Raw genomic sequence first — 235,646 nt, forward strand, 5'->3', positions numbered from 1 at the left:
CCGAGTAGGGTTTAAAGTTCAGTTCCTATCATAGTGCTGGAGTAAAACACTGCTGCTGCTTTGGAGTGTAAGGCTTCTGAGTTTAATTCCTATCAAAGCACTGGTCTAAGGGATCCCTTTAGTCAAAGAACTTTGTTAAATTACCGCTTTAAAGCTATGTCTCAATGTTCTTTAGCTCTATATATTTACAAAGAATGGAGATTGCTTTAAAGTGCTGCCTCCACATGTTTTAACTATATATTTATGCAGAATGGCAAACTTTTATCAAGTGCTACAATGGCGTGGTAGTTAAGGTTTCAACTTTGAAACGCAAAGTTTTGAGTTCAATTCCTACCAAAGAACTTTATATTTACGAAGAATAGTGAGTTTAATGATCACTTTCTAGTGCTGTCTCATCATGTTTTAACTATATATTTACAAAGAATGACAGCATTGCTAACGAGTGTTGCTATAGTATAGCAGCTAGAGGTGATGCTTTGCAATGCAAAGTTTTGAGTTCAATTCCAGCCAAAGAACTTTATACTTTAAATTTACAAAGAATAGTGAGTTTTAACTATATATTTACGCAGAATGTCTTGATTTTTTCAAGTGTTACTATGGAGTAGTTGTTAGGGCATCTGCTTATAACAACACAATTTTGAGTTCAATTCCTGCAAAAGAACTTGGGTAAATGATCCATTTAAAGCAATGTCTCAATGTTGTTTAACTATATATTTACGAAGAATGGCAGCTTTTTATCAAGTGCTTCTATGGTTTGCTTGTTAGGCTCCTGCTTGCAACGCCAAGGTTTGGAGTTCAATTCCAGCCAAAGAACATTGGTAAATAATGTCTCAATTTTTTTTAAAGTGCTGCTTCCACATGTTTTAACTATATATTTATGAAGAATGGCTGACTTTTAACAAGTGCTACAATGGCGTGGTAGCTAAGTTTTTCCATTTTGGATCACAAAAGTTTTGAGTTCAATTCCAGTTGTTTAACTACATAGATTTACGTAAAATAGAGAGATTATTGATCGCTTTAAAGTGTTGTCTCAACTTAACCTGCCAAACAACTTGGGTAAATGATCACTTTAAAGCACCGTCTCAATGTTGTTCATATATATTTACAAAGAATGGAAAGATTAATGATCGCTTTAAAGTGATGTCTCCACATGTATTAACTATATATTTATAAAGATTGGAACGCATTGCTCAAGTGCTGCAATGGCGTGGTAGCTGAGGTTGTCGCTTTGGAAGGTAAAAGTTTTGAGTTCAATTCCTGCCAAAGAACTTTGAGAAAAGACCATTTTAAAGTGCTGTCTCAACGTGTTTTAATTATATATTTACAAAAAATGGCATGCTTTCGGCAAGAGCAGTTATGGCGCACTTGTTAGAGCTCCTGCTTGCAACACAGAAGTTTATGAAACTATTATCAAGTGCTGCAATGGCGTGATAGATAAGGTTGCTGCTTTGGAATGTGAAAGTTTTGAGTTCAATTCCAGCCAAAGAACTTGCTAAATGATTGCTTTAAAGCGATGTCTCAATGTTATTTAAATCTATATATTTACGAAGAATGGAGAGATTAATGATCACTTTAAAGTGCTGTCTCAACTATATATTTTTAAAGAATGGCAAAATATCAACATGCACTGCAATTGTACACTTGTTAGGGCACCAGCTTATAAAGCAAAAGTTTTGAGCTCAATTCCAGCAAATTAACTTGGGTAAGTGATCACTTTACAGTGATGTCTCCAAATGTTTTAACTATATATTTACGAAGAATTGTCCCATTTTTATAGCGCAATATTTTCCATTCGTACTTATTTTATTCGGATGGTTTAATAAATTCCATGACATTTGTAATTTTAGAGTTTGTGAGTTTTAGTCATGGTTTCAAAATCTCAAAAAGATCATTAAAATCCGACCTTTGATAAATAGGCCCGTGAATAGTCACTGGAGGCTCAATGTAAAGCTTCAAATGCCCAATGTGTCAATCAGAGGGTTTTGGGGAGGATTTTATTAGCTAAATACAGTATGGGGTGTGTGTATAGGCCTGGAAACAAATATTCAACATACAGCAAGTTTAGGTTTAGGAGGTGATGTGGTTTTAAGATCCAATTTCCATTCAGGGTAAAATATGTAAATAAAAGAGGCCAGTGCAAATTAAAGGGGTTGGTCACCTTTAAATTAACCTTTATAATGATATAGAGAGTGAATTTCTGAGACAATTTGCAGTTGGTTTTAATTTTTTATTATTTGTGTTTTTTGAGTTATTTAGCTGATTATTCAGCAGCTCTCCAGTTTGTAATTTCAGCAGTCTGGTTGCTATGATCCAAATTCCCCTAGCAACCATGCAGTGCTTTGAATATGAGACTGGAATATGAATAGGAGAGGCCTGCATAGAAAGATAAGTAATAAAAAGTAGCAATAACACTACATTTGTAGCCTTACAGAGCATTCGTTTTTTAGATGGGTCAGTGACCCCCACTTGAAGGTTGGAAAGAGTCAGAAAAAGGGCAAATAATGCAAAAATTCTAAAAAGGAAAAAATTAAAGCCAATTGAAATGTTGTTTAGAATTAGCCATTATCTAACCTACTAAAATTTAACTTAAATGTAAACCACCCCTTTTAACAGTCATCAGTGTAAGCACAAGGCACTGAATAATGGGTAAAGGTGGCCATACATGGCACGAGAATAGCTGCAGACAAAGTCGGCACTTATTGGCCAGTATGTGGGGCCCTCCAATGGGCTTCCACATTCAATATCTGGCTGAAAATCAGGATATTGTGAATCAGGCAGGCTTCACATTCCCATCAAATCATTGATGTGGCCTTTGGTCCAACTGCCTGCATTACCAGCCTTGAGATCCAATCTTTGGGCCCTAGGACCCACAATCAGATCAGCCTGATATCCCCGTCTCAAGGTGGGCACATTGGGGAGAGATACACTCGTTTGGCATCCTGACCATACAAGTGCATCTTTTCATGTATAGGCCCCTTAACTCTTTCACTGCCAGCTGATTGATTGAGCTGATTGAGCTGATTTGATACTTTTATTGCCAGACCATTTTTGAACATTTTGAGCTCTTTCACTTTAGGGGTCTTTCCTGGGAGGGTCTTTTAGTTTACCCAGGAAAACAATATATTGTTTTTTTTTAGGACAATCTAAGCTTCCAAAATGTGCTAGAAGTTTTCTGTAATTCCACTTCTGTAACAAGATATAAGCTTCTAAGTGTCTAAAAAATGTGGAAAAAAAATCAAGTTTCCCATAATACAAACACGTGTATCAGAAACATAATTTATTTTATGCAGATTTGGAAAGTTGTATGTTTCCTGAATGCGCCAATATCAAATATACATCGTTTTATGGAGATTTCTCACTTGTATAGTTCAACTCCCAGCAGTACACTACCAAATTTCCAAAGCACCATTCCACAAAACTGCATACTGATTTCAAGACCAAACATTCCACTAATAATAGGTTTTCCCTAGAAAACGACACATTATTGGAAAGAACACATTTTGATGATTCTTGGTAAATATATCTTTGAACTTTAAACAATCAAATTGCAATCCTTTCCTAAAATTATCAAATGTAATTAAAAGTTTTAAAAATGACCTCAAAGCTTCCAGCTTGCAGCATCTTATCTCTCACATACTATTAGTTACCAAGATAAAAAAGCCTGAATATAAAAGCCTGGGGTCCACTGAACAGTTTTATGTATAATATGTATACGTTTACCTAAGCATGTGGCATATAGGGGCCCCAAAATGAAGACACCACATTCGAGTTATCATTTTGTAATTCCAGATACTGCAAAATCAACACAATCACCCCAGAAAACCATATATTTTCAGATAGTAAACATTCCACTGAACCCCAATTGGGTATGCATATTTTTCTACTACAGTCCGCTGAACAGTTTATACATACATAGGCATACATACATGGCATGTAAAGACCCCCAAAACTACCTTGTACCTACTTATCTGATGGCTTACATTTACCCCAATTTATAAACACTGCCAGTTTTATATGGGATAAAAGCTACAAAAAGTTATAGTAACCCTTGAAACCCATATATTTTTGGAAAGTACACATTCTGACGGATTTAAAATGGGTAATTATGTCTTTCTACTCCAAACTACCAAACTGCAAAACTATGCTATGACATGTCTGAAAATCACCTAAAACTACTGCAATTTGCCGCATTTAGTTACACAATTTCTTACATAAAATGGTACAACACCCTAAATATGAACCCTTTGATATCTGATATGCATAGATATACCAAAGCAGCTGGTATGTACGGACCCCAAATAAAAATAGTGCATATGAATTTTCTCGGCTGCCAATTCGCCTTCTGTGAACAAAAGCCCCTGACTTTGTATTATGTGCCACAAGACCCCCTAACAGTACAAAGACCCCCCAAAACAATATATTTTTGGAAAGTCCACATTATAACAAATCCAAAAAAGTGAATTATGTCTTTTTACTCCAAACTACTAAACTGCAAAGCGACGCTAAAGTCACTTTGCGAACCTAGGTACTATATACTATATGCTTGGAAGTTGGGGCTTTTTCCTGCAAGAACATAGTACCTACGTTGTTGGCAGGTAAAGGGTTAAAGGGGTGGTTCACCTTTAAATTAACTTTAAGTTTGTTATAGAATGACTAATTCTAATCAACTTTACAATGGGTCTTCATTGTTTATTTTTAATAGTTTTCTACATCATACTAAAAGATCATTTAAAGGTGAACAACCCCTTAAACAGTTTCATTTGAACAGGTGACGTTTGCATGTATTGCAGCCAGAGGGCGCCACATCCTTTTGGGTGATTAAACAGTGCTCATATTGACAGATAAAGGGGCACAAATCTTCCCCTCCTACAACAATGGGGTCCAGGCAATCTGGTCAATGAATAGGCAATGCCAACAGTTTGCCCCATAGGCAAAGAAGGACATAGACAATGCACCTGGAAATTAGTAAGGGAGGGGTTGGGAATATAAATGGTAAAAAAAAAATCAATATCACGGTATCTATAGTCATTGTTTCCAGTGTAATTAGGAAAATATGTAGCCCAACCGTTGCCCCAATCTGATTATTTTTCCATTCGTTGCTCAGCAGAAAAGTCCTTTGAACTTTGAACTATTTCTTTCCTTCAGGGAATTCCCTAGAGCTTGAAGGTTATATAGTTATGTCTGTCTATAGTGGCGATAGGCCCTGGGCCCCATATTATGTTTTGTAATGTACCAATGTCCAACCTGTTGCCTTAAAGCTTATACTGAACTATAAAGTTGTAGTTCTGCCATCCCACCCTACTGTCTTCATATTCTCCTACTGTCTTAATCTTACTCTATCTTTCCCTTCTTTTTCAACCTGACCTTCTCCTTCTGTCTTAATCTTGCCCTACTGATACGGCTGGAGGTTCCCTGTTTAAATGGACACTGTCCATCTCTCAAATAAGCTCTACAGAGATATTGAAATCCCATGTTCGAATGATGAACCTGCTCCCGGCTAGTAGAGCCTGTCCTTACAGATTCTCCATAACTCGTATTTGACCCACGATAGACGCTATAAAATGGGTAGTCTCCCCTCGGATGGATGTACTCGATGTCGGGCCCCTAAAGCAGATCTCTTACATATGTTTTGGTTCTGTCCTAAAATCATAGACTTCTGGCGGGATATCTCCTCTTATTGGACGCAGATAACTACTAAGCAGATCCGACCAACCGTGGAGTGGGCAATGTTTAGCTCTGTAACACATTACACACACTTCACTAGAGAAGAGAAACACTTGGCAGCCCGGCTGGCAGCAGCGTCCAGGAAGGCAATTCTTCATCAATGGCTATCTCCCGACGGCCCGTCCCTTCTACTCACTAGACAAAAGTTACACTACATCTTCCATATGGACTGGCTCGAGGCTACAGTCAAAAAAACACAGCAGATAGATAAATTCTTCTCTGTTTGGCATGCTTATATCAACAGCCTCCCACACTCACTTAAATATCTTACTACATATACATTCCAAAACACTACTTGGTACGACTTGGAAACTCTTAGAGATAACCCACTATTACTGGAAACCACTCAGTATGTTCAAACTCTACTACACGGGAATGGGGCAACTCCGGGATCACCCCCCAGGACTCAGCGAACTAATAGGCTTTTGGCCTCATACTTAAGGTAATCGATCTTGACCTATGGAACTGTTTTGTATTTCGTGGCTTACTATTTCAGAGCAACTGTTCTTTGCTTATTTGTTTATTTTTTATTTTTTATTTCTCTTTCTCTCTCCCTACCTTTGCAGTGCATGTATATACTATTCAATAATGTCCTGCTTCTCATTTATGACCTCTGGAAGGTCTAACTGTATTCCATTGATATACATGCCTGATCTTTAATAAAAACAAGTTGATATAAAAAAAAAAAAAATCTTGCCCTACTGGCTCCATTTTACCTACTGTCTCTCAACCTAACCTTCTGGTGCCATCTTTCCATTCTGTCTTCATCTCACCCTAGTGTCTCCATCTTGTTTTTCTGTCCCCATCTTGCTCTACTGTCTCCATTTTGCCCTACTGTCTCCATCTTACCCTACTTTCTCCATCTTGCTCTATTGTCCCCATCTTGCTCTACTGTCTTCATCATGCCCTACTGTCCCCATCTTGCTCTACTGTCTCCATTTTGCCCTACTGTCTCCATATTGCCCTTATTTCACCAACCTGGCCTTCTGTCTCTATCTTGCCCTACTGTCTCTCTCTTTTCATGCTGTTTTAATCTTGCCCTCTTATCTCCTGCCTTGCACTTTTTTCTTCAACCTGACCTTCTGGTGCCACCCTTTCCTTCTGTCTTCATCTCATCCTAGTGTCTCCATCTTGTGCTTTTTTATTATTTGTGGTTGTTGAGTTATTTAGCTTTTTATTCTGCAGCTCTCCAGTTTACAGTTTGCCATCTGGTTGCTAGGGTCCACATTACCCTAGCAACCATGCACTGAAATATGGAATATGGAATATGAATAGGTGAGGGTCTGTTTAAAAGATGGGTAATAAAAAGCAGCAATAACAAAAAAATTGTCTTATAGAACATTAATTTTTTAGATGGGGAAACACCGAAAAGAGTCAGAAGAAGAAGAAGGCAAATAATTCGAAAACTATAAAAAAAAAAAAAAAATAATAAAGACCAACTGAAAATTTGCTTAACATTGGCCATTCTATAACATACCAGGGGGAACCAACCCTTTAATTAACATGCATTTATAAAATACCAACATCTGTTTATATTAGACATGCAAGTAAGATGGGGAAGGTATTTTTTAGGATTTCAGGGTTTTCAGCAGGAGACAAATTTCCATCCTCCATTGCCCTTTAGGACTGGTTATTTTTTGACCAATGGGGTAAAACCAATTGACTCTTATTTGTACATTAGAATTGCAGAAAAAAATCTAAATAAAAGTGCTTAAAGAATCTACCTTTTAATAACCCTTTGGCCGAATGAAAGAAAATGTAATTCTAAGCAACTTTCCTATTTATATTCATTCCACATGCTCAATGGGTTTATTTGCATTCTGTCTGTCCGTCCTTCCCCCAGCAGTTTTTTCCATGATCCAGAGCCCGACATTAGGAGATGGATCCCGTGACTGGGAGTGCTGGGAGTGCTGGGAGTGACTGGGAGGGTAGGAGGAGGAGGAGGAGGGGGAGGAGGAGGACTGCTGCTTGAGATAAGGGAACTGGGAGGAACTGGGAGGGAGACAGAACTGGGTGGGACTGGTGTCTGTTATGAACAGAGTCAGGGCTTTAAACTCCGTTGAGGCACAGGGATTGATAGTGGAAGTGAGTGAGACAGGCATGGCCGACAACACCGAGCTCAAGTCCAGGAGGGAAAACCCAGATTCCAGGAATTTTGGTACGTTATTATCCACAGGGAGGGGGCAGCGAGCTAATCCTATTAGAGCAACTTACCACCCCCGGCTCTTACGAGCCTTTCCCTTCTACATGTCTGTACTGTACATTATTATATATATTATATACATTATCATACATAGTGCTACTTGTATAAGCAGTGCTGTATATTCTCTCTACGCATGAGCTTACAATCTATGCAGGGATCCTGACCATTTGGGGGGAGATGGGATGGACTTACTGTCCTCCTTTTTAACCCTTATCCCCCCCTCATGAAGGGTTAAAAGTAACAAGAGAAGATGGGGGGCTACTTGTATTTAGGGAATCAGCACTTGGATAGTAGTAACTACTGGCATAACTATAGAGGAAACAGACCCAACAGTAATGGGGGGCTAAGGCAACAGGGGGATCCCAGACTATGGGTCTGCTTCCTCTATATTTTAAAATATCCCCCCTCCCCAGCCACTTGTTTACCTTTTCCGGAGGGGAGCTGTCGGGCGAGCAGGGACACAACTGAGTGGGGGCTGGAGGGAGGGAATGTAAGGCTGAAGGTGCTGCGCGGGCCCCTCTGAAGTTTTTTTTACAGGGGGGCTGATGCAACTTCATTACGCCGCTGGCAGCAATATACTGAATATATGTGTGGCTGTGACTTTAGATTATAAGCTTTTGGGGACCTGGAGTTTTTAATAAATACGTAGCATGGTGAGGAGTGGCAAACATAAATGATTCCATGATTGGCATCTCAGGAATGTTGAGCACTTACATCTGTCATTTGCTAAATCATTAATTGCTTCTGATTATCTCAAATGTGTCTTTGTGACCTTTGCCTGTGAGGCGTCCCATCCAAGGAATTTCATCTGGGTCAGGGGAGCATGTGAATTTGGCTGCCCCACTTCCTGTTTATATAAATGTTTCCTAACAAACTCCAGCGCTGGGGGGCACCAGGGTCTGTTTATGGGGACAGCGGGGACACATCCGGAGCCATTTGTGCATAATTGGTGGTTACAGTGATCATACCTTCCAAAAGTCCTGTGTTTCATGGGACAGTCCTGATTTTGACAGCTCAACCCGCAGTCCTGGATTGTAACTGAAATGTCTCGACTTTCTCTTTGATCTCCTGCACTGAACAGCCAGAAAAAAATACAACGATTCTGAAGGCTTTTGGCAGAGAGCCCAGAATACTCAGCAGCTGCGTTTACAATTGTAACAATTTATGATAAGCAAAGATAAAATTGTAACTATTTAAGATAAGCAAATATATAATTAAGATAAGCAGGTCTCTTCAGACTAGCAGCTTAAAGAGCAATTCCCCTTCATTAGCTAAACTGTAATAACACATAATACCTGACCCTAAAACCCCCAGAAATGTGTTAACTTTCCATAACCTGCCAAATTTTGTCAAATTGACATGGTAATTAGGGGGTGTGGATATAGAATGGGCGACTGTGGGATAGCAGGTATAGTAGGGAGAGATAAGATTATGACTGTTGATTCATCTGTGAGCTAACCCTAACTCTGATACACTATCCTAACCCTAATAAACTGACCCTAACCCTAAAACACTGACCCTAACCCTTATACACTATCCTAACCGCATCCTTGTTTCCAGTAAGTATTGCGCAGAACAAAGTCTGAAGGGAGTAGAATATAAAAAAGAGGATGTTACTATGTTTAGCCCAGCTGATAATAACATGTTAAAGACCCCTCACCCCTCAGTCTGTAACTTGAGCCCCCACAGCTGAACAGGAGGGGCAGTTGTCCTGTTACACTTTGTGCATGAATGTTTGTTTTATCAGGCTGAGTTTATATGTATAAACTGCTGCAAGGAAGATAATCTGTTGCTTAAATATAAGAGGGTCGTCAGCTGTTCCTTTAATTGCACTCCGATATAAATACAATGATGGTGCAAGTACTGCTTCAGCTTCGTGTTTCCTTCAACACCTTGTAGTCTAGTAACTACACAATATCTGCACTATTGGGAAGATAGAGATGGTAGAGCAAGGACAAGGGGACATGGGGAGATTAGGAATAGAAGAAGATGGCAACCAAAAGGACTAAATTGAGACAGTTGGGCAAGATAGTGACGGTAAAGTTAGATGGAGACAGTAAAACAAGATGGAAAGGATGGTGAAAGTAGAGCTAGATGGAGACAGTAGAGGAAAATGGAGACTGCTGAGCAAGATTAAAAAGTTGGTGAAAGTAGAACAAGATGGTGACAAAAAGGGAAAGATGGAGACAGTAGGGAAAGATAGTAAAACTGTTGAAAGTAGAGCAAGATGTGATAGGGCAAGATGGAGACAGTAGAACAAGTTGGAGGTGGTAAGGCAAGATAGAGACAGATGGACAAGATGGAGACAGTAGGATGATGAAGATGATAAAAGCCAAACAAGATGGGACAAGATGAAGACAGTATTGCAAGATGGAAAAGATGGTGAAAGTAGAGCAAGATGGTGATGGAAGGGCAAGATGGAGACAGTAGGAGAAAGTGGAGAAGATAGAGATAGTTGGGCAAGATGGAACATAGACCAAGATGGTTCAGCATACCATACCATATTTTTCAGCATATATATCAGCCAACCTCTAGCACTTCAATACTTGTTAATTTAGAACCCCCTGGGACCCACCAAATTCATCAGCTGGGTAGCCCTATTTTATATAAATAATGGTTCCCATTGTCCTGAACCCCTACCACTAACGACAGCCACTGAGAACATGGACTTGGTAGTGTTTACCTTATCAGACAATCATCCCTAAGTATATTCTGCTTGTGTTCAATCCCCTCCAGTTGGAGGCCCCCCATAGCCACATGTATTACATTTAGTTCTGTATTTTTATCTTTTTTGACCCCATTAAATTTGTTTTTCCGACTCCGGCTCCACCATAACAATGTTAGCAACTAGCAACAGATCTCTTATTGCCTCTAGGCACAAAGGCCTCTGGTTTCACTCAGTGTAATTATAATTGTTTGTTACTGATCTATCTGGCGGCACCGCTGGATCATTTAACCTCCACTTCTCCATGTGCTGCCAACAGTGGTGTGACTATAGGAGAAGCAGACCCTGCAGTAATTCAAAAACTGCTAAAATAAAAAACATTAAGACCAATTGCAAATTGTCTCAGAATATCACTCACTACATCATACTAAAAGTTTATTTAAAGGTGAACAACCCCATTAAATCCAATAGAGTTCAATGTTCCATATATCCTTTTGTTGATGCAGCTGGGTGTCCTTTTCTGACTCTGCACCCACACCAATGCATCCCATCACTTGTATCTCTTTGATACGGACTCTATGGATTCTTGCAGTGGCGTAACTACCAGGGGTGCAAGGGGTGCGATGGCACCTGGGCCCGCACCCTCTTGGGGCCCACCGGAGCCACGATAATGGATATCGTAGGTGGTTGGGCAGGGGGAGATTGTACAGTGCACGCAATTCATAGGGGGGAGGGCCCGACAGGGGGGCCCAGGTGCTCATCCTATACCAGGGCCTGCCAGTGAGTAGTTACGCCACTGGATTCTTGTTCTGTTTTATGGCAGGACGTCTATTGTCCAGGCTTGCACCTTACCACCATGTGATCAAGAGGCAAGATATCTGTTGTTCACCTTTAAATGAACTGTTAGTATGATATAGAGAGGGATATTCTGAGACAATTTGCAATTGGTTTTCATTTTTTATTATTTGTGGTTTTTGACTTATTTGGCTTTTTATTCAGCAGCTCTCCAGTTTGTAATTTCAGCTGTCTGGTTGCTAGCGTCCAAATTCCTCTATCAACCATGCATTAATTTGAATAAGAGACTGAAATATGAATAGGAGAGGCCTGAATAGAAAGAGGAGTAATAAAAAGTAGCAATAACAACACATTTGTAGCCTTACAGAGCATTTTTTTTTAGATGGGGTCAGTGACCCCCATTTGAAATCTGGAAAGAGTCCGAAGAAGGAGGCAAACAATTAAAAAACTTTAAAAAAAGAAAAATTAAGGCCAAATAAAAAGTTGCTTAGAATTAGCCATTCTATGAAATACTAAACGTTAACTTAAAGGTGAATCATAACTTTAACCCCTTCTGTGCATGTGGGCTGAGGTGGGAAATCCAATATGCAGGCACAGTTATAGTTAATGTAATCTCTCTACAGTTACCTGGAATCAGAGTTATGAAACTAAACCACACGTCTTTTGGTTTTTAACCTCAGTTGGGAAAGCTTAGCAGAGTGGTCCTTACCTGAAATATGCTGCAATGTTTTCTGCATCTGAAACCCACATCCTTCCTGCAGTTACTCGCCTGTTTAGCCAAACGTTACATGCCCAGAACATTCCTTCTCTCGTTTCCTCCTCTATGGTTTCCCTTTAGAAAGTACAGTATAAAGGTATAGCTTATTGCAGGTCTGGACTGAGAATTAAAATAGGCCCTGGCATTTCAGGTACATAGAGGCCCAATCAGCCCTCACCAGCCCACTAAATACTGACTTTCTATGGCACCTTATAGCAGACCCTCTGGCATTTGCCAGAACCCACAGATTGCCAGTCTGGGCCTGGATTATTGTGTGCCCAGAACATTCCTTCTCTGTATATTTGTATTTATACATATGGGAGGAAGGAGGTGCCATATTGATTCCCTTAGACAGTACAGTATGAGGGTATAGCTTATTGTGTGCCCAGAACATTCCTTCTCTGTATATTTGTATTTATACATATGGGAGGAGGAGGTGCCATATTGATTCCCTTAGACAGTACAGTATGAGGGTATAGCTTATTGTGTGCCCAGAACATTCCTTCTCTGTATATTTGTATTTATATATATGGGAGGAGGGAGGTGCCATATTGATATTTGTATTTATACATATGGGAGGGAGAATTATTCCTTTGTGTTCTCTGGTTCTGACTTTCAAAAGGAAAGTAGTAGAAGTCTGTTCTCTCTGGCTGGCTTGTCTGTCTCCAGTATACAGGAATGAGGCAGAAACATGGGTGCCAGTAATCACGTGGAGGCTTCTTGGCAGCGTTTCATTAGTGCTTGAGAGCTGCCTTAGAGGTTCATTCTATAAACGAACTTTCTCCCTAATGAGTTTTTGTTCCTGTCAACAACACAAGTGCCGTTGCTTTCTGTTATGTTGCTTTCTAACCTGACAAACACAGCCATTCCCTTGGGAGGAAGATTCCCGTCTCAGGGTTTCTGTTGTTTACACGCTCACGACTGCAGACTTTGATTATGATTTATTTATATTGGACTCAACATTCTTTGCTCAGAGATTGTTGTTCATTGGTCTCAGCCCAAAATGCAATTAAATATCGCAACAGCCGGAGAGGATAGGAATATTTTCTCATTAGTAGTCGGGCTGTGACAGTGCAACGACTCCTGCTTTATGGTGTAATTGTTATCATGGCAGCAAAGGATTGTACATTAGTTAACCCAATGGAAGGGGCACAAATCAGACTCAACCAACTATCTGTATGTTGCAATAAGAAGAGGCTGCCAGGTTCCTGCGGATGTGGATCAGTGTTAACTTTTACCGAGTTATAGAATGGCTAATTCTAAGCAACTTTTCAAATGGTCTTCATTATTTATTTGTTATAGTCAAGGATGTGGCTTCTCAATGGCTCTGCTTGCAGCTTTAGGAAGAGGGAGGCTCAGTTGCCCATTCTGAATTAATTTATTGTAAAGGTTATATGGCGCAACCACACTGGGGCCACTGCCGCAAGTCACAGGGTGAAAACAGCAGACGCCATATATCTTGTCTAGCTTTGTGAAAAGACATTGTGGGTGGAATTCCCCTTTAAAAGTCAATATTCCTATACGAAACGGTTGCTAGTTTTCAGGAAGAAACCATTTAACTCCCTAAACCTTAATGCTGGTGGCACCTTTCTTCTTAAACGAGGAGGAAAGGCACAATGTTAGGGGGCTCACTGCACCCTAGACCCAAATATAATAATTACTTGAGTTGCAGGTAATGATATTGTACTCAGAGGGCAAGATTCATGCTCAGTGCATGGCTCTATCTGAATGCCCTGTAGAATTCTGAGATATATAATATAATTCAGTTAGATTTAATTTAATAATGCTGGTGACCCAATTACCCTGCTCTGTAAATCAGGCTAACAATCTATCATCATGCTGTGCATGAAAGACACAAGACGTGATATGGCCTTTAAAATTCTCCTCTTTCACCCTCCTTGGACCACGAAACCCCCTCTAAGTTGTAAGGCACCTCAAATTATCTTGAAGGTTAATATGGACTTTGTGGTCTAAGAGCTTAGGTGTAGTTCTATATAGGCTTTGAGCCATGGCTAAGGGGACCTGACTACCTTTTGGACCTCAAAGTTGGGGCTTTAGCCTCAGAACCATGGCTAGGGGGGGGCTGACTACCTTTTGGACCTCAAAGTTGGGTTTTCAGCCTCAGAACCATGGCTACGGGGGGCATGACTACCTTTTGGACCTCAGAGTTAGGGGCTTCAGCATCAGAAACATGGCTAGGGGGTCCAGACTATCTTTTAGACCTCAAATTGAGGGGCCTTAGAACCATGGCTATAGGGGGCCTGACTACCTTTTGGACCTCAGAGTAAGGGGCTTCATCCTCGGAACAATGAACACAGGGGGCCTGACTACCTTTTGGACTTTAGAGTTAGGGGCTTTAGCCTCAGAACCATGGCTACGGGGGGCCTGACTACCTTTTGGACCTCAAAGTGGGGACTTCAACTGGAAAAGTCCAAAAACTACAGTTGTGGCCATTGACTTAAAATCATCAAATCTCACAGAGTCAGATTGTATGTAAGATTGTAAGCTTTGCAGGGCTTGGTTCTAGTGCTGAATGCTGGGACTTTGGGACTGATTCTTAGTCTGCACCCAGTGACATAGGTAAGGGTGGCACGTATTGTTGTCATGTGGTATGCTGGGGAAATCATTGCTGAAATGTGATTGGACGTAAGCGCAACAACTGCACCTGGTAATTGCCTCTAGCTGGGGACAATAACCTGATAAGATTTTGTCCTTCATTTCGCACTGTAGCTCCTGGCAATGCACAGTAACTCCCAGCACTCCCAGTATAGCAACTCTCCTGCACCCCATTTGTATCAATACAAAACAATCCTAAATTTAGGCTAAGTGTTTACACTAAACAAATCAGGTTTCCAATAAGGTTTTGCCTTACACTCTATTGTCTGACTCACTCACTGTGTGCTTGCGGCTCCTTAGTCACCTCGGTATGACGTTACCAATAGTAAGAGGAGGATAACTGGGCTGTGGATTTGCTCTCCAGACTAACGCAAGTCAAAGCAACCAGCAGGCTTGGGTCGCTGTCTCTGTAGCCAGGGGCGATCCTGGTAATTTTGCCGCTGAGGCAACCTTCCTTTTGCTGCCCTCTCCACGGCACTCACCTCTTCAGTGCCCGAGGGGGTCGGGGTGGTCCACATTGCACCAGAGGGGTCGGGGTGGTCCACGTCGCTAGTGCAGAGAACGCGATTGCGCTCTCTGCACTAGAAGAGCTGAATTTCCGGGTTGGAAAGCAGAAATTTGTCTCTTAGTTACCAGGAGAGCCATTGCTGGCGCTGCTGCCTGAGGCGAGTGCCAAAACTCGCCTCATTGGTGGAGCGCCCGTGCCTGTAGCACTGTACAAAGAAGGGGTGACTAATCTCTATGAACTGCCTTCCCGCCGGCTAGCATCTAAATCGCCGGTGGGATAGCAGTCGGATCGATTCGTTTTCCGAAGTCGCCCAAAGTTTCCTCGTGAGGCAACTTCAGGTGACTTCGGAAAACGAAGTGCTCCGAGTGCCGATTTTGATTCTAGTGTCAGGGATTAGCTTTACCTGGTCACTAATTTACAGTCACACTAAGGCCCTCCTGATGTTCATCTATGGAGGCAATATTTTAATTGGTGCCTGGAGATTAACCAATCGGACTCACACCCCATCCCTACTTGATGCCATTTAGGCCATGCAGTGGCTAATGGAGCGTTAAAGCTAAAAACACTCAAGTGTTTGTTCATGAAATGTTCCTGCTGGAGATGTACAAAAGGACAGACCCTGGATAAGGGGCTTTTAGTGTGATTAAACAAATCCATTATCAAAGGGCTCTCCACCCACGATGCCCTCGTGGGCATTTCTCCCAGCATAAAAGCCTGCTAATTAAATAAGGAATCTCAGATTCCAAATAACAACGAAGGAACCCTAATGCTCAGGCACATGGGATCATATGGGGCGAGTTGGACCTGATCCAAATGGGAGCGGATATGTTTATACTGAAAGGGGTGAGGTTCTTCTGTTGTACAGGGCAGCAGAATATGTTGGTGCTTTACATTCTATTGTTTAGGCCTATGGGGGGTGATGATGTTTAAGCGGCGACTAAACTCTGAGTATCTGTTGCAGCTATTTCGGAGGGCGGGCTTGGATGCTGCGGCTGGTGTTTGGTGATTCTGTCCTTCATCTTCACAATCCTCACCCTCCCCATATCAATATGGATGTGCATAAAGGTAAGGCGGCATTTACACTTGCAGCAGAGAAGCTGCCATACTGCTTGGCACACATATCTACTACAGCAGTTCGGCAATTCCCATAATACCTTAAAAACATAGATAAGGCATCAATGATATCCACAGGCTGTAGCTTTTGTCTTTGGAGAACACCGTTCTTTTAGAGGAGAGTAAAAAACAATGGTAGGAAATATGGGGGGCTGACTTAGACTAACCGGGGGCTTTATCGTTACAGATTATTAAGGAATATGAACGAGCTATCATTTTCAGACTCGGACGTATCCTGCAAGGTGGAGCAAAGGGACCAGGTTAGTATCCTGACCAATTCGATTACTTTCATGTGTTAACTGCACTAGACATATTAAAGCTCACTGATTGGGTACAAGCTTAGACTCCAACTACTTCCCATTCTCGCTGTCTCTTTCCCAGGTCTGTTCTTCGTTCTCCCCTGCACTGACAGCTTCATCAATGTGGATATGAGGACCATTTCATTTGACATCCCTCCCCAAGAGGTAACATGCAAACCCTGGGCCCCTTCATGAGCAACATAGTAACTGACATTCCATTTGTGCTCCATAAACAAGTCATTTCCCCCCCATTATATTTTCCCTTTAGATCCTGACAAAGGACTCAGTCACCGTCAGTGTAGATGGCGTTGTCTACTACCGGGTCAATGATGCTACCCTGGCAGTGGCAAATATTACCAACGCAGACTCTGCCACCCGTCTCCTGGCTCAGACCACCTTGAGAAATGTCTTGGGGACTAAGAACCTGTCCCAGATCCTCTCTGACAGAGAAGAGATTGCCCATAACATGCAAGTAAGTGGTGCAGACCTGTGGTGACTGAGAAATAAGGAGCATAGAACATATGATTTTCCTCTAGTTTTACCTCCTGCCTTTATATGGGCACAGAACCCCTCAGTGACTTCTAATATCCTTATGATTTAAAGTAGGGGGTACATCAAATCCATCTCTTCTATGGCTAAATTTCTTTTGGTTTCCATTTCCAGTCCACGCTGGATGTTGCAACAGATGACTGGGGTATCAAGGTGGAGCGAGTAGAGATTAAGGATGTGAAGCTGCCCATTCAGTTGCAGAGAGCGATGGCGGCAGAAGCAGAGGCTGCAAGGGAAGCCCGAGCCAAGGTAATATCCCCAGAAAGCAACATAAAGGCAGTGGTGCTACTGATGCACCCAAATGTCACTGTGACAACTCCCTTTGTACAGGAAATGTTCAATAGAAACCGGCAAATGTTATTTTAATAGAATTACATTAAGCCCTACTATGTGGGGAGGAGAGAAACTTGGAGAAAGTCCATGTAAGCGCTTCTATTGTATTACCCTCCTGTTCCTGAATGTGACCCCTCCCAGCGCCTCTCCCTGGATCTATTTATACACTGCTGGCAGCCATAAGTATAAACAGCGCACGTTCTGCACTTGTATATCATACTGTTAAACCAGGGGGCTCACTTCTAGGGTGGGATGTGTATTTAAAGGGGTTGTTCCCCTATAAAACAACTTTTAGTATGAAGTAGACAGTGATATTCTGAGACAAATTGCAGTTGGTTTTCATTTTTTATTATTTGTGGTTTTTAAGTTATTTAGCAGCTCTCCAGTTTGTAGTTTCAGCCACCAGTATGCTAGGGTCTAAATTCCCCTAGCAACCATGCACTGATTTGAATAAGAGACTGGAATATGAATAGGAGAGGCCTGAATAGAAAGAGGAGTAATAAAAAGTAGCAATAATAATAAATGTGTAGCCTTACAGAGCATTTGTTTAGATGGGGTCAGTGACCCCCATTACAAAGCTGTAAAGAGTTAGAAGGCGGCGGCAATTAATTATAAAAAATAAAAAATGATGGCCAATTGAAATGTTGCTTAGAATTAGCCATTCTATAACACAGTGGTCCCCAACCAGTAGCTCATGAGCAACATGTTGCTCTCCACGGTCCTCAACGCAGGTGCTTATTTTTGAATTCCAGGCTTGAAAGCAAGTTTTAATTGCATAAAAACTAAGTATAGTGCCAAGTAGAGACTCCTGTAGGCTGCCAGTCCACATAGGGGTTACCAAATAGCCAATCACAGCCCTTATTTGGCACCCCAAGGGACTTTTTCATGCTTGTATTGCTTCCCAACTCTTTTTTACATTTGAATGTGGCTCATGGGTAAAAAAGGTTGGGGACCCCTGCTATAACATACTAAAAAATGGAATCAACCCTTTAATCAAGTAATAAGCGGTACATATGAAAGGCTTAAATTCCAATTTTAATTACCCCCCAGGTCATAGCAGCAGAGGGGGAGATGAACGCCTCCCGTGCCCTGAAAGAAGCCTCCATGGTCCTCTCCGAATCCCCAGCCGCCCTGCAGCTGCGCTACCTACAAACGCTGACCACCATCGCCTCTGAGAAGAACTCCACCATCGTCTTCCCTCTGCCCATCGACCTGCTGAACGGACTGATGAAAAAATAGATTCTGAGGTTTAAGAACGGCCAAATGTAATTCAAAGTGATCATTTCCTGGTCGGCTTTCTCTTCTCGCCGAGTCCGGTTTTCCGAAACCATTTCTGTGTCCAAAAATTATTTCATCTAAGTTTTGATTTTGATTCTTTGACCCATTAAAACTGTTTGGGGAAATTAGATGTTTGTAAATCTATGAATATAATAAATAGACGCTGACAAATGTTATCCTATTCTTCTGTTACTCCCGGGGGGGGGTCACTAAGCAGTTTGGTAAGATGCTATTTAGGGGTGCACGTTGAGTAGCCCCAGTACTATGGAGAAACCACAGCTACGTGTGTGTAACGCAGAAAACAATGATAAAATATATAGATTTTTGGGAGCAGATTACAATGTAAATAAGCTTTGCTATGAATCTGCAGGGAGTCTCACAGAAGACAAAGTTCTGCATTGCACTCTCAGTCGGCACCATGTGTGTGTTAGTTTCATTGAGGATCTGTTTTGTTTTTAATGAATTGCACTGTTTTTGTATCATTGTACCAAATAAATACTCGCTTTAACTGTGCCCCGAGCCGGCCAGTCTGTTCTACATACATCACTGCAGGGTAAAGAGACATTCCTGCCTGAGATTCTCACTTGCATACTCCGGACTCGAAGGGAGATCAGGCTGGTGGGCTAATAATATTAGTCTGAACAGTGGGGGATGAGAGGTGATTAAGGCACAGATATTGGGGGGGAGTAGTTGGGTGGAGAGGGCACAGAGACTGGACTAGGTGCAGGGAGTAGGTGGAGAGGGCACAGAGACTGGAGTAGGCGAAGAGGGAACAGAGACTGGAGTAGGCACAGGGAGTAGGTGGAGAGGGCACATAGACTGGAGTAGGCACAGAGAGTAGGTGGAGAGGGCACAGAGACTAGAGTAGGCTCGGGGAGTAGTTGGAGAGGGCACAGAGACTGGAGTAGGCACAGGGAGTAGTTGGAGAGGGCACAGAGACTGGAGTAGGCACGGGGAGTAGGTGGAGAGAGCACAGAGACTGGAGTAGGCATAGGGAGTAGGTGGAGAGACTGGAGTAGGTGGAGAGACTGGAGTAGGCACAGAGACTGGAGTAGGTGCAGGGAGTAGGTTGAGAGAGCACAGAGACTGGAGTAGGCGAAGGGTTGGATGGATAGACTGTAGTAGGAACAGAGACTGGAGTAGGTGGAGAGGGCACAGAGACTGGGGTAGGCGCAGGGAGTAGATGGAGAGACTGGAGTAGGCACAGAGACTGGAGTAGGTGGAGAGAGCACAGAGACTGGAGTAGGCGGAATAGGTGGAGAGGTCTCCTTAACGGGGATATAACTTTCCATTTAAAAAGTGTTAAGGTTTGTCTTATTCCATATACTGTAAATAAAGTACAGACACTGGGTGTAGAACATGTTGTTGCTTTATTGCTTTTAAATATTCCAATAGTACAAGGTACAAACTGAGGAGAGGGGGGTACTTTGGTTATTGCACAGCTAAGTGGGGCTAGGAAGAGTCTCTGGCTGGGCGCAGCGCATCTCCTAGTTGGTAAAGGCACAGAGATACCCAAGGAAGGGGTAGGCTTGTCAGATTAAGTGCTCAGTTCTGCCATTGCTCTCTCCAGTGGGTCAACATCCCAGTAATCCGTCTCCCAACCCAGGAACCAGCCTATGAAAGTGGGGGGCTCAAATCCTTGTTTGATGATGGCAACTGGGGTCCTCTTGTCTCTGTTAGCAGGATCACTCTCTATATACTTGTAGGCTGGAAAACAGCAAAGACCAAATCAATGAAGAGCTGGTACCATTTAACTTGCGCAGGTACATAACAATTGTACTGTCTAAGGCAGGGATCCCCAACCTTTTGAAGCATTGAGCAGCATTCAGAAGTAAAAGGAGTTGGGGAGCAAAACTAGCATGAAAAATGTTCTTGGGGTGCCAAATAAGTGCTGTGATTGGGCATTTAGTAGCCTCTATGTGGATTGTCAACCTACATTGAGTCTCTGTTTGGCAGTGTACCTGGTTTTTATGCAACCAAAACTTGCCTCCAAGCCTGGAATTCAATAAAAAGCACCTGCTTTGAGGTCACTGGGAGCAACATCAAATGGGTTGGAGAGCAACATGTTACTCACGAGCTACTGGTTGGGGATCACTGGTCTAAGGGAATCAATATGGCACCTCCTCCCATATGTATAAATACAAATATACAGAGAAGGAATGTTCTGGGCACACAATAAGCTATACCCTCATACTGTACTGTCTAAGGGAATCAATATGGCACCTCCTCCCATATGTATAAATACAAATATACAGAGAAGGAATCGTCTGGGCACACAAAAAGCTATACCCTCATACTGTACTGTCTATATGGTTCTAATAAGCCAGAAAGCCATGGTTACTCACCTGATGCTGTGGCCTCTTTCTTCTCATCTTCCTGGGCTTCATTACCCACCCAGACATAGACCTTAACAAAATGAAAGTATGATAAGTATATAAGATAAAACTTATAGTTAATGCCCTACTAGTGGGTATCAACTATGGGCTCCAAATCCTTGTGATTTGTGGGGCTGAATATAATGACCAAAAGAAACTATGCACAAGAAGATGCCAACAAAACAGAGGAACATCTACATTGGCAGGTGACTATAGTCAATAACTTGAGTCCAGTATACTAAGACTGATTTAAATGATCAGATTTTTTAATGAGCCCCATTGTTAATAGATTAGGTTAAGAATCCATGGGTAGGTTGGCAGTTTGAGCTATGAAGAAATCACCTGATCCCAAGTGTCCAACAACATGACATCATCAGTGGCCAGATCATCCTGAGAGATTTCTCCTGGAACCTCCTCAATCTAGGAAACAAGATATAGGATGATAAATCAGATGAACCAGTATTTGATGGTTCTACAGAATCTTGTGCTACATGGTCAACCCTTCCACCCCCATCATTTCCCGAGTTCAGCCATGCCAACGTACAATGAAGCGTCCGGTCTTGTTGGAACAGGCAAACAGACGAGGAGGATGGATGTTCAACTTGTCCTTTAGTCTTGCTGAGGTACGGTAAGCTGCTTTGCCGCCTATCGCTCCCCAAAAGTCATCTGCAAGCAAATTATTAGCAAAAGGTCACCTAAAGGTTTGGCTGAGAGGACCTGTATAGATATGTATTTAAGCAAAGGTAATGAGCTTTGTGTAAACAAACCCCTCCATCCACTCCATTGCAGAATCTGTATCGGACTAACAGATAAGGAGTTTGTTGTAGCAGAGCTTTTATATGAGGGAGGGGTGTTCAGAAGCACCAGGTAATTGCAAAAAGAAGGGAACATATTAATTATTTAATGGTGCTACAGTTTCCTCTCCATAATTGCAATAACACAACGTTCACATACCAGTTTCCTGCCCCTCTGGTATATCAGAAGCAGAGACTCCCAAGATCTTTAGTAGTTCCTTGGCTCCGTTCTTTTCGGCATCAGTGGAACCTTGGCCGACCCACAGGTAGGCAGCAGAGGGGGTCTTCAGCACAAAGGCATCATTGGAGTTGAGATTGCTAGCTGTAGCGTCCACCTGGAACAGACATATAATAATTTTTTTAACCTTTATTTAGCAAGAATCAAAATATGTTATATTGATAAGATTTATCATGTCAGCACTCTTGAGAGCATCATGATCTCTTCATGGCTTTCAGAACAGTCATTTGGAGAACGTTCCTCACCTCTACTGCTCTGCTGAAACCAGAAGAGGAAGAGCGCACTTGGAACAGGCGGACATCTGCGTCCTTTGTCTGACCACCTTCTCTGGAAGTTCCCCCTTTATAGATAATCATAGGCTTTCCACCGAACAGGCTAATTAGATGGGCAGGTTCCTTGCCCTGCACGACCCGCACCTGTTTTTACAGAAAAATAAAAGTTATATCCAGAGGCTGCCTTATGTCCTCACCACCGGAGGAGACCAGAATGGAGGTTATGGTCTCAATAGTTTTCGGTTGGGGAACAAAAATCTAACTGTAGCTGCTTTGCCTACAAAAAAAAAAATACAGGTCCCCACAAATGGTGAGAAGCAGTACTGCAGCTAATAATATATAAAACAACGGAGTATCCATTATTATCAGCAATAAGTAATTATTATATTTTTGTAATGGGGGGAAGATATTTTTTACACTGTTAATATCTTGCCTACATTTAAATGAGCTTTAAAGGATATTGGCTCAGACTGGGATTCCCCTGGATTACACACAGCTTTGGTTGTGCAAGACTTTCCAGCAAGTGCTTGGCTGACTTATAGCACAGGGCTGGGGAGGTTTCTTGTATCTTAAGCAGAGCTTATAATGAATGGGAAGACGTCACTACTCTAAGGGAGAAGGTATGGAGTTGCCATAGTGCTAAGAAGTAGAGGAAGTGGTTGCAAACTGGATATTACAAGTACATTACACCTTAGTGGCAGGAGAACTGTAGCACAGACAAACACAGACTTTGACTTCCTGCTTAGGAGAAAACCAAGTTTCGTTTTTACTAAGGAGGAAGGAGCCTGCTCCCTGTCACACACGACTGTGCATAGATTTGCAGCCAGCTCTCTCCTTGCAAAATATAACCATAATCCCAAGACATCCATATGTAGTTTGATATGTTTAAAGGGGAAATAGACTCATAATGCAGACTCTGGCAGTCAGTTAATCTCCCTAGACCCAAAACTGCATTTACCGGTTCCCTGTAAATTGCCATGTAGATCTCTACAGCAACCCCTCTGTTTTAGATCACTCACCCAAGTTTAGTGACAACAAGCATGCTAAAAAGGTCAGTCAAAGGAAGTTTCATACAGAATGGTACATATAGAATGAGGAACCACAGATGCAGCCTGCCCAGACAGAGGGAAGGTGAGGGGTACATACAGAATAAGGCACCATAGATGGACCCTACCAGACAAAGGGGAAGGTGAGGGGTATATACAGAATGAGGAACCAAAGATAGACCCTGTCCAGACAGAGGGGAAGGTGAGGGGTACATACAGAATATGACACCATAGATGGACCCTACCAGACAGAGGGGAAGGTGAGGGGTACATACAGAATGAGGAACCACAGATGGACCCTGCCCAGACAGAGGGAAAGGTGAGGGGTACATACAGAATATGGCACCATAGATGGACCCTACCAGACAGAGGGGAAGGTGAGGGGTACATACAGAATGAGGAACCACAGATGGATCCTGCCCAGACAGAGGGAAAGGTGAGGGGTACATACAGAATATGGCACCATAGATGGACCCTACCAGACAGAGGGGAAGGTGAGGGGTACATACAGAATGAGGAAACACAGATGGACCCCTCCCAGACAGATATTTCCCACAGGTCCCATAAATAATGCTACTGATTAGGAATGGAAGTGGCTTGTGTTGGAAGTCCAGCTATCGGGAGATAGCGAGGACACTAAACAAGGAATATTTCCATTAATCAGTACAAAGTGCTACTGAGCATTCACTGCAAACTCCACACTGCTAGTTGTGTTAGTGTCACACAAGCAGATCCGTGCCACTCCTCAGCCGCACACAGACACATGCAATATACCTGGCTCCTTGCACCCTGCAGGGGAAAGAGATGGGCACAGGAATAAGAACACCCGCTAGAAACAGACATACCATACATTGCCATATACCATATCCAATACCATATATTGCACTTGGACTTACCAGAATGTATAAGTATTACTACATGGCACAAGGTCTAAGACTCACCTATGCATGGACAAACTGACTACCATTGGTCTAGCCAAGGCCCTAAGTCCCTATGTAAATTTTCCCCTATTTTTAGAGCACATTTAAATACTGATTTGATGATATGCCATTTGGTGGTCCAATTAGGGAAATGGACCTGGTGCGTGTGTTTATAGGCAGGAGATGGGCCATGACGTGATCTATTAGCTGAGAAGTACTCATGCATGAATTGGCCAAAACACCGGCTAAGCTGATCATTTGGCACATGGGTAGATGTTTTAAAGCTCGAAGTCCATGTCCACAGCCAACTTTCGCGATGTTGACTCAGGCAGGAGTGTCTGAGCTGGCAACTAATGTATAGGGATAGTTGTGAGAACAGCAGATAGAGTGGCAATGTGCAGTAGGACAGATCGATGGTGCAATGTAGAAGCAGAATACTGTTCCCTTGTACAGGATGAATATACCTTTATCTGGATCCAACGTTCAGTTCATCTTCTCCGACCAGGAATACACTAATCATGTCTTGTGTAATAATTCCAGATGATATGTAATCTCACCAATAACTGACAGACACTAAAAGCTTTACCTGCCTGGGCAATATAAAGTCACAAGTTCTGATCACAGGACTCCAAACCTTGTGATCCAATTACAGATCATAAGTCTGGAACTTTTATTAGCAAGGGGCTGACTGTAGATTTGTACTGTAGTGCAGACTGTAGATTTGGATATCCTATGGTAGAGTCCTGCGCAGAAACAATTTGTAAGACCCAGACCTGACCGGAAATGCAACCCGCATATTTACCCACTTAGATCCACTACCCGACCCAGACCCAAAACTGCCTCGCAACGGGCCCCGCAACCCGCCGACCACCATCAAACAGGAAGTGGTGTTGCTGCAAACATGAAGTGGCATCATCAAAATGGGGCCGGGGACAGAAACAATATAACATGAGATAAGAAATTTAGATGAGACCTGCAACCCGCAGACCCCTGACCCACATCTATACCCGCACATGAATATCCTGCCCACATTTTATGTGGGTAACCCACAGGTACCCGACCCGCTGCAGGACTCTACCCTATGGCCACTTTTCGATTGTTCTGCAGCTCCTTTTCACTTTATTTACCAATGCCAACATCAACTGGCAACATGGCGCCAGTCAATGAACAAGGACTTGTCTCAACGTACAATTATTCTTGAATGTAACTGTATATAGTTATTTAAGGTTTATTATTGTGTAGTTACCCAATACAGAGACCCTTTCTGACCAAACACACTCACTATGTTGCCTACAGGCCCGGATTTGTGGAAAGGCCACCTAGGCCCGGGCCTAGGGTGACAGGATTTTAGGGGGGCGGCATACTGCCCAACCACACCCACATTGGTTCAAAAACACTGGGGATGCTCTGGAGATACAATATTTTTTACATTTCCCATGCATCAATCCCCATTGCTCCGGTCCAGATGATGAAAATTTGCATGAATAAAGGGCATAGGTCAGGGGCGACGAATGGCAGTGGGCCTAGGGGTGCCCACTATGTAAATCCAGCCCTGGTTGCCTATGGAGTCAGCAACCAGCCAAAGAATGGGGCAAAACTTCCTATTCATCTCATAGCCCTGTAAGCCTTCTATATATATGCCACACACCCAGTGGCTATGCCACATACTCTCTGGAATATGAATTTAGTGACATATTATTCACCTGCACTGGGCCACCTCCAAGCTCCTCGTCCAGCTGGGCGCTCAGGATTGCAGAGGCCGTTATCTCGTCCTTTGTTGAATCATTCCCTTGCCTGCAATACAAGAGCCATCAGTCACCCTGACTACGTAATCATTATTTCCCATCACAAAGGAAACAGTGATGCCACAGTGGATATAGACAGTGCACTCCTTTGCACAGTTTGAAGCAAAGGTTACCGGCAACCTTGTGACTCACTATGAACGGCTTTCATAACCGGCATCTCATGAGCGTGACTTAAGCTTGGCTTTCCTTCCTTAATGCCATTCCTTTAGCGTCCAAACTGCTGGAGATATGGTGCTATGGACCAGTGCTCTTAAACAAGTCATTAAAGGCAAATATTCTATGCACTTGTATCGTTTTCTGGCTGCAGGCCAATCGGTTGGATACCAAAGAGTATCAGCTAGTGTGTTGTCACCTTAATCGCCTTTATATTAACTTTTAGTTTGATGTAGAGAGTGATTTTCTGAGACAATTTGCTAATGGTTTTCATTTTTTATGTGGCTTTTGAGATTTATTCAGCAGCTCTCCAGTTTGCAATTTTGTCAATCTGGTTGCTAGGGTCCAAATTACTGCAGCAATCATGCATTGATTTGAATAGGAGAGGCCTGAATAGAAAGATGAGTAATAAAAAGTAGCAATAACAATACATTTGTTAGATGGGGTCAGCGAATATCATTTCACTAGTAACATCAATTTTTAACTTAAGATAAAAGGCACATGGGGACTCCAGACCAGAACGTTTCTAGACTACAGATGTCGGTGTTCTGGTACCTTGGTTATGTTTATGCCTAAATATATCAATTATTCTCCAATTGGGAGGCAACTGGAGAAAGTTTGCATGCGTGTATTTGCAACTTCATAAAAAAAAAAATAATTGCTTAGAATTAGTCATTCTAACACATAACTAAAAAGATAACTTAAAGGTGAACCGCTTTAAGCAAGTTCTAAGTTTGGGATATAAATATATATACCCAGAAAGTCATAAAGAAATATAAACAAAATGTTTTGTCACTCAAGCAGAAAGCAAAGGTGATGTGTGTGTGCCATCTAGCGACAGTTTAGCTTGGAATATTTGATTGCCTCTACGTAAGACGAAAAAAGTCTGCAAGCAGGGTTGCTTCCCGTTAGGGCAGCTGTCATCCAGGACAGGAAATTAACAGGCAATATTCATTGATTATTTTAATTTTCCCCCCAATTTTGCAAGATATTAGCGGTTGTTTTTATACTACTAATATAATGAAATTATAACAGCACCACCTGCTGGTTAGATCAGCCAACCAACTAACGTCAACAATACATTTCCTGGGATGACTAAAGTCTTGTGATGTTGCTCTGTTCAAAATTGACCAGAGAAAAGTCAGATGATTCTGCTCTGCTCACGAACGTCACAAGACTTTTCAATCAATGAAATTCCAGCAAGTCGTCCAAAATGACCAGCAGGTGGCAATGTTGTTTCCTATTTCTTATATCAGCAGTTTAAAAACTGCCAATATCTGAAAAACTAAAAACCACCATTGCAAAATTACAGCAAACGTAACGTTTCACTTGGGCATAACATCCTCCTGTAAACTAGAGAGGCAGAACTCAAGATGCTAGTACTCAAATGGAACCATGAAACAATGAGAAAGCATGCCTGGCTTGACCCAGCTGGGATATAGGGAAAGATTTTGTGGTCAGTTAAGACCAAGACAGAGCTTTCTGGTGGTTAAAATACAGCATTATTTATTAAGAGAGAAAAGCAGTGACCAGCTCCATGTTGTAGCTCCCACCCTTCCCAGCTATAGTGAGGTGATCCCACTGGTGTCTAATAAAAGGGCAGCCAAGTATGGGGGTTTACTTTGAAAGCAGCAAGTAAGTTGCAGGTAAAACCTAGTCCCTTTGTAAAATGTATAATGAAGCAATAGAATTCTTAATGAATCAGATAAAATTGAGCATAGGACTGGCCAGATATGGGGTAACTTTGACGTAGTTGGCCAGCTTAAATATATTGCAATATATGGACAAACAATCCCTATTTTGTTTAAAGGGTAAGGCATTTTTCAGTAGCAGTATGCACAAAATGTCGCTGTCTTAAATATATTGATAATGGGTTGAGTGCAGAGGACTCTTGTATTTGTCTATATGTATTTTGTGGTCACAGCTTCATTGCACCCCCGCCTAATGGTTTTAAAAAATAGTGGTGAGCACAACTTTCCCTTGTTTGTTATAATTTAAAGTGCAGTGCTTATACTCCAATTGATGAATATTAATAGCTAATTAAAAATTTTAAATCAATTTTCTTTAGAATCAAAAGCAATGAATTTATCCACAATTCATGAATTAATAAGGATAGAAAAGATGAAAGTGCAGTTCAGTAAATGTTAATTAATTAGTGCTGCAATGATCAGTTGATTCGATTTAAAAGGCTAAAAATTATTAGGATAAGACCAATAAATAGGATAAATTATTTGACCAGTATGCTCAAGTTCATAGAAAAAGATTCAGAGAAATAGGAAATGTTAGATGGTGGTGTTGTCCCAAAAACTAGCTGCCTACTTATTTTCTAGACTTGGGACACCAAAGGTTAGAGTAGGCAGGGTAACCAGGACTGTGGTCTCGTAAATTAACTTGACCTATTCTAAGGAGAGGCTGAACAATACCCAAAAACCACAAATCCTCAGCCCCCTTGTATTGCTATAGGGGTGCTAGGTAGAATAGTGCTGGTGGCACCAAGCTGTTGAGCTGCTGTTCAACAGACTGTGGCCCTTCTTAAAAAAAGAAGAAAAATGGATGGTGGAAAATACTGGAGAAACTGTTTGATCCTGGTAAAATATGTGAACCCCAAGGACATGGTCTAAAACCCAATGAAGCGGCACAAGAACAAAAAGCCAAAATCTTCCGAGCGACTCCCACACTTACCATGTGTAGATGATCTGGCCTTGTTTTCCACCATAATTATAATGGTACAAAATGATGTAACTGTCTCCACCATAGAACTGGCCGTAATAGGATTCAGAAACAGGAACTTTCTCGCAGTTCTCAATACGCCAAATCTGGATGAAAAAAAGAATCATATTATGGGACATAAAAAAAGTGAATGATTACCAACAGTCCTCTAGTGACTAAAAATAAGACTTATCATTACATTCTGTACGATAATGATCAAATGTCACCTGTTTTTTGCCGGATCCATTATCCACCATGCCGTGCTGGGCAGCCATGGCTGGGGATTGGTGCAGCACAGTAACATCGAAAGGCACATTCTCAATTTTGGCGATGTGGTTGGGGACGTAGGCAACACCCATGCCTTCAGTTGTCTCCTTGTCTCGCCAATTCTTGAAAAACTGTTTGAACAGAGGAGTCTCGCCAAATTCTGGCAGCACTTGGACCTGCCAGAAAATATAGGATATTAACAGATGCTAAGCCTTAAAACAAGAACCAATAATGTAATGGAAGATAGCCAACAAACCCACAAGAGGCTGACCTGAGTTTGTTTTGGGTATCCCATCTTGGAAATGAATTCTGTGGCAGTCTTCAGGGCGGCTTTCTTTTCTTCCATGTTGGCATCCTTTCCTAGAGACATAGGTTAAGGTTACTATAAGGCACCCATGAGTGCATCTAAAATGATCACTTTCTATCCCCGGTTTTGAACACAAAAAGCCAATCAAGATCAAGAATTTGGCTAAGAGGGATGCACAACTTTAAGAGAAATAGATGTACAGGAGAAGGGAGTAAGAGAATACAGAGACATGTTAGGTCTTTACTTCCCGGGCTTATGAATAGGGACAACTGGGAAAACTGTTGTAAAGCTACAGGCTTCTATACACTGGCATCCCAAAGAGTAGTAGAATTTAATAACCCAACATCAGACTCTCCGGTAATCAGACAGTTTGCCTATACCAATACAAACCTTTCCATACAAAGATCTTTCCATCGGAGCCATGATCTAGTACAAAGCAGTCGTCGGAGTTGAGAGCCGCCTGGGTGAATGGGTTTTGATCTGCCACTAGAGACACGGACATGGCACCTTTTCCATCAGAGACCTTGTAAGGAATAGAGAGAGAGCGGTTATGTCCATACAGGAAGCTTTAGAAACTTTCACCCATTTGGCTACTGAAAAAGTATTGGGGTACCGCCATATCACTGGTAACATCAATGTTTCACTTAATGAAGATATAAGACACATGGGGACTCCAGACCAGAAAGTTTCTAGACTACAGATATTGGTATTCTGGGTCTGGTACCTTGGTTAGGTTTATGCCTAAACACATCAATTATTATCCAATTGGGAGGCAACTGAAGAAAGTTTGTATGTGTATATTTGCAATTTGATATCTTATACAGATATACACGTGCCTTGCTACACCAGCTTTTCTTCCTACCTTCACTGGAGAGTGCTAATTAAAGAAATCAATGCCTACATTGCAAATACCAACTTGGTGTTATATATGCACTGGGGCTCTCTTGGAGGGGCTGAACTTGATGGGCTGTGGTCCTTTTTTCAATCAAGATTAATTCTATAACTATGTACAATATTTCTAGAATGCATTGACAAACAAATACAGGGTAAAATTGCTGTGCAATACCCCAGAACCCACAGCAGGATAAATAAAGTGCCAGTTCCATGTATAATAACCCATAACCCACAGGAGGATAAATACAGTGCCAATTCCATGTATAATATCCCAGAACACACAGCAGATAAATACAGTGCCAATTCCATGTGTAATACCCCAGACCACACAGCAGATAAATACAGTGTCAATTCCATGTATAATACCCCAGAACACACAGCAGATAAATACAGTGACAATTCCATGTATAATACCCCCAGAACACACGGCAGGATAAATACAGTGGCAATTCCATGTATAATACCCCCAGAACAGACAGCAGAATAAATACAGGGCCAATTCCATGTAGAACACCCCCAGAACCCACAGCAGGATAAATACAGTGCCAATTCCATGTATAATACCCCAGAACACACAGCAGATAAATACAGTGCCAATTCCATGTATAATACCCCAGAACACACAGCAGATAAATACAGTACCAATTCCATGTATAATACCCCAAGAACCCATAGCAGGATAAATACAGTACCAATTGCATGTATAATACCCCAGAACACACATATTTACCCTGCCAAATCGATGTACAATAATAACCCAGAAAACATGGAAGAATAAAGTGCCAATTCCATGTACCATCTGTTGAAACCATCTTTAGGTAATGTGTCCCTGTTTGCTGGGGAAAGCATTAAAATAAAGTCAAACAGCCAGAGGGGACAGATAGAACACAGCCTAGTTTGTCATTTAAAGAGTTTAGGAGACTTCCCTTATAAAGAAGGAATAACACATTATTGTAGCCTGTAAGGCAAGATGGCTTCAGAGATCCACTTTTTAGACTGTTACCTTATAAAGCTTTGCAAGTTTCCTGTTGGAAGCATCTGCTTTAAGATCATCCGATGGTCCCTCTGGCAAATCTGGCTTCTCTCCCAGAACCTAGGAGAAATCACAGCAGAAGAGTTGGGTCAATGCCACCACGTCATTGCTTTATAAACTTCCCTATTGCTCAAAACCTTAAAAGAGGGGGATACAAACGTGATGGAATCATCTCAAGACAAAGTGGCACAGGGATGAACACTGAACTGGGTAGTTATTGTTCTAGGATGTAGTCATACAAACTCCCCACCAGGGGGCACACCAAGCAGATGGTGGAACTGCCTTATTAAATATAGATATTTACATAACCTAGTTTCCTTCCAGTCCTCAGGCCAAGGGCCCTGCATGGCAGAAGGATAATCTGCAATTAAGAGTGATGATGCTTGACACCTTCATTGTCAAAGAGGGATTTATTAACTATTGCATCACTCTGCAATCACTGCTGCCTGCCTTTTAACTACTGCCTTAAGTGTATGGGATGGACAGGAGAATAAACATTATCCTAACCATTAAGGTCGGGTGGGGGAACAGAAATGACAAAGGATACATAGGGCACAGAAAACATCTGAGCTGTGGGAAACAGGTTAGGGCTGCACCCATTGTGGCCTCACTGTTTTCCCCTTTACAAGGCTTAGTATCAAGGTGAACAAATCCATGCAAAACAGGTCTGGCTTAGTGTTCCCCTCGCCGTTTTTGTGATTAGTGACACCCATACTCCTTAGAACCACATCCCACACGTTTTTTGAGGTACGAGAGTTGGGCAGGAAAAGCTTTCTCCTCTATCCAAAAAAACTGCAACCAAGTAGGGCATGTGCTCTCTGAAAGCCAAAAGAAACCCTAAGCTTTCCAAGTATGCAAGCCACAACTGCACGTCTCTATTAACAGCAACAATGCCCAGAACTTTTTTTTTTGTCTCCTATTTCTGTCATCTGAGCAGTAAAATATATATATAAATGAATACACTTGGCTGCAGGAAAAGCACAAAAATTACAAAATCAGTTCAAGATGTAGAAGTTTTTTTTTAGACTGTGGAAAAAAAACCCACTGCATAATTGACAGTATTTGGAGATTACAGATTGGGGCTGGGGTGTGCCAACTCAAAACCTGGAGCCAGAGGTAGAACAGGATTCTCACAATTAGCATAATATAAAATGCCTTTAATTAAAAGGGGCACTAAACCTGGCAATTTATAAAGAGTTCCAAAGATGGTAAAAAATATCTGGTGCAGTAAAAACTGGAGTTGTTAATTAACATAAGTAAAACTACCTACAAACTGCCAGCAAGGTGACATAGAAAAAACCCGCCATGAGGTTGACATCACAGTAAAGATGATATCACAATTAAAACTGGCCATAAGGGGCAATGTAACCCCTTCCCCATTGGAGAAACATATAGCAGCATAAACAAGCACCTCGATCATTTTCTCACGCTCCATCCCTTCTTCCACCACATAAACCCTGGCTCTACCGCTCCTTTCATTGTCCCGGATATCCTTGGCAACAGCGGTGGCTTTCAGTTTCTCAAACCGGTTGGATTTTGAACCGCACCATTGGTAGATCTCCTGTAATTAAACCACACGGTTGTTAAATCAGGCCTCCCAATTTCCTATATGCATGCATTCATCTACAGGGACCACTCTTCATTTTGGCTCAGTTAGCAGGAGTTGAGCAGTCATGGAGGAATCCATTTCTTGGTACTCATGTGACTCATTCTGTCATTCTGCAAACCCCATTCCTTGCGCCCCCATTAATTTCAGATGGCCAATACTTACCCCCCCAAGATCGAGAATAAAACAGTCGCCTTGATTGAAGCTCTCCCAGCCCACAGCAACCTCGGTGGCTCTGACAACCCGGCGCCCTTTCACCTGGAGAAGTCGCTTGATATCCACATCGTTGGGTACCACATGCGTGAAACCCGAGGCCACACCTCCGGCCTTAAATCAAAAAAAGTAGGAGGGTTTATTAGTAGGTTCCAAAATGCACAGAACCATGAAACTGGGGCAGATAAAATATACCAGTTTTACAGTACCCACCCATTCATATGAATAAATATAAATATACGGAGAAGGAATGTTCTAGGCACACAATAAGCTATACCCTCATACTATACTGTCTAAGGGAATCAATATGGCAGCTCCTCCCATATGTATAAATACAAATATACAGAGAAGGAATGTTCTGGGCACACAATAAGCTATACCCTAATACTGTACTGTCTAAGGGAATCAATTTGGCACCTCCTCCCATATGTATGAATACAAATATACAGAGAAGGAATGTTCTGGGCACACAATAAGCTATACCCTCATACTGTACTGTCTAAGGGAATCAATATGGCACCGCCTCCTCCCATATGTATAAATACAAATATACAGAGAAGGAATGTTCTGGGCACACAATAAGCTATACCCTCATACTGTACTGTCTAAGGCAGGGATCCCCAACCTTTTGAACCTGTGAGCAACATTCAGATGTAAAAGGAGTTGGGGAGCAACACAAGCATGAAAAATGTTCTTGGGGTGCCAAATAAGTGCTGTGATTGGCCATTTAGTAGCCCCTATGTGGATTGTCAACCTACATTGAGGCTTTGTTTAGCAGTGCACCTGGTTTTTATACAACCAAATGCTGCCTCGAAGCCTGGAATTCAATAATATGACCTGCTTTGAGGCCACTGGGAGCAACATCCAAGGGGTCGGAGAGCAACATGTTGCTCACGAGCTACTGGTTGGGGATCACTGGTCTAAGGGAATCAATATGGCACCTCCTCCCATATGTATAAATACAAATATACAGAGAAGGAATGTTCTGGGCACACAATAAGCTATACCCTCATACTGTACTGTCTAAGCCTAGGGAATCAATATGGCACCTCCTCCCATATGTATAAATACAAATATACAGAGAAGGAATGTTCTGGGCACACAATAAGCTATACCCTCATACTGTACTGTCTAAGGGAATCAATTGGGCACCTCCTCCTCCCATATGTATAAATACAAATATACAGAGAAGGAATGTTCTGGGCACACAATAAGCTATACCCTCATACTGTACTGTCTAAGGGAATCAATATGGCACCTCCCTCCTCCCATATGTATAAATACAAATATACAGAGAAGGAATCTTCTGGGAACACAATAGAAAAATACCATCTAAAGCAATAAGGTAGCCCTACTATTCTTAAAATGTTTGCCTATCTTCATACCTTGTATTTGATGCCAGGCTTGAAGTAACCTAAGAATGTTGTAGACTCATATCCTTGAACCTCCCTGTTCTGAATGGGCTGTCCTCCCAGATGGTCATCCATTTGTACGGTGAATATGGCAGCTGCCCCACTTTCATCCTGAGTGCACTCATCCCCTAAAAAGAACAGAACAAACCAACATGAAAGACAACTGAAAACTGAAGGCAGAACATCTATATTTGACTTTCTAATTCACCAGTAAACAAAACCCACTATGTCCTGAGTTTTGGGGCACTGTCTTGTTTACTCCCTTTTTTAGCCCGAGATCTAGCAATTGTGCTGATGGTAAACCAACATTCTGAGTTCAGACTGTTAATGAGAATCACAAGACTTACTGCACTTGTGATCAAGTTTGTGGTGGACAATCAGTTTTGGTGTATCCAATCCATTGGTTCATTATAGAATGGAGGTCCCCTCTTTTCCCTATTGGCTGATGAGCCTATACCAACGGAGGTCAAACAAGCTATACACAGTACCCGCTGGTTGGGTAAGTTTGGGCCAACCTCACTGCGCCATTTGTAGGCGGGTTTGGGTTGAGCTCTTCTGCGTGCTCTCCCTGCCCGCAACCTTAGACTGCAGCAACTGGTTTTATAGGCTCTATAAAAAAAAGGAGGAAAGCTGGGTACGGGCAGGTACTGGTCGAGCTTTTTTCGACCTGCACATCACTAATACACAGCTCATATTGTTATATACTTGCATCCAGGGAACAGCTTTGTTTCTCAGCTATGCTTCCTCTTTTTATAGCAATTAAATAAATAAAGATAGATAGGTGGCTGTCTCCACTCAACATAAAAAAGGAAATTAAAGTAAAAATTAAAGGGGAAGCTAAGGTGCTTACCCAGCCAGAAGTGAAGATCGTACTGTAGGTTCCCAGAGCGAGTCTTGATGGTGTTCAGTACAAGGTAGGCATCCCCGGTGAAAAAGGAACCATACTGATTCTTAGGAACAGCCACCAAATCAAATTTCTCCACTCTCCATATCTGGAGACCCGGGTCCTTTCCGGCTTTCTCAAACTCTGGATGGTCAACCACCATTTCTGAAGGCTGGATGGGAAGGGAAGAGAGGAAGCACACTAAGCATTTAGCTCTTATAATGTCCTACCTCAACTGGGTGCCTAAATGTTGTTCAACTACTAGGGCTCTCTCAGGGAGAATGCTCCTGTATTAGTTACCAAGCAATTCCTACATTGGCAAACACAGGAGGGGGGAAAACCTGAAGCGACTAAAATGCCTGTGTGCCTTTAGTCTCATTGTTTTTTTATCATCATTAGTCAAAAGCAGAGTTTCTTAAACATTGCTCCCCAAATGCTGCCAGACTACAACTCCTATCATGCTCCAACTATTTATGTCAAGAAATGCTGGAATTTGTAGTCTAGCAACACAACTGGGCAACTGAGGTTAAAGGGAAACTCCACCCAAAAATCATCCCCCCCCCCAATGATATGATATAAAATGTAATTCTAAACAACTTCCCAATATACATTCATAACAAACGTCCATTCATTTTAAAAGTTCTGGGTCAAGGTAATTGCTATTGAAAGCTGTATCTGTCCAGCCATTTCTAATCTCAGTCCTGGTGGCTCTGACATTTGAAACAATGTAACACAAGCGGCTGATTTACAAAGCTGTCTTTGCAACATTATTGTTTCCAAAGGCGGAGACAGAAGTAGAAAAATGGCAGAACAGACACTGCTGTCAATTGTCATAACATTTCTAAGTTACTTTAAAACCATTGGATATTTTTAATTAATGTACATTGGAAAGTTGCTTTGAATTCCAGTTTCTTTCATTATCCAAAAAGACCGTTTGAGTGAAGTTGTCCTTTAAGAAACAGGACTGTGATTTTGAGCTGCGCCTCCAGAAATAGGCAGCATGAAACCCATTCAGGAGTAATAGCAAAAGCAGCCTGTCTCTAGTGCTTTTCATGCTCACATTCCAACTGTTATCCACCGAGCAGGAGGCCAAAACAACTGCAGAGCTGATGTAACACTACACCACAGCCATTTACAGGCCGGGTATTTATACAGTGAATCTGCTGTGCGCACAATAGCAGCGATTATCTGGGCATTGTCCTGGGCTTTTGCCAGGGAATAATAAACCTAAACAGTCTGATGAGCGGCATTGAACCAGATCCGTTTCAGACAGACAGTGCCTGGTAATAAGGCTTACGTTCTGCAACGCTTTATTCAACATTAATCCCAATAAAGTATACTTGTTGACTTTGCGCTGTATATTTTAAACTCTACCCCTCCTTGCCCATTAACAGACCTTGTTAAACACTAAGCTTATTATTTGTGAGAGTAAAATCAGGTTACACACACACCCAGGGCTCCACCCATTGTGTTAAAGGGGAACTCCATTGCATAATGTCATTCTAAGAAACTTAGCAAGGAGGTAAAAAAATGGAGGTGTTTCAGGAAAACGTTTGGGATCAGCAGAGAGTTTGGGTTGCTAATATGAGCAAGTCTGACCCCCTTCAGAGTTGTTGTTCATTTGCCTGCCACACTGAGGAGGACAGAAACAAACCGATCTGGGACCACAGACAAATATGCAGATTCCCCAGAGGAACAGAAAAGCACTTTGCCTTGTTTGTGCTCGCAGGAACACAGGTTCTAGCAGATCCACTTTGCTTAAAGGCACAGTAACATCTTTATTTAATTTCCTTTGTATTGCATACTTGATGTTTAATTGCTGCAGGAGCAATTCTCACAACTCTTGCTTGCAGACCTTCTAACTGATTTCCAAAGCCCTCCTGTCAATATAAGCACAAGGGTCTATGGGCGCACAGGGGAAAACTTGAGCATAGAAATTCACTTGTTTTTGAGACCCGATTGAGCAGAGAAAGGCAGAGTAAGGACCATGCGTGAAATAGCCCTTATACATCAAACACCATATAAAAATAATCAACTGTAAAGGTGCTTAGAATAAACCCACCTGTAACACAATTAAAGGTTAATATAAAGATGAACTTCCCCTTTAAACACTACAAGTTGTGCCATGGTGTGGGAATCGGGAAGTTACAGCAGTAGGAAAGGCATTACTCAAACTATCTTTACAATGCCAAATATTTATTAGAACAATACACAAAGATATGGATCTTTCAAACAAAAACCTGGCACACCCAGGAAAAGAAATGGGTGCATTTAGATTACAGAACTGACCATATTGGAAATCAGAGTTGGTAAATGACCCATTATGTTGCATAGCGTGGGTATTCAGTTGACCTCATTTTACATGGGGGGGTGTGAGGATCTATATCAGGTGGTCCTTAACCTTTTTTTTTTTTTTAACCTGTGAGCCACTTTCAAATTTAAAAAGAGTTGGGGAGCAACTCAAGCATGAAAATAATCCCAGGGATGCCAAATAAGGTCTGTGATTTGGTAGCCCCTATGTGGACTGGCAGTCTACAGGAGGCTCTTTTGGGCAGTACACCCGTTATATATACAACCAAAACTTGCCTCCAAGCCTGGATTTTAAAAATAAGCACCTGATTTGCAGCCACTGGGAGCATAATCCAAGTGGTTGATGAGCAACATGTTGCCCACGAGTCACTGGTCGGGGATCACTGCTCAAGATCGTGAAGCAGAGGCAGGGATGCAGAGTGGACTAGTCCATCAGCAACAGGCTAGCAGGGGTCAGTGGTTTGGCAGGGTATACACCTCAATAGCTAAAGGCTACAGGCAATTTGCACTTCAATATATAGAGAAATTAAGAGCTGGACCAAATACAAAATGATGCTCCCACCAAAGACTGAGAGAACAGCTATAGAAATAAATAACAGAAATAGGTAAAGGTTCCTTACAGCGTTGTCAGGAAAAAGTCAACCTGCACCTGTCCCTACCCTGCCCACTCCTAACTCAGCAAGCTGTTAACATTTATATACCGGCACCTGAAAATCTCTGACATCAGAGTAGGGCAAAGCAGGTGTGCGTATAGTTATGGCGGATGCAAGCAGGGTGGACGAGGGTAGAGTTGGGCCTACCCACAACTTGCTCAGAATGTGCTTTGTTGTCCCAAACACACGAGACCCCAATGTTTTGGCCAGTGATAATTCCTTGCAAGTGAAGTTAATGCACACTAGGCAATTTTGAGCCTTTTCTTCCCTCCATGGGCAGAAAACATTTAAACTTACCCTATTCACTTTTGAATGTCGCCCATCTAAAACCCCCAGATCACTTTCTAGATGATGTCTTAAAACCTGGCACACTTAAGGGGTCCCAAGGTAAAATCGCCTCTCCAGAAAGTACCCCCGCCAACACCTGCCTATCAAACCACAAAATGCCTGGGAAAGAACAATGCTCTAGATTTTCCCATGAGCAGGTGGAGGAGATTAACTCTTGTTAAAGCTTATTTATAAAGCACCGGCACATCCCTCAGTGATGTAAGGAGAAGACAAACAGTGCGGCACACAAACAAAACAATTACAATAATAGAGACAAGAGGTCAGTCCCACGAGAGCCTACAATGTAAGGGATTATAGATAATAACTTCACTTGCAGGTGATACCAAGGATGAAAAAAAGTCTTGGAGAGCTTGAGTGCCAGTGGCACTGCACATGCTCAGTCAGCTCTGGGCAACACATCACACACTAGTAAATGGGCACAAAGCCTAAGCAACATAATAGGAGTTTCTGAAACTGCCCTGGTGATTAGTAATTGAAGAGGCGGTGAGACAAGTGGGCAGGAGGCCAATCCAGAGGACTTAATGGGCTTCACAGCAGATAAGGGTGCCGTTATCTCAGGAACAACAATTGCTCTACAGAAGGTATCTAGCCGCCCAACCCCAAGTTTGCATGAGGTTGTGGAGGAATGCAATAGACGGGTTAGAAGACATCACTCTTGCATGTCTCATAAGTTAGGAGTGCACAGTCATTTCTTCCAGTGACTCACTACTGGGATACAGTTAGGAGCTTCCACTAATTCTAGGACAGCGAGTGAGATGTATCAACTGGACTTACTGACTGGCCAATGACTAAAGAGTTGCTTGTGTGATATTAAACATAAAATAATTTAAGTTGTCGTTCTCTCTCTCCCAATTAGTCCCATGGTAGCCACAGATAATTTGGAAAGAGGAGAACAGTCCAAGAAGAGGATGGAATATCAAGGTCCCTAGAGGGACGCATCCCCAAGTAGAGCACTCAACTATATTTACTCTTGTTTTCTGCATTTCTACAATAACAGAAACCGATGAGGTTGAGTCGTTACAGAAGAATTTATCCTAAAAGAAGAGGAAGAATGCATCTTGCTCAATCCTCTCTCAAAGTCTCTGCTCTGGGGGGTGACTCATCTTCTCCAACTGCCCAGGGATTCTTTAACAGTTTATAGAGACCATATGTTATACAGTACGTTCCGCTTATTCCTGTTACTGTTGCCAAGGGGAAATCTCTTTATTAGGAAGCCTGTGAGTAATGGGCGAACTGATATGAATAGAGGAAATTGTCCAGTTTGCCTCTCCGAAACCCGGAGAACTGGCACAGGAGTGGTTTGCATTTCCCGGGTGTCAGTAGAACTAACCAGTGAGCAAAAGCAGAGGAGATGAGAGGCAATTCACAGGACTGGCTTGCCTACGGGTGCTTGTACTGGAAATCCAGCCGCTTGATATAATACTAATTGGATCTTTATCTGATTAAGGCCCAAAACAAAGTTGGTGCTGACAATTTTGGGCAGGGCACAACAGAGATTACACATCATTCCAAAGCCGGGTTAGCAAGTATTGCTGCCCTAGGCAACACTTCCCAGCCCAGCCCAGCCCCCCCCCCCCCCCGAATCATCACTGCAGGCAACACCCCATTACCTTAACACGGTTTGACTGCACTGCTAGATTTCAACTTTGCTTGGGCTTGATATTCATAACTGCACCCTAGGCAAATGTCTACCCTGCATCATTCTCATTAGCCCCTGCTCCAGTGGAGCTTACAAGCTAAAGCCTCACACAGTGTCATCAGCACCTGCTCCAGTGGAACTTCAATCCAAGGTCCCAATCACATTCCAATTGGTCCCTCCCCAGTGAAGCTTACAATCTAAGACCCCTATCACATTCCCATCACTCCCTACCCCAGCGGAGCTTACAATCTAAGGTCCCTATCACATTCCCATCAGTCCCTGCCCCAGTGGAACTTACAATCTAAGACCCATATCAAATTCCCATCAGTCCCTGCCCTAGTGGAATTTACAATCTGGTCCCTATCACATTCACATCAGTCCCTGCCCAAGTGAGTTTACAATCTAAGGTCCCTATCACATTCCCATCAGTCCCTGACCCAGTGGAACTTAAAATCTAAGGTCCCTGTCACATTCCCATCAGTCCCTGCCCCAGTGAGCTTACAATCTAAGGTCCCTATCACATTCTCATCAGTCCCTGCCCTGGTGGAGCTTACAGTCTAGGATCTCTATCACATTCCCATCAGTCCCTGACCCAGTGGAATTTACAATCTAAGTTCTCTCTCACATTCACACACACTAGTGGCATCTGCCTGTATGTTTTGGAGTGTGGGGGAGAACAGATTTATTGCATTCTGTACTATGAATGTATTAGAATAACGTACAGTGCAAGTTGCCTAATATACACACGTTTCCCCTGCAGGTAGGGTGTTGGTGACACATTGAAATGTGAGATGACAAGTATTAGTGGGGAGGTTTGACAAAAGGTTGTGAAACATGACAAGTTCATGATAAAGCCACGGTGAAAAGGCAGAGAGCAGACAAGCAGTGCAGAAAGGTTGAGAGCAGAAGTGCATTCCATGGGCCGAGGAAAACGACAGGAATTATCATAGACATTACTATTACACAGTTTTGAGAAGTGAACGAGTAACTAAAGCCGCCAATTAGAGAGGAGTGGGTTTCAAGTATTTAATAATATCTTCATCTTTACAGGGGTAAAAAAATGGCCCCTCTGTCCGCTATATTAGTATTTATTAACCTATACTTGCCCTTGATGACGGTTTTAAACTTCGGTCTAATCACAGTTTATAATCGGCTTGTAACGTTATGCTCCTACAGCAGCCATTCAACAGGAAAACATGGGCAGCTTCCCGTTCTGCACAATAGCCTGCCCATAATCTGTTCAACACTGACAGTCAGATTCCATTCCTCTCTCCATCACAGGAACATATGCACTGCTAGAGACTTAGATATAGCGGTATATATATATATTCTCTGTGTATTTATATCTATAGGAGAAGCTGCCATACAGCTTGTATTCCCTTGTAAGGCCACTAGGAACTACAAGCCTGAAATATACATTGTATCACTGGACTATAACTCTCAGCAATAACAGGTATTCAGCTCAGCTGAGCACAGATGCAGAGTGCAGTTAGATCTCTATGGACTGGTTCTCACAATAACATACAAGGAGCAATAGATCTGTACCTTTGCAGAGGGTCCGTCGGATTCTGGGCTATATGGACTGAGTGTACAGCAGTGATTCTTGTCTCCCTCTGCCCCAACAAACAGATGTCTCATGTGAGTGAGTAATTTAGCATATGATTAATGACCTCACCTGATTAGAGACAATGTCTAACCCATTTATGCTTAAATCCCATAATAAGCAGTCTAATTAGACTGGTTGCATGGCTAAACAGAAATCACTGCAGCCTGCATTAGCATTATAACATGTTGAAAGAGGCAGCATTTCATATGTAATAGGCCTGATGTGGGGCTCCATAGATCTCAGCATCACTCCTGATTGTTAAAGGTGTAACACTTTTAAGGTGGAAGGTATGTGGGAGCTGCCATATGTAGAAACACACAAGCTTTCATGCATATAGCCAGGGAAGGGTTGAAGGAGAACAGAAAAGCACACACCGGTGGTACACAGCAAACTCCAGCAGCGTTCGTGTTGCCCATGGCTAGCAGCTACTTATGCCAGGTGGCCGGGGACCTTTTTGCGTCTCTGGCTTGCTGAAAGCAGTGCTTTTCTGGGACTCGCTCTTGCCGCTAGCTGGCCACCATCCATGTGCCAACTAACCTCTGGGGAGCCAACCTACTCGAGCATGCAGCAAAACAAAAGCAAGTGGGTGGGAAAAACAAAACCAGGGGTGTCAAACTCACAGGGCAGCCAAAGACTACAAATCCCAGAATTCCATGGCAAACTGTAGCTGCTGGAGCAGTCTGGGAATTGTAGTTTGTAACAGCTGGAAGGCAGCGAGTTGGACACCCTTAGTGCAGTTATACCAAAAGGTATAAGTGAATTCATTTAAAGGGGTTGTTCACCTTTAAGTTAACGTTAAGTCTGACGTCACCAATTTTCAAATGGTTTTTATTATTTGTGTTTTTTGAGTTATTTCGCTTTTTATTCAGCAGCTCTCCAGCTTGCAATTTAGGAAATTGGGTTGCTAGGGTCCAAATTACCCTAGCAACCATGCATTAATTTTAACAAGAGACTGGAGTATCAAAAAGAGAGGCCTGCATAGAAATAAATAACAATAACTATATATTTGTAGCCTTACGGAGCATTGTGACCCCCTTTGGAAAGCTGGAAAGAGTCAGAAGAACAAATAATTTAAAAAAACAAAATTGAAACACTGCTTAGAATTGGCTGCTCTATAACATACTGAAAGTTAACTAAAAGGTGAACCCCCGCTTTAATTGTATTAATGGTGAAAGAATGCTAATTATCCTTCATGGCATGTAAAACAACAATGTACACCCCCCCCCCCAAAAAAAATCCACTGTTACATAACGGTCTTTCATTTCTGCCATGTTGGTGCAGCAGTAGCAACCAATCAGAATCTGGCTTTCATCAGAATTACTGCTGTTGACTGCATGGGTTATAGTTGTTTCTTTGAATTGCTCGTAACTTTTTTTCTACCCAACGGTGATAAATTACAGTGTGGGATCTAGGGCCCAATTATCACATCACAAGGCCAGGAATGCAGGCGGTGGGATCAAGGGCCACATCAATGAACTGATGGGTCCTCCATCCGATAAGAATTTTAACCCTGCCCGATCGACATCTGGCTGATTTTAAATTGCAAAAGCCCATCACCAGCTTTGGTATGGCTTCCTTTAAAGGACAAGGAAACGTAAAATTTCTGGGGGTGGCATATTGAGTCGGACTGAGGCTTCCTGGAAGCAGGGATTGGGAACTACAAATTTACCAGAAAATACATAGCTAGGATTATAATTTATATTTACGTCTGAAAACAGAATGTTACTTCCTATTCCTGCAGACTTTTCACCTTCAAATGGGGGTCACTGAGCCCGGCAGCCAAAAAAAAAAACCCTATTGCTCTGTGAGGCTACAATTTTATTGTTACAGTTAATGTCTTATTCTATAGGGGCCTTACCTATTTTATCTTTCAGTCTCTCATTCACCTCATCACTGGCCTGGTTGTTAGGGTAAACTAGACCCTAGCAACCAGACCTCATGCAAAAAATCACAAAAAATGACAGTATTCCTGTATACTAAAAATGAATTTCAAGGCTAACGTTAACATCTATTTAGTTGATTCCGAATGAAGAAATATCGCTTCTGTATCTTATGACTGCCGTGTATCGCTACCTGTGTGCGAGCATAGGAAATAGAACATTTCCTGTCGGAATAGGTTTCCTTTCATTCTGCAGGTTCTGAACTTGGGAGTTTGGCTAAGGATTTGGTGCACCCCTTTGTGCAGGATTACAATGTGATATTAAGGTATGCCAATGTCTATTTGAGTTTTAGAGTGTTAAAAAAATCCAATCATTGTTAAAGGGGTAATGGCATAATTATAAGTTATTTTATAAATTTCTGCTGTGCCACACCCAGGGTGCAATATCCAGGGCAAAGCACTTTTTATGATAAAAAATGCCCTAAAATTGGGTTGCTGCTTGCTTGGCTCTATGGGTGCATGCAACAGCTTGAATAGGAATTCAGGCTGCTGTAGTAACAAAGCATAAGGGTTAATCTCCCTTTCAGCAGGTTCTGGGTTTGTTAAGCCAATGGGTTGAAACAGAAGACCATGTACCAGTGTATTCTGGCTGTTTATTTTCATCTCTTTATTGAAATGCAGCCACCACGAATTCCAAAAATAAACTGTTTTATTGTAAGTTAAACTGGCCCTTCCAGCTGAATAGGGCAGTAGATGTGTTAGAGTAAAGGGGTTAATAGATGCACCATGCAGCTAGCTTCAGGGGAATCAATGAAAGGCCAAGCACAACGCATGGGGATTAGAAGTAGCAGTCACATCAGAGTGTTCTCCCTATGCAGTGCATGCCAACTGGATAAGGAGGGGGGGGGTATAAAAATAGGGCATGTGTACTTGGGGCATCTACTACCCACCACAAATTTCTCACTACTGATTTAAATGGCAGGAGCCAGAAATCGAACATCGCTCCACAATCTCTAAATCCTCAGCCACTCAAAGGTGCTCCAGAAAAAGTCAAGAGAGACTTCAAATAAGTCAGAGCAGACAAACCCCCTATTCTCTGTATAAGTGTAGGCCTGTCTCCCTGTTTATTCGCCTCTGTCAGTACCAGCCCATCATAGGCGGCAGCTGCAGGCCAGCTGGCACACAGGCGTGACTCACTGAGCTTTAAACAAATCCCATTTAATATCCCCGGGCAAGTCATGTCAAACGCCTGTGCCTCAAGAAATGCAATAACAATTAAGGCTCATCGCCTTAACCACAAGGAAAGACAGAGCTGCTACTGGTCTCCTAGTGTAAGGCTAGTGTATAAATCAAGAGGACATTGGGGGGAATATACTTTGGGTTACCAGCTGCAGTACGAAAAACGGACTTTGTTAGGCTGGGAAATAGTTTAACAATGTAGAAAAACCATGATTTTTTTAGCAATTAAAACAATAAGCAAAAAAGTATGTTCAGCACGAGCCATGTTTAGAGACCCTATATTTAGGGACCCTTAAGGACTATAGCTCATGGTTAGGGTTGCCACCTTTTCTGGAAAAAAATACCGGCCTTCCTATATTCTTGCTGTTTTTTCCTATTAATAATATTGGGATCAACCATCATTTTTACCGGCCGGCCGGTTGGCAACCCTACTCATGGTGTGTTTTGACAGCCTTGGTAATTGGACAGAATGTGTCTGCCCATCACCACTCCCCATAGATATATATGGGGAATTTGCTGACTGGCCATAAATGCAAGTAATCTGGTTTCTAGGGAGTCACTCACTATAGAAACCAAATGGCATTGTTCCACTTTGGCTTGAAACAGAACAAAAATCCTTTCCAGACAATGCAGCAGAAGTTAAGTTGAACTCCAGGTCAACAGTGTCAGGAGTCAGAACCAACAGTGCAAAGCATATAATCAGCTAGACGGTGCTTTCAATAGCAATTCGATATACAAATAACTTTAAAAACATACGTAATGAATGTATAGTGGAGAGCAAGATCTTAACTACAGAGGAAGCAGACCCTGCGAGTGCTTGGGGTCCCTGGAGCTATAGGGGCCATATGAGGCCCTAATTAATGAACAATTTCAACATATATCGGTAAAACAGGACAGCCTCTGAATATGTTGGGTGCCCTAAACTTAATTTGCTGTGGGGCCCAGTAACATCTAGAGTAGGTAGAATGATTTCTTATATTATGCAATAAAAACTGTTGAAGTTCCCTTTAATTTACCTTAAAGCCACAATAATAAAGGACCTATTTTTTTCAACTGAGCTTACTGATCCACCCACTGCACTGTTAATACTGTTAGAAAACTTCTGGCTAGTTCCTTACTAAGTAAAGAAAGCCTGATCAAGTGTTGAAAGTCAAGAGCTGCTGCAGCGGCTGAGGCACTGTAATACCAAATGCTTCCAGGTTTCTAAAGCTTTATATAAGAGTGGCAAGGGGAGAAGTAGGGAGTGCCAGCAGTGAGTGGCAGCCCAGTCCAGTGTGCAACAGAGGAAGGAGTGTCAGCTCTGCTTCCCCAGGGATCTGTGCACCAGCAGCTAGCTATGAGTGCAGATCAGTGGGCAATATTCCTCACCCTGCTAAATTCCAGCACATACACAAGCAAAGTTCTGCCCAGCCAGACTCCCCAAGCTCCCAGTGATCTCCCACTTCTGCTATCAACTCCTAGCAGCACCGTCACGGGACCAGGAGGCATTTTATGCCCATATATGGGCCAGGGGCTGGGCAACAGGGAAATTGGCATATTCTGCATGGAAAGGCGCTTGTGTATCCTGGAAGGGTTAGGGAAATGGGTTTGAAGGGGTTAAGGAAATGGTATCTGGCAGGAATAAGGGGCATGCATGTACCCCTCTTGTGTTATGTTAGTACATGCATGAGGAATAAGAGGGGGTCTCCAGCAAGATTTGCCTTGTAACCCCTCTGGATGCATGATCAGGGGGCTGTAAGGGTGAAGCTGGGGAGGGGTGCAAGGGTTTGCAAATGCTTTGGGCTAGGGTGTGACAATGCCAAAAGAAGCAGGACTAGCTTTAGCAGGAAAGGGTGGTGGCACTTACCTGATGGATCACTGGCGCTAAATGGAGAAGTTGGGCTCTCTATCCTCCTGCACAGAAGAGAGAGAAGCGAATGAGCCTGCAAAGCTGCTACAGGCACATAAAGCCACAGAGACACCACCCTCTCTGATTCACCAGCTTTGCTCCAGTGCCCCACCTACTGGCACTGACTGGCACTGCACGATGAGGAGGGCGATGAGTAAAATCAAAGCTGCAGGGAATTCCTAAGGTTCTTCTTGCGCAACAGAAATATGCTAAACATAGTAGGGGCATCAAAGATTTGTTTGAGGTTTGTGATTTAATTCTGCATTCAGTGAAAGGTGATCTCAATTTCAGGGCATACAGAAATGAAAGTGAAATGTTTAGCCAGTTAAAGAACATTGCCACTATTCATGTTATTTGGCAGCAGAACTTCATGTTAGGGTAGCCACCTGGCTGCTAGGGTTTCTTCCAGCTGTGTGCCAATGACTTCGCATGCCAATGTAGGGATGTCAATAGGGAGGGAGGAGGTCAGGACTGGCATTCAAAATAAATATTTTAAAACATAAATATTTTCCAGTGTCCCTTAAGCAACTGCTGACAAAATATACTGTCTCCACCTTGTTCTCCTGTCTCCATCTTGGTCTTTACTCCTTACCTTGTTTCACTGTGCCATCTTGCGCTACTGTCTCCATCTTGGTCTTTACTCCATTAAGGGGGGCACTGGGGGGAAAATTGTCCCAGCTCAGTGGTTTGTAAATGTTAAAGGGGCCTGGCCATGCTGTGTTTCCTGGATTAGCTGGGCCCCCCTTGAGTCGCTGAACCCACCACCAAGTTGCCGCTGAAGTAGGATCCAAAGCCATCTCCGAAGTAGGAGCCAAGCTGACAAGGAGCTAAGGAAGAAGAAAGATAAGTTCCAGTGAACACCAATAGTATTTTTTTTTTTAACCCAGTGCACTCATTTTTCTTTTAACTTTATGGGGGGACCCTGGCCACCAATGTTTTTATAAAAATCTTGGGGGGGTCGGCCACCAATGTTTTTTTTTTTAATGTGGCCTACCAGTGGATGCTCAGCTGGTATCCAATATATCACAGTGCCTTTGCTTTAGGGCTTTAACTGGCAGGCTATATCATAGATTTGTCAGCTTCTCTGAATGAAGCATAACATGCTGTCCAATCGATTAAGGTTGGGTATTATTTTATAGGAATTTGTGGCACCTGACTCATGCACATTGAAATTATAATATCCTGGTTCTTAACAGTTTCATAGTGGGAAACAGATCGCAGATATGGGAGCATGCTACTCACTACTTCTTTCCTTCCTTGGCAACTGAGGATTCTCATACTGCGCCCCATGATAAAAAGGAAAGCTGAAAATTCAGCCATCCCTATAAAGAGTTGAAGAAACAATGGCTAACAAGCAGGAGACTTGTATTTCCCAAGAGGAAGGGCTGAAAGAGTGCATTTACTATATGGCTACTCCAGAGAAGAAAGCACCACACTGTTCACCACATTCTTTTTGGCTTCAGATCAAACAATAAACAATATTGTGTCCGCGCCCAGGTTGTCCCCTAGCTAGCTCTGGTCTCCACTGGCTGTTCTGTAGCTCAGATGAATCACGCTAGGTAAATAAAGGTTATATTTCCTTCCAACCTTTGAATTATATACTTGATAATGATATACTTTACTCTTCAGGCTAATATCTCACAAGGATCTAATCTCCCGGCAGGTTCAATGCTAAATCTAATGGTTCAGTCTGCAGTGCCACTGTCATGGAGTTGATTTTGAAGCCTGGCAACATAAGCAAAGCGAAACTGTGAAAGCTCCTTCTTGTATAATTGCTACCTAGGTCTGAAACATAATTATTATGTTCTTCTCAATCCATCTGTAATCAAAGTGGAACATCAGGGGAATCAACATGTGATTCAGTAAGAGAGTGGGTGAAGGTGCCCATATGTGAGTAGATTTTAGCTTCCAACTGGGCGTTGCTTGACCAAGTCAGAAGTCTAATGGGTGTAGTGTCCACAATGGACCATGGTCAACACCCGCCCAACTGATTGTTTACCTTATTGGTTCATGACTGGATGTTTTTTTGGTGCCCCAATTAGCAAATAGATGAGCAAGTGGGTCTTTCTGTGTCCAACCAGCTTAACATGCACTGCAAAAAAAAAAACATCCCCAAAGGGCTAGAAGACATGTGCACCCCCGTGGCAGCTTTTGAAGGTTTAAATAGCACCCAGTTTCAGAAAATGGGAATTAACTGCTGAATCCATAAAGCCTTGTCTGTGTGTGGTCACCAAGAACTGAAGATGAGGAGCCCATGGGCACCTATGACAACTATTACCTACAGACAGTGGGGTTCATTTATAAACAGTGGGCAAATTTGGACCTGGGCAGTAACCTATCGAAACCAATCAGATGATTGCTTTCAGTGCTCAACCTGCAGCTGGCTGAAAAAAAGCTAATAATTGATTGATTGCTATGGGTTACTACCCAGGTACAAATTGGCTCACTGTTTATTAATGAGTCCCAGTGTTGGATTGGACCTAGTTCCCACTATAACGGGGTCATTCCCAGCTCAGAGAGGCAAACTGAAGATTCTGGCAAATGCAGGAGGGGCCCCCTTTCCCAATAGGCCGCCAGTTGAAGAAAAGGAGATTAGTGAGATCAGAAGCTGTGCAATGCAGGACACTAATGTTTGGATGTTAGGAGGGGTCCCTGTGTCACAGCCCCGTTGATGTAGAACCTAATTATATTGGAGATGTTCAGGCCTATGGTAGAAAACATGGTGTGTGTCTTTTTTCTTGGCTGTGCCAACCAGGAAATACTCTGGTGCTCTGTCTTATTTGAAACCCTTCCTGCTTGTTGTAAAATGATATCCGATATATATCCTGAGTTGGTATGATAGCAATCCCCCATGTGTGTACACCACTACTGGTTAATGACATAGTCCCTGTAAGACATGAGGTTACTTGGCTAGAAATGAAGTCCGATCCAGAGATGAAGTGATTAACTTTTGCCGGTCGGTGTGTAGGAGTATGGCATCACCAGTTGAAAAAGCTCATTGTGTGATTACCATCTAACAGCGACTGTGGGCAAATCATATGATAGGAACTCCATGTGCCAGTTGACGGGAAAATCTTGTTTTCTGAAACATAGCAAATGTATAAACGAAAGTCAAACGTATAATTATGGCTGCCACCTTTTGTTGGTGCCAAAACCAGGCAGATGTAGGTAAATCAGTGGGACACACTGTGAACAGGTTGATAAGCAGTTTGATTATCTTCTTATACAAAATGTCTTATTCTCAAAGTTTAGGGGGGAGCCCAAATTGACTTTCCTGTGGGGCCCAGTAATGTTTTCTCCGATGTATTCTCTTAGGACTTGCGCTAAATGAAGTTATTTGACATTACAGGCCAGTAGATAATTACATGGGAGGCGCATATAAAAAAAGCAACCGCTTTTTAGCGCTTTACAGCACTGGTGAGTAATTGGGCAGTAATTATGGCAAACGCTAATGAATAACAAAAAGCTGCAATAAAACAGGCTGGGAGACTCCCACGTGCAAATAAAACATCCAATTATTAGTGGTTTATCTATATATACATTATATTCTTTGGCTGCACAGGCTGAAATGCTCATGGCAAATAGTAATGGAGACAGTGGGCTTGAACGTGGATGCTATAAAACCTATTGATCAGATATATATTTATTATACAGTCACTGCAGCTGCAGCTGTTGTGTTTTCTCAAATCAACCTTATTTCTAGTTGCCTAGGTTACTGCCACTAGCAACCAGACCCCATTTTTAGATTCTAAGGTTAGCACATCCTCTTTTTATCCCAACTGTTGTGTTGTCTCTTGGCAATCAGTAAATAACACTGGGGAAGAGTCTGACACATGGAAAGTTCTGTAACACACGATATTTGATTAGAGTGCTATACGGATACCGCAGACTTTTTATTCTCTGAAACCACACAATCCACACAATCCACCATTAGACATGCACATTACTTCCTGTGTTTGCATGGTTTCCAACAACATTGCAGTATGATGCTTATAATTGCATTCAATATAATAAAAAGTATGTGTATGGTTTTGTATTGATAGTTTGAAGCATGTTGTGGCAATTGAAATGTCTTGTGTGTTGTCATTGTGGGAAGCTTTTGAGTTCTGCAGCCTGTGCAGCTACAAAGAAAAAGTAAGTATGTGGAGATGGGAAGCTTCCCATTGATAAGTACTAGGGAAAGTGGTTCCATGGTGCTGGTTTTTGGGCACTACTTTGCTGTTGCATCCGCTCACCAGCTCAGAATCATAGGCATGAGCACCACGGTGACTCAGTGGGTACTAGTGATGTGCGGGCCGGCCTTATACCCTCAAGTTGGGTGAATTCGGGCCAACCTCACTGCTCCTCTTGCGGTTGTGGGCGGGTTTCGGTTGAACTCTTTTTCTTGCTCTCCCTGCCCTCGAGCTTAGACTGCTGGCTTCCAACTGTTTGATAGGCTTACACTGCCCTGCCCCATTTGTGATATAAGGGGGTAAGGGGGGTGTGGGTTTTCTTGACCTGCGCATCACTAGTAGGTACTGAGTTTGTATGCACTCCCCATGTCTGCTTGGGTCTCCTCTGGGCATCTGATGTGATAGGGACCTTAGATTGTAAACTCCACTGGGGCTGGGACTGGTGTGAATAATGAATAATCTATGTAAATTGCTGCACAAATATGTTGAGGCTATATAAATAATAGATTACAATAGGCTGCTGTTATTCCATGCTACCCAGGGCCAACCTACAGAGGGTACTGCAGTCAGGGGGCTGCTAGATGGAAAGGCGTGGGCTGTGAAAGAGGGCTTGCGGTGGAGTGGATGGCGGGTGGAGTTTTTGAAATAACTGGGGGCATAGCTGGGGCAGATTAAGGGTAGTACCAAGCATGCAAGTGGCCTTTTTTTTCATTTGGGCCCTTTTTTATTTATTGACAGGGCCCAACACCCAGGTCTAATAACCAGGACTTTACTGACCAAACCTTGACCCTTCCTTATAATCTAAAAAAAACTATGCAAGTATATGGATGAGCTCAAATGGCTTTTCTACGAGCAGCAACAATGTCTGTGTGCCATTGCCCTTTCAAGCAACAATCGGCAAAGAGAAAGTTTTATGGCTCAAACAAAACCCCTGATCTTATGCCAAATTGTCAGAATGTGTATTGTGTTCTCCCCTTTCAGTATATAAGTGGGTGAGATGTTTCTCTTTTGCTGTAGTTTGTCCGGCTGATTAAAACCACAAAGCATAGGCAAGCGAGCAAGGAATTGGCCGGCATAGGAGATTTCAATACGGAGTCATAGGAGCACATGCATACAGGTGAGGTCTTGTGTCTTTAAAGGTATTGTCAGCCTTTATACTCCCAGTTATTTTTAGACACTTTTTTTTTACTTCTATTAAACCCAACAAAAGCATAGGTGTGACCTGCTTTATTATTTGATCCATACTATCCCTGGACACACCATCTATGTTCCGAGTGACTGCAAACATCTCCTGTGAGTCATACGTGTGCGCTTGAGAGCAAGAAGGATCATGGCACACGGGGCAGCCCAATTTTATTTAGGAACCTGTCGTGGGTAACATGAAATTTTGCTCAAAAATGCTCAAATGTATGTTTTCTGGCCTATGGGGGGATTATGGATGTTGTGCATTCTGTGGGTTAGAGACCTGGGAAGATCGTGTTTGGAAGACGTGCTCCTGACCTGAACCCATGGGTTCAACCCTAACTAGCACCTTTACCCACTACTAGAACGGTATCAGCTTTTCTAGTACCCGGGCCTGCTACTGTTTTACCCAGAAGTGATGTAACTATAAGCTGAAAGTGGCATCACTCCAGGGTAAAGTAAGAACTTTTTCACTCTTGTAACCAGGCTGCATTGTGTGCCCAACCCCATGGAGGACTCAGCTACTCTATCAGGCCTGTATTTGTGGAAAGGCCAGAATTTTAGGGGTGGCATGCCAGCCAACCACTTTGAAAAGAGTTCAGAAGCACTGGGGCATGCGGGAGATTTGCTAACTCTTTAAATCTCCCGTGCGCCAATACCTGTGCTCTAGGCCCAACAAGATAAGGTATGCCCATGTGTGCATGTGTATATGAAGGGGGATGCAGAAAGGGAAACGATGAGTTATCCTAGCCTCGGTGCACCCTATTTATGAATCCGGTAGTGATGTGCAGGACGGCCCCACACCTGTGGGACCCGGGTGGGTTTAAGTCTTGCCGGATTAAGTCTTTGGCGCAGGCAGGTTGAGTGGTTCCTTCCATTCTCCCTGTCCGAGATCTAACACTTTCGACTCCATTTATAGATTTGCGCATGTCCCGACCCTTTCATAAATCACTGTGGGGTGGGCGCAGTTGTTTAAATGAAGGAGCCAGGTCGGGCCGGGTGAGGGTGAGTTATAGTCCAGAAAGTCTGGACCCACACAAGGTGCACATCACTAGAATCAAGCCCTGTACTCTTGGGTGATGCCTTGTACACTAAGCTGCAGTGTCTCCACCTAGTGGAATCCAGGGCAGGGGCGTAACTATAGAGGAAGCAGACCCTGCGGTTGCAGGGGGGCCCAGGAGTGTAGGGGGCCCAGTGAGACCCTAATTAATTAGCAATTTTAATATATCTTGGTAAAATAGGCCAACTTATTGAATTTGCTATGGGGCCCAGTAACAACTAGTTACGCCACTGATCCAGGGATACACTAACAGACCGCTATAAGAATACTAATACTGGTAAACCTAATGTTTAATATGTTCTGTGTTAAAGATAGGGAAAAAAATGTTTTAAATATCCACGTCTACTTTTTTTTTTACATTCAGCTTTTGTCTCCAGAGCACATGTTCACAATGGCCTTTGAGATCAACTGCTATATATATTCATCGGTAATTATACTAGGTTTGGAAAGCCTCCCAAAACAAAAACATCTCCTTCTCCCTCCTTGTACTATTTACAAGCTATGTAAAAGATTTAATGTTTCCAAGGGAGAGGGACTGAAGGAGAAGTAAAATGGTGTTGATATGATCACACCTCATAACTCACTGTGAAAAGAATAATAAGGAATGTGTTTGTTTGCTGAATTAATTTGGCCAATAAATAACTGCACTTTGGTGCACGGGGAGGGGGGACTCAAGTGTTTGAATACAGCAAGAGAAAACGAATACAAGAGGACAAATATGAGGAAGTCAAAGTGGGGGGGACGAAAATACAGTTCCTGGCAGTTTGTAATGGAAAAAATACTTGTGCAGCCCACGAGAGCTTGGATTATACACGGTAAACTTGAGCCATTTATACAGCCACTCAATGGCAGCTGCAGTTTTACTGAACAAAGAAGCAGATGGCGTGGCGCACGAGTTTCCTCCTGTTTGCCACTGTAATGTTGGAACCCATATTGTATTATGGAGTGTTTGTCTGCCCCCTAGTGGACACACTTAGAATATGCTTTTGTCACTGTCTTCATATGACCTGACGTGGCTGATCTTTAATTTTTATAGAATGGCTAATTCTAAGAAACCTTATAATTGATCTTCATTTTTTCCCTTTAGATAGTTTTTAAATGATTTCCCTTTTTCTTCTGACTCTTTCCAGCTTTCAAATGGGGGGGTCACTAACCCTATCTAAAAAAAAGAAAAAAGCTCTTACTTATGACCCATCAGGCCTCTCCTATTCATATTCCAGTCTCTTATTCAAATCAATGCATGGCTGCTAGGGTCATTTGTACCCTAGCAACCAGATTGCTGAAACTGCAAACTGGAGAGCTGCTAAATAAAAAGCTAAATAACTCAAAAAGTACAAATAATAAAAAATGAAAACCAATTCCAGATTATCTCAGAATATCACTCTCTACATCATACTAAAAGTTAATTTAAAGGTGAACAACCCCTTTATATTATCTGTAAATATAACAACAGTTTCTGTCCTTTAGAGGGTGCCAGTCTTACTGAGTCCAGCTGCAGATGGAGCCTAGGTGGCACTGCAGCTCCCCTTCAGGTATATGTTTACCCTGCAGGTATAGCCACAAGATTTCAGTATAAAGGGATCCACATATTGGCAGGTATTGCCATATGTTTTTAGTATAAAGGAAACCAGATACTGGCTGCACAAATACATATAGTACAGGTGTTTGCCAATTCATCAAACTGACAAAAAAAATTGTTTTTGGAAATTTGGAAGTGAAATATCCCATAAAGGATAAGTAAACCTTAAAAATGAGCGAGTGATGAGAGTGCTATTCTAAGTACTTTTGCCATGTATACTTATTATTTATTTATTTTTTAATTCCAAGATATTAAAGGAGACATATACGATAAATAAACCCCTAATTTTGTAGGCAATAATGTATACTATATGGTGCTGGTTTTACTTTTGGGTGTAAATTAATAGTGTCTTCAAAAATGCTCCCTTTATTTAGATCTAGATCTTCTACACTCCCTGCCCATGTTTTAAATGAGGGGTGGGTGTGTCCTAAAGTCTCTACCAGAAGCACAGTAGAAGGGGGACAGCCAATCACAGCCTGCAAGAAAATACAGACTTCAGTTCCCTATCAAGTCAGTCTAGCTGCTTATTGGTTCCTATCCTACAGTGCAATGTGCTGAGTGCCGCCAAACAGACTATTTGAATAAAGTATCCAGAAATACAACTTTTTAAAGAGCATGCCTTCTATAGCTAAAAGAGTTTAATAGATTGGTACATTCTTGCTTGTTTACACAATATGTCTCCTTTAAAGGATACACGCACTGTTAATATTAATTCATTTTGTTACAACAGCGCCGCCTACTGGTCATTTTCCCACCAGTCTGACCACCAAGTAGTCAAGGAAGTTTTCAGGAAAAAGAAAGAGGCTGCTCTCATGTTCTTTTGCTTAGGAAAGTTGTGAGAAAGCAGAAGAACATCAGAGCAGCCTCTTATTCCTGAATTAATTCATGTTACCAGTGCATGTACGGTACCCTTTAATGTCTTGGAATTAAAATAAATAATTAATTAATAGTAAAATAGTAAATTACGCAAACGTGCTTAAAATAGCACTGTAATCGATATTACATTCACATATTTTAAAGGTTTACTTATCCTTTAAAAAGGCAAATGCATAGTGCCCTCTAGTGGTTAAAAGTCTAATGGCATATCATTGTATGAAATTGACTGTACAGTTAAATTTTGGGTTTGGTTTGGTATTTGCCTACATTTTGAATGGAATTCAGCGTTTTGCTGCAGAAATATAGACTTGGGGCACATCTAAAAATATTTATTGCGGGACACACATATGCATAATACTGGTTGGGAGGTGACAAGAGGAAGGGCCCTCATCATCTAATGTATCCTTTTGCCAATTATTATGTAAAGCCCTTATAAAGCTTTATAAATAAATACAATAATAATACATTGTTATAGAGAGATTCTAGTCAAGGGCAACTTATATTTTCACTGAGCGACTCACCAGTTTTCTTCCATTGAATTTATCAGCTTGTTCCTGTGTTCCCTCTTCTCTCAGAAACGAATGTGATTTGGCTTCCTCCTGGGAACAGAAGAGAGAAAATATTAAGTTGAACATGTTGGCAAGTGATCTTTTTCTTTTGATATAGCAGAAGTTTTATAATGCAGTCCCAGTGAGCTCAGTTTTAAAAGGGACATCAAGGTGACACTACTGTGTAATTAAAGGGATACTGTCATGGGAAAAACATTTTTTTTTCAAAATGCATCAGTTAATAGTACGGCTGCTGCAGAATTCTGCACTGAATCCATTTCTCAAAAGAGCAAACAGATTTTTAAATTTATATTTAATTTCTAAATCTGACATGGGGGCTAAACATATTGCGTTCCCCAGCTGTCCCCAGTCATGTGACTTGTGCTCTTCAGTCGCTCTTTACTGCTGTACTGCAAGTTGGAGTGATATCTGCCCCCCCCCCAGCAGCCTAACAACAGAACAATGAGAAGTTAACCAGATAGTAGCTCTCTAACACAAGATAACAGCTGCCTGGTAGATATAAGAACAGTTATCAATAGTAAAAGCCATGTACCACTGAGACACATTCAGTTACATTGAGTAGGAGAAACAACAGCCTGCCAGAAAGCAGTTCCATCCTAAAGTGCTGGCTCTTTCTGAAATCACATGACCAGGCAAAATGAGCTGAGATGCACCTACACACCAATATTACAACTAAATACACTTGCTGGTTCAGGAATGACATTTTATATTGTAGAGTGAATTATTTGCAGTGTAAACAATGACATTTAGAAATAAAAACAACATCATACAAATCATGACAGAATCCCTTTAATATAATCACTGGCATTGGTATTCGTGCACATCTATGCTGGCCCTATGGCAGCGATTTTTGGATTTTTTTGGTTCAAGCCCACCATTTGAGCGGGGACAATTTCCCATGTCCAGCTTACAGATGTGTGAAACATTGCTGTGTCAACCATAGTTCCAAAAATATCTAGGTCAGCAAATATGTGTTCACACAAATATCACCACCATAAGTGGCCTTCAAACTGCATGTCAAGGAGTATCCAGGAAAGGAAATATTCTCTCCTCATCTCACCCTAAATGGGCTTCAGGTTGAGCTCCCAAACGCAGAAACTGCAGATAGTAGTCTAGTAGCTAGTCCAGACCTGCCTGTAACTTTGTTATAAGCCCTGAACCAAAGCTGGAGGCGTAATCCAAAAAAGCACTTTGCTATACAGAAGACACCCTACCACTTCAATGGCCACCTCAGTTTTGGAACCATTAGTCAACTAGACTTTGGTGGAGCTGTGTCATGTTACCACAGAAAGTCTGGGACGTCAACCAACACCATGTCATGAGGGAGATAATAATCCAGGCCTGAATCTCTCTTCACACTAAACAATAACAAGATCTCCCACATGATATGGGGTTGGTAGACATCTCTGAGAAGAAACAGAGGCCTCTCTAGAAGAAATAGAGGCCAGCCTCTGGCTTCTCAGAAGGTTCCGCAGCAGCTGAGGGGTAGTTTTTACTGTAGGATACTAGAATGAGCAACAATCACAGAATTCCCTGACCTGACTCTAGTCTACAACAAGGAGCAAAAGGACTGGGACCGGATTCTCAAGAGGTTGTGAAGAAGCTCAGGTGTACCCCGTCCACAGGTTACATATATGGTTTAAAAAAGACCAAAGTCCATCAAGTTCAACCCCTTCAAATGATCCCCAGTGTCCATACATATACACCCTCACACTGACCCCTCCATACACTCACATAAACGATACACATATTAATTGTAGATTTTAGTATCACAATAGCCTTGGATATTCTGCTTGTCCAAGAAATCATCCAAACCCCTCTTATAGCATCAGCCATCATACCATCATCCAGCAGTGCATTCCCCAACCTCACTGTGAAGAACCACCTACTCTGCTTCAGGTGAAAAGATATTTTGCTCTAGTCTAAAGCGTTGGCCTCTGGTGTGCTGATCCGTTTTATGGAAAAATAGATCTCCCGCTGTCTGTCTATAATGTCCTCTAATGTACTTGTAAAGTGTAATCATGTCCCCTCGCAATATAATTTAAGTCTTCCAACCCTCTAACCAGTTTAGTTGCACTTAGTCTCTGAACTCTCTCCAGCTCATTTATATCCCTCTTAAGGACTGGAGTCCAAAACTGCCCCCATACTCCAGATGAGGCCTCACCAGGGACCTATAAAGACGCATAATTATGTTTTCATCCCTTGAGTAAATGCCCTTTTTTATACAAGACAGAACTTTATTTGCTTTAGTAGCCACAGAATGACACTGCCCAGAATTAGACAACTTGTTAGCCACAAAAACCCCAAGGTCCTACTCGTTTAAGGAAACTCGAAACACACTGCCATTTAGTGTATAACTTGCATTTATATTATTTTAGCCAAAGTGCATGACCTGCATTTATCAACATTGAACCTCATTTTCCAGTTTGCTGCCCAGTTTCCCAACTTAGACAAATCACTGTGCAAAGTGGCAGCATCCTGCATGGAACCTATAGTTCTGCACAATTTAGTATCATCTGCAAAAATAGAAACAGTACTTTCAATGGCCACCTCCAGGACATTAATAAACAAGTTGAAAAGCCAGGGACCTAGTACAGAGCCCTGCAGTAGAGTCCTGCAGCAGGTTGGGTACCCGCAAAAACCTGCGGTACCTTGCGGGTTGAGGGGGGAAGTTCTGGGTGTGGCTAAAGACGCGGGTCGGTGGTTCTGCGGGTTTGCGGGTCGGGCCGCGGGTCTTCTCAGTAGCGATATTTACTCCTTTTTTTCTGAGCATGTTTACTTTCGATGATGTCACTTCTGGTTTACAATGACAGCACTTCCTGATTCTTGATGGTCAGCGGATTGCAGGTTGCGGGTATGGGTCGCGTACGGGTCCCAAAAAATGGACCCGCGCAGGACTCAACCCTGCAGTACTCCACTAACAACACTGGTCCAATGAGAAAATGTTCCATTTACCACCACTCTTTGTAGTCTATCCCCATACCTCCCAACTGTCCTGTTTTCTGTGGGACAGTCCTGATTTTGACAGCTCATCCTGCAGTCCTGGGTTTCTTACTGAAATGTCTCTGATCTCCTGCACTGACTCCCAGAAAAGGTTTCTGAAATTTAATAAAAATAAGAGACTATTTGGCAAAGAGCCCAGAAGACTCAGAAGCTGCATTTAGATACATTTGTTACAATGTCAGATAAGCAAAGAAACAATTGTAACTATTTAAGATAAGCAGGTCTCTGGGGTTTTTCTTTGCATTTTTCCAATGTTGGCTGGTTTGTATCCCTGGCCTGAGGTTCCTAGTACAGAATACTAGAATGAGAAGCTATCATATCACTCAGATTCAGTTTCTCCACACTATACCAGGAAAGGAGACGATGTCAGAACTAGCTGACCCTGGTATAAGCGATAATGTGGGACCAGACCTGTCCCGAGAGCTTCTGCAGCAGCTGAGATACACACACAATGGTAGGAAAAAAGGCAGTTGCATAATTTCTCGACTTGGGTATAACCTATAACATGGGGATGTCAGGGAACCTTAGTCTTAAGAGGTTCTACAGCAGCTGAAATGTACTTTTACCACAGACCACCAAGTAAGGTTTCTGCTGATGTGACGTTTCAGTTTCAGAAAGGCGCGCTCTGGTTGGTTCCCACGTCACCCATTCCCTGGGGCACGTGACCAACCCCACCTCGTCCCAATGTGTTCGTGTAAAATGAAGCGCGCCCCCGGCTCGCCCCGCCCCTCCCAAGCTCCCGGCCTGGTCCGTGACGGCTGTTCCGGGAAACCCCGTGCAATCGTCTCCGCCATCTTGGAGTAAGGGGAAGAAACCCCGAGTAGCCAGGGGAACCGCACTGAGAGCAGAAAGGGGGGAGCCAGAGAGCGGCTTCCGGAGAGTGACAGGAATAGTCTGACACACACACAGGGAGCCGGCAGCACGGAAGGGAGGGGCTGTCACACCGATCCCGCCCAGGCGTCATCACAGTCCGACACCGCTCCAAGACAGGTAACACTCGGGGCTGAGCGAGAACCGGCCGGTAACCTTCTTCCGCCTCTGATCGGCCCTTATTCACCCTGTTTTCTCCATGTCACTGTCAGCCCCAGCCTGTGTCTATTTGCCCCTAATCTCCCCTCAGCGCTTTCCTGGCCTCACCCTATTGCCCCTGTGCCATCACCCCATGAATCAGTCATATTGCCCCTCTGTCTTAACTTGCCTCGGCCATCACTCTGGTCTTGTCATCAATTCAGCTCTCCTACTGACACCCCTCTCTCTCTCTGTGTGTCTCTGTGCCACCCCACTGTCTGTCTCTCTGTGTGTCTCTGTGCCACCCCACTGTCTGTCTCTCTGTGTGTCTCTCTCTGTGTGTCTCTGTGCCACCCCACTGTCTGTCTCTCTGTGTCTGTCTCTCTGTGCCACCCCACTCTCTCTCTGCCATCGCTCTGTTGCCCCTGCCTGCACTCCTCTATCCCTTCCATCCTTCACCTTCTAGCTGCCCATCTCTGGCCTTCACCCAGTTACACCCTTTACACCCCATCCATTGCACCATTAGTTCCTTCTCCTCTGCCATGCCCTCATATCACACTACTGCCCCTGTCCTACCCATATTACCCACTACCCCTGCCAGTACTACTCGTTGTCACCAGCTACCCCTGCCCTGCACCCACTGACTCCCAGCACCTTATTGCCTTGTCTGCCATTCCATTTCTATTGCACCCCAAATCCTTAGCAACCCCACAGTCCTCTGCATCATCATCATCATTATTTTCCTTTTCACCCCCCCTTAAATTCCATTCGTCCCTCTGCCCTCCCTGACACACACACTGCCCAGTGCTGCAGTACAGCTCCACCAGGCCCTTCCCTTTGTGCCACAGATTTGGGCAGGTGATGCCACACACTCACTCACACACATACTCACACTCACACACATACTCACACACATACTCACACTCACACACATACTCACACCATAATGCTGCTCTCCTCACAATCACAAGCAGGGAGGGGTTTGTTGCCATTTCCATTTCTGGCCCAGTTGTTGGGATCCTGCACTGCACATCTATTGTGTAAGCCTGGCTTCTCATTCCTCCCTCCCCTTCTCACGCATTGCACCCTCTGCTCAATATTCTCTCTCCCAATCTCTGGGGTGATTCAGCCTTACCCCCTCTTTGTATGTATGATCTGCAGCCCCTTCCCTTCCCACAAATCAGCTTGCCCCCTGGTTACTGTGCTTGTCTATGACTAGTGTCTGTGGCTATTGTACAGGCTGCAGGCTTACAGGAGCTGTGGGTGACCAGGCTTGTTACTTTCCGAAAGAACCAGATCCCGTGACCCTTCTCTTGTTTATTCTCCTGTGCTAGTGGCTAGTGTCAGGCCTAACAGGGCTTCTTGTCTGTCACCAGCGTTATTTATCTGCACTGTGTTATTTTCCAGCTCATGCATTGTGCTGCCTCTCATATTTAACCCTCTTTAACCCTTTTAGCAACGGGAACATAAAACATTCTATTTCCTACAAAAGCGGGGCCTTTGTTGTTAAGCAAATCAATGTCTTGCTTTAGGAAATCTCTAGGACTTCTCGATCTGTACAAAACATCCTAATTTCCATTTGTGTCTGTAGCAAATTGTTTGTTTGTATCAGATTTACTTCCTGTTAATTACAATGTTACTGGTCTGGAAGATGACTAGAGATTTTTGTCTGTTTGTATCAGTGGGAGCAGATATGCAACAGTCACTTCTGCTGGACAGATTTTCATGCAATATGTGATATTAATCCATAACACTTAAACAAAGCATTGTATGGTCATGGGGCACCACTGGGTCGCTCAGAACTTGTATAAACCCATTAGCTGGCCAGTGTAAGGAATTGGTAGTTTCTGCCCCTGTATTGATGCTTTCATGGGCCCTCGGGTTGCTTAGATTTGGTGTAAGTGAAGAGACATGGCGGATCTGTGTTTTGCAGTTACATTTAAAGGGGAAGTTCTCCTTTCAGTTATGGTTTTTTTCAGCTTGGTTGTTTTAAACAATAGTTTTATCTTTAATGTTTCCATCCATGTTCCTGTAATTGGTGCCCCTGATTGTTAAAATGGGATACATTAATTTCAGGCCTGTACAGCCCTGCCCCCCGAGCTTTACCAAATGCCAGTGTTACAGTTGATACCTTAGTACTTGGCGTTCCTCTAATATTGCAGAGAAATGTAGCAAATTAATGTAGCAAATTGGGACAGATTGGAGAGTCTGCATCCTGGCATGAACCACTACAAGGAAGCGTTGGAGGGAGGAAAAAGGAAGTTGAATTCCTTATTAAACAGATATACAGTATTGTAAACAAACAGAAGCAACAGAGATACAGTATTATTTCTTCATTACTGTTTGAAACAGGCAAACTAATAAAGAAGCTTAAGAAGGGGACTTCCGGATATAATATGGAAATAGTGCCCCCTCCAACCAGTTAAGATAAGAGATAAGCTGACTGTTTGCATAAAGATCTGCTTGTTTGGCCTGGTCACCAAATGAGAGAATTTTAAATAGGGCTCAGTTGTTTAGCCCCTGGGCCAAAGGTTGGATCTATGGAGCCCCGTCGGAACAGGAACAAATTATTGTGCCAATGAAATTCTAATCCATTGAGATTTCCTAATCTATCCAATAGATATGTGGCCAGTTTTATTTTTTTTAAGCGGGGATCAAGAAGGCCCCAAACATGGGCCATCCAGCCGCCAACCCTGCTCCGAATGGGCCCTTTTATAGTAGTGTTGGCCTGCCTTTATACAGACTATGGACACACAACATGAGACTTCTAAGTAAAAATACAAAAGAAACCTTAGACTGTAACTGAAATGATTTTTGATACTTTTACTGATTTGCTTATTTACCGGCTTCTTTTCTTCTAATGCCCTGTGGTTTCTTTAAGTTTGATGGCAAATGGATCATTTTATCAGTCTGTTAAGAAGTACCTGAAAGTCCCACTGCCACCTCCCTCCAGGTCTGGACTGGGATTCAAAATAGGCCCTGGCATTTCAGGTATACAGAGGCCCAAACAGCCCTGAGCAGCTTGCTAAATACTGACTGTCTATGGCACATTACAGCAGCCCCTCTGGCATTTGCCAGAATCCACAGATTGCCAGTCCAGGCCTGCCTCCCACCCACTTGAATAGAAAAGCACAAGAACTGTGTATTGGTTCTTCCTAAGGAACCCCCCCCCCCCCCAAAACATGGATAGATATAAACTGCTGACAGATTAAGTTGCCAGCTTATTGGGCAGTGTATGGGGGCCCTCCGACAGGTTTCCTCGATCGATATCTGGTCACAAGTCGGGCAGTCGTTGAACGGTCGGTTTAAAAATCATGTTGGATTGAGGACCGCATCATCTGCCTGTATGCTTCTCATTGTGATGCGATCATTGGGGTTTAGGGCACACAATCTGATCATCCTGGTATCATATCGAGGAGAGATCCGCTCGTTTGACGGCGTCACCAAAACGAGCAGATCCCTCTATGTATGGCCAGCTTTAGCCTGAAGAGCAGCACTCTAGTCAAGTGGTGGCATGAATGGTTTCAGCATCCCGTGTGCCATCAGCTGTTAAATGCTTTTTGTTTTTCTTGTTCATATTTCTTGGTGAGAATCAAATACCAGAAATATCTGTGGCGCATCTGAGGTTTCTCCCTGTCATGTGAAGACTGATTTCTGCTGTATTCTATAGGCCCATTCTTGTACTGGAAGTATGCAGTGTTTTTACAAAGGTGCAATAAGCAACCGCATGTCAATGATGCCCATAATCACAATAAGGAACATTAATAATGTATTGGGGCTGGCCCATATTAAGTCACTCTAGTCCTAGCATGCTAAATCCTCAGCCCTGCAGCTTCTGGAATTAAATAACCGCGGCTTGTAGTTCTGTAGTCTGGCAAATGTCAGAAGGGCTACTGTAAAGATGGCTTAGCTGCTGTGCATGGGGCCTCTGTACTTGAAATGCCAGACTGTAGCAATAACAAACAGCCATGTGCAATGAGTTATATTGTTGATTTCAGCTTCAGCTACGGAAGCTCTTGTAGCTACAGCTCTATATATATATATGTATATATAATTACCAAGCAGTGTATAAATCCTTGTAGATCTTCTCTGCACCCCCAAAAACAGCTCCGCAAAGTTCCGCACGCTTTGCTGCTCATGATAAAAAATATATATGGATATAAATGAATGTTCTCAGACAATATAGCTACTCACTTTTGGTTTCTATGGTGAGCGTGCATTGCAGACGTGACTGCTCGTGTTTTTTACCCTATTAAATCTGCCAAACGAATTTACAGAATTTAGTGTTATCCCTGGAAAACATCCAGGTCCTAAAGCAAACCAAGCTAACGGCTTGGGACTGTATTTGTAGCCTTCTAGTGTTACCTAAACACCTTCCCCTAGAAACCACTATTCTGTAGCTGCTCTATTGTTATAAACAGGCGGCATAGACAACACCTTATTATTATTTGCATTTTGCAGTGAATCTGGGGGTTTACATACATTTATGCCCTGCCATATTGCTTGATTTGCCATGCTTACAACTATTGTGACCACTATCATTATATTTATTTGAAGTCCAAAGAATACCCTCAATTGAATGACCCTCGAGCTGTCATACGCAGTTTCAAAAAGTTGGGCAATCCCATTGTTTTATTGCATGAATTCAGGGTACGGCACATTGTTTCAGTCCCTTGTGAGCACTTGATAAACTCATTTAGCCCCTTTGTTTGTTGCTCAGAAAGTAATATGGCATCTCCCACATTCCAGGGATCAGCATAAATATGGCCAGATATTTATACATAAATATTCCCAGAGACGTATAGTTGTTCAACAAGAATATGCCTTGGTTATTGGCTGTGGAAGGTGCTTGTGCAATTGGCAGTTGCTCCTGGGAATATCGGTGGAAAGAGCTGAGTAATAGTGTGTGTCTGGGTGACAGTTTCAGGGCACTGTGCATTGCTATAGTTCTTTATCTCCATGGCCTGGAGGCAGTAATGCAGCCCTGACGCCGTATTATTATAATTGTCATTATTAACTTGGATGCGTAATACTCATTAGCACAGTACACTGATTATGGGATATATCTGTTCACCATCTGTTTTCCTAGAGGATCCTATATAAAGTGAGCAGTGAATCTTGTTTTTCCAACATTGAATCTTGCACCCACATGCATAGAGAGTGTACTGGCTTGGAATACGCGTAAATATTTCTCTTTTTTTCCGTCAGAAGTGTGGGAACTGTAAATGTTTGCATTTTATTTTCCTCTCTATTGTATTAACTGTTTTGACTCCAGTGATTCCCCAGATGCAGCATTGATTTGCTCCTGACCCAAAGTTGCCCATAGGCCAATGATATCAATTCTACTCTGTCCAGGTGGACGTTGGACAACATATAGTGGCCAATTGCTCTCCCCAAACAAAAAGCCCATGTGCCGTAGAAAGACCTCTTTCATTAGCAAAAGTGGGGGTTTATTTACATTTTATGATAATCCCGTGCCATGCTTCTCCATTTTGGACAGTCCTAATGCTGCCTTTTTGGCTGCTGCAGGAAATTCAGCACGTCGTCCAATAATATAAATTCAACATATAGCAAGAAAACGTCTGTGAGCTCTCTGAATGAAACTGCCCTTAATATTACTGCAGTGTTAGTGATGTGACCGGAATAGCAAGCTGGTAAGCCTGCAAACATGGAGGCCATACCAGCGTTTAAATGGAGCTTCCGTATAGTACTTCCACTTCCTATAGCTGCTTCAGGCGAATGAATTGTGTGGGTGTGTGTGTGTGTGTATATGTGTATATATATATTTTACACATATATATGTGTATGTACTGTTAACTTATGCTCCTTATTGAAGTGTCTTGGCCATGATTTCAGGGTTAAAAAGCATATAAGTGAGCACATTTACAAACAGTAGGAGATTTTATGGTGATAGAATTCTACAGCATATGGTCTGTCCCTCGTGGAGCTTTGTCTTGTGTAGAATCCAATACCCTGAATTACAGCTTATAGGAACAAGGGCACATCACTGAATCCCTGGCCATGCCCAGATCTGGTTATGTTGGTCAGTAACCCCAATTTGGATCTGTATAGGACCCCCTGTCTTGTTCTGGATGTACAAACATGATGTTAAGATGAGGTATTTCTTAGAACTACATTGTCTGGGATTTGTATTTTCTAATCAATTTCTTAATAAGGGTATGGGATCTGTTATACCGGAAACTCATTATCTGGAAAGCTCCAAATTATGGAAAGGCTGTCTCCCATAGATTAAGAAAAATGATATACTTTTTCTGTGTAATAATAAAACAGTAGCTTATACTTGATCCCAACTAAGATATAATTAATCCTTATTGGAAGCAAAACCAGCCTATTGGCTTTATTTAATGTTTACGTGATTTTCAATAGACTTAAGGTATGAATATCCAAATTATGGAAAAATCTGTTATCCTGAAAACCCCAGATCCCGAGCATTCTGGGTGACAGGTCCCATACCCATATTTTTTTTGTTTGTGTTTCTAATGAATATCAGGGGTGACTACTTACCCCCCACCATCTCGATGTTTTATCTGGTGTTATCCCAACGTTTTTTTGTTTTGTTTTTGTGTTAGTTGCAATTTCCAGCACACTTACTTGTTGCTAAGGAAAGGTTCAAATTTCTGTATTCGTTATTGTGTTTTGATTGTGTTAATCCAGTGGCATGTAGTGTTGGGATTTTAGTGTATGCAACGAGCTGTGTTTACACCAGTGCAATAGAATGTTGGAGGTCTGTAATGATAATAGCTAAATGTATGCTCACCCTCTGCTGTAACACACACATTCTGAAGGTATGGGGCTTAAAGCAAGGGATTGGATTGGGTGTCTAGCCCGGACGCCAGTTAGAGGCTTGGAGGTGCTTATTAGGACTGTGTCCGTAAACTAAGGGGTGTTGACTTGATTGTGGGCTGGGAAGGGGTATTAATTTGGTGGTTTCCATTGTGATCACCTATACGTACTTGAGAAGATTGCAACACCTGCCACTGCCCTTAAACTACTGTATCTCTAAGGCTGTTATGTGGTAATATATGGGTCTAGTAACCTATAGCAACCAATAAGCCTGTTTGGGGGGAGAGGGGAAAGAAACAAAACAGCTGATTGGTTGTTATGGGCATCTAGGCCTGGATCTTTTATAAAGTTGCACTGAAATATATATATATTTTTGTTTTTTGATGTATTTTTTAAAACGTGCCTATTTCTGTCTTACAGCTTCTCATTTGGCGTTTGTGAATATTCGTCCAGTTCCACGTCCCTTACAAGGTAAGGTCACGTGTGTGTGTGTGTGTGTGTGTGTGTGTGTGTATGTGTGTGTGTGTATATATATATATATATATATATATATATATATATATATATATATATATATATATAATTTATTTACAAGTATATATACTTGCCTGATTATAAGGGGACACTTTGTACTGTGTATGAAACCTTCATTGCTTGCTCTGCAGTCAGATAAAACCGCATTCCATCATGTATATACACATAATAAATCGCCAGGCTCGTTGCCTGATCCATGCCCTGCCCTCTGATTTATATAGCTAATCTACCTTGTATTTATAGAGAAGGACTCCAGAGACAGTGCAGGCATACAAGATCATCTGTCCTGGGAAGCAATTATGTTCTGTATAGTTATCTGTTACAATGTCCCTGTGCTGCTGCCCAAATGAGATACTGCACTCTGATTGGACATAAGAGATGCTCAAAACTGGAGGGGGGACATTCAGTTTTTATGGAAATTTAATGTTTCATGGTTTTTTTCCCCCTTACAGCGCCACCATGGCAACCGCACCTTACAATTACTCTTACATCTTTAAATACATCATCATCGGTAAGTCTTTTTAACTTTTGTCCTTCTCCTTTTTGCCTATACCCCCCCCCCACCTTCTCTTTCTTTTTGTCAGGCTTTCTGTCTACTCTCCATTATATTAATTAGACATCAGCTCATATACTTGCAGACATTGATGTACACTCAATAAGTGTTAATGCTCCTGGTACAAGCAGCATTGTCACACATTCTGCCAAGGACCATAAAGACAATTGCAATGCAGTGCAATATCACACAGGCTAGTGAACAACTAACATCTACCAGTTGCACTGTACGAAGAGTGAATTTATGAGCAGACCCCTAGGGAGCGGGGTCATGTGAGCCCAAGCTAATTGGATACAGGCAGCGTGGCAGATGTCCAGTGATTGGCTGTGCAAACATATCAAGAGTGTGTCGACTCCATGGCCAAGCAGAAAGTCTGGAGCCACATGATGATGCAAACTCACATGATCTGAAGAATGTGTGCTCAGCGCTCAAGCAGATTAGAAACCTTTCCCTTGTAAAAGGGGAACACACAGATCTCGGAGACCAAATCATACAGTGCTAGTCAGCCCTCAGGGCAGGGCCTGGAGTTTGGAATCCATGCTATTATGGATTTGTTACATCAGCATGTCTTTGGCTACTTATGTAACATTGAATGTGGTTTATATGAAGGGGCAGAGGTCAAGCATCAATAAGCAATGTTAAAAAGCTGTGTGTGTATGCAGCTTTAACAGGGTATGTACTCTTGGGTTGGCTTTGTAACCAACTCAGTAACTCAACCCACAGCAACCAATCAGTTGCTTGCTTTCTAAGACTTGTTATAGGTAACTGCTGATTGGTTGCTATTTGTTGACCATGCGGAAATAACACTTGTCCACCCAAGTCATTACAGTCCTTTATCCCATTCCCAGTACTTTTTGTCTTTTCTCTGAACACACTTTGTAGTAGTCACTAACCGATTCATTGTATCTGCGATTTGGCCAGTGCTTAAATAACAATACAGGCCTAAGCAGAAATAAGTGCACGGCTGTGGCCCCCTCCCATGGGTTTTACTAACCTGCACCATAGAGATCTGTCTGATATTCAGCGGAAAGCCCCCCATACACAGGCCATGCTTACATGGCAAATTTATGAGGGGATGCCTATAAAGTAGCCATGCACCAAATCCATATTTTTGGGGTGCAGCCGAACCCTGAGTCTTTCAGGAAGGATCCAGGTGAATCCCAAACTGAACCAGACATGAAACGGGGGAAACCAAATTAACCCCTGTTTAATCACATGACCTAAAGTTCCATGGTTTTATGAGCTTGGGTCCAGCCGAATCCAAATCTTGCTGAGAAGTAGGGATGGGCGAATTTGACCCGTTTAGTTTGCCAAAAATTTCGCCGCCGCCCATTAAAGTCTATGGCGTCAAAAAAATTGTCGAGCGGTGACATTTTTTTTGCCACACAACGCCATACAAGTCTATAGGCGTCATTTCCGCAAGGTGAAAAAATTAGCCCCTCCCTACCGAGGAGGGCTCAGATTTGATCAAATACTGGAACAAATGCGGGATTCGGCGCATCCTTACTTTAAAGCAAGTGCACAAGTTTAGTTTCATGAAATTAATTTCCTCTTTGTTTCAGGCTCCATATTTGCAGTAAAGGTGGCCATAGACGCACCGATAATATCATATGAAACTAATTTTTGTATGATATTCGGTGCGTGTATGGTGGGACACAAGCCAACTGATATCAGCAGAAGGCTTGGATATCGGTCGGCTCGTCGATGGGGTTGGCTGGAAAATTTTGATTGAGCACCTTTGAAGGCATCCAAACATCGAAATTGTTAGTGCTGAATTATCAGATACAGGTAGAATTCTATTGTTTCTATCAGTACATCTGACCATTCAGCTCTACACGTGTGTATTGAAATGAACCATCTTTCTTGGAAAAATCCCAATTATAAAGTCTATGGCCACCTTAAGGGGACACTGATAGACAAATGAATCCCCCCCACACACATCTATTGATAGGTTATTATAAATTGCACTGTGGTATTTACATTATGGACCCAGAGCTGTGATTTCCAGCTGATATTTTGCTTTTTCTGCAGGTGACATGGGAGTAGGAAAGTCCTGCCTGCTGCACCAGTTTACAGAAAAGAAATGTAAGTCTCTATTCTTCTATGTCGCCAGTGGAGCTTACAGTCTAAGGTACCTGCCATTCACACACACACTATCAGAAACAAATTGACCTGTCTGTCTACTATTGGGGTGTGAGAGGAAACCAGAGTATGTGGAGGAAACACACACACTTGTAATTGCATTAAATATTAGGCAACCCCCTGGCTTCCTGTTCTTGTGGCTTAAACTGCTATAAGAGTTGCATGAAAGGTGCTGTACCCCAGCCCAAGGATTTGGTATAAAGCAGCTCCCTACAGGTCACACCCCTCCCTCACAATTTCCTTCCTGTAACCAGGATTAAAAAAACCCATCAATAATGTATGAGCTGCTCGACTCCCCAGCACCTGACATTTTTGTTTAAAAAAAGTTAATTATTAATGTTTATAGTGATTTTTCTGCTGTTTATTTCCCTGCTATCAAATTTTTTAACCCTGCAACAGCTGTCTGTAACTTTCTGTGTTCTGCACTGCTGGTTCTGACTTTGAAACAAAGCCAAAGAACAGCCCTGTTCTGGCACAAAATGATGTGTTGTATGTTTAATGTACCAAGGCAGGCACTAAGGGGCAGCCAAGTGGAAAATGTAAAGTAAATCTGTATAAAGGGGAAATGCTTAGCGCTGTAAATAAGGACAGAGGGATCATGGGTAGTTGCAAGTTGTTAATTAGGCTGGAGATGATTCTGGGGGAACATGGGAGGTGATTGTGAGGCTTTGTTTACATGCAACCCAGCCTTCTACAGAGGTTTCCGGATCTTCACAGATGTTTGTAGGGCTGGGGGTTATACTTATAAAGGGTAAACTAACCCTAAAAATTAAATTACACCTCCTTGGGGACATTAATGTGTCTAAATCACAATCTCTGTACTCTGACAGTTATGGCAGACTGCCCTCATACGATTGGCGTTGAATTTGGCACCCGAATCATCGAAGTTAGCGGCCAGAAAATCAAACTGCAGATCTGGGACACAGCAGGGCAGGAGAGGTTTCGGGCCGTCACACGGAGCTATTACAGAGGCGCTGCTGGAGCACTTATGGTCTATGACATCACTAGGTAAGTTGCATCCTACCTATGACCCGGCTACTGGCTTAGCGCTTGTTGTTAACGAGACCACTCTATCGTTTGCTTGCAGGAGAAGTACATACAACCATTTAAGCAGTTGGCTGACAGATGCACGGAACCTCACCAACCCAAATACTGTAAGTCATTTCTCCAGCCCGAAATCTACTTGTTTGGTTCCGTAGCTGCACTTTAACTATGTGTATCATTTCAAAATCTTTCTTTCTTGTTGCGGGGGTACTTTCTGAACTACCATGTTTCTGATGTATCCTGTGACCCATTCATATGTGTTAGAAAGAGCCCCGAGGCCTTCTGTGTTTATAGTGGCTTCTGAGACGGTAGCAGTTTTAGGGCAGAATGTACCGGTTGCACCTCTGTGCTTAATGGGGTATCAGTAATCTGACTCGTAATTCTAATAAGGCATTTCCTCTCATTTCCAGGTCATCATCCTTATAGGAAACAAAGCAGATCTCGAAGCTCAGAGGGATGTTACCTACGAGGAAGCAAAGCAGTTTGCTGAAGAGAATGGTGAGTATTTACCTGATTGCAGTAGGACAGGAACCTAATCAAACACATCCTAGGGCTCTGTATACCACATATAAAGGCCTTGTTGTAATAAAAGTCTCAATTGCTGTGCTGGTTGGTTGCCATGGGTTACTAGACCTGGTGCTGCTTTTAGAAATCGTTTGCCATGTGGTACAGCCTTTTTGTTCTTTGTCTCCCTCCAGGTCTTCTGTTCCTTGAAGCAAGTGCAAAAACGTAAGTACATTCTGCTTTCATTATGAGGTGACCAATCCAGGGGTTGATAGTTTATTGAAAGGGAAAACAAACCTAAAGATGTGGCCGAATATCAGATTAAAACCAAAGATTGTGATGTGAGCAAATTTGCTTCAGCTTAACACAGAGGAGTGTTCCAAATCTTGTAGAAACCTCTTTGAAATGAATCCGGTAGATGGTGCAGTCCAACAACTATCCCCTGTGTATCACATGTGTCCATAAATAGGTCTTGATTGGGACTATGGAAACCTACCTATAGCATGTAATACAGAAACATGAAATTGAAAGCACTTTTTGGCCATAGCTATAGCTCCTCCATGATGCCAATTGAGCAGCATCAAAAAACCCACTCCTATTGCCCCCTGCTGAATCTATTGGCCCTTTTTGTTTATATTCCAGAGGTGAGAATGTGGAAGATGCATTCCTGGAGGCAGCCAAAAAGATCTACCAAAACATCCAAGATGGAAGCCTAGATCTGAACGCCGCCGAATCTGGCGTACAACACAAACCATCTGCTCCCCAAGGCGGCCGACTAACCAGCGAGCCCCAACCCCAGAGAGAAGGCTGCGGCTGTTAGTGACGTCCCGGGAAAGAGCTTGTTTCTTGACCTTTCCCACTCTGTCTGTACGAAGCAGTATTTTCTACTGCCCCATTATCTTCTGTACATTCTATTGGTTTAAATTAAAGTTGGGAGGGGCTCTGCTAAGAAGACCGTTTAACAAGATACTAAACTGCTAAATAACTTTAGATGTATTCAGTTTATCCCACGCAAGTCAAGTAATAAAACACACACAGAAAAAAAAAACAAAAAAAAAACCCTTTCCTGCATGGTAAAATCTAGAACTTTTTTTTTCTTCTTCATCGTATTTGTGATGTTCCGCAATCTCCATGATTTTAACATAGCACTGATGCTGGACTTATCTGATTTGTCGTCAGGCTGTCTCCACCTCTCTTGTAAGTAAGCCTTTCCCTCCGTGAGTCGTCATGCTCTGTCACAGTAAGGCCTAGGTTTATCTGCTGTCAATAAGTTCAATTTGGGGCGGGGGGATCCCCAGCTGCAACATGTCTCCCGCTGACCTTGCCGGGAATTGTGTCTCTGCGCAATTCCTGTTGATTTCAGTATGGGGCACCACTATATAGGCGCCATCAGCCTTGTTATTCAGCGGGAGGGTGGGGATACAACAACTTCTGTCTTAATCTTTTCATAGAATATATATATCTTTTTTTTTTTTTTTTTTTTTCTTTATCCTGTGTTTTTATCTTGGGACTTTAACACATACATATGTAAAGAAGGAGCAGCACTAATACTGACGTACATCCTGTGTATATGATTTTAATGAAGCCAATAAAACGGATACTGGTATTGGTATACAAAGAGAAATCACTTTGTACAGTATGTTAGCCTCCCTTTTAGATGGAACTTGCTGAAAGCGTGTCCCATCATTTGCACTCGTAATCATTGAGAGATTGGGGTGGGGCAACGAGCAGTTTGCGAATGAGCTTCCTGCCTTACGTTGTACAGAAGGAAAAGGCTGGGTTTGACTTTTGCACTTTTGTTTTCCTCTTTGTTTCTTTTAATCTGTTTGGAATATGAGTCTGCTGCTTTTTGAAGGACAAGTAAAGCCTCTGTCTGTGGAATGTGTCAATTTCATTGGCACCACTCCCCAGTTCCTCCGCTTGACTCCTAGCCTGGGCCAGGATACTTCTCATGTGGAGTGGGTCTCCGCCATCTTTCTACAGCCTCCCAGGTACCCCACTGTCGTAATGGGGGAAAATGCAAAGTCTGACTAAGGCAGACAGGATACATGGAAAGATGGCGGAAGCCGTCCATTTAAGAAGGATTCCCTGTGCCAATTCTTTAAAACACATAGTACCATCTTTCCCAACCTCCCAGGTATCCTCTGTGCCTTAGTCATACTTATGCTAGGGGATACCTGGGAGGCTGGGGAAAGATGGTGGTGAGTAATAGTAGTTCCCTGGGTCCATGCCAGGGTAAGATGCCCCCTCACAACTTGGCATCTCCCCCAGTTACAGAGGCTTCCCTTATCCTTTAACTTCCATCGTACATTTTTAACACTACAAACGGGCAGGTTTTTTAAAGCACAGCATCCAATGTTTTCACTGTCCACCCCCTCCCTTGCTGTGGAATAGTCAGACAGCTGTTCCTTTCATGTGATTACATTATTGGTTTCATCCATTTTTTTTTTTTTTTTTTTACTAAGATGCATCTATGGGAAGATAACGCACAACATTTAACGGGCCCCCTCTCTCCCTTGTGCATGGATAGGAAGAGTCCCAGTTAGAATGTTTCCTATTGCCCCTGTCTGGGCAGCAATGGGAAGGCTGCAGCATGCTTGTGTGTATGCCAAGAGAATATTGGACTCCAAAGGGTTAAACTGGAAGGAAACCACTAATGCCTGGTTATTCTGTGCAGATCCATCTATTCACTATTTCTATTGGCTTGTTTATAACATGGGGCTCTCATCATAAGGGGTTCATGCATTTGGCCATCTGAGGGCTTTGTCCAGGGACCACAGCTCATCAACCCCCCCCCCCCCCCGATGATTTTATTTTTCACCCCCCCCCCCCCCCCCCCCACATACCTTCAGTTGCAGTCAGCCACCTGTTTATATCTGTGACTAAAGGGTTTTGTTTTGGACGGCTGTACTTTCCCTTGATGTAACTAAATGCTATTAATCGAAATATTTGTAAATAAAGTACCTGTATCTAGATAATTTATAACTGGCTTCATTATTTATCACTTTCTGTGGGGACGTTGGGAAAGGGGCGACCCCTCCACATTAGGAATGTGATTCTGAATTATGTCTATGTGCCTTCACTTTAGGAGATTTGGTTGTGGAACAGTAGTGGGCACTCCCAAGTTCAATCATGTGGTTAACAGGGATTAGTTTCCCTTTAACTTTGGGGTGGGGAAAATTATAAGTATCTTACAAAAAACATTTATTTGTATTAAAGTAGAACATATACATCTGTATGATACAAAGGCTGATTAGGGGAACAATAATACAAAATAGAAATGTATAAAAATAAGTTAAATTCAGGGTCAGACTTGCCAGTGCTTCTGGAAAATGGATGCAATGTACTGCTGGAACAGCCGCCATGTCTAGAGAAAGAGCAGGTCACTGGTTAATGCTGGACTGCAACAAATGATACAATATAAGCTCCACCCTATTCAAATACACATGGAGAGAAAGTCCTGGGTCCAATCACAACTTGGACAATGTCTTAAGGCGTACAAACTAACCACAACCTGCTACGAAGAAGGAGGGGGAATGAACATAACCCATTACCTGCTTTATACTGCACCCCTCAATCTTACTAATGTGAAGGCCCATCTGCCCAATTGAGGTTCAGGTTCCTGATTATAAAGGTTCGTGTTGCCCTGTTTCCCCCAGAATCTGATTAGTTCATGGCTGCCAGGGAGAGGTGCTTATAAACATTCACATTACCTGTTCATTTCAAGGCACAATGCGGTGTGTGTAGAGGGTGCTGAAGTGTGTGGTTCCTCCTGCTGTGTCTGTAATGTGAGATATGTGGATTCCCTGGAAAACAGAACCACACCATCAGTATAGTGTAGCCAAGAAATATATAGTTACTTTCATCAAATCTTTGGGTCCGGACTCCAACCTTCCTCATAAACATATAGATACCCGATAAGTTTACAGATATATAGAAACATTGGGGTAACAGTCACCCTGCTATAGTTCCAGGGGTACACAGGGCACAAAAACACTCACCCCAAATCTCCCCCTAACTGGCCTTCAGGCTGGGCCCCCTTAGCTCATAACAAGGTTGCAGATATATAGAAACATTGGGGTAACAGTCACCCTGCTATAGTTCCAGGGGTACCCAGGACACAAATAAGCACTCACCCCAAATCTCCCCCTAACTGGCCTTCAGGATGGGCCCCCTTAGCTCATAACAAGGTTACAGATATATAGAAACATTGGGGTGTCACCCTGCTATAGTTCCATTGGTACCCAGGACACAAATAAGCACTCACCCCAAATCTCCCCCTAACTGACCTTCAGACTGGGCCCCCTTAGCTCATAACAAGGTTACAGATATATAGAAACATTGGGGTAACAGTCACCCTGCTATAGTTCCAGGGGTACCCAGGGCACAAAAACACTCACCCCAAATCTCCCCCTAACTGGCCTTCAGGCTGGGCCCCCTTAGCTCATAACAAGGTTGCAGATATATAGAAACATTGGGGTAACAGTCACCCTGCTATAGTTCCAGGGGTACCCAGGACACAAATAAGCACTCACCCCAAATCTCCCCCTAACTGGCCTTCAGGATGGGCCCCCTTAGCTCATAACAAGGTTACAGATATATAGAAACATTGGGGTGTCACCCTGCTATAGTTCCATTGGTACCCAGGACACAAATAAGCACTCACCCCAAATCTCCCCCTAACTGACCTTCAGACTGGGCCCCCTTAGCTCATAACAAGGTTACAGATATATAGAAACATTGGGGTGTCACCCTGCTATAGTTCCAGGGGTACCCAGGGCACAAATAAGCACTCACCCCAAATCTCCCCCTAACTGACCTTCAGGCTGGGCCCCCTAAGCTCATAACAAGGTTACAGATATATAGAAACATTGGGGTTCAGCCAGCTAGTTAGTACCTGGCTTGGAGGACTGTGGGAATGTTCATGGAAAGAGAGGTTGATTCCGGACAAGTTCTGGGAGTGCAGCCAGGACTCTGCCGATGTGTTGCTGACCAGCTCATCCAGCGCATCCACTTGTTTGCGGAGATTGTGCAGGGTCCCCTCTGTGTGCTGTTTGGCGCGGCTCAGTGCGTCGGCTTGCTTGGACATGCGCTGGTGAAGCTGAGCCTGTGGATACATTAGGAATCTTTGTGTATGTTCTATGGGTATGTGGCCCCCCAGCATGTAAATTGTTCATTTAGGTAAGATTTATGGGCAGGGCTACCCATCAGCACAGCAGGAGGCGACTTACCTTCAGTCTGTCTTCATGTTGCTGCAGTTTCTCACGCAGAGCTTCCCCTCGCCAATGTTCATCCTTTGTACCCAAAACAAAAGCAGGCAGGTAAGTGGTTAGACTCCAAAAGTAAGTACCATATTGCAGAGTGATGTAATTGCTTCTAGCTCCACGCTCACCATCACATGATCTTTGGCTCTCCCAGCTCTGTCCTTATACGCTGCCGTTTCATTGGAGAAGGGGAAGTTCTCCTTTAGACTCTCCAGCTGAGACTTCAGACTCTGGTTTGCCTCCGCTTCCACCTCCCCAAAAGACTCGTGCTCCTCCAAGCAGCGCAGGTCTTTCAGGCTGCTTTCGATTTCATTTTTAACCTGGACCTTTAGGGCGCTCATTGCCTCCCTCACTTCCTGCTGTCGCTTATCCACTTCCTCTTGGGTTTTGAGCTGGAGGCAGGAAAAGTGGAACATGATGAATTAAAGGGGTTGTTCACCTTCCAAACTTAGTGCAATTGTTTTCAGAATGTACACCAGAAATAAAGATTTTTTTTTAAAATTACTTTCCATTTTTATTTTTAACGGTTTTTCAAAAATTTAAGTTTAATGTTCCTGTCTCTGGTGTTTGAGTCTGGCAGCTCAGTAATTCAGGTTACAATTTTGCAAAATTTTACATTGCAACAGCAACTATTGTATCAATTCAATCAAAACAGTATCAAAACAGCTGCCTTTAAAGGGGAACTCCGGCTTCTTCATAAATTATGAATACCATAAATGCAATTACAGCTTACAGACAGCATGCAGGAACTACATAACCCACAATGCATTGCACTGCAATGTTCTGTTCCTTATTGAAATCACATGTGCAGGGAATTGTGGGGTTTGGAAGATGCAGACTAAGGACAACTAGATGTTGATACAAAGTAACAGTAGTCAGCCATCTCAGCAAAGTAGTCAGACAGAGCAGGGGGCTAGGCTTATGGAACTGTTCCAAACCATTACAAATCATGAAAAGTCTGCATATTTTTTAATTGATGTATATTGCAAAGTTGCTTGAAATTATGTTTACTTTTCAAAAAGCTTAAGTTATGTTTGTGTGGAGTTCCCCTTTAATGAAACTCAGGGATTCTGCTCAGCAGGGACACAGATAAGAAATGTATCAACTAAATGTTTCAATTTAGAACAGTTTACAGGGTTGATGATCCCCCCCTTCCCAGATCTGCTTTAGAAGGTGAAAAATGACACTTTAAACTTCAATATTAGAAAAAGTGTCACACATAGAAAATGTAAAGTAATTGGAAAAGGTCTTTATTTCTGGTGAACTATCTGAAAACAACTAGCTGTTAAAAGGGGTTGTTCACCTTCAAACACTCTCTGCCCTCTTTATGGGTAATGCAATGCTCCAGGTCTAGTAACCCATAGCAACCAATCGTTTAAAGGACAACTGGTTGCTAAGTCACTGGACCTGCAGCCAACATTATGCCTGTTATGTGAGGAGGGTTGCTGAGAAGGCACGGCCGTTGGGGGCCCTCCAGATCTGGGAGACCCACCATAGATGACAGATTGTACCTGGTTGTGCAGCTCTGTGTGATCTGACTGCAGTTGTTTCAGTTCCCTCATCAGTCTCTTTGCTCGCTCATGGTTATCATACGCTGCTTGTTCCACGGAAATCAGCTGCTTCTGCAAGTTGCTCTTCTCCTGCTTTTCTTCCTGATGGAAAGGATGGAAACAGGAGTAATAATAATCACCCATAATCCAATATATTGCCATAGTCCAATACAGCCTAAGAGAGCCAGCGTCATTCAGAGGAAAGGGAATCAGCTGTAGTAGGCATTTTGACCCCCACAGTTCTCCCTAAGAACTCTTATAGATGCCCATCTGCCTGCAATACCCAGGGTAAAATGTTTCACAGTGTCCCCATCCTACAGGGCTCCGCCCTCTAATCCTATGAACAGGTAGAACATGGGGGCAGGCAGTAAGTACTGTGCCACTATACATACCTGCATGGCTTGCTCATACTCTGCCCTCTGTTTCTTTACGGCATCTTTCAGCAACATGATACGCTTCTCGTCATTTTTCCTCTGTGACGCCAACTGCTCCCGCAGGCGGCTCAGTTCAGTCTTATAAAGCTCCGCCTCCTTCTGCAGCTCCACAAGTTCAGACGCCTTTTCCTGTAACGCCTGCTCTTTTTCCTCCAACTGATGCCCTAGAAACCCCAAACAAAATCCCAAACTGAATTCAAGGAAACCCCAACCTGGACTTTGTTAACAAAACAGTTACAACAAAGGGTGATGGAAGGAATTATCTAGGTTGCAGTAGCAATTCTATCACTCTCACCCCTTAGCCCAATAATAATGAAAGAAAAAAAAGACCAATCGAGTGCTGCACAAGTTACACTGTGGAGGAACAAACTCACTTGTGCTTCGGAGTGTTTCCTCTAGAGCGGTCGACCACTTCTCCTCTTGCTGGAGCTGCAGGGCTCGTTCCTCTAACGCATTTACTTTAGAGTTGAGCATTTCCAAAGAGGTCTTTCTATTGGACAGTTCCCATTCCAGTGTCTGACGGTGCTCCTTTAGTCTGGCGGTGGATTCTTTCAGCTGCTGTTCCCGAATGTCAAACTCTCTCAGAACTTGCTTCAGGAGCTAAAGGCCACACATGAGCCTTATTTAGTACAAAGCCTATGTAGCAGTGGTATACTGATAATACTTCTAGGGGGTAGCCATGACACAAGTTTGGGGGGCTCTCGAGCTTATTTAAAGTTCTACTACAATACATAAGGATTTACCGCATCCTGTCTTTCCATCTCGCCCTCTTTCTCCTCTACTGCCCTTTGGAGGTGGCTCAGCTGCTGCTCTTTCCGGGCCTCTTTGTCTTGGAGTGACTTGTACTTTGCCAAACTTTCCTCAATTCCCGCCTGCAGGAAGGTCTTTTCCCTGAGCATCTCATCACGAGCCCTTGTGGTATTTCTCAGGTCCTGAGGAACAAGCCAAACACCTCTTTAAAGGGGTTGTTCACCTTTGAGTTAACTTTTAGTATGATGGAGAAAGTGATTGATATTCTGAGACAATTTTCAATTTGTTTTATTTTTTTATTATCTGTGGGTTTTAAGTTATTAAGCTTTTTATTCAGCCTCTCTCCAGTTTGCAATTTCAGCCATCTGGTTGCTAGGGTCCAAATTACCCTAGAAACCATGCACTGATTTGAATAAGAGACTGGAATATGAATAGGAGAGGATGTAAATAGAAAGAGGAGTCATAAAATTTTAAATTTCAAAAATGTGTTGCCTAGAAGGGGTCAGTCACCAATTTGAAAGCTGGAAAGAGTCAGAAGAAGAAGGCAAATAATTCAAAAACTATAAAAAAAGAAATAAAGACCAATTGAAAAGGTGCTTAGAATTGGCCATTCTATAACATACTAAAAGTTAACTTAAAGGTGAACCATCCCTTTAAGCAGATACCAAAAGTAACATACAACAGTATAATGTACAGCTGCAGGGGTCATTTGGATCCTGCTGTCATTGGCTGCAGGCAAGAAGAATATACAACTTGCAATGACTTCACGCAGGGAGACTGTACAGATGCAAGGGTCACCTGGATCCTGCTGTATTTTAGCTGTGACTGCAGGCAGGAAAGAAGTGACAGCAGGATCCAAGTGACCCCTGCAGCTGTACATTCTGCCTGTCCGCAGTCAGTGCTTAGTGCCAGCTGAATCAAAGTCACCTTTGAATCTGTACAGTCTCCCTGCCTGAAGTCAATTCTTAGTGTCCACAATATCTGTGACCCCTGCAGCTGTATATTATCCTTGTCTGCAGTCAATGCTTCGTAACAGCAGGATCCAAGTGACCCCAGCAGCTGTACCAGACAGGGAAAATGTACAGCTGCAAGAGTCACCAGTAGCATACTCTCATCAAGCACTCTTAAGACTGCTGCAAGGGTCACTTTGTGACACATCCGCAGAATCAGCAGGAAGATCAGTTCATTACCTGCTCAATTAGCTTCAGCTGCTCCCGGAAATCGTTAAGCTCGTCGTTAAGCAATTTCAACTCATCTGTTCTCTCTGCAAAGGAGAAACATAAAGACAAGGGATTGCTCCAGACCTGCACTCCGTAGAACCAACAATACATGCCTGCCCCGAGTCTAAATCTGCTGCTCTGTGTAGGTGTTTACAGCAGTGACTCACGGAGTGGGTGTGAAAAAGATCAGCATTACATTCCTCCCATTTCTATTCTGCTCCGCATCTCTTGTGTTTTACTGCTGAGGCTCCCACCCGTATGCATCACTACAAATACACAGAGAAGGAATGCTCTGGGCGCACAATAAGCTATACCTTTGTACTATATGGCAGTTCCCACTGAGGTGTTTCCTCTGCTTTACCTTGCACGTGCTGCTGTACCCCATTCCCTTCCTGTCGCAGAGATTCCTTCTGTTTGTTGAGCTGATCCATCTCTTTCTGCAATAGTTTGATCTCAGACTTCAATTTCTCTACGTTGCTGGTGGCCTCTCTGTTATTATTCTCCGTAGCTGAAAGTGCTCTATTAAGGGAAGGAAAAAGTGTTAAAGGGGATATATACCCAACCATAAAACAAAATTGCTCAGGTATAACCCGAGTGCCCTTTTGCTCAGAGAAGAGGAAAGCGCTTACTTTCTAGCCTGGGCAAGCTTCTTCTCTAGCTCCTGCCTACTATCCCCCACACTTGCTTTCTGGCTGGCTAGGGAAGCCACATTCTCTTGAAGGGTGTGCATCTGTGTCATGAGAAGCTCCATTTCCTGGTGGTCTTTCTCTAGCCGCTGTCTCTGCCATTCCACCTCCCCGTGCAGGCGCTGAGAGGTCCGCTGCAAGTTCTCCAGTTCTAATTTGCCCTGTAAAAATGAAAAAAAAAAGTTTTACTCGATTACCTGTACCTGAAGACAGCAGATTCCCTTGGAACCAACTCGTAGCCTTGGTCATGAACCTTTGGATGCCACGCCTGCATATGAAGGCTGTGTTGTTGTGCACTATTTAATGGCTCTGTCCTATGTATTTAAATTATCTCTTTTTGACCTCAGCAACATAAGAACTGCCTAAACTCGTCTTATCCATTGCACTCTAGGCATGTGCCTCTTATGCCTAACCACTAGTTACAGCTCTGCCTACAGGGTGCTGCCCTAAAACAGACATGAGATTTGCTCTTTTTCTTCATACGCTGCATACAGTGCAACCTACCTCTAGAAGTGTTGCCTGTGTCTTCTCCATCTCATCCACCTTCTGGTTGTGCTGGAGTTTCAAACCCTGGAGCTCATTGTTCTCCAGCTGCACCATCTCCAAGACATGTTTCAGCTCTGTAATCATGAAAATATTTAGGTTTAATGCATCTAATGGACGATTTGTGCCCTGGGGAATCCCTAGAAATATTGCAGGGTGACCTGTTACCCCTCATTATATAGGTAACCAGCTAACCATGTTAGGAGGGCCTGAACTAAAGATTTCAAAAGGAAGAGGCAAAACAGACCACAAACAGAGCAAGCATTCTGCCAGTTACTTACCAGACTTGAGCTTATGTATCTGGGAAGCCAATTGTTGGAGGTTATCTTCTTCTTGCAGGACTTCTTGTTTCAATCGCGCCAACTGTGCCTTCTTCTCATTCACTTGGGCATTAAGTTCCCCTTTTTGAACACTTAAATCTTCCAAGAGAGACTTGACTTCCTGCAATAAAATGGCCAGGGTATAAATCTGCAATAATTTAAACATATGCTGCAGTACTAAATTAGTATTCATCAGAACCCATATTCTCCACCATCATACCCTGACAGGTCATAAATCTGAGAATAAGGAAAATTATTTCCATTTCTCAGTCCCGCACATCCCCCACCAGATCTAGATTTTAAATTATGGCTCTCTCTCCCCTACACTACAAATTATTCCCCAATATCTATTCTCCGAGTGCCACAAATCACATTACTTTTATCTCTTGTCTGCAGTCGGCAACATCCAGTTCCCCATCCCGCAAGACGTCATTCAGATCTGCTTTCTTCTGGTCAATGTGATCCTGTAGAAGGTGCAGCTCCTCCTTCTTCTGGCCTAGAAGCCTGTCCATATCCATGATGTCTTGCTGTTGGGCGCATATCTACATGACAAGGCATTGCTAAAAGGGATTGTGGCGGCTCTAATATCACATAGCAAAGTGTGTTCATGTCCATAGCAGTGCACTTTTGGACCTTTTTGTACCAGCAATGCAACATGGTTTTCCACAGTCACTGAGGCTGATGCAAAGTTGCGCCAATGCACACACACTATACTCCACCCAAAACATACCTGCTCGTCTATCCGCTCGAGGACTGCCTTTTTCTCCTGCAGGAGGGCCTCTGCTTCCTTCAGTGTCTGAAGATGATTGGCTTCTTTGGTCACTGCTGCCTGGATGTCATTGTGGAGTTTCTGGAGACTGGAAGTCACAAGGCTAATGAAACACCTTTTATCCTTTGTGTGTAAGTGTAGAAGCCTACTCTGGGCTAAGAAACAACTTACCTATCAGTCATGTGATCAATTTTTTTGCTGAGGGCTTGGAATTCTGAGTCCCTTTCAGACACCACTCTGTTTATTTCCGATAACATGCTCTCTTGTTCTGCTCGGTGCTGCTCCAGGTCGTGAGCGCTCGTTTGCAGGATTCTAAAGTGAATGCGCAGTAGTCTTACATATTCGTTGTAAATGGAGGAAAAAACCTGACTGAACAAGAGGGTATCATATCCCTGGTACCTGAGCTGCTGGTCCGCTTTTACCAGCTGTCTGGCTGTCTCTTGTGCCCGCTTTTCCAGCTCTTCCGCGTCGCTCTCAGTAGTACTCAAGTGCTTCTTTGCTGCATTGTACTTTTCAATGATATCGGTTGTCTGTTGACAAAATAAATAATCAAATAAATGAAGTATTGGAGTGGTCAGGTGTCATGCAGTCAACAATCCCTGCCGGGATGTAGTTGGACTGTGTGTCACAAATGTTAATAAGGTGCTGTTTGTGTCTCATTTCGTCTCAGACCTCGGAATGCTATCATCCTTTTATCGAGGGAAACAAATCATTCCATACCCTTGCACGTGTACTTTGGAGTTCTGCTTCTGCCTCCCCCAGCAGTCGATCTGCTTCTCTGAGTTCTGTCCGTCGCTTTAGGAGAGTCTTTTCTACACACCCTATCTCGTCTTCGATCTCACTGTGGTGCTGCAGGGATTTCTCCAGTTCCAGCTCAGTGATTAGGGTGTCAATGTGCCCGTCATAAACATTTCTGCAACGGAAGCCCCAGAAACTTGAGTAATTTTGCAGAATGATCAGATATCACTGTCTGGTTGGTGAAGCACCACATTAAATATGGTCTGTAGATCTTAATTGGGCAGCTTCAAAGGTGTAGAATAACTTTGTTTGATTTCTAATGGGTTATAGAATGCCCTATTCCTAGCAATTCATCCAAGATGGCTACTCAGTGGTTCAATACTGCAATACCCCAATACATACTTCCTTTTCCGTCTCTTGTCCGAAACCTGCAGCTCTTCCACCTCCTTCCGAAGGATTTCTTTCTGATGCTCGAGGTCATTAATGTCTTCCTGCAGTCGTTCCTTTGACCGTTTCTCTTTGTGCCGGCAAGATTTTAAGTGATCGATAATATCTTCCAAACGGGTCAGCTCATTTTCCTAAAGAAAAAAAAAAAGGATAATTTGGGGAGGCAAATGTCTGGGGATGGAGCAGTGCAACAAAACAGGATACTTGATGTGATGTCCCTGAAGTATAAGAGGGAGAGTAAAGCTACAATGGAGGAACTGGTGTAGGTTAGTAAAGGCTGAATGGATGACTGTAAGTTTGAAAACAGGGGACCCCATGATTTAATAAAATCTTCAGTGTAAAACTGATATATATTCAGGGCTGACACTTTTTTAGAGCAACACCGCTCTATACCATAACTATAACCTACCAGATTGTGATGCGCAGGCACGTTGCAATGAAGGACTCCAGTCGGGATAACAGGGATAGTGAAATGGAGTGGAGGAGGTCCATAGACAGTCTGAGTTCCGACAGGAGGCGGGCCATAAATAACAGTCCCAGGACCAACTGGTCTACCATTGGTGGGAGGCGGAGGTCCATACACCACTGTTCCCTGAGGTGCAGGAGTGCCGTCTGGCAGCACAGTGTAAATAACTGAACCAGCAGGAGGGGCAAAATGGCACTGGGGTGAGACACTGGCATCACTCTCTTCTCCGTCGCCTTCTCCACCATCTGCAGAGAAAAGGAAGCCAATGATTTTACAAAAATCCTCTTTTAGGAAGTTTTGGAGCCATCGAGAGTGGAACATACCTCTGTTGGTGTGCCATCTGCGTGTGCCTTGTCTGAGGGGAGAATAGACCCAATGCCCTACAGCACACCGAGCACACTCATCCCTTTTGTTATGCCTGCCATGACTGCACTTCCGTCTGGCTGGTGAAGATGTCACAGGGTAATGCAGGCCAAGCCCAGAGTCTTTTGTACTCATAGAATCTGGAGCGGATACCTGGACAAAAAATGGGATTAATGAGGGGGGTAGACAAGTGGCACCACTGCATTTGCCCATTGAAACCAATCAGCCATTTATTTTCATCAGTATACTACATTATATAATATAACCAAAAGAGCTGAATGGTTAAATGTAAGACAAGGCTTACATTTGATGGAGATGGCACATAGTACCAGTAGCCCTTTCGTCGGAATGGGTCAGCCATACTGCTGATATAATCGTTCTGGTAGCCAAGCGTGTTTCTTAGAGCCCCAATCTCGTCCAGCAGATTCTCAATCTCACCAATGTTATCTGTAAAAAAATAAAACAAATAAAAATAAAATCCACACGTTGCAATCACCATCAGTATCAACCTACTGCACCTTGGATGAAACTGGTGCAAGGGAAGCGTGGTTTAGTTTGATTGCCGCCACAATGATTTGGGCATGTCCTTTAATCCCATATCAGCAGATTCTACCAATGAGATCTGTCTGGTCATAGAATATCTGGGTACTAGACTATGCTCAGAACATCTGCATGTATCAATAGCAGTAATATCCAAGCTAGTCTCCTTGCCATATTCGGCTATCCCTACCTAATCTGGCATGATCCAGTAAATGTTTAAGGCGGTCCATTTCACCACGCTGCTTTCTCAATGTGTGGTTCAGTTTGTCTATCTCCTGCTGTTGGTAGGTGGAAGTTGCCATACCAGTGTCAGCATGCTGGATTTCTTCCTGGAGCTGAGGAAAAAAGAACAAAGAGGGTGGCTTTGCAAGAATGGCACATAAATCAGGTTTCACTGTAATCATACATACAGTAAAAATGGGAACTTTCACAAATTGTTTGTAAGATTCAGAATATTGACATGCCCTGGTTTTAATAAAGACAACATCTCTGCATATGGTTTAGTCACTGTTTCAATTGAGAGACACAATGGCTGGTAGTCATCCTACATCTCATATGCCAGAAGTGTTAGCGCATAACAGCAATAATTATATACAGAATTGTTCTATCTCTGCTATCAGCTCTGCTCTACTCCGTAAGAGAACTTTGAGTAATTTAGATTCCTAATCAATTCCAGATTAAGGTGATCTGCCACACTCTCTCTTAATACCCATACATATGGGAGGGAGGTATCTTATTGTGCTGTAAATATCTTGCAGTACCGGCATTGCCTTGTACACTAATCTCCACCATTCAGAATCATAAGAAACCCCTAAATCAGATATATAGAATGTTTGGGCTCACTATACCTGTCTCTCTCTCTCTTTCAGAATGTTCTGCAGCAGATCAATCTCTGCTTCTGCTTTGGCGAGATCCCGAGATGCCTGCGCCGCCTGGGTAGAGACATTTTCAGCTTCCTTCATTTCCTTCAGGAAAGAGAAACACTTACATCAGTGTAGCCAACCTATTAGACTTTATTTGCATAGCATCACCATATTCCACAGCACATCATTCCCATAAACCCCTGCCTCACTGGAGCTTACAATCTAAGGTCCCTATTACAGTCACACACACACATACTAAGGGCAGTTTCTCGAGATGGCAAATAAATAAATTCAGTGTAACCCCTAGAGGAAATTTGCCCTTTATAACCCTTATAATTGAAGCAGTGAGTTACCTCCACCCGCTCCTGGTTGATTTTGATTACAGTCCCGTGAAGAGACTGCAGCTGCTCCTTGGCGTTAGACAGTTCGGATGCAGCCAGCTTATCAGAGATTGACACCGCTCTCTTTAGTTCCTGTAGTTCTTTATCCAGAGCCGAAAACTGTTTCTGTGACATGGCATCATCCACTTTTCTCTGAAACAAAACCATCACAACACAGATGCTTGGTAACCCTGTACATACAAGATAGGGGCGCTCTAAATATTGTAAAGGCAGCAGCCTTACCTGATTCTCAATATCCTGAAGTTCAGAGAGAAGCTTCTCACGCTCCTCGTCGGCCTCTACAAGCTGCTGATCTGCCAGGCCCTGGATTTCTTCCATGCTCTTTAGCTTTCCTTTTAGCCGCTGAATTTCATTCTCCAGTTGCCGTACCTTTGCCTCATACTGCCTCTTTAGCGCCAGCATCTAACGTGGCAGAAACAGGAAACAAAATGGTATGACAGAACCGGTTGGCTGATCCCTAACAGCAACAAACATGTTGCAAACCTGTTGCACACAACAATTCCCAGCAGCTGTGAACTCTCAACCATCTTACCTTGGCTTCAGCAGCCTTGTTGCAGGCCCTCTTATACTCTGCCGGGGCTTCCGTGGCTTTCTCCTGCAGGGAGGTTATTTCTTCCTGCAGTCTACGCTGCCTTTCCTGTGCCTCTTTCTTCTCTTCTTGAGACTTGGTGAGGATCTCCTTAAACTGTTTCTGAAGCTCTGCCAGGTTTCTACCCAAGACATCTGTAGGGCTGGTGCACCTTCATTGGATAGGAACACAAAGTCAGTACGCCAGTGAAGTATGACCGTGCAATCTCTATTATTGATCAGCATTATGTCTGTTCATTCTTACCTGATTTCACCAACACCTGTCTGCAATTTGCGTTTCAGTTCAGACACACGGGCGCTGATTTGCTCAGGATGGACCAAGTTATCCACTGCATTGTCCAGCTGGGCTTGGAGATTCTCAACCTGTTCTTTCAAATAACTGTTTTCCCCCTACCAGTCACAAAGAAACATGTGTCCATACAACATGTGACTGCTCAAAACCATTCAAACAAAGCATAGATGGTCTTATGATGTTTATGTGCCCAGCTGCTATTAAATGACTTTCTACGAGACAAGTCACATGAGCAAAAAAGTCATCCCAGGCTGAGCATACATGTAAAATATGCAATCTTTTTGACCAGGTCAGCAATAGAGCAATGACTCCTGGCCGACCTGGCCAAATGAGTGGACCTTTATATGCATGGTCAGCCTGCTTTGGCCACCCAAATGAGTGCAGATGGGTTAACGATTTGGTCAAAAAAGACCAGACTATCTGCTCATATTCTCAGCAACAATAGCTTGGAAATGTAGAGTCCCTGAAATACACTGTAGTAGATTGGGTATTTTTCGAATGTTCTCTCTACAGATTGGTCTCCTCAAGTGAAAATTCTAATTGGCTACAGTTAGAATTAGTGGTGCTAAGAAGTTTCTAGTTCTGTAAATAGCCCTGTGAACATTCTAATGCTGATTGGCTGTGTGTTAGTTGCATCCTTTACCGCTCCCAGGTTGGCTGGATGGAGTGGACGGAAAGCATGACCAGTGTCCTACCTGGAGTTGGTTCAGCTGAGACAATAGCTTCTGGTTATCGTGTTCTGTTTCCTCCAACAACTGTGCCCTCATCTGTGCATTCTCCAGCGCCTGTTTATCCTTTTCCAGCTCGGCTTGCAACGCAGAGCTCTCCATCTGTGTTAGCAGATTGATTAAGTGAAAGCAAATGAACACTAATTATATGGAAAGAACATTGGGTATGAAAGCTTACATGGCTCAGACGTTTCCTCCTCTCCAGTTCCTCCTTTAGCTGCTTGGCCTCAGCATCTCGGGCTTTCAGCTGGGCCTCAAGTTCGGCCTCGTACTCGCTGAGATCTCCCTGAGCTTGGCGCAGGGATTCATTCAGCTCCTGCTGCTCCTGAAGACTGTGTTCAAGCTCTTCAATTTCCTAGGATTGCAAAAAAAAAAAAAAAACCATGAAGAATATGGTTTCCTGGACCTCCCCAGAAGATCATCAAGCCACCCAACATCATCTAGAACAATCAGTTGTACTTCTGTTTCTGACATTAGCTATCCAGTGTGCTATGAATGGAAGTGCAATATTAACTGGCCAAAACTTACTTTTCTCATGCTTTCAGCCTCCAAAGCCACAGCCTCCAGCTGCTTCTTCTCCTCCTCCAACTCCATAATTCTCTGCAGCAACTCTTCCCTTTCTGCATGAAGCTCTCTGCACTCATCTTGTGCCTGCTTGGCTTGGCCTTTCACGCTGTCCAGGTACTCCTGCAGGCCTGCTATGATTCCCTCCAGATCCCTCTTCAGAGCTTCATTGGCTGCTATCTGGCCTGCATGGAACATAAAAGGATAAAGAGATTGGATATGTCTCTCTACTGGGCTAAGAATACTCCTCTTATCTTGCACCTCCCCATATCACTCCTCTTGTATCTCCATGCATTCCTGTCTCCCCCAAGTCTCACATTCACAGCCTTTCCTCACCACCCATATCTCTCATGTCTTAAACCTTCCTCCCTTGCTGCTCCTTACTTCTGGAATTCAATCCTTAAAACAAGTTTGCTCATAGCCAGAGAGATCCCATAAAACTATGGCAGCATATGTATTCCCCTGTACAAAGCACAATTCAGCATGAACAGCCCCCTAAGTTTGCTCATAGTCTGTACAGAGAGATCCCATAAAACTATGGCAGCATAGGTATTCCTCTGTACTAAGCACAATTCAGCAGGAGCAGTCCATAAGTTTGCTCATAGTCTGTACAGAGAGATCCCGTAAAACTATGGCAGCATAGGTATTCCCATGTACTAAGCACAATTCAGCAGGAACAGTCCCCTAAGTTTGCTCATAGTCTGTACAGAGAGATCCCATAAAACTATGGCGCATAGGTATTCCCTGTACTAAGCACAATTCAGAAGGAACAGTCCCCTAAGTTGCTCATAGTCTGTACAGAGAGATACCATAAAACTAAGACAGCATAGGTATTCCCCTGTACTAAGCACAATTCAGAAGGAACAGTCCCCTAAGTTTGCTCATAGTCTGTACAGAGAGATCCCATAAAACTATGGCAGCATAGGTATTTCCCTGTACTAAGCACAATTCAGCAGGAACAGTCCCCTAAGTTTGCTCATAGTCTGTACAGAGAGATCCTATAAAACTATGGCAGTATAGGTGTTCCCCTGTACTAAGCACAATTCAGCAGGAACAGTCCCCTAAGTTTGCTCATAGTCTGTACAGAGAGATCCCATAAAACAATGGCAGCATAGGTATTTCCCTGTACTAAGCACAATTCAGCAGGAACAGTCCCTAAGTTTGCTCATAGTCTGTACAGAGAGATCCCATAAAACAATGACAGCATAGGTATTCCCCTGTACTAAGCACAATTCAGCAGGAACAGTCCCCTAAGTTTGCTCATAGTCTGTACAGAGAGATACCATAAAACTATGACAGCATAGGTATTCCCTGTACTAAGCACAATTCAGCAGGAACAGTCCCCTAAGTTTGCTCATAGTCTGTACAGAGAGATCCTATAAAACTATGGCAGCATAGGTATTCCCTGTACTAAAGCACAATTCAGCAGGAACAGTCCCCTAAGTTTGCTCATAGTCTGTACAGAGAGATCCTATAAAACTATGGCAGCATAGGTATTCCCTGTACTAAGCACAATTCAGCAGGAACAGTCCCCTAAGTTTTCTCATATTCTGTACAGAGAGATACCATAAACCATGTTACTTTAGGTATTCCCCTGTACTGAGCCCATCTCTGCAGACAAATCTGAGGGTATATACTGTACTATATTACAAGGTGGAAACAAGGAAGTGTTACACTTCATTAATTCCAGGAATGTTGTTTTTACCTTCAGCTTGAAATAAATGTTGGACTGATACAGGCTAGTAGGTAAATATGGGATACATTTAAACCTGAAGTAGAAGAAGATTGTTTCCTTCAGCACTCAATTGGGCACTGTTGCAACCTTCTCCTTACTATTGCAGGATTCATTGTGTGGATTATACTCAGGCAGGGAAGGGCTAAATCTCCTACACATACACTTTTACAGGAAACCGCTCTACAGAGGAACCCACGGCTCATTTCCTTTCCGCTGTTTAAATGCATCAACATATCAGATCTGAAGAGCATTACTACCGCTTGTGCAAAAATCTGCCCCATAGTTATTTTTCTAACCAAAAATTGTGGTTACATTAGTGCAGTATGAAATTGTGCTATAGTCGATATGGCAGCTCCCTCCCATATGTATAAATACAAATATACAGAGAAGGAATGTTCTGGGCACACGATAAGCTATACCCTCATACTGTACTGTCTAAGGGAATCAATATGGCACCTCCTCCCATATGTATAAATACAAATATACAGAGAAGGAATGTTCTGGGCACACAATAAGCTATACCCTCATACTGTACTGTCTAAGGGAATCAATATGGCACCTCCTCCCATATGTATAAATACAAATATACAGAGAAGGAATGTTCTGGGCACACAATAAGCTATAGCCTCATACTGTACTGTCTAAGGGAATCAATATGGCACCTCCTCCCATATGTATAAATACAAATATACAGAGAAGGAATGTTCTGGGCACACAATAAGCTGTACCCTCATACTGTACTGTCTAAGGCAGGGATCCCCAACCTTTTGAACCCATGAGCAACATTGAGAAGAAAATGGAGTTGGGGAGCAACACTAGCATGAAAAATTTTCTTGGGGTGCCAAATAAGTGCTGTGATTGGCCACTTGGTCACCCCTGTGTGGTTTGTCAACCTACACTGAGGCTCTGTTTGGCAGTGCACCTGGTTTTTATGCAACCAAAACTTGCCTCCAAGCCAGGAATTCAAAATTAAGCAGCTACTTTGAGGCCACTGGGAGCAACATCCAAGGGGCTGGAGAGCAACATGTTGCTCACGAGCTACTGGTTGGGGATCACTGGTCTTAGGGAATCAATATGGCACCTCCTCCCATATGTATAAATACAAATATACAGAGAATGAATGTTCTGGGCACACAATAAGCCAGGGATCCCCAACCTTTTGAACCCGTAAGCCACATTCAGAAGTAAAAGGAGTTTGGGAGCAACACAAGCATGAAAAATGTTCTTGGGTGCCAAATAAGTGCTGTGATTGGCCATTTGGTAGCCCCTATGTGGATTGTCAACCAACATTGAGGCTCTGTTTGGCAGTGCACCTGGTTTTTATGCAACCAAAACTTGCCTCCAAGTCTGGAATTAAAAAATAATCACCTGCTTTGATGCCACTGGGAGCAACATGCAAGGGGTTGGAGAGCAACATGTTGCTCATGAGCTACTGGTTGGGGATCACTGCAATAAGCTATACAGGCTATTACAGGTTATTTAAAATGAAGCAGTTCTGGCTGAGGATGCTGGGATTTCAGTACTTACCCTCTGTGAGCTGCTGTTCCAGATCCTTGATCTCCTCTGTTTCTTTGGCTATGCGGGAAAGCATATCATCCAGTCTCCCTTCCAGCTGCTTGTAGTTCCTGTCCATCATATCCAGCTGCTGCTCTTTCCCGGCCTTCTGGGCCTTCACGTGGGACTGGGGAGCAAGAAGAGAAGCCTTGAACCCAGCGTGTGTTGCGGCAGCGCAGGTATATATCAGATTCTGATCACTGTGGCCATTGTTGGTTTTATTGAATACTGGGCACAAAGCAATTGCTGCGCTACTGCTGTTCTATTCCAACTAACAAGGAGTTAATCATTAAACCCAAAAGTGTCAATAAACGGGAAAAAAATATGCTGAAATTATAATGAAGTTCGACAGGTGAGAGACACCTGCTATGGTTTATGCAGTTATTTATAGGGGGAACTCCACCCAACGAGAAAGAAAGAAATATTACATTTAAATTTATATATACAGCAAAATTGTTATTGTAAGCAGTACCTGTCTGGCTGTTTATATTCTCTGCACTGGTTACGACTCCTGACACAATGTAGCAGAAGCTAGACATTTAATTTGGTCTTTATTATTTATTGTTTTTGAATTAATTGCCATGTTACTTGAACTCTTTCCAGCTTTCAGAAGGGGGTCACTGACCCCCATCTAAAAACGAATCCCCTGTAAGGCTACAAATGTATTGTTATTGCTACATTTTATTCCTCACCTTTCTATTCATATTCCAGTCTCTTATTCATATCAATGCATGGTTGCTAGGGGACTTTAAACCTTAGCAACTGGATTGCTGAAACCACAAACTGGAGAACTGCTGAATAAAAAGCTAAATAATGCAAAAACCAATAAATTAATAAAAAATGAAAACCAAATGCAAATTGTCTCAGAATATCACTCTCTACACCATACTAACAGTTAACTCAAAGGTGAACAACCCCTTTAAGGGAGAGGGTGCCATCTTGTCGACTGACCGCAATAGGTAACCAATGGGAAATGAGTAGGCGTGTCTATAATAAACTGAAGGTAAATAGCTGCAAGCAGATAGGATCATTATTTTATTTGGCTCCACTTGGGTCCATAGACGATACAGCCACCGCCCTAGTTCTAATAATCATCGGGAACTCGTGCACTTGGATGCAGAGGGGTTTTATTGTGAAAACAATGTAGCGCTTTGTTTTAAAGTGCAGCCACAGCCTGTAGTTTCCCTTTGACATCATGTTAATTTAAAACTCAAACCCTACTTGTGCAGCAGATGCTGAATTCTAGGGAAAAGGCTGTGTGCAACATTCGGGTGCAAACCTCCATGTTTTTTTTACCCACAATCAGTTGGGTCAGTCACAGACCAGAATGAAAAAAAAAAAAGGATAAGGGGCAGATTTATTAAGGGTCGAAGTGAAAATTATTTTATATTTTTTTTGGGTCAAAAAAGAATTCGAATTGTGAATTATCCAAACTCGATTAGAGATTTATTTAGAATTTCGAGATTTATCCTAATCTGACCCTTTAAGAACTCGAATTGACTACTCGCCACCATAAACGTGCTGAGAAATACAAATTGAGTTGTTTTATATTGAATTCGATTCGAGTTTTCGGGTCGATGCAATTCGTCCTAGCTAAGAAAATTAGATTTTACTAATACATTTTGAATTTATGGGAGTTTAAAAAGAGCATGAATTCTAAATTCGACCCTTGATAAATGTGCCTCTTAATGTCCTGATGTAGTCCCGGTAAAGCCAAACTCTCTCTATCTTACAGTCTATAGCGAGCGTGAGCATGTCTGTTTCAAGTCATGTGTCGACACGCAGTGTGCAGATACGCGAGTATTTTATACATGCACATAATAACTTCCCCCATTCGGTAGTGGCTGATATTATCCCACTAGCCAATAATAGGAGTCCCAGCATTAAAAGGGAAATCCGCCCAAAAACTGTTACCGGATAAAACTTCTCAGCAACTTCCCAATTATCTGTTCATTCTCGCTGGCTTTATAGTTCACAGACCTATAAACCTAGGGAGGAATGAAGAATGAGCTGGTATTGGGAAGTTTGCTGAGCATTACAGGGTAAATAACAGTTATCGGGTGGAGTTTCCCTTTAAGAGAAGAGAAAGGAGAAGTTGCAGCCAGACAGTAACAAGTCACGGTACTTACAGATGCCTTGCTTTCTGCCTATGGAGAGACCCCACCCTCATGATTGGGTGCTGATAAGTTTCTGCAGAGGGGCTCCCTCACCCCTGTGCTGCCTGTAGAGAAACTGATGTGTAACTTCCTCATCTGCCCGGTGGGGAAATGATGAAGTCTGAGTGGAGCAGCAGCCCCCCCAGCCAGCCCTCCTTGCTCCACTGCTCTGCTCTTTTGTCGAGGGGAATGTGCAGCTGTGCTTGGTTTGAAATCACAACACAGGAAGCCCCGGCCCCTCGGCCAATCACAGGCAGCTCTGCGGATTCTTGCAACAGGCTGGAACAATGCATGCAGTATGGCAGGACCCCTTGGCTGCCTTCCCAAATTTCACAACACCACTCAGCAGACTTCACTGGGTTCTAACTGAAAGCTCTTCAGCTCTGATAGCAACAGGCTAATCGGTGGCTTGTGATCTCTCCTCTAATTGGTCTCCTAGGACCTCATCCGAGTGTGCAGAGAAGTGTGGAGGTTTAACCTCATTATCTCAGAGTTGGCAAACACAGGGTTGTTACGTCTCAGGCATGTTAACAGGCATGTCACTGGTTAAAAAAATCTTTTTTTAAAGATTTGAAATGAGAGGCAAGCCGTTCTTGTGTATGTCCATACTGCAGACAAGTACAACGAGAAGCAATAAAATTAATAATAAATAAAATATTTTTCTAAGGCCCTGCAGTGTTCCCCTGTGGCTGGAAGTTGCTGCCGGATGAACGACAGGCAATAGAGACGCTTGAAGAGGAAAGATACTTCCCAAGAGACTCTTGTAGCTCAGGAAACCAAAGATGCCAACCTGGATCCATAATAATTCCATACTTTTACCCAAACACTCCTCAATTAAAGCTGATTTCAAGCCTAAGATCCTGGGTGCTCCTGCCATGAGGTTACCAGGGTCAGTAGAGAAGTGGGGGGGGTTATTTGACAAAGGTAAAATTTTAGAGTTTTTTATACCTCAAATGAACTCATAACTCGAATGGAAAAACTTAAATGAGCGAGGTTGGGGTTAACAACTCGAACATCATGAAGGCTATTAACATCTTCAAATGGGTCAAGGGACCTCTGCCAATGACTCCTACATGACCTAGACAGGTTTCAGATGGTGTATTTTTGGATTTGAGCGATTTTAAGGGTCAGGGTATTAATAAATCTCGAAAAATTTGAGTTTTTTTTTAGCCTGAATAACAGGCTGGATTCCAGTGCAAAATTGACAACTAACATTTTTGTGGAGAAACACAAATTGATCCTTAATAAATCTGCTCCTAAGAGACAAATTTCCATTTTAAAAACTATAAATCTAGTGCAGAAAATGCTAATAAACCCCCTAGTTACTTATTTTTAGCTAGAACCTCAGTCATAAAGCAGGACAGGACTGCTGCTTACAATGGGGATCAGATAGGATCTGTGCAGCCACTGGGACAGAATGATCTGTTATACAGATAGCTAGAATCTCAGCTGCCATAAAGCAGGACAGGACTGCTGCTTACAATGGGGATCAGATAGGATCTGTGCAGCCACTGGGACAGAATGATTTGTTATACAGATAGCTAGAATCTCAGCTGCCATAAAGCAGGACAGGACTGCTGCTTACAATGAGGATCAGATAGGATCTGTGCAGCCACTGGGACAGAATGCTCTGTTATACAGATAGCTAGAATCTCAGCTGTCATAAAGCAGGACAGCACTGCTGCTTACAATGGGGATCAGATAGGATCTGTGCAGACACTGGGACAGAATGCTCTGTTATACACATAGCTAGAATCTCAGCTGCCATAAAGCAGGGCAGGACTGCTGCTTTGTAAAAGAAATTAAGAAGGCAAATTGTGTCAGTAAATATACCTATGGAAAGCACTTTTTATACAACTCATTATGTGAAACCTAGCAATGGCATTCCAAATAGTGGAATTCTGTCCTCATTTGCCATCCCTTCTTAAATGTAAGACATTGCGATGTAGCAGAATTACACCTTCAGGCCCAAATTACAGAGCAAGCAATTTACACATTCTGATAAACAGATTACACAGCTGTGCTAGTGGCACAGAATAAACAAAAAAAAATCATGATTTAAAGAACATCCTCCTATTCTCTAATCCAGAATATATTTGGAGAATGCATATTCAATGTATGCTCTGTGACATAAATGTATCCCTGTGGAAGAAAGAACCTCCCTTATCATGCATAAACAAGGCAAATTCCCCAAGGTGTAACTAAAAAAAACACTTTTTTAACCCACCGCAACAGGATTATAACAGCAGCCGCCTCATATTTCCATGGACAGAAAGGGTGCTGCAAGTAACAACCTGCATTGGCTGTATTGGCAATTTCAATGAATCAGTTCAGCCAAGGGGATGTAAAGCTAAAAACACACATTTGTCTAATAAAAGCAAAAAACTTTCTTTTAATTTCCAATAAACAGAAAAAAAATGTCAGCGCTTGCACAGTTATTTGCAAATGTGATTCCAGGTTCTGACTCTTGAAACAATGTAGCAAAAGCAAGTTCTCTTCCAGTAAAGACTAATTGCTACCGTGTCCTGCATAGTTCTTAAAGGAACAACCAAAAAAAAAAAATTACACTACAATGTAGTGTTGCCCTGCACTGGTAAAATCCATATGTTTGCTTCAGAAAGACTACTATAGTTTATATAAACAAGCTGCTGTGTAGCCATGGGGGCAGCCATTCAAGCACAGGATACACAGTAGATGACAGATAAGTACTACTATAGTTTATATAAACAAGCTTCTGTGTAGCCATGGGGGCAGCCATTAAAGCACAGGATACACAGTAGATAACATGTATCCATTTGCTGTGATCTACAATTAACACAAGCCCATTGCTCTTATAGGCTATCATGGAAGGCTGGGAGTTGTAGTCCCTGGCTGCTGCAGAAGCACAAGCCTATCAGCCCACTCTAACCCTACAAACACAAGAAGGTTTGTTTATACGGAGTCATACGCAGCAGTGGAATGTCTCAGTACATCAGTGAAGCACTCACATGTCTGGGGTCCTGAGGGCTGAGAGATGCCAGATGCTTTTCAAGGTCTTCGATCTCCCTGTGCTTCTTGTCCATCTCCCTGCGCTGCCATTCCATCTGCTTCTCCAGTTCTACAGCCTCCTGGCGCAGTTGGTTTAGCAGTTGGATCTTACCGCTTAGCTGCTGTCGCAGTCTCTCCTTCTCGGCCTCCGAAATCTTAACACAAGTAAAACAAAATGACATCCATGTTCATTCACATGAGCAGTCTAGAAAGCAGGCCAGTAACTAGTGGGTGGTGAAACCAACCACAGATCTGCCCATTCGTGTGTGAGAATAAGTCCTTGTTTTACTGAACAGGTCTCATCTGGAAGGAGGGGGAGTGGACAAATGTGTATGTGAGTATTTGACTCAAACAAAAGCAAAACAAAAATAAATATGCAAGTTTTGCAATTGGCATAAATTTCTTATTCTCTTCCGGTTTTATGATAGTAGCAGTTTTACACTGCAGCTTGTCAATAGCAGCACTCCTGAGCACTGTGCACAGCCAACATTTGTTTAAGTGACTGATGAATAAAATGCTGGAAAAAATAATCCTCACCTAAAAACAGAACATGGGACTGTAAATTGATTTACTGCACTCAGTACCCCAAAGAGTACACATAAGGGTAAAATTAACCAAGAGTCTCTCAAACATACCTTTTTTTGGGCCACTGCATCTTCCAGTTCTTTCAGTTCCTCTGTTGCTTTTAAAATCTGCTTTTCGGCACTAATAATTTCGTGTTGCAGATCTACTAATTTCCCTTGAGCTGCCAAAAAAGTAAACACATAACCGCTATTAGCCAATTGCTGATCATAAGTAGCTTATTGCCACACAGTTTCCTTCCAACCGTGCATTCTAAAATGACCGCTATGGGAAACAATATTTAATACTTACCAATCAAATTACACTTTTTTAAAGGAAACATTGAGCCTTTTTAACCAATCAATGCAGCATTGCTCAGAGCACTTTATAATTTATTTCTAGTTTTCATAATATTAGCAATTTTCACACTGCTATTATTATGAATTTGGAACAGAGCAACCTGCTGTTCAGTTTGTCCAGCATGACCGCTGTCATTAGTACATTAAGTTAGTGGAATAAAGTATTGTGATATTGGTCCTGCCCATATCAATCATAGGCTGTCATTAAAAGAGAATTATTACCCGCCTGGATGTTTTTCTCTTTGTCTCCCAGTTCCACATTGAGCGCTGTATTAATCCTGGCCTGGATCTGCTGGTTCCTTATCTGATTGTCCTCATCAGGCTCAATCTTCCCAATCTGCAATGGCTGAGCACGATTCGCTATGAAGCTTTCTCGGGCATAAGCGTTCCTTTTGTATCTGGCTTTGCCAATGTAAGGACTTTCTTCAGGTACGTCTTCCATTTCCACATTCTTACAGACAAAATTTACTCATTAATTGCACTGAGCTTAGCGAGGACATTTGATTTGACAAACCAATAGCTGCTAAAACATGCATGGTACATCAAAGAACAATAAAAAATATATATATTTGATATTTGGTGCCTTCAGTAACGTCATCTCTGATGTGAGATACATAAGATACAGTAGGACAACAGTAATGCGGCTCTTTCTAATTGTGATGCCCTTACCCCTGATTCAAAGTATCCCAATGGCTCGAATTTGGCATCGATCTTATAGAAAGCCAGTTCCTGCTCAAGCTCGTACTGTTTTTGGCATGCCCTTGTTAACTCAATCGTCTTCTGCTTCAGCTTAAAAAAAAAAAAAAAATCAAAAAGTTAGGACGGTTAATAGAATAATAGAACGGCCTTTAAAAGGATACTGAACTACATTCTGTGTGTGTATTAAAGAGCACCATATAACAGACTGATTTATATTCACACACGCCCCTAGCTACACAAAACATAGGGTTAAACATGTATTAACTGGTTATCAGCAGCTGGGGGAAGCATTATTGCTTTACACCTATCACTTCCTGCAAGGGACTATAATCGGCAGGAAAAGGCAAGGGAGGAAGTGAGAATTCACTAATACAGAATATCAGAGTTTTTTATCCATAGGAATAGATGTATGATATAACTGTACAGATACAATGTGCTCTTTTATACACACACACACACACACACAATATGTAGTGCGGTGTCACAAGCCCTTTAGTATGCGTGTGTAAAGATCGGATGAATGGATACTTCACTGTGCAAGCAGAACACTCATTGGAAAATTGTAATGGATATAAAGCAGGAAAACTGCAGACAATACAGACTTTAATACTCACATGAAGGCTCCTCTCTGATATCTAAAGGAGAACTTCACCCAAACCCCTAATAAACTAAAATGTAACTCGAAACAACTTCCAGATATTGATTTGTCATTCCCACTGGGTTTATAGTTCTCTGAAAATATAATTTCTACTAAGAACAGTGTCTGTGGCTGTTTATATCATCTGCACTGCTGGCTCTGACTGCAGACACAATGCTGCAGCAGCTTGTCTGTTATCAGATCTAACTTCTGTTATATTGGCAGACAAAGAGGGGAAAGGCATAAACAAATACTGCTCTTAATAGGAATTACATTAATAAATAACTATAAACCCAGTGAAGATGAGGAATAAATGAGGAATAAATGGATATTGGAAAGTCACTTACACTTTATATTATTGGTATTTGGGTGGAGTTCCATCTAAAAGTCCCTTGAACATTAGTAGGGACCGAAAGGCAGAAAATGAAACAAGTTCCTAAGCACCACAGACAGACAGACACTGCATGGTGCCAACAGACACAATGGAGATTCATAAGCATACCATTGGAAGATATGTAAGCTCTTTAGCTCAGGAATGTTACGCCTAATTAATCATTAAAATACTGTGCAGTAATTAGCATGCAACCTATTACTGCCCATGGCTAGGGGTGATCCTGGGTCAAAAACCCACCTAGAAATAGCCCCTGAAAGGCCGACATCTCTGACTTTGAAGATGGGACTATAAAGCGTAAGGGGATTGTGAATGTATTGGGGCTATATATATATATATATATATATATATATATATATATATATATATATATATATATATATATATATATATATATATATATATATATAAATAAAAATACATAGAATGGGTGGCACTCCACTTCTGAACATCACCCAGTTGCACAGTTAAATTTTAGTATTATTATTTTTTTATAAACATGTATTTATATAGTGCCAACATATTGCATAGCACAAGTTCAGGAAGAACCAGCAACAAAGGGTTATTTATAATAGTGAAAAAAGTGTATTTGGTAAGGCATGCATTTCTAGCCTTGAGAAAGGTCTCAGTATATATATATATATATATATATATATATATATATATATATATATATATATATATATATATATATATATATATATATATATATATATATATATATATTATTACTAAGGGCAGTACTCCGCTTTTATTCTCAGCCCCGGGTGCACAGTAAAGGGTTCAAAAGTATACTCAAAAGAAGACCAGCAACACCGAGAATTTCTTGTGAAAAAAATAAATGTATTAAAACGTGTATGTGCAACCAACGGGATGTTTGGGTCCCATCAGGGACCTTTCTCAAGGCAACCATGACCGTAGCCCAATCACATAGTTATATTTAAAGTGAACCAATAAGAAAGAAAGTGACATCAGCAACTTCAGTGATTACTATTTTTAAAGTTAAAGACACTTTAAAAACAGTAATTACTGAAGTAACATTTTTCTGATGGGATCAAAATGTCACATTGGCTGCACGTGCACATTTTAATACATAACAGGCTCAGTGAGAGTATCTGGTTTCAATAATATATATAATTATATATTAAAGATGCACCGAATCCAATATTTTGGATTCGGCCGTACCCCCGAATCCTTCACAAAAGAGTCGGCCGAATACCGAAACGAATCCGAACCCAAATTTGCATATGCAAATTAGGGGAAAACATTTTTTACTTCATTGTTTTGTGACAGAAAGTCACGCGATTTCCCTCCCCACCACTAATTTGCATATGCAAATTAGGATATGGATTCGGTTCGCCGGGCAGAAGGATTTAGCCGAATCCTGCTGAAAAAGGCGAATCCCGAACTGAATACTGTGCATCCATATATATATTATATATATATATATTCTCAGCACACCATTAGGAAAATACTTGTTCCGACCCAGGTGCTATCCAAACGTGCTTTCATACAAAAAATGTGAATAAATGGATGCACACCGGGATTTCTTAAAAAATTAAAACTTACTTTTATTTAATACATATTTAAAACGTGGTCAGGTCAACGTTTCGGTCTCCATCTTAGACCTTTGTCAAGACATATACACACATACACACACAATTATGTGTGAATTCTGTCAAAGCATTGTGGTACCTTACAGGCAGCGTGCTGAGTAGGTCCGGTTGTAAGCACAGTGCAAGGCTGATAGATGAAAAAAATATTAGAGACAGAAAAAGGCTGAATGCAGCACAGTGTCATCTCATGCAAATGGCAGGCACATTCCCTCACTCATGCACATTGTATCATGCTGGGGGGGGGGACAAGGGGTTAACCAGGGCACATATAGCCACTACCTTCATAGAGGAACACAGGCCCAGTGACAAGGCTGAGAAATGCCATGCTAAAAGAAAGAGAGAATGAAGAGTCGCATAAAGGCAAAGTATAGCTGTAATGCAGGTCTGGGGGTAAGAAGGAGAACTAATGCATTCACCAACAAAGCTATTTACTCCTATATTTGCCAGTTTAGTGAGATAAATGTATAAGGGCAGAGGGCTGAGCTAGAACACTTTAATGGCAGTTTACAGGGAAGGGACAGGGTGTGGAACTAACATTTTCATGGCAGCTTCCAGCAAGAAGGACAGGGAGTCTGCAAATAGCACAGTGGGCTGGACTGGCACACTACTTAATCAATAACACCAATGTAAAAAAAAAAAAACATTTGCAAATACCTTTGCCCAAGCCTATCCAAAAATCAATGTAAAGAAAAACCACAACTGGCATTGCACGGATGAGAACCCCATACACAGACCAATAATATTCACACAGTTTATATCATAGATTTATGTCTGTCTGTGCAGGTCACTTCAAACGTATAGATATTTTTATTTGCCTGGACTCTGTCTTTCTATTGTACAATATATAAATAAATGTACCCCATCAGAGCAGAGATTACAGATTAGAAATCTGCACACATCCAGGCCCCTGCCAGGAAGCTGATCTCAAACTGAAGCACAAAAGGACACAAGGGGCTTCTTATACACAAATGAATGCTGCTCCTCTCAGAGGAAACAATAAAGCAGCTGCAGGCCCGGACTGGCAATCTGTGGGTTCTGGCAAATGCCAGAGGGGCTGCTGTACGGCTCCATAGAAAGTTACCATATAGTGGACTGGTATGAGGCTATTTGGGCTGGTAGGAGGCTTTTTGGGCCTCTGTGTACTTGGAATGACAGGGCCTATTTTGACTCCCAGTCCAGACCTGAGCAGCTGCATCTGGGAATATGTTACAGGCATGATATTTACCCCACTTACAAATAGGCATACATTTTGTTAGATAGTAAGGGAAGGTATGTCCACAGAATGTATAAGGTATCTTACTTGCAGAGAATTTCCTTCCCTCTGTATTAAACTTAATACATGGTGATGAGAGTAGTTGTACATACAACCTCATACAGCTGTACCAACATAACGTATGTGTGCATAATGAAGAATAAAGAAAAGGAGACATTTGATTATAATGCAAAATATGCAGAAAATAATAATAAAAAGTGATCTCTTTGTTATGCACCAACATACCTACTATCAGGCACTGAATCCGACACAGCATGTAAAAGAAAACAAATGTTTTTTTTAAGACATTTGGTAATGTTTTCTATTAAAACCGTTTATGGTGGGCTCCTAACTCTATTCAGCAGTAAGTATCAGTCACAGCAATACAGATACAGATGCAACCCCCTAGGTCCCTAAGAGCTCAAGGTGCCATTATAATACATTGGGCACTACTAGATGACGGCTCTAAACCAGATGACCATAATGGACACTTACAATTTCATTCTTCGTTTCCATCTGCTGCTCCAGTTCCTTGTTGCTCTTTTTCTGCTGCAGCGCCTCTTGCTTTAGAGATCTGTTCAGCTCGTCCTGGTTCTCCAATTCTCCAGTGATCTTTGCCTTCTGGTCCTGCAGATCTTCAATTTCACTTCTTCTCTTTTCCAGTTCTCTCTCCAGTTTCTCTATCTCTTCTACAGGAAAAAAAAAATTCAATTTGATACTTCTGCAGAATTGCACAACTAGCAACCAACATATCCAAGATGATTTATCTGTTACCTCCTGTTCAACATAAGGCCTAGATCTCATCATAGCAACATGTATCGGTATAAAGGAACCCATTTCTAGAAACAATATTAAACCAACTAAAGCAAACATTCAGGCTAAGGGTAATGATGTATTTACCTAGATTAAATCTGTCATGGGCTTCCTGTCTCTCCTGATTCGTCACTGGCTGAGCATCCAAAAAATTCAGGGACCGCAGGTGAAACACGGTGTAGAGTCGATAATGAGGGAGGTTCGACACAGGATTATCAGACAAGGAGAGGGTAGTGAGATCTTTCAAAGGCTTCAGCCTGGAGACATCCTGTAGCTGGAAACCGTAGATGAAATTATAATATGCTTTAGGTCAGGGGTCCCCAACCTTTTTTACCTGTGAGCCACATCCAAATGTAAAAAGAATTGGAGAGCAACACAAACATTGAAAATTTCCCTTGGGATGCCAAATAACGGCTGTGATTGGCTATTGGCTCCTATATGGACTGGCAGCCTACAGGAGGCTCTATTTGACACTTTCCTTAGTTTCTATGCAATTAAAATTTGCTTTCATGTTTGGAATTCAAAAATAAGCACCTGCTTTAAGGACCCTGAGAGCAACATCCAAGGGGTTGGAGAGCAACATGTTGCTCACGAGCTACTGGTTGGGGATCACTGCTTTAGGTAATCTCATCCAGGTTACCTTTCCTGTGCAAAAACAAATGCAACTATGCACCCTCAGGTGTGCAAGTAAGTATGGCCACCTACCTAGATGATAATTAAAGAAATCCTTTCTGAGAAGTACTCACAAGATACAGCATGATAAACAATATATTGCAAGATATGGAAACCCTTAGAACAATATTCATTAATTTTTTGCTTTAGAACGAGTCATATTTTCATATCAAAGTTAAGTGTTTTCTATTATACAACTCAAAGCTGACACTAATCTGTGTGTAGAGAGAGAGAGAGAGACAGATTTCAGAGAGGGGGACAGTGAAGACGTACTTGATTATTTCAGAAATGGTACAGAGCTTTTAATTGATTATATATAGAAAATGCCTTCTTTTCTGCCATAAAAAAATAGAAAACGTGGCCCCTTTGTGCACCCAGATATTGTGTACCCTGCAGCTGGCAATGTCCTGCCTCCAAGCAGTAACTGAGCAACACTGTGACAAACAAGCCTTGTCCATTGCCTTGCTCAGCACCTTCCCCCCATTTCATGCCACAAAGAGACTCACTTACTGGTGCTGAGGCAACGGTTTATTAGTCTCAAAGGACTTTTACATCTGTACTTTGTAATAAAGAAGAGCAATAGTTATTTTCCAACGGGTGAAGGGTCAGTAGTCATGTGTACAGGAAGCATTAAAGGGACTCTCCACCCATTTTCCACAATGAAAGAAAATTTAATTCTAAGCAACCTTCCAATGTGTAATTATTAAACAATTTAGAGTGGTTTAAAGATGACTGTACAACATACAGCTAATATTCTCTACATTGCTGTTTCTGCCTCCTGAAAAATTGTACCATAAGTCAGCTGGAGAATGACAGACTTCCATTATATTATTTAAAAAAAAACTGAATAGAATAGAAAGGGACAGCCACTTACTGAAGAGATCTTGTTTTCTTTTAAGTTCAGGACGGTGAGAGGCTTCAACTTCTTGCCAACCCAAGCCGGGATGTGCTCAATTTCATTTCCTGCCAGGTTCAGCTTTCTCAGATTCTGCATTTGCTCGAAGTTTTCAATTTTGCTGGGGACAGGGGAAGAAATCAGTTATAAGAATATTCTTAGTGACCGGATGTTCAATGGAAGTCATAAAAATGCATTTGTATTTTAAGTTAAATAATGAAGCCCTCATAACCTCCTGTACAGCACAGAGAACAATGTTAGTGGTGTGCGCATGGTCAGCTTTATGCTGCTACCTGATTTTGTTGTAGGACAAGTTGAGTTCTCTGAGCCTCATCTGCTTTTCCAGCTTCTCTATCTTCTCTATAAGGTTATGACTCAGGTTTAAAACTTCAAGTCTCTCACATTTTTCCAGGTTCTCAATAAACTGCAAAGGCAAGAATCGATTCCATCAGAAAGAGGAAAAACCTATAGAGTGCCATCAATAACATATGAATACATTCTGAAATATTACTGCTGCATAAAAAAAAATACGAACCTTAAATTTTTTGCCCCCATCTTTTGCTAGGGAAAGATTCAGGGAGGTGACGTATGCCAAGTTTTCTTGTTTGGTCAGCTTCTGGATCAGAGTTTCTGTGATATAGCGGACTCCAGCCTCATTGCCTTGAACCAAAATAAGATATATTTACAGCAAAATACTTTCCATATAGTAAATGTATAGAATACAAAAAAGGGATTAATAGTATGTTAAGTCCATATATAAAGCTCAGGAACACATCATTGGCTAATAGACATGCACAGTGAGTGATAAATGGCTTGTTATGCATTGTTACGCACGCAGGTTGCTTCTAATTGGCTATATCCTAAACCTTAGAAGATTGGGTCTGTACTAGTGATGTGCGGGCCGGCCTGATACCCGAGGGACCCGGGTGGGTTTTGGGCCAACCTCGTACTCCTCTTCGCCACCTTCAAATGCCGGTTTCCGTCTTCCGACTTTATACTTTCACCAGAAATAAAGACTTTTTCCAATTACTTTTTATTTTCAATGTGTGACTGTTTTTCTAATATTGAAGTGTAAGTCTAATTTTTCACCTTTCTAAAGCAACTCTGAGAGGGGGGGTCGCCCTGTAAACTGTTCTAAATTGATACACATAGTCGATACATTTCTTATCTTTGTCTCTGCTGAGCAGAATCCTTGAATTTTATTACAGGCGGCTGTTAGAATTGATACAATAGTTGCTAATACTCCAGAGATGTTGCTGAAAAATGTATCAACTACATGTTGCAAAATTGTAAGTTTATGTAATTGTAAGTTTATAAATTGTAGTTTTAAGTCTGCGCCTTAATAAAGATGACGGGAACCTGGACAGGAACATGAATCTTTCTTTAAACATGGATTTTGAAAAAAACGGTAAAAAATGCAAAGTAATTGAAAAAAAGCCTTTATTTCTGGGGAAAATCTGAAAACTGCTACTGCTTCTACCTAAAGAGCAATTCCCCCACACCATATAAACTGGACCCACAATATAAACTGCCTACAAAAAAACTCACCTCTGGTTTTCTCTCCATTATAATCAGGAGCATCACTTTCTTCCGTCACATCAAGCAGGTTATGGCCCGACGCCAGAGACTTAAAAGGCACAGGAGATTTCAGTTTACCCGTGGAGGAAGGCGACTTCATGGTTAGACTAGGCAACGCTGCCAGTGGGCTTTTTCTTGGTGACTTGGTAGGTTTTAAACTCTTCTTCATCTTAAGGAAATTGGGTGAATCAGGCGCTACAGCCTGCAGTGAAATAATACATTTAGTTAAAGTGGAACTGTCAGCAGAATTTAAAAAAACAAACTCCCAACATGTAGTTGAATGTTAATAGTGATCTCTATAGGGAATAATGTACCCCCCACACACACTCATATACTGTACATATTATTGCTTGCTGATTGGTGGCAGCTTCTGTGTTGAGCTTTTTTGTTTTTTTTTATTGAATGACAGGTCGGACTTGTACCAATACGGAGCCACAGAACACTTATCGCAATATGGCTGAGTGGTTGGAAACTTACCATGCACTTAGTTATGGAATGAGGAGGCTTTATGTACGGCCCTGGTCCAATAAGGTTGTGACACAGTTCGTAAAATCAACAGGAACTAAATAAAGAAAACTCTGAAGAGGGTCGGCTTCCTTCCTCTTTTCTCGGTACTGTCATTTATATGTAAAGTGACTAACGCACTGCTCCCTTGCATGCGCGACACACCAACATGTCTAGAACTTAGAACAGAAACACCAGGGCCTTGATACAAGCCAGATCCCTGTATTATCCCCCATTATATCCAGCTCGTATACCTTGTACAAATTAAGCAAATCAGTTAAAGGGCAAGTAATAAAGTAAAGCCTGAACTGAAAGCTCTGGGCCTGCACCATCATCACTTTGAGGCTGGTATAAGATTGCAATATAATAATAGATGTTAATTCAACGCCAGTCTATCATGTGATCAGTAGGAACCTGTAACAACTGCCACATTTCCTCTAAGAAAACATGGTTGTTCACCTTTAAATTGACTTTTTGTATTATGTAAAGAATGATATTCTGAGACAATTTTCAGTTAGTTTTCATTTTTTTTTTTTTATTATTCATGGCTTTTGAGTTATTTAGGTTTTTATCCAGCAGCTCTCCAGTTTGCAGTTTCAGTAATCTGGTTGCTATGTTTCAAATGACCCTAGCAACCATGCATAGATTTGAATAGGAGAGGCCTGAATAGAAAGAGGAATAATAAAAATAACAATAACTATATATTTGTATCCTTAAAGAGTATGTGTTTTTAGTGACCCCCATTTGAAAGCTGGAAACAGTCAGAAGAAGAAGGCAAATAATTCAAAAACTAAAAAAAGTAAAAATGAAGGCCAATTGCTTAGAATTAGCCATTCGAGAACAAACTTAAAGTTAACTTAAAGATGAACCGCCCCTTTAAAGTGTAAATAAATCGAAAGATAAAATGTTGTATAACAAAAGGAAATTTAATTCTAAGCCACTTATTGTCACTGGTGTTACATGTTTCACCTCCTGCTGGCTTCTGCTACATTGTCTCAGAAGTGTTGAGAAGGGTTGAGAATGCAAAAAGACAGATACTGATGACAATAGCAATTCCATTTAAAAGAAAAATGTGTAATGAAAGACGCTTAGACAGTGGCGTAACGAGATATTACTGGGCCCCACAGCAAATTATTTTTCAGGCCCCCAAAATTTTTAGCAGTTGACTTGTTTTACCAATATTTATTGAAACTGTATATGAATTAGGGCCTCGTGGGGCCCCTATATCTCCTGGGCCCCCCTGCAGGCGCAGGGTCTGCTTCCTCTATAGTTACGCCCCTGCGCTTAGAATTACATTATTTGTCATTAAACAACAATTTATTATGGGGTTTACATTCCCTATAACAGACAATGGAATCCTGCTTGCACAATGTTGATAAGATTGTGTACACACATATTTGTAGGTCTTTGTTTCTGCATTCTTATATGGGTGGAACACACCTTGTGCACCCAGTGAATTGGTTGCTAATCCACAGAGCAGGGAACAGTCTGATTATTTTAAGGACAGACGCACTGGATACGGATACAATGGCCTAACATGCAGTTAATAGTAGGGACATTGATACGTAGAGGGGGGTAAAATGTGATGGCGATACAGTGATCAAGGAGGAAGCCCGAGTTATGTGATTGATTAACAGGGACAGAACAAGGGGAAGACAGTTCAGGCACCTTCCATTTTGGGGGAAAAGGAAGTATGTAGTTGTCATATACAAGATAACCAGAGTTTGACACCTGGAAAAATCCCATTGGGTCCCATCCCTGCTGCAATGTGAGTGGAGGGGCCTCTGTAGCTGCGGGGCGGACCCTTCAGCAACACCCCCAAACATGACAGCACATGGGTTAATGGGTTGCTTGTACCATGTCCGTGTAGAGTTGCCACCTTGCCGGTATTTTACTGGGCCTGGCCGGTAAAAATGATATCTGATCCCAATGTTATTAATAGGAAAAAAAGATAAATATATAAGAAGGCCGGTATTTTTTCCACAAAAGATGGCAACCCTATGTCTGTGCCATTGGACCAGTGGTAGATTGCCAAACTTAAACTTTGCTTTGTCTCAGGATTGCAGCTCTAAAAAGTACTATATAGGAGCTATATACATAACAGATATTTGTGTTTTTGCACTATGCTCCATTTCCCTCCTTAGGGGCAATCTGACCCCAGATACCAGGGCCCCCTCTGTCCCCGGGTGCTAGGGACCCCTCTGTCCAGAAATACTAAAGTCCACTCTGTCCCCGGGTTCTAGGGACCCCTCTGTCCAGAAATACTGAAGTCCCCTCTGTCCCCAGGTACTAAGGACCCCTCTGTCCAGAAATACTGAAGTCCCCTCTGTCCCCAGGTACTAGGGACCCCTCTGTCCAGAAATACTGAAGTCCCCTCTGTCCCCGGGTACTAGGGACCCCTCTGTCTAGAAATACTGAAGTCCCCTCTGTCCCCAGGTACTAGGGACCCCTCTGTCCAGAAATACTGAAGTCCCCTCTGTCCCCAGGTACTAGGGACCCCTCTGTCCAGAAATACTGAAGTCCCCTCTGTCCCCGGGTACTAGGGACCCCTCTGTCCAGAAATACTGAAGTCCCCTCTGTCCCCGGGTACTAGGGACCCCTCTGTCTAGAAATACTGGTCCCCTCTGTCCCCGGGTACTAGGGACCCCTCTGTCCAGAAATACTGACGTCCCCTCTGTCCCCGGGTACTAGGGACCCCTCTGTCCAGAAATACTGAAGTCCCCTCTGTTCCCGGGTTCTAGGGACCCCTCTGTCCAGAAATACTGAAGTCCCCTCTGTCCCCAGGTACTAGGGACCCCTCTGTCCAGAAATACTGAAGTCCCCTCTGTCCCCAGGTACTAGGGACCCCTCTGTCCAGAAATACTGAAGTCCCCTCTGTCCCCGGGTACTAGGGACCCCTCTGTCCAGAAATACTGAAGTCCCCTCTGTTCCCGGGTTCTAGGGACCCCTCTGTCCAGAAATACTGAAGTCCCCTCTGTCCCCAGGTACTAGGGACCCCTCTGTCCAGAAATACTGAAGTCCCCTCTGTCCCCAGGTACTAGGGACCCCTCTGTCCAGAAATACTGAAGTCCCCTCTGTCCCCGGGTACTAGGGACCGATCTGTCCAGAAATACTGAAGTCCCCTCTGTCCCCGGGTACTAGGGACCCCTCTGTCTAGAAATACTGAAGTCCCCTCTGTCCCCGGGTACTAGGGACCCCTCTGTCCAGAAATACTGACGTCCCCTCTGTCCCCGGGTACTAGGGACCCCTCTGTCCAGAAATACTGAAGTCCCCTCTGTTCCCGGGTTCTAGGGACCCCTCTGTCCAGAAATACTGAAGTCCCCTCTGTCCCCAGGTACTAGGGACCCCTCTGTCCAGAAATACTGAAGTCCCCTCTGTCCCCAGGTACTAGGGACCCCTCTGTCCAGAAATACTGAAGTCCCCTCTGTCCCCGGGTACTAGGGACCCCTCTGTCCAGAAATACTGAAGTCCCCTCTGTCCCCGGGTACTAGGGACCCCTCTGTCTAGAAATACTGAAGTCCCCTCTGTCCCCAGGTACTAGGGACCCCTCTGTCCAGAAATACTGAAGTCCCCTCTGTCCCCAGGTACTAGGGACCCCTCTGTCCAGAAATACTGAAGTCCCCTCTGTCCCCGGGTACTAGGGACCCCTCTGTCCAGAAATACTGAAGTCCCCTCTGTCCCCGGGTACTAGGGACCCCTCTGTCTAGAAATACTGGTCCCCTCTGTCCCCGGGTACTAGGGACCCCTCTGTCCAGAAATACTGACGTCCCCTCTGTCCCCGGGTACTAGGGACCCCTCTGTTCCCGGGTTCTAGGGACCCCTCTGTCCAGAAATACTGAAGTCCCCTCTGTCCCCAGGTACTAGGGACCCCTCTGTCCAGAAATACTGAAGTCCCCTCTGTCCCCAGGTACTAGGGACCCCTCTGTCCAGAAATACTGAAGTCCCCTCTGTCCCCGGGTACTAGGGACCGATCTGTCCAGAAATACTGAAGTCCCCTCTGTCCCCGGGTACTAGGGACCCCTCTGTCTAGAAATACTGAAGTCCCCTCTGTCCCCGGGTACTAGGGACCCCTCTGTCCAGAAATACTGTCGTCCCCTCTGTCCCCGGGTACTAGGGACCCCTCTGTCCAGAAATACTGAAGTCCCCTCTGTTCCCGGGTTCTAGGGACCCCTCTGTCCAGAAATACTGAAGTCCCCTCTGTCCCCAGGTACTAGGGACCCCTCTGTCCAGAAATACTGAAGTCCCCTCTGTCCCCAGGTACTAGGGACCCCTCTGTCCAGAAATACTGAAGTCCCCTCTGTCCCCGGGTACTAGGGACCCCTCTGTCCAGAAATACTGAAGTCCCCTCTGTCCCTGGGTACTAGGGACCCCTCTGTCTAGAAATACTGAAGTCCCCTCTGTCCCCAGGTACTAGGGACCCCTCTGTCCAGAAATACTGAAGTCCCCTCTGTCCCCGGGGAACTAGGGACCCCTCTGTCCAGAAATACTGAAGTCCCCTCTGTCCCTGGGTACTAGGGACCCCTCTGTCTAGAAATACTGAAGTCCCCTCTGTTCCCGGGTTCTAGGGACCCCTCTGTCCAGAAATACTGAAGTCCCCTCTGTCCCCGGGGAACTAGGGACCCCTCTGTCCAGAAATACTGGAGTCCCCTCTGTCCCCAGGTACTAGGGACCCCTCTGTCCAGAAATACTAAAGTCCCGGGCACTTGGGCAGCTCTACCCTAAACCAGACTAGTGAATATTTCTCCATTGAGAAGAGTCCAGCTACAGAGAATAGCAAAGGAATTGTATCGTAGAAGTTGTGTGAGGAGTTCAGAAGAGAGAGAGTCTCAGGTAGAGAATTACCTGTCCCCACAGGAGCAGCAGCTGCAGCAATCAGTCTGTGCTGAGCAGTTGCCATGGCAACGCGTGGCCTCCTCTGAAACCCTCCTCCCCGGCTGTGAATCTTGTTCTAAACTCCAGTGCTCGGTGCGAGGCGGGCGCAGCAGAACGAGGGCGTAGGGAGAGACGACTTGCGGGGCAGCTCCGCGTCAGGGTCGGTGTCACCATCCACGCAGCTACAGCAGCAGCTCAGGAGGGCGGGCTGAGACGCGGGCACAGGCAGGAGGGGAAGCGCGAAGCCATTTTTGGAAGTTAGGGGCGCGGCCTAAAAGTGACAGGCTGGAAGCTGGGAGTAGTACGAGGCCACGCCCTCACCAAGGGGGAGGTACTTTATTACTTTACTCTGAATGGGAGGCTATGCAGCAACGCGCATGCTCTGTGGAACAAAAGAAGGACGGAAAGCGGGAGGGAACAGAAAACACCGGAGCCCACTAACCAATTTATACAAACCAAAATAAAGTTGGCCAAAGTTTTCCCTAGTATTGTAACCCTTACCCTGGGCAACCAACGCTGGTTTTTGTTTAGTTCAACAGGTCGTGTTCAGCTCTGATTGGCCACCAGCAGGACAGCATTATAGGCGTGGGTTATGTTAACTTTGTGTGTGTTACAGAATGGCCAATACTAAGCAACTTAGGTCTTCTTTTTTATAGTTTTTAAACTATTTGCCTTCTTCTGACTCTTTCCAACTTTCAAATGGGGATCACTGACCCCATCTAAAAAAAAACCAAATGCTCTGTACAGATACAAATGTATTTTTATATTTTATAATGTATTTTTATATTTTGTACTTTTTATTACTCCTCTTTCTATTCTGTCCCTCTTTTATTCATATAGTCCAGTTTCTTATTCAAACCAATGCATGGTTGCTAGGGTAATTTGCACCCTAGCAACCAGTCTCCTTAAATTGCAAACTGGGAACTGTTGAATAATAAAACTAATTAAGTCAAAAACCACAAATCATAATAAACGAAAACCAACAGCGAATTGTCTCAGAATATCCCTCTGTACATCATACAAACAGTTCATTCAAAGATGAACAAGCCCTTTGAGGTGTGCAGTATACTGGAGCAATAACAATTAGTGACATTGGCAGGTGCATGACGTCAGCCTTTACTTGTCCTTTACACTAGAGACAAGCCTGGCAGTAGAGAAAACAATGACCCCACTTCTTTCCACTCTGTATTCAGTTTGTGCTGAAGGGCAAAGCATTTGCCAGTGTACAAACAGGGTGGATTTTTCTTCACTTGTGTTTTTCTGTAGGTGGAGAAACCACCATTTGTGCCACTGGACTTACCCGCACCATAAGTGACTTTTAGGCTGAGCCCCATTCACACAGCTTTGAGCCTACATGGAGAAGATTTTGGAAAAGTCCTTCCCCAGCCACCCACCCTCTTCTTCACTTTCCTTCCTATTCATTGTTTTCAACAGTCAACTCCCAGCATTCTTTGCCAGCCACTCAAAGTTGCAGTGCACAATGTGTGGACAGGTTTGAGGGTTTGGCATTGCAAGTTTTTTAGCAGTGGGTATCTAGGTTCAGTTTCAGCCACTGTCTGCAAAAATATCTAAATTTTTGTTTCCCCCATGGGCAGGCCCGGACTGGCAATCTGTGGGTTCTGGCAAATGCCAGAGGGGCTGCTATAAGGTCCCATAGAAAGTCAGTATTTAGTGGGCTGGTGGGGGCTGTTTTGGGCCTCTATGTGGGCTGATTGGGCCTCTGTGTACTTAAAATGCCAGGGCCTATTTTAATTCTCAGTCCGGACCTGCCCATGGGTTCACCCCACATACAAGCTAGCTAATTGGCTCCTACTAAAATTGCCCCTAGTATATTTGAATGTGATAGGGGCCCTAGATTGTAAGCTCCACTGGGGCAGGGACTGATGGGAATATAATAGGGACCTTAGATTTAAGATTCACTGGGGCAGGAACTGGTCGGAATGTGATTGGAATTTAGATTATAAGCTCACTGGGGCAGGGACTGATGGGGAATTTGATTGAAACCTTATATCGGTCCCCAGGTACTAGGGCCCTCCTCTATCCAGAAATACTAAAGTCCCATCTGTCCCCAGGTACTAGGGACACCTCTGTCCAGAAATACTGAAGTCCCCTCTGTCCCAGATACTAGGAGTCCTGGGCACTTGGGCAGCTCTACCCTAAACCAGACTAGTGAATGTTTCTCCACTGAGAAGAGCCCAGCTACAGAGAATAGCAAAGGAATTGTATCGTAGAAGTTGTGTGAGGAGTTCAGAAGAGAGAGATTCTCAGGTAGAGAATTACCTGTCCCCACAGGAGCAGCAGCTGCAGCAATCAGTCTGTGCTGAGCAGTTGCCATGGCAACGCGTGGCCTCCTCTGAATCCCTCCTCCCCGGCTGTGAATCTTGTTCTAAACTCCAGTGCTCGGTGCGAGGCGGGCGCAGCAGAACGAGGGCGTAGGGAGAGACGATTTGCGGGGCAGCTAATTAACTTAAAAACCTCAAGTAATAAAGAATTAAAACCAACTGCTAATTGTCTCAGAATATCACTCTGTACATTATACTAAACTTTCATTCAAAGGTGAACTTAGATTATAAATTCACTGTGGCAGGGGTTGATGGGAATGGGATAGGAACCTTAGATTGTAAACTCACTGGGGCAGGGACTGATGGGAATGTGATAGGGACCTTGGATTATAAACTCACTGGGGCAGGGAATGATGGGAATGGGATAGGAACCTTAGATTGTAAACTCACTGGGGCAGGGACTGATGGGAATGGGATAGGAACCTTAGATTGTAAGATCACTGGTGCAGGGACTGATGGGAATGGGATAGGAACCTTAGATTGTAAACTCACTGGGGCAGGGACTGATGGGAATGGGATAGGAACCTTACATTATTAACTCCAGTGGGGCAGAGAAGGATGTATAATTTCTGCACAATACGTTAGCGCTATATAAATAAATGTAGCTAACACCCATCAACTAAATAATGAAACATTCATTTAGAGAATATTCTAGATCTCATATGTCTACAAAAATCCTTTTCAACAACAATCCAATAAAAGACTTCACAGAAGTACGAAAAAGAACACATTTATTTAGCAGCCGACTTTCTGAAATGTTTGGATTTATGATGGTTCTTTTTAAATTTCTTCTTGGCTGGACCATTCTGTCTCTGCCAACAAAAATATAAAGAATGTTAAATGAGCAAAACAAGCCTTAAATCTATATAGACGCCATACTATAGAAGTCACGATATCTATAGAGACTGCGGTTATCTGTATTTTGCCATATCTAAGACATAGCATTCACCCCAAATCTCCCTCTAAATCACACAGTGACTGGGTAACCCCATAGTTGCCCAAGAGGAGAGATATTTATCCACACACCTGTTGCCTTTTATTCTGATTCTGTGGGGGCTCAACTTCCATCTCCTCATCACTATCTGACTGAAAACTGTCATCTTGTTCCTTCTCTGGGTTTTTCTGGGTAAACATCTGGGCTGTGGGTTGGAAACAAGAGAAACAACTGTTCTGTTATTACAGCATTACAAGCATGACAATAAATGAAAGGAGTGGTTCACCTTTATGTTAAATTTTAGTACGTTATACAATAGCTAATTCTAAGCAACATTTCAATTGGTCTTCACGTTTTCTTTTTTTATAGTTTCTGTATTATTTGCCTTCTGATTATTTCCAGCTTTCAAATGGGAACCACTGACCCCTTCTAAAAAACAAATGCTCTGTAAGGCTACAAATTTACTGTTATTTTTAATTTCTCATCTTTCTATTCAGGCCTTTCCTATTCATATTCCAGTCTCTTATTCAAATCAATCATGGTTGCTGGGGTAATTAGGACCCTAGCAACCAGACTGCTGAAATTGCAAACTGGAGAGCTGCTGAATAAAACGCTAAATAACTCAAAAAGTAGAAATAATAAAATTTCCAATTTCAGATTGTCTCAGAATATCACTCCCTACATCATACTAAAAGTTAATTTAAAGGCAAACAATCCCCGGAGAGCTGCTTTCAGTTGTCATAGCTTAATAGTTTACAGAAGGTACTTCCCCATATTCCATGTTGACTTAAAGGGGTTGTTCACCTTTGAGTAAACTTTAAGTATAACGTAGAAAGTGCTATTCTGAGACAATTTGCAATTGGTTTCCATTTTTTATGGTTCATTTGTGGTTTTTGAGTTATTTAGCTTTTTATTCAGCAGCTCTCCAGATGCAATTTCAGCAATCCTGTTGCTATGGTCCAAATAACCCTAGCAACTATGCAATGATTTGAATAAGACACTAGAATATGAATAGGAGAGTATTTGTCTTAAGATGGGGTCAGTGACCCCTATTTGAAAGCTGAAAAAAGTCAGAAGGCAAATAATTCAAAAATTATAAAAAAAATAATGAAGACCAATTGAAAAGTTGATAAGAATTACCCATTCTATAATATACTAAAAGTTAAGTTACAGGTGAACCACCCCTTTGAAGGTGTGCTGTAACATAAGTGCAATGAGGAGCTTGAGCTGAACATACTTTTTGCCTGTTGTTTTCATATTTATTGCACTAAACAGGGCAAAACCTGATATTCCACTTTCAGGCAAAAAAGTACATTCAGTACAAGCCCTATGGGGTATACTGCCCCATTGCTCCATGTCTAGTAAATGATACAAATAGATAAGGTTTGTACTTCCAAAGAGGTGACCAATAATAGGTACCTGCTGATGGGTTGCTATTTGTCACCAGAGCTTTTATACATTACAACTTAGGCACTTGTGCAAAACAAAAATCTCCATAGAAATCAATGTCTCCACACAGGGAATATTTTGTCAGAGCTGCATTGGTGGCTGGCTGTGTTGCCAAACATTACAGTCTTTTTGCCCAAGCCACGTCCCACCTGGATACAAGTCACTCATGCTGTCTGCAGAGTCGCTGTCCTCCGAATTACTATCTGGCGGCTCCCACTTGTTATCCTTTCTGCCTGCCGGCTTTTCGCTGCCAGACTTGTGCTTTGGTTTTGTTTTGTTCAGAAGACAAGCGGGGACAAACTCCACTCCATTCTGCTTGCACTCCTCATCTGCAAAAGGAAACGAACATCTGAAAGTCATTGCAACAGATCTATCCAGACAGAATATACAATTATTTCTCCCAACAATGACAAGTGCCAACAGTAATCCCAATTATAGGGCTGGAATTAGGGGCAGGCAGCAGAGGTACATGACCTAGAGACTCTAGACTCCTGCCTCCCCTCCTCTAACTACATCCGTGTGAATCCAGACATAATCAAAGTTACATTCTATAATCGGACTCACATCTCTGCAAAGCTCTAGTATAACGTTTGCCCTGCACGTGGCGCTGGATATGCTCTGGGATCTTGTTGATGTGACGAAGAGTCAGCTTGCAGAACAGCTGCTTCCTAGAAGTAAAAGGCACAGGAACGTACATTAACACTAGTGCAGGAATCACATTAAAACTTGCACTTACTAAGGCTTTATTACCCTAGTCTTCCATATAGCATGTTTTACACCTTTTTAATGAATGTGAAACAACACTGCCACCTGCTGTTCATTTTACATTACATTTTTTAGGGTTTACATTTTCAATAATATAATAAGGTATCAAGGAAAACAAAAGCATTCTATTGTCAACAAATGCCCACAATTTTTTCCCTGCTATAAACAGGCATATGTAGTAAAATGAAATATCAGATACACCTTAGATATTTTTTTTTATTTTACTCAGAAATTTTTATTAGTTTTACAAAAAGAAAAGTATACAAAGTAAAATAGTGCACAATTACATAGAGAACATCGTTGCACATAAAGCCTCATGAACATTGTATGCAATACAATTTAAATGGCATAAGTAATCGCATAACAAACGCAAGATCAAACAATGCCACAAAAATCACCAATTATTGAAGAAAAGAAAAAATAAAACAGATAGAAAGAGTAATAGGAAAGAGAGAAAGAGTTCAGAGAGTAGGGTCCCCCACATATGTAACAGAAAACACAATGATGTACACAAAATATCTTTCACAGATCCACTATGACACCTTTGATATTTTATAAATATATCACATTAATAAAGAGAATGAAAAATCTTCAGATCCTGGAAACTGCTTTGGCCGTGTGCATTCTCCTCCTCTCTCTATTATAATGTATATAAATATTTACACAGTACAGTACCTACCCGCAAACACACAGAATATCTCTGCATCTACACACACACCAGCAACCTTAAACATTAATCTCAAGCATGCAAAGCATAATTAAAGAACTTGTTCACGTTTAAAATAACTTTTAGTATAATGTACAGAGATATTCTAAGACAATTTGCAGTTGGTTTTCATTTTTTGAGTCATTTAGCTTTTTATTCAGCAACACTCCAGTTTGCAATTTCAGCAATATGGTTGCTAGGGTCCCAATTCCCCTAGCAACCATGCATTGATTTGAATTAGACACAGGAATATGAATAGGAGAGGCCTGAATAGAAAGATGAGTGATAAAAAGTAGCAATAACAATACATTTGTAGCCTTAAAGCACATTTGTTTTAGATGGGGTAAGCGACCCCCATTTGAAAGCTGGAAAGAGTCAGAAGAAGAAGGCAAACAATTCAAAAACTATAAAAAAGAAAAAATGAAGGCAAACTGAAAAGTTGCTTAGATTTAACATATAACATACTAAAATTTAACCACTCCTCTAAAGCAGAAGAACAGAGATGAATATAGAGGAAATAAGAGAAAGTTAGTGGTGAAACCTGCAGAATAATAAGGCAACAATGTTATAGGGAAAAGGAAACAAGAGCAGAACAGACACCAGTCAACAGGGAGAGCACAAAAGAGAGGGGAGACAACAGCATGCAAATGAATAACAGAACAATTAGAGACACATGGTATATATGACTACATGGTATGTAAGAGATCCAGAGGCTGCTGGCGCAGGATGCTTTCCCTGTGTGTGTGGCATAGGACTCCCCCCTTCTCCGGCGCTACTATAATGCAGATAAGGGGATGAGTGACACTTACGGATTTTTAGTACTTGGCACAACGTGTGGCTCAAAACTGGTGAAGTCGAAAGAGCTGGAGGAACGGGTTAAATTCTGGTACTTCTTCCCTCCGGTGAAGCTTTGCAGTTCAGGGAGTCTGCAGGCCAGCTCATGTCCAGTCAGAATACAGCGCACCTTAAATGGGAAGGACAGAAAGATCATAATAGGAGGCAATAATGCATACCCTTGTAGAAGGGCTCTGACTGATTAGTTACTTATCTTTGTAAATTAATCCACAGTTGGACCCCAAGCAGTTTATGGTGGGTCACAATCATTCTCTTTAGAAAATTGAACCGCTCTGCTATTCATTAATAATAATAAGGTTCATGAAGCTGAACTCAGTGGGGGTGCCAATAAATGTGGATCCCAACACAATCATACTTCGCTTTGGTGCCAGTCGTAGTGTATTGATAGACAGTCTACAGCAGACATAGAATAGTTAGAGGGGTAGTTCTCCTTTGAATAAACTTCTTATATGCTTCCTGTTATTAGTTATTTAATCATTTACCTTCATCTTCCATCTCTTTTTTGCTTTCAAAAAGAAAAAAAAAAATAACTTTTCTTCTACTAGATCGCTAAATATGTTCCAAACAGGAGATAAACCTAAAAAAAGTTGCTTTATATCACTTTCTGGCACAGTTAGAAGCCTGAACTCTATCAGTTTGTTAAAGGTGTTGTTCACTTTTATAGTTAACTTTTAGTATGATGCAGAGCAGTGATCCCCAACCAGTAGCTTGTGAGCAACATGTTGCTCCCAGTGGCTTCAAAGCAGGTGCTTAGTTTTGAATTCCAGGCTTGGAGAAACTTTTGGTTGCATAAAGAAAAAAAAAAAACAGTGTTGTATTGCCAATTGGTATTGCCAGTATTGGTTTTCATTTTACATTATTTGTTTTTAAGTAATTTATCTTTTTATTCAGCAGCTCTCCAGTTTGCAATTTCTGCCATCTGGTTTCTAAGGTCCAAATTACCCTAGCAACCATGCATTGATTGGAATATGAAAAGGAGATGACTGAATAGAAAGATGAGTAATAACTAAAATCAGCAATAACAATACATGTGTAACAGTACAGAGAATTTGTTTGTTTTTACATGGGGTCAGTGACTCTCATTGGAAAGCAGGAAAGAGCCTGAAGAAGGCAAATAATTCAAAAACTATTTTTTTTAAAAAAAAGTAATGATGACCGATTGAAAAAGTGCTTAGAAGTATACATTCTATAACATACTAAAAGTTAACTTAAAGGTGACCCATCAATTTAATATAGATTAATATTTACATTCTTTCAGTCACAGGTTTATAGGCAGCAGAATTGATGTTAGAAGTCTCATAACCAATAATCATAATCTCATAACCTTTTTATTACTCACCTTTCCATTCAGGCCTCTCCTATTCATATCCCAGTTTTTTATTCATATCAGTGCACTGTTGCTATGGGAATTTGGACCTCATAGCCTTGCATTGATGTCTCCCTCCCAGGGCATCTGTATACTGGTGGGAGGTTTGTATAATCACTAGTAGAGCATAACGGGCCTGGTCTCACCTTATTGCCGGCGCTGAGCTGCAGACTCGGGTGCTGCTGCAGGAAAAGACGCACATCCTCAGGCAGCCCGTCCATTGCTGTCAACAGGTGTCACCCACGTGCTGCCTATGCGAACCGGAAGTGATTACTACCATAGACAGCGGAGTGTCGGATAGTCAGGCGCTTCTTAAACAGGAAAAGAAACCGGTCTTTTATCACTTAGCAAGTGTTACTGAGCCATAGCGTGTTATTCATATCAATATGTTTCGCACTGTGAGTTATTGACTCCTGCGCCTTCCTCGCACTGCCGGGGAAGCTCCACAGTCTCTATGGTTACTGAGTTCTGTGGAAGCGGAAGGGACGCATGCAAACAGGAAGTACGTAACAGCTGTGCTTTGACATTACTGCCTGTGATATGGCGCTGCCCGCGGTTAGGATGCTGCTCGGAGGCTCTGGGGTCAGGAAACTCCTGCTCTTGTCCAGTGTAAAGGCGCAGGTAAAGCTCATAGACTGGGGATCGCTGTATTCAGGGACTCTGAGTGTATGTTATCGGTAACTGTAGTTAGAGTGTAAGCTTCTGGGCACAGGGAGCCATGTCTTTGGGTACATTTTAGGAATGATGCAAGGAGGGTCTTTCTACGTCCTTGGATATGCAGCGAAGAGGCAGTGCAATAAAATGACTATAAAGGCTGCAGATCCAGTAGGATTTATTAGTATTATTATTATTATTGTAGGGATGGTTCACCTTTAAAGGAGTGGTTCACCTTCAAACTAACTGTTAGTATGATGTAGAAAGTGATATTCTGAGACAATTTGCAATTGGTTTTTATTTTTTATTATTTGTGGCTTTTGAGTTATTTAGCTTTTTATTCCATATCTGTGTAGTTTGTAATTTCAACAATTTGGTTGCTGAGGTCCAAATTCCCATAGCAACAGTGCACTGATATGAATAAAAAACTGGGATATGAATAGGAGAGGCCTGAATGGAAAGGTGAGTAATAAAAAGTAGCAATAACAATAAATCTGTAGTCTTACAGAGCATTTGATTTTTAGATGGGGTCAGTGACCCACAATCGAAAGCTGAAAAGAGTCAGACGAAAAAGGCAAATAATTCAAAAACTATAAAAAAAAATACATAATGAAGATCAATTGAAAAGTTGCTTAGAATGGGCAATTTCTATAAAATACTAAACGTGAACTTAAAGGTGAACCACCCCTTTAAGTTAACTTTTAGTATGTTATAGAATTGCCCATTCTAAGCAACTTTTCAATTGGTCTTTATTATTTCTTTTTTAATATATAGTTTTGTAATTATTTGCTTTTTTTCTTCTGACCCTTTTCAGCAAATGGGGGTCACTGACCCCATCTAAAAATCAAATGCTTTGTAAGGCTACTTTTTTTCTGTATTGCTATTTTTTATTACTCATCTTTCTAATCAGACTCCTCTCTCCTATTCATATTCCAGTCTCTCATTCAAATCATTGCATGGTTGCTAGGGGAATCTGGATCCTAGCAACCAGATTGCTGAAACTGCAAAATGAAGAGCTGCTGAAACCTCAAATAATTGTCCAGATTGTCTCAGAATATCACTCTCTACATCATATTAAAAGTTAACTCAAAGGTGAACAACCCCATTAACTTATAATGGGGCCCAAAAACATTTTCACCACTGAAAGGCAGTGCCGAAAAGCAGTAATATCAGTGCTGTAAATAAGCAGAGACAGCGCCATGTGATGTTGTAGGGCCCATGATGCCCACACTATAACAGCATTTACAAGGGGTCACATGCCATTCAGGGTAGATTTAAGTATATACAGTACAGGTTTGGGACCTGTTATCCAGGATGCTCAGGACCTGGGGGTTTCCGGATAACGGATCTTTCCTTAATTTGGATCTTTATAATTTAAGTCTACTAGAAAAACATGTAAACATTAAATAAAGCCAATAGGCTGGGTTTGCCTCCAATAAGGATTAATTATATCTTACTTGGGATAAAGTACAAGCTACTGTTTTATTATTACACAGAAAAGGAAATAATGTTTGAGAAATTTGGGATTATTTGGATACGATGGAAGCTATGGGAGATGGCCTTCTGGAATTTCTGGATAAAGGGGTTCCGGATAACGGATCCTGTGTGTGTGTGTGTGTGTGTGTGTGTGTGTGTGTGTGTGTGTGTGTGTGTGTGTGTGTGTGTGTGTGTGTGTGTGTGTGTGTGTGTGTGTGTGTGTGTGTGTGTGTGTGTGTGTGTGTGTGTGTGTGTGTGTGTGTGTGTGTGTGTGTGTGTGAACAAACAAGCCTGACTTCATTTTGAAAAATAAAGGTGAAGTTTTATTCTCAACGTTTCTGCTCCTTAACTGCGGCCATCTTCAGGAGAGTCTCCTGAAGACGGCCCCAGTTAAGAAGCCGAAACATTGAGAATAAAACTTCACCTTTATTTTTCAAAATTAAGTCCTTAGTGTGCGGCTTGTTTGTTTACTACATATTAATGTGTTGACCAGCACCCAGGCAGCTGTGGATTATTAAGAGTGCACCAGCTAAGCATATTTTATTTATATATATATTTATATAGAATTCTATGGTTTAATTATACATTTTATAAAAGGGACAAATACATTTTACCTGCAAGGGCAGCCAAGTTTGGGAGTTTTACTTTGAAAGCAGCTAGTAAGTTGCAGGTAAAACGTATTTGTCCCTTTTATAAAATGTATAATTAAACCATAGAATTCTTAATGAATCAGATGAAAATTGAGCATAGGACTGGCCAGATATGGGATAACTTTGACGTAGTTGGCCAGCTTAAATATATTGCAATATATGGACAAACAATCCCTGTTTTGTTTAAAGGGTAAGGCATTTTTCAGTAGCAGTATGCACAAAATGTCGCTGTCTTAAATATATTGATAATGGGTTGAGTGCAGAGGAATCTTGTATTTGTATGTATATATATCTATCTACTAGTTCTATATGTTCATAAAAGCCCTTATTAAAGCCCCTTCTTTTCTTTCTCTGCAGCTGCTGAACACTCCTGTTACACTGGCATACTCCGCAACTCCCTGTCGCTGCATGAAATCTGGCCACACCTACCTTCCAAAGAGTGAGTAATTCTATATCTAATATATTTATATATCCGTTGTATACATTGGCATATCAGTTCTGCGTCTCATGGGGGTGCCACTTAGAGGGCACTGGAGGTCGGAGAGCCTTAGTAAAACAAAACCTTCTGATAGAAAACAAGTTTCACTACTCAGCTGGGTGTCACACTTCTAGGTCTCCGCTTCTTCGCAACAAGATCTTCCAGCTCAGTGTCCTCTGCAGCAGAGTCGAGCGAAGACACAATCCTCAAATGGATCCTCCTGCTCATCCCGGTGGCCACTTTCAGCTTGGGGACTTGGCAGGTAATGTCGGGGGCCACAGATCAAGTTCTATTCTTATATACAAAACACATTGGGGGGGAATTCACAAAAGTGTGTAAAAAAAGTAACCCAGAAGTGGCGGTTGACAAATTTGTAAAATGTCGTACGAACGGCAAATTCACAAAGGCAGATGTTACCATCTTTGAATGTCTCGTAAGTCTGTCAATTTTCTAAAATGTCGTATATCTTTTCATCGTACAAACGACACTTACCAAGACTTTTTAAAAGACAATTTGACTGACATCTTCATTTTGGAGAGCCTAAAGTGTCTGAAAAATTGTCGGTAAAAAAAATGAGTTTACGAGTAATTCATAAAAATGTCGGGAAAAGTGGCGCCGAAAAAACCAGGCCCACTTTTAACGACACTAATTCAAAAGCTCATGTCGGAAAATTGGCGGAGAAATGCTCTGTGAATTTGTCCGCTGTTGCTACTACACTATCTACGACATTTTAAAGACAGTTTTTCGTTCCCGACACTTTTGTGAATTCCCCCCATTGTGGTGCTGAAGCAGTGACCTTCAGCTTTGGTTGAGGGAAGACTCCCAGCACCTTGCTAAGGGCAATAAGAATTGTGGATGAGAAACAATGGCCGCATCCACGACATATTTCACTAGCTACTTTCCGTTCTGGTGGGGAACATTTAATGAGAATAGAAATGAGAGGATTAACCCCCAGGCTCCCAGCATACTGAATTACAAGTGTTACTCCGCCTTTGAGCACTGAAGAATTCTTTCTATAATCTCTGTTGATATAATGAAATGTATTGTTTCTGCCTAGAAGTTCACACCGATATTTCATGTTTTCAGGTTAAGAGGCGCAGCTGGAAGCTGAATCTAATACAAGAGATGGAGACTCGAGTTTCTGGAAAGCCAATACCACTCCCAACCGAGTAAGAGAATATCCGTCTTTTGTCTGACAAATAACTATGCTTTTTTCTCACTGTAGAGCAATTGTGTGCATATTGTTGGGGTGCATTGTGAATATTTTCCTTATGACATTATTCCTTGTACTCCTGTGAACAAGCAGTCGCGTGACTTTCTTTGAAAAAAAAAAAAAAAATACATACATAGTAAGTCTATAGTCGGGATACTAGAGTGTAAGCCTTATAGCACACTGTGTGTTACAACATGCAATTTCTACTTATTTGTGTTCTCTGCAGCTCCATGGAGCTTAGGGAATTGGAATATTGCCCTGTGAAGGTCAAAGGTCACTTTGACCACTCCAAGGAGCTGTACATTTTACCTCGAACCCTGGTGGATCCAGAGAGGGAGGCTCGGCAAGCCGGCCAATTGGCATCAAACACCCAGAGCGGCGCCCAAGTGATAACGCCTTTTTACTGCACTGATCTTGGGTAAGCCCCTCCTTCCATTCACAATTACAATACATTTTCCTGGAAAGAAAGCCTTAACCCTTTGCACTCAATATTCTACATGTTTTTCTTTAATAGAACCATGTCAGAGGTAAGGACTGAAAAACTCACTTCTTAATGTATTGCATATTAAATCTCCTTTACATTTGCTTTGTAGACCCTACTCCAGGTGCAGTAACACATAGCAATCAACCAGCAGGTAGCATTTGTTGGTCACTTGTTTGAAAGCAAACATCAAATTGATTGCTATAGGTTATTGCACCAGGACAATCTTAGTGCCCTTTGTTACATATTGGGGTTAGAGCCCTAAAGTCAATACACAGCCATGGTTAAAGGAAATCTGAAAACCTCAATGAGCAGTTACTGACCAGTTTTTTAATGTCCATTTTTTTCCTAATTATGACAGAATCACTATCCTGGTGAATAGAGGATTTGTCCCCAAGAACAAGGTCAATCCGGAAACTCGACCCAAGGGGCAGGTCAGTGAAAATCAAGCAGCAAAACCAGTAATATAGGTGCATCGACACTTTCCAAAGTGGGCTTATTATGAGATTGTTGTATGAAAAAGCCTTGCGTATGAAAGATTGCCATTACTTTAGGTCAGGAATACCTGATGGTCATCATAAGCTGCAGAGAATTGTAGACAAGCAGTTGCTGGAGGTTGGTTTTAATTGGGACTCGATTATAACTCCCTAGAAAAGAAGTTTAATTAAAATCATTAACCTGCAATTGCTTTATTACCTGCAAATTGTTTTATTTGTTTTTAAGCAAAACATTACTCACATAACAGTTAGTTTGGCATTCATTATAATCCCAGAACCTATTCCTTTTTATCTATTTGGCCATTGTGCATGGGGAAATATAACTGCCATGAGAAGTCTCCCACCTCCCCCCAATTTGCCTTTCTGTAGGTTTCCGGAGAAGTGGAGCTGGTAGGAATTGTTAGACTCACAGAGGCGCGAAAACCTTTTGTCCCACATAATGACCCCACGAGGAATCTGTGGCATTACAAGGATCTTGCAGCAATGGCTCAGGTTGTTGGAGCAGAGCCAATACTTATAGATGCCGATCGAGGTAAGTCTACCATAATAACCAGTTTAACTGATTAAACTGATGAAAATAGACCATTTACAATGTATTTCTGTCCCTGCTCTCAGGTAGCACAGTCCCAGGAGGACCTATTGGAGGACAAACTAGGGTGACTTTAAGAAATGAGCACATGCAGTACATTGTTACATGGTGAGTGCTACTATACAGGTCGCATAGCTTTTAAAGGCATTGTTCACCTTCCAAACACTTTTTCAGTTAAATTGTTAAATTATTCACCATAAACAAAGACTTTTTCCAATTACTTTGCATCTTTTTATTTTTTTTTTTACCGGTTTCCCAAAATGTAAGTTTAAAGTTTAACTGTTGTATCTCTGTTGTTTCAGTGTGGCAGCTTAGTGATCCAAGAGCACATGAACTGTTATAATTTGATATATTTCGTTGATACATTTCTCAGAAGTATCTGTGGAATATCAGCAACTATTGTATCAATTCTAACAGCTGCCTTTAATGAAACCCAGAGATTCTGCTCAGCAGGGACAAATATAAGAAATGTATCAACTAAATGTATCAATTTAGAACAGTTTACAGGGTCGGCGACCCCCCCCCATCCCAGAGCTGCCTTAAGGTGGCTATATTAGGAAACTTCAAAAGAGGCTGGCACAAGCCTGAAGCCCATGAGGTAGTAAAGCCAGAGTCAGAAAGTAAAAGTTTAAAAAAGCTTACATTTTATTGTTTCCAAAAATTAAGAACCAAGGCCTGATGCTTTTCCTGTCTAGATGTAGAGATCCTCTCTCCCCGATTTGCCCACATTGAAGTGGGCGATATCAGGCTGATCCGATCGTGGGAACTAGGGCCCAACGATCGGATCATAATGGATCCGATATGGGTGGTCGGATTGCGCGACCGCATAGATGCGCCCACGATCCAACAGAATTTTTTAACCTGCCCGATCGAGATCTGGCCGACTTTCAGTATAGTTTCAGATATCGATAGGGAAAGCCCGTCGAATAGCCCCACACACGGCCAATAAACTGCAGACTTGGTCTGTCGGAAGGTGACGGTGAAAAATTATACTTTACACTTCAATATTAGAAAAAAACGTGACATATAGAAAAAAGAAAGTAATGGGGAAAAAGTATTTATTTCTGGTGAACTATCTCAAACCTACTGAACTGAAAAAAGTGTTTGAAGTTGAACAACCTATTAAGCCATGTGTGTGTATAATAGATATTGTAGCAATTAATGAGCAGTAATGAATTCTCTCCTTGTCTCTATGCAGGTATGGATTGTGCGCAGCCACCACTTATCTATGGTGCAAGAAGTTCTTAATGAAAGTAGCTCTGTAGCTCTGTTCCATCAGCAATACAGAAAAAACATCCAATATATCGCAGGACATCGTGATGACTCTTTCCAGGAGTTACATGTTCAGACAGCCACAGCCTTATTAGCAAGATAAATGTACCCCATGAGGCTTCTGGAAATGGGCTCCTTCATGATTTCTAATACAAGCTGAACTGTGTGTCTAATTTTAAGCACTTACTGAACTAGGTGTTGAATGAGGGCTCTTTTATAAAGTATCAAACCACACTTTAATAAACTAGTGCAGTCTTTTGTTAACAAATGCTTTGGGTTGGTATCCATGTAAAGAATACATTTTGGTAGGGACTATGTCCATTTTTAGTGACCAGTCCAGTGACAATGGCTTTAATCTAGTTCTCTGGATTAAAGCCACTGTCATGTGACATATGGCAGGAGCAGCTATGTTATACCACTACAGCCACAAAACTTGTTTTAAGGTGGCCATACACGATAATATCTTTCCCCGATATGCCCACTACGGCAGGGCCTTATCGGGTTTATCCAAACGTTCAGCCCTAGGGCCGAATGATTGGATTACAACAATAGGCACCAACGTTGTCGTCGTAGGACTGCATCAACTAGCCAATACGGTTCTTGATCTCCGGAATAATCAAACCTGCCCAATTGATTTTAGGCTGATTTTTGGCCTGATATCGATCCACACTGGCAGATAAGCTGCTGAATCAGTCTAAAGGATCACTATCGGCAGCTTTAATCTGCCTCTGTATGACCACCTTTAGACAGCAGTGTCCGGCAGGTTACGAGGGGTGGTAAAAAAGGAGATTTGGCTCTTATGGTGCAATTGCACTCAATGCACTGGCCATGCCCTCTGGACCCGCTCCTGAGCAAAAGAGATCAGGGGTGCCAGTAGCAGGCTGTTGTTTCAAGTAACTCATTTATATTTTCACACCATTGACTGTGAGTGCTTAAGCTTGGAGGATAGAAGAGAGAAGCAAGCTTGGCTGCGGCACAGAACATTAAAAACACACATACATAGAAAAAATGTTTATGTAAAAAATTACCCATGTTTTATTGGTTCTTCCAAATACAAATATCAAAGACATTGATTTAAAACCATACACAGGTCAGCATGCATTTTTGCCTGTGGTGTAATACCTTTAAAACCATTCCATGCAGATTACATACAAAAATAAAAGAGCTTCTAAAAGGTATATCTAATAACTACTCTAGAATTTCTATAAGATCACTGCAAATTCATAGCTCTTAATAATTTATAATTCTTACTACTAATCCCCATTTTTGTGATACATATTCAGAAATGCAAACAAGAATACAATTGGTCCCTACATATTCTGGAAAGCTTTTGTTCTTGGTGCGGCCTCCTCATCTTCTATCTCATAACGAAACTTCATAGTACAGCCGTGCATCTGCTGTTGGTAATATGCCTCAAACATCTCATTCTGTTGAACTGTAAAGTGGTTCTTCCAGTCCCCTACCTTACCTGCAGAAGGAAGCACAAAGTACTATGAACCCCTATAACAGAGGAATCCTAAATGAATGTTAAAATAACTTGTATGAACAGAAGTGCCCCCTCCAGCTGCCAGCAAAGTGCTCTCATCCAGTCTATTGGTGGCGTTACAGAGATTCCCACTTTCTAAAGTGCCATCTTTGAGATTATTTTCCTTCTTAGGTTATTTTTCAACTGGTCCCACTGCTGGAGCTACAGACCCTACACTTCCACCTGTAAGCCACCATATTTACCAAACCTTTTTCCCAAAAGCTACCTACCACCATTGTTTTTCACTTGCCCGAAACAGATGTGACAAAAAAAAACCTGCCCAGGAATCCATTATCAGAATAAGCATTCTCCCTTGGTAATATGCTAATTTCCATACTTTCTGCATTGTCTCTGCTCATACACAAATTCTTAAATTACTTTCCAGTTGTTGCCGACACCATTATTTTCCTAACCTTTCCGCATGAACTTATACTGAGACTGGTCTAGTACATCTGAGGGGAAAGCAGAATAATTGGCCATTGGGTTCTCCATCATCTGGTTAAAGGAACTCAGGTGTGCTATCTTCTCCAGAACCTCTTCAGAGAGGTCTTTATCCAAGAACCTCATCACTTTGCGTATCTCATTGATGGAGTTCTGTACAGACACACAGGAAACAGTATGTGGGTTTCAGGATGCTGGAAGGCATGTAGGTTTTTGTTCTAGGCTTTACAGCGATTATGAAATACTATAATATATATATATATATATAATATCAAAACAGGTTAGGGACCGCCATTCGGGGTTTACCTTGACGTGGTATGGTGGCTTATCAATTTTATGATCATAACTTTGTAACAAAATAACCCCTGTTTTGGGTACATATGCAATAGCATTTATTATACTTATATATATACTTTAAAGCCTTTAGAGTGCTCCCACAACCCCCCTGTTTTGATATTGTATATTTAGCCAGGAGCTGTGGCATAGCTTCAGTGGTCGTAGCACCCCATACCCCCCCTTTAAACTAGTGGTGATCCTATGCTTTTAAAATTGGGCGTTTGTTTTGGGAATATCTCTCCTTTAAAAGCCTGATTGCTGGCTGGGGAGGATTTAGCCCTCAGTGAAAAAACAGCGTTCAACGGACATTGATTACAGGTAATGCTAAAATGCACATAAAATATAAAACAAGTTAAGGACCGCCATTCGGGGTTTACCTTGACGTGGTATGGTGGCTTATCAATTTTATGATCATAACTTTGTAACAAAATAACCCCTGTTTTGGGTACATATGCAATAGCATTTATTATACTTATATATATACTTTAAAGCCTTTAGAGTGCTCCCACAACCCCCCTGTTTTGATATTATATATATATATATATATATATTTTAATTTAGAGAAGGTAAGCCCCGTTAGCTAGGGTTAAGCAGGGAACTAAGAAACCTAGTTAGCTATATTTAAGCCAATAACTGATTATTCCTGTTTGATTCAGAGAAAGGAAGTCCAGTTAGATAGAGTTAAGCAGGTAACTGATCAGGCTTGTTTAATTTGTAGAAAGGAAGTCCAGTTAATGAGAGTTAAGCAGGGAACTGATTATTCCTGTTTGATTTAGAAAAAGGATTGTCCAGTTTAATTAGACTTGAGATGGGATCTGAGTATTCATTTTGGCTTCAGAGAATGAAATTCCAGTTAGCAAGGGTTAAGCAGGGAACTGGTTGTTGCTGTTTGTTTCAGATAGGGATGTGCCAAATCAACTATTTTGGCATTTGGCTGAATCCTTCACGAAAGATTCTATAGACAAATGAAGGGTTAGAGAGAATTGTGTGTGCAGAGTTAAACAGTGATTTAATTATTCCGGTATCTCTGTTTACTAGCAGAGAACTGATTACCTCTGTTTGTTTCAGAGAAATGAAGTCCAGTTAAGTAGAGTAAAGCAGCAAACTGATTGTTCCTGTTTGATTCAGAGAAGATCTTAGACATGTTTTCGGTACACATAATAAAAGAATCATCTCACCCGTTTGATGTCTTCAAAAAAGAGATATAAGATATTGTGTTCATCTTTCTGTTCCCAGAATCCTTTAACATGATCATACCATGAGCCCCAGCCCACTATGGAGAGAGAAAGAGTCATGAGGAGCATCTACAAGATCAGTTATCAGAAGCTCATAAAACCTTTATACTGTTACTGGTTTTAACCAGCACCACTAAATCCTTTCCCTGTGCCTCAGATCTCACCATCACCCTTCATGAATCTGTGGAGATACTCCTCCCAACTTTCTGGATCTGGGTGGATTTTGACCATGTGATCAAAATGAAAATAGGATGTCAAGGTGTCCCTTGGGTTCCTGGCTACGTAAATCACCTGTACAGAGAGAATGGGCTTAGGGTCAGGGAGCAATGTTGGTCAGCAACCAGTAATCAACACACTCCAAGTCTAGTAACCCATGACAACCAACCTGATTCTTTCTTTCAAACAGAACAATAGACCTGTTGTTGGTGACTAGACCTTGAGAAAACTTATATTATTTTTTTCAGACACTTATAGAAATTCAGTTTAAGCCAATTTGGTCATCATTTATTTCTTATTTTTGAGTTTGTTGAACCCTACCTTGCATTTGTATTTCCAGAACAATGGGGGTACAAGTTGCACAGGAAGATGGGTCTTCAGCACTCTTGGTGATGGCATCGCGTTGACCTCTTCTGGTCCTGCAAAGGTTTGAGGTATGAGACAAAGGGGAAGTTTAATTCTCTCTTGCCTATACAGTATGTATTTCCTATTGAGGAGCAATTTTCATCACCTATACTCATCTCGTAGGAAGGCGCAAGAAACAAGCCGTTCCTTATGCCTATTGGCAGAAAATGTTAATTTGATCCTCCCATCAGCTTTAGAAGGTTGGGCTTGTGTGATGCCTCTCAGCATTAGAGTCTGCCATTGCTAAAATATTTTAATTTCCAATGCTTTCAAACTGCAATACACAAAGGGGCATATTTATCAAGGGTCGAATTTCGAATTGAAAAAACGTAGAAATTCGAATTCAAAAAGACCAACCGAAATTAAGTCGAAGGGTTTTTTGGTCGAATAGATCAGTTTTCGATCAAATAGGTCTGTATTTGGCCGAATTCGAACCATACGAATCAAAAGAATAGCACATTCGGTCGAATTCGATTAGAAGTTTTTCCCAAAAAAACCTTAGATTTTTCAAAGTCCACCAATTGACTCCAAATAGGTTCTAGGAGGTCCCCCATAGGCTAAAACTGCAATTTGGCAGGTTTTAGATAGCGAATGGTTTAAGTCGAATATTTAAAGAGACAGTACATGATAAATTTAGACTATTCCCTAGTCGAAGTACACAAAAAATAGCTTGAAATTTGAATTTTTTTTCATTTGAAAATTCACCTTGACCTTTGAAAAATCTGCCCCTTAGAGTATGGACATATTAATGGGCTCCCCATCAGCATTCACCCCTCATAAAAGGTGGAGCCCAAAAAGAAACAACTCCCTGTTATATTAACTATAAGCAGAAAATAAAGGATACTTTCCTTGTAAAGAATATAGGTCACAGGACATGGACTTCCCTAGCCAGTAGAAGATGTTAAACCCTACAATTACCTTAAAAATGCTGAGATAAGGGTCACCTTTACCTGGTTTCATCAGATGCAGTAGCTCTACAAAGGGGATCCTCTCGTGGGTAGGAGATCTCCTACAGATCTCTTCGTTGCCCTCATTCAGTATAAGGTCCACTATCTCTTGAACCCAGGTGGTACCTGCAATCCACACAATCCTCCATCAGTGCTGGAAAGCCATTGGTCTAACTCCAAGCTAAGTTTTCTGGACAAGGAGCTGTATATCCAACATACCACAAGTTAGAAGCGGACATGTGTTATTAAAGTTATGAACACAATGAAGTCTGTGGAGCCTGTAGAGCCACACACCCTGCTTCGCCCCAACAAACAAAGGGGTAATTTACATAAAACCTGGATGGAGTGCAAAAGAGTAACAATAATGCTCACCAAACTATTCTCAGTGTCAAACCACAGCAATCAAAACCACATGCAGCCAGTAGAAATTTGGATTTTGGCACACAAATATGTGCCATAGGCAGCAAGCATCCCATACACATAAAAGAGAAGGTTCAAGGCATTTACTAAGCTTGCTTTTGTTCAACTAATTGGCCCGGCTCTAATTGTCCAAATAGAAACAAGATCCGAGGGCACTCACCTGATTTGGGATAGGTGGCAATCAACACATCCCCAAGTCTGGCTTGGAACGTGCGAATTTGCTGCCAGTTTGTGGCAATAACGCCAGCAATACGGATGCCTTCCATGCTTTGCAGTTTTCCCGACATTTGGCTTCCAGAAAAGAGTTCTGACAACTGCAGAATTGGTTTTGGGTCTTTCTGAATATCAAAACAAATGAGTTTGAGTTTCCCAAGAGCAGGAGGAGGAGTAAAAAGAGATTTTAATCCTACGCCACACACAGATGAACAAATGAATGGGGATTAATGGTCACGCCAAGCCAAAGCAAGCAAACTCTGAATCCACCAAGTGATTATATTTCTGATGAGTATATTTAAAAAGCAGAATGCAAAGGAAGAGAGCTTGAGTAATACACACCCTGCCCTAGCTCAGCCTCCTGCTAACAAATTCCTTGCCTTCTCCTACCTTCTGAGAGCTTTGGCCGGAGGTCCTTCTTATATGCAGGAAAGCAGTTTCTGTTTCATATTATTTCATATCTCTGTTGGATAAATCTGTACATGCCCTTGAGGCTGAATAAGGGCAGCTGACTCAAATCCCAGACAAGTCCCATGTTTCCAGGACAGATTGTATGGAAATAGACAGTAATTAAAATAACAAATCCAAATGACGTGGAGATAGACCAAGTAAGAAAGTAAATGAGGTTCCCAAGACACGGCCAACATGGTTTCCACAATGGTGCGGGCTACGGCTTTCAGTTATATTTGGGAGAAGGGAGACAACATGGCGATTGGAATAGGAACTACAAATACAAAGAGGAAATGGTTCATTTAAATGGACATACCAGTTATTCCTATTCTGTATATGTTTGAATGTCCCCTTTCGATGTAGACGTCCTGCTTTATTGCCGATGCCTCCAGCCAGTCTAAACAAGGCTCCATTCGGTTTGTTGCATTTAGTGCCCTAAGGTACATGGGCTCCCTGAAAGACACGTCCCATTCATTTGGGATCCTAATGCCCCCTGAACTATGTGCCTTTAGACTAGGCCCTCCCCAAGAAGTTACATTAGCAGATGGTCTTCGGTCTAGACAGGCATCCTGTGACCAAGGGTTGGTACATACAAAATCTGCCCAGAACCCCTCCAAAAAAACCCCAAAACAGGTATATTTGTTATGATATCATGCTTACTAGAAACAACAGCAGCGTTTTTGGTCATTAGAAACAAAATTAATGCAAATGGATTTTATTAGATATTCACATCACAGACATGAAATCAGATAATTTGGAATTACCACAATAATGCAAAACAGCAAAGCAATATGGCAGCTTCAATTCTGTAACAATACTGTCTTATTTACAGCATGACCTAGACAGATTGGGAGCTGTAATGGAGAATACATAATTCCTACTTAAAAATAAGAAGTATTTCCCTTGAGGTCTCTTGTGTGTGTGTGGTTTGACCCATTTAACAGAATACTAATAAAATAAGGGTAAAGCTCGGGAGTGGCTAACAGAGCAGAGCCAATTTAATCATACTGCGGTGTGAAACTTTAGGGTGCTGCCGCTCATCTGTCGCTGGTAATCCGCTTCGAACACTTCATTCTGATAGACGGTGAATTGATTCTTCCAGTCCCCCACTTTGCCTGTAGAGGGCAGCACATGAATATGAGGCTTTGCTTGTAGATGAGAGTCAGTCAATAAGTTGCTACAACTCTATCTATGCCTTTAATTACCAGTTACCATCACTTTACTTGTCCTTTAAAAACAATTTTTACTTATAATTTTGTTTTAACAGCAAAAGTATGCAAAACTCCACCTTTGATTCACCAAAAAGCCCATCCACTTCCTGCATTTCCTGCCCCCATTAACAGTCCATCAATTGTGATGGTCCACCTTAGTGGCATTGGTGTCTGTACATGGACAATGCTTGACAGCAAGCAGGGGTGGATAAGAGCTTAATACCAAATATAGAGATATGGAGGTCTTTTTCATAGGCTGTCCTAGGAATGTTCTAAAAATGCTCATTTCTAAAACCTTGAGATTACTCACATTCCTCCGCTTACCTTTACGCATGAACTTGTGGTCGGTTTGCTTGAGCATGTCCGATGGGAAGGTGGAGTAGTTGGCCATAGGGTTCTCCTTCATCTTCTTAAAGGAGGTCAGGTGCACTATCTTCCTCAGCATTTCCTCTGGGAGGTCTTTATCCAGGAACTTCATAACCTTGCGGATCTCTACAAGAGGGTTCTATGTTTGGGAGTGAGGGTGGAGGAAGAGTTCTTTGAGGGGAACCTTACAAAGCCCCATCCAGACCTTACAGTTGAGAAAGACTTATCTCACCTTTTGGAGGTCCTCGTAGAACAAGTACAAGATGTTGTGTTGGTCCTTCTGTTCCCAGAATCCTTTGACATGGTCGTACCAAGAGCCCCAGCCCACTTCATGGATTTAAGACAATAAAGATAAAGTTCAGAAACAGGATTTGTATTCATGGGAATGGTCAGTTATGTGTCATGTGGGCATGATGGTGTCCAGGCAGTCAGGCATCTAGTAGGGATGATATCTGTACACTACTACATCTATCACCTGATTTAACCTTGGGAAAATTCAGTTGTTGGCCCTAAACTCACTTGGACAGATGTTTAGATATCGTCTTGGCAGCAGTCAAAACATCCCATGTGACATGAAATTCAAGTTGACTAATCATTAGCAGGTAATGGAATTGGTTCTGCCAAATGTCTAAAATGCTGAACCCTGAGCCTGATAACATCCAAGCAGATGGAAAGTATTAAGCAAATCTAGCCCAATCCAAGCAAGTCATTCAACAAACACATTAGCAGAGCCAGCACAGGCAAATTAACAGCAGCAGTGTTGCATTGAAAGGGACACTTTACGTTAAAATGTTCCTGCTGAATTGTGCTTAGTACAGGGGGATACATATGCTGCTGTAGTTTTATGGTATCTCTGTACAGACTATGAGCAAATTTAGGGGTGTTCCTGCTGAATTGTGCTTAGTACAGGGGAATACCTATGCTGCCATAGTTTTATGGTATCTCTCTGTACAGATTATGAGCAAATTTAGGGGACTGTTCCTGCTGAATTGTGCTTAGTACAGGGGAATACCTATGCTGTCATAGTCTTATGGGATGTCTCTGTACAGATTATGAGCAAAGTTAGGGGACTGTTCCTGCTGAATTGTGCTTAGTACAGGGGAATACCTATGCTGCCATAGTTTTATGGTATCTCTCTGTACAGACTATGAGCAATCTTAGGGGACTGTTCCTGCTGAATTGTGCTTAATATAGGGGAATACCTATGCTGCCATAGTTTTATGGGATCTCTCTGTACAGACTATGAGCAAACTTAGGGGACTGTTCCTGCTGAATTGTGCTTAGTACAGGGGAATACCTATGCTGCCATAGTTTTATGGGATCTCTCTGTACAGACTATGAGCAAACTTAGGGACTGTTCCTGCTGAATTGTGCTTAGTACAGGGAATACCTATGCTGCCATAGTTTTATGGGATCTCTCTGTACAGGCTATGAGCAAACTTAGGGGCTGTTCTTGCTAAATTGTGCTTAGTACAGGGGAATATCTATGATGCCATAGTTTTGGTATCTCTCTGTACAGAATATGAGCAAACTTAGGGGACTGTTCCTGCTGAATTGTGCTTAGTACAGGGGAATACCTATGCTGCTATCGTTTTATGGAATCTCTCACTATGAGCAGATTAGGGGGCTGTTCCTGCTAAGTATCAATCTTACCATCACCCTTCATAAACCTTTCCAGGTAGTCATCCCAGCTCTCCGGCGTGGGGTGTAAATGTGCCATGTGGTCAAAGTAAAAGAAGGAGGTTGCAGTGTCTTTGGCATTCCGGGCTACGTAAATCACCTGGAGACATAGAAATGTACACTGTGGGTCACTCCTCAAACTTACCTGCCACTTGCCCACAACCCACCTCTGCTGGAAATTGATTGACCTGAACAAAACCCACCAGTTTCAGGCCAACCCTGCACCAATACAGAGCAGGATGCAAATATGACAGATTGTGCCCGCTTTTTGGCCCCTTTGGACCCCCAGTGAACCCATATGTTTTTATTGAACTCACCTTGCATTTTTCTTTCCAAAATGATGGCGGCACGAGTTGAAAGGCAAGATGGGATTTCAGAATTCTAGGTGAGGGCATGGCATTTACCTCCTCTACTCCTAAAATCACAAACAGATGGACCCGATCACTAGTAGGGGTCAAATCTTAGAAGGACCTTTAAATGAACTTTTAGTATGATGTAGAGAGTGATATTCTGAGACAATTTGTAAATGGTTTTCATGTTTTATTATTTGTGGTTTTTGAGATATTTAGCTTTTTATTCAGCAGCTCTCCAGTTTTCAATGTCAGCATATATGGTTGCTAGGGTCCAAATTACCCTAGCAACCAAGCACTGATTTGAACAAGAGACGATGAGTAATAAAAAGTAGCAAGACAATTATATTTATAGCCTTACAGATCATTTGAATGTTAGATGGGTGTCAGTGACCCCTGGAAGAGTCAGAAGAAGGCGGCAAAATAATTTAAAAACTATAAAAAAGAAGAAATGAAGGCCAGATGAAAGTTGCTGAGAATTAGCCATTCTATAACATACTAGAAGTTAAGTTAAATGTGAACCATCCCTTTAAGAAGAAATCATGTTTTGCCTTGAGATTCTTTGTTTTGGATGACCCGTTGCAACATGACCCTGGAATTGTACATTGGGCTCCCAGTAGATTTGCATAAACAAAACCGCAATAGAAACAAACAGACAGGGGCGTCCTTCCCCAAGGATGATTCGTATCACATTTTCCGTAGAATAAATTTGTATCTGGATAAGTATAAATATCATTCACAGGATTTACACAACAGAGTAACCCTGAGCATACACTATAATGAGCATTAGGAACATGGTTCAGCCCGGTGCCTCATTTAGCATTGGTTCTGGACAGCCCAACAGGTAAAGGTTACCCCCATCCTGGAGAATTGTCTTACCTGGTTTCATCAAATGGAGAATGTCTACAAAAGGGATCCTTTCATAAATTGGGGCCCTTTTACATTTCTCCTCATCAACATCATTCATAATGAGATCAATGATTTCTTGGACCCAGGTGGTTCCTAAAATAATGATACAACCCATTAGGAGCTAGAACGTGAAAAATGATTACCCCCTGTTCTGTTATACAGATAGCTCGAATCTCAGCTGCCATAAAGCAGGGCAGGACTGCTGCTTACAATGGGGATCAGATAGGATCTGTGCAGCCACTGGGACAGAATGTTCTGTTATACAGATAGCTAGAATCTCAGCTGCCATAAAGCAGGACAGGACTGCTGCTTACAATGGGGATCAGATAGGATCTGTGCAGCCACTGGGACAGAATGCTCTGTTATACAGATAGCTAGAATCTCAGCTGCCATAAAGCAGGACAGGACTGCTGCTTACAATGGGGATCAGATAGGATCTGTGCAGCCACTGGGACAGAATGCTCTGTTATACAGATAGCTAGAATCTCAGCTGCCATAAAGCAGGACAGGACTGCTGCTTACAATGGGAATCAGATCCCAAAATAACAAGACAATGTTAAATTAGAGTTTCTTGTCAATTAAAAAATAGCAAATTTTGAAATTGTTTCTCTTTTCAATATAAAAATCAGACTATACTTGAATTGACTGTTGACTGTTCCTTTATGTTAAGTGGTACCAGGGTACTTACCTGATTTAGGATACGTATTAATAAGGATGTCACCAGGTTTAGCTTGGAAGCCCCAAATTTCATCCCAGTTGGAGGCAATGGCTTCCGATAGTGGGACTCCGTTAATGGTTTTCAGCTGCAAAGTCATATTGTGCTGAAGAAGGTGCAAGAGCAGATCAGTAGGAGATGTGAGGATTTCACTCACTGCAATGTAAATATCCCCTGCTGGGCGGCCAAAGGGCAATGTTATCACTTGGCAGGGTAAATGCTATTGGCTCATGGCAAAGAGGAGGTACTGGTACAAGGAAAATATTTAAATAGGAAATTGATGTTGAAAGCAGTTTCTGTGCCTTTGAGGAGTCAGAATCATCAGTGCAGTTGCTTTCAATAGCAATAACTTTGCTTTCATTATGAAAAGTGTTTGAGTTCCCCTTTTATTTATCTAATCACTTGTATTAAATTATATTGCTTAGGGGCAGGCACAAGAATGCTGGTTGGCTCATAAAATCCCTCCCACGTGCAAAATGGCAGAATGCATGCTTGGTTTAAGAAGCAATAGCATTTTTATAGAGCATTCCCTAGGCTTGGAGGAGTCTTGGTTTTAACCAGCAAGATGATACATACAAGCACTTCTCAGCTTCTGAATGTATAATGTGATCATTATACTTCCCCTTTAAATTATCATACTTTGCCTTTCTTTTCTTGTCCTTTAAAGGAGTTGTTCACCTTTGAATTTATTTTGGTAAGATATAGAGAATTTGCAATGGGTTTTCATTTTTTATTATTTCTGGTCTTTGAGTTATTTGGCTTTTTATTCAGCAGCTCTCCAATTTTCAATGTCAGCAATCTGGTTGCTATGGTCCAAACTCCCCTAGCAACCATGCATTGAGTTGAATAAGATACTGGAATATGAATAGGAGAGGCCTAATTAGAAAGACGAGAAGTAAAAAGTAGCAATAACAATACATTTGTAGCCTTACAGAGCATTTGTTTTTTAGATGGGGTCAGCGCCCCCCCCACAGTGGCACAACTATAGAGGAAGCAGACCCCGCAGTGGGGGGCCTGCTTTCTCTTCTAAAGCTAATAAAAAAAAACCTCCTCCCCAGCCATTCTCTTACCTGCGGTGAGGAAGGGGGCACAAGTTGGCGGGAGTGGGCATGTTCGGGTGGGTAGTGGGTGGGGCGGAGGTGGGACATGGGTGGGGTTGGACAGGAAGATTTTTTTTTAGAATTAGCCATTCTATTACATATTAAAAGTTAACTTTATGGTACACCAACCCTTTAATTGCAAATTACTGGAAGGAGGAACATCTTTAAATTTGAGACGTGGGCGAAAAGCAAATATTCGGGTTGCCATGAGTTACTAGAGTGGGGTAGTTAAAATAATAAAAGCATATAGGCCTGTTAGCAAGTTGGGCAGATAGAATAATGAGAGCTTGCGTGCTATCCAGCATCTGATTGGCTGCTCTGGGTTCCTAGTGGGGCACAGTTTGTCCTATTGAATGTTAAACAATTTGGCCACACATACAGCCCTCAGTGGGGGGTCGACTCCGGGACCCTGTGGCAAAGAGGGGTCCAACAGATGCAAAGGTCCAATTTGCAGACCACAAAGCGGTGGAGCTTGTGGGGAGTGGGCAGATCATGGACATAATTTTGGATCTAAAGCATGGCTGGATGGATCAGGGATGTAAAATTTATTTGGGCACATTTCTCATGTCTACGGTGACACTCAAGGGCCCCCAGCTCTTATAATGTAGGGGAAGAAGCTGGGGGATGGTCAGATTCCCAGCACCATGCTGAACACAGCACTTGCAGGTTAAAGTGTTACTGGGTCAATGTGCGTCAGTGCTTGCGTATTTACACTTGGACAATGCCCATGTTCCAGTTCAAGGCATATTTGCCCTGAGAGATCATCCAAAGGCTCCTGGCCATTAAGTGTATCCCCCCCCCCCCGGTGCTCATCTCACAGACACCAAAGTTCAATAATTGGCTTTGCTTCGTTAACTCAAAAATGTTATTGGAGTAATTCCAATGTTGCAGTCAGCAAAGTACACTTTTATTTGCCTAATTGTGAGAAACCCGTCTGCCAATGAGAAATGGAACCCCCAAAAATACACACCCTAGTGCCTTGGATGGATCTGTTACAGGGTAACGGACAAGTGAAAAGTCTGTTGTAGCTAATTCTAAGCAACTTTTCAATTCATTTTTCCCCCTATAGTTTTTGAATTATTTGACTTCTTCTTCTGAATCTTTCCATGCTTTCAAATGGGGGTCACTGACCCCATCGAAAAAATAAAGGCTACAAATGTATTGTTATTGGAACTTTTGTTACACATCTTTCTATTCAGGACTCTCCTATCAGTGCATGGTTGCTAGGGTAATTTGGACCCTGGCAACCAGATCGCTGAAATTGCAAAATGGAGAATAAAATGCTAAATAACTCAAAAACTACAAAACCAATTGCAAATTGTCTCTAAATATCATTCTCTACTTCATGCTAAAAATTAGTTTAAAAATGAACACCCCCTTTAAGCAACACTAAATGCACGCCTCTGCTCCACATCTGGAACACAAAAGGGGCAGGGCTAACAGGAAAGAGGGATGGGCTTAAGAATGCAACTGGTTGCATCCATAAATGTTTAGATTTACCATTTATTTGAAATTGCTGGCAGCTATAGAAATGGCTCTCCAGATGCAAGTGCCAACTCAAATGTTCAGTTACAACTCCCAGCAGATCTAGAACTTGTGGCAAGTGATTATAGGGTTAAATCTAATATGGTATATATATATATATATATATATCTATATACACACACACACATATATATACTGTATATTTATATATATATATATATATATATATATATATATATATATACACACACACACACATATATATATACAGTATATATATATATATATATATATATATATATATATATATATATATATACACACACACACACATATATATATACAGTATATATATATATATATATATATATATATATATATATATATATATATATATATATATGTAAAGCAAAAAACCGGCACTCACGAAATGGAGGTCAGGCGTGCCTGGGTGCAGTCCAAAGTCGGTAACATCAATTTGAAGTGGTAGAGATCGCACTCACAGGACTTAGTATAGAAAAAGGAAATTTTTCTATACCTCACTTCTAGCCTCACTTCTTGGCACTCGTCCCTCCTTCACAAGGTGATTAGTATTTATTACCTACGTGTCTGAAAAGTAACTGTGATCAATGAGCCGTCGCTCACTGAAACCTCTTCTTCAGCACTATATATATGTGTGTGTGTGTGTGTATATATATATATATATATATATATATATATATATATATCAATTAGAAGTGGTAGAGATCGCACTCACAGGACTTAGTATAGAAAAAGGAAATTTATTGTGGACAAGTGCTGACGTTTCGGCTGAGACAACAGCCTTTCTCAAAGTGAAAAAAGTGTCATACACACGGATATAAATACACAGTGTGGCGGGAATAAAATCAATACAAGAGGAAACACCGGGGGCAGAGGAAATGACGTGTCAAGGGCAAAATACATGATAATTAAACAACCTAAAGAAAAACAAACTATTGAAAGGGACCCAAAAAAACAAGAGCATAAATCACAAACGAAAAATAGAAAATAAAGAACGAAAAGTAATTAGGGAAAGTCAAAACTCACAATTTATCTCATAAAGCAGCCGTTGTGCGCTTGCGTGTATTAACACCCATAAATTACAGGACCAATCAGCGCCTTTGTCACGTTGCTACATAGTGCCGTATCAAGCAACGCGCATACAGCGCTTACGGAGGGCTGATTGGTCCTGTAATTTATGGGTGTTAATACACGCAAGCGCACAACGGCTGCTTTATGAGATAAATTGTGAGTTTTGACTTTCCCTAATTACTTTTCGTTCTTTATTTTCTATTTTTCGTTTGTGATTTATGCTCTTGTTTTTTGGGTCCCTTTCAATAGTTTGTTTTTCTTTAGGTTGTTTAATTATCATGTATTTTGCCCTTGACACGTCATTTCCTCTGCCCCCGGTGTTTCCTCTTGTATTGATTTTATTCCCGCCACACTGTGTATTTATATCCGTGTGTATGACACTTTTTTCACTTTGAGAAAGGCTGTTGTCTCAGCCGAAACGTCAGCACTTGTCCACAATAAATTTCCTTTTCTATACTAAGTCCTGTGAGTGCGATCTCTACCACTTCTAATTGATATATATATATATATATATATATATATATATATATATATATATACACACACACACACACACATATATATAGTGCTGAAGAAGAGGTTTCAGTGAGCGACGGCTCATTGATCACAGTTACTTTTCAGACACGTAGGTAATAAATACTAATCACCTTGTGAAGGAGGGACGAGTGCCAAGAAGTGAGGGCACCGTACAGGCTGGCAGCATTATAAGGAAGTGCAATTTGTTACCCAACTGCCTTAGGCCTGGTAACCAGATTAATTAAAGGGGTGGTTCACCTTTTAGTATGTTATAGAATAGCCAATTCTTAAAAACTTTTCAATTAGCCTTCATTTTTCTTTTTTATAGTTTATCTTTATAATTTTACCTTTTTCTTCGGACTGTTTCCAACTTTTAAATGGGGGGGGGGAAGTCTCACTGACCCACACCTAAAAAAAAAAACCAAATGCTCTGTGGCGGTTACAATCTTTTTTTTTTTTATTGCTACTTTTAATTTCTCATTTGTATTCAGGCCGATCTCCTATTCATAATTGCTTATTCAATCAATGGATGGTTGCTATTGTAGTTTGGACCCTAGCAACCAGATTGCTGAAACTGGCCTCATGTTTTTATACAGGTCATAGAAGTCCAAGGTGCAATCTAATATCCTCATATTGTGCAACAGGGGCTACTTTATTATAATACACAAATTTCAAAGTCAGAAATGACATCATTAAGCACAGTTTATATAGTGCATGAAGTACCCCCTATTGTAAAATATAAGGATATTAGAAGTCACCAAGGAGTTCCATGACCATATACTGTAAAAGCACAAGGCGAAAGGATTTAAAACAGATCGTGGAACACCAATGTTACTTCTAATACCCTTATATTTTTCAACAAAGCGTACTTTTATTATAATACACAAGCTTTGAGTCATGTGACAGCTGACCTCACTAAGCTCCATTTATAACTGATGACATCACTAAGCCATTTACAGAATATTCATAGCTTGTGTATTATATGTATATAGGATTATATACTTTACTATTCCAGTCTTATTCAAATCAGTGCATGGTGGCTAGGGTTCAAATTGCTGTAGCAATTATGCACTGATTTAAATAAGAGACTCAAATTCTAATAGGAGAGGCCTGAACAGAAAGATGAGTAACAAGTAGCAACAACAAATGTGTAGCCTTACAGAGCATTTGTTTAGTGACTCCCATTTGAAAGCTGGAAATTCAGAATAAAAAAAAAAAAGACCAATTGAAAAGTTGCTTAGAATTGCCCATTCTATAACATACTAAAAGCTAACTTAAAGGTGATCCATCCATTTAATTGGAAGAGAATGCAAAAAAGGTGAGACAATGTGGGCATGCACAGAAGAGTTTGAAGCATCTATTACCAGTACTTACCATAACAGAATACTACTTTTTATTACTCATATTTCTTTTCAGGCCCTCTCCTATTCCCATCTCTTATTCAAATCAGTGCATGGTTGCTAAACTAATTTGGACCCTAGCAACCTGAATGCTGAAATTGCAAACTGGAGAGCTGCTAAATATCACTCTACATCAAACTAAAAGTTAATTTGAAAGTGAACAACCCCTTTAAAATGACCTCACCTGCATTTATGTGAAGAACAACCCCTATAATTCATAACAAGATGGCGAGAGTGAGTTAAGAGATGATTTTGCTATAGGTTAAGCCAATATACAGATTCATATACATATTGTGATGTTTACATGGACAGTCACTGAACAAAACCTAGTCATTGCCTGTCAGGAATGGTCATCCCTGTCCAACTGGCCAATCCCAGTGAGAGGAGGATCTGAGGGTGGGGAAAAGAAAGTGGAAGTGATATCTCCCTGAGAGAGGAAGTGGGTGGAGTTGTTAGAGACTGCGGAGACAACACAGGTGGCTTCAGTCCTGCGCTGCACAGAGACACATAAGAGTGTGACAGTGGGAAATTGGTTATTCAGGGCTGCTCCATAATGCACACACATGATCCCAGTGTGAGAGCAGAAAAGCAAAGTGCTGCATTTCCCCAGTCCATCTACACATCACCCTCTCGCATTTCTACTACAAGCACCCTATGTGACTGTGCCTACACATTGCACTGCCCTGTGCTTGGCACATCTTGAGGAGAGACTGTGGGACTATACCATGTTCTCTGTGGAACTGTACATGTTCTGGATTAGGTCAGTGTGAAACTGCTTGCTGCCCCCTTGTGGTCGCTGGTTAGACCACCTCATGTTCACCATTATCACCAGCTACACAGGGAATCTATTGCTGCATCACTGTGAGTGGTTCCAACAGCTTCAACTCCCTAACAGCCACCCAGAGAGACGTGTAGATTGCAAATTGGTGTTGCCACTATTTTGTCATATACATGTTGGGATGATTTATTCATGCCACTGTTATGAAGTCACCCAATAGTTACATTCAGTTCACATATCTTACCAATCTTTTCAATAAAGCATTTTGAGAGTTACCAGCTAACGAGTCTCTTAAGGGTAACTTCACACACATCACCAGAGTAAACTGGAGGACAAAACAAAACTTGGCTCCTGTGCAACAGACAGCCCACCACACACGCAATCTTACCGAATAATCACTTGGGAGGAGATTTTGTTAAGCACTGCATATCTTGACAGCACTATATAAATAAATGATGATGGTTGCCCACATGACTTGCAAGGGAAGTAAACACAGGCATTAGATATTTGCACACACCCCCTGAGACATTACTGACTAAACCCACATGAAAGACAGCAGAACGCATTTCTGGATTTTGTAGTTTATTTCTGTACAGAACACAAAGGGGCATGATCAGTACATTTAGCCAAGCTTAGTAGCCAGCTCCTTTGCTTTTGCCTTCTCCAGCTTAGCAATGCGGGCGACGGACTTGGGTCCCAAGATGCCACCGCCCCAGTGACGACGGATCTAGAAGAGAATTTGAAGAGAAAGTTTAGACATTTTAGGTCTAATTAAATACAACATATCTAGATATGGGTCTACTTGGGCTCTTAGAAAATAAGTAGGGCAGGAACAGAAGTCCTGGGAACTACAGAAGCAGTCACATGACTGTATATTCAAACCTGCCTAACCTTCAGGCCCAAAGAAGTGCCCCATGCATGGGCCAATTAGCTGCAAACTGTGTAGGTACCAAGTTAACTTCCTTTAAAAAATACACCCTTCTCCACTCTATCTAGGATAGCTGCATGATATGGAAGTACAATAGGGTATATATCTAGAAAGCAAGAGGAGCACACATGCATTGAAAATTTACCAGGGTTGGTAAATCTTTTATTGCAACCAGCTTCAGCCTGCTACAAGTTAGAGAAAACTGACGCAAAGATCAGATCTACTGTCATGAATTATCTGAACCGGTGCCCTCCCACCACTAGATTTGTAGAACACATTAAACGAAGCAGTACTGCACTTGAGCACATCTTACCTCGTCAAATCTGTCATTGTAGTTGGTCTTAACGGCTTCCACCAACTTGGCAAGTGCACCTTTATCCTCACTAAGGAGAAAGAGGAAGATGTTAGTTACCAGTTCTTATTCTAATGCAGCTGTTAGCCCAACAGGACCCCACTGCTGCTCAGGGTTAAAAAGCTCTGAGTGCCACACGGTGATTCAGGTGAAGAAATTCTATGCTCATCATTGCACAGGAGGATGTTTTTTTTTTAAATGTGCCCCCCCCCCATAAGAAGTTACTTACGGGTTAACCTGTGTGAATGCTACGCTGGTGCAAGTCTTCCTGTGCACAAGGCGACCCAGTCTGGCCTTGCCCTTGACAATGCAGTATGGGACTCCCATCTTCCTGCACAAGGCAGGGAGGAACACAACAAGCTGGTGGAAGAGGGGAATAAATTTAGTGTTGAGGGATCTTAAGGCATAATCACTGCACTGTTAGGAAAAGAAGCAGCAGCAAAGATGGCTCAGGGTTAAAAAGCTCGTTTTAATCTTCATTATACAGTCAGGTGAAGAAATTCAGAAGCATCATTGCAATCCAAAGCCCCTGCTTTCTACCCTAAAGCAACACAAACAGTAAGGTGAAATTCCCCTTTATTCTAGTGATTGACCTACCTCAATTGGATCAACATCATGAGCGATCACAACAAGCTGAGCCTTCTTGTTCTCCACAAGGGTGGTGACTGTGTTGACACCTGCAATGACATAAGCCCATTAGTTTCCCCCCATCTACCAATAAGGCACCAGCATCAGTCCCCAAACCAGACGCTACAGCTCAGTGTTAAAAAGCTCGTGTTTTGGATCCACACAAGTTGTTTCAGGTGAAGAAATTCAACCATCATTGCAATGGCGCCATCTTGTAAAGCAAAGCCCCAAGACATGTCAAGTAGGTAAGATGTTCCCAGCACACCCAGAACCCACATGAAATGCCCACAGCTGCCTTTGAATTACGAGACTACTACCCAATAAGACTTCACAATGCACTAACCTGCTCTGAGTACTGGTGGTCTCTTGGTGGGAACATCCCCTTTGCCAGCAGCCTTCTGTTCAGCCCGGGCCAGTAGCCTTTTCTTCTTTTCCTGTTTAGTCTCTGGTCTGTACTTGTGGGCCAGTTTAAGGAGCTGTGTGGCTGTTGGAAGAGATTGGTTATTAGTTTACTGTCCCCCGTGCACCAACACAAAACATAAGCAGCAAGCCATATTGGAGGTCTAGGTAACGTTGATGTTTAGAAGCAACCACAATGTGCATCAGCGATCTTGGTGGAAAGTGTGTAATCACCGCTTTTCAGATAGCAAATATTATTTAACATCATATGCACGGAATGTGGTGAGGAGGAAGACGCACCAACCCGCAAAGAAGCAGTTACCTGTCTGACGGTCCAAGGCTTGGGTGAACTGGTTGATTGCAGGTGGGACCTTGAGCCTCTTGTAGAGAATGGACTTCTGACGCTGGAGTCTGATGTAACGGGGCCATTTGACAAATCGGGTCAGATCACGCTTGGGCTGGATATCTTGACCTGGAAGGCCAACACGAGAAGAAAGTTATTCCATGCTGAAGAGAAGACACAAAATGGTTTCATAAAGGGTAAGTAAAGCATGGGCTCCCAACAACGGCCATGTGCTTGGGTTATACATGGGGCCTTTATTGTAGCTTGTTTAAAATCTACATTTTTCTATCTACAAATAACCCCGCAGTCTGCTATCAAATCAGTTGGTTAGACCACGATAACCCTTGATGCTGCACCCACTCTCAGTCTAGGACTTGCACCAGTTCATGTTGATGGATAATCACACTAACACAAAAACTGTGGAATGAGCAGCACCAAAGCACTCACCAATGCCATAGTTCTTTGGCCTCTTCTCAAAGAGTGGGTTCACTACTTTCTTGGCCTCAGCCTTCTTCGCAACGGAAGGGGCAGGTGCCACCTTCTTCCCCTTGGTCTTCTTCCCTTTAGGCTGCAGAGACATAAATATAGTGTTAACACAAACAAATCCAGAGCTGGCAGTGTAAGGCTAAAACCCCCTCACACAGGCGGCAACTAACCAGAATGTGGTCTCTACTACCTCTGTAAGCATGCCAGGTCTACTGCTCCCATATTAAGTACATAGTTACATTCAAGGTCAGAACTCCAAACTGAAAAATGTCTATAGCTGGTTAAGCAACATAAATCATACAGGTCATTGGCCTATGCATGCAGCTATTGCACTGCTTTTCACCTTAGTTCTAATGCAATATTAAGGTTTACAGTTGCACTAGACCCTCCATGCTGTCAGGCCATACACAAGACATCAGCAGTTAACAAGGATCTAAACACAACAAGGACTTGCCAAAAGCTGCACCTGAATTGTCATATGAGAAGGAGTTGCCACATATAAGCATCATGCAATAGACTGAGTAATAAGGACAGTAGATCCGTATAAGACAGTTATATAGTAGGCTTGGGACAGGGGGAGAACTCACAGGATCCCATAAAGCTGTGCATCAGAGATCTTGGTGGGTAAAGACTGTCAGCAGAGCATATCAGATAGCAAATATTCCATCACATCACTTGCACAGCCCAGGGATCCTGCCACATACAGAGCATTACTTGTTCACGTGACAGGTAAAGTCTCTAGGAGATCCCCCTTCCTGGGAGTAAATGAATAGAGCCGGGGGCATGGGCCTTATGTATAGAACATGTGATTATTAAGAACATCAGAAAGCTTCCTGTTCCCATTCGGGCACTCAGGCCTGTTTCAGGCGCTACCAAAGGGGGAGGAAGAAGTTACAACATTAGCCGGGTCTCAGGTAAACATCCTCCACAGGCACTCAATATCCCCGGGAATATACAGAAGAAAACTCCTAGAGGCGGGTGTGCCAGGTGGAGGGGGATAAACACAGCCGTAAGTAAGAGGATGGAAGCGGATAGCAAGAGCAGAACCGGCAAACACTCACCATGGCGGACGGGGGCAGAGAAAGGAAGACAGAGGCATTGTGGGTAGTATTTGTATCACCTTTAAGTTCTCGCGAGTTTTCTTATAGCGGAGGTTCTTTAAAGGAACCGCGTCACAGAATAGCCGCTGATGCGTGCACGAGGAGACGCTGTCCCTTTAAGAGGCTATGCCGTACCGACCTAATGTGAAACAGGCAAGGTTGTATGCACGGAAATGAATTTATGCCGAGCCCCAATCACATTTTAGGACGAGGTGGTTAATCCAATCAAAGTGAAGCACCGGATGTTACGTATGAATGTTGATGCTGACAGTGGAGGCGGCTGCAATTATTTGGGAAGGTAAATTGCATCGTTTTCAGTATATTTATTTATATAATGGGCAGGTATGTTCATAGTCTGTATGTCTATTGGCTCCATTATTGGGAAACTGTCCATTCAAATTTGTTATTTGCGTCTAAATTGTCCAGGGGTGACATCGAGGCTTGATCTTGTGTCCTAGGAAATGTCCTGTTAGTCTTATCATTTACAGTAGGGGGTACATTATCCCTTATAATACATGAGTGATACTCAGAGTTCCCTGTATAACTCAGCCTGCAGCCTTGTGCCTTTATATGGTCACAGAACAACCCCTCAGTGACTTCTAAAATCCTTATCATTTACAGTAGGGGGTACATTATCCCTTATAATACATGAGTAATACTCAGAGTTCCCTGTATAACTCAGCCTGCAGCCTTGTGCCTTTATATGGTCACAGAACAACCCCTCAGTGACTTCTAATATCCTTATCATTTACAGTAGGGGGTACATTATCCCTTATAATACATGAGTAATACTCAGAGTTCCCTGTATAACTCAGCCTGCAGCCTTGTGTCTTTATATGGTCACAGAACAACCCCTCAGTGACTTCTAATATCCTTATCATTTACAGTAGGGGGTACATTATCCCTTATAATACATGAGTGATACTCAGAGTTCCCTGTATAACTCAGCCTGCAGCCTTGTGCCTTTATATGGTCACAGAACCCCTCAGTGACTTCTAATATCCTTATCATTTACAGTAGGGGCTACAATATTCCTTATAATACATGAAATTGATATGCTTATCATTTACAGTAGGGGTACATTATTTCCTTTATATATAAACAGCAGATCTGTTCCAGCAGAGCATGGTACTTCTTTTGATCACACAAATAATTGTTATAATAATAAGGCTAACCTTAATATTATCTCCCCACAGCGCCAGAGGTTTAATCACTGAAGAGAGAGGATGTCCCAGCAGAGGATTCTGCCCCAGAGTAAGGAGACACTGCTACAGTCCTATAACAAGCGGCTTAAAGATGACATTAAATCCATTATGGACAACTTCACAGAGATAATCAAAACGGCCAAGGTTTGTAGCTCTCTACAATGAATGAAGTCTTCTTTAATGATCACTTCCTTATCCGTAAAGCTGAGACACTGGAAATAAGGAATGTCTTGGCTAATGCTGCAGTCTTTGTAATGCCTCACATTTGCTGTTTAAAGTTCCCATTGTTTTCTTGGCAGATAGAAGAAGAACATCAGGTTTCCCGCTCTACACAAGGCGAGCAGGATAACTATGAGATGCATGTCCGCTCTGCTAATATTGTAAGTAGTGAGCAGCCAATAGGGAGGTTTCATATTTGCATTCATTAAGAGGGAGCCTATTTCAAAATAAGAGCCTTTCAGTTGGAGGACTTTTATTAAGCTCTTTCTAAGATCTGCCCTCTCTGTTTTTCGGGTTTGCTCTGTTTTTAGGTGCGGGCAGGGGAATCCCTAATGAAGCTGGTGTCGGATTTAAAGCAGTTCCTAATCTTGAATGACTTTCCCTCTGTGAACGAGTCCATCAACCAGCGCAACCAGCAGCTCCGCACCCTGCGGGAAGAGTGTGACAAGAAGCTTATCGCCCTGAGGGACGACATCGCTATTGATCTTTATGAACTCGAGGAGGAATATTACTCTTCCAGGTATAAATAGAGGAGCTCCAAGGGCTCTTAGTTGAGAGGAAGAGTCTCAAGGTCCAGTGTAGAGGGTACCCTACACCTCCTATTTATTGAGCTGTTATTGGAGGAGAAGGTATTTATTGAGATTCTCCTTCCTGGCTAAATTCTGCTGGTTCATACACAGGCACCTTGGCTGGTCCGGACCTCAGTGGAAGCAAAGCCGTCAGAAGATGCTCAGTGTTACCATAATGGGTGACTCCACCTTCTTGGGTCCATTGTGCAAACCCACCTGCGTTTTTTTACATTTACTAACCCTTATAGTTCTGGGCAGACCAGCACATTGTTTAGTTCTATCTATCTCTTTGTAAGCAATTGTACTCTGCTGATGGGCACCTGACCAATTTTAATGGCTGGAAAGTGAGCCTTCCTCGAGTGATAGCCAGTAGGATCTTATTCAGATACAAAATTCTTGCACACGGTATCTACTAGGGATGCACCTAATCCATCACTCTTGGCTTTGGCTAAATACTGACAAAAGCTTTATCAGAATATGGAAGTGATTCCGTAGAGGATGGAAATAGTTGTCCATCCTGCAGAGCTTTAAAGTATTGTGAATTTAAGGGTCTCTTATTTGGTCTGGCTGAATGCTCAGAGCGAATCTGAGTGCTATTATTCAGCCGAATTCCGAATACAGGATTTATACATTCTCAGCATATTCTTAGTATATACCAGGTCCATTTCTTAGGCAAAAACAGTGATTGCAGGTTGCACTAAAATATTAAGGTAGCACATGAATGCTTGTGGATCGACCTGCAATTTGCTACTTGTGTTCTGCCTGACATTCCTATCTGAATGTAGTTAGCAAGTTCCTAAGGAAAGTAATTGCTACTAGACCTGCTGCAATGTCACCTGCTGGTCTGTCTCTGTACCTGCAGCCAAAAGGCTCTGGTCAGTGTGTACAGGGAGCTAGATATAACTCAACAAACACAAGCGTCCATCAAGTTCAACCCTCCAAATGAATATATATTTATAAATACACACTAGCGATGCAAGAGTCTACTTATTGTCTGTGCCAACCCTAACCCACCATCTCCCAAATGGAACCCAGTCTAGCCTTAAGTGCTTCAATCATTGATATACCCGCACCCAACCTGCTCCTCTCTGATATCACGAGGCGGGACAGTACCAGCACAAGCATATATATTAAAAGTGACAGCGCAGAAGGCTGGGGAAAGGGCAGTAACAGCATGGCTGACCTACCACCCACCTACAGTTCAAAAAGTCGACCCAGACCCAACTAACCTGCAGTAATTGGCCCACTCAACACTAACACATTCATACATGCATACCTTTCTTTCACGTAAAAGTCACAGTGGAATTGCCCTCTAGTATAAAATAAGCCTCAAACCCATAATAATAATATTCTTATTTCATAGCAAAGGAGAGGTTCATATACCAAACACTTCTTACAGTTTAATTGTTTTTTAATAGTAAGCCAAAAATGACTCTTCTCATCTTTCAAATAAAAAAATGATTAAAAAAGTAAATAAAAAACTATTTAATAAGTCATTTTTGGTAGTGTACTACTTTAAAGCAACAGTGCAGAAGTATTTGGAAAAGGAACTTTCCCTTTAAGCTCGTTCTTCTCATCACTTTCTCATCATACTTGAGTCAAATCATTTGTGGCCTGTAGAGTTTATTTTTTTAGGTTCAGGGCGACAAAGAAGGCAAAAAAAGAGCAAATATGACCACTAACATCTAGTGGTAGGACCTGGTAAACCAGAAGGACCCAGGGTTTTTTACTTTTTTTGACAGTTTTGGTGTTTTTATTCTCTGCACTTTCGTGCATTATGCAGCTTTTATATTTTACAGCTATTATAGAACTATTATATAAATTGCGCCTGTTACCCAAAGCCACTTTTAGGAGAGAATCCAGCCTTCCCTTTCTTCCAATAGTGCTGTTATCTATGCATGACTTGTTTTTATAGATCTCACAGATTATTTTATATGAATACTTATAATTTGCACAAAAGTAACAATCCTTTCCCAGTACAAATGTACAGTATATATTGGTTCTGCTGAGCTAATATATATAAGCATGCATGTTATTTTCATGTTCACTTTGTGCCTGAACTTAGTGTGCTGTTTAGTTACAGATTTTATATGATTAAAGGAGCTTATTTATTCTATTATTCCTTCTCTGTATATTTGTATTTATACATATGGGAGTAGAGAGGTGCCATATTGATTCCCTTAGACAGTACAGTATGAGGGTATAGCTTATTGTGTGCCCAGAACATTCCTTCTCTGTATATTTGTATTTATACATATGGGAGGAGGTGCCATATTGATTCCCTTACAGTACAGTATGAGGGTATAGCTTATTGTGTGCCCAGATAATTCTTTCTCTGTATATTTGTATTTATACATATGGGAGGAGGGAGGTGCCATATTGATTCCCTTAGACAGTACAGTATGAGGGTATAGCTTATTGTGTGCCCAGAACATTCCTTCTCTGTATATTTGTATTTATACATATGGGAGGAGGGAGGTGCCATATTGATTCCCTTAGACTGTACAGTATGAAGGTATAGCTTATTGTGTGCCCAGAACATTCCTTCTCTGTATATTTGTATTTATACATATGCTACTTGTGCCTTGTTTATATCATACTCCAAAGTAAACCCCCCTTTAACAATACATAGACCTGCAGCCCCCCTCTTATTGTGTGATTGGTTACTGTCAGTGCTGCACAAACTCTGAGCCACCCTAATAATCTCTTGCTGGTAAAACTGAATGAATTTCCTGCTGCCATTTTCTTAATGCTTTGCTTCTTTTGCCTTTTTTGTCTTTCTTTCTCTTTCTCTGTGTCTGTCCCTCTTGCACCCTCTGCTGGCCTGGACATGCTGTCTGCTTTTCCTGCTGGGCTTGGTGTTGCTTGGGTTAAGCTACAGTGTGTGTGATCCGAGTGATCTTCCCCTATGCGAGGTGTATTGGAACAGGGAGAGCACAGCGTCATCGCCTGAGGATCTCTCTGTCCCACTGGCACCCATTATGGCAGAAGCAAGCACCGTCACAAGCCAGATCCATACACCCCCTCACTTAAATGGTCATGGAGCGGGCATGACGGAACACACCTGAGGATGGCGCTCACGGGATGCAGGACACAACTGCGTTTGTTATGGGAACAAATCAACTTATTTGTATAATGGTTCTTTAGGCCGCCTTCTTTTGGTACGTCAAACATGTTGGACTGTGGTTAATCAGTGGTAAATTGTGTTCCATTCCAGTAATCTGTTGCAACAAATTGGCTGTTGACTTTAGCTCTTTTACTGCTGTCAGAATAATGAAAGAAAACATGCCATTAGTTGGTATGGATTCTTATGTAGTGGTGTTATTGATTTCCTGAGAAATGTTACGACTCTTCCCTGCTTACTAACTTCAGAGCAACATCATAAGATGTTTTTCTCAGGAAATGAATTTTTTAGCTTACGGTTGACTGACCAGCAGGCGGTGCTGTAGTTACCAACCACGGTATAAGGGACATTCCGTTACTTAAATGTGATATCTGTCTGCCTCCTTATACAAAACATCCTACCCATATAAAGAGGCTCAATAGATTTAAAACGTAACAGACAATGTCAGACTAGAAAATATTTTGAGATTTGTGAATTCTTTTTTTTTTAATTGCAAACTGAAAAATAAAGATGTTTTTGTTTTTTGCATAGTCCATTCTTTACTGTAAATCTCACTTTCCAGTTAGTGGATTGTTTGCGGTTCAGAACACAGTCCCTAAAACGCTCCCATCTTTACCCCCATACTTAAAGGGGATGTAAACTAAAATAAAAATTTTCTTAATGAAAGGAAATGCCATTCCAAGCAACTTCTCAGTATGCAATGATTACAAATTTTCAATGGCTTTAAAATTTATGTTTAAATATAATTGCTGTTGAAAACAGCCATTTATATTTTCTGCGCTGGTGGTTCTGACATTTAAACAATGTTACAATCTGTAATCAGATCTGTTACATTGTTTCAAATGTCAGAGCCACCAGGGACTATAAATGGCTGCTTTCAATGTCAATTGTATTTACATATAACTTAATGCCATTGAAAATCTGTAATTATTGTATACTGGAAAGTTGCTTTGAATGACATTTTCTTTCATTAAGCAACATTTTATTTTTGGATTTCCATCCCATTTAAGTTTGGGCCACTTACTGTGGAGATAAATGTGCATTGTTGTCTTGTTAAAATAATCTGATCCTAAGAACAAAGTGGTTCACAGAACAGGCAGGATTCTTTTACGTTCAGTCAGTCACCAGCAGTGTGTTTCTTAAAATTCAGCTCTGATATTGCTGGGCTGCAGCCCCAGCATGCTTAAAATCTTGAGAATATATCAAGAGTGTGTGTGTGTTATGACCAAGCAAACTTGTTTACACTGTGCTTCTTTTTTTCCCAAACCCTGAGGTTACCCCAACTCTTTTTTTTATTGAGCTTCTGTAATTTTAACCCAGACACTCAAGCATTGAGCCATCTTGCCTAACCAATGAATTGCGTTCTCCCTTATTACTAACTTTCTTCATTTCCTTTGCAATCTGTCTTTTCACCTGCATTTTATAGATTTATAAATGATCTTGTAAGTATAACATGGTTTAAGAGCTGAGTCTTTGGTGGGTACATGTGATATCTTCTTTGCATCAAAATACCAAGTTATTTTTTTTAAATATACAAACTGTAAAACAAAAGAAAATGAAGAACATTAATATCAGAGGGAGGTAATTTGGTTGAAGAGAACAAAGACAAAACAGATTTTAAACTGTTAAAAATCTAAGTGGGGCCCAACTCCCACACTGGGGGGCCGATTCACTAAGGGTCGAATATCGAGGGTTAATTAACCCTCGATATTCGACTAGGAATTAAAATCCTTCGACTTCGAATATCGAAGGATTTAGCGCAGATAGTTCGATCGAACGATCAAAGGATAATTCCGTCGATCGAACGATAAAATCCTTCGAATCGATTCGAAGGATGTTAATCCAACGATCGAAGGAATATCCTTCAATCAAAAAAAGTTAGCCAAGCCTATGGGGACCTTCCCCATAGGCTAACATTGACTTCAGTAGCTTTTAGATGGCGAACTAGGGGGTCGAAGTTTTTTTTAAAGAGACAATACTTCGACTATCGAATGGTTGAATAGTCGAACGATTTTTAGTTCGAATCCTTCGATTCGAAGTCGTAGTCGAAGGTCGAAGTAGCCCAAAAAAAACTTCGAAATTCGAAGTTTTTTACCTTCGAATCCTTCACTCGAAGTTAGTGAATCGGCCCCATAGTGTCACACACCTTGGGCATTATATAGTCTTGCCTTGAAGAGGTGCCATATATGTTTATGATTCTTCTTGGGGGAGGACCAGATCATTAACCTTTCACTATGCCTACTGGAAAAAAGAAAATAATTTCAAATACACATTTTTCTTCCATTAAATAGAAAACGAATAAAATGGGCACATTGCAACCGTAAGATTAAAGTAATGATTATAATTTGGCATTACTGGAAATTCTGTCATCAGGAAAGCCAAGACATGAAACCGTTCAATGGCCTGAAGTAATTTTAAATATGCAACAGGGTAGAAGATGGGGATGTCATCGGTCCAAAGTAATTTATAAGAATGCCTTCCTTCCTTAGTTTGTATAAAGTATTATAACCCCTTCCTCCTTGATCACTTATCCGTCTACCTGGCAGATTAATGAAATATCAATTTGCTTTTTTCAATAAAATTTTGTTTTCCATAAGGTCAGATTATTTTTCACATCTTTGAAAACTTTTCACTCCATTTTTTTGGGGTATATTTAATTATTTTTACATTTGCAAAAAAAGTCTACGAACCTAACTTTTGTTGAACAAAAAATCTGCAAAAAATAATTGGTGAGTTCTCAATATGGACTTCCAAATTTGAAAAAAAAAACTTTACACCTTAAAACCTTTAAAAAAAAAAACAAACCTCAATCTCACTTATTTCTGCAAAAATTCTGGTAGTCTCGTAACTTTCTGTATTCTTAGGCTGAGCAAAGGGTGCAGTTTAATGGTTTCTTTCTATAATAGCAACGGTTCCCTGTAACATAGGATAATATACCCCATTCTCTAAATTATAAGGCTATTAGAAAAAAGGATATGAGGGAGCAGGATTGGTACCGTGAACATCCACTCCTCTGAAATTGTCTCCCAAACCTTTACGTTTCACCCCTATGGGTGGTACAATACTTGGGCAGGCCCTACTTATTTTAAATTAGGCTATAGATCTAGTCACTATTCTGTATTTCCATAGTTATTCAACATAGTAATTTAATCCTACTGTCATCCTAAATGCGCTTTATCATTGGCTCCCCAACTGGGTAGAGACCCTTTCAGATCTTGGTTTGCCCTTTCTGTGGGTGTCCTTGAATTGGCATGCTTAATGTAATGTGCTGTTATAGATGCTTGATTTATATTCTCAAGTATTGATTACCCCACTGTGTACGCATTGTTATGGTACAAGTGGTTTAGATAACAGATTTGGAGGCATGGATGAAAACTGCTGGCTAGTACAGCACCAACTTCCTCTCTTTGGATTTAAAGGAGACATATAGGATAAATGAAAACTCCTAATTTTGTAGGCACTTATGAGTAACATGTGGTGTTGCCTTTACATGGTACTAAAAATTAATATTGAAAAATTAATATAGCCCCTTTATTAGTGCTCCCTATAGATGTTCACTGGTCCCTCTTTCAAATGAGGGGTGGGCGTGTCCTAACGGTTCCTGGCAGAAGCACAGTAGGTGGGGTACAGCCAATCACAGCCCTACAGTCACACAAGCACAGACAGGCTTCAGTTCCCTATAAGGTCCTGTTAGCTGCTGATTGGTTCCTGTCCTACAGTGCAGTGAGCTGAGTGCCGCCAGTTCCCCTGCACAGCCTAAGAATTCAGGGAGCAGAAAGTGGAAAAGAAGGGAGGGATTATTAGGGGTTTTGCAGAAATATTCAATAAATCGGCCTGAAACACTACTTTTTAAGCATAATTCTTCGATATCTAAATGAGTATAACACACTGGTACATTCTTATTTTTTTACACAAAGTGTCTCCTTTAAGTTACATTGGTAAGGTGGGTACTTATTTTCTCCAAAACAGCTTTATAAGCAACAGGACAGTTATCTATGTAAAGATGTTCCACCAATGTGTTGCTTCCTGGGAACCATTACCCTACGCTTGGCCGAACTGGCATAATTAAAGAGATGAAAAGCGTAAGAGTCTTGGAAAGTTGGAAACGCTTTCCATACTTCAAAGAGCTTTATCCAGAATCAACACTATTGGATAGAAGCACTGAGGATTTAAGAGCTTTATCCAGAATCAACACTCTATTGGATAGAAGCACTGAGGATTTAAGAATGAGATGTTTCCACGTGTGAGATCTTCGTTTCCCCATGAATGGAGGAATATCACAATAAAATTTAGAGTGTAAAGGGCTGGTCCTTGATGTCCCCAAATTTCTTCATTATAATTCTTGACAGTCTTCCATGCATATAACTTTTGAAAAATAATCCCAGAACCGTGCTTCAAGATAAAAAATATAAGTTTATTTCACATATTAAAAGTCAAAAATTACCCCATTATGGTGTCTACCGCGTTTCATGCTTACCTAGCACTTAGTCCTAGGCAATCTCTAACACATTAGTTGCTTCTGTTCCTTAAATAGCTGCTCTCAAAAGCCCTCCCCACAGTAAAACCAATCATAATTCAACACACATGTTTCACCTAACTAGCCGGGTTATTGGCTCAGTTTGTCAGTTGTTCAATATCACATGATTTGTATTTTATATGATCCATATTACAGGGTATTGTAGAAAAACAGTATAAGTTATATAAAGTCCTAAAAAGTCTTAAAATATTATGTATAGCAAGTGGCAACCTGGTTTGTAAATGAAATATCCAGTATACTTCCCTTTTACGTAGTTTTGTCAGAAAATCTCCTACTCTAGTACCTATTCTAATCTGTTCTATCCATTGTATGGACAAATATTTTAAATTGCTCTCATTACACTCTGCGAAATGTCTAGTGACATTGGTTTTGTTACTCAGCTTAATATTTTTTATTTGGTTGATGTGTTCTCTCATTCGTTCTTTTAGTGATCTGGTAGAGCACCCCACATATTGTTTGCCACATCTAGTACAAGTGATGAGGTAAACAATCCCTTTGCTACAGCAATTAATATATTGTTTAATCCTGTATGTACTTTTAGTTACTGTCGAGCAAAATTCTTGTGACATATTTATATAGTTGCATGTAACACAGCGGCTATGTCCGCATTTAAAGCAGCCTCTAGATTTTAGAAAGTCACCTTGTTTTCTATGTTGTTTTCCTCTATATAGGCTTGGAGATAAAAGGTCACCCAGAGTATGTGCCCTGCGCGCCACATGGCTCACCCCTGGGGCCAATGCATTACAGAAATCCTGATCCACATACAGGATCGGCAAAAACCTCTATTAGTATAAAAATATAGTTAAAGTAATAAAGAGGTTTTTGCCGATCCTGTATGTGGATCAGGATTTCTGTAATGCATTGGCCCCAGGGGTGAGCCATGTGGCGCGGAGGGCACATACTCTGGGTGACCTTTTATCTCCAAGCCTATATAGAGAAAAACAACATAGAAAACAAGGTGACTTTCTAAAATCTAGAGGACATAGCCGCTGTGTTACATGCAACTATATAAAGATGTCACAAGAATTTTTCTCGACAGTAACTAAAAGTACATACAGGATTAAACAATATATCAATTGCTGTAGCAAAAGGATTGTTTACCTCATCACTTGTACTAGATGTGGCAAACAATATGTGGGGTGCTCTACCAGATCACTAAAAGAACGAATGAGAGAACACATCAACCAAATAAAAAATATTAAGCTGAGTAACAAAACCAATGTCACTAGACATTTCGCAGAGTGTAATGAGAGCAATTTAAAATATTTGTCCATACAAGGGATAGAACAGATTAGAATAGGTACTAGAGGAGGAGATTTTCTGACAAAACTACGTAAAAGGGAAGTATACTGGATATTTCATTTACAAACCAGGTTGCCACTTGGATTAAATTATACCTTTGATGTAACTTGCTATACATAATATTTTAAGACTTTTTATGACTTTATATAACTTATACTGTTTTTCTACAATACCCTGTAATATGGATTATTTAATACAAATGTGATGTTGAACAACTGACAAACTGAGCCAATAACCCGGCTAGTTAGATGCAACGTGTGTTGAATTATGATTGGTTTTACTGTGGGGAGGGCTTTTGAGAGCAACTATTTAAGGAACAGAAGCAACTAATGTGTTAGAGATTGCCTATGATTAAGTGCTAGGTAAGCATGAAACGCGTTAGGCACCATAATGGGGTAATTTTTGACTTTTAATATGTGAAATAAACTTATATTTTTTATCTTGAAGTACGGTTCTGGGATTATTTTTCAAAAGTTATAGTTGTACCTCTGTTTGGCCACTAGAGGTTCCCAGTGTGCCATAATATTTTTTACTAGGCCTTGTATTCCAAGTTAAACATATGTTTTGAGTCTTCCATGCATATCCAAGAGAAGACTCTATTATGAGAATCAAACCTGAAAACCCCATTGCTGGAGAGCTGAGAGCTCTCGGCAACTAGGAAGTTTTCTACTGGAACAGGCCATAATGATATGATATCAGTGTCCATATAAAGGCCGCCATATTTGTATATCAGTGCCAACCTGGAGGCACCTGAGCTGACATGAGTCCAATGAACTTCTTTCTTAGGATCAACCTGTAAATACAATTAATACACAGTTAAAGGGAAACAAGTACTATTTAGACTGAATTTAGATGGTAATTTAGTATAAGGGGGGTCAATGTTGATATTATCCAATAGCTTGACTTTTGGGTGGAATTATAAAGTAGGCAAGCCATATTAAAACACTATATAAAAACCCTTTCTTGACATCATCTAATATATCTGCCAGTACTGACTCTACACCAAAAAAAAATTCAAACACACATACCCCTCTTAGATGGTAGGAATAACAAAAACAAAACGTGTATTAAAACACATACCTTTTAATACCAAGACAGAAGCGGTGTATCACTTAGCAAAGTCTCCATTCTCAGAGGGAAAAGGTAGATATTATAAGGTGCAAGGGTTGGGAAACTGTGCAGTGCTTTGTTTTGATCTTCTGCTGAGTTTATATCAAGTAACCCTTTCATCAAGAAAGCCATGTATCTGCTGGGGTTAATACGGGCTGCCGACTCAACCGCACATAACACTAGGGAGGGTGGATCCATTTGGTCTGTGGTCTGTATAAATATGATACCATTTCCTGCGGATGTCGTCTGGAGTAAGTAGTCTGGCAAACGTCTTATCAGTGGACTTATAGACAAAGGAAGTTGCTGTTAGGCACAGCAAAATCAAAAGTACTTTTCCTTTTATAGACATGGTTTGTGGCGATCACACCGGAGAAGAAAGCGAACAAAGGGATTTAAAGGACTGTCATTAGAAGTAAATACACAGCCCACATTTTCATAACGGGTAGGCATTTGCCAAATTCGTCTAATACTCGTGTGTGAGTTGTTCTGACTGGACCATGAAGCTATTCTATTTATATACAGAACTTGCATTACTGAGATTCTAGAACCCCTCAAGGAACTTTCTAATATTATTCCAGGCATTATGGAACTGCTTTTAGGTGGTGTTAGAAGGTCAGAAGCATTAGTACCATCTAATATCAATAAATATAGTCCCATATAAACTTTAGTGGCAGTGCCAGGCCGCAATCTATTTAGATACCAATAACTGTATGAACTTACACTGCTAGTGAATGATATATATAATTAACCACTGTTTTAACTCAGCATGTCACCTCTCATTCTCCACTCCATTTATCTTCTGCTCGCGTGCATTTTCCAGCATTTATCTCAGCTTTGTAATACTCTACAGCCATGATGCAAGCTTAGATCCTTACCTCGGTTACAGTGGTGAAATGTAAATGTAAGAGGTGAACAGTGTAGGACTGGGACACCAGGGGCCCACCCAAAAACCTTAGACCAGGGGCCCATGCTCAGCAATATTATTCTTCCTCTCCTCACTCTTCTCCTAGTCTCTTTTCTTTACATACTATAATCTATTATTCCATCTATTTAGCCTCTTTGTTCTAATAGAAATAGGGATTGGCCATGAAATAGGCCAAATATTTAGCAGCAATTGGGCCCACCGGGAGTTTTCCTGGTATCCTGGTGGGGCAATCCGACACTGGAGGTGAATTTAATTTTTTTTTCTTTTTAACTGTTGCACTAGTGATATGATGCCTGTAATAATGGGGTGAACCTCTATCAATAATAATAATAATTGTATTAATACAAATATACAGGATCAATAATAACCTTTTGATAAACTGCTTGTGAGCAATAACTTACACACACACACATAAGTGAAGGTGGAATTTAAAAACATTTACTTAGCTTTGTATGATGGTAATTACAAGAATAGCCAGTTCTGCATCAAATCAGTACAATCAGGGAGCCCCACAACCTTTGGTTCTTCACCCTTAGGTTCTCGATAATCAAGCGATGATCCAAATCCTGGCACCCACTTATGGGTCCGAGGCAAAGATCCTGACCCAAGGCAAAGGCTGTGCTTTTATGCCCAAATGTCTTGTTAAACCCCAACCCCAACTGCTGACATTTGTTTCTAAAAAACAGCAAATACGCCATTGTTTTATGCTTCTTCAGCCAAGTCTTAATCAAATAAATTGGGCTTGTGAGGCTGTTGTCTGCCTGGTTTATTTTATTGCCTGGGCTATTTGATGGATAACAATATCTATGTTTACTATATAACAATAAACAATGGCTATGACTGTTTACCCAGAAAGGTACATACAAGAACACGGGACTCCCCTTATTCTCAGTAGGTTTCTCTAATGTGTTGTGCAAACTGTTGTCATAAACACAAATTTCTAACTAGTCAAAGTATTAACCGTGTACAAGGCCTTATTTGTTTCTCAAATAAGTTGTCTGGATAGATTAATGTCTATCTGCTGTCTGTTTGTTTATTCCAAGGATATTTGCTGGGTAACTGTTTACTCGGCAATATACATAGAACAAAGACATTGTACATTGACCATTGGACAATAGCCGTCCAAAAAATCTGCTGCTTTTACCTAAACCAAGGATTTGATTGATATATCAAAGCAGATGTATATATTGTAAATCATTATCTATCAGTTATATAAAACCGCAATGCTACAATGCCCTTTTTGCACTGGGGGTACAGGTCTTTGTGCTCCAAAATGAAGAGCAATGACCTGTGCTGTCTCTAGGAATACAGCGCTCAGCAGCATTATAAAGTGGCAACTCCATTGGTTAGAGATGTCTTCTCCAAGGTTCTAAAAGATAAGGGAGTATCTATGTTAGGCTTTTTCAACTCCAGTTGCCCCCCCTAGAAAAAGTGAAGCATGAGGTCAACTTGCCTCATGGCAGATATAGAACTGTAAGAACCAATGTACTCAAATAAGAACCTGTAAGGACCTGACTGAGGGTACCATGTTTTACATAGATAGTGGTTTATGTCACATACTCACCATTATTAAATATATTTTATTATTATACAATTATATGAAAGAAAAGATACATATTTTTTACAAAATGGTGAGACATCTTCCGAGTCCCTACTTCTGTTTAGGACCACTGAAACCCTGTGTCCTTGTGCTTATGGCAGCCAGGATGTCACTTTCGGCACCCTATATCCAGAACCAAACTAAGCTTACTGGTCTTGGCTCTCACTTCTGCTGTTAAACGCCACCTTTCACCTCGGGAGGAGCCCTCGGCTAATTGGATGCCGCCAGGTCATAACAGAGAGAGGAGCAAAGCAAACGGTTCTGGACGAGCAAAGGGGCACGATCATCTCACCAGGATACTGGAAGGAAGAACACCACCAGGAACAAGCAGGCCGGCCAGCACAAGCAGATAGAATGGTCAGACAGGCTGGAATCAGGATAGAGAGCGTAGAATAGTCGATGGACAAGCTAAGGTCGGATTGGAGAGGTCAGAATAGTCACAGACAGGCAGGATGAGGATTGGAGTGTTCAGAGTAGTAATTCAGGCAGGCAAGGGTCAAAACACAATAGATCAATCAGAATAGTAGAATAAAGCATCCAGGAACAAGGTAAATTGAACCTAACAACGGTCAATTAGCTGAATTCTGAATTCCCCTTTTAACTGTTTGAATGTGGCGCCATTGCCAGCGTCACTGCGCCTTTAAGAAACCGGCGTGCGCCTTAGAGGAAGCCGGCACCAGGAAGTAAGAAGGAGCTGCACAGCGAGCGTCCACACCGAAGGAGCGGCGGTGGACCCCGCTGCCCACTAGACCACCCGGGTAAGTCCTGACACAGGAGCTCTGATGAACAATTTGTGCAAGGGTAAAAAAATTGTTAAGCATGTTTGAGGTCATGTGGTTTCCACGTTGGCAAGGCGTCCAACACATGGCATCGAAGGACCCATGGGACGTCCTAATCATGAGGAGACCTGATAAAATAATATTTTATACAAACCTGGGCAGCTTTGGTCTTCCACCGCCCAACAAAACATGGTACAGCATAGATTATATTGAAACCCGGAACCTTCAAACCTATGGCACTAGCATGATGGTCATCATTGTAGATTCTAAATTGACCAGAAAGGGGTACAGACAATACTTTGCTACCTGTGTTTTTCTTAAATTGTTGTCCCTCTACCAATGTAAGTGTTCATCCACCACGTCTCTTTGGGACTACCTTGAAAAAGGGTTTGCAGAGCAGATACATGTTCTGCCTTTCAGTTTGTCTTTTATCAGTGTTGGTTACATTTTAACACCCAGCCTCCATGTGGTTTCTCCAGATGATTTGTGTTTCCCAGCATCTGCTTTCACCTGACTTGCCCATAATAGTTTTCCACTTGAGTTCATCTTCATCTTCACTCCTTCCTTCATTTATTCCGTCATTTATATTCCTCCACCCAACAACTGAATTTTGAAAGAAAATGTAATCCTACGCCCTTTCTAATATACATTAATTGCATATTTTTCAATGGTTTTGAAGTAAGTGGTTTTAGTAACAATTTTTATTAACCTAGCTTGCTTGGTCTCCTGGATGTTCTGCCCTAGTCAACCTTGTCCCTTACTTTGCAAGTTATGCCTATATAATATTTAAGTTATTTTTTATGCTTGAGTTAGTTAGCATTTTCAAAATTATTAAGAGTATAAACCTTAACAACTTGAATTTTAAACATTTGCCGTCTAAGTTTTTATTTTTCCCCCCTAGTAAGTAAGTGAAATTTGAAACCTTAAAATAATTTGAAGTCAGAAAAAATGAATTTGGATAAATATGCCTTTATGTGAAAAAATTATTATATAAATTATATATAAATTATCTCAATATTAAAATTCTTAGGGGGAAATACAATATAATTTCGCAAAGAACAAAAATAAAAATCCGCCTGTCCCCATGTAATATTCTTAGTTAGGCTTTTATTGAATGGCAAACCTTAATTGCGCATTGTGAACCTTGAACACCTGCTCTGTAGTTTTATATTTTGTCGTAAAAAAAAGGAAATTTGTTCTTACCGTAATTTCTCTTTCCTTTGGATCCAAGCAGCAGCACCTATGAGATTGATTCCTCCCTTCAAAAATAGGACAGTTAGACACACCTCCAAACAATTAAGTATCCAATAAAAACCCCCCTTCAACCCACATTACTCATTGTCATAACAAGTAAACCATAATGCATATTAACCATTTATTGAAAACAAACGGGTGGGAAACTACTGCTGCTGCTTGGATCCAAAGGAAAGAGAAATTACGGTAAGAACAAATTTCCTTTTTCCTTTGCATCCTTCGCAGCAGCACCTATGAGACATAGAAAGTAATTCTTTTATACAGGGAGGGAACTTCCAGACATCGCCGTGTGGAGAATGTTTCTGCCAAAACTTGCTTCTTCTGAAGCCCAGATGTCAAGCCTATAATGCCTCGAGAAAGTATGCAAGCTACTCCATGTAGCTGCCTTGCAAATTTGCTCCGCTGACACTTGACTCCTTTCAGCCCAAGATGTGGCCACAGCTCTGGTGGAATGTGCTCTGACAAAAACTGGAGGTGGAAGATTTGCCAATTCATAACATAAGTGAATAGTATCTCTAATCCACCTAGCAATAGTAAATTTGGAAGCCTTATTGCCCTTTGTTCGACCTGAAAATCAGTAAACTGATCAGTGATCAGTAAACTTTCGGACTTCTTGATGGGACTGGATTTCCGTAAATAACTTCTCAATGCTCTTGCTACATCTAAAGAATGCAGATTCTGCTGCTCTTCTCCCACGGGATTTGGAAAGAAAGATGGCAAAATTATTTCCTGGTTTATGTTTGAAGCCGTGGCCACCTTTGGTTGGAAGGATGGAACAGTTCTTAATACCACTCTGTTTTCCAAAAAAAGAATATAAGGCTCTTTAGCAGATAGAGCTCCCAATTCACTGATCCTCCTCGCAGAGGTAATTGCTAGCAAAAAAGTCACTTTCATAGATAATATTTTAATGTCTGAGTCTTCAATAGGTTCAAATGGGGCATTACATAATCCCTTCAGAACAACATTCAAGTCCCAACTCGACACAGGCTCTTTATAAGAAGGACGGATCTTCCCAATAGCCTTCAAAAACCGTGTCACCAAAGGATCCGATGAAAAAACAATCCCAGTAAAAGCAGAAATCGCAGAGACATGTGCTCTAATTGTTCCAGGCTTTAACCCCTTGTCAAACCCCTGTTGTAGGAAATTTAACACATCACGCACAGAAGGGGTCAATGGCACCACCTTGTTCTCCACACACCATTTGCTAAAGACTTTTTGAATCCTTGCATAGGCTTTATTCGTGGAAGCTTTCCTAGAATGCAGCATGGTTTCGATTACCTGATGTGAGAGCCCATACTTCGTTAGTAAGGGCCTGTCAAGTTCCATGCTGTCAAGCGAAGTATCCCCAGATCCTTGTAAAGATATTTGCCCTGAGACAGCAGGTCCTTGACCTGTGGGAGAATCCAAAACTCTCCATGACTCATTCTCATGAGTAGGGCAAACCATGCTCTCTTGGGCCAAAAAGGAAGTATTGCGATTACTCTCGCTTGGTCCTCTCTTACCTTCCTCAGTACCCTGGCTATCATCGGGAAAGGAGGAAATATATAGGCCAGGCTGTAATCCCACGTCACTGACATTGCATCCAGCCCCTCCGGAGCATCTTGAGCAAACAGTGAATGAAACCTGGGGAGTTTGGCATTCTTTCTCGATGCCATTAGATCTATTTGTGGAACGCCAATTTTTTTTGTTATCTTCCAAAACATCTGAGTTTTCAAGGACCATTTCCCAGGTAGAATTACCTCTCTGCTCAGTTGATCTGCCCATACATTGTCCACACCCTTTATGTGGACTGCCATGATCTGCACCAGATTCGTCTCTGCCCAATGAAGCATCTTCAGAGCCTCTCTTAGCAACAGTGGAGATCTGGTCCCTCCTTGGTGATTTATATAGGAGACGACCGTAGCATTGTCCGTCTGGACCTTTACTGATTTCCCCGTGACAAACTCTCGAAAATGTATTAATGCTAGGCTTACTGCTTTCAATTCTCTGAAGTTTGAGGATAAAGTCCTCTCTATTATGGACCATGTCCCCTGGACTGAGTGACTGCCTAGATGGGCTCCCCATCCTTTGCCGGACGCATCCGTTGTCAGTATACACCACTTCCTCTGAAGTAGTGACCTGCCCTTTTTCAATCTGACAGCCTGGAGCCACCATCTGAGCTGGGATCTGGTGTCTCCTGACAATATCCAACATTTGTCCAGAGAGTCGAGTTTTCTGTCCCACCTTGTTAGCAACTCTTGTTGCAACAACCTCATGTGGAGACGAGCCCAGGGTACTGCTTCTATCATTGATGACATTAATCCCAGGACTTTCATTACTCTTCTGGCAGATATGGGTACCGGCTGTCTTAGCCTCTTCACATGGTCTATTAATTTCATCTGTCTGTCCTGGGAAATCGTTAGACTCATTTGTCCTGAGTCTATCACAAAACCCAGGAATTGTTTCTTCCTCTCTGGTTGTAGAGATGACTTCTGTAGGTTCACCATCCAACCTAAAAATTGTAGGAGATTCAGGACTCTGTCCAGGTGTTTTTTCAACAGACTCTCCGACACCGCCTTGAGCCACCAGTCGTCTAGATATGGTACTATGACGATGCCCTCTGTTCTCAATACAGCCACCACCGCGGCTACAATTTTTGTGAAAACCCTCGGGGCACAAGAAATACCGAACGGTAGGGCCGTGAACTGGAGATGCCAGACTTCTCCCATAATGTGAACCGCTATTCTCAAATATTTTCTGTGTGGTTGAAAAATTGGTACATGCAGGTAGGCATCCTTCAGATCTATGGTTGCCATATAATCCCCCTGCTCCAACAGATTGATAACCGTCTTGATCGAATCCATTCGAAACGTCTTTTTCCTTATAAAGGTATTTAAGTATCTTAGGTCTACGACCATGCGAACTCTTCCATCCGCCTTTGGAACCAAAAAAATCCCCGAGTAAACTCCCAATTTTACTTCGTTTGTAGGTACTCTCTCCAAAACCTTGTTTTGGACAAAATCCAGAATAGCTAGTTGCAACGCTAGCTGTTTCCCCTGGTTTGTTGATTGAGGGGTAATAAGGAAGCGTGGGTTGGGTGACTTTATAAACTCTATCTTCAAGCCTTGGTGTATTATTTGGAGTACCCAAGGTTCTTGAATGACCTCTACCCACTGCTGTGAAAAAAAGCGCAACCTTCCTCCTACCCCTTCTCTTCTGGCGTCATGCATCTGAAGACTTAAATGAGTAGGGATATTTACCTTTGGGCTTAAACTCAGTATTCTTCCTATAGGGTCTAAACTTTGCCCTATCTCCTTGGTTCCTATATCCACCTCTGTTGCCATATCTAGGGGGAGACTTTTTCTGCCCACGAAAAAAAGATTTTTTCCAATTACCCTTCTTTTTTTGGGGTAAATTTTTCCCCTTGTCATCTGACAATTTTTCCATGAGATCATCTAATTGTTTTCCAAAAAGATGTCCAGGTTGAAACTCCATATTGCATAAATTATTCTTAGAGGCCACATCTGCTTCCCAAGGCTTTAACCAAATGGCCCTTCGAGCTGTAGTAGACAACCCCATAATCTTTGCTGCTAGCCTAAAATTTTGGATTGAAGCATCACAGAGAAAATCTGTCGCCATCTTAATATCCTGGAGAGATTTTAAGATATTATCCCTTGAAACTTTTCTCTCCACATCCTGCTCTAACTGCAGAATCCATGCTCTGAGAGCTCTAGAAACGGAAGTAGAGGCTACTGTAGGTTTGCATTGTGCCGCAGCCGAGTAGATTCTTCTTAATGATGTCTCCGCCTTACGGTCCATAGCCTCCTTGAGGCTTGACCCATCCTCCACCGGAATCACCGTTCTTTTGGAGAAGCGGGCGACAGCTATATCCACCATTGGTGGTGCCTCCCATTGATCAACCTCACTCTGTTCTACTGGATATAACAGCTTGAACCTCTTATTTATGACTGGAGCTTTCTCTGGATTCCTCCATTCCATCTTCATAAGCTCCTTCATAAGCGGGTGTACCGGGAAAGTTTTATTTCTTATACAGCCTTTAAGATCCCCCTCTGGGTCCTTTGACTGAGACTCTCCCTCAGAAATCTCTATTTCTGTTCTTACCGCTTTTATCAATTTGGGCACTTTTTCCGTTTGGAACAGAGCCAATTCCACCTCCTCCTCTGAGGATGATGAACCAACCTCATCTAGGATTACTAGATCCCCTTCTGGACCTGTATCAGAATCCTGATGAGCAAAACCTCTCTTAGGGTCGCTGTGATGTCCCGACTCCTGCATGGACTCTTTAATCAATTGTCTGATTAAATTAATGGAGGACACCGAGAGCTGGTCTCCCCTCTGGGATTCCCTCTCTAAACACTCCACACAGCGCCCCCTCTGATAATCATCAGGAAGAGGTGCCTCACACTCCCTGCATATAATATGCTTGCTCTTCCTTTTCCTCTTTCTAGGTCCTTGACCTTCCATAGGGCTTGACATCTAAGGTAGGTAAACAATAATATGTTTTTATTATTTGTCCCCCTCTTTTATATATATATATATATATATATATATATATTTACTATCCACTAAAAAAATACCTTTAGGCTCCTTTCAGAAAATTTTTCAGGCAGAAAACCTCCTTTGGGACCACAACAGCCACCCCTTTCACACGAAGAGGCCTGTTGTCTCTAATACTGGCTATAAATAGCCTATTCAAAATAGTTTGGCGCGAATTTTCGGCGTTCCCAGCGCCCTTACGTCATCTTGCGCACTTGCGCCTTCGCGCATGCGCAGTAGCGGCCACCGCCGTTCCTACATCGGCTCGTCCGCACGTCAGCGTCTGACGTCACGACGGGCCGCGTTCCGCCCTTAATCCCCGCGGGAAATTTTGAGCAAGAAAACTGGGGCCAGATGACAAAAAGAAGACTCCTCTTACCTACGCAGAAAACGTCTTCATATACGCACCTTTCTCAATCCGCCTGTCAAGGTATTTACCTTATTCCAAAGCTCCCTGGAGGTGCTACTGCCCCTTTCTCTTCTCTCTAACCATCCTATCTTGTCCGGAAGGACAGAAAAAAACAATGAGTAATGTGGGTTGAAGGGGGGTTTTTATTGGATACTTAATTGTTTGGAGGTGTGTCTAACTGTCCTATTTTTGAAGGGAGGAATCAATCTCATAGGTGCTGCTGCGAAGGATGCAAAGGAAAAACGGTTTGCGAACGTTGGCAAAAGCAGTTTGGTCGTAAACTTTGCGAGGAAGACTGTCAGGGAGCCGGGAGCTCCCTCCAGGGAGGTAGTCTGGATCAAGGAGGAAGCCCTCTTGAGGGAGCAAGGTCGCGGTATCCAAAGGGTTAAGCAGAATCAATGTCAAAGTCCAGGCAAGAGTTCAATGGCAGGCAGATCAGGATCAAATAACAAGAGTCCAGGCAGGGGGTCAAAACCAAGGCAGGAGCAGGAATCAGGATAGCAGGATAACAGAAACCCAGGTTCAAGGTAGCAGAACCTATTCTTGGGCGCCGCCCGTCACAGTGTTTTGGGCGCCCTTTTATGATGAGATCCCGGGACCAGAGATGACATCATCATACAGCGACGCTGCAGCCATGTGTTCAGCATGGGCGCCGCCATCTTGGATCTTCACTGTGACCGCCGGGAATGTAAACAGCGCCGTCGGATATTTCTGGGTCGGGTACGTCTGGCAGTCCTGACAGTACCCCCTCCCCCACGGGGGGCCTCTGGACCACCAGGACAAGGCTTTTGGGGAAACCTGGCGTGGAAATCCCTCACAAGACGAGGAGCATGAACATCAGAGTGTCCTTCCCAGGAGCATTCTTCAGGGCCAAAGCCCTTCCACTTGATGAGGTACTGAAGAGAACCCCTGGAGATTCTGCAGTCAAGGATCTTTTCCACCTCATATTCTTGTTGACCATCCACAGAGATAGTAGGAGGGGGAGACTGGTCAATAGAAAAGCGGTTGGAGGTAGCGGGTTTCACCAAGGAGACATGAAACACGTTGGGGATTCGCATCTCAGGGGGAAGCTGAAGTCTGACAGCCACAGGATTGATAATCTCCAAGATGGGAAATGGACCCACAAACTTCGGACCCAACTTGGGAGATGGCACCTTCAGACGAATGTTTCGGGAAGAAAGCCAAACTTTATCACCAACCTTGAAGAGAGGAGAGGACCTACGTCTCCGATCCGCGAAGGTCTTGTGCACAAGAGCACTCTTCTCCAAATTAGACTTGGTTGCAGCCCAAATAGCGGACATATGGGCCGCATGGTCATCAGCGGCTGGGACATCAGTCAAAACAAAGTCTTGCAGAAAGGCTTTAGGATGTTGGCCATACACAGACATGAATGGAGATCTTCCAGTGGATGAATGACAGGCGTTGTTATGAGCAAATTCCGCCCACGGGAGAAGGTCAGACCAATCATCTTGGCAGAGGGAGACATGATTTCTCAGGAATTGTTCTAAGGCTTGATTCACTCGCTCCGCTGCCCCATTCGTTTGGGGATGATAGGCAGAGGAGAATTGGAGAGCAATACCCAAGACCTTGCATAAGGAACGCCAAAACTTCGCCGTAAACTGGGAACCTCTGTCAGAGACAATCTCCGCCGGGAAGCCATGCAGGCGGAAAATGAATTGAATAAACAACTGTGACAACTCCACTGCAGATGGAAGCTTCCGTAAAGGGATGAAGTGGGCCATCTTGCTAAAAACGATCTATGACGACCCAGATCACGGTGTTCCCACTGGAGGGAGGAAGTTCGACTATGAAGTCCATTGCCAAATGCGTCCAAGGACGAGAGGGGACAGGCAAAGGCTGTAGTAACCCGCTAGGGCGAGAATGGCTAGGCTTGGAAGTGGCACAAACGGTACAAGCAGCAACAAAGTCTTTGACATCTTTACGAATAGTCGGCCACCAGACTAGACGCCGTAAAAGTTCTAGAGTCCTAGCAGGACCAGGGTGTCCCGCTTGCTTGGAGCTATGAGTCTGTTGCAGGATAGGCAGACGAAGTTCAGGAGGTACGAATGCCATTCCGATGGGAGTATCAGGAGGAGCAGAAGATTGACCGGCCAGAATTTGATCAGCAAATTGAGGGTATAAAGAAGCGATGATCTTGACAGGAGGAATAATTGGCTCTTGTCTTTCAGGAGTACGATCCACCGGAGTGAAACTTCGAGACAGAGCATCGGCTTTCCGATTCTTGGAGCCAGGGCGATAAGTCAAGACAAAGTTAAATCGTGAGAAGAAGAGAGCCCACCTTGCTTGTCTGGGATTCAGCCTCTTGAGAGATTGAATGAACTCAAGATTCTTATGATCTGTGTAGATCGTGACTGGGATCAAGGAACCTTCAAGGAGGTGACGCCACTCTTCTAAGGCAAGCTTGACAGCCAGGAGTTCTCGATTTCCTACATCATAATTATGTTCGGCAGGAGAGAACTTCTTAGAGAAATATGCACATGGGTGCAACTTTCCATCAGAGGGATGTCTTTGGGACAAGATAGCTCCAGCTCCAACTTCAGAAGCATCCACCTCGATGAAGAAAGGTAACTCCGGATCAGGATGGCGGAGAACCAAAGCGGAAGTGAAGGCATCCTTCAGGGATTGAAAGGCTTCAATAGCAGACGGGGGCCACAAGCTGGGTTTACCCCCTTTTCGGATGAGGGCCAGGATAGGACCAATGCGAGAAGAGAACCCCTTAATGAATTGCCGGTAGTAATTGGCAAAACCAATGAATCTCTGGATTGCCTTAGTGCTCAGCGGTAGGGGCCACTCTTGGATTGCAGCCACTTTCACAGGATCCATCTCGAAACCCTCTGGGGAGATGATATAGCCCAGAAAAGGAATCTTGGACACTTCAAACACACATTTCTCCAGTTTGGCAAAGAGAGAGTTCTTCCTCAAACGAGAGAGTACTTCCTTCACCTGGGAGCGATGGCTTGCAAGGTCCTTGGAGAAAATCAGGATGTCATCTAGGTACACGACCACAAACTTTCCCAAGAGATCCCGGAAAATGTCGTTCACAAATTCTTGAAAGACAGCGGGGGCATTGCAGAGACCAAAGGGCATTACGAGGTACTCATAGTGCCCATCACGAGTGTTGAATGCTGTCTTCCATTCGTCACCTTCACAGATGCGGATGAGGTTATATGCCCCACGGAGATCCAACTTAGTGAAGATTTTAGCCCCCTTCAGTTGGTCAAAAAGTTCTGCGATCAGAGGCAAGGGATACCGGTTCTTAACGGTGATTTTATTAAGACCCCGGTAGTCAATACAAGGGCGTAGGCCTCCATCCTTCTTCTCCACGAAGAAGAATCCAGCCCCTGCAGGAGAAGTAGAAGGGCGAATAAACCCCCGCTGGAGATTGTCTTGGATATATTCCTTCATGGCAGCAGTCTCTGCTGGGGAGAGAGGATAAGTGCGACCTCTAGGAGGCATGGTTCCGGGCAGGAGATCAACTGGACAATCGTAGTGACGATGAGGAGGGAGAAATTCTGCAGACTTTTTACAGAAGACATCAGAGAATTCCTTGTAGAAGGAGGGAAGCGTCTTCAAATCTGACGTAGAAATATTCACCCTCTGGATGGGTTCAGCAGGAAGGCAATGCTGTTGGCAGTATGGACTCCAACGGGAAACCTGCCCTGAGGACCAATCAATGATAGGGTTATGCAGGCGTAACCAGGGAAGCCCCAAGACGACTGGAACAGAAGGACAGGAAATAATCAGGAATGATAACTTTTCTTTGTGTAAAGTCCCAACCTGCACAGGCAATTCCCCAGTCGTCATAGAGATAAACTCGGATTCAAGGGGTCGGTCATCAATGGCGGTTACTCGAAGTGGAGGAGTCAATGGAAACAAGGGAACATTCATATGCTTGGCAAAGAGAGCGTCCATGAAATTTCCGGCAGCTCCAGAGTCAATAAAAGCTGAGCCAACAATGGTCTTAGTGGACAGATGGATCTGTAAAGGCAGAAGAAACCTGTGAGAGTTCTCTTGTGACTTGGGAGTAACGCCCCCTACATGAGTCTTTCCAAGGTTACCTTGAAGAGAGGAACTCTGAGGCTTCACAGGTCAGGAGTTGGCAAAGTGAGATTGACCCCCACAGTAGAGACAAAGTCCAGCCGTACGTCTCCGGAGTTTCTCCTGTTCAGAGAGACGAGCTCTTCCAACTTGCATAGGTTCCTCCGGAGGAATAACAGAAGGCTGCTGGGGGGTAGGAGGTAATAGAGGTCTTTGAAAGCGAGGAGCCAACATGGGTTGAAATTTCTTGACTCGGTCCCTATCAGCTTGATGTTCTCTCTGACGGGTGTCCACCTTGACAGACAAAGCAATGAGGTCTTCAACCTGCGTGGGTAATTCACGGGAGACCAGGTCATCTTTGAGGCGGATAGAGAGACCATTGTAGAAGGCAGCATGATAGGCATCATTGTTCCAACAAGTCTCTGCAGCGAGAGTACGGAATTCAATGGCATATTCTGCAACACTGCGATTTCCTTGGCGGATCTGGAACAGACGAGAAGCAGCGGTCGAAACCCGACCGGGAGCATCGAACACAGTCCGGAATTCTTGAAGGAAGGCTTTGGAATCATCAATTAAAGGAGACTCCTTCTCCCAGTGCGGAGATGCCCATTCGAGCGCTTTCCCTGCCAGACGAGTGATCACGAAACCAACCTTTGCTCGCTCAGAGTTAAATTCTGCAGGTTGCAGGGCGAACCGAATCTGGCACTGATTCACAAAACCACGACAGGCTTGAGGGTCGCCACTGTAGAGAGGCGGTGCAGGAATACGTGGACCAGAAGTGGAGGACTGGGTAGCCATGTCGGCAGCAACTAGCGTGGGCGTTGTCGGCGTTGGAGTAGTCGGCGTCAGCATAGATAACTTCTCCAAAATCGCCTCCAGCGTGCATCCGACATAATTTTGCCGAGCTTCGTACGCCTCCATGCAAGTATGCAGACCTCGAAAGGCCCTGCCGAAATCTGGCTGAGCTTCCTCAGTGGGATCCATGGCCCAAGAATAATGTCAGGGAGCCGGGAGCTCCCTCCAGGGAGGTAGTCTGGATCAAGGAGGAAGCCCTCTTGAGGGAGCAAGGTCGCGGTATCCAAAGGGTTAAGCAGAATCAAGGTCAAAGTCCAGGCAAGAGTTCAATGGCAGGCAGATCAGGATCAAATAACAAGAGTCCAGGCAGGGGGTCAAAACCAAGGCAGGAGCAGGAATCAGGATAGCAGGATAACAGAAACCCAGGTTCAAGGTAGCAGAACCTATTCTTGGGCGCCGTCACAGTGTTTTGGGCGCCCTTTTATGATGAGATCCCGGCACCAGAGATGACATCATCATACAGCGACGCTGCAGCCATGTGTTCAGCATGGGCGCCGCCATCTTGGATCTTCACTGTGACCGCCGGGAATGTAAACAGCGCCGTCGGATATTTCTGGGTCGGGTACGTCTGGCAGTCCTGACAAAGACGTTGACGTCTTAATAAGTCAAAAACGACTCAAACATGGTCGCTAATGGGGGCAAGTGTCTGTGAACGTTTTTTGCGATAATGAAGTGTATTGCATTCCCCCTTAATACATTGTGTTTATTAATAGTAGTAATAATTAATCAAGCTATTTTACATTGTGATGTACATTTATAACATATTTCAAGCATTTTTAGATATCTTTAAGATATGTTTGTTTTTTAATATTGAATACATTTATTTGATTTAATTTAACATGAATTAAAAAAATATGTAAGTTACATGGTAGTCTTATTGAAATATGTTGAATTGTTACATTGTTTTAAATAACATTTCTCAATAATGAATAAATGTATTAATCACAGCATTCAGATTTACATTTACTTCTACTACATTACTTCTCTAGTTAAAATATGCATATAACCTCAGCATTTATATAAAAACGACTACACATCTTAAAACATTTCCTCAGGCATACATTGAATTATTGTACAGTTATGGGATCCGTTATCTGGAAACCTATTATGCTGAAAGCCCTGAATTACGAAAAAGGCCACCTCCTTAGACTCCATTTTATCCCAATAATCCACATTTCTAAAAAGTATTTCCTTTTTCTCTTTAATAATAAAACAGTAGTTTGTACTTAATCCCAACTAAGATTTAATTAATACTTATTGGAAGCAAAACCAGTCTATTGGGTTTATTTAATGTTTACATGATTTTCTAGTAGACTTACTGTATGAAGATCCAAATTATGGAAAGATCCATTATCAGGAAAACTCCAGGTCCCATTCTTGTAATAATAGTGAAAAATATATTGTCTACTTAATAGAGTATACATTGGAGAAAAAGGATCTAATCCTTTAAAATTCACTTATGATTCAGATATATGTAGAGAAGTTTTATCTACCCTTTCATTAGTTACATTTTTTTTAAATGATGTTAAAAAAAAAGTTCTTGGTTTATTTTCTAGATCATTATTTAGGTATTAACCAGAAGGAAAATGAAATAAATTAAAATAAATGACCAGGTATTTATTTATATTTTGCTATGAATGCTATAACACTTACATAAATTTTGTTCAACTTTTTCGCCTTGAGGACCCATCATTTATAAGTCAGACTGAATCCAAACAGATTTATGACCTTCAAGCAGTCGTTAACAAATCATTTTTTTCACATATTTGTGTAAAAGAATAATTTCCCATCACTCTAAATACAGGTAGGGATCAGACTGCTAAAAAAAAATATAAGAATCAAATGTGCATCCAGTAAAGTGTCCTCAGCAGGTGGCACCAGAGTTACGTGACTGCAGTCAATAGCCCCAATCACATCAGGGAACCTAGCTACGGAAAAATACATGCTTAATAGCAGTTAGTGTTTGCATCAACTGGTAATCCTGTCAGGTCTGAATATCCTACCCTATCACCTTGGACAGTGGGCAGTAGGCTGCAACACTCCAGCAACAGATGCTGAAGTCATTTGGAGAGACCCAGAGGGAAAAAATAAAGGGTAGCCAATAATTTTGATATTTTACTGCATAACAGAGCAGGGGCTAGGTACTTCTCAAACATGGCATAAAGATTAAGAACTGATGGTCTACTCAACCTAGTGGTGGATTAAAGGGTAATGCAGGCGGTCATCCAGGGGATAAACGAACTACAGCAGACCAGGGGTTGAGATGGGATGCATTTTAACATGTGCCCCAAAGCAACACTTTCTATAGATATGCTTGTCTTGCTACAAGTTCCCTTGGCAGACTTATCACAAACTAAATGTCTAACTGAGCACTTCCCCCAGCAGACTTATCAAATATAGGGGTGGAAATAAAACACACACACATTGATCATCATTAAAGAAGAATAATATATTGTAAGAAAAGTAATACAATACCGATTGAAGACAACGCAACGTCTAGCCGAGCTTCCCTTGGCAGACTTCTGAGAGGAACATCAGCTGGGGGACCCCGGGCCCAAATCAAATACAGCGACTCCCAGAGCACATCAATTAGCCAATGGTCCTTACAAGACCAACTATTCTACACAACACGTCTGCTTGTAGATGAAGTCCCGAAGCCCCCCCAGCTGAGCTCCTTTTTATATTGGTACAATAACAATGTAATAGATCATTACACATAGACATATATAATAATAATAATGGCTATATGCCCAGGACATCGCCATGAGAATGACCTTGAAAATGGAAATAACCATGCGAATGAAAATAATTGCTGTGTATAATTGCTGTGTATTTTGATTATAACTATGTGAATAAGATATGAGCTTCCTCCTTAATAAACATATTTATATGTTTATGAGTCTATTACCTTAACTCCTACTATTCCTTGTTCTCCTGCTAATGACTGAATAACTCAACTCCAGTTGTTCCCTGGTCTCCTATTAATACTACTCCGGTTGTTCCTTGGTCTCCTGCTAATATCAGTACATCCATTTTACAACTAAGGAGCCATATTGAATGCACTTGATCACACTCACATTCATACATGGCCTGCCATGTTACATTTGTATCACAATGCTGATGCTGATTAGGAGGATGAACTAGGAAATGAGCACCATCTCACTCCTCTACAGAAAATACTATTGTATTCCAACATGATATAACAAATAGGGATGCAGCATTTCCACAATCTGAGGATTCGTCAAATCCACTGGAAAAGAATTAGCCAAATCCCGAACTGAATCTCATATTTGATATTTTGATTTGATAATAGAGTGTAAGGAGTTCTTACCTGGCGTCCCAAGATGGCCGCGTCCTCCATGTGCTTCCTTCTGGTCGCAGTCCTGTGACATCACGCCAGCGTCAGAATATCCGCCAGCATCGGATTGGTCACCGGCGCCTAAGCGCCAGCGTCAGAATAGACGCCAGCGTCAAAACGCCTGCATGAAGACGCCAGCGTCATGACGCCACTGCGTCCGTTTTGGCGCCAAAGGAGGCCCTGGTTAAAGCTAAAACAAACTTTAGCCTTAGAGCAAAACCCTTCTTTTACCAGTGAGTTGGGGAGCATGAAAACAGTTCCTAGGGTTGCTACTGGCTAATTGGTAGTCCCTACGTGGATTGGCAGCCTACAGGAGGCTGTGTTTGGCAGTACACCTATTTTTTATGCAACTAGAACTTGCCTCCAAGCCTGGAATAAAAAAAATAAGCACTTGCTTTGAGGCCACTGGAAGCAATATCCATTGACTTCTATAGGACCCCAACAACTTTCATCTGGTGAAGTTTTGTATAAGTGGTTTTCGTGGTTTTTATACTTAAAAAATCTTGAATTTCTAGAGTTTTTTTTTTTTTAAAAAAAACCTTTTAATTCAAGGGAATGCATTACATTATTGGTTAACCCCAATCATTCCTGGGGGTTACCATTAAGTATAAAAAAAACTAGGTATTTTATATTTAACAGTGCTGTTAGCCACTACTTCTAACCAAGTTTTCTTTGTCTGCTGTCTGTAAAGATTTGTAATTCTAGTAAGAGGGTATGCTAATATTGTACAATAAAATGAGAATTACGACTGTCTTCTATAACAAAACACTTTTGGGCAGACATTCATGTTTTGATACAGATTTTTTTCTGTCGTGATTTTGGCCCCAATTGTGTTTTTTTCTGCTTTGCAAGCTCTGGTTGGTGAGACATTTAAAAACAACTCCAACTAAAGGGCAGATTTATCAAGGGTTGAACAGTAAATTAGAATTTTGGAGTGTCAAAATTTACACATTCGAATTTTAATCGCCCTATTCGAATGTAAATTTGAGATTTATCACACCATGACCATGGAAACAGTACTAATTCTAATATTCGCCACCTAAACTCTGCAGAGTTCATGTACAATTCAATGGCAGAGGTCCGCTGAGCCATTTGGAGATGTTAATAGTCTTCCTGACATTCGAGTTTTTTACCGAAGAATAACTAGATTTGTACGAATCAAATACAATTAAAGACATATTTATCAAGGGTCGAATTTCGAATTGAAAAAACTTCAAAATTCAAATTCAAAAAGATCAACCGAAATTAAGTCTAAGTTTTTTAGGTCGAATAGGTCCGTTATCGTTCAAATAGGTCCGTATTCGGCCAAATTAGAATCGTTAGAATCGAACGAATAGCACATTTGATCGAATTCAATTCAAAGTTTTTCTCAAAAAAAACTCTGATTTTTCAAAGTCCACCAATTGACTCCAAATAGGTATTAGATAAATTTTATTTTTTTTCATTCGAAAATTCACCTCGGCCTTTTATAAATCTGCCCCTTAGAGTTTTCGGGTCATAACCATTCAATCAAATATTAGCTATTTGATTTTTTTTCATCCCTGTGTTTTTCAAACATAGCAACACACTGAGACAAAAACTGGTACACCCAAAGGATCCAACACCAAAAGAAAAACAAAGCAATGTGGTATACGGAGTCCAGTGTAGCGAGGAGTGCACAGATCTATACTTTGGGGAGACCAAACAACTGATCACCGAGTGAATGGCTCAGCATAGGAGGGCAAACTCTACAGGGCAAGACTAAGCTGTCTTTCTACACCTAAAAGAAAAGGGACACTCCTCTATAGATAGCAAGGTCCAAATCTTGGATAAAGAAGACCGCTTGTTTGAACGAGGTGTGAAAGAGGTGATTCATGTCAAGGTGGTGGAACCATCCCTGAACAGAGTCGGGGGCCTTTGACACCACCTGTCTGCTACATACAATGCAGTTCTCACCTCTATACCCCGGTGGTTTCAGAAATTTTCACACATCTATTCATGAAACTCGCACAAGTAAGTCAATAAGGATGTGAACGCTCGAGACTCAGCCCACCATGCGATGTCCCTCCAGTCAGCTCCGTAAACTCTGTGTGCTCAAATAAACAAATCAGGCTGTTAGCCTAATGTTGCAATAAACCCCCTCAAATCCATCCGGAGTGCTGCCTGATTTGTTTATTTGGACCTGTCTCACAAGTAAGACCTGTTTCTAGGAGTTGCATGACACATTGGTAATCTTATCACAGTAACTACACAGAACAACACCTCTGTAAATTTCAGATGTCGCCTCTTTGAAGAGTTACAATGTGCTATTGTGATTGGATTAGTGGAAGAGTTTATATGCCGAGACTTCCTACAACAGTCAGTCGAACTGAAGAAGCTGCTCGGATGAGTAGTGAAACGTCTTCAATGATTACTCAGCAAGTCCAGTTGTTTTAGAATTACTTATATTAGACTTAGATATACCATGACCTGGATGAATGAAAATATTCATAGTCATGATTAATGCATGATTGACAACTTTAGTAATATAAGGGCAGGGTTAATGTTGCTTTGATAGGAAAGCTATGAATTAAAGAGATAAATACACAAAGTCAACGTGAGCTCAACAATATTTATGGCAAGCCTCTGCCAAGGGGTTGGTCAAGTCCTAACTATACTCTGCTTATAGCAGCAGGCAGAAACAGTTAACATAATTAACATAATTACATACCTCTGGACCTAGTAGCTTCCCATTTTGAACAGGACCTATTGTGATTGGTGATTGTGATATTTTTTTTTTTTTTTTTTAAAAACCCATCCTACAGTGCAAAAATGATAAAACCCAGTGGGGCATAAGTACAGAGGAAGCAGACCCTGACCCATCTGCAGGGGGTCCCAGGGGTATAGGGGGCCCTAATTATTGAGCAATTTCAACATATATTTGGGAAAAAAAGACAACCTAAAATTGATTTGCTGTGAGGCCCAGTAATATCTAGTTACACCACTGATAAAACTCTTTGTGTATGCATGTAACTAATAGAAACAAGAAACAATTAATAAACTGAATATAAAAATTCCCCATCTAAAACCTGACAATTTCATATGGAAGTCAATGGGAGTTGTATTAGCTACACGCTATTTTCCAATTCGATTTTGAGGATATCTTTTTGAGATTTGGCTCAAGACTCGAAAATCATTGAAAATGATTTAGAATTTCATTTTGTTGGTTTTATTTAATGTTTTTATACAATTGAGGTTTTTAGTTGCAAGGTTTTTAATACACAAGTGCACATTTAAATTTGATGAGTTTTTAAGTTTTTTTCAATAAAAAAAACCCCAAAATAGGCTGATTTGTCCGTTAAAACAAATTATAAAACCATGACCTATTTAAAACTGTGAATAAGCAAATACAATTTTAACAACAATTTCAGTTCATTTAGGAGGTTATTTACTAAAGCTCAAATGTATCTCATCTTTTTTTAAACCAAGCTCGACTAAACTCCCGTCCACAATTTTATCTTATTTATCAATAAAATAACTAAAAAAAATTCAGGTTGGGAAAAGACTCCATAAAATCGAATCTTACAAATATTTTGGATTTGACACCTGAATCTCTAGATTTTTTTTGGGTTATTGTTCGAAAACCCTTTTTCAGATTATCGGACAAAACCCCGCACAGATATCTTTAAATAGTTAAAGGGATATGTCATTGATTTCTACATGACCTTGGCAGGTTTGGAAAGGTGGATTTTTGGATTTGGCCTTTTAGCAGATTCGGGTATAATAAATCTTGAAAAATTTCCATCTTAAAATTAGACTTTTTGACCAAAAAACCTCAACAAGAAAAAAAAGTTTAGCAAATAACCCCTTCGTGTTATTTATTTTAAAAATGTAAATTAGGGTTGGCACTCCGATTGTTATATTCGGAATAGACCGAAACTAGAGTATATACACCAATATTAGGTTAATTAAAATTCCGTACTCTGTGACCCAATTCAAGGTAGAAAGGACTGATACTGCTTTTAACTTATTTGGGTGATAATGCATATTTTAACCAAATCATGTGACAGGTTTATATTGATATTTTATTGATACTGATCGTGCAATAACTACAGAAAAATAATGTCTGAAACCTATTCATTAATAAATGTCACACCCATGGGACTTTTAATGACTACAACCTGTAATACTGGATAATTAGAAAACGGAGAGGTTTAACCATTGAATAAATCCATAACATGAATGTAAAAATTCAACAACCTGTAAGCATTTATATCAGACCATGAAGATGCATTATATCAACTTTCAAGTTACATTTTTCAAGTTATTTTTTTCACAACTCTAATTTAATTGGCAGTTTTCAATGTATTACATTTTTTGTTCTTGATTTTACATGATCAAGTTTTTTATTTTTATTTTGAGTTTTTTCATAAATCGCGTCTATTGAATGTTTTTTGAATTAGGAAAAAAAATATACTCTGATTCAAATATTTCCATTTTTGATTTTTTTTCCATAAATCGCGTCTATTAATGTTTTTTGAATTAGGAAAAAAAATGTACTAAAAATCTACCTCCTTGCATGTTTGAAATTTGTGTATGCCTGTGGATCTCATTCCTTATTTTGCCGGAGCTTTGAAAAATTTCCAGATTACCAGTCACACAACTTGGGCAACAAGGTTTTGCGTTGTGCAACAAGGGTTTGAGTTGTACTTATCTTGCTGGAAAATATATCATACACTAAATATATATATTGTGGGTGGGTCCATTGCAAGTCATTTTCTTCGGAGGTGAAAAGTGGATTAATAAAAGAGCTGTGCAAGTCACAAGATGAAAATACAGATGTTGACTTTGTTTTGAACTTCCTTTGTTTTAGAAGCATGTTTATCAATTGGGTCCATTTGTATATTTAATAAATACACAAAAATGAACAAATGTAAAGTGAGTGAGTTTTTTTTTTTGCTGTGAGCTCTAATCTCAGATTTTGATAAATTTGCACCTACAGTATGTGTAACAAACTAGGTTAACCAACTGCAGGTGGTAGCACTTAATCAGAGCAATCTGAAACACTATGGAGCACATACATAAAGGGGTCTTTTTTTTCATAAATAAGGTCCATTCGTGAATTCGGAGTTGCTCAAAATTAGAAAAACTGAGATAAATTCGGACCTTGATAAATAACCTCCGAAAAATTGAGATTGAGTTTTTACAGCGATTTATCAAATTAAGGAAATGTTAAAATTTACAAACCTGAATGATAAAATTTGAAGCAAAAACTTCAGGAAAACTAAACAGATAAAAGCTGGCAAGTTTCTGTAGCAGTCAGTGTGAAATGTATTTTCAAAATTCAAGCTATTTTAACGTTCCAGTTTTCACGTAAAACTGGAGATTTTGCAAGCTCATTGAAAACCTCTTTGCGGTTTTCCTAATACCAGCCAAATTAGGATCTAATTAAATATCAATGGTAAAAAGTGCAATGCATGGGCAAAATGAGGGAGTTTATTATGTTGAATTAAAAAGATTCAGACATGACCTTGTTACTGGTCCTTACTATTACCTAGAGTGGATGAAAAGGGGAAAGGCATTTATGATTTGTATAATGAATTCATTTTCACTTTCTCACAATAACCTAGAAATTATACTAAAAGGCGCAATACAACCAAAAAATTAAAGTTTTGAAAAATGAAAATAAAAAGTAATTTCCTCTTAAGCTTAAGTCTACAAGAAAATCATGTAAACATTAAATAAACCCAATAGGCTGATTTTGCTTCCAATAAGGATTCATTATATCTTAGTTGGGATCAAGTACAAGCTACTGTTTTATTATTACAGAGAAAAAGGAAATTATTTAAAAAGAATTGGATTATTTGGATAAAATGGAGTCTATAGGAGACCGCCTTTCTGTAATTTGGAAATCTCTGGATAATGAGTTTCTGGATAACGGATTCCATTCCTGTATATGAATATGGTTTGCAGAGGAAATGAATTGATATGGCAAATATTCCACTGTCTGTAACTGTGGGGGTTATTTACTCAAATTTATCTCATAATTAAACCAAGCTCGACCGAACTCCTATCCACAATTTTATCTTATTTGTCAAGCGGAAACCCTAATTATCCAAATTTTTTGTATTTGACATCCGCGTCGCTCAATTTTTTTTCGGCCAAGACCCCCAAATTTTTCAGATTATCGGATGAAACCCAGCACAGATCACGATATCTTCAAATTGTAAAAGGGACATCTCCCATTGACTGATACATGACCTTGACAGGTTTGCGATGGTGGATTTTCGGATTCTGACTTTTGCAGGTTTGGGGTATAACAAATCTCGACCAGAAGAGACTTTGTTTGCGAATCTGTAGATGTCCAAGCAGTGCACACATGGTCCAAATGGAAAAAAGTGAACCTTCTAACATAGCTATTCATTGATTGGTGGCTGCAATTATTGTCAGAGAAAACAGTCCTCTTGATTTTAAATTAATTACTGCAGTGAGTGACTGCATAAGTAACTTCAGGATGGTTTCCTTTTGCTATAATTTCACTCTGACTGTATCAATGTTGGCCCTGTTTTTTTTTCCTTTTTGTATTTATATTGGATGAATTTATATATTTGTTCCAATGGAGCACCATCCCTATCTGGTAATTTTCCAACTGGGACTTTTATGAAACTCTACTATAGTTTATATGAAGAATCTACTATGTAGCCATGGGGGCAGCCATTCAAAGCAGAAAATTATGAAAAGGTACAGGTTAAACAGCAGTTAGCAGATAATGGGAGTCTACAGAGCTTATCTGCTATCTACTAGTAATGGGTTGCTACTATAGTAGTACTTATCTGTTAGCTACTGTGTGTCCATGTGCTTGAATGGCTGCCCCCATGTCTACACAGCAGCTTGTTTATATTATATAGTACTACTATAGTACCAGGGCCGGACTGGGAGTAAAAAGCAGCCTGGGCAAAAAAATCAAAGCAGCCCACATGTAAACACGCAACGGTCTTTCAATCATCCACTCTTATGGGTAAAACGGCAAAAAAATATGTGCATAAAGAGCTGCCTTTCTCACTTATTGTAAGTGTAATTAAAGTGATACTGACACTAAAAAAACGACTTTTTAAAATATGAATGTACATTAAAAGTTACCTATAGGTCAGCTGAGAGGTTTGTTTATCTAAATTATTGTTAGTTGAAGTTCCTAAACCTGACTGTTTGGCCAACCTGACTGTCCCATCTCAGCCTGTCAGTTAAAGTTTCTAATGCTAACAGACTCCTGCTGCACAAATATGGCAGCCCCCTCATACAGGAACATAGGGGATCAGACAGGTAATGTAACAGCATTGTGCAAATACTTTATGGCAAAGTTATAAGTAGCTTTCAAAGGCAATATTTTGATAGATGTAAAAGAGTTTAATTTCTGGTGTCGATATCTCTTAGTTTAATGTAAAATATGTTAAGATTCTCCAGCCTTGTGGGGGTACATTATCCCTTATAATACATGAGTGATACTCAGAGTTCCCTGTATAACTCAGCCTGCAGCCTTGTGTCTTTATATGATCACAGAACAACCCCTCAGTGACTTCTAATATCCTTATCATTTACAGTAGGGGGTACTTTATCCCCTTATAATACATGAGCGATACTCAGAGTTCCCTGTATAACTCAGCCTGCAGCCTTGTGTCTTTATATGGTCACAGAACAACCCCTCAGTGACTTCTAATATCCTTATCATTTACAGTAGGGGGTACTTTATCCCCTTATAATACATGAGTGATACTCAGAGTTCCCTGTATAACTCAGCCTGCAGCCTTGTGCCTTTATATGGTCACAGAACAACCCCTCAGTGACTTCTAATATCCTTATCATTTAAAGTAGGGGGTACATTATCCCTTATAATACATGAGTGATACTCAGAGTTCCCTGTATAACTCAGCCTGCAGCCTTGTGCCTTTATATGGTCACAGAACCCCTCCGTGACTTCTAATATCCTTATCATTTACAGTTGGGGGTACATTATCCCTTATCATACATGAGTGATACTCAGAGTTCCCTGTATAACTCAGCCTGCAGCCTTGTGCCTTTATATGGTCACAGAACAACCCCTCAGTGACTTCTAATATCCTTATCATCTACAGTAGGGGGTACATTATCCCTTATAATACATGAGTGATACTCAGAGTTCCCTGTATAACTCAGCCTGCAGCCTTGTGTCTTTATATGGTCACAGAACAACCCCTCAGTGACTTCTAATATCCTTATCATTTACAGTAGGGGGTACATTATCCCTTATAATACATGAGTGATACTCAGAGTTCCCTGTATAACTCAGCCTGCAGCCTTGTGCCTTTATATGGTCACAGAACAACCCCTCAGTGACTTCTAATATCCTTATCATTTACAGTAGGGGGTACATTATCCCTTATAATCTGCAGGAAGGCCGGCTTCCATCGCAAGATACAGTTTTCAATTAAAAAACATTATTTTTGGAATGCTGTGGACAGTTGTACATTCTCTTGCACATGCTATATTTTCACATCTGGTAAGGATTCCGAGACATAACACTGACTTCGTTATCGCTTTTAATTTATTTATTTTTAAATGTTTTTAAAAGTTATAAATGTATATATATATTGAAAAACAAGTGATGTATTTCCAATACACAGGAAAAAGGTTTTTCATTTATAATCACATTTCATTGTTTCATAAACTAAAATTTGACTAAACCAACTGTACTACTATATTGTATTATACTAAAGTATGGTATGCACCCTGTATTCAATTACTGCCATTTTAGCACAATCCATGTTATCTTGGCTGGAAATCTGATACATTCTGGTATAATTATTGTGATGTGAGTTGAAAAGTGGGACAAGTACCTTAAACAGCTTCTTTCTCCGTCAGCCAAAAGTTAGCAATCTTCATAGCTCGCTTGTCTGTGTCCCCTTGCTTGCCATAGCTTTTCAGCACACTGCTGCAGCTCTTCCGCCCGAGCCCAGGTTGTCTTAATCCTCCCATGTGGGGTTCAATAAATCAAGTGTGGAATGCGGTCCTAGGCCGAGCTGTCGGGCAACGCGGCCGTGGGATATCAAGGGCCCGGGAAAGAGTTGCGTACTTAAAAGAAGGCAAAGGTGAAAAGTTGTCTCTTTTAATTTATTGTCTTTCTATCCCTAACTTGATAGAAAGACAGGGGACGAGCATCACACTGACCGTGAAGGGGTGTGTCATGTGACTTCCGGAAACAGCCAGAGTCAGTAGTGTGGGAGAGACGGTGCAGCACAGTTTCCAAGGATCAGGAGCAAGTGGCCCACTTCAATAAAATATAAAGCGGCCCCTCGGGCATTTGCCCGACCCGACAGATTGCCAGTCCGGGCCTGTATAGTACTATAGTAGTACTTGTCTGTTATCTACTGCGTATCCTGTGATCGAATGGCTGACCCCATGTCTACACAGCAGCTTTTTATATAAACTATAGTTTTTCATCTAAAACACTTTAATTATTCGATTTTACTGTTTCTTTAAGCTTTGTAAAACACGTAGGGTGTTATTTACTAAGCTCAGAATACCCGAAATTCCCCAAAATCCGAAAAATTCGTGATTTTTTTTGTGTTATAATAGGCTTTTTAAAAAATCACGAATTTTTCAGAATTTATTAAACCCAGAGGGCTAAAAAGCCAGAACACGGCATCTGAAACCTGTCGAGGTTGCATAAAAGTCAATGGGAACAGTTCCATTGATTTTTGGTTGTGTTGGGGGTTTCGGGCAATTTCACAATGTTTTCGGAGCTTTCGGGTGAAAACTCGCAACCACCGCAAAGGTGATTTTCAGGAAAATATAATAATAAATAAGCGTTAAAAACCAGAGCGGTTTAGATCAGAGTTTGTAGAAGCCGATATTGAGATAAATTCAGACTTTGATAAATAACCCCACTAGTGTTGCAGTCATTAAAAAAATGCTCTGATGAGCAAAATAAAATAGAATCTCTCAGCTTACATTTGTATTTCTTCCAGTGCTAAGATCTTTATAAAATATAACTTAAAACTGTCATACAGCCAGAACTGGGTCTATTGCTTTGCAGGTATGTTATGCTGCATATTTTCATTTAGCCAGAACTTGTTTTTTTGTACTTAAGAGATGGCGTGACTGATTATATTAAGGGAAACATAAACACCGGATGAACAGCATAAGAAGTAAAAACATATAGAAGGTCAAAGTAAAACGGTTTTTCTTTTTAGGTCACCATTGCATTTTCCTCAAAACAGTGAACTAGAAGTCATCTGGGGGCTCATTTTAAGAAGTTGCGTGTTTTTTTTCAATATCAACTACATTTACTTTTCACATTACAAAATCCACAAACATCAAAAATGACTCACATGACTTTGAGGCTCTGGACACCAAAATGCAACAATTTTTTGTTTGTGATCTAAGCAATTTTTGTATATCTTCCAAATCTGAATATGCCAATTAAGGTTAGATTTGCTATTGGATGTGTCTGGATTTTTTGTGGCAAATTCGCCTAAATCCAAAAATTATGGATTTACTGTATCCCTAATAAATTCTCAGAATAGAGAACTTACAATCTATACCTGCATATCTTATTATCAAATGCTCACACACACACAAGCCAACAGGAGCCAATAAATCTGCAGGTTACTCACATCCACGGGATTGTCATTATGATGTGATGACTACTGGATGAGTTTCTGCTTGAGCTGTGATACCCTGTAACTTTCATGTGATGGTGTAAGTTGTAACTGCCATTTCAATGCAAAACAAAGAGTATGACATCTGATTGCCCCTGTCAGTCCTTGTATTTGGTTGTAAAGAAAAGTATATGTAAAATGAAGATATCACAGTCTCAAACAACATTAAACTTTATTCCAAATTAATTTAGAACCAGGTAGAAAAGTACAAAGAGTTTTGACCATCAAGCGCAAAACAAACAAGAAAAAAAAACTTAAAACATCACAAAAACCCAATAAATATAAAATCAGAAAAATCCTCAGAATGAATAGAAGATATCACATACAGCGGAGAATGCACCATATTAGTGATGTGTGGTTTGACTAAAATTAAACCCGCTCCAGACCCTAACCCGGCATTTTGTGACAGAAGGCAGAAAACTGAAGCTAAAGTTCAGGCAACACCTGCCAGCGGCCCAAGGACATTGTGCAGAAGCCGGCCCAAACCCTCCCAACTAGGGCTAGGCAGAAGAGGCAACTGCCTAGGGCGCAACGATTGGGGGCGATGAGCAGGTACCTCTTCTGCCTACCCCTAGACCGGACTCATCTGCCACTCGGCTTGCACATGAGCAACATCACCACGCATGTGCATGCGTCAGTGAAGAGGGGCGTGAGCTGGCTGGCTGGGCTGCCTAGGGCGCTGCCGACCTGGCTCACCTCTGCTCCCGATCCCGACCCGCACAACACTACACCATATGGTACACAAAGACTAGGAGTATATGACAGAGGACCAGGGAGGCCCTTGGATATATTAGTGAGGCCTTCATTATAAAATAACTTCAAGCTCATCATACTTTACCAGTTTATCACACTACGGGCAGAATTATGAATATGAAATTGGTTTTCCCATTAATTTTTACTTTTATGAAAACTTTTTACAACTTTTTGGCCAAGTTGCATTTTTTCCCATACTTTATAAAACTTTGATACAGTTAAATATTGTATTCAGGTCCCCTCGGCCCGCTGTCATTCGTCACCCCTTTCCCCTTTTATTCAATTAAATTTTCATCAATTGGACCGGAGCAATGAGGACTGGCGCACAGGAAATTTAAAAAACGATTATATCTTCTACACAACCCCAGTGTTTCTGACCGGGTTGTGGGTGTGGTTGGGCAGCATGCCGCCCCCGAAAATCCTGCCACCCTAGGCCTGGCCTTGGTGGACTCTCCACAAATCAAGGCCTGATTGTATTTATCTCTTCATTTATTAATTTTTTTTTGAGTAGCACATATTTAAAATACTTCTTGTATTCAGATAATAGCAGATATTAACAACTTATGGAAAGGGAGGTTAGTATGGAAAATAGTTTGGCACACTCTTACAATGCAAATTATAACCTTATACTTGTTCTGCATTTTTTACCATTAAAATTGTGCTTTGCCCAGGTAATTCTATTCTATAAGCCAAAAATGTGTAAGTCTGCTTAAAATTCAGACAGGAGTGTAAAATTGTGAAAAAGTATTCAAATAGCAGAAATGTTGCACAATGTTCAGAATTTTTTTTTTTCTCTAGAAAATTAAATTTTTGTGATACAAATTTAAAAGAATGGATCTGCCCACTGACTCATTTATAGTCTTTCATAATTATCCCAACAATAAAGATAAAATCAAACCAATCACCATCATCAAATACCCTGTAAATTATGTCGGTTCACATTACGACACAAATCTGGTATTCAGATTTTTTTTCCTAATAAATGAACACCATAAAATATGGTGATCCAAATCATGGAAAAATCCTTAGCCACAAAACCCCAGGTCCCAAGCATTCTGAGCAAAAGATCCCATTTGTATGCTGTATATTTATTTGTATTTATAGTACATTAGTAAGGTGGGTACTTTTTTTCTCCTTAACAGCTTGATAAGTAGCAGGGCAATTCTGTATGTAAAGATGTTCCACCAATGTGTTGCTTCCTGGAACCATTACCCTACGCTCAGCACGATTGGCATAATTAAAGAGATGCAAAGCATAAGACTCATTGAAAGTTGGAATGGCTTTCCATACTTGAAAGAACTTCATCCAGTACTGACACTCAATTGGATAAAATCGTCGAGGATTTAAGAATGAGATGTTTCCACACTTGAGATCTTCATCACCCTTGAATGGAGGAATATCACAATAAAATTTCTTTAGGACTCGAGTGAAAAGGGCTGGTCCTTGATGTCCCCAGATTGCTCCATTATAATTCTTGACAAAGTCTTCCATGCATGTCCAAGTGAAGTCTCTATGAGAATCAAACCCAAAAACACCATTGCTGGAGATTCGAGAGCTCTCAGCAACTAGGAAGTTTCTTTCTGGAACAGGTTTTAATGATATGATATCAGTGTCCATATAAAGACCACCATATTTATACATCAGTGCCAACCTGGAGGCATCTGAACTGACATGAGACCAATGGATTTCATTCTTTGGATTAACCTGCAAATAGAATGAATATACACTTTAAAGGAATACAAGTACTACTCTATGATCGCTCATGTTTTTATATTTTACTTAATTTCGAGGTAATTAAGCTACAGTCATAGGGTAAGAGTTTATATTATTTAACATTAACGTTTAACATGCTAGCTATGTATGTAAATTTTAGCAGCATATGATATTGCTATTGTGATAGATCATGCTATTAGGAATTTGAAGGGGGTAGTTTAAAGACAGAACTCCATATGCCAAATAACATGTGGGTGGTAGCTTTCATTATTTGATGATAGTTGGCCAGGACACTCCAATAAACTAAAGAAGATGCTGTGATTTTAGTACATATAAGGATCAATGTAGAAGCTCCATCACAGCAACAATTCCAGCCTTTAAAGTTGTCAACAGCAGCTCACCATGTTTTGAGCTTGCTGGGGAGCAACTGGAGACTTCTTTGAAGGCACAGATCTACACTGCTAAACAGATGTGGTGGCTTCAGACCTGGTACATATGAAATTTTTTTTCAGAGTTTGGAGTCAACTGGTGGACTTTGAAAAATCAAATTCGACCTAATGCGCTATTCCTTCGATTCGAACTCGGCCAAATATGGACCTATTCGATCGAAAACGGACCTATTCAACCGAAAAAAACGTTAACTTAATTTCAATTGAATTTCAAAGTTTTTTCAATCCGAAGTTCGACCCTTGATAAATATGGCCCAAGGTGTAGCCTTCTTCAGAGGCTCCTGTTTGTCTCAAAAGGGGAAAACACTTCTTTCTTATTGCACAAAAAATTGACTTTTCTCAATTGTGGAAAAGTCATGCAACCCTTTCATGAAACTGTCAGTCAGTACAAACTACTCTCGTAAAAGCATATCTTTACAGATCTCTTACTGTAAAAAAAAAAAAAACACCTCTTAGATGTTAGCAATTACACAAATAAAGCATAAAGATGCATACCTTGTCATACCAAGGCAGAAGGGGTGTATCGGTAAGCAAATTCTCCATCCGGAGGGGGAAAAGGTAGATATTATTATAGGTTGCAAGGGTTGGGAAACTGTTCAGTGCTAGGGTGTGTTCTTCTACTGAGTTAATATCAGGTAACCCTTTCATGAAGAAAGCCACAGGCTTCTTGGGGTTAATACGGGCTGCAGATAAGACGTCATCAGGAGTAATCTTTGTATCAAATAAAAATGGTATGAACTTGACAACCGTCTTTCTGTTAGCAGCCTTATAGACAAAGCCAGAAACTGCCAGGCACAGTAAAATTGATAGTATCTTTACTTTTGTGGACATGACTTGTGGCGATCACACTGAAAAAGAGAACAGAACAATGTGTTGGCAAAGAAATGCAATGATTGATAGTATTTATTTTATACAAGTAATTACACTTCCCACCATTGTTTGTCAGGTATATACATTTTTTTGTTACACAATAAGTCCTGTTCCTGCAATGTGTAAATAGGGATTTCAACTGTTGTGGTTTAGAAAAAAATTTTTCCAAGAAAGATTTTTTTTAACACTGCCAAATTTATGAAAAATATATATATACAGTACCGGTATATTATATACTGTAACACAAAATGTATATTTATGGAAAACAATAGAAAAAGAAAAAAACATGTATTTTTTAAAAAAATTCAGAAAACTCGAATGCGTTAGGTTGACAAAATAATTAATAAATCTCAATGACAATTGTATTGTTTAATTGACTAATATACTGGCAAATTTTAAAAAAATATAATTAAAAATATATATAATATACTGTAATACAAAATGTATATTTATGGAAAAAATAGAAAAAGAAAAAAACATGTATTCTTTTAAAGATTTAGGAGACTCAATTGCAATAAGTTGACAAAATAATTACTAAATATCAACGAAAATCGTATTGTTTAATTGACTAATAAAAATGTGACATTTAAAAAAAAACCCTGGAAAAATAAAATAGATTTTATGAGTGTAGAAAATACACCACTCATTGAATTATATAGAAACTGGCCAGGTTTTAGTTGCTCAATTTGTTCATTAGCATTTTCAATTTCTAAATCTCATAAATTGACTTCAGAAAAAAGTTTAAAAATTTGAGATTGTGGGTTATTTTCACAATCTTAAATTTGAATAAATTTGCCCTTTAGTATACAACCACCAATAAGTATAGATTGTGTTGGCTATTTTCACACCATTTTACTACTCCGTGATCACATGAAAAAATTAAAGTGGGCTGGAAAATATTTTTAATACATTACCCATCTCATCTCCAGTAGAACAATTCTTACCACTTATGCTTCATTCCATTTTCCACCACTGCAAGCCCTTTCCTTGGGCATAAGGGCAGATGTATTATTTTTCTCATTTTCATTGTGTGATCATTTTTAAATTAATGAAATTTTTTATTAGAAGTTCCTACAGAGATCACAGTTTTTTTTTGTTTTTAATGCTTATAAAAAAATTGTGAACCGCAAAATGCAAATGTTAAAACTATTAAATTTTCCCCTTCCAGCTATTTTTTTTTTTTACTGAAAGAGATGGGCAATATACACCTGATATAAAGACAATTACCCTCTATCTAGTTCTGTGTGCAAATAAACAATTATATCCATGGCCTTGCTGAACTTAACTATGCCATAGTTTAATTAAAATTGTTGCATCTCTTTAAAGATTTTAACTTCATGTCAGATGACCATATGAATTAATCTTCCAAGAACCTGTTCTTTAACTAAGCAAATCTAGTACTAATTACCAAACTTGTCCACCATGGCCAGTCTGACATAAATGTAGTATCTATTAGATGGCCATCTTCCAATTGTTATTATCCATTCCTCTGGGAGAGCCAGAAATGAGGCTTGTATTGTAGCTCCAAGCCTGAAAGGAGAGTAGAGGAGCTGTAACCTGAACTACCGATGCCTAATTTATTAAGACACGTGGCAAAAAAATTGAAACTTTGCCACCAGAAGAATTTCGTCATGAATAAAAAATAATCCTTAAAATACTGGTATCTTTTCATTATAACCCATTAAACTGGTGTACTCAACAAATTGCAGTCTACCAAGACCTTCTTAATCTAACTCTAAGACGGTGGCATCTTCAGAGGACGATCCCCATGGACTATGTGCAGCTCATCTACCTCTACAATACTTACAGGATTTTTCCACCAACGTAGCCATTGGATTGGAGATATATGTGCAAGATGCAGCATATTTCATGTGGCTTTACCAGTGTAGCATAGCAGTTATTTTAGTATTTGTTACTGGATGATATGGCTTATTTAACAGTAGACTTCAATGAAACCTATGTAACAATTTAAAGCACAAGAAAGGTCCATTTGTTAGGCACCCTCCAATGAGCCAAAACCCTAAGCTTCTGCCCAAGGCCAATGCTCTTCTATAAAAAAAAATGCACCAGCCTGGGACATTTGCTGGGGAGTGTACCACTTCCATCTTTTTCATGTTCTTGGTATTCTTCATGTAGTGTTAGTGGGTACATGCACAGTAAGGAGCAAAGGTATCAAAATGTGAGATTAGAGTTAACAATAGAATAGTTCACTCACTTTCTTCATTCATTCTAAGGGATTTTTAGAAGAATATTTATCAATGGGTGAAAGTTTCCCATAGGAATGAAAAGTGTATGCATTTTTCAGTGGTTAGCTCTAATCTCACATAAATCTGCCTTTAAGACTGGCAAGCATTACATAATCCAAGACCAAACTGGTATTGAATTGGACTTTTCTTGATTGCTAAGTAGGATTAGGCCACCTGATTATACCTAGAATGTACCAGGTGACTGTACTAGCATTAGCTGCCAACTACATTCCACTCATTAGACAGTGCCTGGAACCAAAACAACAGCCTACTCAACCAAAATCTGACCAGAAATTTCCCAGATATTTATCAGACAGGTTTGAAATCCTGTTGGGAGATGAAAACACTGAGCTGTTGATATGGACTTCAAACCAAAAGATCAGCATAAAACCCTGTTTTAGTCAAACTGTTATCCCAGTTGGGAAAAGGGCTGATAAACAAGCAGATATTTCAGTGTATGTCCAGCTTTATATTCATAATGGTTAACTGCATTGTTCCTGTGGAATCACTTTGGAGAAACTGGATAATTGGATAACTGTTTTTTGTCACACTCAGGATTGATTTGTTGAATGTTCAAGACAGAGGCTACTGGAGAAAAGAGACCCTGTTGCCCTTCTAGCAACTGTAACCATGGAACCAGAATCTTAAATTAGATTTCTATAAGTTACCGAGCTCTCGTCAGACCTTCAAAATCAAACAGAATTTTCAGTCATGGATATTATTTCTATTGTAAACTATTTGCTTTGCATATTTGAATGTATTTCTGACGTGTTCAAGGAAATCATCCCAGTATCGGTTTCTGAATGTGATTGGAACACTGGGTAGGGGGCAGAATCAAATCTTTCAGGATCCTTTACTCTACTTTTCAGTCTCATCAATAAAAATGTGTATAACAATATATGACGCTCTCCCATGGTCACTCAAACATTCCATAATCTCTATATAAATGAGAAAAGATTTGTTTTTTTCGTGTTGACAGCACTGATGTGAAGGCAAGAATTTATAACACAAGATTTACTGTGTTTTTAAAAGAAACCTCAGATTTTAATGATTAAAACAGTCTGTAACACAGGGTTTGATTGAAAATGAATAACAAAGGTAACCAGTGACTATAAAATTCTTTTGTAGTTTCCACGAAGACAGTCTATTTTGCCTTTCTGTATTCATAGATATGACATAGATATGCCATTGCTTTTAAATGGAGAAATAACTTCTAGCTTAATATAGAAGTAAGGCTGAAATACTGCACATTATGTTTTTGGGTTCTGTGCCAGCCCAAGGCAACCACAACCATTTATAAGTAAAGAGCTCTGCCTCCAAATATTGTATGCCCCTAGTAGCACCCCATATTCTTGTTAGTTACCTGACTCCCAATATACAGTGTATATAGAATATATAAGCAACAATAAAGCCTGATTAGAATTTAATTCAGATGCACATTACATGGCTGCTCAGAAACCAGTGCAATTTGCATCAGAATTTAATATTAAGCACTGTAGCATAAGACAAACCTAATTTTCAGCTTGGTGATTTGGGTGGACCCATAAGCTTCTCCTCCTCAGCAAAAGCCCAGAGCTCACTGAGCATGCGCAGTGTCACTGACACACCTAACAAAATCCAAGATGGTGACCCCCTGGGCATAACCCTGAAGGCCTGGATTCATTACTCTGATAGTAATGCCAAATTTTTAGACTGCTGCAGTAAGTTCAATATATAAAATTCATATTTGTTTTTAGGGTTTAGTCCTCCTTTAGAGACATTTCTTTCCAATGAAATTTATTTGAGCCTGCAGTGCTACATTTTCCATTTCAAAGGAAAACTATACCCCCAAAATGAATATTTAACAAACAGATTATTATTATCTTACCAAACTGGAGTATAGATATAAGTAATCATTGCCATTTTACATCTCTTGTCTTGAACCACCATTTTGTGATGGTCTCTTTGCTGCCTCGGAGATCACCTGACCAGAAATACTACAACTCTAATTGTAACAGGAAGAAGTGTGGGCAGCAAAAGACAAAACTCTGTCTGTTAATTGGTTCATGTGGTTCAATCGTAGGATCCCAGGGGGCAGACCTTATTTTTTAAAATGGCAATTTTCTATCAAAGATACCCAATGGCACATACTATTGAAAAAGTAAATTATTAAGAAAACTGTTAATTTAAATGAAGCAGGGTTTTACATATGAGCTAGTTTATGCAATATCTTTTTAGAGAGACCTACAGTACATTGTTCGGGGGTATAGTTTTCCTTTAAATGTTTCAGAAATTGCTCAATAAAACTATGAACGCTGAAACCATCCATTAACTTATTTACACGAGATTACTCTTACAATTCTTTACTCTACTCTACTTTCTAAATCCTTTTATGACCCATAAAGCTGGGTCATAAAGATAAATTAAGCTCCAACCCTTGCTTCGCACATTCCCAGCACTGACACGGCCAAGAGAAACCTTTGAAATACTGTTGTTTAAAAATGTTTTTTTATAAGAAACATATTTTATCCATAAAATTACAGTAAAATACTGTAGGTTAAAACCACAATGGAATGAATACGGTAACAAATGATGCTATTATCCGCTATTATCACTTTGCTAATGTTATTATTGGATAATAAATTGCTGCTAAAAGTTGCAGCTGCTATTACATACAACCCAGGTATCTATTACCTTTCTGTTTCCCTCACTTTAACTCGCTATACTGTGCCCTGATTCTATTCAATTTTCTTTTATTTTCAAACGGTTTCTTTCTTGAACGAAGGACAATGAAAAATGGAATCACAAAGGCCGTGTACACTTTTTATGCATCTTTGTTTGTGGCATGTTTTTAAATTAAGGTTTATAACCCACAGCAAGCCATCAGGACAGGCCTGGACTGGGAATCAAAATAGGCCCTGCCATTCCAAGTACACAGAGGCCCAAACAGCCCCCCACCAGCCCAAACAGCCCCCTACCAGCCCACTATATGGTACCTTTCTATTGAACCATACAGCAGCCCCTCTGGCATTTGCCAGAACTCCCAGATTGCCAGTCCGGGCCTGCATCAGGAGTTTTCTTTCAAACATGTAACCTGTAAATGCACGTATTATGCTCCTATTGTAAGCTCTATTGGACAGGGACCTACTCCCTCTTGTCTCAACTCTTGGCTTTTAATCACCTTAACCTACACTAACCTAGGTGCCCATCGCCACCCTTAATCTTGTATAGAGCCTAATGCAGCAACACTTTATTCAAGGACTTAGTTGCAGGTCTTTGTGGTCCAAATGGAGCTAGGAGGTTTGTGGCCATGCTGCAAAAGGGCCAAAAGTATATTAACACTACAGGCAAAACCATGTAAGCACCCCTATAAAACTGTATGTTCTCAGATGGAACACTCACAGCTGAATTACTAACCATTCCAGAAAACAAAGTCAGTGCAAAAATAATTTGTTGTTATTACAGCAAAGCAAAATGGTGGTGAAAATGTTATGGTTTTGGCCTGTTTGCTGCATCAGCTCACCATCATACAACCTTATTTATTCCACTACTACATCAACCAATAAATGACTGACAAAAAAAAAGGAGGGTTCTGGAATGGCCATAGTCAAAGCTTGGATCTAAACTCCATTGAGGTGCTGTGGGGCAATGAAATGAGATGCAGAAAAAAGAAATGGAGTTTTCCGCACACCGATAGTGATTAAAATCCAAAATTTTTATTAGACGATAGTCATAGGCACACACAGCATCACGCTTGATGCGTTTCGGGCAACACGTCCTTAATAAGCATGAGGGGAACAGACATAGAATGAACTATATATAGGCCACAGCGACCTCTGTTGGAGGTATTTCAATAAAGGTAAATATATGCCCATATAAAGACAGGGAAAAAGGAAAAAAATACATTTAAAATATAAAAGACACACAGTGTATTTAGGTAAAATAAGAAATATCAAATCTAGTGTTGAGGCTATACTCTGTGCAAAAATAAATATTTTTACTTTTGTTATTTGTGTTTTGAGTATTTTTTAACTCTTTATTACGTTTTGTTCCTAAAAGGAGACTGTTCCTGCTGCTTGAACATGCCTTTTGATAAGCTGAATCGATCACTTCAATCAGATAGCCCCTTTCTGCTAATTTCTGTTTGAGTATGACTGATTGTTCTTCGAATATTTCAATAGTGGAAGAGTTACGTCTATATTGCAAAAATTGGCTGAAGGGAATACTCATTTTGGTATGTCTAGGGTGACAGCTGTCCGCCCTAAGAATGGTATTACCTGTGACTGGTTTTGTATACACTTTTGTTTCGATTTTTCCAGTTAGGGATATGCCCATTAATTTGACATCTAAGAATCCAATGCTGTCTAAATTGTGACTTGAAGTAAATTTCAAATTTAGTGAATTGGTGTTAAGATTTTCCACAAAGGTATTTAGGCTGTCAGTTTGACCACTCCAGATAAATAAACGATGAATAAAATGAGATGTGCATACCCCCAGAAACCCCCCAAACATTCTACAGCTGAAGGCCAGTGGAGTAGAAAAAACATATGTTTCCCAGTTTGTGTCTGACTGGATTGGTAGACGTTTATAAGAAACTCATACTTAAGGTTGTTTCTGCTTAAGGGGGCAATACCAGATATTAAGAGCAGAAGCTTTTATAACCCTAGTTTAGGACAAACATGATATTGGTAGACGTTTAAATTTCATTTACATTTCAGTAAATCCATTTATATTCACCTCAAGGTCATGCAGTATATTAATGGTCAACCCATGACTCTTCTATAATAATGTTACAGCAGTTCTTATAAGTACACAGTATATTCGCTTTAACATACAATTATTGGTGTGGCTTCATTGTCCACTTTCTTTAAAGAACCATAACCCCTAGTAACAGGTTATAGTAATATGATACATAAAACTGAGTCTTAAATCTATACACTGTTAAAAACATTTATGTATATGAGAAGTACTATTTGCAAATGAATATATATGTAAAATTAAACAATGTATTATACAATCAAAATTATACCACCAAATAAAGGAAGGAAATTCATTTGATTTCTCTCCAGCAGATCCTTCATGGCTTCACTCTGTATGAGCCCCCAGTCTCTCTTTGCCATTTACACTCTATGATCCCTTTTCTACTCTGTCCCCCCACATGCAGTCCTCCCAGTAGTATGTATGTGTCAAGTTTTATTTTAATCTTATCTATTTTTGTACCAGCATGGAAAAAATAGTTAAATTCCATAATCCACACTTGCAATACACAGTGCGATAACATTTTTGAGGGGTTGTTTGCTCTCGGGAAAACTCAAAGCAGTTGAACAAGTTCTAACAAACCCATAACCTTTTTGCAGACAATACCTTAATATCCTCATCCTAATATCTTATAGGTGAGTGTATTGGACCTCTTTTTCTGTCTCTGTGGTCACACCCTTGCAGCCGTCTCCTAATTCAGAAATGTTTTATTCAATGCAGTACCTTGATTTTTCTTCTCAAATCACGAATCGCTATAGTGATACTATTTGAGATATTATTGGTCAGATGGAAAGTTGTACTCAGACAGGGCTACAAGGATGTGACCACAGAGAAAGAAAAAGAGATCCAATACACTCACCCATAAGATATTAGGGTGAGGATATTAAGGTGTTGTCCACAAAACGGTTATGAAATATGCCCAGTGGAGGCAGAAACGGTAGTCAGATTTACATAATCTTATACTTTCTTTGTTACTGTTCTAATATGATTAAAAAATTTTTTAACAAAAACATATTTTTCCTTTTAAAAAAGTAAAAATTTTCACCATTCTTTGTGATGCAGTGTTTAACCTGCATAAGTAATACTGCATACATTTTAAAATATTTTTTCTTATAAATACATTTTCTCTCTCCTCTCTTAAACACACAAACATTTAACAGTACTTAATAGTGTTAAAAATATTAAATGTAAATTATACCAAATGAGATCAACTTTATGTTTTCATTTGCTTATTGTGAATAGGCAGTGCTAACAAATTAGATTTAATTTATATGCAAATAAGAAAGTGTATCAAAATACATTATTTAACAAATGTATTTACATGTAAATTTAATCTAATTTTCTAAACTCAAAAATAAATGAAAAATAACATGTTTAAATTCATGTTTGCATTACCTTATTTGTAAATAGGCAAATAAAAAGGAACAATTGTAATTTTTGATTTGCTTATTTGTAACTAGATCACATTTATACAGCTAAATGCAATCTTTAACAAATGTCTTACTTGCATATCAATTTCATCTATTTGCAAAACTCAACTTAAAATGAATGAAAGGTAAAAATTCTATTTGGCAATGCTACCAAAAGAAATCAGATTTATAAAATTAACAAATTTCTTGCTTGCATATCAATTTCATCTATTATCAAAACACAACTAAAAATTAATGAAAGGTCAAATTTATATTTGGCAATGCTACCAAAAGAGATCAAATTTATAAAATGAAATACACCCTTTAACAAATTTATGTTTGCATATCAATTTCAACTAATTTGCAAAACTTAAATAAAAATTAATGAAAAAGGAAGATCACGTGTATGTTTTCCTTAGCTGTAAAAAGGCAATGCTAGTATATGAGATCAAATTTAGAAAACTGAATACATTATTTAACAAATTTCTTCATTGAATATCAGTGCCATCTAGTTTACAAAACTTAAAAACTATTTAAAAAGATGAAATTCTTGTTTTCATTTGCTTATTTGTAAATAGGCAATTATTAAAAATAAAAACAGAATATGCTTTTGCTGCACTGAGAAAAATATTCACTAAAATATCTGATTTGACACAACATTAACAAATTAAGTAAATTGCAAGACAAAATATTATAGAATCATCTGTAACATGATCATACCTTTTTATTGGGTAAAATGTTGGATCACACAAGGAATGTCTGAAATATTCAAGGTGTTATGGTTTCCCCTTCATGTAGACTACACACGCACCTATTATCGATACTTATATATAAGGAGTACGATTGTACATCATTCTTGTGGGAGGTGCACTGTTTTCTCATACATATGTAGTGCAAACCAAGAGTTCAGAACACACATTGTCATTCAAAAGTTTCACATGGACTTCCTGATTTTTATAACTGCAATGGTGGAATTATCAAGAAGAATGAAAAAAGGTCACAAAGGAATGTATAAGTGGAGGCAAGAAGTTAAAACCAGTACATTTCATTCTTTCCATATGCTAACAAGTGCACCATAATTAGAATGCTGCACATTGTAGTTTTTTTTTTGTTTATTGATTGCTCTATAGAGTTTTCCAAAAAAATGGAAATTAACTTGGTTTCCTTTCTTCATTCTGCTTTGTGTGCGTTTGAAGAGTGGGTCTCCTCATTCCATTCATTGGGGTTCAAGAACACCAGAAAATATCCATTTTACTTCTCTGTGGAGACCACATTGTTCACCTTTGCCTTGCTGGTCAACCGTTATTTTTCACGATTATCATTACCTTTTGACATTGATCAGTACTACATTTTAGTACTGTGTGAAGGACAGGTTTTATAGGGAATATTGGGGTCTGTGGGAATTTGATGTGTACTGAGAAACCTATCAGGCCCTTTAAGAACATCTTGGTTTCCTAAGACAGGCATTTCCATCACATTTGCAATAAACTCACCTCTTTTGTGGGGGTTTTGTACATTAAGCATTGCAAACTCTTTTGGTGTAAAGGGGAGTTCATCATAAAATTTGACTATGTTGTAACACAGTGATATTTTGAAACAATTTGAAATTGGTCTTCCTTTTAAATTTGTTACGGCTTTGGAATAAGTTTGTTTATGTGTGAGTCGTCAGACTTCTGGTCCCTAGGGATTAACTATCCTATCAACCTGCCAACATTCTGAATTAGTGATGTGCGAATAAGGAAAAATCAACCCACAATACATTAACCCGCACCTGACCCTAACCTGCAAAATGTTGCCATTGTAGAACCTGTGCCCAATGCGTACCCACGCCCTCTCACTTTGTACACTACTTCTGTGCACGCCTCTGGTTACAAGAGGCAGGGCATCTTCGGGAGCAGTGGAGGAGTATACTTCCCCAGTGTGACCCGCACCCAAACATTTGGTTGGCCAAATTTCAACCTGAACCCGCCCAACCGGTGGTCACCCCGCACTTCACTAGTCTTAACATCACAATATGAATATTAAAGGTACTCAACAGAAAGGTACACAATAAAACAATTAATTAATTTCTAGACTCACAGCAGCTTTGTCAGATAGCATGTCCAGTTTCCATAGCCAAAAGAATATGCCAACGCATAAAAAATTAAAAAACGAGGATCAGTTGCTAAGTGGCTTAGAAAACGGCAAAATTTGTATATGAGTGAATTTCCTCTTTGATGCCTTCGCACTATATGCAATATGGATTGAGTCTTTAACATTTGGCACATGGTAAACTATATGATGTTGTCATGATGTTTTATAACAACCAGTGTCCAACTGAAATTTATCTGCATATAAATGCATCTTCATATTAATCTGGATCTGCATATTTCACTTGCTGACTCCTCAGACTCCTGGCGCAGCGATAGAAAAATCTTTGTAAGGCTCAGGATTCTGTGCCAGCTCTGCAGTTGTGCCATGTCATCTAAACTTCTGGGGCCATCTGTACGCTATATTTCCACTCATATCCATGGGCTGATGTGGGTTAAATTGCTCCATGGCTATGCAGTGTGTATAAAAGGTTCCTTGCTTGTAAAATATAAATCTGCTACCCATGAATGCTGGAGTTTGCAGAGCTTCCTTCATTACTTTGCTTGAGTCATCCAAAAGATGTTATAAAAGCCCCTCCAGTGCAGAATTCTTGTTCCTCTACCTGACTGTGGCAGAGAGAATTTCTTTGTCATTTAGTACAGAAGGCTCTGGTGACACAGCAGACACTTCTAGGCACAGCCTTCTCATTGTTAATAACTTACTAAAGTTGACTGTGCATAAAGCTTCTGAAACACTATTTTTAATTACCTTTCAGACAGAGGAAGTGCAAGGTATTTTCAGCATTTTGTTGCGTGCAGCAGCAGATCTGATGACTGAATTTGTTCTTCCCTATTCAAATCAAATCATACCGGTCTTTACTTGCAAATAGAGGAAGCAGACCCTGCAGCTGCAGGGGTCCCAGGAGGTATAGGGGCCCCATGAGGCCCTAATTCATACACAGTTTCAATAAATATTGGTAAAATATGTAATCCGCTAAACATTTTGCGGGCCTGAAAAAATATTTGCTGTGGGGCCCAGTAATATCTAGTTACCGGGTCCTAAGATTTATTTCAGTTTCCATAAATTTTATCCCCCAATTATTAACACACAGTGCAATATTAATTAAATCCCCTATCACAATCGTGGTATTGTTGACTTTTTAATCAACGTATGTGTCAGAATAAGCTTTCTCAAGATTGAGAAACTTATTGAGAAACGTATGTCAAAATAACCAAAAGGGAACACAATATTCAAATGCTAGTTATTAGTACCAGATAGTGGTGAATCTTCTGATCAAAAAAGTGTAAGTAATTAAAAAAAATGCAAAAAACAATTGTATTTTATTATTCACTTGTTTTTAGAAATTAAGAAATAACTGGAAACCTTTCTGAAATAAAATCAGTTTCAGCTGAAAACATAAAATGATTTATATAACTTTTTTTCAATTCTTTGCAGTATAATGACTTACTTGAGAAATGGAAGCCAACAATGCTTCTGACAGCTTTCCTGTTAATCCTGCCAAGGTGCAGAAAAAGAAATGATCACACAGACAAGACGGTTGTGATAAATCCGTCAGTATAATGACTTACTTGAGAAATGGTGTGAGAAGCCAGAGATTGTAAATGCTTCTGACAGTTTTACTGTTAATCCTGCCAAGGTTCAGAAAAATAAATGATCACACAGACAAGATGGTTGTGATAAATCCTCAGGATTGCATACTTTATCTGACTAAAGGTGGCCATACACGGAGAGATCCAATCGTTTGGCAATGTCGCCAAACGATCGGATCTCTCCCCGATATGCCCACCTTGAGGTCCCAACGATCGGATCCTAACGATGGCTAACGGGCGGTCGGATCACAGGGCTGCATCAACGAACAGATGCGGCCGCGATCTGACAGGATTTTTAGTCCCAATCAGAGATAAGGGAGGCAATTCCAATCACTCATTTTGCAACTCCCGTTCTTTTATACCATTTGGTACTTTACTCTGTCAAGCAAGCATGTTATGGATTAAAAATGTACAAACCTATATCAGTTGACTAAAACCTATATAAAGGTCAACACTGGTCTACACTAACAAACTATAAAAAAAATATAAGCTTAAAATAAAAAATTACAATTCTGTCAAGCAAGCATGTAATGGATTAAAAATTTACAAACCTATATCAGTTGACTAAAAACTATATAATGGTCAACACAGGTCTATAACAAAAAATATAAGCTTAAAATAAAAAAATTACATATTAATTATTATTATTTAGAGAACTGACTATTTTTATTACTTAGAATGTTACAGAAGAGAGCATATAGAGCTTTTACAGTGTGGACTTACCCATTTCTTGAACTACATAATCAGAAAGTGATACCATCCTGTGCAGTATGCAACATCTGGGGAAAATGTATGTATCCCAAGGGAAAACATTTAGGTTTCCTAAAAGAATGGGATTATTTTGCGGAGGATATGGCCCAGGAGCCAAACCAGTCTACTTTATGTATTTTTTATTATCATTTTAACTATGTTTGTTTACGGGTTATTTCAAAATTTAGTATACGTATACAACACATGCTGCTACTTTTCTAGCTTCCAAATTATTCCAAACAAAAAACAGGATTGCCTAACAACTGTCAACCCCCTGATTATAACTGTAATATAATATTTGACAAAGACCATAACGTATATCAATAGTAAACATACTGTATATGAAAATCATACTTAACCCAAAAGCAAATGTATTTTAAGAGATATGTATTTTTAATAAAAATACCAAGTTGTTATATAGATTGTTATATAGATTAACAAGTTTTACACAAGGAATTACAATTATATGTAAACTAGTAAGAATATTATTTTGCCAAACAGAATCCTTCCGCACACTATTAGTAAATCACTGGCACAACATAATTCATGATAATATAGAGCACTGGGAGGAACCAATTTTGCTATGGAATACCACAAAAGCAGTAATGAGAGGACACCTCATATCCCACACGGCCAAACTACATAGAGAGGAGCATACTAAATTCCACCAATTACTAATAGTGTAGTTAAACAAACACACAGAGACTATATAACCGCACCAACAGCAACTTCTAAGAACAAATATATGGAAGCTAAACAACTCCTTGAGACTTATACAACATCTAAAGCCAAAAAGAACCTAGAATATACTAAATACAAATTCTATAGATGGGGAACAAAACAGGGAAACTCTTAGCTGCCCTCATCAAACCCAGACCCAAAGCTAAACACATTCTTAAACTGCAAGCCTCGAACAACAGACTCCTGTACTCCTTGGGCTATCAAAACGACGCTTGAGGAATACTTTAAAGAAGTATACTCAGCAGACAACCCTCAGGATGAACTAATAAATCATATCTTACGTAAGGCCTCTTTATCAGAAATAACACAGACCCAAAGGGATATGCTTAATGCGCCCATAACAAACGAAGAAGTAACAACCATAATAAGAACTTTGGCCAACAACAAATCGCCAGGCCCAGATGGATACACTGCAGAGTACTATAAAATGTTGAGCCCATATGCCACTCGACTATTAACAAATGTATATAATACCATCTATCAAAAAGGGGACATCAACAAAGAACAAATTGAAGCATACACCACATTACTCCCCAAACCTCATAAGGATCCAACTCAATTGAACCCAATCTCCTTGTTAAATGTCGATCTAAAAATCGTAGCTCAACGACTTCAAACGTTATTACCTGATCTTCTCACGCATCACCAATTGGGGTTTGTACGCCATCGACACTCGACAAAGGGGATTCGAACAGCAATAGCAGCAACACTGATCTCTGCACAGCACCAACACACGAGAAATGTCCTTCTAAGCCTTGATGCGGAAAAGGCATTTGACAAAATACTATGGCCCTTCTTGTTCCAAATAATACGGTGTAGAAACCTAGGAGACAGCTTTGGAACGTATATACGCAACTTGTATATTAATGCCCAAACTAGGCTATTAATTAACGGAACAATAACGGATCCCATTAACATACACAGAGGTACGAGACAGGGCTGCCAACTTTCACCCTTGTTATTCAATTTAACGTTAGACCCCCTTCTAAGAATCCTTCAAGACATGGCGACTTTTCGAGGCATCAAAGTTGGAGATCATGAAACAAAAATCACGGCCTTTGCGGATGATCTCCTCCTATATATAGCGAATCCTAAACAAGCTTCCTCTCCACAATCCACCAATACAGGTTGGCCTCAGGATACTGCATCAATATAACCAAATCAGTGATTATGCCATTAGGAACAAAGGGGAAACCTCGATGGAGTAACAAATATAATCTAACATGGGCTAAAGACACAATTACATATCTGGGCATACAAATACCGAAAAGACGACATGAGTTGTACACCCGTAACATCACACGTAGTATAATGGAAATAACACAAGATATAAAAAACTGGCAAACCTATCACCTCTCAGCTATGGGGAGAGCGAATCTGTTTAAGATGGTGGCGTTCCCCAAACTTTTATATAAGCTACAGGGTCTCCCCCTACTAGTGCTTGACAGGGACATCCAAACTCTTTATAAAATTTTAGGAATTTCATATGGAATGGGAAAAAGGCTCGAAAACTCCAACAAAACACCATGAACGGGGGCCTCAACTTTCCCAATATTAAACAATACAACATGGCAGCCACAATGAGACACTTGAAAGACTGGATCCATAATTCAGACATATACACGAACACCTACCAAGAACAACAGTTCATCCCACAGACGAACCTGCTATATATTTTACACATGCATAGAGCGGAACTTACGACTAACATTACAGACAACCCCTTGTTATATTCCACCTGGCAGACTTGGAAAGAGTTGAGGAAACAGAATAGCTTAAATAGCAATCACTCACTATACCTACCTCTCTTATCTAATCCAGAATTCCAGAGTGGGTGGGCACTGACAATATATCAGGACTGGGGTAAATAAGGGGTGACAACAATACGCCAATTGACAAAGAATGACACCCGCAAGCCACTAACGTTCGTGCAACTGAAAGCCACATTTCCCTCCATACTACACAACGTGTTTGCCATTTTACAAGCTCAGACATATACCAGCAGGACTATACGACACATAACAGATAAAGATTGGGATAACGCATTGGACAGATTCCTTTTACGAACTAACTCCACTAGGGGAACTATATCACAGAACTACAAGTTTATGCAAGACAATATTGACTATGACAGCATACCCAAAGGACCTAAACAGTGGACAGTAGACATACCAGAATTAAACATAGAAGAGGTATTTAAAATGTATATGCAATCATGGCGTACCCTACCGTCTAGTATATATAGGGAAATGTTTCTGAACCTTATCTGACCCCGGAAATTCTTCATAAAATGCAGAGGAGGGAGAGTAGCAACTGCCCAAAATGTGAACAAACTGGAGCTAACCTTATACATTGTTTATGGTCCTGTCCATACATACATACTGGAATCAGACTACTATGCAAGTAGTCAATCTGGTGAATTTTGTCCCATTATCAGCAGCCTGGGCAATATGGGGCAAGATTCCGAGTACTCATACCAGAATCACACGGGGTGCAAAAAGGCTCTTATTAATCATCAGCAATAGCAAAAAAACGATATTACAAGTATGGATAACAAACACCCCCCCCACACTATTAAACTTTTCTTGGAAAAGTTAGTCAGAGTTTTTCACATGGACTGGATAGAAGCATCTTTGAATAAAAACGCAATTGTCAAAAGGTTTTTCGAAACTTGGGAAACGTTTATTGACATAAGTCCACAAACAGTAAAAATAAGGCTCCATGAATGTTTCCATTATACAGAGTGGAATTTCACGAGGACTATGAGTGGAGATCCTCCTATCAATATATGATTAAACACGTAATGAGACATAGGTGGGGCTTCCGGCATCACAGCTTTAGAGACAAGATGAGACCTACAAAGAGATAGAAAGAGTAGTTTAAATGATCATCATTCTTTTGTTTGTTGAAAAAAAAGAGGTTAATATGTTACTTACATTTACAAGTTTGCATACAGCAATGAGATTATCTATCTGACATTACGATGTGCATCTAACCCTCCATCTCAGAATGCACAAAGCCAACCTAGACAGAACAAAATATGACATGCATAAGATCTATCTGTTAATAATTTCTGTAAATGCTAATCACTGTCAATGCAATGCATACAACGTAAAGATGTACAAGATTAAAAAAAGAAAAGCATGTATGTGGAAATGGAAGATTTATATTGGAAATATTGCTCGAATAAAAAATGTCATTTAAAATTTTTTGAAATTAAAACAAAAAATTTGACAAAGTACAGTTATAATCAATCAGGACAATCCACCATAGCAATATTTTAGGGCATAGCACTGGAAGTTGAAGATCAAACATGCTGTCAGTGGTGTAAATAGATATTACTGGGCCCCCACAGCAAATTATTTTTCAGGCCCCCAAAATATCTAGAGGTTGGTGTGTTTTATAAATTTTCATTGAATTAGTGCCTCATGGGCCCCTATACCTCCTTGGCCCCCTGCATCCGCAGGGTCTGCTTCCTCTGTAGTCACACCCCAGCATGCTGTAATTGTACTGCCAGAAACTTTACAGAGTCTTTCAGTATTTCAAATGGTCATTGACAACATCCTCAAACATGGGTTCAGCTATCCAGTTCTTTTTCTGCTTGGGAAACATTATTTTAAATAATTCTTTACCAATATATAAAGTAGTCTTTCTTGGACTATCAATGCCTGCTTTCTTTGTACATTGTGATTATGTGACAAAGCTGCTAAGATGGTACGAGCAATCATTGGGTCCATTTTGAAAGACAATCATTTTTGGTTTAAAGCATACCATTTGCTATGAAAATTCTCAAGATCGGCGACGTGATAGAATTTCTCTACACGTGCCAGGTTTTCTAAAAATATTTATTATTTCAGTAAGTACTGAATGTGCTGATTGATTTGCATCAATTCAACAAGATTATTTATTTTCCTCTGGTGTGAATCGATGGGGCGGACATTACAGATTTGAGCACTCCACTGAAGATGACTAGTGATGGCACTAATCCAATTTGCTATATCATACATTTTTGCATGCAGACAGAAGTTTTTTATGTAAACTTACCAAAACCAAGTTGTTCAATGTGAAAGGCAACATTTTTTTTCGACATGACATCCATCATGCTATATGTGCAGAATTTGGCTGAATGACCGGGGCTATGGAATTGGCCAACACCAGCCAATACCATTAGTTTGCCCAACAAAGTTTTCACTTTCTTTTTTCAATTGATAATCTGTAGCTGGGAACACAAATTTATTCTAAATATTTGTAAAAAGTGAAATATATATATATATATATATATATATAGAATCTTGAATAGCTTAAAAATATAATGTTTCTTTTGATATGTTGCACCAGCTATTTCTACATTTCCAATTTAAGTGTTTCCAGATATCCATTAAAGAAATTCATGACCTTTTAACAAGACAGTTTAACCATACTGCCAATAAAGGAATAATCTCAACAATTTGAGCTTGACACAGTGGATCAATGTTGTGTAACATAGCATCCAAGTTCTTGTAAATAATCATTTTTTGCAGTATTTTTCTTGTGAAAAAACTGTATTTTGTTCATGATTGTCAATAACCGGGATGCTCCCACCAGGGAGATTGTCAGGATCTAGGAGGAAGCCCACTGTGGGATCAAAAGTCGCGTCCAAAGGGTTAATCAAAGGTTTAATTCCCCAGTCGTCATGGAAATAAACTCAGACTCCAGGGGTCTGTCATCAATGGTAGTGACACGAATGGGAGTAGACAATGGGAATAAGGGAACTTCCATATATTTGGCAAAGAGAGCGTCCATGAAGTTCCCAGCAGCTCCAGAATCAATGAAGGCTGAGCCGTCAATGGTCTTAGTGGCCAGATGAATCTGTAAAGGCAGAAGAAACCTGTGAGAGTTCTCTTGTGACTTAGGAGTAACACCCCCTACATGAGTCTTTCCAAGGTTACCTTGAAGAGGGGAACTCAGAGGCTTCACAGGACAGGAGTTGGCAAAATGAGATTGACCCCCACAGTAGAGACAAAGTCCAGCCATCTCCGGAGTTTCTCCTGTTCAGAGAGACGAGCTCTTCCGACTTGCATAGGTTCCTCCGGAGGAATAACAGAAGGCTGCTGGGGGGTAGGAGGTAATAGGGGTCTTTGAAAGCGAGGAGCCAGCATAGGTTGAAACATCTTGACTCGGTCCCTATCAGCTTGATGTTCTCTCTGACGGGTGTCCACCTTGACAGCCAAAGCAATGAGGTCTTCAACCTGCGTGGGTAATTCACGGGAGACCAGGTCATCTTTGAGGCGAAAAGAGAGACCATTGTAGAAGGCAGCATGATAGGCATCATTGTTCCAACGAGTCTCTGCAGCGAGAGTACGGAATTCAATGGCATATTCCGCTACACTACGACGATTCCCTTGGCGGATCTGGAACAGACGAGAAGCAGCGGTCGCCACTCAACCGGGAGCACCGAAAACCGTCCAGAATTCTTTCAGGAAGGCTTTAGCATCATCAATTAGAGGAGACTCCTTCTCCCAGTGGGGAAATGCCCATTCAAGCGCATTCCCCGCCGGGCGAGTGATCACGAAAACAACCTTAGCACCCTCAGAGTTAAATTCAGCAGGTTGCAGGGCGAACTGGATCTGGCACTGATTCACAAAACCACGACAGGCTTGAGGGTCGCCACTGTAGAGAGGCGGTGCAGGAATACGTGGACCAGAAGTGGAGGACTGTGTAGCCATGTCGGCAGCAACTGGCGTGAGAGTTGTCGGCATCAGCATGGATAATTTTTCCAAAATCATCTCCAGCATGTGTCCAACATAATTTTGCCGAGCTTCGTATGCCTCTATGCGAGTATGCAGACCTCAAAAGGCCCGGCCGAAATCTGGCTGAGCTTCCTCAATGGGATCCATGGCCCAAGTATAATGTCAAGGAACCGGGATGCTCCCACCAGGGAGATTGTCAGGCTCTAGGAGGAAGCCCACTGTGGGATCAAAAGTCGCGGTATCCAAAGGGTTAATCAAAGGATTATCAGAGTCCAGGGCAGGCAGATAACAAGCAAAATCCAAAGTCCAGGCAAGGGGTCAGGCAACAATCAGGAACAAGATACAGCCAAAAAATAGTTCACAGGAAACCCAGGAAACACACAGTAATGAATCCTATACTTGGGCGCCATTCTGGCGTCTAGGATGCGCTTTTATATTTGAATTTGGCGCCATAGTGACGTCACTGGAGCCGGCGTGTTTGCGCATGCATTGCGGCGCTGGCATTCCGGCCCGACTGGGCGCCGCCATTTTGGATTCTTCGGCGCCGGGAGCAGACGCGTTTCCTCGCGCTCCCAGCGGACTTGACAATGATTTTGTATAGTATCACTTTAAAAACTGTTTTCTTGAATTTCAAAAGCTGAATCTTTTGGCTTGGTGATTTGTTGGTGATGAGTGTGCAAATGATTCTATCAAATGTGTTGATTTTTCCCTTCTTATTGGTGAAATTATGGAATCTATTGTTGATCTCACTTATTTTGACCATTGGTTTTGCAGGAGTAGAAAAATACACAGGATAAAGGTTATCTTTTCAAATTTGTTGTACGTCAGCATGTATAAATCTCCAGTTTGAGAACTTTCATTTACTCTATTAAAAATTCTTTGGTTTGAGTGGAACAAGTTTTGCAGTTCCCCAAAGACATGCAGGAGGCATTAACCATATTAACCTTTGCCTGAGTTGCAACAAGTGCAACAATATTGATGGCTGTTCCTCTTCAACACTTCTTCTTTTAGAATAAGGAATTGTTGGTGGAGAAAGTGTGACAGTAATAACTGTAGTGACTGGTATATTTGAACTTGAAAAAAGGGAAACGAATGAAGCATTAGATTGCACCTAATCTTATGTTCACACAATTGTCAGAATGACAAGAAACATTGGAAAAGGCAAAAGAAAAAAGCCATGTGATATATACATTCCGACAATCGTATATGAGTATACAGTATTAATATCTGCATTTTTACACAAAGTTGCAATATAATAAACAAGTTGAAACATATCTTGGGTATATTTTAATGTGAACTAGAGTCGTCTTTGTAAATAAACTTTCAGGCCGAGGCCTTGAATTTTCATAAGATATACCCAAAGAAGAAAATGGAGGTGAGGGGGGGGGAAGAAAAAAGGGAGTGGAAAAGCCCTTGGCAGGTGAAGGTCAGTGAGTCCGCAATGAATCACGTTAAGTCGTATCCGCTCCATTATCCAATTGAGGCACATTTTCATTCACATCATGGGTTACAGTTATATATACGTACATGCCATTTAGACCAAACTTTCTCCCACCTATTTCGGCAACTTCCAACACTTGCAGTCATAAATTCCATCTCCTGCATGTCCTTTACCCTACGAACAATATCACTTAGCTTTGGAGAGGAGGGAGTTTTCCATAGAGAGGTAATTGCCAGCCTAGATGCTGTTAGAATAAAATTTGTGAGTCTTTGTTCTGCGGAAGTGTTGTCTGGCAGCAGCCTACCCACTAAAGTTGTGTATATATCCAGATGAATCTCCCTATGGAAGATCTTTGAGAGTAACTCCTCTACTTCTCGCCATAATGTTAAAATCTTAGGGCATTCCCACATTATGTGTTGTTGGAGAGGTACCTGGAAAAATACGATGGAGTTTTACAGGGGTATCATACCAGAAAAACATGTAAATACTCTCTTTTTGTCTAACACAAGTTGCACTTTTGTTAGCATTCTCCCAGATCTCCGACCAATCCTCCAAGGAGAGAGTGTCAGGGAGCCGGGAGGTCCCTCCAGGGAGGTAGTCAGGATCGAGGAGGAAGCCCTCTTGAGGGAGCAAAGTCAGGATCGAGGAGGAAGCCCTCTTGAGGGAGCAAGGTCTCGGTGTCCAAAGGGTTAATCAGAAGAGTAATCGGGATCCAGGCAAGAGTTCACAGGCAGGCAGAAATCAGCAAAGTCCAAAGTCCAGGCAAAGGGTCAGGATATCAATCAGGAACAAGATTTTAGCAAATAAGGTCACAGGAAACCCAGGATACACTTAGGGAAAGTATTCCTATACTTGGGCGCCATTCTGGCATCTAGATGGCGTTTTTATTTTGAATTTGGCTCCATTGTGACGTCATTGACGTCCTTGCGCCGACGTCGGCGCGCTGACGTCATCGCGCCGGCGCCGCTACCCACGTGGCGGCCATGGGCGCCGCCATTTTGGGAGCGACGCCAGCAGGGGAGGACGTGCCGCCCGGAGCTCCAGGACCTGCTCCGGGCGGCGATCGTGACAGTACCCCCCCCTCACGGGGGGCCTCTGGACCACCAGGACTTGGCTTCTGGGGAAATTTAGAGTGGAAATCCCTCACAAGACGAGGAGCATGCACATCAGAGTGTCCTTCCCAGGAGCATTCTTCAGGGCCAAAGCCCTTCCACTTGATGAGGTACTGAAGAGAGCCCCTGGAGATTCTGGAGTCAAGGATCTGCTCCACCTCATATTCTTGTTGACCATCCACAGAAATAGTAGGAGGGGGAGACTGATTCACAGAAAATCGGTTGGAGGTAGCGGGTTTCAGCAAAGAAACATGAAACACGTTGGGAATTCGCATCTCAGGGGGAAGCTGAAGTCTGAAAGCCACAGGATTGATCACCTCCGAGATGGAGAATGGACCCACAAACTTCGGACCCAACTTAGGAGATGGCACCTTCAACCGAATGTTCCTGGAAGACAACTAGACTTTATCACCAACCTTGTAGGGAGGAGAGGGTCTACGTCTACGATCTGCAAATGTCTTGTGAACCAGAGCGCTCTTCTCTAAGTTCGACTTGATTGCAGCCCAAATAGCAGACATGTGGGCTGCATGGTCATCAGCAGCCGGGACGTCAGACAACACAAAGTCTTGGGGGAAGGCTTGAGGATGCTGACCATACACCAACATGAATGGATACCTTCCAGTGGAAGTGTGGCATGCATTATTATGAGCAAATTCCGCCCATGGGAGGAGATCAGACCAGTCATCTTGACAAAGGGAGACGTGATTCCTCAAGAACTGTTCCAAAGCTTGGTTTACTCGTTCAGCTGCTCCATTAGTCTGGGGATGATAAGCGGAGGAGAACTGGAGAGTAATATCCAGATCTTTGCACAGAGAACGCTAAAACTTAGCAGTAAACTGAGAACCTCTGTCAGAGACCACTTCCACAGGAAAACCATGCAGATGGAAAATATACTGGATGAAGAGCTGAGACAACTCCACAGCAGAGGGAAGCTTCCGCAGGGGAATGAAATGAGACATTTTACTAAAGTGGTCAATCACTACCCAAATCACAGTGTTACCACCAGAGGGGGGGAGTTCAACAATAAAGTCCATTGCTAAATGATTCCATGGCCGAGATGGGATAGGCAATGGTTGTAATAACCCACTGGGGCGAGAATGGCTAGGTTTGGATGTAGCACAAACGGTACAAGCAGCAACAAAGTCTTTGACATCTTTTCGGATAGTCGGCCACCAGACTAAACGTCGAAGGAGTTCAAGAGTCTTTTCAGGACCAGGATGTCCTGCTTGCTTGGAACAATGGGTCTGTTGAAGAATGGGCAGACGTAATTCGGAGGGAACAAACGCCATCCCAATGGGGGTATCAGGAGGAGCAGAAGATTGACCGGCCAGAATTTGATCAGCGAATTGAGGGTACAAGGAAGCGATGATCTTGACAGGAGGAATAATAGGCTCTTGTCTTTCAGGAGTACGATCCACCGGAGTGAAACTTCGAAACAGAGCATTGGCTTTCCGATTCTTGGAGCCAGGGTGAAAAGTTAAGACAAAGTTGAAGCGGGAGAAGAACAGGGCCCACCTGGCCTGACGAGGATTCAGTCTCTTGAGAGAATGTATGAACTCCAAGTTCTTATGATCAGTGTAAATCGTGACCGGGATTGAAGAACCCTCTAGGAGGTGACGCCACTCTTCGAGAGCAAGTTTGACTGCCAGAAGTTCTCGATTCCCTACATCGTAATTCTGTTCTGCAGGGGAAAACTTTCTGGAGAAAAAGGCACAGGGGTGCAATTTCCCATCGGCAGAATGTCTCTGGGATAGAATAGCCCCAGCACCTACTTCAGATGCATCCACCTCAATGCAAAAGGGTAACTTAGGATCCGGATGACGGAGGACTGGGGCAGAAGAAAATGCGTCTTTTAGGGACTGAAAAGCTTCTATAGCAACTGGAGGCCAGGACCTGGGATTACCCCCTTTTCGGATGAGGGTAAGGATAGGTGCAATACGGGAAGAAAACCCCCTGATGAATTGCCGGTAGTAGTTGGCAAATCCGATGAACCTTTGAATAGCCTTGGTGCTCAAGGGAAGGGGCCACTCTTGGATTGCTGACACCTTAACGGGATCCATCTCGAAACCTTCTGGGGAGATGATATAACCCAAGAAAGGAATCTTAGACACCTCAAAGACACACTTCTCCAACTTGGCGAAGAGAGAGTTCTTCCTCAAACGAGAGAGCACTTCTTTCACCTGGGAGCGATGAGATTCAAGGTCTTTCGAGAAGATTAGGATGTCTTCCAGGTACACGACCACAGACTTTCCCAAGAGATCCCGGAAAATGTCATTCACGAGCACCTGAAAGACAGTGGGGGCATTACAGAGGCCAAAGGGCATCACAAGATATTCATAGTGCCCATCCCGAGTGTTGAATGCAGTCTTCCATTCGTCCCCTTCACGGATGCGGATGAGGTTGTACGCCCCACGGAGATCTAATTTAGTGAAAACCTTAGCCCCTTTCAATTGGTCAAAGAGTTCAGCCATCAAAGGCAAGGGGTACCGGTTTTTAACAGTGATCTTATTAAGGCCCCGGTAGTCAATGCAAGGACGTAGGCCTCCATCCTTCTTTTCAACGAAGAAGAAACCTGCCCCGGCAGGAGAAGTAGAGGGGCGGATAAACCCCCGCTGGAGATTTTCCTGAATATAGTCTTTCATAGCGGAAGTCTCAGCCGGAGAAAGAGGATAGGTGCGACCCCTAGGGGGCATGGTTCCTGGCAGGAGATCGACAGGACAATCGTATGGTCGATGTGGAGGAAGGAATTCTGCGGATTTCTTACAGAATACATCAGAGAATTCCCTGTAGAATGAGGGTAGAGTCTTCAGATCAGACATAGAGATATTCACCCTCTGGAGGGGTTTAGCAGGAAGACAATGCTGCTGGCAGAATGGGCTCCAACAGGAAATCTGTCCTGCGGACCAATCAATGGTGGGATTATGCAGGCGCAGCCAAGGGAGACCCAAAACAACAGGAACAGATGGGCAGGAAATAATTAGGAACGATAGCCTTTCTTTATGCAGCGTCCCAACCTGCACAGGCAATTCCCCAGTCGTCTTAGAGATAAATTCATCCTCCAGGGGTCTGTCATCAATGGCAGTGACACGAAGCGGAGTGGACAATGGGAATAAGGGGACTTTCATGTGTTAGTCGAAAAGAGCGTCCATGAAGTTCCCAGCAACTCCAGAGTCAATGAAAGCTGAGCCGACAATGGTCTTAGTGGCTAGGCGAATCTGTAAAGGAAGGAGAAACCTGTGAGTGTTCTCTTGAGACTTCGGAGTAGTGCCCCCTACATGAGTTACCCTAGATATACCTCGGGGAACAGAACTCGTGGGCTTCACCGGACAAGAGTTCGCAAAATGAGACTGTCCGCCACAATACAGACATAAGCCAGCCATTCGTCTACGGAGTCTTTCTTGTTCGGAGAGACGAGCCCTTCCAACTTGCATCGGTTCCTCCGGAGGAGAAGGAGAAGCTTGAGCAGCCGGAGTTTGCAAGAGAGGTCTCTGGAAGCGAGGTGCCAACAAGGGTTGAAATCGTTTACAACGCTCCCTCTCTACTTGATGCTCTCTGAGACGAGTGTCCACCTTAATGGATAGTGCAATTAGATCTTCCAGCAGATCAGGGAACTCCCTGGAGACAAGATCATCTTTAATGCGAATAGACAGACCTTGATAGAATACGGCCTTATAGGCATCGTCATTCCAGGAAGTCTCAGCCATCAAAGTTCTAAAGTCAATAGCATAGTCACTGACACTGCGGTTTCCCTGTCGGAGTTGCAGAAGACGAGAAGGGGCATTTGTGACCCGACCCGGGGCATCAAACACAGTACGAAATGCTTGAAGAAAAGCCTTGGCATCAAAAGACAGTGGAAAATTCTTCTCCCAAAGAGATGTTGCCCACTCAAGCGGTTTGCCCACCAAACGAGACATCACATACCCCACCTTGGAACGTTCATTGGGGAAGTGCAAGGGTTGAAACTCGAACTGGATCTGGCACTGTGTAGTGAAACCTCTGCAGGCCTGTGGGTCCCCACTGAAGCGAGGAGGAGGCGGAATACGAGGCTCACCAGACGAGAAACCTGTGCTAGACGAGACGTCCGCCATGGGAGGATTTACAGCCGCTTGGGAAGCAGGAGGCGCTGGAGGCACTCGGGAGAGAAGGGTATCGAGTGCCTGTCCTATGCGGTACTGCTGGGCTTCATATTCCTCCATGCGGGATGCCAGTCCGCGGAGCGCTCGTCCGACATCAGGCGTAGCTTCCTCAGTAGGATCCATGGCCCAAGTATAATGTCAGGGAGCCGGGAGGTCCCTCCAGGGTGGTAGTCAGGATCGAGGAGGAAGCCCTCTTGAGGGAGCAAGGTCGCGGTGTCCAAAGGTTTAATCAGAAGAGTAATCGGGATCCAGGCAAGAGTTCACAGGCAGGCAGAAATCAGCAAAGTCCAAAGTCCAGGCAAAGGGTCAGGATATCAATCAGGAACAAGATTTTAGCAAATAAGGTCACAGGAAACCCAGGATACACTTAGGGAAAGTATTCCTATACTTGGGCGCCATTCTGGCGTCTAGATGGCGTTTTTATTTTGAATTTGGCTCCATTGTGACGTCATTGACGTCCTTGCGCCGCGCCGGCGCCGCTACCCACGTGGCAGCCATGGGCGCCGCCATTTTGGGAGCGACGCCGGCAGGGGAGGACGCGCCGCCCGGAGCTCCAGGACCTGCTCCGGGCGGCGATCGTGACAGAGAGTTGATGTGGTGATCTGTTCCCATTTTAACATGTATGGATGCTTAGGGAAAGGATCCTCAGATTTTGTCATAATGTTGCTATAAATCAGAGAAATCAATGCTTTACGAGGAAGCCCCTTTAAGCAGAGTCTCTCAAAATATGTAAGTGGAGTAATAGGTATGTTCTTAGGGAGGAATGTCTTAACAAAGTGGGAGATCTGTACATATTCATATAATCTGGTGTGAGAGATTTGAAACTTATCTTGAATCTCTTCAAAGGTTAATGGCTTAAGAGTTAAAGGATTTAAAAGATCATATATCCTAAATAGGCCTTGTGGCCCCCAATGACTCTTAAAATGGTCCGAAAGGCCTGTGGGGGGTTACCAAGGAGGGAGAATTACCTAATCTATACTTTGCCTTACATAATTTCCATATCCGTAATGTAAAAGACATAGAGGAAAGAACTGGCGGAAGACCCTTTTCCCTTGTGCCCTTGTAGGAGAGAGTTGAGGTGTATTGGAGTAACCCAGAGTGCTTCAATATATGCCCATTTGGAGGTATACTCATATGTGGTCCATCCTGGGATCTGTCTTAAAGGGGCTACTTCATAGTATGCTCTCAGGGAAGGGACTGCAAGTCCCCCTTGCAATTTGTTGGCCATCATGACAGTAGAGGCTAATCTGTGTCTGCGCTTACCCCATATGAACTTGAACAAGATTGTTTGGAGATCCTTGAGGACCTGTCTGGGAACTGCCACTGGAAGAGTCTCGTACAAATATAAAATTTTGAGGAGGATTGCCATCTTGACCACTGTTATGCGGCTTGGCCATGATATTGTGTATGAATTCCATTTAAGTAGAGATGATTTGATTTTTTGTATCGGGGGGGGGATATTACTTTGGTCGGAGTTAATAAGCTTGGACATGAGAGGTCCGAGTCTATTTGCCAGTAGTTTAGTGAATACCTTGAGGTCAGAGTTCAAGAGAGCTATTGGCCTGTAGTTACCACATAGACCCGGGTCTTTCCCTTCTTTATGTAGTAGGGTTATATATGAGGATAACTGTGGTTTAATTTTTTTTAAAAGGTTTTTTTTTTTTTTTTTTTTTCCTGTCTTGGGTGCTAAACAGCAAAGTTTGGTGTGCTAGTGTGCTTACAGCAAGTTTGTCACAACCTGCTTTACTTTGCAGTTTTCCCTCCGTTTGAGGGGGTGGGGTTTGATTAGTTGCACCTGAACAGACTGTATAAATAGAACCCCTGGGACTCCAGTGGAGCTTGCTCTAGTGTTAGCTTCTCTTAAGTGTTTGCTCGTTAAGTGGGGGATCTGTAAGTGGAGTTACAGGATCTGTAAGTGGAGTTACAAACACCGGAGTTGAAAACTAAAGGAGGTTCAAACTACTGTAGGTCAAAAGTTTGTTCTAAACCCTCATTTTTTTTTCTATATATTTATTTATATTTTTTCCTGTTTTGATCTGTAACTGGGATAATGAGTGCTAGCAAGATTGAAGGTCTGACTCAGTGCACAGTCTGTCATATGTATGCAGATTTGGAACAAGAGATCCAAAATGCTTACCTCTGTGGTGGATGTGAGCAAATTGCCACTTTGGAGGCTCAAGTTAGAGCACTAGAGCAACAAATTGCAACACTGCGGTCGATTGACAATCTTGAAAGGAGTCTTTTGCTCACTGAGCAGGACCTAGCGGGGTCAGATAGTTTGGGGGGAACAGAACAGCAGCAGGATGTTGAGGCAGCTAGCTGGGTGACAGTTAGAAAATCTAAGGTGGGCAAAAGGAAAATGGAGGCTGATCCGGAGATTATACATCGCAACAAATTTGCCAGATTGTGTGAAGATGATGGGAGTATGAACTCTGGATTGGCAATTCTAGATGGGGCTGATCTCTCTAACAGCCGGGAGACCAGTTTCTCTAGTAGTGGTGGGGGGGAGAGTAGAGTCAGGCCTAAGCAGATTGTGGTTGTAGGGGACTCAATTATTAGGAAAGTGGATAGGGTAATTTGTCGTCCGGATCGCTACAACCGAACAGTTTGCTGTCTACCTGGTGCCAGGGTTCGGCATGTGGTTGATCGGATAGACAAATTATTGGGTGGGGCTGGGCACGACCCAGCTGTCTTAGTGCATATCGGTACTAATGACAAAATAAATGGTAGATGGAAGACCTTAAAGAATGATTTCAGGGATCTAGGCTCTAAGATCAAGGAAAGGTCTTCCAATGTAATCTTTTCTGAAATTTTGCCTGTGCCACGTGCAAGTTTAGGAAAACAGCGGGAGATTAGGGAGCTTAATGCGTGGCTCAAGTCTTGGTGCAGGAAGGAAGGGTTTGGGTTCCTAGAGCACTGGGCTGACTTTTCGTTGGGGTACAACCTATATAGCCGTGACGGTTTGCACCTCAATGGAAGGGGGTCCGCGGTGCTAGGGGAAAGAATGGCTAAGAGGTTGGAGGAGTGTTTAAACTAGGCAAGAGGGGGGTGGGTGAGATAAAGGATTATGGGGAAGCTAGTGTAGACGGGGTAGTGGGGTTAGTAAGGGGTCATGGGGGAGGAGTGAGGGGGGCATACAGTTTACCAGCTAAGGAGGTCCCTCTGTTACAAGGAAAACAGAATAATACTAACTTAACGTATAATTCTTCACTAAGTAATGCACATTTCAAAAGTAAAAGTAGTAACCTCCGCTGTATGCTGGCAAATGCACGGAGTTTGTCAGGTAAAATGGGAGACCTAGAATTAATTGCATGCTCTAAAAATTATGATATAATTGGTATCACTGAGACCTGGTGGGATGAAACATGTGACTGGATTGTGAATTTAAATGGTTACACCCTTTTTAGGAGGGACAGAGGGATTAAAAAGGGTGGAGGAGTGGGTTTGTATGTAAAGCCTGAATTAAAGCCATGCGCTAAAGAAATAAAAATAGCTGGCACTGGTGAGGGTGTAGAATCACTCTGGGTAGAGATTTCGACTGGGCAAAAGGTATCAAAAAGAATTATCATTGGTGTATGCTATAAACCACCTCGTATAAGTGTCGAGTATGAAGCCCAGCTACTCTTGCAGATACAAGCGGCTTCACAGCTGGGTCAAGTTGTTGCTATGGGTGACTTCAATTATCCAGACATTGACTGGGGTAATGGGGTTGCTAAGACAGAAAAAGCTAGTAGGTTTGTAAATATGCTGAATGACAACTTTTTATTCCAGCTCGTTCAAGAACCTACTAGGAATAACTCTCTTTTGGACCTTGTAATAACTAACAATACTGAACTCATCTCTAACATTTGTGTGGGTGAGCATTTAGGGAATAGTGATCATAACATGGTCTCCTTTGAGATTCTGTTGCAGAAGCAATTCTATAAGGGAGTAACTAAAACACTAAATTTCAGACGTGCAAACTTTGACAGTATAAGGGCATCTCTGCAACATATTAAGTGGGAAATGCTTTTCACAGGGTTAAACACAGAACAAAAATGGGAAGTCTTTAAAATGCTGCTTAATAAATATACTTGTCAGTATATTCCACTTGTAAGCAAGGAACGTCGTTGCAAAGCAAAACCTTTTTGGTTCAATAGAAGCGTTGGTGTTGAGGTGGGTAAGAAAAGACGTGCTTTTAAGGCTTTCAAGTTAGCTGGTACAGCCGAAACATTTATAAGGTACAAGGAGGCCAATAAATCATGCAAAGAAGCTATAAGGCAAGCTAAAATTGCTATAGAAAAGGATATTGCAGCAAGCAGTAAAAAAAATCCCAAATTATTTTTTAAATATGTCAATAGTAAAAAAATGAAGCAGGAAGGGGTGGGACCCTTACTATCAGAGGGGGATCAGCTGGTTGATGAAAACAAAATAAAAGCGCAGATTCTGAACTCGTATTTTTCATCTGTTTACACAAATGAAGAACCAGTAAGTGAAGGTTTCCTTCTTAACACTCCCAATTCTAGTAATACAACTAATGATGCATGGTTCACACAAGAAGAAATTCAAAAGAGACTTGAACAGGTTAAGATTAACAAAGGTCCAGGGCCAGATGGTATTCATCCCAGGGTAATTAGCGAGCTTAGCTCTGTGATTGCCAAACCTCTTTACTTAATTTTTCAGGATTCATTGAGATCTGGTATTGTGCCAAGAGACTGGCGAATTGCTAATGTGGTGCCTCTATTCAAAAAAGGATCCCGTTCTCAGCCTCAAAACTATAGGCCAGTTAGTCTGACGTCAGTATTAGGAAAGCTTTTCGAAGGGTTAATAAAGGATAAGATACTGGACTTCATAGCAAATCATAATACTATGAGTTTGTGCCAGCATGGTTTTATGCGTAATAGATCTTGCCAGACTAACTTAATTTCTTTTTACGAGAATGTAAGTAGAGACCTCGATTCTGGGATGGCAGTGGATGTGATTTACTTAGACTTTGCTAAAGCATTTGATACAGTGCCACACAAAAGGTTACTGGTTAAATTAAGGAATGTTGGCCTGGAACATAGTATTTGTACCTGGATAGCGAACTGGCTAAAAGATAGACTACAAAGAGTGGTGGTAAATGGAACATTTTCTAATTGGACCAGTGTTGTTAGTGGAGTACCACAGGGCTCTGTACTAGGTCCCTTGCTTTTCAACTTGTCTATTAATGACCTGGAGGTGGGCATTGAAAGTACTGTTTCTATTTTTGCAGATGATACTAAATTGTGCAGAACTATAGGTTCCATGCAGGATGCTGCCACTTTGCAAAGTGATCTGTCTAAACTGGAAAACTGGGCAGCAAACTGGAAAATGAGGTTCAATGTTGATAAATGCAAGGTTATGCACTTTGGCAAAAATAATATAAATGCAAGTTATACACTAAATGGCAATGTGTTGGGAGTTTCCTTAAATGAAAAGGATCTAGGGGTCTTTGTAGATAACACGTTGTCTAATTCTGGGCAGTGTCATTCTGTGGCTACTAAAGCAAATAAAGTTCTGTCTTGCATAAAAAAGGGCATTAACTCAAGGGATGAAAACATAATTATGCCTCTTTATAGGTCCCTGGTAAGGCCTCATCTGGAGTATGCAGTTCAGTTTTGGACTCCAGTCCTTAAGAGGGATATAAATGAGCTGGAGAGAGTGCAGAGACGTGCAACTAAATTGGTTAGAGGGACGGAAGACTTAAATTATGAGGGTAGACTGTCAAGGTTGGGGTTGTTTTCTCTGGAAAAAAGGCGCTTGCGAGGGGACATGATTACACTTTACAAGTACATTAGAGGACATTATAGACAAATGGCAGGGGACCTTTTTACCCATAAAGTGGATCACCGTACCAGAGGCCACCCCTTTAGACTAGAAGAAAAGAACTTTCATTTGAAGCAACGTAGAGGGTTCTTCACAGTCAGGACAGTGAGGTTGTGGAATGCACTGCCGGGTGATGTTGTGATGGCTGATTCAGTTAATGCCTTTAAGAATGGCTTGGATGATTTTTTGGACAGACATAATATTAAAGGCTATTGTGATACTAAACTCTATAGTTAATATAGGTATGGGTATATAGAATTTTAATTAAAAGTAGGGAGGGGTGTGTGTATGGATGCTGGGTTTTCATTTGGAGGGGTTGAACTTGATGGACTTTGTCTTTTTTCAACCCAATTTAACTATGTAACTATGTAACTATGTAACATAGATTGGGGAATTGGTCGCTCGGCCATGAAAGAATTAAATCTTTTTGTGAGGTGGGGTATCAGTAACTAGTGAAATTTTTTGTAGTAAGCATATGAGTAGCCATCTGGGCCTGGAGCTTTGGAAGAGGGAAGTGATTTAATTATGTTTTTAACTTCTTCGTCTGTGACTGGTTTATTAAGGGCTTCTAGGTCAGTTGGGGTTAACACTGTATGTACATTTTCTTCCAAAAAAGATTGTCTGAGGGTTGTTAGGTTAGTATGTGATGGGAGCTGAATAGTCGGAAGATTGTAAAGGGAGGAGTAATATTCCTCAAAGGCTAAGGCAATCCCCTTAGGTGAAAAGGTTATTTCCCCATCAGATTTATTTATCGAGACTATTGCCGAGTGGGCTATTTGTTCTCTAAGTTTTCTAGCTAATAGGGAGTGTGGTTTATCTCCCCTTTCATAGTATCTTTGCTTAGTCCATTTTAATGCTTTTGCTATGTCACCTGAGGAAAGTAGGTTGAGTTCCCTCCGGACCCCAAGAATCTCCTTTCATAGTTACATAGTTACATAGTTAAATTGGGTTGAAAAAAGACAAAACAGTCCATCAAGTTCAACCCCTCCAAATGAAAACCCAGCATCCATACACATACCCCTCCCTGCTTTTAATTAAATTCTATATACCCATACCTATACTAACTATAGAGCTTAGTATCACAATAGCCTTTGATATTATGTCTGTCCAAAAAATCATCCAAGCCATTCTTAAAGGCATTAACTGAATCAACCATCACAACATCACCCGGCAGTGCATTCCACAACCTCACTGTCCTGACTGTGAAGAACCCCCTACGTTGCTTCAAATGAAAGTTCTTTTCTTCTAGTCTAAAGAGGTGGCCTCTGGTACGGTGATCCACTTTATGGGTAAAAAGGTCCCCTGCTATTTGTCTATAATGTCCTCTAATGTACTTGTAAAGTGTAATCATGTCCCCTCGCAAGCGCCTTTTTTGCAGAGAAAACAACCCCAACCTTGACAGTCTACCCACATAATTTAAGTCTTCCATCCCTCTAACCAGTTTAGTTGCACGTCTCTGCACTCTCTCCAGCTCATTTATATCCCTCTTAAGGACTGGAGTCCAAAACTGCACTGCATACTCCAGATGAGGCCTTACCAGGGACCTATAAAGAGGCATAATTATGTTTTCATCTCTTGAGTTAATGCCCTTTTTTATGCAAAACAGAACTTTATTTGCTTTAGTAGCCACAGAATGACACTGCCCAGAATTAGACAACGTGTTAACCCCTAGATCCTTCTCATTTAAGGAAACTCCCAACACACTGCCATTTAGTGTATAACTTGCATTTATATTATTTTTGCCAAAGTGCATAACCTTGCATTTATCAACATTGAACCTCATTTTCCAGTTTGCTGCCCAGTTTTCCAATTTAGACAAATCACTCTGCAAAGTGGCAGCATCCTGCATGGAACCTATAGTTCTGCACAATTTAGTATCATCTGCAAAAATAGAAACAGTACTTTCAATGCCCACCTCCAGGTCATTAATAAACAAGTTGAAAAGCAAGGGACCTAGTACAGAGCCCTGCGGTACTCCACTAACAACACTGGTCCAATTAGAAAATGTTCCATTTACCACCACTCTTTTTGTAGTCTATCTTTTAGCCAGTTCTCTATCCAGGTACAAATACTATGTTCCAGGCCAACATTCCTTAATTTAACCAGTAACCTTTTGTGTGGCACTGTATCAAATGCTTTAGCAAAGTCTAAGTAAATCACATCCACTGCCATCCCAGAATCGAGGTCTCTACTTACCTTCTCATAAAAAGAAATTAAGTTAGTCTGGCAAGATCTATTACGCATAAAACCATGCTGGCAAAAAACTCATAGTATTATGATTTGCTATGAAGTCCAGTATCTTATCCTTTATTAACCCTTCGAAAATCACTGACGTCAGACTAACTGGCCTATAGTTTTGAGGCTGAGAACTAGATCCTTTTTTGAATAGAGGCAATTCGCCAGTCTCTCGGCACTATGCCAGATCTCAATGCAATTGTATAACAATTGAAGGGTTATGGTGCGCTTTATGTTCTCCATGGTTTAATTTATGTATTAAAGAAGTCCTAATGAGTAATTTTGCTTTCTTCCTGGCTGTTGCTATCGCTATTAATTTACCCCTAAGTACCGCTTTATGGGCTTCCCATAACACAGAGATCGTTTCCACTGATTGAGTATTTTCTTTAATTGTTTGGGAAAGATCTGTGCATGTATGGGGGTTATTCAATAGATCTTCATTTAGCCTCCAGTGTGTAGGCTTCCGTATTGAAGAGGTCAAATAAATATATCTAGTGTAACAGCACAATGGTCTGACCATGAGATCAGCTTTAGGTCTGAGGATGCTGGGTGGGCAAATAGGTCTCTGGAAGCCAAAAAAATATATAATCTAGAGTAAAAGAGGTGGCAGGATGAGTAAAATAGAAGGCTCTCTCATTTGGGTGGTGTATACCCATAGATCTCTCAGGTATAGCCTATGTATTAATTGGAGAAACCTCTGACATTGAGATTTATAATGCTTAGATCGAGAGGGGTGAGAGCGGTCTCTGTTTTCCGAGTAGACCAAATTATAATCCCCTCCAATAATAATGGGGCTGCAGTGATTGCCTCTGGCCTTAGGAAGGGTGGTCTTAAGAAAACATAGTTGGTCTTTATTGGGAGCATAAATATTTGCTAGTCTAAGGGGTTTACCTTCTAATGAGCCTTCCAGGATCATATATCGGCCTTTAGGATCTGATTGAATATTTTGGACCTCAAATGGGCAATCCCTGTGGATTAAGGTGAGGAGGCCTGCTTTTTTGGAGTTGGCAGTAGCTTGGTAAACTTTAGGATAGAGTTTGGTGGAAAATGTATTGTTCTCTGAGGTCTTAAAGTGAGGCTCCTGTATCATTACGATGTCAGGCCGTATTCTATGTAATTCCCTACTAAGCATGTAACGCTTCATAACACTGTTTAAGCCATTTACATTTAATGTTAGTATCTTAACCATGATGGCTTAAATCGCAAGAGGGCTCAAACATATACACTTGGCACCTATGACCTCCCATTGGCCATTTGTGTGGCTGTGGACCTATATTAGACTTCAGTAGGGCATATTGATTAATAAGCCATTGTGGGACATTTTGTGTGGATATATGGAGACAGAAAAAAACAATTGAGTGACCTCCCAAGGGTATAAATATAAGGTAAAAAACAACATAAGATAAACTGAAACAGTTGCAAATAAACATTAGCAAATGAATTATACTTATGCAAAAAACTCTTTGTAGATTGCAGCAAGTCTGGAAACGACCAGTAGGTAGTGGAGTCAGTAATTTGCTGCTCTACCTCTGGATGAGTGAGGTAAGGTTTCCACAGACAAACCATGCCTGCATTGGGGGAGTCCCAGGTGTCACTACAGTAGATGAGGAAGGGTTAAACAGAGAATCCTTTGAAAGCCTCCATCTCAGAAAGACTGACATTGAAGAACATGGTATAACAGGAGGAAGACATTCATGTCTCATCAGGTGGAGTCGTCGGTTTAGTGGAGCTGGGTTTCACTTTTTCCCAGATTGGAGAGAGTTGGTTAGATTGTGGTTTCTTCATGGCTGATGCGGGCGTCTTTGGATCGGGTGCTGGTAGATCAAGGTCCCGTAGCAGCTTGGTTCCTTGAGTGTGGTCTTGCAGGGTATATTGACAGTTCCCTTTGGTTGCAATCAGCCTAATTGGAAAACCCCAGCGGTACGGGATGTTGTGGTCTCTCAGTGTTTGGGTTATAGAGCGAAGTTCTCTTCTCTTGTTCAGTGTGATTGGGGAGATATCGTTGAAGATTTGTACTTTCTGCCCTTGATGCTCCACATGCGATTTATTCTGTGTTTTAGCTATGATGCTTTCTTTACTTTCAAAGTTGTTCAGGCAGACAATGACGACTCGAGGCAATGTAGTATTAGGAGACCTAGCACTCAGGGCTCTATGAGCTCCATCAAAGCGCCATGCTTCTACTGGTAGATCCGGATTGATAGCAGAGAAAAGAGATCGTAGAAAGGGTCTAATATCTTGAGGGAGAATGGTTTCTGATATCCCTCTCACCCTTATGTTCTGCCTTCTAGATCTATTCTCCAGATCTTCAGTGTGTCTGTAAGTTGTGAAGTTCATCTCGCATCGATATATTTTCCTCCTCCAGCTGATTATATCTAGCAATAAGCTCATCTACCTTATTTTCAATCTGGTCTGTTCTGTCCCCAAGGCCAATAATGTTTGCCTGTATGTCTTTAAGGGCCATATGAACATTATCTGTAATGGAGCTTGTGAGTTTCTCATGTAGCTCTGCAAGCTGTTGGGCCAAGACTTGGACAGTAACCAGATCACGGACTTGCGCAATTTGTATTTGGGTAGAATTGTGTGCTGGTGAAGGTGAAGACTCACCGGAGTGTTGTTGGAGAGAGGCTGGGGCTGTGTCTCCTAATCCCGGAGAGCTGGGTGGCGTGGAGTTGGGAAATGCGTCATTGTCTGATTCCCGGGCGCCATCTTGAAGATGCTGCCTCTTCGATCCGGTCTTTTGCAGATACGGGGACATTGAGCCAATTTGGTCTTTAGTCTGACGTCTCCCTACTTCCACACGTTTTCCCCTGGTACTCATCTTGCCCTTTTTGCTCTGAGATGCGGTATAGAAGCTAAATACCGGGCTATTTGTCTCTTGTAGATGCCGAGCTCTCTGTATGTGCGTCCGCCTCACGTGTTGGCACGCATGCGCCCCCAATTTTATATTTCAATCCATTATATAGGAAGATTTTATACTTACTGTAAAATCCTTTTCTAATATGCCCGAACTGTCAGTGCAAACATGTGGGTTATGTCTATCTTCACCTCTGGAGGCAGGACAGAAGAATAAATACTCTTGACCCCTCCCCTACTATATCTAGTCTGGAACCACCTCTCATCACCAGTTTGTTTATAAAGCTCGATAAGGTGGAATATCCCAGAAAGAAAATGAGGTACCCAGATCAAGACATAGTTAGGAAGTACAGATAGTAGAATGTATTGTCCATACTAAAATCAGCCTGGGTGGGACTTATTGCACAGACAGTTCGGGCCTACTAGAAAAGGATTTTGCGTAAGTATAAAATCTTCCTTTCTCTAGTCGGCCCTCCTGTCAGTGCAAACGCGTGGGGACGTCCAAAAGCAGTCCCATAATAATTAGGGTGGGCAAGACAACAGTTCAGAGCAACTACAATCTTTTACGATGGAATCATTAAACACCAAACCGATGCGTTGTGTTATGCTCAAACTTGTATTAGTAAAATAAGGAAAGCATTTACTGAATCATGACTAATCTTGCATGAATATAACCATGAAAATATCTATTGTGTTATCCTTAACTCTGTATCAATAAAACCATGAAAAACATTCACTGTGTCATCATTAACTGTAAAGTTCAGAAAGTTTGTCTATGAGTATCATGGCTTCTGCACTTACCAGGTATTAAACGTGCACCCATTAAATCTTCCTTTGCGAATATATCCTCTGGAATGTTGCTCCAATCAGCATAATCTGTTTACCATGATCTACAATGTCATTAAATTAGGTGTTGATTGTATTAGCAAGATTGGAGCTATATTAAACCTTCCAGGGAGAGGTGCCAAAACAGCATGTGGCAGACAATAGATGTCGCAACCCCCCCCCCCCCGGCCTCTATTCAAACTTGGTCTCCCTGTCTAGAATCTGGATTTAGCCAAAAATTTAATGTATAAAGGTTGGACTGGAGTGACTGGATTAACATAATAGCCAGAACACTACTTCCTGATTTTCAGCTCTCTTGGTTTCCACTGATTGGTTACCAGGCAGTAACCAATCAGTGACTTAATGGGGGCCACATGGGTCATAACTGTTGCTTTTGAACTGAGCTGAATGCTAAGGATCAATGCAAACTCACTGAACAGTTGTGTCCCATGTGGCACCCCTTCAAGTCACTGACTAACTCAGAGTTAGAATGCTGAAAAGCAGGAAGTTGTATTTTGGCTATTATGTTAGACACTCCAGCCTTTATACATTTTTAGCTAACTATAATAAAAATATTTTTTATTTTGCATAGCCTATCTATTAACCTAGTTTTTATTTTTACAACTTTTTACAACTGTTCCTTTAAAAATTTAATTATATGATTAAATGGAGTCTATAGTAAATGGGCTTCCCAAAAATGGACATATATTTTTCAGAAAACACTTAAATGTCTTGGTTTCAATAATTCACATGCTGTCTTTGTCCTTCTTGCAATTAAATATTGGGTTTAAATTATTTGAAAATCATCCCATGCTCCTTTTATTTACATTTTACACATTGTCCCAACTCTTTTGGAAATGGAGTTGAATGAAAAGAATCATCATATATCGTTCTGACTAAAGAACATAAATCTACTTCTGCAGTCGGTTAAGCAATATTATATGATAATAATAAGTAATCAATCAATAAAACATCATCTATGTACCATCACCAATATACAATATAGCAGTGGTACAAAGAGTTAAGTCAATTGTCCTCCTATTTATCCATAAAAAAAAGTTCATAGCTGTTAACATGTCCTCCAAGCAATTTCTGTGGTCAAAAATCAAACAACATTTGTTTAACGTTGCATGTGTAAAATACTTCAGTAAAGTACAAGATGGTGTCCCAAGAAATTCAATGATTGCTGTATTTATTGTTGGGTGTAGGTGCATTCACATATCTACTATATTTACCAATAACATGTCACAAACTTCCTCTAAAATTAAAAAGCATTTATATATCAAGTATAAATAAAAAAAAATACACAGATTGTAGGCTCTAATGAGCGGAGTCCCCTTTCCCTCATGTACTGGTCAGTATTTGGACATTTAATGTCTACATCTTTCTATTGTGCAGTGCTAAATATCTATATACACAGTGCTCTGACGATAAACGTGCAAGAATAGATTTTATAACGACTATAAATTCTGAATGGCAGATTATGTTGAACTGTCAAGCAGGTGCAACTAGTTATATGAAGGCAAACCTGTAAATTCATAGCACAAAGACTAGGGCTACAATATTGTTTTAAAAAAGGCTGCTATTTTCTTTTGGGGACTCCTGCAAACTTTTAACTAGGTAATACTGGGTTTTTGTTGCATCAAAAAGTAGGTCCGGCAGTTAAAAGTTGGGAGACACAGCACAAAAACAAGGGATGCACCAAAACCAGGATTCGGCCTTTTTCAGCAGGATTCGGCCATATCCTTCAGCCCGTCCAAACCGAATTATGGGCGGGGAGGGAAATTATATAACGTTTTGTCACAAAACAAGGAAGTAAAAAAATGTTTTCCCCTTAGGATTTTGATTCAGGTAGGTATATAAAATAGTGGATTCGGTGCATCCCTAACAAAAACGCAAAGGTCACCCCTAACTACATTAGTTATTGGAGCAGAAAAGTAAGAGGCTGTTATATTGATAGTCTCTTGCTGTGCATCATCTCTAATTATGTGAATTCCACCAGTAGCAATATTTTTCTTTGACCAGCAGAGAAGCGGATGTTAATAAAAAGGTTAATTCACTGCTCTTTCTTACATTCGAGTCCTGCTACTTCACAGAGTATGAGCAGGTTGCAGACACTTAACAAAAACCAAGATACTCCTACTATAGAGATGCTGAACCTTTAGGCTGGTTCAATAAGTTAAGTATATAAAATATGGCATATTAATTTTTAGTTCTCCACAGAAACAACTCCATTAACAGGGAAAACCTGTCAACGGGCTTTTTGGCTCTTGCTCTGTGCCTTCATTTTGACGAATTTGGGCCTTAGCATAAAAAACTGGCATGCTCTATTGCCACTGCTGACATAAGAGCCAAAAAAACTAAATATCAGTTATATATTTTACCCATTATTTTTTCCTAAAGTAGCCCATACTTTGTTCCTAAATTGTAACAGGACCCCAAAATGGCAATCTTCACAGACTCTCTTTTGTGGCCCCAGAATCGTGGAACTGACAGGGAACCCGCACATTTTAGTCAAGACAAAAATAAATTAAAACCTTTTTCAATTTATTTTATTTCCTCCCTGACACAAACAATAATGACTTTCAGAGGAATTTCTATAGCTTCAGTGCCGGCTATTAGGACATTGCCAACATTAAGTGGCACAAATATGAGGAGCAGCGAACACT

The 235,646-nt window shown here is 41.4% G+C and overlaps 11 protein-coding genes and 5 non-coding genes across 25 annotated transcripts; 4 read left to right on the forward strand and 12 right to left on the reverse strand.

The window, feature by feature from the left end:
* Positions 1-7,803: 7,803 nt before the first annotated feature.
* stom.L (stomatin L homeolog) lies at positions 7,804-19,353 on the forward strand. Its single transcript, NM_001086693.1, has 7 exons — positions 7,804-7,882; positions 16,230-16,333; positions 16,569-16,641; positions 16,763-16,845; positions 16,949-17,152; positions 17,344-17,478; positions 18,613-19,353. Exons 1-7 carry the CDS (start codon positions 7,825-7,827, stop codon positions 18,799-18,801), a joined length of 846 nt encoding a protein of 281 aa, NP_001080162.1. The 5' UTR covers positions 7,804-7,824; the 3' UTR covers positions 18,802-19,353.
* An 838-nt stretch (positions 19,354-20,191) lies between these two features.
* Positions 20,192-47,393, reverse strand: gsn.L (gelsolin L homeolog). Of its 4 annotated transcripts, XM_041572387.1 has the most exons (19): positions 47,288-47,304; positions 42,698-42,875; positions 35,735-35,939; positions 34,858-35,012; positions 33,425-33,586; positions 33,065-33,214; positions 31,624-31,713; positions 30,117-30,249; positions 29,691-29,779; positions 29,380-29,595; positions 29,126-29,259; positions 26,189-26,279; positions 24,340-24,354; positions 22,493-22,663; positions 22,170-22,344; positions 21,760-21,881; positions 21,558-21,635; positions 21,186-21,246; positions 20,192-20,547 (listed from the first exon to the last, which is right to left on the reverse strand). In XM_041572387.1, the coding sequence occupies exons 2-19, from the start codon at positions 42,737-42,739 to the stop codon at positions 20,378-20,380; spliced, it is 2,259 nt and encodes a 752-aa protein (XP_041428321.1). In that variant the 5' UTR covers positions 42,740-42,875; positions 47,288-47,304; the 3' UTR covers positions 20,192-20,377. The 4 variants fall into 4 exon arrangements, with proteins under 4 accessions (XP_041428321.1, XP_041428322.1, XP_041428320.1 ...); XM_041572388.1 differs by lacking the exon at positions 42,698-42,875 and having other exon boundaries at positions 47,288-47,393; XM_041572386.1 differs by lacking the exons at positions 42,698-42,875; positions 47,288-47,304 and adding an exon at positions 42,263-42,410.
* A 13,124-nt stretch (positions 47,394-60,517) lies between these two features.
* On the forward strand, positions 60,518-75,341 carry rab14.L (RAB14, member RAS oncogene family L homeolog). Its single transcript, XM_018229517.2, has 9 exons — positions 60,518-60,760; positions 68,003-68,053; positions 68,569-68,627; positions 70,701-70,754; positions 71,642-71,819; positions 71,899-71,965; positions 72,266-72,353; positions 72,554-72,584; positions 73,002-75,341. The coding sequence occupies exons 3-9, from the start codon at positions 68,576-68,578 to the stop codon at positions 73,177-73,179; spliced, it is 648 nt and encodes a 215-aa protein (XP_018085006.1). The 5' UTR covers positions 60,518-60,760; positions 68,003-68,053; positions 68,569-68,575; the 3' UTR covers positions 73,180-75,341.
* cntrl.L (centriolin L homeolog) lies at positions 75,189-115,648 on the reverse strand. Of its 5 annotated transcripts, none has more exons than XM_018229520.2 (44): positions 115,487-115,648; positions 107,801-108,032; positions 106,788-106,912; positions 106,546-106,676; positions 106,232-106,373; positions 104,773-104,959; positions 104,368-104,561; positions 99,947-100,066; positions 99,500-99,728; positions 98,993-99,102; positions 98,318-98,512; positions 93,148-93,301; positions 89,850-90,070; positions 89,500-89,676; positions 89,289-89,423; positions 88,546-88,691; positions 88,246-88,453; positions 87,936-88,115; positions 87,666-87,845; positions 87,298-87,414; positions 86,640-86,784; positions 86,214-86,356; positions 85,870-86,062; positions 85,490-85,791; positions 85,036-85,211; positions 84,616-84,808; positions 84,295-84,425; positions 84,067-84,207; positions 83,857-83,983; positions 83,504-83,668; positions 83,088-83,247; positions 82,768-82,883; positions 82,207-82,424; positions 81,939-82,096; positions 81,548-81,621; positions 80,351-80,539; positions 79,982-80,207; positions 79,566-79,771; positions 79,135-79,275; positions 77,752-78,015; positions 77,591-77,653; positions 77,257-77,466; positions 76,073-76,165; positions 75,189-75,726 (listed from the first exon to the last, which is right to left on the reverse strand). In XM_018229520.2, exons 2-43 carry the CDS (start codon positions 107,997-107,999, stop codon positions 76,082-76,084), a joined length of 6,975 nt encoding a protein of 2,324 aa, XP_018085009.1. In that variant the 5' UTR covers positions 108,000-108,032; positions 115,487-115,648; the 3' UTR covers positions 75,189-75,726; positions 76,073-76,081. The 5 variants fall into 5 exon arrangements, with proteins under 5 accessions (XP_018085009.1, XP_018085008.1, XP_041428318.1 ...); XM_018229519.2 differs by lacking the exon at positions 115,487-115,648 and adding an exon at positions 113,177-113,473; XM_041572384.1 differs by lacking the exons at positions 104,368-104,561; positions 104,773-104,959; positions 106,232-106,373; ... (2 more) ...; positions 107,801-108,032; positions 115,487-115,648 and adding exons at positions 102,700-102,747; positions 102,900-102,920.
* Positions 115,649-116,265: 617 nt separating this feature from the next.
* Positions 116,266-122,061, reverse strand: surf2.L (surfeit 2 L homeolog). The gene is given in 6 exon segments (NM_001086760.1): positions 116,266-116,360; positions 116,575-116,687; positions 118,081-118,260; positions 118,496-118,599; positions 120,212-120,366; positions 121,770-122,061. Coding segments are annotated over 6 exon segments (708 nt in total). The 5' UTR covers positions 121,845-122,061; the 3' UTR covers positions 116,266-116,279.
* Positions 122,062-122,107: 46 nt separating this feature from the next.
* Positions 122,108-129,197, forward strand: surf1.L (SURF1, cytochrome c oxidase assembly factor L homeolog). The gene is made up of 9 exons (XM_018229521.2): positions 122,108-122,244; positions 124,761-124,842; positions 125,016-125,143; positions 125,968-126,050; positions 126,321-126,512; positions 126,937-127,009; positions 127,442-127,604; positions 127,688-127,769; positions 128,860-129,197. The coding sequence occupies exons 1-9, from the start codon at positions 122,164-122,166 to the stop codon at positions 128,924-128,926; spliced, it is 951 nt and encodes a 316-aa protein (XP_018085010.1). The 5' UTR covers positions 122,108-122,163; the 3' UTR covers positions 128,927-129,197.
* A 751-nt stretch (positions 129,198-129,948) lies between these two features.
* Positions 129,949-134,768, reverse strand: sult1c3.L (sulfotransferase family 1C member 3 L homeolog). The gene is made up of 7 exons (NM_001096608.1): positions 134,619-134,768; positions 134,042-134,164; positions 133,008-133,105; positions 132,635-132,761; positions 132,414-132,508; positions 130,872-131,052; positions 129,949-130,401 (listed from the first exon to the last, which is right to left on the reverse strand). The coding sequence occupies exons 1-7, from the start codon at positions 134,743-134,745 to the stop codon at positions 130,244-130,246; spliced, it is 909 nt and encodes a 302-aa protein (NP_001090077.1). The 5' UTR covers positions 134,746-134,768; the 3' UTR covers positions 129,949-130,243.
* A 1,052-nt stretch (positions 134,769-135,820) lies between these two features.
* MGC82053 (protein) lies at positions 135,821-140,702 on the reverse strand. The gene is given in 7 exon segments (NM_001092892.1): positions 135,821-136,236; positions 136,657-136,837; positions 136,931-137,025; positions 138,352-138,478; positions 138,696-138,793; positions 139,608-139,730; positions 140,326-140,702. Coding segments are annotated over 7 exon segments (864 nt in total). The 5' UTR covers positions 140,453-140,702; the 3' UTR covers positions 135,821-136,123.
* A 6,607-nt stretch (positions 140,703-147,309) lies between these two features.
* rpl7a.L (ribosomal protein L7a L homeolog) lies at positions 147,310-151,058 on the reverse strand. The gene is made up of 8 exons (XM_018229524.2): positions 150,941-151,058; positions 149,841-149,961; positions 149,373-149,522; positions 148,995-149,135; positions 148,622-148,701; positions 148,254-148,384; positions 147,986-148,055; positions 147,310-147,471 (listed from the first exon to the last, which is right to left on the reverse strand). The coding sequence occupies exons 1-8, from the start codon at positions 150,941-150,943 to the stop codon at positions 147,367-147,369; spliced, it is 801 nt and encodes a 266-aa protein (XP_018085013.1). The 5' UTR covers positions 150,944-151,058; the 3' UTR covers positions 147,310-147,366.
* On the reverse strand, positions 148,129-148,201 carry LOC121397444. Its single transcript, XR_005963669.1, has one exon. It is a non-coding gene; the product is annotated as a small nucleolar RNA SNORD36 (small nucleolar RNA).
* On the reverse strand, positions 148,469-148,543 carry LOC121397443. The gene has a single exon (XR_005963668.1). It is a non-coding gene; the product is annotated as a small nucleolar RNA SNORD36 (small nucleolar RNA).
* Positions 148,777-148,853, reverse strand: LOC121397442. Its single transcript, XR_005963667.1, has one exon. It is a non-coding gene; the product is annotated as a small nucleolar RNA SNORD36 (small nucleolar RNA).
* LOC121397445 lies at positions 149,250-149,323 on the reverse strand. Its single transcript, XR_005963670.1, has one exon. It is a non-coding gene; the product is annotated as a small nucleolar RNA SNORD24 (small nucleolar RNA).
* LOC121397446 lies at positions 150,484-150,559 on the reverse strand. Its single transcript, XR_005963671.1, has one exon. It is a non-coding gene; the product is annotated as a small nucleolar RNA SNORD24 (small nucleolar RNA).
* Positions 151,059-151,108: 50 nt separating the features above from the next.
* Positions 151,109-156,620, forward strand: med22.L (mediator complex subunit 22 L homeolog). 3 transcript variants are annotated; one of them, XM_018228870.2, is made up of 5 exons: positions 151,109-151,277; positions 152,176-152,328; positions 152,484-152,564; positions 152,715-152,923; positions 155,854-156,620. In XM_018228870.2, exons 2-5 carry the CDS (start codon positions 152,206-152,208, stop codon positions 156,038-156,040), a joined length of 600 nt encoding a protein of 199 aa, XP_018084359.1. In that variant the 5' UTR covers positions 151,109-151,277; positions 152,176-152,205; the 3' UTR covers positions 156,041-156,620. The 3 variants fall into 3 exon arrangements, with proteins under 3 accessions (XP_018084359.1, XP_018084360.1, NP_001085498.1); NM_001092029.1 differs by having other exon boundaries at positions 151,255-151,277; positions 155,848-156,620; XM_018228871.2 differs by lacking the exon at positions 155,854-156,620 and having other exon boundaries at positions 151,116-151,277; positions 152,715-152,933.
* A 36,112-nt stretch (positions 156,621-192,732) lies between these two features.
* a4gnt.L (alpha-1,4-N-acetylglucosaminyltransferase L homeolog) lies at positions 192,733-204,450 on the reverse strand. Its single transcript, NM_001096156.1, is given in 3 exon segments — positions 192,733-193,929; positions 194,883-195,235; positions 204,370-204,450. Coding segments are annotated over 2 exon segments (942 nt in total). The 5' UTR covers positions 195,219-195,235; positions 204,370-204,450; the 3' UTR covers positions 192,733-193,323.
* Positions 204,451-235,646: the final 31,196 nt, after the last annotated feature.

The sequence above is a fragment of the Xenopus laevis genome, chromosome 8L (assembly GCF_017654675.1).
Source record: "Xenopus laevis strain J_2021 chromosome 8L, Xenopus_laevis_v10.1, whole genome shotgun sequence".
In the NCBI taxonomy this organism is placed as follows: Eukaryota; Metazoa; Chordata; class Amphibia; order Anura; family Pipidae; genus Xenopus; species Xenopus laevis.

Bases quoted from the DNA above. Each gene is read 5' to 3' on its own strand.
- med22.L (NM_001092029.1), top strand. From the start codon at position 152,206: ATGTCCCAGCAGAGGATTCTGCCCCAGAGTAAGGAGACACTGCTACAG. The intron at 152,565-152,714 runs GTAAGTAGTGAG...CTCTGTTTTTAG, and splicing joins ATGTCCGCTCTGCTAATATT to GTGCGGGCAGGGGAATCCCT. The intron at 152,924-155,847 runs GTATAAATAGAG...GCTTGGGTTAAG, and splicing joins GAGGAATATTACTCTTCCAG to CTACAGTGTGTGTGATCCGA.
- stom.L (NM_001086693.1), top strand. From the start codon at position 7,825: ATGGCCGACAACACCGAGCTCAAGTCCAGGAGGGAAAACCCAGATTCC. The intron at 16,642-16,762 runs GTTAGTATCCTG...TCTCTTTCCCAG, and splicing joins AGGTGGAGCAAAGGGACCAG to GTCTGTTCTTCGTTCTCCCC. The intron at 17,153-17,343 runs GTAAGTGGTGCA...TTCCATTTCCAG, and splicing joins AGATTGCCCATAACATGCAA to TCCACGCTGGATGTTGCAAC.
- rpl7a.L (XM_018229524.2), bottom strand. The intron at 149,136-149,372 runs GTAACTGCTTCT...CTCTTCCAACAG, and splicing joins AGCCTTGGACCGTCAGACAG to CCACACAGCTCCTTAAACTG. The intron at 148,702-148,994 runs GTTAGTGCATTG...ATGTCATTGCAG, and splicing joins ACCACCAGTACTCAGAGCAG to GTGTCAACACAGTCACCACC.
- cntrl.L (XM_018229520.2), bottom strand. From the start codon at position 107,999: ATGAAGAAGAGTTTAAAACCTACCAAGTCACCAAGAAAAAGCCCACTG. The intron at 87,846-87,935 runs GTAAGGCTGCTG...GTTTTGTTTCAG, and splicing joins TTCAGGATATTGAGAATCAG to AGAAAAGTGGATGATGCCAT. The intron at 77,467-77,590 runs GTAAGTCGCCTC...ATGTATCCACAG, and splicing joins AACATGAAGACAGACTGAAG to GCTCAGCTTCACCAGCGCAT.
- gsn.L (XM_041572386.1), bottom strand. From the start codon at position 42,355: ATGAGACATCTGTTTGTTGGGGCAGAGGGAGACAAGAATCACTGCTGT. The intron at 29,780-30,116 runs GTTTGTATTGGT...CTATGTCTCTAG, and splicing joins AAAGATCTTTGTATGGAAAG to GAAAGGATGCCAACATGGAA. The intron at 29,596-29,690 runs GTCAGCCTCTTG...ATTTTCTGGCAG, and splicing joins GATACCCAAAACAAACTCAG to GTCCAAGTGCTGCCAGAATT.
- surf1.L (XM_018229521.2), top strand. From the start codon at position 122,164: ATGGCGCTGCCCGCGGTTAGGATGCTGCTCGGAGGCTCTGGGGTCAGG. The intron at 126,051-126,320 runs GTAAGAGAATAT...TGTTCTCTGCAG, and splicing joins CCAATACCACTCCCAACCGA to CTCCATGGAGCTTAGGGAAT. The intron at 127,770-128,859 runs GTGAGTGCTACT...GTCTCTATGCAG, and splicing joins ATGCAGTACATTGTTACATG to GTATGGATTGTGCGCAGCCA.
- sult1c3.L (NM_001096608.1), bottom strand. From the start codon at position 134,745: ATGTCGGGAAAACTGCAAAGCATGGAAGGCATCCGTATTGCTGGCGTT. The intron at 134,165-134,618 runs GTGAGTGCCCTC...TGTGGATTGCAG, and splicing joins TGCCACCTATCCCAAATCAG to GTACCACCTGGGTTCAAGAG. The intron at 133,106-134,041 runs GTAAAGGTGACC...AAACCTTTGCAG, and splicing joins ACTGCATCTGATGAAACCAG to GACCAGAAGAGGTCAACGCG.
- rab14.L (XM_018229517.2), top strand. From the start codon at position 68,576: ATGGCAACCGCACCTTACAATTACTCTTACATCTTTAAATACATCATC. The intron at 71,966-72,265 runs GTAAGTCATTTC...TCTCATTTCCAG, and splicing joins ACCTCACCAACCCAAATACT to GTCATCATCCTTATAGGAAA. The intron at 72,354-72,553 runs GTGAGTATTTAC...GTCTCCCTCCAG, and splicing joins GCAGTTTGCTGAAGAGAATG to GTCTTCTGTTCCTTGAAGCA.